This window comes from Columba livia, chromosome 1 (assembly GCF_036013475.1).
Source record: "Columba livia isolate bColLiv1 breed racing homer chromosome 1, bColLiv1.pat.W.v2, whole genome shotgun sequence".
Classification (NCBI taxonomy): Eukaryota; Metazoa; Chordata; class Aves; order Columbiformes; family Columbidae; genus Columba; species Columba livia.
In genome coordinates this window covers 156,542,029-156,830,386 of record NC_088602.1, presented here as the reverse complement: position 1 = coordinate 156,830,386, position 288,358 = coordinate 156,542,029, and the positions used below count along the sequence as shown (strand labels likewise).

Sequence of the window (288,358 nt, the reverse complement as noted above, 5' to 3'; positions counted from 1 at the left end):
GTCTAAATAGATATTGTTTCTTTGGACAGAGGTAAGGGATGTTGGATTAATAACTTGTGTGGTTGCAGAAATGCATTTTTTATCCCCATATTTTATTTGTCATAAAATATTTTTAAAGATGAGATCTAAACAAACTGGATAGCCTTAGCGACTGCCAATGTTGTTCAAAGGCCATATGCCCAGCAGATGAGAGTTTGACCACATCCTTTTTTTTATTTCTGCATCAGCTACCCCATGCTCACAGAAAAGCAATCTATTCCCATCCCAGTAGAAATGCGATAATCTTGTACATACACCTAGCAGAAAGGCATCCATTTCACTGAAGGTAATTCCACAGAAATGCGTTAATTAGCTTTCCTACAGTGTCCCATCACCAAAATAAAGTGATAATATGCATAAAAATGAGGAAAAGGTTTAGCAATACTTTATACATCTTTGCAGAAATGACTGCCAAAAATGGTTGTAGTACTGAATATCAGTACTGCAGTATATCAGCAGGGATATGAAATATCTTAGTCCTGTATTTTTTTTTCATTTTGAGGGCAAGCATTCTGCATTTCTAAAAGTTAATTAAATCATTATAAAAAGGAAGTTTGGAAGCAAAAGTTTAAGTGAGTCTACAATCATTCCCAGAAATCTGCATAGAGTAAAGGTGGAAGGAAGCTAGTTTTGAAATTACTTCAAAGAAAAATAGGATAGTATCATGTCAATAACCTTTAAGTCTCACTGATTTTAGATAGCTCCACTCTGGTCATACTTGAAAAGGGCAAGTAAATATTTAAGGAAAAATATTTCAGAAGCATTTTACAGAATGTTTCTAGTTGAGCCAATGAAAAAAAAAAAGAATCCCCCACACCAACCAAAACTGAGAAGGGAGCTACCCTCCCCAGTATGTTCAGCGAGACAGATTAATCATAGCAAACGCCCTAGTGATGAATGACTCTTAGCTGTGTCAGAACAAAGTTCATTAGTACTCACTGGATACCTGAGTTTCCATCCTTTTCACTTTGAGACCACAGATTGTTAGTTTTAATGCTTTTATTGTTCAAGCTATTATGTAGGAAGTCAATTCCCTGGTCATTTAGCACTTCACAAGTCAAAAAGACTGTGATCAAGAGAATGTACAGCTCTAAACACTGAGATTATCACAGAATCAATTAAGGTCAAGGATGTTCTATTTTCAGTGTTATTGAAAAATGGTTAATGTATATAAACCAAATGGTAATGGAAAAAATATGCTGTTCACATACAATCCAATAAGCCAGTGATGACACTTCTTTCACAATTTCCACATTGTATTCCTCATTAATTACTATTAATTATCTTCAAATCTTGCCATATCTTTGCATCTTATGGAGTCTAAAAGAGCAATGGGAAGATTTTGCAATAAATCTTACAGGACAAGAATAATGCACACGCTAACTAAGAAATAAGTGTGTCACTTTCTTAAAGTTGCAGAAGATACGTTAGAGTATTTTACTGGAGAATATCCCAATACACAGACACATTTGCAGTAGAGATTCTAACAGTGGCAATTAAACAGAATTAAGCATATAAAAAACAATGAGCACTAAAAAACTGTCTGATTTCATAAATTCACTTATCATCCATGCTGATTGAGCATATCCTAGGGAAGGCAGATGGCCATTCCAGAAGTCATGTAAAACAGCAGTTCTCGGAGAGAAGAAAAATATATATTTATATAAGCTCATTAAATGATAAACAGTGTGCCACTTTCCAGCATTTGCCAGTTCACAGCATGTACATTGCAAGAGTACAGCTGCTGTGTGTGTAAAAGGACAGTAGGAACTACATTACAAATTAATTTACAAGGTAAATTACAAAACCCAAAAATGAAGTCTTCATAAAGGTGGTTTAAAAAGCAGTGACACTTGCATGTTCTGGGAGGATTTCCATCCTCATCGAGATTTTGAAGTTGTTAACTTCCCTTCAAAACCTGAAAGTTGTTCTCATCCTTCCACAAGTGAATAAGTCAAATGGGTTCTTCAAACCATGCTAGAAATACTTCATAAAAGTGTCCTGCTTGTGAACCCAAGGGAATGGCAGGAAGATGTGCCAGGTGAGGTTTAGGTCAGAGAGTAGGAAAAGGTTCTTCACCCAGAGGGTGGTGGAGCACTGGAACAGGCTCCCCAGACAGGTGTCACGACTGAACAAGCCTTCAGACACATGGTGTGAACTGTGGGGTGGTCATATGCAGGGACAGAAGTTGGACTCGATGATCCTTGTGGGTCCTTTCCAACTCAGGACAGTCTATGATTCTATGATTCTGTGAACCTTGGCAGTGAACACAATGACATCGAGTGCAGAGTGACAGCCACAAAGTTCCCACTAGAAACCCTTTACTTACTTTTAGAAACCTCTCACAAATTATTGTGCTGATCCTGTGACTGGAATCAGGTTCGAACTTTTGTATTCAACTTTTTAAAAGCAAAATGTCGGTAGATAAAGACAACCAGGAGTCAGACTAACCCTTGCAGAAAAACTTGGCAAACACAGGAAATACTTTTTGCCTATGTATTGAGATTGTGAGTGGATGTATTTTACTTCTTGGTAAAATATCAAAAATAATATTATGGTACAAAATTATGTTGTAACCTCATATGACATCCCCATTTTTGAGCAAAGTTTTCAGGTCCTGTGGGCATTAGCTTCCAAAACACACCTTTTTCTTCCTTCTCCATATAGAAAGCAGATGCATGAAATGAGCCTTTGACTGACTTACATTTTGGTTGGTTGGTTCGTTGGTTGATGAAATGATCAAACTATATAAAGAAGGGAAACACTTTCATGTGAAACGTTTAATTTTGTCAGAAAACACTGTTTTCTAGCCAAAGAATAAAAAATCCCACAACATATCAGCTCCCAAACAAATTTCTGTATTGTAGCTGGCTTGATTTCAGATGGATTTATATATTCCAGAGTCAAACACACTGTAAACATTCTGGGGAGAAAAAAAAAAAAAAAGTATTAATGTTCTGTCCGGAAGTAGCTTGTTGTGTCACACGATATCCACCCACTATTCTACAGTTTAGTTGGTTTTTTTTTTTTCTTTTGGCAGCAAAAATACAGGAAACACTTTCAAAAATCATGTATAGAACAGGCTAGACAAAACACTGATTCTTTTTGTTGCTGTTGATGACAAATAAAGTGTTTCGAGTACGAAACAAAATGTAAAAAAAATCAAATAAGAAGGAAATGGTAGTGAAGTCTGAGGAAAAATACAGATGCTGCAATAAAAGGGTTGAAAGAATACATGATTTGGCAGTTACATGAGATTACCTGTGCTTATGTACATTAAATTGAAAATTCGCTATTTCCTGACTTCTATAAATCAGACAGGCTTTATTTATTAAGAATTTTAATTATGAATTTACAGGCCTTCAGTCAGACATAAATTTTAAGTTTGTATTGTACTGCTCTTTGTGATAGATTTTCCATATGATATGAACCAAATAGAAAATAAATCAATGCCTTCTCAATGTATTCATTCTGCCTTGTAATTAGTATTTACAAGCTAGTGATTATTCTCTTACAGTCCAAAAAAATATAATGGCAAACATCAGATGTTTAACAATTTGTATGCACTACTCCTTGCTACTGTGTTCGTCTCTAGTGTAGAACTTAGCAGTCTAAGCTGGATGGTTAATGGTTCACATTGTTTTCCCTTCCATTTTTGTTCATTGTCTTCTGTTCTTCAGTCACAAAAACTCTTTAATGCTTTTTTTTTCCCTGTTTAAGCAAATATTAACTTGTCAGGTTGTACCTAAATTTCATCAAGCTTTTGCTACTGCACATAGTTTTAAGGAAAAGCTTTGATGATTAAAATGTGCTTCTCCTGGGAAATGAATATTACAAACACAGAGTAATGTATTCCAACAGTGAATAATGAATAGCTAATAAAAGATATTAAACAAGTAGGATGTCAAAAATGTGTTTTAGCTATCATTAAAAGATCACACTGTCTTCTCTTTCTCTGTTACATAAGTAGCCTGTAGCTAACAGCAAAACTTGATAATAACACCTTTAGACATCAAGACATTCTACAATCGGTTCCATCTCTTTAAGACAATAATGAAATCCTAATGAGTACTAAAGGTTTCTTTGAGTGGTACTGTAATAATCAAATGTATTTGTGCTTAAAATTACTTATTCTGTGTTTGCACAGAGAAGGTACAATATTCCAACTCTTAAATGAACATTTATTTTGTATCTATATAATCCTATGTTCTAGGCAGCTAAAACTGTTAAGGACCATGAAAGCAAGAAATGGTCCCTAGAATCTCACCCTTGAGAAGTTACAACTACATAGGCTCTCCATGTCTTATTCTTCAGAAGGAAACCACTTCTGAAAGAAATTTTAACTGAACCTTCAGATCCCTTCTATTGGGATGCTGCTGCCCACCTATCTCTGCCCACATCACTTTGACCTGTTGCACAGGAAAAGTTTCTGATTTCAGTGCATAACAGGGACCCTCAAGATCACATTTTGCAACACAATGAAAAAGTGCATGTAAGCCAGAATATAGCAGAACTGGTGTAAGCCTTTTTAGTTACCGGCTTGTCAGAAACTGCACTGGATTCATCTCCTGATTTTAGCACTGAGTATTCATCTCTAACAATATTTTTAAAAGGTATCTGTTAAGCTACTAATGATCCAGCTCCTTTTTATTAGGAAAACAACAGTTAACAGACTACATATTGGTGTGTGCTTTACACCACAACACAGTAGTTAGAGCATCTATTGAAATGCAGGGGAACCTGGGCTAAGTTCCCTTCAATCTCCCAGTGGAATATAAACCTGTACATACAACAGATTTCATAGTCACTAGAATATCAGCTGTTCTTGGTGAGGTAACAACTGAAGTTGATCTTTTTTGCATGGTGAACAAAAAGATATATTCAGTTAAAGAGGCACACAGAAAGAGAACTTGAGACATGTCCCCAGGCTTCATCCATTTCACAGAGATGACAGGTATTCATACAGAGAACCCCATCACCTTTTCTGATGGTTTATTGGGGTCTTCCTGTGAGTTACTGTTAGGTCTCCTTCCCTGTTGTTTTCTAGTCATCCTCTTAGATACCACAGTTCAGAAAACTTTAAAGACTCAGCAGCAACCACTGCTCTCTGCTGCCCTCACTCTGTCTGGGGAAAGGATGGCCTGTGGACCTTGGCAGCAGGTTTAACCTTGTCCCAGATACATTCCTCTGACTCCCTGGACTAAGGTTGCCTGAATCCATTCTGGGATGGAACGGTCCTCCCCTGGGACTGGCTCTGTCTGGAAAGATCCCACACATCCTAGTACAATGCCATAGCTCGGGAATTCTTTGCCACTTGATATGCTAAAGGAAAAACATTACCTGAAATATTACTAAAACTAACAATTACTTCTGTCCACTTGCCTTGTATTTTACTGCTATGAACTTCAATGAAATTTTATTAATAATTAATAGAGCAGACAAAATAACATAAATTATATTAATACATATTTATACTCCATATCTTTGAATCATTTCAGATACATGCATTATCATAACAAAGCTATGAAATTCTTTAGTAAAAATGTAAGGAAAAGAGTACTGTATGAGAACTTCAGATTAAGGTCATGTGTTTTAGAAAACTTTGGACTAGGATCAAATTCTAGTAAAAATCTAGAGACAGTAGTTTGGTAGGTGGACAGAATTTAAAACCTGTAGAAGATGAAGGGAAAATACAGAGGCAATAGGTTGTGTGGTGATCTTAATGCTGCCAGTAATAGACAGGACAAGCATTGGTCTGTTTAATTTAATAACAGTGTCTCTAGGGTAGACCTTTAAATTGGGGTCTGAGTACAACTGTGATGTCTAGGGGAGAAGTTGAATCAGATCTCTGTTCTGACTTTGGTTTGTTTCAGACTTTATTCTCCTGAAGATGCAGAGTACACAATCTCCCTTCACATCTGCTGAACTCATTGGCCTAAACTGGGCCTTAGAAAAAGAGGCAAAACCAAAGCCTGGGAACCTTTTAACTATGAAGCTTATATATAACAAAAATCTTGTAGGAATTCTACTTTTATATGATTGCAAACCTTGAAAACTATCTCAGAGACAATGACCAACACAACCTCTTCACTGCTCATGTAGTCTCAAACACCAGACATACCCGTGAAATCTGATAACATGTCAATTTAGTTTGAGACAACTTGCCTGCAATTTCTTGCACTCAGTTTTGACACATCTGGAGCTTCTGAATGATCAAGAAAAAATTCCTGACAAATACTAAAACAGTTTTAAAAACTCAGGGAAGCACTTCTGCTTCTGAACTTCCAGCTCTGTTGTGGAGCTTCCTCCCAACAAAGCTCGCCATCCTTCCCCAATTGTCAATTCTAACAAGACCATACGTAAAGGAAGAAAATAAGGAAGTCTTCTGAAATTCATTAGTAATTATCATACAAAAGTAGAAATTGCCAAGACTAATAAGTCCCAACAATCATTCATTGATCTGGCAGTGTTTGAGCATGTATGAAAACTTTTTGAAGTTTGTAACTTGAAAGTTTTCAGAATGGTATCTCTCAAGAAATATTAATCAAGCGCATGTATAATTTAAGTCAGAACTTTAAAGCTTCTGTATCTGCAGAAATGACTTCACTGAATAGGAGCACTTATGAGACATTTGAATTATTCCTACAGTGCAAATGGGCAAAATGAAAACAAAAGGAAAAGGTGAAGTAGAGGAAGAAGGGAATAGGATTTGTAACAGAAGAAATTAATTAGAATATTCTGATGAAAGGCAGAATATTATTTGCAGTTATCATACAGTGTTATATATATAATTTATTACATCATATATTAATCAATACATTAGCATACTGCTGTGATTATTTCCACCCTTGAATATACTGACTTGTGTAAGAATGTTTTACTGTGGCCTTGCTTGCGTTATCTCATTCCCCAAATCAACACTCGATATGTCTGTGGTAGTTTGGCATGATCCTGATTTTTACATTGTCTGAAACAAGGATTTTGCTTATTTTCTTCATTTGGTTGGCCTCTAAAATGGCAGCACTGGAAACCCCATCAGTACAGATAATTCGTGGTTGACTAATTGGAGCCGAGATACGGTTAATAAGGTTCTGTGCAGTACAGAGCTGTAAACATCCTATGACTTGATAGGGAATCTGATCTGTTGCTCAAAGGTGGCTGACAAAGTAAAAAGAAGAGTTGTAAGTCATAGCAATTCATACGGAAAAATCAAAATGCTCTCTGCCTAGAACTACATCAAAGAGCAGAAACTAAAGCTGTACAAACAGTATAGAAAATACAAAAGTATTTATTTAAACTTGGTTCAAAATAGCTCACACTGAACATTTAACATGAGACAAATTCTCTCAAAAGATCAGGAAAAGAGCAAAACTTAGACTGCTATGAGAGTCATGTAATGAAGGGAAACGGTGTAAAGGAAATCTGTTTTCACTCTTATGACCACTGGAACATAGATGTCTGGTAAGCAATAATTACTTGGAAATAACTGATGGGTTGAATATGTGTTCTGAATATGCAACATAGTGGATAAGCCAATGAAAGAATACTAATTTTCTTTTTTCTAAAGCTGAGGTACACTCCATGGTCCAATGCATTAACCTATATTTTATTTGTGTTGCAGTTCTTCCCAGTAATTTCTTCCCAGAGAAACACGAGTCTTAATTACAAATATTGTTTCAACAGCTTACAAAAGTTAGCAAAAAGCCCTAGCTGATCTTTTTTGTTCATTTTGGTTTGTTTTTTATAAACACAACATCCTTTCTTTTTTTTTTCTTTTCTTGTTTTTATTGTATGATGTTTCAAACTGCTACCAACTCATTTAGTCCAAAAATAAGAGAGTTAAATAATATTTCTTCATCTCCTGCTGCACCATGGGACAGAATCATCACCAAACCCAGCTCAGTAGGAGTTGTATGATCATGGGGGGAAATGAAAAGAGATCTGTACCTTTACCGAACAGCTTTATGACATGATAGGAAACATGGAGATAGTGAAATGCTCCCTTGTTCCTTTTTAAGCCATTTATGTGGAAAGAAGCAACACAGAAGAAACATTAGCAACCAGTAGAGGTGATTAGAAAGAGCTTCTCCACAGTACAGAGATTTTTATAATTTCAACACTTTTCTGTTTCACATCACAATGACGGTGTCCATAGTTGCCTTGAAACAGTGAGATTTATGGACCACAGAACACCTGAAACACCACATTCACTTAGGTGGGGAAAACTAAACTGAGACAGTGGGTTACATCACCTAGAACAGGAATATACGCCCTGATTTCATGTATTCAGTTGAGTCTGTTACCATCAGCTTAGGCAAAAGAGGTTTGCCTAGTATGGAAGTCTCAGCCACAGAAGACAAATCTTTCTTACCAGAAGTGTCAGTAAAAGCAGTCCATGCTCTGAGGAGCTTAAGTTTCTATGGGCAGTATATTTAATTCTCAGCCAGTTCTAGTGCACCAATAGTCATTCTGTGCTGGTACAATAACTTGCTGGGGATTATCAAAGCACTGAGCCAGTGCTGCACACAGTTATGCTTGAAACGAAAAAAAAAAAATAATTTGCTAGTACAGTTTATTTTATTGAAAGAATTGATATAAATTATAGCACAACACTTTCCTTTCCTGGCACAGACTATCTCTACAGAAAAAGCATTTGCCACTAGAGCTGCACCAGCTTAGCTACATCAACAAACCTGTTGTAATATATAAAATGCCTGAGACAGGAACAATCACTCTAAGAGCTGCTTCTTGTGCAAAAGTGGCCTTCAAGTCCTTAAACTGAAATACATTCCTAACTTAATTGTAATTCAGTTTCTATAAAGCATTATAATACATGGCATCATCACAATAGGCAAAATATGCTGAAAAAAGAAAACAGCTATTGTTATTAAAAAAAAAAAAAAGTAATATAAAGTTAGGAACAGGTGAATAAAGCGAACAATTCAGAAGAAATGGTTTATTCTTGTTAAACTTACTGTCGATGCCTGCTATTGCATTGCAGGCCTTTGCACACGATTAGGCCTCTCGGCTCTTTCAGTTGGAAAATGGATGGAAATTAAAGAAAAAAATCCTAGAAAAGGCAACTGAGAATACAACTTAGATGGCAATATCAATGGAATATTTTCCTCCTCCCTGCGTCTGCCTTTAAGTTTCACTATTTAGTTTGCCTTCATCTCATAAGGAATTATATTTTCCCTTGGTTTTCTTTGTTTCCTTTGAGAAACAAACATTTCAAGGTCTAATGGAGACAAATAATGGAAATGTAGAGTCTCAGGTATATTCATAACCAAATGGGTTGACTTCACCTCATTGGAAGATGTGATATGAGTGTCATGCAGATTGTTAAGAAATCTCTGGTATACAACCAGCCATATTTTTCAGGTTTTCATGGAAATGTTTTCAAACATCAAATAAAAGCAGAGTTATTCATTGCTGCCTACCAATCCTGTAGCTATACCTTCTACTTAAAAAAAAATACCAGCAATGAAGTGAATGAAACAAAACTAACTGGAATGAGATATCTAATCACATGCCATGAGTAACCCAAAAAATGAACTGTGGTGTTTCTGTGAAAGCAGCCTGTGCCGACAGTGAGTGGCCAAGTATTACGGTCCATGAGAAGATGGCATGTTCTCAAAATCCTGATGAGAGTCAGTGTGTTCCCAAAGGCCAACCTAAAGCAGTTGGTTTTGGTACAGAATTCTCCTTGGAAGAGTATTTGTAAACACCAAACCCAGACCTCATCTGCTTCAATCAAAGCTTGATTACTAAAACCTGTTTCCGCAGGGCCCTGCAGGAGGATTAGAACCTCTTAAGCCTTGAAAACATTCCTCATTGCCTGTCTTTGTCCAGAAATACCTGTGCTGGAATTTGCAACTAACTATGGCCCTGAATCAGCTAAGAAACATAAGTTTTGCTGGCTTCCCACTGTCAGAAGACATGTGATGCTATCTTAGATGTGATAAATATAGGGTCACAACAGCAGCAGTCCTTTTTCTTCAACTAAATCAATACACTAGTCTTATGCTTCCCAGAAATACTTTTAGAGAAGGAAATAATTTCCTTTTGTGTGATAAACTATAACTTGTACTGGTTTGCAGCATACAGTGTCAGAAAGTTAACTCTAAGTTCAGTGTGTGATCCATTCGAAGAAAGGAAACCATGAATGCAATAAATATATAATAATTATGTGTGAATAAATAAATCATACCACTAAAAATGAAATCTTATCTTCTAAAAATGTACTTACATTTTTTTATTATATAAATTCTAGCCAAGGATAAAATTAAAGTATTGTTAATTAAAGTGCTGCCTTAAATCAGAACCATAATACTCAATATCAGTAAAAATAACTAGTGTCAGAGTTATTAGAGAGCATCATTTCCTTCTGTAAAGAATCATGATTCAAAACTACATAAACATGATTTTCAGAGCAAAGGAAGAGTGCCGTATTCTCACTTTGTCAGATTATGTTCAGGTGGAAATCAAAATTAATCTGCTGAAGCAACAAGAACAACACAGATTTACCGTGGTTGAGAAAAGGGTCCACAATATTTATTTTGTTATCTAAAGAAAAATAGGACAAAGTAATAAAAATAGCACTAAATAAACGTTGAGATTTTTACATGTTTTGCGTGAAACCAGTAGCTTCCTATGGAATAAATTAACAATCTCTATTTAAAAGTTTTCTTCTTTTACTTTGAGAGAGGGTCAGAGCTTGGCTACAAGAAGACTGAGAATGTTTCTCTTCACAATCAGACTCTATGCCCTGAGCTGCTGTGCTTCAAAGGCTTTACAGAAGAGATGCTCACCAGTTTACACTTGTATTTTCATGCACTAAAGAGGCACTGAATGTTTTGCAACAGGGAGATTCCTCAATTTTTTTACTCCAGGTAACTACATCTGGTCTTCTCTAGAGAAAGTAAAACAAATCCTAAAATGATAACTGAGACCCAGAGTCACAAGAGGAGAAACTTTCTGCCGTCCCTTGCTTTTCTGACAGAAATTTTACAGTTAACACAAAAACTTTAGAATACATTTTCCAATTAATTATTTTCCAGGGTGTTTCAGGTTTGGTTTTGGTTTCTTGTACAAAGAAACACATGTTCGAATGGACTTTGGAGGTCAGCTGGTCTAAAGAGCTGCTCGGAGAGCCAACTTAGATTAGGCTTACATCCTGTAGTAGTCATCAGTCAACAAGAGGAAAAAAAAGACAAAACTAAGATAAGATTGAAATTTGATGTGCTGCAATTAAAAAAAAAAAAAAAAGCAAAACAAAACAAAAAACAACAACAACAAAAAAATACCTGCAACAAACAGAACTGATGAGGAAAGCTACAGTGTTAATGCCCAGATGTAGATAAAGATATTATAGACAGCTATAAAATGCACATGTTAAAGAGACATGCACTATATTGTAATGAGGAGATCCTTCTGGAGCATTATGAAAGATGTAGCCAAAGATGTGGTGCAGTATTTCCAGGGCTCATAAAAGTATTTGTGCAAAAAAATAATATTAACAGGGTCACAGAGCAGCTGGGAGGCATTGGAACATCACAGTCACGGAATGATCTTGCACCATGTTGTTTCACCTCTAAAGTTCAGATTTGTCATCTTTTCATTTAATATAATAAGAGAGTCGGGTTTTCTTTTATAAAGCAGGAAGCAGAGCACTTATTTCGTTTTCTAAATGCAATTTTTTAACTGTCTGTTAAATTATTATATTTTGTCCATTTTAAACAATTTACAACAAATACAGTGCTCTATAAGGCATCAGGCACTTGAAACCTCCAGTGGCTGCTGAAACCAGTAATTGCAACTTATTTATCATAGCTACGGCTGTGCTGTGCTGGAAGCCTGAATTTCTGCAAAAGCTGCTAAATACTATTTTCTTTTTTTTTTTTTTTTTTTAAAGCATACTTTATTCCTGGTAAAAGTTGAACATAAGCCTACAAAATAAGAGAAGATTAATATTAGAATAGTGCATACACATTTGGTAAGTGTTTTCTGTAGAGGATACTAAGAGATATGAAAAATGTTTAGAAAAGAACTGTAGAGTTGATCTCAGGTCTGGAATAAAAATACCTTTCACTGACAGATTTAGAGCATACAATTTGTTGAGTCTGTCAAAAGAAACAGGAACTGGAACTTGATTATAGCATGGAACTGCCTTGACAGGAAGAAAATAAATTCCAAACACCTTTATAATCTGCAGAAAAATTACGCCAAGAAACAGTGTTCGGGGGATAAAGCTAAACAAATTAACATTCAAAAATTCAGCATGTGTTTTTTTATTCAGCTTCCAAAAGAAAGGAATTGTGTAGTGTCCATCTTGTCTATCTGTCTGTCTCTACCAGCTTGTGCTTGAGCCTCTTGACAAATTGCCACCATTTTTGTCACACAAGTACACTTATTATCTCAGAAGTACTGCTTCAGAAATTACTAAGTCTCTGCAAGCTACCAGAAAATAAGCAACTAAAGGAGAAAGACTGTGTAGATTCTCCTCAGTGAGGGAAAGGCCTGCACTCAGCTCCCATTAGACACCAAAGAATCTCTACTGGAAGAGCTGTTATCCATGCTCTAACTATAAGGAAAAGGTTCCATTACAGCTAATATGCTACTAGGCACTGAGGAATCTGAATTTGATACATGAATCCATAGGAACACAAGATGTTGTTTCTACTACTTGCAGAACTAACAGCTAAAAATGAGGATGATTAAACTCTGGAGTAAAATAAGAAGGGAAGAAACGCATCACCTTAATTTATCACTATTTCAAATAAGATCATATCGGGCTAGGGTTTTTATGCACACGTAGTAAGACTTTTTGTCACGGACAGTCTCACATCTACATAGAAGCGAATATCAGGATAAAAGAATGAAACAGAGAAGCATCACAATTGTAGAGTCACTACGTCACGAAAAAATGTACGGATTGCTCTTGTCAGAAAGAGGCCAGAAAAAACAGGACAATGGGCTATTACCCATCTCAGTAAGAAAGGACACAGTTTTAAAATCATGACTGCTCCTTTAGTCATGCACACCCTGACTGTGGTTAAGCTACATCTCATGAACTACCCTCACTGTTTTTCCCAAATACGGTGTACACACACAGAGTGTGACCCACCTGGAAATAGGCAGCATCCAAACAGCAAATGTGTGGCAAAGCAAGCTTGCTGTACTCTTGTGCTCATGATTTAACTACAAATAGAGTCATAAAGGCACAAAAAGCCACTTCATATAACCAATAAGTCAGTGACAAGGGCACTCACCTGGTAGGTGAAGGGCATATTTTCAAATCTCTGTTGCTCCTTATATAGAGCAAGGACCTGCACCTGGCTTTTTGCACCCCAACCAGCTGTCCTAGCCTGTAAGTTTTAAAGGTAGATTCACTGGTTTTGCCCTCCTCTTTCAAGCCAAAACTGTATTTAACTACTTCATGCAACTGCAATAGTGTCATCCAAGAAAATTACAAAGAACGTCTTGTCCTTGTAAGGGAGACACTTGGTCTCAACTTCCAAGCAGGTCACCTACTGTTCACTTGTATAATCAAGCTATGGGCTTAAATAGGCTGCTAAGTGCAATGTGTCATCTCTATGGCTTATGAAAGGTGTGATCCAGCTCTGAAGATGCCTACCAAATAAGGCCTTGTAGGCGATGAGACAAACAATGTCCAATTTCAGGTTCTTACCAGGATTTGCAGATGGGGGCTTGACTATGTGACTATGTGCAAAGCCCTGTCAGAGACCACACTACACATACCAAGTTAACTGACAGTGAGACAAGCATTTTCAAAATACAGTAGTGCCTAGATCTCATTCATGGGCCAATAAGCCTATATAGGTTGTCCAAGTTATGAATCACATGGCTTATCCTCACTTCACACATCTTGTGTCATTCTCCAGTTTTGCACAGCATCACCTAAAATTTCATGTCAAATTAGTTCTCCCCTGGAATATCTCTGTTGTTTCGGAGACACGGCTTTTCAAGAGGTAGTCCCCTGGTCTGTGCAGATGCTCTGCATTCACAGTTGTGAGATTTTTGGCTCAGTATTCGACTACAGTAAAATACATCCCACATGGATAAGACAATTTTACTAGGTAATCAAAATTGCCCTGGGGAAGCACTTATTCATCATCATTATCTGTCTATAAAGTGTCTCATCCATAGACTGTATCAACTCTAATGATAAATATATTTTAAGATCATTTAATATAATACTGAACAGCATCCAACCTCATCTGAATATCATCAGTACCCCTTGAAAACCGTTTAGTCCTTTATTCCCTTTGACAGTTACTTTTTGGATTTGCTAGTTAGTTAATTCTTGATCTATTTAATATGCATTTGAGTGGCAAGGTAAAGTAAGCCAATTTAATCAAAATATCATGCAATTCCAAGTTAACGGCCTTAAAAAGTTCTATTAGAAGTGAGAAATTATATCTATCAACCAACCTTACACATTTCTTAGAGTAAACTCAGCATCATATTCCTAGACTTTATGGAGGTCCCGTACTCATTATTAGGATGAACTGTAAAAAACTATTGCTCGACTAATGTGAATTGATCAAAAATATCTTAAGTAGCAAATAGTCTTCATTCCAGATAGTCATTTATAACAATAATTAAAAAGTTTCATACCTGTTAACTACCCAGACCTATGTTTTCTTTACAAGCCACTTTGTTTATCTTTTAACATGGGTCACTCACAGTTTAAAGTGAGTGAACAGTTTAAAAATCCTAGTTCGAAGTTTACCCAAATTAACCCACTTGGTTCACCACAATGAATTTTTCAAAAACATCATCTAATATTAAAATGTCAGCACTTTTCTCTTCTCTCTCTTCTCTTCTCTTCTCTTCTCTTCTCTTCTCTTCTCTTCTCTTCTCTTCTCTTCTCTTCTCTTCTCTTCTCTTCTCTTCTCTTCTCTTCTCTTCTCTTCTCTTCTCTTCTCTTTTCCTAAAGATGTCCAAAAATACTTCTGCTGGTATTTCCACAGTCACTAACAACAGCCAGAAAATTCTCAGTGAAGCTTTAAATTATTGACCAAAAAGAGATCACAAACCATTGTGCAGGACTCAGCAGAGGCTGATTGGAATGGTGTGATGAGCATTAGCAAAGGGTTAGATCTGGTCCAGCTTGCCCTTAGAGTGTAATCATTAAGTCCTATCTCAAAGTTTTGTCACTGCTCTTATATGAATGACAGCAACAATCTATAGCCACACAGATTTGTAGTAAGATTGCAGTCAAAAGACCAGAGCATTTGGGACTTTCTTTCTCCTCTGATTGGGAGGCAGTAGTTTGCTTCACAGACTACTGATTTCTCTGCAAGACTAGCTCCATTAATACCTGTCCGCAGTTAAAAGGTTGTATCCACCCCAGCCAAGAACAAAATCAAACACAAAAAGAAATAACACTAAAGGTCCATCTATGTGAATATTACTTTTTTTTTCTTTTTTTTTTTTTTTTACAACAATGAAGGAGAAAAGCAGAAGCAATTGTTTCTTGCTATCATTTTGACATAATACAAACCAAGTGGTTATGGAAGAAATATAGTATTAGCTATCCAAGCGTGCATCCAGCCTAGTATGTGCACTCATGTGCACTGGAAATACAGCATGCTCTAATGCAAACACAACTGTTTGAGAACTGGCAGTGTCTCATGTACATGGATGGGCAGTAACATGGAGAAAAGTATGTTCAAAAATTCATTCAACATTCTTCTTTTCACTCCTCTCTCAAATACTGGGTTCACAGATGTTTATGATCCTCGCAAAGCAATGCACACATATACATGGAGAAGAAGTTTTGGACGCTGCAATGTGCATCAGACAATCTGGCTTTCTGAGGCATAAATGTAGGACACAATAACAGAAAAAGAAAAGGAAAAAGAATATACTGAGGTAGGTAAATTAAGATGCTGTGAGTTTTATTTTCTGAAGATAAATCCTCTAATATCACTTTCATAATTTTTTATTGTCCATGTAAATTATCTGCAGTGACATAAATGAATTAACACTAAATTTGTGCCAGAAGGGAGGTAGATTTGGCATTGAAATGGAAGCCAATGGAGAATTTCTATTTATATATGTTTTCATGGGACCAGTTTTCTGAGAGGCAGTCATGAAATGATATTGAAAGATATTTGTGGATTTGGGAATCACTCATTGAGGAAACAGAAAAAGCTCACTGCTATTTCCTATTCTTGGAGCATGCTAGTATTGCAAAGCCATAATTGAGAAAACCTGATAAATGTCAGTATTCCCATGAACACATCTTTCCCTCTTTCACACAGAGATTGCCAGCTACCTCCATGGCTGCCCTGGTCTCCAGGGTTCCTCAAAATGCAGAGACAACGTAGGTAGGGAAAGGACAGGTCTGGAATCACACAAAACTGCTCCCACATGGTTCACATGGAACTTTTCCAGTGATGCAACTTGTTGTACCGTCCATTCCAGATATGACGAAAAGCAAAGACCTTGGAGACTTTGATCCTTCAAGTGGCCTGAAGGTTGTTGGAGATAAGGCTGGTCACATGGAACTGCCTCAGGAAGATCCCCTCTTCTCATGGGATGATATAAATCATAATAAAGAATAGTTGGCACAGACTGTGTGAAAATACCACAAACTACTAATAGAATTTTACACTGTCTTTACAGGCAAAGGCAAAAAGTCTAAGACAATGAAGAATCAGTGCTATTACCTGTGGTATTGTCCATTTAGGCAAGACTTCTGCCCATGTAATTCTCACTATAGGGCTATATTTGTGACAGATTTCTTTTTTCTTTTTCAGTCACATGATGTTCAATATCACCATTTACCTAAAATATTAATAAGAGTTTTGTAAATGTTTCAAAATAGCATTTTTGTCAGTACTTGTTATTTTTAAAGTTTTCACAGAAAGAGGTGAGTTTTTGCAAAACTTACCATTTTTCCCTTTTCTCTTATCTCTATATGTGAAAGCATTCTCAGACATTTTCCTTTTAGTAAGTTTTCTATTAACCTATGAAGTCTCATTAGAATGTTTTATAGACAAGACTTGCTTGGTTAGTTATATTGCAGCAAACTGTCTTTCCTATGTGATTACAAAATAAATATTAAGCCACCTTAGTCCCAAGATATGTAACTATATTATTAATGGTTCTTGTTTGGAACCTGACCTTATAAAAAGATAGTTGATTTTGTTGTTCCAAATAAGTATAAATAATTCAAGAAAGTGTTTTTCTAAGCAAGTTATTACCTATAAAGATGTAGCTTTTAAGACAACCTTTAGTATAAAATATGTATAACTGCCACATATATTATTAACAGGTACCAAAAATTGTTAGCATGGTACCTTATTACCAGCAAAACAAATGAGAACTCTGATACAGAATTCTGTATCAGAAGAAATATGTGAAAGTAGACTGTTTTTTTCCTTAACTGTATCTGCTTTCCTTTCATAGGAATTCAAACACACATCAGTTTAAGGTCTTAATTATGTTTGGTCTCATAAATTTAGAGATAGCAGGAGAAAATAAGAACCTGTCTCACAGAAAGGCAAAGTAAGAGCCTGTCTCTCAGAAAGGGAAAATAAAAGCATGTCTCACCGGAAGGGAAAATAAGCATATTTGCCATCAAGAGGACAATCTGTTGTTTCATTCATTTGATACAGTTCATATTATGATGGTCACAATGTCAGGATTAATTAGACCAGAGGGTGGTGTAAATGCCAAAGAAAAAGTTGCTGTACATCTGTTCTAATTTTTCTCATGGATGTTCCTTCAGTGAGTAAGTGAAGAATGTGGCTTGGGCCATCTGTGACCCAGTTAGAGAGAGCAGGATGGCTTGTTGCCTTGCGGGTGCCAGGACAGGAGTTGTGACAAGAAGGTCAAAGGATGGTCTGAAGTGTGCTGGGGAATTTCCACTCGGTGTATGCAATTCTCTGACTGGAGAGAGGTAGGAGAGACTCTAAGGTGAACTAAGTGACCTTGAAAGGGAAACTAAAAGATATATCTTCTCAGGCAATGCTCTCTAGGATAATCTTCAGCCTGTTAGCATGGGAATAGACATACTGATAAGTGTCCATTTATTGATGCAGAAATAGTGCCAGGAAGAAAGTCAGTTAGAATTCCTATGGGAGGAGGAAAAAGTGTCCTCTTACATCACTTTTAAAGTGGACTTAAGACACTCAATAGGAAAGAAGGAAAGATGGCAGATGACTCATTTTAAAGATTCAATAAAATATTTACATTGACCTGTACTTTCAATATAAATTTTAGAAAAATTAGATAAGGGTACTTAACAACATGATATAATGAACAATGAGTAACAACTCTCTATGAAGTCAAAAGAACAGAGCAGACAACATGAGCTAGCAGAAAATCCACATGCAGTTTCCAAATGTTAGATCATACGAACTTTGGGAAATGATGTTTAGGCAAACAGTAAGATCATAGTCAACCTGAAAATATTTCTGACATGCAGCTGCCTTATATGTACCAAAATTCAGTTTAATCGGACCAGCAAGAATCTCTAAAAAAAAAAAAAAAAAAAGGACACCTCTAAATAAAAAAGAAAAGAATAAACTATTTGAGAGCTGAGAAAATGTTACGTAAACAGACAAACAGCCAACTGGAGATGAGTTTGTAATAAGTAATAATGCTAATCAGAAAGTCAGTGCAGGTTTCTGTTCCATAAGCTAAGGGATCATGTCCTGGGGTTTCAGCTTTCCACCATGTGCTAGGAGAGAATTTAAAGAGGTGTAATTAATAATCATGCTTCTACAGGGATTAACTGAAGAGAAAAAATGGTACAGGAATGGAAATGAATTAGCTAACAGTGCTGTAACGCCTATGGGCAAAAGCAAGGTAGTCAGCTTTGTCAAAGAAAAAATAAAAGGGAGAGTTTTGTTAAGTTATGCACATGAATGGGCATAACTATGAAGGAACAAGATTCAAAACACTACAGGATATGAATAAGGGTGAGGAAGGGAAGAAATTATATGAAGCAGCAGGAAATTTAAGGATAAGCATTGTGAGAAAGTGTCCCACAAGTGGAACCTATGAAAGTGAAGAACAGCCTCTTAGGAACTACTGAACCATATGTCTATAAAAAGCTCCAAAGAAAGCACTAAAAAGACAGTCTGTTAGAGCTAACAAGCTTTCATTACAGGAAGCTAACCTAAATAATACATACCTAGAGGTCATTTCCAACACTAATTTTCTATAGCACTTCACTTAATTGAATTAATGAGATGCTGGAACTTTCACTCAAAAGGACATTGAAACAAATAGACTTAAAATTGCTCCAGGAAGGTTTTGCTTAGCTATTAATTTGGTTTAGTAGGGCTACTGAGTAAAAGGATTACCAAAAGATCCTACTCAATGAAAGAACTGGCAATAATCTCTTGTATCTTTTCACAGGCTTAGAGATACAAAATAATCCTCACTTTTTTTTTCACGAAGGTCCCAAATTCACTCAAATCCCAGCCATTTGGAATTACACTGTTATTGTTTCCTTCCTAATGTCTGCTATGCGTCAACAGTTACAATGGAGAAAGATTGATAGAAAGCTGAGATTTAGTAGTAACTCAGCAATTAAATTCCACAACTAGTCTTTGTTCTACTGTTCCCTGGTGAATACAATCCTGTTCATTAATCTACATGTTGATTATAGCCTTTCCGTGATATTGATCTGTGTTTCACAGTCCTGTGATTACTAGAACATATAGTTGCCACAGGCAGCTACAGTACTGCATACACTTCAAACTAATGTTGAAATATTTAAAACCAGAAAAAATAAAAAATAGTGGTCTTTGAACTTATTTGAGCTTTTACCGAGGTAATGTTTTATTTTTCCCTCCAGTTGCTATATTTGTTTAATTTTTAATTGGTTTAATTAACAGTTTATTTTTCTTTGTATTAAAAGAAAACTTAAACAAACTTAGGCAGAGGAATAAAACCAAACCCTTAGAAGCTGTTTGACCCAGAGAATCTCACAAATAGTATTCTGTAATTGTTGAATCAATTTTAGATCTTTACCACAACTTCTTCCTCCCATTCAGATACATTTGTGTGAACAAGTGCAAGGAAGCCGATTATTTGTCATTTATTCTCCAAGACATAGTAGGTTCAATTCTCTTCCTCTTGAGTCCCAGCTGCATATTCTGAATATTCTGTGTTTTTATTTGGATTTACTCTAATGTAACAATTGTTTAGTTAATTTTTTATTTGTTTAAAGAGGACACACTCAGATGGAGTAGTCCATCTGTGGATTCATTCATGCTTGAATTGGGCAATTATCCTGTCGGCTGTCTTCTCTGTGCATCTGTACCACCAGATACAAGACCAGGGGTGAAAGCTCCCAGCTGGACGAGGCCCTCACATCCCACCTGGAGGAAAATTCAAGGAGTGATGTAGGGAGGCAATCTGAAGGAGAGACATTTTATCTATGACTGTACAAAGAGACATAGGAAGTGTTATCAAAGATGCAGGAAAGGGGCAGATGAATCTTAACACCGAGGCTGCCTGGAAAAAGCACGTAATGTAGGAGCATGCAGCAGCAAAAGAAAAGCAGGGCTGGTATAGTCAGTGTATGCACCTCAGGAGCTCAACCCTGGTCCTTTGAGAGATGGCCTACTATGTCAGTGACTTTCCTCTAGTGAGGAAGAGAAAACACTCCTCAACTATTTTTCTTCCCGATGATGAAAAGGGAGTCACTGCAAAGAAGAAAGAAGTGTTGCTGAAAGGAAAACAGAACGAAGAAAAATGACTGGAGAGAAGGGACTGATGGGGAAAAAAAAAGAAAAGTGTGAAATGAATAGGAGAAGCAAAGCACAAAAAAAAAAAAAAAAAAGGAGGTAAAGTAACATTAACCTGAAGATGGAAACTTTTCTTGCAATATCCATCTTTAAGAATGAAAAGCAAAACAGATGCACTACAAAAATCGGTTTCATTATTGGTAGGACAGCTATCTATAATAAGATACTAGCCTAGTCCTGAAAGATTCATGCATTTACATTCTGGGGATTTTTCTGTCAGTATAAACATTTTTTTTTTCCTGTCCTTAATCAGGAAGAGCTTGAGAAATATATATATTTTTTTAATTATTTTTACAAATTGCTAATAATACTGTTACAGCCAATAACCACTACATTATAACACAAATATGAAAAATTGTATTTGGGTTCTTGTTTTCACTGTTTTTGTGCAGAGATTTGTACAAGGCTGTCAGCTATTTGTGTGTACACTATGACTATAGTTAACATACCATGAGGTACTTATGTGAATCTCTTTCAGGGTGACTATTTGCAAAGATTATTCAATACCTTCTCTTGGTGCTATTCCATTTTATATGGATTTAAATTATTTAAAATACGCACCAGGTCAAGAACTATGTGAAAGCTCTGCCTCACTGGCAATGAAGGTAATAGCTGAGGTAGTTTAAGACCATCTTAATCACTGCTTAACTTGACACTTCACCAGGGATTACAAATCAGGCCTGATTAAAGTGAACCCATACCTTGGCCACTGGAGTTCGTAGCATGACATCTTAATCCAAACTTGATTTTATCAGAGGGGGTTACATGAATATGCCGGGCTGTGAAATGAAGCATAAGCACACATTTGCTTTGCAGTCCTTCTTGCCAGCAGCCTTTGGCACAGAGACAGAACAGGCAACTGTGAGCAGCAGCTTCTTAAACTGCCATAGCTGGATCCATCAGAAATCTTCAGCCTCAGTGTTAATTCTCAACCTGGTGGTAACAGTACCCAATTGAGAAGGGACAATCCCAAATTACATCATTTCCAGAGTTAAGCAGAACAGATATTTACCCCTTGCTTTTCTCACAGAAGTATTCTGTGTTCGACAGTATCCAGTTCTGTTTTTTCACCAGTGCTTCCTGTGGATTATTGAAAATTTTCAAAAAAAAAGGAGTTTGTTGAAACAGATCAAAATACGCAGTGTGTTTGCACTTCAGCGAAGCAGTGCAGCTTGTTTTCTGCTTTCTGCCCAGCCCCTGAAGCATACAGACACCTTGAGCACAACAACAGACAGCTCTAAATGAACCGGAGATCTTCTCTGACAATATTTTTGTTATCAAACGTCTGGCTGTACTTTCTTATTCACTGGCTGCTTGATTCATTGCCAGCAGTTCCCTGCCAGTGGAAACATCCACCCCAGCGGATGGCTAACAGCAGTATGGCTTTAAACCGCGGCCAGATTTCACAGAGCTCAGCCGACAGGAGCTGCCTGGAAAAGGCACATGATGGGCACATCTCCTGGGTGCAGCCAGGGCCGTGGCTGGGAGTGCTGCAGCACCCAGACCCTGCAGGGGCTGTCTGGGGCCAGAAACTTCCAGGGCTTCCATCCACCACAGTCAGCTTCTTGAATATTCAACCTTTTTTAGCTGTTTCCCACTATTTGCATTTTTCTTTATTTCTAGGTATGGTTGTTTCCATGCCTGAGTGTTCAGCTTCTATTTGACATTTGGTTTAGCTGGTTCTCACCTCCTGTTAATTTTCCTTTGTTTTATTTCTCGTCTTCATGACATTTTCCTCAGAGGTAATTTCTTACCACTGTTTTATATTCAGACGTTCTGATTAGTTGGTCTAATATTTATTTTATGAGTCTCCACTTGTTTTTTGATTTTGTTGCTGCTGTCTCTGCTTTTTTTACTCTTATTGACATTCCCATCAGCCTGACCTTCCTCTTTGGACTGCTGCTCTCAGCCTCTAGAGCAACACTCCCTCCTGACTTTGATTCTAAATTACCTCTTCCATGTGAGGCTCATTCAAATGGCATTTAGAATTCAGATTTCCTGAGTTTGATATTTGATATTGCAAGTGCAAGAGTAGTTCTTGAGAAAAGAAAGGCCACCTGAATTTTGTTAAAGTCACAAAGGCTGGACAAGCACACAAGTCATCCGCTTCTGTATGGATCAGCCCTGCAGAGCCATTCCTGCTCCCCCAGCTTGGCAGAAGTGTCCTTCTATCTTAGTGCTGCTGGGAAGCCTCTGACTCCCTCTTCCAGTGGGTAAGGCACCACATGGTGTCAGGACGGTTGGCAGAGTCTGTCCCTCTGTACACAAGAACAAGTGATGTTTTACCTCGGGTGTTCTCTTGCTTCTGACAGATGAAGCTCCCACTTCTCTAGATTTAATCTTAGCTGTGCTCTGGGCTTTGTATTTGCTCCTGCAGCCCCTCCACGATGATGCACTTTATCCATCCTTTTATTTATTATTTTAAATCCTTTTTGAAAAGCCTAGCCAGCCTTACACCCAGAAGGTTGATTCACCGTCTGTTCAAAGTGGAAAACACCAGGGTAAATAAAATTTGGGTAGGAGGCTCAGAGTAAACAGGCCAAAACTTTATAAAATGTTGGAGGTGACAACGCATCTTAATCATCCAGTTTCCTACATATTGAGTACAGCTGCTTGCTTTGAAAGTTTTGTCAGTCCTTAATTTTGAACCCTTTTTTTCCTTTCATCTCAGACTGTAGCAGATGTGAGAGATCACTGAGAGACTCGAGGAGGGAGGAAGGAGAGTTAACAAGTTGAAGGCATGGTTTAACATAAAAGCTAGAGTTACATATTTTTCCACATCAAATCACAAAGAATGGGTACTGAAATGACCTAAATATCTTTTTACAAATAGGTGCCTTAGGGCTACTGGATTTTAATCTCAGATGCACGCTGTACATGGTTGTCTATCTCAGAAAATCTGAAGCTCTTGATGCTTGCGCGTGTGAAGGGCTAATTTTTAATGCATTTTTCTGGGGAAGAGAAGAGCCTGGAGTTTTGAAACTAGACCTTAACTGGCAGGCTAGGCAAACCAAATCTTGATTTACCCAGAATTGCCTTTCTCTTGTTTACATTTTAAGCAGTGTTTCAGCCCCAGAATTTAGAGGATTAAGTTCATCCCTTAATTATTGCAAGTGATCAGGCATTTATCTTCTAGTGTCTAACATATTGAAAATGATGCAATTTACTTGAGAATTTTAAAAAAGAAATCAATATGTTCCCATGATAAACACACTGTCTATCTTTCCTCACACTAGGGAAGCCAGTCAGGGGAAGTTAATTGCCTAGACCCAGCAGTGCAGAGAACAGCATTAATAAATGGGGTGTACTGGCTTGTATAAAGGACAGATGTGAGTTTTCTGCTCCGCTGTACGATGAATTAATTCCCTCTTTTTTCAACTTTTTCTCAATTTATATATCGCAGTGACCACTGGAGAGCTACATTTCCAGTTGCTTTGGCAAAGTGTTCCTGGAGCCAAATCCTGGCCAGTGTGGCCATATCCTTATTCTTCAATCCTCACCCCTGAGTCAGATCACTGTGGAAAAACACTTAAGTCTGAGATGTAAGTGAAGCCTAATCTGAAAATGGGAATAGCTGAGTAGCAAGGATGGGAAAGGTTTGCAGACTGCCCCATGCCCCATGTCACCTGCTGTCACCTACAGACACCTTCTATTTTCCCATCTGTATTCCTACTTGCCCCTGGGGACTACAATTTCTGAGCTCTGATGCTGCCCTTACCAAAAATGTTTGCTGCAGTGGGGACAGTAGGATCCAGAAAACAGTTAAAATGGGGTTTGGCAAGTCAGGTGGTGCTTCAGGCAAGAATGACTTCTGGCAAAGATACTGTGTCAGCTGTGGGCTAGCCAAGACAGAGCCATTCAGGGCTCCTGGGTTTCTGCTTGGCTGAGCAAGGGCACAACGGCACTCATCGCTCTCTGGCTCCCCTGGTTTCTGCCCACCACAGCTTGTGCTGTCACTTATGTGGTTGAAAGATTAGGGCAACTGAGCTAGTCCGGGAGGAAGGGGGAAGCTGGCATGCCTAACAGAATTGCAAGGCTACTGTGGTTGGAAGAGAATTGGTAGGAGCGTCGGCAGAGACAAACCCAGCTTCTGAAAGGCCTTCAGGTAGCTCTCTTGTAGATACATTGCAGGCCAAGAAAGATGCATGTTCTTGCAGAGAGCAAAGGTGTTAACTCACAACATGCTGTTTCCTCAGTGAAAATTTCCTCCATGGATGCTGTTAGCCACAGGGGAACATGAAAGAGGGCAAACATCATTATACTGACAGGGTGCACTTAATAGTGTCTGCCCAAGGAGCTGCTGTGCATTAGCTGCATACTGTGCAACACTTTTATGCCCAAAGCCAATATCACTATCAGATCTGTTACCATTTTAGGGTTAAAACTTCTTTTAGAGCTTCTATATGATTTTAAAAGGCAAGTCCATGAAATATCATCCTTTCCCTGATTGTGTGATTAATCTGTGCTTCCCAGCTTCCACAGGAAAGTAGTCAGACACAATTTAGAAATATATTATTTCAGTAAAATGTGCTTTTGTCAGAGAAAGAATTTGTCTTAAATTATAGGGAACTCTCAGTTTGATCTGCAGAGGATTTATGCAGGCTTGGAAGTTATGTAAGCATAAATCACATATCATGAGAGTAATATGTATAGATATATAGATATATATATATACACACACACACACACTCCACAGCACTTGTAAGAAGTCACTTACTTTTTAAAGATCTCCTTTTAAAGTTTCCACTTGCTGGGGACAAACTGTACCACTCAGCTGATAATTTCACATTGATTTATTCATTCTACTGCTCCAATCTACTGTTCCCCACACACTTGCCATAGTAAGTCAGTGTGATCTGACTGTGTATCTGCAGGCTAGATAAGGAGTACAGAATATGGTTTGAGGTGTTCACACTAAAGTGCTCTTCCAATACCATTCAGGATCTAACCTAAAGTTCAGCAAAATCAGTGGGACTCGTAACGATGAATTTAGTGAGGTCTGAATCAGGCAATGTGTACAAATCTGTTGAAAAAACATATTTGCAAATAAATTGCTGAAGAGATCCCAGATGCTCTTTCAAGCCTAGGCAGTGAAAATATGAAAAACGTATCTGTTTGATCATGCTTGTTTTTTAAAAAAAAGGAGATTTGAGGAGAAGGTGTTTACGTTTTTAAGAGGGAATGCTACCCTGGCTAAAGTCACACTGAATCCATGCAATAGGATACTATGGCAAACATATTTTTCTTAAATGTTAAAGTCTGTACCAAAGACTATGAAAAGCTTTTAAAAATTACATTGGACTTTCCCATCAGGTCTGTCTTGTCTAATGCAACAAGTATTATTTCACTAAAATTTAACACATAGCCTGCTCTCGCCACCTCATCTCTTCCTCTTTGCTGCTACCACTGTAACACCACTCATGCTAAGATTTTCTGAAGTAAGAGGGCTTAAACTCACATTTCCTGAGGGTATAAAATTAAAAAGCTGCTGTCATAATTCCTCATTCTACAGGGAAAACGTGATAATATCTCAAAAAGCATTTTTCTTATCCTCTCATTAACACATAAAGAAATATATACTCCTACTAATACCATTACAAACACCGGCTAATCTGTATTGCTTTCTTTCTCTTCCACATATCCTTTGGGAAAGTTAATATCTTAGTCTATATATTTTTATAGCCAGTATATTTTTCCATTTATAATCATCTTGAGTTCATCTTTTGCATAAACATTTTATTTACAGTGTTTGGTCTCTGTAGAAATTATGTTAATTTTGAACTCTATAGCTGCTTAGCCCTTGTACACTCTAGAGTACTTTCTTGCCAAAAAAAATATGCGTACATTTATATACAAAGAGAGAGACTTTTGCTATATATTGGTAGAAAAGGAGTAAATATTGATGGTCTAATAATTACAGAAGTCTCCAGTGAGGACTGAGAAACTGTTGTGACCTGCACTGTACAGACGAGAAAATTTAATTGCACCATCCAGAAAAGAAACAATAGAGTTATCCCATCCCTAGATGATACGTGCACTATAACTGGGAAAATGCATCAGTGGGCACTTCTTGTTCAATGGTGCAATTAATCCCATATCTCAGAATGCAAACAATTCTAGTGCATATAATCGACAGTATTGTATTTTAAAAACAAAACAAAACAAAAACAAACAAACAAACAAAAACTCTTGCCAAAACCTGCAGGATATTGTCTGTAGTACGGCTCTCTTCTCCTAAATAAGTGGATGAGTCTTTACAAAATCATTTTGCATAATTCTATTGCTATGGAAAAGACCTTACCTTCTTGCTGCACCATTCTACTTCAAAACAAAGCAAAAGCTCATCCTATTTATCTTACTCTGATGATATCTGGTTTGTCATTACAGTTGTAAATTCCTGGTTTACTTCTGAACCATCCATTTCAATTGCTATCATAATTATCAGCATCTTGTGCATTTTTTTCTTGGCCAAAAATTACGGAGCTGTTTCAGTCAGCCTTTATGTGGATCAGCCTACACTGTCAGACAATTTAACTCCTTAGCTCCTTCCCAGGCCCTAATGCCCTGATCTCACACAAACTATACCTTTGTGCCTCAGGTCACTCTTTAGCTCTTTTGAAGTGAAACCACTGGGGAACAGGAGCCAAGCTGGGATGCAGCCCATGCTTCATAAGCATGACCAGCCAGCTTTGGCTACCTCAGTGCTCAAAAATTAGCCCAAAAGGCCTGGAACCCCTCAAACTTCATTCTGCATCTCCCTGCTGTGCACTAGGGCACATACTACACACTGATGGCATCATGAAAGAAAAGAAAATGAGAGCAGCTTGGCAGGCTATAACACAGCCTTTGCATTATTCCAGACATCTTCTTTGAACTGAACAAAATACAGAAAGAAAGCAAGCAATTATTTCCTAGGGACATAAGCATGCTGCACAGAGTCCAAAGACATGAGCCCGGTCTACAGAACAATGTGAATAAATACAAAAATACGATATGATTTGGCCTGGGAGCTAGGCACCATTTCCTGGAGCAGATGCCTTTTAGCAGTGTGGACATAGCCCAGAGGTGGAAGAAGTCTGTACTGCACCATCCTAGGCATGGAAGTTTCTTGGAAAACAGGCTGAACTGTCAACTGAGTTATCTCCCACACAGGCCTCTTAAAACACCCACAGAGGTTTTCTGCTGTAAAAGAAAAAAAAAAAAAAAGGTGGAGATTTTCTGCAAGGTCCTTAGATACCAGCAGCTTCAAAAAGTGAGTCATCACCTTCAGAAGTAACATCTGTGGGAAAAAAATGGCAGTCACGGAGATGTCACTTCAGACTTTGACATCATTTATTTCTTCCTGAATCCTTTGCTGAGGAAGCTCTAAAGGAACTCAGGACCTCGTCTCATCTATGCCCTCATCCAGGGAAGTATCAGTCATGGAGATTGCTCCTGGTGGTGAGCAAGACCATATTCTGGCCCAGAGAGAGTGAAGGAGCAAATCTGGAATGAATGAGCAAATCCAGAATGAATTCTGGAGGGACACCTATCATAGCCACAGGTGAGGAAAAGACACCATTGATATCCAGAGTCACAATTGGAGTCACACCAGGGGAGGAAGAACTGGGATGTTATCTCAGGGTCTGTATGCTCTGCTCCAGCAGCATGGAGCTCTCCTGACTCCTGTCCATGCTGCACACGTTGGGAGATACAAGAGCACAGGTAAAGGAACAGATAAATATGTAAGCATGTGCAGAGCATTACAGTTCTCTGTTTGGTTGCTGCCTCCTCTCCATCATATAATCAGAACTGATTTTTCACTACTATAAAGACTAGAAAGACACAGCTTTATGAGATATGATCATCAATAATTTCTGACAGCAACTTCTTGGCTTGCCTCTACCGATCAGTGGCTGTGCATGTGCATGAGATCAGCAGCAGGCCACTGGCAAGAGCTGGATCCCATAACAGTAGGAGCTGCATGAGCATTGGGATGAGCTGAAGTCTCTAAACACAGCAAAACAACAATCTGACAAAGGGAGGCAGAGAAATGACAGGCAAGAAGCAGAGGCTTAGAAACATTCATTTATTTGAAAGAAGCATCCAGGCTATTAGTGGAAAAAAGGGAGACAGAAGCTGAGTGTCTCACCTTGATGCAGTGTCCTATCCTACGGTTGATGCAATTTTCAGTGCATTCATAGCATAAATGAGTAAATATATTCCATTAAGATTAGTGGCTCACAGATGTGCCAAGTGTTATTGAAGAAAGCAAGGTTGCCATGGTAAGTGCACATACTTTTTCTGTGCAGTAAACAAATAAAATCCAGGTAATTTTTGTGTGTGCATATTACTGCTTCTTGAAGATTCAGGAACTGAGACAATCATATTCCTAGCTATATAAAAATAAAGATGAACACTACTTATGTTACTATTGGAAATGACCAGCAGTCACAGTTATCAAATTAAACCCAAAGCCTCATTTTCCCATTTTCTGTGAGTTAAGTGCTTGAAATGAGACATGTAGAATGTCAATGATTTTTTATTTTAACTGCTGGACATTTAATATTCACCTCCTCTCACCTACCTATATGCATCTGTTCTTCACCCTTCTGTTTTTCTAGACTTTTTGCAACATATGCAATATATGACCACCTGACCTAATTTAGATATCCACAAAGAGATGAACAGCATTGTATTTCTCATTATTAACTATGAAAAGACCAGACGGTTAATTCAAATATACTTTTCTTATTGTCCCTGTTTGAATAGTATTAAACTTTAAGTACCCTAAGCAACTTGGTAATGTAGAGTGCTACCAAAAAGCCAAATTTAAGACCTCTAATTTTGATATTAAAGTTCCTCTTCAGATAATATTAAAAACAGTTTTAAGGCTTTTATGTCATTACCAATTTTAGGATTTTTAAGTGAATACTTGCCATGTATAGATTTAGATCCTCATATTTAAAAATAACTTTCATTTGTGTTACTCTTGTTTTAGTAAGTATGAATAAGATCAGTGAAAGAATGGATTTGTACTCCAATATAGGAGCTAATGTTTTTGTGCGTTTTGGGTCTATACTTTTTCAAAGTAGCTGTATATGCAAACAGCCTATAATGACAACCTTGAAATTATATTTGTGCATCATAGGAAAAAGATCAGGAGTGTACCTTTGAAGACAATTTCCCATCGTTTCCCCAAACCTTACTGCGCTTTGATTCACATCAGGGATCCATACAGGATCCTTCTGGAGGAAACTGAGCCAGAAGATGCACTCCAGCAGCTAACAAGAATTTAATCCGTGGTAACAGATCTGAGCTACTCTGAAATAAAATCCCTGTTGTTAGGTTCAGTTTCTCTCTATGGCATTGCTGCTCTACACACACGCGCACATACAGACCCTTTGTTAATGCAGTCTTAGTCAGTGACTCACTGTGTCACATTTTAACACTACACACTTCATGTGATGCAATTCTGAGCCATATTATTCCTCTTTGTATATTTGCATGAGCTGATCAGCTCTATGGTAATTCCTGAAGAGATGGCACTACAGTTTGGCTTTACCATAGGTAATTTTTTACTACGTAGAAGGGACAAAAGAGGCAGACAGCAATCCATCCTTCCATGGGCCAAGATTGCAGAATTCAGCTTGCACTTGTCTTTGGTTCAAGTAGCTTTTACCACTTGCATGACAAACTAACTCATTTCATTAGGAAAACTGGATGATAAATAATTGCAATGCATTCACACTTCTATCTGAACTTCTGAAATACTCTGCATCTACTCCCTCCATTATCCTATCAATAGTGGAATATGCTGCCACTGCTGCTGCCTGCACTTGTGCACTCTCCATTAGGAGTCATATCACCCAAAACACAGCACACTGCAACACAGTGCATCTCTCTCTCCTGTGGTACTTATTGTTGATGCAGATGGAAAAAATGTGCAGTGCTGTATTTTGACAATATGTAGGTATATTTACCCTCAACAGCCTTTCCTTGACATTTCAAACGGTAATTTATCTCATTTGCTTTCTTCTGCACCATGTGATGAAGAATGTGAAATTCAATTCCTGAGTTTCAGCATGGTAGCATGTTGTTGCAGACAAGCTGAACAAAGTCTGTGTTATTACTTTTAGCTTTAATTAGGCTATTAAAATGATTCATGTGCAGTATTTAAATCACTCATTATTTTGCCTTGCTGTTTCCTTCAATTGATTAAATCTCTAGTAATCAAAAATGTTGCATTTTAGGCTTACCACTTATTTTAACTACACTTTGTTGTCAGGACTGGTCATTTAACAAATATCGATTGAGCAAGCTGCTTAAAATTCCCCAGGTTTAATGTATAAAAATGTACTTAGGTGCTAGTAGCTTTTTGTAACTTACCCCAGAGAATAAACAGAAATTTACAATTATCACACAGGAGAATAATTAGGACAATATCTTCTGAGTTCTTTTGTAAATCATTATTGTTTTACCCAAGAAAATGCAAGATGAGAGCAATCCTTTGGAAAACTGTAGAGTCACAGCATTATATGGTCAAAGAAAGAAGAGAGAATACAGGATCCTGTGAAAAGAACTCTGAAGGATGCAATCTTGGAGAGCCTGCAATGTATAAAATGTACAATAAAAATGTGTCCATAGGCTCTGTGAAATCAACTTGTTTAATTATACTAGTAATAGGAAGTAAGAGTAAAATGTTGAAGTGCTGCAAGGCTCAAGATTTGTTTTTATATAAGTCCTTCTCTAGGGAAGAAGAATATAATTAAAACCTTAGTTTTTACAAAAAGCATGCAAATCTGAAGAAAAATGGGAGTCTGAAGGGAAGTCATTAGTCTCGATCAAAGTTATTTGATAGAAAATGACAGTCTTCCTTTGCTAAATGTGTCTGCTTACAATGTAAGATAAATGACTATATTAATTTTTACTTTGCCATTTTTGCTTAAAAGACAGTTGTTATGTGTGTTGCTCAAGATTAAGTATTCTAAAATACTATTGTTGCAGGTAGATAACATTCTTTTGGTGACTATGTTTCTGCTTGGTGATGACAATTACTGTGAACATTTTAATGAGTGTAGTCACAGTAGCACCGTTATCTGAAGATGCAATGTCATCAGCCATGATAGCATCTACTGTCCTTTGAAAAGTTTGGACTTGATCCCAAGGCCTTGACCAGGTGCTGGCTCAGGCTAGAAATACCCAGTGGGTTCAGTTCATCTTCCAGAAGAAAAATGTGGACCAGGGTTTTTCTGCATTTCACGAAAGGTGAGTGAATGTCCTTGAAGATTACCCCCAAGAAAAACATGTCTTTTGAATTGGCCCTGAAGTAGAAGCAGCATTCATTGAAATGATGACATTTGCATGTGAGACTGCAAGAAGAGTAATTTCTAGCCACAAGTCTTCCCTGGAGGCTTTGGAACAAGAAGTATTAAATTAAGAACTTGAAAATTACTGTAGTGTGAAGTTAGGGTATATTAGACTAGAAATATGAGATAAAGATTGTAAACACCACATGAGAACTGCCTGTGAGCAGTGTCTGAAGTCTCTCAGTTCAGAGGCAGCATGCAGAACAGTATCAGCTTATTTGTCCTGTTCTGAAAGCTACATAGTTAGCTTAAAGCTATCTATAATAACACTTGTGTGGCTACAGTGTAAGTGTACACTTTGATAGGAAGCCAGAAAGAGTTCTTAAATGAAGGAATTATCATAATTTTGATAGTGCTTTGAAGTGTTTCTCTGATCAGGCAGTGCTGCGCTTCCCGTGAGATCACTAACCACTGAAATTATTGCTGCTTTGTCAAGACACTCTGGCTAGAAGCAGAGCACCAGAAGTCTGGAAGAGGTTCTTTGCTACTGGGTTTCTTTGTCTCCATCTTTCTCAAGGGAAAATATGCAAAGATTTGGTAGGGGTCTCCCCAAATTACACTAGTCTCTCACTGAGGTTGCTGTAGGGACCAAATAACCTCTGGAAATCAGCAGTGCCAAGAACTGGGTAACAGATGAAAGTGTCAAAAAAAATATTCTCAGCCAAGCTGGACCAGAAGAAAAAGTTAACTGTTATTTCCACATCTGAAATAGACCTCAGCCACCTTTTTCATTGAGATATTTGGCAAACTCTAGTGGTGTCCAGCCCTGAGGACAGCCAGGACACGGAGAAAGCTGGCAACCAGCCCACCTCACCACAGCAACCTTGTGTAAATGAAAGATGCTATCTTGGCTGTCTGCGTGCCTAGCCAAGGGCTCACTAGCTACCAGAATGACCTGATGAAGGGAGCTGCTGGGAGGAGGGAGATGTCGGAGGCCTCAGGAAGGGCAGCCTTAAAGCTTTTGGATTTCATCTGCAGTCACAGCCAGGTAGTTGCTCTGTGTTTCTCTGAGGGTGCTGGACACAAGCTCCCCCATTATGAAGCTGCCTTTCAGCTAAAACTTCCTTTTTCAGCCCCCTGCCAGCAGACAGGAATCACAACAGCACTGCTTTTTCCCCTCGTGACTGCTTTGACTCTTCCAGAGACGTTGCTCGGGATCCTCTCCGTCTTCTTAGCAAAGTACAATGAAAATCACTCATATTAGAAGTCATCTGGGAAGGTCAGCCATCCAAGTTAATTAAACAGCGCTGTAGTCAGCACAGCCACACATAGATCTTGTATGTTCCTTTTTTTGCTAGAGTTACGCTCTCCAAGGCCAGTGCCGCTGCCAGTGATCAAGCATCTGAATTATTTTCATTTTCTCCAGTGATTTCTATTGCCCATTTTCAGAAAATGTATTACTCTGGGTTCAGGTACTGGTTAGAATGTTATAGATCACAGCTCTTTTACAACAATATTTTGGAATATTGATGCTAAATACTGAATTATAAAAATAAGGATGGAGAATGTAATTACGAACAGAGAATGTTATCGAATTCACTTACCACATACCTGTCATCCTGAGATCCATCAGGAATAAGAAATCTCCAGGATAGCAGCTATTCATCTATCCATCAATTTTCAAACCTTCTTTTAGCTTTCAAGTTAGAAACAGCAGTATTAGCATCAACTGATAAAGACATCATGACGGTGATGGATGGAGTTCCAGAAACATATGCTGGGGATATGACTGATTTCAGAGATTTACATAAATTAAGTGAAGAGGTTGTGCTCAGTCTGCTGGAGCCAGTGTCTTGATCTCCATCACCGAAGGAATCTCACTAAACTATGCAGTCATTTATCAGATGATATGGTAATTAAAGTAGTGTCAGCAAGGCATCTTGGCAGTCTCCACTGAATATTCAGTTTGTAAATTTTTGCAGAGGTATGGCTAATGCAGCCAGGATTGTCGCCAGGAAGGCTGTACAAAGCTGGTAGGTAGAAATACCTTTTATTCAACCTACTAATAGATTTGGAGAAAATCACAAAGATTTCAGAAATTCTTCAGTTTTGAAACCAAACAACCTACAGATAAGCTCAGACTGCTGCTTAACATAACTATGTTAACCAGTGAGATGGGGAGAACAGAGCAGTTTGTACCTGAGGAAGAGAAAGGAGTATCAGCAGTTCAGCCACCTCGGAACACTGCAGCCCTTAAGCTGGCAAGCTGATTACAGAGGGGAAGCAGAAAAGCAGCTGCTTCGACTCAGACTTTGAGCTGCACTGGAGGGATCACAGTACTGCACAGTGTCAGCAGATATGCCTCCAAAGTCCAGGGATCCCATTAAATACTCCGAAGATGAGCTGTGTCCCTCTTGCATTGAAACTGTTCCTTTTCTAGAATACTTTGCATGGATGTAAAGAGGTTGGGGAGGTGCTAACTTTCTGTTCCAGGGTCAATATTAGTCACAGCTGGATATCAGCTCTATCAGTGACAGCCTTGCCAACACACAAAGAACTCTGTTAGCAGGTATGAGCAGGAAAGAAGCATTAAGAATGGTAAGTAGTAAGTCACCGTGTTCCTGCCCATTATAGCATGTGAAAACAAGATGACTTTGTATTTACAAAACAACTTCAACCAAAAGTTCTCTGAACTTTTTGCCACCTTTCAATACTCAGACCTTCCAATATCTCTGAGTGCAGAGGAAATATTATTATGCAAAGGATAAATTACTTGCATTCTGCTAAGGATAAATGATTTGCCTAAAGACACAGAGAAAATCATTGGCTTTGATTTATAGCTCTGATCTGGCCTGACTGCAAGGGGAGACTTCTGGATTCACATGGAGCCCCACTGAAGCCTCCAGACCCCACCAGAGAAACAGCCAGTGCAGGGTCAGAATCCAGCAGCCTGAGTCTCAGTACTCGATCTAGGAGAAGGCAGTCACCCTTTTTCTTGCCCAAGGTACTACTTGCAGAGTAATGCCTTCAAAGGCTTTGCATTATGTATTTGACAGAAAAAAAAAATGAATATAATAAGAATACTATAATGTGATAATGTATGTTTATATGCGTTGCCACTCTTCTTAAAATTGTGTTTGAGCAATCTAGCACTAATATTTCTTGTCTCCATAGAACTATTTCCTAGCTAATTTTGTAAGTGTGTCTGATCGCGCTCATTTAATTCATCATTTTCGTTTGACTCATTAATCTCTGCCTCTCCTTTGAAAGATAATCTGCATTTAATGGCTATGTTATATAATATGCAGCAAACCAGGAATCTCTTGCACATTTTCAGAGGGCAATATTGTAATATGTCACTAGATTTATCTATGCATCAAAATCTCATTTTTAAGATGCCCAAAGTGCTTTCAATTACCAATGGGGTGAGTTTCTGAGCGCTGTTATAATTTGTTTCTGGAAGAGTCTGAGGATTAGAAATCAGAGTCATGTAAGAATTTTTCAAGGTGTAGCTACAACCACACACACAAAAAATAATACTAGAGATGGGAAAAAATTAAAATTATATTATATGCTTTATGTCTTCTTATCAAGAATCACTCATTCCAAAGCCATCCCTTCTGACAATCACTATGCTAAGATTAGTCATGGGCTAATTCCAGGCCCTGGTGGGAGAAAATAAGCCCAAACCCTCCCATTTCCTGTGCTTCTTGCAGTTCCCAGTAAGCAAAGCAAGGTCTTTGAGACCCTGCTGTCAGCAGGTAGGTGCAATCCATTGCCAGTGGCAGATTTCAATCTACACACCTTTTAGCTAGTGAGTGAAGGCGTTTGGTGTTCTTCAAACATTTTTTAAAGACAGAAACTGACAGCAGCTGAAGAAATTTAGAGATGCAACAGGGCAGTAAATATGACCCACTGTTGATTTTGATTCAGACTTTGTAATGTTTTCCAGACTGGAGAGTCAACAGAAACACTGAGATGGCACTTCTAGACCACTCAGCTGGGTCTGGTGTTCCTTTTCTGAACTTCATCTCATTATTCTCACTGCAGGATACTTCCTGTTCCATTCTAGGAAAGCTGGGATAGCTAAGCTATGGCACCTTTTCCTTCCCCTTCTTGTTGCATCTAAAGGCACATATTACCATAGCTGATGCAAGGATTCAAATATTAAACACATAAATGATACAGATAGTTCTAGATGGCATTGCAAATACGCTTCTTACAGCTATTAGTACTTCTCTCATTTTGAGATATAATCATAGAAAGTTCCTCTCTTTCACTGAGTTTAGGTTACTCACAGACTTAATCACTGGTCTTTCATTTAATATTTTCTCAATTATCTTATACCTGCTCAGTGTACATATGAATATATAGACACTTTTTATTTTTATAATGTCTTTGCCAATGACTTAATTTTATTTGGAAGTTGAGACATTAGTTAGAACAATCAAATACTATCTCCCTAAATCTTGTTTTATTTCTCATTTTGCATGCTTTCCTATTTCTTAAATTCTTTCTGAGAATGAAAAACTGTATCCAATTGCAGCCAAATCAAAATTGGTAGACAAAGATTATAACTCCTTGCTTGGTGACATTACATATTACAGTGTGATCCCATAATGGCACTAGCTCATTTTGCTACTATAACTCACTGCAAATTTGTACCTGCTTTGCTCTGGTAACTCCTCTAGACTATTTTGCAGTGGTACTATTGAGATTTCTCTATTCTACTGAGTAACTGAGTTTGTGAATTATTTTTCCCTGGAGAATGATCCTGCATTTAGAGGCGAACCTTATTGCCTGCCCATTATTCAATTCTTTAGGTAGGGTCTCATAATTTTTCCCAATCCTTACTGTTAACAAATCCCTCACACTATAAATTTCATTAACAGGCTGCTTTTTCTTTCCTTTCTGAGAAATCATTAATGAAGATATTAAAACTTGAGCAAACCCAGGCATCCACTAGATATCTCACCCAAGTCTCAGAGATTGCTTTCACTTCTCATTATCTTTTTTAACAGTTCTTCAGCAAGCTTTTGTCCATGTGAACATGTTTGTTCACCAGCCAATTTGAATCAATTTTGAAAGCTGCTGTCTAATGCTTTATTAAAATCCAAATAAATGATAGCTACTGATCTGAATTAATCCAATGATTTTGCAGTTCTTTAAAAAAAACAATCACCAAGTTTTTCTTCCAAGATCTGTACTTGGTAAATTCACACTGCTTAATGCTGTTGCTTTCATTATCCTCCAGATGTCCAGAAATACCTTTTTTCCCCAACACTTCTTTAGCATCCTCATGATCAAAGTTAGACTTTCTAAAGGGCAACAGTCTGGCTGCCTAAGTATACATAATCATTGTGTTTCTTCCACCTTCAATTTTCTGAATCCTAGTAGTAGGTAATAACTGTTTTACTCTATTCCTCCATTACTATTCTGCCATTTGCATACCATGTTTCTAATAATAGTCTGAAACATGTGTGGGGGCTGTGAAGTCTAAAGCTTCTTCTTGCCTGGTCAAAGAAAATAGTTCATCTTTATCCCTAATTTCCAGATTATTGACACTGTACTTTTCCACTTCATAGAATCACAGAATAGTTTGTGCCGGAAGGGACCTTCAAAGGTCATCTAGTCCAACTCCCTGCCATGAGCAGGGACATCTTCAACTAGATCAGGTTGCTCAGAGCCCCATCCAGCCTGGCCTGGAATGTCTCCAGGGATGGGGCATCTACCACCTCTCTGGGCAACATGCCAGTGTTTCACTACCCTCATTGTAAAAAATGTCTTCCTCATGTCTACCCTGAATCTCCCCTCTTTTGGTTTAAAACCATTACCCTTTGTCCTAACGCAACAGACCCTGCTAAACAGTCTGTCTCCATCTTTCTTATAGGCCCATTTTAAGTAATGAAAACACCACAATAAGGTATCCCTGGGGCATTTTCCAGGCTGAACAACCCCAATTCTCTCAGCCCGTCCTCACAGGAGAGCTGTTCCAGCCCTCTGATCATCTTGGTGTCCCTCTTCTGGCCCCTCTCCAACAAGTCCATATGTTTCCTGTGCTGAGGGCTCCAGAGCTGGATGCAGGACTCCGTGTGGGGTCTCACCACAGCAGAGTAGGGGAGCAGAATCACTTCTGTTCTTCTTTCTCAATATTTTTCCTAAGTACTCAGTTGCCTGGTGCTCTTTTCTTGTCCCAGATTAAAGTGGTATGTTAACTCATTTCAGTCTAATGCCTTTATTCAAAGCCATGAGCACTTTTGTTATTATTTTATATTCCTACAATATACTTGTTTTTTATTGTCTGTTTGGTTGTTTGGTTGATGTTTTGGTTTTGTGGGGTTTTGGTTTTGGATGGTTTGTTGGTTTGGTTTTGTTTGGGTGGGGGTGTTTTTTGTTTGTTTTTGTGGTGGTGCTGGTGGTGGGTTGGGTTGGGTTGAGTTGGGTTGGATCGGGTTGGGTTTTTTGTTGTTTTGAGAGGGGGCTTGTTTGTTTGTTTGTGTCTTCAGCCACCTTGTTCATAACTTACTGCCAATTGCCTTCACTGTAAAGAAAATCATTACACCACTTTATGTTTCCCACTACATAGTGCTCAGATACGACTTCTGTTTTTATAACGTAAGACATTACATTATAAAGAAAAGACCCAGACAATATAAAGGATTTTCTATATCCAACAACATCTCCCCTATCATGTCATCAAAAAGTTAGGAAGAAATTATATAATTAATAAATAAAACAAACTATAGTCTTGCTCAAAGAATGCATCTTCTCTCTGCCATTGGAATACTTCAGGAGCTACATTAGTTTTAACCAAAAGCACTACTCTCTGTCTGTTCTTGAGTAATGTCATCAGGAAATAATCGAACCTAAATTCTCATTAAGTGAACAAAAGCTAATATCCCACATGTGGTGAGGAAAAAAATCTGGGTTTGAATCAGCATCTAAGACAGAATCAATTTATGAACTTCACAGCAATTACCGGCTATCAGAGGATTGTCATGTGTCAGAACAGACAGAGTATATCCTCAAATATATTTTGACTAGGATACATTGCTTCCCATCTAACATAACTGACAGGGGTTTATGGAGAAAAAAAAAAAAAAAAGGCAGCACCCTGCTGAGACTCCCTTGGTTTGACAATTACCTTTTTTGCATTCATGTTCTGACCAGCTCGGGCTTCAATTACTGATTTCATATATGGGTCCAGAGTTTCCAAAACGTTAATCACTTACTTCTGGTTATACCTTAAAATTTCCTATGTACGTTATCCCACTACTGAAATTCATTCTATTCACCTTTTCTATCCACCTAACTGGATTAGTTGCATATTTTATGATGTGATTTATTGGGTTTTTCTCCATGTTGACTGAGATCCTCAATAGCTAGTGCAGATGCAGACATCTATCTAGTAGACAACTAAACTTAGCAAATCTGACACACAATGTAGGAACCAGGCTCTTTGGAAGTAGTAAATTGCACTGCTCTGCCTCAGCTGTTCAAATCTCTCTAACCCTGCTAAAATAGGACTGGATGGTACATTAATTGAATCAGTACTACCAGGACATGTAGAAGTCTCAGTCCTGCTGTGCCTTCAGATCAGTGGACACAATTCTCCTGTAACCAACTCTGATACAAATGAGAAGACTTTAGGGCAGCATTGAGGAAATGCGTATACTTATTTATCAGGAAGACAAACTTTATCATGCCCAGCTAAAAGTGAGTCAACCCTGTTTATTCAAGTTATCCACTTGTATAGATATGCCTGCACTTAACCCGCAGAAGTTTGCAGAGTCAGTTCTCATTACGTATTTCATTCAATCGCTTGGTTTTAGCAAATGTCATTATTTACTTTAGTTTTTTCAAAAGTAGTGCAATCAGCATTTTGTACCTTTATGCCCTGTCAGTTTTGTATCTGGTCAGCAGAAGCTGCAAGTTTAACGTATGTAGGAAGGAAGTAGTAGACTTCTGGCTTTTATAGCCTAAACAAATCACTTAGACACTTAAAACATGTGGCACCATTTTATATCCTATTACAAAGCACAATGGCCGAACACAAGTGAAATGCTTTTAAAATTGTAATTGCAGTTGCACACCTAATTTTAAACCTATGACCTTCATTTTTCCATGTATTACATGCTTTATTTTGACTACTTAGCCCCCACAGAAACTACATGCAGCTATATCAGTTAATTATTTGCCCATTTTATTTTAGTGTCATCCTCTGCACACAGAAATAGTAAAATGTAAGGCCTATACACACCTTTGAAATTTTGGTATTGGGCAAGGTCACAGAAGAATGAATTATGTAGAGACAGATGCAGAGACAGTTTTTATAAACCATGATCCTGATATTTTGTCTTTAATGTTTTTATTCATCTAATTTTTCCAGTATGAACTATGAGTTACTGAAAAATACCCTCAGTGATAAGGAGATTTAAGCAGAACAAAAAAATTCCTGAGTCAACCATTTATCTGCTACCGAAGTCTGTGAACTAATCTTAGTTCAAGCAAGAGCCTCCCCTAAGCAGTTCATATATTTTAATATGGTACAAGCACTCTATATACATGATACAGCTTATGGCTTATGCTGTCTTAAAACTAAAGGGAAAAGTCCTCAGTTGCATAGCACACTGGGTGGAATCCTAAACAAGGGTCCCGGCCCACCAGCCTAGACCGGTCACAGTAAGGTACTAAGTCTTCATATCTGAATGCTTCACAAACCCACTACATTTACTGATAACTATTACCCAGTATTTATCTTAAGCAGAAATAATTTGCCTTACAGTTGCTGGTAACTACAGGAAGAATGTTTTAAAATGCATGTGTTTCATTAATCTTATCACATTGGCCAGTGAAGACTTTTTAACATAAAAACATGAGCTCTCTCATATCACACGGTTTCCACTGGAGATTATTGTAACTGCTTGGCATTGAATTAAACATGTAAATGTGAAATAACTGTCTGTACATAATTTTTTCAGTCTTTTAATTCAGCATTTAGCCCAAAGTGCCTTCTCTGTAAGGTTTTCTCAGAGGCAGTCTCAATTCCTGCTTGTGTCTTGGCTTTGTGTTAATTTTTTCCAGCTTCTTGAGGTTTTCCTCTGTTTGTCCTTTATGGCTTCATAAATCTTCAGAAAACAATCAAGAAGACCTCTCACTCAAGTGCCTCTGTTTTCCAAGCTGACATGTTCTCCTTTGGAATAACTTATCTGCCTTGGTGTTACTCACCTGCTTGGGTTAACCTACTTCTGCTATTAACTACCCCAAACCTTACAGGCACTTTGAAAAGGAGAGAACTGCTCTGATTTTCACTTGTCCATAAGGAAATACATGCTGATTTTGTGCTAAGACTTCTATTACAACATGATTACCCTAACTTCCATAGAAGTGTATTCAAAATGTGTCAATCAGCTGAGCAAAGAAGTGGGATAAGAAAAAATGTGTTACATCCATGTTTGTGGATCAGAAACAATATACACTTTTGGTATTAACTATACATAGTTAATGGATCTAAAAGTGCATCTCTGAAAAATAATACCAACTATTAAAATCATATTTGTGAGCTATTTCGTCTTTTTAAGGGATGGATTCACATTTCTGCTTGTGCTTATTGCAGCCTTTTGACAGTTTTATTGTTGAAAAGTTCAAGGTACATCTCATAATTGTACCAGGACCATGCATTTATCACTGGCAATAGTTCTGTGCCACATGAAATGAATTACTATAATAGACATGTCATGTAATAGCATCTCATTATCCTCCCCCTCTTCCTCCTCTTTCTTTTTTTTTTTAACCTTCTGCAATGAGCAGGTCGAAAATTATGCTAAGTGTAACAGACAAAAGTGATTCTTGAGTAAGTTCAGGAAGCAAAAAGATGTTTGTTGAAAGTAACATTGTAGCAGTACAGTGAGTAATTAACATCACGTTCAATACATTGCAAAATGAAAGTACTTTTCTAGGGCTCCAGCTCTCCTGCTGCTTAGGCCCTAGCAATTTAGCAGATAGTGAGGCACTTGAGTGGGTCAGCGGCTGGATGGTCAGCACCATGGAAGATGAAGGCCACTTAGATCCTTCTGCTCTGCTTCCTTTATTGCAGTCCTCTAATTACCATTGAGAGGCAAGATGATATGAAGGCAAAACGATAAAAAATATACCCAGGCTCTACCTGCTGTTGCTACAGTTGCTGTGGCCTGAGAAGAAGAGCAGTGGGACCACGACAGAAAGGGAAGTTGTGACGCATGGGAAGTGTACCTGAGGTTCAAGGCTCACCATGGCCCTGCTGTTGCAGTTCTCATTCAGCTTGCACCATTAGTCCAAATTCTAAAGGGCTGACTTTGGACAATTGGCACAGAAGTACAGGATGGTATGGGCTAGATTCAGTACAGAGGAGTTTCAGTAATTTGACATCAGCCCCAAGATGCAAACAACAACCACTAGTAGGGTGCCTTCTTTTAACTACTCAGCAATTTCTGTTTATTTTAATTAGATTTTAGCCACAGTAGATGTGGCTGCTAACTCAAAGACGAAGTTTCAACATAATGAGGCTTTAATTTCCCAAGCACATCCTCATTATTTCACATCATTTCATCCTTACTTCATTACACTTTTCTGACAACAATCTTTGTGCTTATTTTCCCATCCCATCCATAATACACTTGGCTATCAAATACGCCATTCTCAATACTGTTTCTCTAACAGGGGGTTTGTGTGCTCGATTCTCAGAAAAGCCAGGATTATCACCAGCTCACTGAATTGTTTCTTTCCACTCCCAAGGCTTTGGTTCTTGCAGTATGCAGGAGTCAGAGTGCCTCTGATAGCAGTGGGACTCTGCATGGTGGCATCTATACTGAAGGTGTAGTTTAAAAAAAGCTAAATATTTTTTTGCTAGGAATAGGAGGAAGCAAAGAATTAGTCATCAAAAACCGATTTTCTGTTATTAAGATAGCAAATACTCCTAAGTCAATTTACAAACCAAGGGCTTTAACTTCTCTCCCTCCTACTCCCTCCAGCTCAGCTGCAGATCTTTCAAAGCAAATGGCTGCCTTTAAAGTTCTGCTCTTACTGAAGACACTGAGCCGAGAGCAAATAAACAGCCCTTCATTTGGTGTTGTACAAAAATGTTCAACTTGAAAGCAGCTCAGCTGCACTGAAGTGCTGCCTATTGCAGCGGCCGCACTGGGGAAGAAACAAGCACGTTCTTTTTGATGTTTGATTAGGAGATGTGCTGCCACTGGCATTTCAGAGAGAAGTACCATTTCTGGCTCTTCACATCCTGCCTCCTCTCCCAGGGATGCTTACAAGGTGGTTTTGCACTTTGTCTCAGCTCTTTCAACACTCCTGGAGAGGTGTATGTAGTAGAAAAGGGAGGTACGAGTCCCCTTTTGGGGCATTACATCCTAGTATTTCATAGTTGATCCTACATACCAGCATCCCTTCTTTATGTCAAAGCTCTCTGCTGGCCCACAAGGTAACTGCTTGGGCCTCCTGAACTCCCGCTCCAGACCCGAACTCAGGAAAAAGAGTTATGAAGTTATGCTTACATACTCTGCTAACACATGAATTGTCAAAATTCTAACCCCAGTATAGCCCAGTGTTTAATGGCAGGGTACTATAAACATACCCATTTAGGCCCCAGCTCTGCTTACCTGTTCTCAAAGCATCAGTGCCACCTGTCATGCTTTGCAAAATCAGGACCTTAAATATTCCCTTCAGCTTTTCAGTAGACTGAGATGTGCCGTACAGAAGAAAACATCTTTATTGTTAAAGAAAAAAAAGACATTTTGGCGTTGAAAGGTATATTTTGAAAAATACGGGGTTGGCTTTTTCTCCCAGTGATGTCAATGTCAAAGCTCCAATTGACTCCACTGAGAACATGATTGTATCCAATGGGTAAATAATTGCACATATTTCACATCTCATTGTTACTGAAAACTGTTCTTCAAAAAAGGAAAATAATAGCCTGAATTCAAGGACTCTATTAAAAAGTCATTTGGACTGCATTCCAGTTGAAATCACTTTTACCAATGAAAAGATCTTTTTTGCTTATTCAAAATTTACATAATTAGAAAAGCACAAAAGACAGACTTTGTTCTCTGTTGCAGTCTCAGTCTTGTTACTTTTGGAGCACTTAAGAGTACTTCCAGGCCCAAATTTTATATTTTCTGTGAATCTCTGCTTTCTACTAGTCCCAGCATTTTAATGTGTTTTGAAAAATTCCTCATGTCAAAAAATACTTTTTCTTCCGTGTTTTTCATTGTAAAACCTCAGTGTATCTATTCAGCATTATTAAACTGTTATCTCAACTGAAATGGGAACATAATCAAAAGGCTGGGTATTATTTATCTTAGCCATGTCTTCACATCGGAAAATTAAGACAGTGATGAATTACACATTACTAGACAAAATTTTATTATCAGAGACAAAATTCAAATTATTTCTGCTTAAAATACAGAAGATAAAGTTTCTCATTAAAAAAAAAAATCCATTCAGTCAGTCCTTAGTTGGAGTGGAATAAAAATTTTATGTTGAACACACAGTGGTCCCATATTTATGGCGTAATTTTTAAAGGCATATCATACAAAAAACACTTTTCTGGTAAACTGTAAGAGAAATTAATGTATTTTATTTGGTTACTGGTTTAAATTGCTGATTTGTTCTATATTCATCAATTTACATTGTAAGAATAATTCTGCTTTAATTCCCAAATCCTAGGATGCTTCAAACAATAAATGAAAAACCTTGTTAAATTCAGCATTTTTAAATATACTGAGAATCAGCTAGTATGTCCCCTCTATATGCAAAATATAAGCTTTTCTATAAAAAAGAAAAGAAAGCAGTTGGCTCTATATAAACTGTAACTTTAAATTCAGCAAAACCAAGTCACCATATCCTGCACCTTAAACCTGTGCAGAAACAGGCTTCAACCTAAATCACTTTCCAGAAAGACTGTTTCAGCCAAATGCATTATTTGATACATTAATTTGAAGCACATGATCCCAGAGACATCAGCGGGACTGCCTAAGTGTCTATATATGTGGTTGAGTTGTGGCCAACACAGCCTCACATCCTGCCTGCGTTCAACAGCTTTGCTGAGTTGAAACTTTTAAGTAAGATCTTTAATACAAATAACTGATGAAAGCTTCATCAAAGAAAAATGTCCAGAATCAGAAGTTATACATGCACGTATATATGGTACATAGAGAGGAAACTGTGACATTAAGATCTATATTTCCTTTAAATGAAAACAGCATTCTGATCTTGCACTCATTTGTGTGAAATAATTGGTGAACTGTATCTAAACTGAGCCAATTCCACCTCTTATTTGACAAAGAACTGAATTCCAAAGAGTACACATTTGAGAAGCGATGGAAAAATGTGTTCTTCTAATTACAGTATTCAGAATTAATCTAAGGCTGAGACAGACTTAATAGAGGGACTGATCCATTATAACCAGCATTAACAGCTGCAGGACCACTTCTTTCTTCTTAACGTGTCAAAAGATCTTACATGTGGAGTCTCTTGGGAAAATAATGCAATTTATTATCAAGCCTCTATTTTCAATAGTATGAGCCATTGATGTCATTGACATGTGTGCAGTAGAACATCATTAATTTTCAGGGAACTGGTTTATGTTTATCTTCTGCAAAAACAGAGCAACTGAACACCTTTCAGTAAAACATCAGGGAGCTACAATCTCTTCTTTTATAAGGCTATACGTCTCACCTACACAAAAGCCTATTGTCCCTCAAACATAAAAACAACATAGCAAAATTACATTTACACATATAATAAAGCTGTCTTTGTACAGGTTAGTTATACAGTAATTACATTGTTTCCATTAGAAACTGTCAGAATATTTTTTTCACAGAGTGTCTAAGTCCAGGGAAGTCCACCTCTGCTGAAATCTACTGTTTGCAGGAAAAAGAGAGGGTAGTAGCCACACTCTTCACAGTATTCTGCAGTTCTCCAAACATATTATAAAGCTTTATCACATTTGAACCGATCGCAAAGTATTATTCTAACAAAAAGCAAAAGGAAAACAAAAAAACATTTGTTATCCAATACATGCTACTGAAACATAGATACAAATATGTGAAACATCCTATACACCAGCCCAGCCATCACCCCAGGGGGCTGTTTTGAAAGCAATGGGTTAGATCCTCAGCTGCAAGTCACACCAGTCACTTCAATGGATCTACCTCACCACACACCAGCGGAGGATCTGCAGCCACACACGTGTCATCAGTTTGGCTACAGGTCATTTTGAAATTACAGAAATGAACATACTAAGTAGACTGAAACATATTGCAAAGAACCGAGACTGCATCCTGGCTCTTGGCTGGGTCTGTGGTACCAAGGCTGCCCTTATCAGGCAAATCCAAGCCTGATGCTGTCCAGGAAATGTTGGGGCAACTCTGGCTAAAGCCTCCTGGCCCATGACTGCTGGCTGCAGCACAGTCCCCTCTGTTCTTCCAATGCTGCCCATCAATATGTTCTCTGCCAACATTGCTTCGACATCCTTAGGAAATAGTGCACACAAAATAGGCAAGGCATTCAGAAATGCTGCTTGGCAAAGTCACACTTACTTCACTAGTTACAAATCAGCCAAATATAAATGCAAGATTTCTGAGAAAAGGACACTGTGTCTGACCCACAGAACTTGCTCTTGTCGGTGATTCTCCATAAACACATCTCAATTAGAGCAGCTACACACAGGTTTTATAAAATCCAACCTAAAATGTGTTACTATATGGTGGTATTCTGAGGTTGAGCTACCTGCTGCTGTCAGCATAAAGACACAAGATGGAGCTAAGTTCAACCAGTTTCTTCAAAATATATTTGATTTTAAAATTCTGCTCCAACTAGGGAATGTGGCCTTAATTTGGTGAAAAATCCTTACGCATAGCAGTCACTATCTCTCCTCCTCATTGAAGACTGAATTACTCAGTCAGCATGGACTACTTGCTCCAGCCTGAGTGGTTTCACTGGGTTTCAGCATTTGTTTTAAGACAGGCAGAAGGTTCCACAGTCACATGAGAAAAAAAGTGGCCATTTTTTTACAGTTTTGTATGCGAAAATGGAACTGCACAGACACTACTGCCATGCAGGTTTTCACAGGCATCTGAAGTTTTCTGTGATATTAGTACAGTGCCTACTATTACTACCATTAATCCTCCCAAACCCTTTGTTAGAAAAAGGCCCATGAAACTCATGGCACATTTTCAAAATTAGCAAAAATACCAACAAAGGAAAGGACTTTGTTCTTATGAACTAAAAAATCAAAATATTTTAAAATGTTTTTTGACCATTTGAAATGACTTCTGAAGAACCTATATTTTAATATTCTAGATGTTTACGTAGATTTCAGTCAACAGTTTGGGTGACCAAAGCTCAGGGATTTAGCTTTTTCTGTTCAGTGCTGGCTCACTTAGTTGCCTACCCACACAAGGCAATGACACTACTCTGAAGACCAACCACAACCCATAACTGGCCAAGGGACCTTCTGTTCTTCCTGTCTAGCTGAGAGAAAATTGGATAGAACCTCTCTGCACTTCAGTGGTTCCCAGCTGTCTCCCCGACCTGGGCAGGCTGGCAGCAGTGGTGGATGATGCAGGCAGCAGTTTTCAGACTGCTCCATCCAACACTGGGCAAACAGTCTCTACACAGGCTGCTCAGAAGGAGGACAGTCCTTTTACTTCTTCATGCTCACATTGACACTGTGGCTATAAACCCCGCTTTGAACAGGGAGCCTGATATGGTGAGTAACCGTAAGTGGAGGTAAGTTAATTATATATGTAAACAGTTTTCAAAACCACATCTCTTTTCCTCAAAGAGAAAGTTGCACTTTTGACTACAAGTCTGTTTTCATTGACTTCAGTATTGGCTTTGATCATGTGGAAAGCCAAAACCTTTATATGCAGGTATCTAAACAAAGGCACCCTCATCTGCAAACATTTTCTTCACTTGATTCTATGTGAATTTTCAGACTTACTGACATTTTATGTGAAAATTATCTGTACAAAGGATTTTTCACATGAATATATATATCTAATTTTCTTTTATATTCTTTACTACTAAGGATTTAATTGTATGTTTCAGGATCTTTGCTGTGAAAGTACCCTTCTGCATCAGTGGAGATATTTCCTTTGACACTCTAAAGCTCAGTGAAATACTCACAACAGCCCAAAAGCTACACAAATTTAATCTTCAGTTTCCAACATAGTAGTGGAATTCTTGCTATATTCACTGAAAAGATCATCAAAGGTCACAAATTTGGATGTACTTAAGGACATATGAAGGTTTTTTCATCAAAATCTATGTCCAAGTACTCCCATTAATAGCAGAAGTGACACTTCATTTCAGAAGAATGTTTTCACATTGTTCTGCCCTAGTCACAATCTGTAGATACTGTAATTTTCACAGCTATTAGCAATGGGTACATGAACAGTTCTACCAGCTACAAAGTAACAGGCAGAGATTTTTGTAGTGGGCAATGTTATAAAAATGCAACAGGCATTTTTACAATAGCTATGTTGTTATGTTGGCATAAAATAATGTCTATTCATATGATTTAGTAAGCCATATTAATTCATAACTGCAAAGGATCCTGAGTCATACAAAGGCTGATTAGAGATATAGGCTTCATCGAATCTCTATAAAATGACTCCCAGAGCCTGGGTGAGGTCCATGTCCACACTGGATTCACATTCTGCAGCATCTCCTCTCACTAGAAAGAAGAAAATAAAATCCTGGATTTAAAAATGCTGAAAATTTTGGAGTATTTGGCTTCCTAATCACAATCCAAATTATAAAAATGGGGGTCAGCTTTAGATAAGCACAAAGGAAGAAAAGGACTGGCAAAGGAGAAAGAAAAACAATAAGATAAATAGATTTTTCTAAGCAGACTGTATTAAGAGTTTTTCAGGAGGTATCAACTTTAACACCCAGCTGTGTGGAATTTCTTATTAAAAAAAGTTTCTAAAGACATATAATTAAATGTAAGTGGGTTGAATACTGTAGAAAACGGCTAAACTATTGTTGGATTTAGTCCATTTAAATTTAATCCTGATGTGGTGTGAAACAGCCAAATACAAAATATAAAAAATAAAATAATTGGGAACTATAATGGAAAGGCCAGCTCAGCCTTAGGTACAGCAGTAATACCAACATTACTAGAATACAATTATAAGCAATACATCAATAGGTATGCATAACAGATACAGTTAGGGCTTGATATCTGTGGTAGACCAGTTGCTCAAGGCCACTAAAATATCAATTTACATCCAACATCAGCTAAATGTGCAAGGACTTCAATTCAAATGAGCAACAGTGGAAATTTCTGTGCACTGTGCAAAATATACAGATTGAAATAAACTTTCAACTTTGGAACATACAGTTAGTCTGTACTTTATCAGTGGAAAGACCAGAAACTTCTGTGGAGGTATGTGGTTTAATCCACAGTGCTGAAAAAGAGAAGTAATTAAAAACAATCTTAAATAATATTGCAAAGGGACAGACCATTGTGCACACTTCTCTGAAATCCTCAAAGCAATTCACATTTGAGGGCTTGGTTTTCTGCACGCTCTTTGGATATCTCTATTTTGGCCTTCATTACAGGGTAGAGGATATATTAAATAATATTTGGCTTGCTTTTTTATTATAACAAATCTGCGCGTGATTTCATTCAGTATAAATTAAAAATGTGACGCTACATACTGGCATTGAGGTTGAGTTTGGTCAACCACGTAAAATAATACTTTGCACTTTTAAATGCCTTTCATCAGAGGATATTCAAGTGCTTTGCTAACATTAGTCAAGCCTCACAACACCCCTGTGAGGTAGGTAAAATACATAGGAGGAGGAGGATTTCACTCAACTTGGACACAATAATGTCTCTGGGCATTAGGTTCACTACCATTGCAACATAGCACAAAGGTTTAGGGCTTACCATAAGGCAAAGAGTTAACAGTACAAGAGCACAGGATTCCCTCTTCTTTTGGTTATATGTCAACAAGCTAACATGTGTGCTGCACAGCACCAAACACTGGATCAAATTCCCACACAAAGATTTCATGCACCCAATTCACAATCACCACCCTCTGCACAGTAAAAGACACAAAATGACAGGCTCAGGATGGGTATGACAGCTTAGTTATGGGATGTGTCTACTAGTTCTCGAGAGCCCAGAAAACAATACTGTCTCCACACAATTCTTATAGCATCTGAAGATGTTTAAGTTTGTTTTTTTTTGCACTAACATTTCAATTCACAACTTACTAGGGATAAGCAACTGCAACCATGAAGGTTGTTGGTAACTTCCACACTGTAAAGGAAACAACCAGATAAAATGGCTCTTCTCTGCTTTGTTTGGCCACATGTTACCAATGTACAGGGCCATGATGTGGTCAGATGGTTGTGATAGGTTGGGATGGGATAAAGGAACAGTCATACATCTACATTCCTCCTCTGAAACTGCTGAAATCTCCCTGTAGTTTTGTGGGTTTTTTTTCTCCACAGCATAGAAATGGGAGAGTATTTGTCCCTCATCAGTTTTATCCTCAACGCTTAGCACAATGGTGCAGACAGTCATTACAAAAGTAGCAGATCCACTGTATCACTCATCTTTCAGTTTAAGGATCGAGAAAAAAGAAACGAACTAAGGAAGTGCCATTCATCTAGAACAAACTAAATGAAACACAAAGAAACAGAAAGAAAACAGTATTTTCAGTATTAGCCACTACAAATAAACACACATACACAGACACTCTCTCCATATTTAACTTTTCTAAGTTAGCATAACTGTTGCATCTCATATTTGGCCCCCAGAGATTATCTGACTTGTCTGTCACAAAAAATCATTACAGAAGCTGGTCTACCATATGCAAGACAACACTCTTGGGTAATTTTATGTCTTTACATGCAAGATATTCACCTTTTTTGCTAATTTCTATTTGAATATTATGTTTATTTATAATATTTTTTGCATTATAAGCTGCATAACTTACTGCTGCACAGGTTGGGTGACCCAGCATGGATACTACTGGCTTGTAAAACTGATGAGAAGATGTGGTTCTGTGCAATCAGTGCAGAGCTCCCCTCCAACACTGCATACGTTCACAGCTAAAACTACACAGTTCCACTGATCAGCAGTGAATAAATCTGTATAATTATACTGCACGGATAATGTCCTTTTCTCTCATTCTCATTTTCTCTCTCTCACTCCCCTTTTCTCTCTCTCCTCTCTCTCTCTGTATGCTGCTTATTTAAATAAGGGAATACAGAATCTGCAGATACAACAACTTGCAACTCAAAAAAATGATCTGGCATCTTTGTAATCATTAAGAGACAATCTGAGTGATAGACTAATTGGCAGCTAGTGGGAAAGGTGACTTTACATCTCATACCGCCCCAAGTTGGAAGCCTTCTGCACTTCCTTTTTCTTCTTTTGTTCATTGCAACACTGATTTTCATAGATAGTCTTTGTGCTTTGTATAATGCCCACCTTTGATGCAACTGAACTCACATACAAAATGTGGCTGTTATACATAAGCATGCTAGGATACAGGCAGGGAGGGTACAAGCATGCACAAAATAGTCTCTGAAGGTTTTTTTTGTTTGTTTCTTCAACATTTACATGCACCACTTAATATCATGTTTGATTGTGTACATTGAGGACTGGATTTCACAAGCATTCATGATTTTCTCTTCTGAAAAGCTTCTTGACAATTTCACAAGAGCCCAGTGTAAAAAATATCCCACAATAAAAAAATAAATTAAAAAAAAAAGGAAAAACCCCCTTCTTCCTGCAATGTGATCTTGTCTTCATCAATCTGACCTTGTCTTCATGATTTTAATGTTAAACTCTTTTAAAATGTCTCCTCTTCCTCTTGCAGAGTTTCATGTTAAATGGTTGGCTGGAAAGACAGATCAGTGTGTCAAGGATTTTCTTAGCCACTGGAATAGTTCTTCCTTATAAAGCCTTTGCCACCGTACATTGGCTTCCACTGTTTCCACGGCACGGGAGAAAGAGGTAGCAGCTCCCCCTTCGTAAGTTTTTATGAAGTTCTTTAGCTGGAAATACAAGTTAAAAGGTTAAATTTGCAGGAACTAAATAAAGTAAATTTTTCCAGTGCACACAAACAAGTTCAGCATTTATGGCCAACCTCCACAATCACTGTTGAAGTAAATGTAGTGGCGTGTAGAAAGTTTTAATAGGAAATGTAATAAGACAGGAGACTGTCAATTATATGTGATGCAATTGCTTTACATTGCACTGGAAGATATTGATGTGTCAGTGCCGGATCCCATTAATATAATTTCCTCCTTCTCTCCTGCAGCCCAGCTGATACAATGTGCAAATAGCTGGGCTGCTCTAAACTTTTATTTCTACCTAAGAAACCAAACTGGGAGCACTGAAAATGCTTCTAATTTGGGTTTATATGCAAGTATCAGCAGAAGGTAGTCCTGATGCCCTCTCGTTTTATCAATATTCATAACTAATTTATTTCATTTCGATTTTTAGAACACTTTTGATGATGTAGTACAGTTTGGTTTTTATAGAAAAGAAAAGGGATGGCTTCAGTGTGAAGAGAATGGCAAAATGGCAAGTGGGCATTTGACAATCTTTGAATGCCTCAAACAGATTCCTTCCTTTATGAGAAATCTTTGATCTTTTCTCAGCAGACTGAAAAGACCCCTCCTCTGTTATTCCAAATACTCAAGTTATAGCACTGTTACCTGGATTATTATAGCTGATGACACTGGTTTGCTTTGAATTACTGTTCTTTTTAAATGAGAACTGCAAGGTTGATCTGCGCAGTATGTTGCTGGTTATGTCAACTTGCCTAAAACTAGCTGGGTTTAGCCACACTTAGTCATAACTAGTTAACTTTTGCTTCTTGGTGACAGCAAATTCACCTTGTTTATTTAAATCTAACTTCCAACAGAATCTCTTTTTACATGGGCTTAAAACTGCAAAGGCTGATCCTGCAGCTGTCTCATTCCCATCATAGCTAAAAGCATGGAAGGGACCTGGAAACTATCAGACTTTATCTGACCTCTGTACTTTTTATACTAAAATATTTACAAGGCCAGTTTCTTTTAGATGTATGAACAGCCAGCCCACCAATACTATCATGGAGGTAGAAACTAAGAGTACAGAGAGCTTCCTTGTGCAGGGTAGATACGCAAATCTGGCCAGCACTGCCCTTCCCGCCTGGGTGGATTTGAGAAAACCAGCTGCAGCTCTTCCTTAAATTCCTGAGGCCACTAGACTTCAGTGCAGACAAATGGTTGGACAGAAAATATCATAGCACAATCAGAGTTCAATTAATGGTGATTATGCTGCAGAAGAATAATTTGATCCATTTGCAGTAATGTCAAGCAGCTGCTAAGCCAAGCATAACACAACCACACAACTACCTCAGTCAGGGCAGGTGTTAAGTTAAAATGAGAAATCTTTGCAATCTAAATAAGAAGTACTTAGCATTTAGAACAAATAATTGTGGTGTCATTTGGACAGAATATAAGGTTAACAGCTTTTCTCACACGGAAATACTGTACACAAAAGAAAAACAGAGAAGGCACTGACAGCTTCTACTTTCAACACTGGGCTTTTCTAGGGCTGTCCTCTGCAGCATAAACTAACATGCATAGAAACCTCTCACATTTAGTTTCTAAACCAATAGTCAAGAGACAAAAAACAAACCTACATATCCAGCCAAGCACAGAGAAGTTCCTGCACTTCCCACCTCCTGACACCACCTCTACGCACTTAGGTGGCTTTGCAACCTCCTCCTCATCCTCATGTCACCCAGCTGCAGCATGGGCCTATGACTCCAGCTGAGCAACCTGACTTCCTGGACAAAAGACACCTCATTCCTCCTGCTCTGCTCTCCGCTTAGAAAAGATACAGCCTCACATGCTGAGACTAATTTAAAAATTACCTCTCTTAGTTCTTCTTCGGTATTGAGGAATTCTGTGACCCCACTGATAAGCTTTGAATTCATAAATAAGGCTTCTCCGTACCTGCAAGGGCAAAAAGAAGATGCACAGAGAGTTAGTGCAAGTGCTAGGCCAGTTGAAAATTAGAAAGCAATCTTCTGTAAGCTAGGGAGAAGACATGGGGCTGATTCTGAGGAATCCAAGAGAATAGCACTGGAACCAGACACTGGACTGAGACCTTCTTCTAGGCTGAGATTTCAGTAGTTGCCTTTTAGTCAGATGCTACCAAGCAGAATGGGCTTAACCACAGCTGTAGATGAGAGGTCCAGAGGATGAGAGGACCAAACCACACCACCACCTCACGCTTAATGAAACAGCTTTCCATGTAATGACATCAAGCAGCTAAAAATACAGGCACCAAAGAAAGAGCAGAGCAGCAACTATGGAGAAGTATTCTGAGGAACTCCTCTAGTTGTACCATTAAAACAGACTTTTTGAAGTGCTGCAGCCTTCTTTGCATTTTGTATTCATCCACCTCATCTACATTACAAACAGCCTCACAATAAGTGAACTGAATCAAATGTTCTTGTTCCAGTACCTGATAATTAAAATAAATAATACTGATAGAAAATAATACTGCTAAAATAATCCCCTGGGCCATGATGCAGCATCTTCAAAGAAACAACCTGGAATGAAAATGTGAAAGCATGGGCAAGGAATATTTAAAGGGTAGGATATTCAGAAGCAGGGAGCAATGACCTTCTGCAGGTAGTTGCTTTGAAACTGGTCATTCAAATCCTGCTGTTCCACTTGCTTTTCCACAAGCTTTTTTTCAATTCCCCAAGTACAGCATCTACATCACTTATATGATTAACCAAACTACTCCTGAAGTTTTGCATTCCATGTTCAAATAGTTTGAGGTTTTTTTTTTCTTTTTTTTTTTTTCCCAAAGTGGAATATAATTCCACTGGAAACCAAAAGTAATGCTTTTGTTCAAGTGAGATGTCATTCAGCATACAAAAAAGGCACTTGACAAATAGGTATCCTTATCTTTATCTGCACATACGTCTAAAGCAGTATCTAGCTAATCTGAACATGACTGTTTTTAAGATCGGGAATCCAGATCTCCTGTCAGACATGTGTAAGTAATACTAATAGACTTCACTGCAATTAAGTTTATCTGGGGGAACAATTCAGTTCACACCCTGCTTTTACAAACTGACTTAGAAGAGGAATTCAAAATTCAAAGTGAAATGAACTAGCACAGCCACAGCTTTCTGTTCTGCTTCTATTAATCCTAAATTAATTACCCTTAAATGCTTAGGTACTGTAAGGCACAGTCCTTTCAAAAGGGAGAAGGCAAGAGAAAGGGAGAGGGATAGAAAGAGGGAGTGGGAGGAGAACTGGGTTTTCTCGGAGAACGTTCTGTGTTAGGGAAGGTGTACACTGTGTTGTGTTGCTACCTTGAGCTTGTGTGAGGGGAAACACAGCTACAGGTATCAAAAACCCTACTCCCTGACCACTAATAACTGAATTATTCATGGATATTTCAGCAAGTACATCTCTCTTCCTAAAACTTCAGTCACACTGACATATACAGAAATTCAGAGGCAAACACCTCCTATGGGAAGTATGGATTTCATGGTCCTTTAAGCACGTTTAGGCTTTCTAACAAAGCCCTTTATTATTACAGTCTCATCTTAGCCTCATAATTGACTGCTTGGAAAACTGGAAGCTCCTCTTGATGGGGTCTTTTGACAAGGTTACCAATCCACTTTACAGAAGCAACCTCATAAGAACAGCTGCAGGGATTTTACTTTTCTCGCAGCCTGTACTGTAGAGTGCAAACAAGAAGTAGCAGAATTCCTTCCATTGAAAATGATGCCTTCCTGAATACCTGTGCTGATTACTGCCCATTATGCATACTTGGTAAAAATTCAGCCACTAACAGCAATTTCAAAACAGGCCCTGCTGCAAAAATTCTAGAAAAGCCACCTCCAAAACCAGTATTTTGCAGGTGTGAAACATAAGAATAAATAGAAAAAGTGTGTTGTCTTGCAAGTATCAGCCTTCCCACCTTTCACAGGAAAGACAACAGCATTGCAGAACCAGGACCTTAAATTCCTGAGCTCCCTGGAAACATCCTGGATTCCTGAGCACTCCACCTGCTCCTTCTGGGGACATGAACCTCTAGGGCGTCACATTTGTACAGGCTTTGCACTTGCGCGGACTCATCTTTAGAGGCAGCATAGTCCATTTACTTTGGACAGATATAAATGGCTTCCCAAATACTGTTAAATTCCCAAATGCTGAAAACGATTCAACACTCGAGAATGAAGGAATTCTTCTAGGCAGCTCTTGGATTATATTTCCACACAAAGACACACATGTGCATACACATTGAAAATGAGTTAGGAGAGAAGGTAGTGCATGCTCAGGTAACAGAAATTTAAGCATAGTATTTTCACTTATCTTTTTCATAATTTTAGCAGTCTTAGTCACATGGATTTCTTCCAAAAGACCTCTTAGGCACCTTAATTTCTAAGTCACCTTTGTAAATGGGATATGAGTGATTTTGAAGACTTTTTACGCTATCAATATCTTCTGGACAATGTCAATACAAGCATACTGTAAAAATCTAAAGGAATAGCAATATTTTGTTTGCATTCTAACTTTTTGACATGTTGTGTTTTAAAGTCTGAAGAAACAGTGTTATAGTATAATTTAATCACCCTCAGCTATTTCATATTACTATCTCAAATGTCAACACCTTTTATAACAAATCTAATGGAAAATACCATTGAGGTATCTCTTTATTAAATTAATGTTTCGTGCAAAGTATTTTAATTTTAAATAAAATTAAATAATAAATTATAATTGCAGAAAAATGTGCCTTGGGACAGAGTACACTTGAACCATAATTCGGTAATAAAACTTGTATTTAAAAAATGTACTAGTGTGGCAAGCTCAAATCAGAAGCCTAGTTTTGCATTCTATCATGTCAGTCTTTCACTGAACATTAAGGTTCAAGGCGCTAGACTAATTCCACCCTCTCAAAGTCTCTCTTAAAAGGTTTTAATCTATAATTACAAACAGTTATTTTGAATATAGATCACATACGCATAGGTTGCATGAATTATTTCATTCAATTGCATTTAATCTTTTGGTGTTTGATAAAAACTCAACTGGATGTCCCTTTCAGAAAAATCCAACTTCTACAATCCTATTGGTGGCTCTGGCTTTTGTTTGGAGACCAAACTGCCTGTAGATAACATAAAGTCAGTGCTGGGCAAAGAGAGAGACTCTCTGCTGTTTTCTCATTAAAAAAGGACAACAACAGGTTTCTCATGAGGTCTTGCCGGTTATTAGGAACTCAGATAACACAGTGATGCATTCCAAGCAAATGAGATAAATAAAATTCAAATTTTAAGTGAAGTTAAGCTATTTAAAATTACTCCCCCCCCCCCCCGAAAAAAAAAAAAGAGGCACGTGGCATAGTTTGCTACTGTCCATTTCTAAAATTACAGGTATTAGCTAGTTTTTCAGATGAATGTACTTCCTAAGGCAAGACATAACTTCTGCATATGTGTTTGCAGCAATACACATTTTGACAGATTTATACCAAAACTCCGTAAAAATCCCTGAAGGAACCTGAAAAATTATTTGCTATCCAGAGCATAACTAACTGTACTGGGTTGCTAAACAGTAATGGGTCTGCCATCCACTTTCTGTGTAGAAGTCCAGTTCCTGGAATAATCATAACAGAAGCACAGGATTCTTAATTTTTAAACCCCTCAGCACTCTTAAAGATTTCAAAAAGTATGCTCCTGCAATACGAACTTCCAAAACCAATTCCAGCTCAAAACTATTTTCTCAGCTGAAGTTCTTCTAAAATCCCACTATACTATAAAGTGTTATCCAAAACAGCATGAACAACTTTTTGAATCTTTAGGAAAGTTGCACAGTCTCTGAGTTTCTTTGAATCTTCTTTTGATGCTGTGAAACCTACAGTAAGTTTTCACCTGTATTCATTGGGCACTAGGATTTAGTTGCTTAAATACAGCATCTTAAAAACACCATTTTGAATATTCTGTGGTATGCTAGATGGCTCCTCAGAAGTCCAGAATGGAACAGAACCCCAATACTTTTTCTGCCAACACCAAAGGAGTGGCCTGGCATGGGGTATCTGAAGTTCTTGGACACCTGCCTTTAAGAACTTGCATTTCATATGCATTGTGGTCCCTTCTAATCTGTCAGTATCAGATGAGCTGCTGTGAAATCCTTTAGAACCTCAGGCTGTCCCTAAAGATCTAAAGAAATTTCTCACTCCTTGAATTAATATCAAAATCTTCATCAAAAAGGATTTTAAAATGTTGACTGGGCTTCTGAGTAGGAGCATGTAGCACTTGTTCAAAGAGAAAGAGAAGTAGATATAAGGAACAACCCTGTCTCCTTCCTGTTCATCTATTTTTAATTCAAAATGTTGTTCCTCTATTACTTGTAACTCACCTGAAACACAGAGTGGAAGGAAAGGGGATGACACTCTATTAGCATCCTTTTGAAACCGGAAATGTTTCAAAAAGGATTTGGTGTTTTTTTTCCACAGTTGAAATAATGTTCTTGAAAAGATAATTTCTCAGCAAAATTCCTTTGGGAACTGCTGCTTTTTTGTCTATGTAAAAGTAGAACTGCAGCACTTGACATATAGATAGAATTCATTATCATAAGTGCAGACACAATACAGTAATAGATATACATACAGATGATCACTAAGAGATAAATGTTTCTATGCATGTGTGTGATAATCCATGAATAAATGCATTTATGACTCATATGTATATATTTCATATTTAGAGAGATCTCTATTTATGGATTAAAAGATAACGGACTAGATTCAGGAGCTTAAATGAATGCATACATCTACAATACTTATATGAATTACAGCAAAATAAGAAAATGAAAATAAATTTGGACTTCTTATCTTTACCTAGCATTTAATATTTTCCATTTTTCTCTGAAAAACTTCCAAGCAAGATCCCTTCCATGTGGATTTCGAGCTACGTGGATTATCACATCAATAGCATCCTGATCCAGGACAACTTCTGAGTTGAGAGACAAATTCAGAAGCCTATTGGGAAAAACAAGAAAAAAATCCTATTTAGTTTCACCAACACACAGTCTAAAACTAGCACATCAGAAAAGTATCAGGAAAAAAAAAAAAAAAAGGAAAAAATTAATGAAATATAACAAGGGAAAGTGTAGAGTCTTGCATCTGGGTAGGAACACCCCAGGTTCCAGTATAAGTTGGGGAATGACCTATTAGAGAGGAGTGTAGTGGAAAGGGGACTGGGGGTCCTGGGTGGACAGCAGGATGACCATGAGCCAGCACTGTGCTCTTGTGGCCAGAAAGGCCAATGGCATCCTGGGGTGTATTAGAAGGGGGTGGTTAGTAGGTTGAGAGAGGTTCTCCTCCCCCTCTACTCTGCCCTGATGAGACCACATCTGGAATATTGTGTCCAGTTCTGGGCCCCTCAGTTCAAGAAGGACAGGGAACTGCTGGAGAGAGTCCAGTGCAGGGCATCAAAGATGATTAAGGGAGTGGAGTATCTCCCGTGTGAGGAAAGGCTGAGGGGGCTGGGTCTCTTTAGCTTGGAGGAGACTGAGGGGTGACCTTATTAATGTTTACAAATATATAAAGTGTGAATGTCATGAGGATGGAGCCAGGCTCTTCTCAGTGACAACCAATGGTAGGAAAAGGGGCAATGGGTTCAAACTGGAACACAAGAAGTTCCACTTAAATTTGAGAAGACACTTCTTCTCAGTAAAGGTAACAGAACACTGGAACAGGCTGTTAAGGGGGGTTGTGAATTCTCCTTCTCTGGAAACATTCAAAACCCACCTGGACACCTTCCTGTGTAGCCTCACCTAACTGTTCCTGCTCCAGCAGGGGGATTGGACTAGATGATCTTTTGAGGTCCCTTCCAATCCCTAACATTCTGTGATTCTGTGATTCTGTAACACTGTCAAATGGCTTAAGTCTTCAAGTGAGTTTACTGGTTTATTTCTATTATTCCAAAGACCAGACACATAGACACATTTATGAATCAGAAAAATCTCAATGTAAAAGGATTTCACTAAAGCCGAGTGGAACTTTACATGTGCATTTTTATGAAATCAGTAAGATCAGACAGGTTGATACATTTAAATTAAGGATATGCTAACAAAAAATAACATTAATTATTATAGGATTTCAAACATTTCCAATGAACACAGGAAAATTTGCAGGTCAAAAGACCTGCATATCAATTTTAATATGCATTAATGCAAAAACATAACAGTTTAAACAAAGTGAAGTTCTTTCATTTATTCCAAAACTCAAATGATAATCCATAAATCTTGAAGTGACTACTGGTAGCAGTCAGATAGATATATTTAATATTTTTGTACCTGTTGAGCAAGTTTCTGTCATCACTGCAAGTTAAGGCTTCTAATAATATTTTCTTCTCAGACACTGCTGTGGTAGAATGAAATTTCATCCAAATGAACTCCCAGACGTCTTCATCCATCAGTGAAACTCCTGTACAGTAGACAATGTCTCTCACATTGAGTGGGATTCTGCAAAAAAAATCAGTAATAGCATTGTTGTAAAGAAGCAGTCTTCTGATACTGGAAACAAAGGAGGAACATCACTACATTGATGAGACTCCAAAATTAAAGTGTAACAGTAATCTTTCTTTGGAAAAGTACATTTGCATCTCGTTAGTGCCACCAAAATCTGCCAGGACATCCTAATGGATTTTCTAATGAGTAACACATGCTTGCCGTTCTTTTCATAACACTGTCACATTGTCAGAAGCCTATAAATTGTGGTCATCCAGCTCCTCAGCACATAATGTGCCACATAACTTGCAGGACAGGTAACATAAGCTTTCCAAATTAGCACAGGGTCTTATCACTCTGTTGCTGGGCTCTGAGCCAAATCTCCTCTTCTTGTCCTTAGTACTGAGATTTTAGAAGGAGAGCTGATCAGCCAGAAACTTCTACTTGCTTGTGCCGTAAAGTGTTCCATCTTCATATAGTAACATACAAGTAAAGAAGGATGTGCTGAGATTATGCTACTTAAAAATGGTGTTTTCAGCAGTGAAGAAAATAGAAAGATCTGTTTATTTTTTCAGCATATTAATAATGGTACAAAACCAGCTATGCCATACAATAGTTGTGAACTGTGATTATATATAAACTCAGATTATGGTTAAATGAAAGCTTTTTGATGCCAAATTCCGACCTAGTATAGGATGTGCATCTGTACCATTTTCTTCTAAAAAGATCTTGGCTGGACTTTGATTTTCTACCCTGCTTACATTTCCTATACAAGCAAAGAAGCTGAAACATTTGTGAGCTAAAGGGCATTCCCGCAGACAAAGATAGATGTTTCTCAGAGGAACACATTTCTGATTTGCAGGACTGACCTTTTTTTGTTGGTGAAAATTATACCAAAACACAATTTGCCAGCTGGGCTGAAACATCCCCAGAACTTCCTATGCCAAGACCTTACTGTTTTGTCAGTAATACAGTGGGACAAATAATGAAATGGCCTTTGTAAAATTTGATATAAAGTCAACACTGAAAAAAAAGGTTACATCATGACTTTATTCTAAGACTTGTACCAAAGTCTTATACCATAGACAGTGTTATCCCAGTCAAGAACCAAACAGGTTCTTTTCATCTCATCTTTTCATTCTCCAGAAAAAAAATCTTCCTTCCACTGAATTTGTCTATTGTCAGGCTCAGTGCTGAATGTTTTTGTAAGAAAACCATCTAAACTCTTTGGCCATGTCTGAGTCCCTGAAAATGAAACCAGTGTGGCTTTTCAGCATTTAAAAGTTTTGGTTCCTCTTCAGTACTTCAGAAACCATACATTCATCTCTGTGAAGAGTTAAAAACTCTTGTTGCCTCTATGAGGTTAGCTGGTCCCAACAGCCATGACGGTTTCTTGAGAAAAAGAATGAAAGGAGTAAGTAGCTAAATTAAAGAAAAACTGGTGGGAAAGTACACTACTCCTCCTACCAGCTCAAGAACTTGGAGGAATTAATGCCTACTCTTTTCTGTTATGCTTTTTCTGAGTAGTAAAAAAGCCTTGAGGTTGTTCTCTGGTGAGTGTTGCCATCAGCTCAGAAGGTGTATCTGCAGGTTTAGATGCAGACAGTCACATTAATTTTGCTTCTGCTGAGCTGACATGGCTCAGAATACCACTGCTGCTTGGAGAATTTTTAGCAGAGTCCCATGCTAAGAGACCCACAAAGGGCTGTCTTGACTAAAGCTGAGGTATTTTGCATTTGATGCAGAGAAATCCAGACATTTATTCAGGAGTAAACTCTACAAAGCAAAACCGAAAGTGTAGGCAAGAGAAATGTAATCCATTTTAAAGCTGCTAGGAATATGAAACTTTTAACTATGTGCAGTAAACACCAGCAATATTGCCTCCTAAAGCAAAATCAGAGGTTCAACGTCTCATCTCTGCCCTGAACTTCTTCCTTCTAACCAGGGAAAATTGGTGAGACAGTGCAGATCTTGGCATGGTTCAAGATCTTATTGTTTCTCCTCCTCCCACCACCAAATCACTGCATGTGAACATGCCTGTCCTGAATCAGAATTGCTATGGTTATGACCACGTAGCTCAAGCAATTCCTGCATGTCACCAACACATAGATGCAGGGTTCACAGTTCTTCCCCCTTGATGCTTCCTAGTACCTTTTTTTTTTCCCTTCAGCATTCAAATGTCCTAAAAAGCTTGGCTTGCACTGAAAAAAAGTTAGTAACTCTCTTCAGAGTTACCCAGGATCAGTAGGTTTTGGTTTAAATACGGTTTACACAACTGCTTCTGTTGTGCCTATAGAACTGCTATGCCCTGACCAAGGAAAACAGAAAATGCTTAAAGCTGACCAGATCCACTAAAATAAACAGTGTTTAAACATACATGGGCAGTGAAGAAGAAAGTTATTATATCGCTTTCACCAGCCTTTCCATACTACTGAGTTTTGATTTTCAGATATTGAGTTAACACATTAGTAAAATGTGAGTTTGGTTGACATTTACAGAATTATCCATGTGAGCTAGTCCTCGATTTCCATTTCACTGTAATGGAATTTGTACTTCTTCCTTGAAAGTCTATCATTAAGCCCTTGTTATAATATTTCAAACATTAATGAATACCAATAGTTTATTTTTTCCTCATTTAACCTTTTTTTCAAAAAGTGCATCCAAAGGAAACTGCATATAATTGAGTCTATTACAGAAAATTAAGACTACATATTTAAACACAAGAAATCAAAACATAGTAAAACTAATGGAGCAGATAGTTAGGTGTTGCCTTTCAGTTGGCTTATATTAATTAAGAATGAGACTTAAAGCTTTCTAAATAACTGCAACTCTCTCAAAACTTTGGGTCAGCACTGACAGTAACATGAATACATAGCCATATACACATACACTGTATACAACATGAAATTGATATTAATTATCATTGTGTCTTGATTTTGTGATACACCAGGTTATTTGTCCTTAAAGTAGAACCTCCTTACCAGCTTATGTTTTTTCCGCTTTTAATTTGGGATTTAATACACTGACAGCAGCCATAAGAACACAGGCTAAATCAAAAAGACTAAGAGATGCAGTCCTGACCATGGGACCAAACAATCTGACTTGTTGCCTGAAATCTGTGCTATCATAGGGTATCTGAATATGAAGATGAACTGAACCCAGTCAGGCCTTGTTTCAATGAAGGAAGGACTTTATGTCTTGACACACAAACACTTAATAATTTCTTTTAGAAGCACATGTAGTTCTTGCTGAGCTTTGCTGGCAGAAATATTATCTTTGGTTTACTGCAGGAGATACAACTCAGCCAACAGATGCTCTAAGGAACTACAAGGCACCTGGAAAAGGTAATTCTTTTTTAGTTGATTGCCTCATTAATTCAGGTAGGAACTGTATGCTGAAAGGACTGCCACTCTGTGTTTAGGTAGTATAGTCAGCAGCAGAGGTACCTAGAAGTAGATGTCTAACCTCAGAAAGTTCAGTATTTCTCAATCGTGAAGTTTACATTTTTTAAATTTACAGTAAAACATAGAAATTCAATGGGTTTCCCCAGCTACTCCATCTTCTACATTAAAAGTGCCAACAGCAGAAATTTTAGCAGCAGTGCAGTCAGTAACCACAACATCATTTGCATCTTCTGGGAAGGAAGGAGGTTTAAGACAAGTGGTGGCACTGATCCCATGCCTATAGCCCAGATGTCATCAGGCTTCTTGCTATGACAACTCTATTGCCACCAAATCAGTAATAGCATACTTGCAGTATTGCAGCAGAACTACTCAATATCACCCAATCAGGAAAGGTTTTAGGTCTCTATAAGCTAAGTCACTAGGCTAACTTGAAAATAATCAGCCCCTACAAACCATGACATCAAAACAAATACCAATTTCCAAAGGCTTACCTCCAGAAACTACAAAACTTACAGCTATAAAAAGCTACAAGTTACTCCTGTTAGAGGCTTGTAATCAGGACTGTAAACGAGTTCTTCTTGCGGAAATGGAAATAGTTTATGAAAATGAGAATACGCCCCAAGTAATTTCTTTCTGACTACTGTCTCAACAGAGAGCCCTCTAATTGAATTTTCCCAGTTTGTGGGGATTTCTGCTTTCTCTCTCCTCCAGTCAATATGGGCCTGTATTTCATTGTTATCTAAACATGTGAAATCTCTCTAGTCTACAGATTTTTTAACTTTATACATTCATGGAGAATGTTGCTCTAAAATTGCAGTTTCAAGGCAATAGATCAGGATGTGGAATGTTTGCCCCCTGTATTAACTGAATCAAGTGGATAAAATTACCATTGTTTCAGTACTATTTAGGTAGTAACACTGCAAAACATATCCCTTTGTTATAGTAAAACTCATCTGGGCCTTCAAGGCTGCTCTCATTTTTAAAGAGTTAATATGATTGATGGATACGTCAGAAGAATAAAGATAAAGATTAATTTTTGAAAGCATCACTTTAAATGGCTTTTATTTGAATACTGATCCAATTTATTTAACTTTCTTTTTCTTGCTTAAGAGATACGATGGTGAGAATGAAATATGTAGCTAGCAGAGCTCATGTTTAAAAATTAAACACTTTGGGAAAAAAGTTAAAAATGAAACAGTTAGAAAAAATTAATTAAAATCGTGCTGTGCCTTTACAGGGATTTTTTTTTTTTTCAAGAGTGAATAATAAAGCTCTACAATGAGCTAAGAATAATCTTCTAAGTTATAATTAATTGGTACATACTTGCTCCTATTTAAAGTACGTTCTAACAATTGGAGATACACTTATAAAATTGGACCATAATTATTTATCTTCTGGGCAAATTGTGTTCTAATTTTTTAAAATGTAATTGCACACAGTTTAGACAGTTCTTTGATTAAGTGACAAATTTCAATACCATTTAGGGTATTATTTGACAAAGAAAATTAATCAGAAACATTATTCTTTATTTTTTAAACTATTTAACATTTAACCTAAGCCTGTTTTTCTTGATGATTATATTTATAGTCTTGTTTAATAAGTTGCGAGGTTCAGATAAGATATAACAATGACGTATTGGTACTTTGTTGGTGGATCTGTAATAAAGATTCTGCTATAAGGAACAGCACTGTACAGTTTATTTTCTAAGACCAGTCCCAAGGATTAACCAAGGGTGTGGCTACTCAGGATGTCTGTGGCAAAGCTATGAACAGATGCCAGGTCTCTTCGGTCCCAGTCCTGTGCTTCCAAGCATCAAGTATCACCTGGTTCTGAGTGAGCCAGGCTGAGAATTTATCATCCACCAAATGATAGTTACTGCTACTGATTCCTTTCCATCCCTATCACAGATGTCCCACAACTGAACACACAACTGGAACACTCAAGCTCTTCAACACTGATTTTAATGACTGAGTGGTGAGTTAAGCACTTCTTCGTGAGACTGATCTGCAAATAGCTATGCCTTGTTTTGCCCTTTAAGCACAGTTTTTGCAACAAAAATATGGTCCTTTCTGTTTAATCGTTTTGCAGAGTTGTGAAGAGATCATTCCTGAATGAAAAAAATTGAGACAAAACTATCTAATGTCTAAGGACTGTAAATTAATTACTGCTAAGATATAATCACTACATATAATATCATTTTATTGTGATCAGGAGTCAGAGTTCAGAGTTCAGGAGGTAAAAATGCTACCTGAACAAGCTGCCTTCTAAAGCCCAGTTTTGTCTTTCACAGGACAAATTCCTCTCTCTTTTCAGACATACTCCCCAGATAGTCTTTCAGAGCACCAACTCCTTGATTAACTCATGCACTCAACAGTGTTTTCTTCCTCCTTAAACACTTTTATTGACTTGAGTGCAAGTTTCTACTCAAATGTTGTAACAACCTATTAATTACTTAAATCACTTCAGCAACATTGGCTGACATCAGCTGGCAAAGCTCCAGTAACATTTCAAAATGCATGAATAGCTATGCCTGAAATTTTTCAGTAATTAAAACTTATAGGGGTTGAGAACACAGAAGGGATCCATTTTATTGTTTTACATTTACCAGACATTCATGTGTGAAAAATACTAAAATAACTCCCATTTTTTTATGTTTGCTGCTAATAATTTCCAAAAATAGCTGGTGGGCATCAAACCCATGAAAAAAGCCAGTGCCTCTTCCAAGCAACTAACAAAAATAACTAACCTATTGGCTATGTTCCCACAAAATGAAGGTGGTTAAACTTCAATATATTTACAAGTTGCTGCATGACTGTAGCATTAGTGTGGCCATGTGTTTAAAAAAAAAAAAAAAAAGCAACAAAATTACATATCTCAGGTCATTAGAGAGAGAAATAAAGAGGAGAAGGAAAGAAAAAATGCTTTGTCTAGAAAAACATTTGCTTTTCTATCACGCAAGCCAGACACCATTGAAATTATCTCAATTAATGACTGTTAATTTGTTATTTATCACTCCCTCAGATCTATGGATAGTTTCATTTATAGACATGTTGCCGTCTCCTGTACACTCCTGCAGTGCAATTTGTTTTTCGAAAGGCATTTCCATCGAGTAGTTAACAGTCCATCCAAGTAAGCACACTGCCAATTTAGGCAGGTGGACGGACATTAATCCATTGTTCCTTGCAAAGGAAATATAAATTCTGCACAAACATGTATGGAGATTTAGCGCTCTCAAATTAGGCTTGTTGGTTATTGCTGTCTTTGTTCAAATTATGTGATGGAAGTCATCGTACTTGATTACTTGCACATTTCTTAAGACTGATAAAGAATTAACTAGTGTTCCTAACAGTCATAGCAATGTGACTAAAGTCTTTGAAATGGCAAACAGAAGTCACTAAAAGCCCATACCCACATTATTACACTTAAAAATATTAAATGAGATAATTGAGTACTAAGATGCAATCATACAAGATACTGATTTCATTCTTTAGTAACCAAAAGTGGTTCATCTGTAGTGCAAAATGACACAAAGATGTGTTCTGACTTTGAACCCACAGACTGAATGTGAAAATTCATGGCATATTCTCTTTTCAGAGATCTCTGACCCCACCTCAGCACCCCAAGACATCTCAGAACTACCTGGATAGCTAGAGACCAGACCAAATTCAAGATGGATTTGCATTCAGGATCATCTGGCAGTCTCTGCTTCTCCTCATTCACAAAGACAGACAAATGCGGACTTCATTAACCCATGGGCTACAGAATGGATGTGGACTTCAATCTAATCCAGTGCAGCAGTCTGTGCTCCACTGCAAACATCATCTATTCATCGGAGCATTGCTTTCCTTAAAAACAAAAAAGAAAACCCGTGCTTTCCTATCTCTTGTGTTAGAAAGTGCAGATGGAATGTATATTCAGAATGGAAAAAAAAAAAACAGAAAGCAGCTAAATATTGAACATTAGCTCTACTTATCAAATAGCATAGAGAGCTCAGCTCTGTTGATCAAGGATTAGCAGATTGTTATCATCCATAAGGTCAGCATAACAGGTGCAAGAGGCAGTATATTTGCAGACATCAGAATGCAACCCTCAATTTACACAAGTTTGATGTGGTAGAATATTGCGCTTTTTTTTTTTTTTTTTCCAATTGATGATATCTGCAAGGCAGTATTCCAGGTAAACAAAATCGATCAAAGTGCTTGTGACAGAAGAATAATAGTAAAAAGTGCATTAAACCTAAAATTACCCCAAAGTGATATGGAATCCAGATCAATCAAATGCATTTAGTGTAAGCTTACTGCAATTAATTAAGGTACTTTGTTTCCATTTAGAAGACACCATCAAATAAATAGCAATGGCAACATTTCTAAAGAAGAAAAAAAGAAGAGCAAACCAAAGTGGCTATGACTAGCTAGGGGCCTTCCAACAGGTCCAGCAGCATCTCAAAGAAATATTGGCCCGTAATTGTGTCTGATGCAATACTGTCATCTCCCACTGCTCACTGCCACGTATTAGCAAAAGAACAGCATCACCACAGCTCTACTAGCAGAACCAGAATACAAGTGCTCCGTTTTCTGCTGAAGGCAAAACCAGCTGTCTCAGTTCAAAGCAGCTCTCTCACATACTCACATGTTCACGATGTCCTGTCTAACTTTGCCTCAAGCAAGCACACGTCCACAGCCCACTTTGCCATCAGAAATATGTACGTGGCAACCTGTAGCTGATGGATGGTAGCAGTAGCTGGAAGAAAATCACGCCTGCACCCACAGAGAGGTTTGCAAAAACATGCTTGTGTCTATGGATAAGTTATGCTTTGAGCCATCACAGTGTGTATCCACATGTTACCTTTGTTATGATATCTCCTGTTAGGACTCTACAGATTGCAGCTCTACACACATTCTTTCCTGAACCTCAGAAATACACGTTTACTCAGCCTATCCAAGGCAGAAAGTCTGAAAATGCTAATCCTCTTAGAAACATGCTTTTCTTTCAGAATAGACAGGCAGTGAAGGTTAAAGGGGTTAACAAGACTGATTCTCAAGCCCAGGCAGGCATTGTATGGTAATTTCGTTAATTTTTTAGGCTGAACCACAATGCTGTTATATCTAAGGAGTGTGAATAATGTATTTCTTCACACATGAAAGAGCTTCGCAGGGATAAGCTCTGTTAAATGAAGGTAGAAGCAAACATCTTAATTTTCAGACAACAGTAGCTTCTCCTGTACAGCATTCTGCTGTTCACTGAATCACAGTAACCTTACGAGGGAAATTTAAATGCGCTTATATGTTTTCTACTAGGTTTGTATTCTTCTGAACATCAACAGGGAAGTCTCAAGGGTTTACGTTGCTCCAATACAGGAGTGGCATATATCCCAACTAAAGAGAGTGAAAATGTTTGCCTTCATATCAACTGTCAAGTCAGAAGTCAATGTGGACTTTCAAGCAAAATATGCTGGAGCCACCAGCCATTTATAAAAAGCAAAATGGTTTAAATTCAGTGACTGAAAAGACATTAAGCCATATCCTGAAGTATGTTCTTAGCTTTTCAGTTTAGAGAAATAATAACATCTTTTTTAATAAATGCAAGTTTTAGAATATTATATCAATTCCTTGACCAGTACAACCAGATATCTCCTTATAGCCTCTTCTATATGTTATGTGTTTGGTTTGCTAGCTTGTAGAGCCAAACTTTCTTTTTAGAGTTCTTTTCCTTGTTTTCGTATCACGTTTTGCCCTGAGAAAGTGACAGTGAGCAATGCGATCTAAAGCCCCTTGTATACAAAGTAATCCTGGTATTTCGGGTACTCAAGCCTCCCTCCTTCAGATGAACCCTCTCATCTTTAGGTTGGAGAGCTATATTATTTCTCTTGCTATGAAGCAAATCACAGTGGTTGAGATTCAACTAGAAGAGGAAAGCACGTTGCAGTGTCTTAATCCTGTCCCAAACATCTCACAGATCAGGGTGGTCTTCTGCATGTGGCAGGTGTGGGACTGAGGTACTAAACTGAAGCTCTGCCACAATCTCAGAACTGCTGTTTGAAAGAGGGTTGAGAAGCAGCTCCTCTGCCAGATGTGTTTGAAAAGAAAAGGAGCAGACCTTTTCCTGATTTAGTGATACTGTTGAAAGGCATCTCTTGAAAGGACCTTTATGATTTCCACTTACATATTCATTTGACGTAAGTATCTTTCTATCTGTAGAGATGGACACTAAGAGGGTCCACTTTTTATTCACATTCTCATATTAAAAGGCTCTTCATTCAGCATAGTGGCTGCCACCAACCTCATTTAGAGGTTCCCAGTTTCCCTGGTAGGAAGTGTAACTCCAAGATTCTGATTTTGCCCTGTGAGGCAAGCATTTAAAAATGAAGCACTGCAACACCTAAGTCACTTAAAAAATGAAAGCCTTTGAGCCCCTCAGCTGACTTTTACTCTCATACATGAAGGCTGATGTTGCAGATCACAAGTATGGGGTTTTTATTAATATCATAAGAAAATCTGAAGTTGTAAATCTAATGGCTTTTTTCAAATAGTGCTGGAAACAAATAAAGGATCTCTGGCTTTGTGCTATGAATGACCATTCTTTTACTTGGTGAACAGTGACAAATTATTTGCACAGTAAAGAACATATAATTACAAAGTACAAACAGTAACTGATTATTATGATTATTTCAGTCCCCTACAGTGAATAGTAGATAGTAATTAATTTCTGGACCTACCACACTAAATATAATTACCAGAAACCACAGCAACTGTAGGCATATGCTGGTAAAACAGAGTTAGATGTTACTGTATTTGTTTATTACCCAACACAATATACATAATTAAATGCTACAAATAAAACAGAAAAAAACATTTCAGAAGAACTTCTAAAGGGTCATAGATCAAAAATGTGGCTAAGAAGTTATGAATTTTAGCATTTCTACAAGGAATTTTAGCATTTCTATGGTATTAATTGCAGATTATTTGTTATACTTATTCGAACTTCGACTGCAGTTACTGCCAGGCAATCAAAACCTCCTTTACACAATTTACTGTCTGTGCATTTATGCAGCATTTAATACCACATATTAATTTAATACTACTCTAATTTTGTATTGATTAGAATCCTGGGACACAAGTCTAATTCCGTAGTCTCATTTTGGGGTCCACTGCTTTGAATAATTTGTGTTCTTTCCAACATGCACTTCTTGTGAATTAGCTCATTGTATAAAATACTTCATCTTCCAGAACAAGGTTTTTGGCAAGGGATGGGTGAAAAGGTTGCAAATTAGCTTCATTTTTCACTCTTATAGTCAAATTATAATTGTATGGAAAAATATCTCCTAGCACTCTGGAACTCCATCTTTGTACTCTGACTAGGCAAACCCACCAAGATCAGGCTTTCTGCAATGCATCAGTCAATGTCTTCATTTTGTTTCAGAAGAAGGAAGGGCACCTACAAGAAATTTTAGAGTAGTTTTCAGCAAATACAACTTTGCTCATTGTTGATAAGAAGTGGAACAGGGAAGGATACATATATTTTCTGTACTTGTCACCAGCTTTCCTCACCAGGAGTTGTCAGAGAAGCCTGGAGAGAAATGAGCAGCATGAGTTTCCCTTTCTTTGTGAGGAAAATGCTCTGAGGGATTCCTATGGATTCAGAGGTGGCTGTTTGCCACAAATTCACAAACAGCTGTTAAGGGCATCAAACTGAACAAAATACTTGACTGATAAGAAAGAATACAAAATGGCACCTGTTGAATGTTCTCTCTGCATGTATCTTGCACTTATCTCTTTGCCCTTTGCATATGAGCTGGCTTTTGTCTCTGAAGTGCTAAAAGAGGCAAAGGCATGACTCAAACATCATGTTAATTAAATTCTTAATGTAGAATCATCATCATTTTTTGGATGGAAAAGTGGGGAAAATAGCCTCTGCTTTATTTTCAGTTTTCAGTCAGAGTTGGTTTAAACCGAGCAAAGATGACAGGGAGCACTTCTGACGCAGCAGGAATCCAGCCATTCCTGAGAAAACATTGACAGACCCCTAAAAATGTTGCTACTGTGAAACACAAGCTGATTTTTTTGTCTACCAAGTTGCTATTACTAGTAGTCTTTGCAATATTGTTTCAATTTAAGTAGACATGAAACCAGCCAGTTCATATGTTGGTTACATTCAGTATGTGAGATTGCTCTGAGAATAGCAACTGGTAAATTCCGGGGTGGGTAACTGAACAAATCCTATAATCGTAAGAAATAAATAAAGCATGTCTCTGTCTTCTTTGCAAGTTGTACCCCTATTTATCAGCTGACTGTCAATCTGTATTCTGTAATTACATTATTTGTTGCAGCTATTTTTCAAAAGTGTGCAGTCCCTTTGGAGAAATGCCCTGCTTAAACTTAGTAGCTATTCTCTTCCTCTGCCCTGCTGTGATGCTTTTATCATAATACTCGTCATATGCTGACAGCCACAATATTATGTTCCCAAGAATGGCCCCATAGAAAGGCCAAGATGAATCTTCAGATGGCTTCTTGAATTTATTCCTTTCTTCTCTTGCTATTGTTAGTAAAGCAATAAGCTTTTTTTTTTCCTTTTTTTTTTTTTCCCCCCCTGATGCCTCCTTCTTCAATCCTGTTGGAAAGGATGAAGACAAAGGGTAGGAGAAAGCTTTGCAGGGTGACAGCTATTTAACACTGAATAATCCACTGCTGTGCATGCTAATACATGGTGTTAGGTTTGATAAACTAATTTTGAAAATTAATATCTAAGTAAATTACTTCTGCAGATTGTTTCAAATGATTCTTTCTCTTTAATCACCTCTTTGAATAGGTTCATACTGATTGTTGCTGCTGTCAATAAGTCATATAAAACCCTGGGGTATATATTTCATAGTAAATATATCTGGTATCATCTTACACAAGAAAACCCTCCCCCTCACAGTTGCACAGTCACAGTTTTGAGGGCTTTTTCGAAGTTTTAAAGTCATACATGAATTCAATTTCCACTCATGCTCCGTTCATGGCTGGTTTTAAAAGACATTCAGGTACCTACACAACTGGGTATGCATGTAAAGGACTTTCACAGATTACAAAGACAGACAGACATATTTTAATTGCAAACAAACACCTGACTGGCCCAAGATGTTTTTGAAAAATCCTATAAGCCTATATGTCTATAGAAAACTGATCCTTTTACAGAGCCAATAGAATATTGAGAATATAATTTTAAGACTTTTTCTCTTCTCTTTTTCTTTGTTACTTGAAAGTAAAATATTTTCCTTTAAACCAAAATATCATGTGATGTACTCATGTAAATACTCATGTAAATACCCACATTCCACATAATCAGAAAATCCATCATTCTTTCTCAAGAAGTCATGGTCTTAACCTATTCTCTGTACTTATCTCATTGTCCATAGATCACTACATACTTCACTATTTGTATTTTCAGTAATTTCACATTTTTTAGATGTTTGCTTTTAATATATTAATTTCATACACCATCCATGTTCCCTTAGCTCAGCTCAATAAACCTGTATCTGAACAACCTGACTTACGTATTTGCTGTCAAACCACCACAGTGCTGTTAATTCTCAACACATCAGCTATCATATTATCTCCTCTTTGAAACCTTACATGAGCTTTTCCATAAATTCCTGAATCACATTCATTTCCAAGTCTTCCACCTTAAGTACATGATAACATTTCCCTCAAATACGTTGTTTTGTCTCCTTTCTTACTTCTCAGTCCTCCTGCCTCTAACCTCTCCCACTTTAATCACTTAGCACCTTCTGCTCTCTTGCCCCAACACAGGCTGTGTGTTTGCCAATGCAGTGGCAATTGACTCATCTTTCTTCCTTTAAACTACTCTTTAAAACCCATCTTCTTGCCTTCCAGCATATAATTATCTGGCAGCAATTTATCAGAAGTGGGCAGAGGCTACATGGGTGTCCCCTCCACCTACTCATACATGCAAAGTCAAATAATTGATTCTGAAGCCACACAGACACTTTTAAATAACACCAGAGACCTCAGCTTCTTCCCATAGCCCTCTGCAGAACAGGGCACTGGGGATGAGGGAGAGCAAGAGAGGAAAAGCATGCCAGCTCTATTGCCTCTGCGTTGGATAAATGGGAAACATACATTTTGGTTCCACTTACCGGTTCCTATTGCTAGAAATCCAGTCTGAGATCAACGTTGCAGCCTGTTGGTGACAGTGTTTGTTACCAAAGCTGCAGGCCAACATGATGACTTCCCGACGCAACTCTCTGTCCAAATGTAAGAAAGCAATAAGGCCACATTAATGAATGTGGTTTGAATGTTTACAAAAAGTTATTTTTTGTAGCAGTGGCAGCAACTGATAGTTGGGCAACATATCAAAGATAATCTAGCTATAAAAATCTCAGTGGCAACCTAATGTCTACAGCTGCTGCAACAACTAAGGAAAGGTCGTGGACCAAAACCAGCCCCCATTTACACTTCTGCGCTTTTCCCAACCTCTGTGGTCACATGAGTCCACATTCTTAAATATCTAGTGAAGTCAAATGTTAAATAAAGGCTTTGGAAATCATGTTGTCCGAACCCATGAAAGGGGAATTCATCTCACAGCATCTTTCCCCTCTCCCTCTAACCCAGAAAGGAAAAACAAGGACAACCAAGGTACAAAAGTATGACATACTAAAGATGAAACCAAATTTTCAGAGAGTACATTATAATAACTATATCCTGCGAGCAGACAATAACAATTTTTAAAATCCAAATAAACAAATAAAAAAACAGTACTCATGTTGGTAGGATGCTTGAATAAGCAATTTGTTTAAATTATTCGTTGGCCATCCAAGCTTGAGATACATTGATGCAACTTGTCTTAAAATATATTCCTGAGGGGAAAAAGAAAAATACATTCAGTGTTAACATTTTTTTTAAATTTAAATACTATTGACTATTGAGTTTTTGTCTCTATTTTTTACCCTCAAATAATGTCCTACTTTCCAAATATTTTGATTTGCATTTATTAAAGCAACATGTCCACATATAATCCTCTTTCACCGCTACAGCTATTTGATTAGATGCCTAGGATAATACAATTTATTGTTATACCCTTCATAAATTTAAGAAGAGTTTCCTATATGCTATTTTGAACTCAAAATACACAACTGAAAAGTTGCAAGAGCATCAATAACTTAATTTCTACTCTATGGGCAATATCGAATACACCACGCATGTTCACTTCTAATAGAACATTGTTTTAATATCCATAGCCATGGCAAAAACATCACATAAGCACGGTCAATTGACTTCAGAATACCAAACAATGTAGTTGCAAATGAGCTTTATACATTTAATGACACTATGTCTTAAGTTTTGGTTCTTGTTGTGCTTAAAGAACAAAACAAGCCCAAGATGTATTTTAACTTACTTTTACTTTTTACACAGGAGACATATTTACGTATGTTGGCCAGTTATGAAGAAAACCACTGTCATTGTATTCAGCATAATCTTTTGTCAGTGGAATTTACCAATGAGTAAAAGAGACTGAGACATGACGAACTGTACAGGAGAGCATCTATTTTATTACTGTGGATGCACAGGCATGTATATATGATGTCAACACAAAAGGAGATTCATAATGCAGCTCTCTCTAGCAGATACGTTATTCTGTGACTAAAACGACTTTTTATTTCCTCTGCTATCACCTCTGCTTTCAAAGCTCTCATCAGTAGTGATAAAACACAACCCAGCTGTGAATTTTACTGGTTTTATTTATTAAAATTGTGTTTTCTTTACACAGTCATGTTAAAAATTGAAATAGCAATGGCAGACTTGTAAAAACTTTTCTGTGCAGTTAACAACAGACAAAATATGTAAGTTATTTCCACATCATTTTATACTATGGTTCTTCTTTGCATGTAGGCCCACATTGTTCATAAAGAAAGAATCTCAGAGTGTCATTATTAATCTGTAGTACATGCTCTACAGAAATAATTTTCCATGTCAGCAGGTAGCTGTGTGTATGTGTTTGTCTGTACTTCTACATATTTACATTCATCCAGCCACCTCTACCTTCCTGAGCATGTGTGTCTCTGAATGGACACACACACACACAAGCAAATAAATATTTAAGAAGAAAAAAGCACTGTTGAGCATTTCAGGCTTTAGAGAGTTCCTTCATTTGAAGACTTTACAAAATTACATAAAATTACAGTATGTTGGCCACTGAAAATATATCGACTATATAAAGTTCATAGTGAACTAAAAAACCCCAAGAATTCATAGTTACCACTGTCTGCAATCAAATCCTGTATATTTCATTAAACCTGCTTCAGTGTAGTTAGGATTTTTTTTTTTTTTTTCAGTAAAATGTTTAAATGTTTGTCCTGTCTATCTTAATTATCTACTGCTAGCTGTTACTGATGTCCCTTCGGACCCAATTATGAATGGGCTTTTGATTCAATGGCGATCTAATCCTTGTTAATTAAGGTAACTGCATTGAATTCACCATGGCTTTTGGGTGAAATAATGACTACAAATCTTTACTTCAGTTGCTTGCATCCTGTTCAGATGTGCCTGCATTTGGTATCCTTGCTGAATTGGGGCATCAATCTAAATATTGCCATGGGGCTCCTCAAAATAGAAAATCTGGAAATAGATTACTTTGGCTCTTTTAAGTGAAATACTTTATTTGTCATAATATTTTCTAGGAAGGATAATTACCTTTCCTTTTACTAATTGTATATGCCTCAAACAACAGTTGTCACTGTTCAAATGCAAATGAACCAAAGCTTGACAATTGTTATGTTTAAATGCAGAATAATTAGGAAGAAAGTTAATATCCCTAGGTCATTTACAGTATCCAACTGGGGAATAGTTCAAGTCTTGGCAATAAAAGCAGAGGGAGAGGAAGAGAGGAAGAGAGAGACAAAGGCTGCATCCCTTACATTGAAGATGTTGTAGTTTTCGGTGCGGTCCAGCAATTTATCTAGAGGATAAAGAGCTCGGCTGGCAGCATGCCAAGGCAAAAAATCCTTCTCCTCTGAAAGGTATCTGATAATCTCCAAAGGAATATTCTGAGGCAAATAACCAGCTCTGCAAAATAAAAAAGTTAGTATTAAACTGGTTTTCCAGAAGATACATGGTGAGGCAAAAATTACTTCTTTTTCTCAAAATGAAATTAAAATGCAGAAGAACATGATAATCTCATGACATTATAATGACATAAAAACCAACCTTATAAAAAGCAAGGAACTCACAGTCTCTCCCAACACATGTGCAAACATACTTACTGGATGGAGGAAGGCACGAAGGCACACTAAAGAAAACTAGACAAGCCATACCTACTTTTTATGGATTTCTGTGGTTATGAAAGATATGAACAATAAGGTAACAGACTCAGGAAAAAAAAAAAAAAAAAAAGGTACTGCTTTGCTGATTTGTAAGACAGAAAGCTGTTCGAATAAAATCAACAACCCAAGGCATTTTGCTTCAGAAAACATTTCTCCTAGCCATGGGCAATTGGGAATAGCTAACAGCGAAGTGGAATCCTTCCACTTCACAGCTCTCCTCCCCACTACTTTCTGTTTCCTTTGGAGCTCTTTTGTCTTCTATCCACCTTAAATCATTTTGGAATGACTTATTTTACTACACTGAAGTGTCATTCAGTGACATCACTTTGGTTAAAGATGTCTCACCACTTTCCAGATAAACCATGTTTTTTTCAGGTATTTATATATATCAATCAGCTAGAATTTTGCCCCGTTCTTTTACAGTCATAAAAGACCTCTACGTGCAAGGGAAAGAGTTTAGCAAGGTTTCAGAAGGCTTCTTAAATTAATAGCTTTACAAATAAAGTGCAATACAGATGCAAGCATTTCAGAGCTGCTTTTTAAAACTGAATAGTGGAAACATCAAAATTCAGGATTTGTACTTGTATTCTTTTTCAGAACAGGATTTTTTATTATCTAGACTGCAGAAATGAAGTGTAACCCTGTGGGTGTGAACTTTCCAGAAATGCACATTCTTCTGCTGATGCATGTGTTTAAATCCCAAAGGAGTTCTCTACCTGCCTAGAGATGAGATAATAATTCTGTTTTCATTAAACACTTAAAGTCGGCAAGTTGGATTCCACAAGCTTTCATTTAACCTAAGCTGAAGTATGATATATCTTCAAAGACTATTCTCCGTCCCTGTTGGTTGCAAATGTTCCCCTTAATTTCCATCACTGTCTAGGGAAGAGATGAATGCGTATAGCAAACAAAGAAAATCATACAGATTATTATGGATATAAACCAACACATACATGTTGATATAAATGTTGATCTCAGTTGTAACAGCAAATAAAAGCTATTTTGCTATAATATTTGAAATAGATTGATCTTTTTGGTATGGTCCAAAACCATAATTTCCTTACAAAGTGCATCATGTCCATGCAAGCCATTGTTTTTCACACTCTCCACTGGAAGAATTACACCCTATTCCATTCATGTACTTGGGTAAGAAGTGAGTTCATGTAACAGCTTTCAAAAGTATCTATCCCATGTCCTTATCATGACTCACTCTCCTGTCTGCTTCATGTCTTCTTTGTCCACATTTTGATAGCAAGACTCTGCTCTCAACTCCAGTTACAGCACATAGTCAAACAAAAAAACCAAGATCCCTTGAGGAGCTCATTGTGTCACTCGGGAACTGCCTTCCTACTTCTGAAGTAGCAGAATATCATCAATATGAGGTCTAGGTCTTAATACTTTGTAAAGATGTGTAACCAAAACTAATGGAGCCAGAAACACTCTGGATTGACTGCAGCTAAAAATCTTGGAGATAATGTTAGCAATGAGGTAAACTAGCTTGATGTTGCATATATGTAATTAGTTCCTAATAGGATTTGTGATTATTATTACTGATAATTTGATTGACATAAGAACGTGTGAAATAAGGAACAAGAGGAATACCTCTAGGAAACAAGCTGCTTAAGGAATAAACAGACAAATTTTTATTATAGCTGCACTAATGGACATTTAGGATCATGCTTCTGAAATTAAATCTCTCTATGCTAAGCACAAAAGGGAAATTATCACTGTCAAACAAATAGATTACATCACTGCAAAACAAACAGATTATTTCTTTTTAAGCTTAACTTCTCCATAAAGACACAGAAATGAACTCAGAGAGATCTATCACTGATTTCTGAGCTTTTGGCCTTCCTAATCATGACTCTCAGCTGAGGATACTCATCCTGTTTACAACAGAAACTGTTACTCTCAGCACTCACTGCTTCTAACTTCCAAATTTATCAGCACTTTCAATTCTGCCTGCCCCTCCCCTGTCCCCCAATTTTCATTATGTTTCCCTACGGGTATATTCCTTCTTACAAAAATAGAATGTGGCAAAGTCTGAGCTTACTCCTGAACCTCCTTCTCTTTCTGGGTATGACCCCTGAAGAGCTCATGCACACTCATCAAAATCAACTCCCCACACCAAGAGAATCAATCCCAAGAGCAGGGATGGGAATGAAGAGAAGTGCTTGTGGATGACATTATTATATAAATGACAGAAGATTCATCACTTCAGATCATGATTTTGAGGGAAAGTGGTTAGGGCTGCTATGACCAATGTTAAACTATCTGGCAGCACACATTGAGCAGATGTGCTTCAAGTACAGCTGCTAGGCTGGACCTCCGAGGAAACCTGAGTAGAGACATATCTAAAATCCTCTTACAGTGGCAGTTAAGATAGGAGCATGTCCCTGGATAAAACTGTGTTGCTTCAGGAACTTTCCCTTGGCAGTATGTTCTATATATTCTACATTATTTTATTGCATGTGTTCCTACAGAAAACCACAATAGCCCTATTCATATAATCATAGAATAATATGATTGAGTTGGAAGAGACCTTAAATATCATCAAGTTCCAACCCCACTGCCATGGGCAGGGACACCTTCCACTAGACCAGGTTGCTCAAAGCCCCATTCAGCTTGCCCTTGAACACTTCCAGGGATAGGGGATCCACAGCTTCTCTGGGCAACCTGTTCCAGTACCTTACCACCCCTGCAGGGAAGAATTTCTTCCTTTTATCTAATCTAAATCTACCCTCTTTCAGTTTGAAGCCATTACCCCTTGTCCAATCACTACATGTCCTTTTAAAAAGTCCCTCTCCAGCTTTCTCATAGGTCCCCTTTAAGTACTATTCTTTCACCTTCATCTACTAAGCCATGTTTATGAACCTCTTATGCCAAATAATTCCAAATTCCCCTGCACTCCCAGACTACTTGTCATTAGTTTCTGTCAAGAGGTAGTGATATACACATTCACTGTTCTACTTTTATGTGTAAAATGAGATCTAAAACGTATATGTTACAAAATATTAAACATATACTACAGGTAAAAAGCTTGAGGAATATTTTAATTCACACACACACACAAAAATAAAATTATAATAGCCATGCCAAATATGAACATTTCTAATTTTTTGCATTCATAGCTGAGAAAACAAGATATGAGGAGAAGCTCTCATCATAAACCATGGAGAGATAAACCATGAACCATAAAACTACATACAGATAATAAGTCTTAAAATCTAGGTCACAGATCTTGGAGCTGTGTGAATTGTCCTGGGAGGTATCATGACTATCACGGCAACCAGGCCAGCAGAAGGCAGAAACTAGCAAAAGCAGCATGTCCATGTGGTGAGCTATGCTCTAGTACTCTGCATCTTCACAAAGTGAGGCAGCTGGTTTCTTAAACTTAATATTTTAGTACAATTGCACTCTTTTACTTCAAATTAAGAGCTTTTCCAGCGCTAAGAGTGATTTCAAGACACCTCTTTCCCAGGGGATACTGCATCCAGCAAGATTTACTGGCTCACTTCATAGAATCATAGTTTGGATTGGAAGGGACCTTCAAGTCACCAAAACTCAAGTCACCAGCCAAGGGGTCCTGGCGTGCTTCTAGGATTCTCCTTCACTAGCCTGGAACAACTATGTTCAAAAATGGTTACACAGGACCTGTCCAGCAAAAGCAAAATTTTTGAATCCATTAAAGCAGGAAGGAATGGTCAAAGACACACAAGTTGTGAGAAACATATACCACCCTCTGATGACAACTGCTATGTCAAATCACTTGTGTCATTTATGGAACAGGATAATAACCAAGACAAGGTAAAAAGGCAGAACGAAGTCTGTTCTGAATATCTCTGTAAATTCTGATGGAAAAACACAGGCCTGCAGAACTGTTAAACCAAAATGTTGAACAATTATCACTACGATACAAGAAAAGTAACAGTAGCAACCTTCCCCTCAAAGGGAAAATATGTAAAATAACTTCCCTGTCATATAATTGTCTGGTAATATTTATTCAAAGGCACTACAGTATATAACATGAGTACATACTCTACACATGCAGGCTGATTTACCACTCTTTCTTCCAACAGTGTCACTGGAATGTCAGTGACAGATATCCTTATTTTTCTTGTGTCTTTTTAGCCATCAATCATTCTGTTATCCTTAAAGTCCTGCAAAAGTACTATCAGATATTGCCTGTAAAAGTCCAAATGCATAAGAGTCAGGGTTAAGAAAGAGGGTTCTCTTCCAGCTTAGCCATCTCAGAGAAAAATTGAAATAGTGACAGACACTTGGGGAATAACTGATTATGGGCTATACTAAAACCATGTAACAAACACAAACACTGCAGAAATACTGTGATGTCCAATCTTAAGTCTGGTCAGTCACACTGTTTCTTCAGGTGTGTCTCCAGTAGCCACCTGAGAATCTTACCAAGCAGATACCCACAACCAAAAAAATTCTGCAGAGGAATCTGGGACAGTCTTGGCAAGTATTTTAACAGATAAAATTGTCAAATCAAACAGTGTTGATTCATAATCAGTGGCTGAATGCATACCGATGTTCAGGTTAAGCATTTCTCAAGTATAGGTTAACAAGTTTACAAAACTACACCTACAGCATATGGAATGAAAAGGCTGGAAGCCACCTTAACAAATAGCCTCTTCCATACATAAAGCAGGTTCATACCAGTGCCATTCTGGACAGAAATTTCTCTAGTTTTGCTTATATAGGCCTCCAGTGATGGATATCTCAGGAGCACTATAATTTCAGTACTCCTCAGAGGCATTATAATAAGAATATTATAACTCTGGTCTTTTGCTTATAAATATTAACAGAAGAGTACCAACAGATCCATTTCATGCCCTGAAAAGAATGGTTGTTTATGCAGCTTTAGAATAAGCTACAAAAATCAGGGGTCCCTCTATTGTATTAGAGTTTTTTGACTGACATCACTGGTCACAGAGAAAGGGACCCAGACTTAAAAAAGAGGCTCTACAAGCCAGCTCTAAGTTAGCCTTCTCCATACTGATTCATTTAAAAAACATGACTACAAAATCAAAATTTAACCAAAAAGATTACATTTGAGACCTTTGGTTGTTTTATTACATTTTATATAATTCTCTTCATCCATCAGTTTATCAGTGTGTCAATCATTCTGTAGCCACTGTTACAGGTGAGAAGTTTAGCATATGTTAGAAACATGGCACCGTATGAAGTTTGCCTTATCATCTGTGTTCCTAATGTCACAGTTGCCTGCCTAACTAAAGTGCAGGACAGGAGAACAAGAACACAGACTAGCAAAGAGATCTGTTTTAGTTATTAGACAAATTACCTCTAGACAAACGTCCTGGTCCAGCAGGTTTTTCATGCCTAAAGAGGTTGCTGATGAACTGTGGTGAAAAGGTGATATCCTATTTTCATGACAAGGGCAGAGGTGGAAAAAGACCTCTCAAAAGTTAATATATATATTTAGTGGGTTATGATATTATACGATATCATAAGCACCAACCCTTGGCAAGGTACTATCCTGCTTACATTGAAGAAATTGCTGGGGTGGCCACTGCTACAGAGAAAAGAGGTAATGAACAGAAAAAGAAAGTACTGAAGATGGTAATGAAATATTCCTCACAAAGAACTCCCACTAAAAATCTCATAGCAATCAAAAATAATCTTTAAATTATATGAGTTTTTAATGAGTCAGATAAAAGCAGGAGATCCAGATTATATTATGAAACATCAGTGTGTATTCAGCTGCATGACCTTGATTTGTTCTTTACACTGAGCCACTGAACTTATGGACAGATCCCAGCACATTCATTTTCCCCTTAGGGACAAAGTACCAAATGGTAGTGTAATTGCCAAGGGAAAATTATTACTCTGTTCTGAATTATTTCTATCATAAATCCAGCACCAGTCAAACAGACTCTGTCACAAAAATGACAGGGCTGCTGTACAGTGATGAGAGTCCCATATACAAGTGCACCATAAATTCCTTAGTCCCACCACCCAACAAAGTCATTATAAGTCATGTGTTTAAATCAAAATTAGAAAATCCAAGCTGGCAGCAAACTGGTCTGCATTGTTGAAACAATGGAAATGAGGTGATTTACTTGCTGCTGGTTTAAAACTCACCCTGCATCATCTGTTTCTTATGAAATACGTAAAACATTACTAGCTTTTTGTCTGGATAATTTTGAAGGTGGAAAACACAGCTCTTCAGAACACAGAAGTGCCACTCAGATTAACTTCAGTTCTGTTTCTGTGTATGTCTAATATATGAATAATTAGACTATGCTCATTAACCCAGAATGGGACAGTTTAAAATAAGTTAGGATTCTTATTCATTGATTCATTCTTTTACCTTTAAAGTGAAGCGTGAGGATTAAAATAATTCACAGTTGGTGCCAATGAACATGCATATTTAACCGTATTTGGCTTTTTCTAACGCTATTCATTTCTTCTGGACCTATCAAGGTCTGGTGACTCTGCTGATGTATTCAGGATATTCTTTCCCACAGTGCTTTAACAGCAGTTCTTTGGCAGCTGAGTACAAACAGGTATGCTGAACCCTGACACATAAAGAAAGCTTTGAGCAAGGTGACCCATGCAACAGGGAAACTAATTCTTGTAGTCACAGGTTTTACCTTCAACTCATGCTGGCATCTATGTTCAACAAGGGAAGCTGGAAAAAGAATGTTTTCTCATCAAAAACTGATGGACAACCCTGTGATCTCCAGTATCAAAGAATGATCTGCCTCATCTTCTGCTCCCAGGGTTGGGCTAACTTAGGACCAGATAAGGACTCTGTTTTCCTGTAACATCTGAAGTGGCTTAATGGAGGCATTACAATTTGTACCAGCTATGGACTTCCAAATAAACAGGACAGGAACACAAATCTGCTCTTTGATAAATACAAAAGCAACATTTGGCTTACAAGCTCATTTTAAATACTAAATTTAATCAGCATTCAATCCCTCCAACATCAAAGGATTCAGAGAGTATGACAGTTTGAAAGTGAAGCCTGCTTATTATGTTTTCTTACATGCAAAATATTTGAGGACTCTTCAAGTGACATTCAACTCCACACAAGAGCATTTGAAGCATCCTACAAAGAATAGTTCAAATTCAATGTAATTACCAGAGTATCACATGGCTTAAATTATCTTGCACAGTTTTAGAGTTGCCACATAAGCAAAGGCTAATACTGATTTGAATTAATCACCTTTGCTGAAAACAGAAAAGAAAAAACAAACAAACAAACAAACTTAAAACTCCTTGTGTTTGTAAAAATGCAATAATAATTTCTTCAAACTGGAAGTCAGTGTCTCTCCTCTTCTTCCCCATATGAAGGAAAAAAAAGGCATTTTTTAAAAGTAGTACAAGATGAAAAGGAATAATCTTACTGCTGAAAATTAAGACTATGCAGTAAGTTATGTATGTCATGTTTTTCATCATCATGAAACTCAGATTTTTGAGCAGTATGTCATTCACAGACTTAAATTAACTAAAGAAATTTGAATGTATTTCAAGGGCTAATAGATGTCAATTTCAGATGACTCAATTATTAAAAGTGCTGTTTATTTTCTTTCTGATTAATTTGTTGGCAAGGGTGGAATGAAACAGCCTTCTATTCCTGAAGTTATCAATGGCCAATGGTATCTATGAGACCATGTTTGAGCTAATTCAAAATTGAGTTCATTTATTATTATGCACAATAGTCTTTCATATCTCTCTTTTTTCCTGTTCTAATGTTTATAATTTGCATATCAGTCAGCCAAGTGAAATATGTGTTTAAAAGCTAGAAACTTCATATGGAAAGCACAGAAGCCTGATCTTGAAAGTACACATACAATCTGAATTTTGTTTGCCAGAATATCTACAGAATTGGATATTATTTTTGTAAAAGCAATTCCCTATAAACATATTTATAATAAAAGGCTCTCTGAAATTCCCATAAACCCTCACCTATCATCTTATCTCCATTTTACTGAGTGAAGATAGACACAAGCAGTTTAAATTATTTTACCAAGATCATCAGGAAGTCTATAGCAAAAACAGAATCCCAGGTTTCTCTAGTCCCTGTGCCTTAGTCATAACAAGGTCTTTCCTGCGTCTATTGCTTGATTTCTGGGTAGAGCAAAACACACTTGTAGCCAAAAAGGAAGGAGCTAAACTAACACAACACTGATTCCCAAGACTTCTCCTAAATTTTATCAAGCAAGGGGACCTTAGCCTAGAGTTTAAAAGACTGCTTTATAACATCACCAAATGAAGATGAAAAAACCTGAATGTATAACCTGCACCTTGAATACAAATTCACCCTGGCAGTATGTTCCAACAAGCAGATAGAGCTTACACTGACAAAGACCAGACCTCCTCCAGACAAAAATCCTGGCCAACAGCAATCAGACGAGACCAAGAAGTAGGATCATTTATGAGCAGCAATGGTGCAGTCAGGTCAAAACAGCAGGCAAAGCAGTCAGTAGTCTAAGGTAGCAGACTATCTCATTTAGCTGATGAGGTATCAGCATTGTCCTTTCTAGCTAGGAAAGCTGGTTCTTGCCCTTTATTCATATATCATTTGTTGATGTTAGGAAAGGATAGGGTGTTCAGCACAGCACCTCCAGCCTCTCAGGGTGGCTCATTGCTGCTACCTTGATCAAGGTAGTAGCAGGTTCTTTTGCCCTCCATACTAGTCCTCCCAGACTCTCAGAAACAAAAGTAGTGGGGTTCTGGGATAAGGGTAAGGATGAAAAAAAGATGTTTATTGTGAGAGAACAGGTGACGGAGGTGGATAAAAGGGCTGACCAGGCAGCTTCAAGGAAGAAAAAGGGGTCTGTAGATAAGAGGAATGCACAGGGAACAGGTATATGCTAGGTAGGAGGGGACGGGGCCCCCAAAGAATGGCATAGGCTGTGAGGCTGAATGAAGACTTGCCTCTACCAACACAGATTCCTGAAGCTGTATTTGCATCTCTCATCCCCCTTTCCAATACTCAAAGTTGCTAAGAAGTCTTCAGCAAGCTCCACTCATGCCATTCTCCTCCTCTTGTTTAAACTCAAACTTTTGAGTTACAAGTGCAATTCAGACATGGTTTAATTAATGTATCCAAAACAAATTTCACAGACTATTCCCCTCCCCTGTCATTACACAGGAGTCCCTGGCATCTGTACTGCAACATGGATACATCCATACCAAGCTGACTTCAGAGACCAGCTTGAACTGACACAGACCAAGACCATGGGGTGAAAAGACAATGGGCTAACAATCACTGGATAAAAATAATTCTTTCACTCCCTTGAAACCAGAGGCATATTTTGCTGACAGGTTATTCTGGGTTCAGCTAAGAGTTATGTAGTTTATAGCATAAAACAATTACTGCTATAACTCAGAAGTACCAGAAATAATTGAAGCATAGGCAAATCTTGTGGGGATGTGGATTAAGAATATCATCCACTTCTACAGGATACGTGTATACTACACCAAGACCTACCCCCATCACTAAAGACTTTGCAGAGAACTATAGTTTCTCTTTGTATGTGCTGAAGAGTCGTCTCCAACTTCTTCCCCAGCTCTTAGAAGGTTTTTCTATTGTCCAGGATGCTCTCGCAGCACCAGCAGTTCTCTGGAATGTCCTGTGCAATTTGTTTTACTGCTCGTAGCTACAGAACAGGATCACATACACATATGACACACAGTACAAAAGCAGAATTGACATTTAATGTGCTTACTCTCAAGAATCGTTTTGATTCTTCTTGTACAAACATTTGCAAACATTAGCTGAAATGTGTATCTCCATGTAAAGCACATATCAAGGCTGTAATATGTCACAGAACACATGAACTGACATGCAGGATATGGAAACAAAGATGATTACCTTAAAATATTTGTAGCTTTCTATTTTCAATTAAAAAGATTGCAGCTGCTCTGGCCCACTGAGAGAGTATTTATGTCAAAGGAAATCAAACCACTTTTATAAGAAGCCATATCTAAATCAATTGCTGATCAACCATCACCAAAATTTGCCTGACAGTGAAAAAGAGTTACTATGGCATCTGCCGAAATAATTTAGATGAGGCCTCATTTATTAAAATAGTAAATCTATACCACTATTAATCAAGCGTGATACAAACTATTGATCTAATACTTGCTCCCTTAGCTGGTACTCAGAAGCAGTAATTAAGGGAGCTGCTTAACATATCTGTTGTTTGCCACTGTGTTGAACTTTCAGCAAATGCAATCAGGAGTAGTAATGAAGGCTAGAGTTAAATGGCAGTTCATTCATTTAAATGGACCTTATATGATTGTTTTTGAATACCCAAGCAAAAAAGGTCAACAACCTCGGATGTGGCTGTTGAAATTTTGAAACACTTTGAAGTATATTAATTGGGCTATATGAGAACTTCTACCTTTGTCACCTACTTGTTATCCAGCCCCAGAACTTTAAATGGCCCTCAAATGCCTTGACTTTTCCTGACATTACACTGAACAGGACTTTAAGTAACACAAATAAGTGTAAAATGGAACCAATTAGCCCAGATATGTTGGAAAACTTCAAATACTACAATAAATGAAATCTAATCTCTGGAGAAGGAAAGCAACAATGAAAATCACTTCAACTCCATAGTTCAGTTTTGTTATGCACATATTTCCACCAGTATCTTCAAGAAAACATTCTTCTAGTTTAGCAGCAATAATTCTGGATTATATATGGAAGTGTAAAAACTTGAGGCTTAGTTACAAGATAACTCTCGATTTCCAGAAATATGACAGCTAATCATCATGGGGGGTGGTGCTGCCTCAGGTAGCTGAATGGATAAGTTGTTTTTTTTCCTGTATGGCAACACTCCATATCCAGAAATTAACTCAAGGTATAAGAAGAGGGTTGGCTTTGATTTGTTTTTGGTTTTTTGTTTTTGTTTTTGTTTTTTAGAAAAAAATAAAACAAGGAGTCCTAAAGACACGGTTTTCTAGATTGCAAACACTGTATTTGGTTTAACTGAGACTTACTTGTTAAATTTATTTCTCTTTGCAAGTTGGTGAGAATAGCATCTGGAGTGAGCATTAGCTTACTTCAGTATTTTACTTCTGGAATCAACCTTGGAGTCAAATGCACCAGCTGTTAAAGATGAATTTGTGTCAAGAGAGATAATCTGGATTTATGTATCAAAAGGCAGGTGGCTACCGCCTTTTCCCTCACTCTCACTCTTTCGTTTTCTAGAGTCAGCAGAACTCACAGCTTGGAAAGAAGCAAGCCAAGATGAACTGATTAACAGCATGAAAATGATCATCGTAACTCATCATACACCATATCCCCAAAAATAAGACCTACCTTGAAAATAAGCCCTAACATGATTTTTCAGGATTTTTCAGGATGCTTGAAATATAAGCACTACTCCAAAAATAAACCCTAGTTATAATTCATTAAAAAGTCAATTTAAGTAGTGTCCAGGCAGCTATACATGTAAAAAAGTAATAAGTATTGGAGCAAAAATTAATATAAGACCCTGTCTTATTTTTGGGGAAACGGGGTATATCTGCACCAGGGTCCTGGTTTCGGCCTTGTGAATGAAGTTCTGAGAGAGAGAGAGAGGAACTCTCATGAAAGCCATCAGCTGCAGGGAAGTCAGCTCACAGGTAAGTTGGAAGGTCTGGTTTGGGTTTTTTTGTGTTTCATTTGGTTGGTTGGTTGGTTTGGTTTGGTTTGGTTTTCATTGCTCATTTCTGACACAGCTCCCTGTATTTCTGAAGTTACACGGGCTTTTCTGGCCTAAAAAAAACTTCATCTGGAGAGACCGTGGCTCATCCGCCCCCTAATCTGTGAAAGGAAATGGACAGCACTCCACCATGGCCATCCATCCCTGGAGCAGAAGAACAATTATGTAACAACACCGCTTCATGCTTTCTCATGAATCCAGTTAAGAAGCTAAGAAACACACAAAAAAAACACTCGAGTTTTATCATTGGCCTTTGTCAATGTGTAACCAATGACTGTATTCTTGACATGCACTGCGCTGTCACAAGGCCTATGACCCACCCAAAAGGAAACTGTCAGGAAAATGAGTATCCAAGGAACTCGACCGCTCCCTCTCCAACCACAGAACACAAGACGAGAGACTGATTGATAGTAAGACAGATTGTCAGCATGAAAAAAAAAAAAAAAATGGCTTTCTGAGCATCTGGCATGCAAACTAAGTACCTGCCACTTTAACATGGTGAGCTGACCATGGTGCAGGCAGGATCAATGGGCTATGAGACACACATTATGTTTCAAGAGACTAAACTGATGGTTTCTTCCAGAACTGGAAAGAACAGTAACTGAATAGGTATCCTTAGTCGCATCTGATCCAACGCTGATTAACACTGAATACAAACCAGACCTGTTTCTTTGACATAATATTGGATTAAGTCAACCAGCTTGATGAGGGGAAGTGAATATGAAGATTTAGAGCTCAGCAAGGAAGAACTAGGGCTAACACAACACTCCTGACATTAGGAGGGTAATTTATCTTATCCTATGTGGTTAAGTGGCTTTGAGAGGTCAGGTGCAGCACGTTTCTGTCTATTAACTGTCAGTGCACTGCAAAGTGACAAGCTCAGACATACAAGTCTACCTTCAGGATGCCTGAAGTGAGAGGCATCCCATCTCATATGCTCAGTAACCAAACCCTTATCCAAAGGAAGGAGACACACAGGAGAAGCTGACAACATTACTTACACTCTCAAGAAACAGTAGGATCTTTGCTATTTCCATTGACACTACTTAATGGAGCTATCTGAACTGCCCTCTGCTCAGTTTAAGCTTAGAAGAGAACCACAGTCTTTTCTTGGCTTTTTCAGTCAACACATCACATTTACCTCAGTCAACTTATTTTCAAGATCTGCTGAAACTTAATACAAAACATCCCCAAAAGACAAAGGATCTTCAAGAACAAGGGAGGAGAGAGTGTCAAGGTGCTATTCTTGCTCAAGAATTTGGGGCATGTATTTCCATAAGCTATGTTACTACCAAGGCTAGAGTTCCCTAGATCCTCAGGGTGTATGCATGTACTACAGCTGAGAACAAAATTATGCTTAAAAATCTGAAAAACAAACAAGCTTGCAAGAATTCAAACACAGTGGGCAATCTGTGGCTTTCTTTTATTGTTATTATTCAATTCAACTCTGCTTAATTAATTTTATGGAACCAAAATACACCAAAAAGGAAAAACAAGGAATATATTTCCATATAAAATGGGCAAAACTTTATGAAAGTAAAGTTATGGAGCTTAAAATATTCCTTGGAGGCAGCACTTCATTTATGTTGTTTATTTTTGAGAAAACATTATGCTGGACAGTAAAAGGATAATAAACATTTTTGAGGAACGAAATCAAACACACCTTTAAAAATAAATGAACAAACAAAATGTGGTGCTTCAAAATAATTCATATGAGCAAATTTTTCATCTTTTCCAGACCTAAATATTATTAAATTTTACTAAAGATATTCCTGAACTTGTCCACAGCAAAATCAATTAGCAGTATAACTACACAGGATAATCGTATTTGGACATACCACAGTAGATCAGCAGAAAAATTGAGTGGAACCCTTCTGATGTGGAATGGACATTATCTGTATCAGGTTCAAATACACACTAGGGAATACTTTAGAAGTTTCTAAGGACAGGGTATTTTGAAGAAATATAGTCTCTTCAGTACAGTAAAAAGAACTGTGTTGGAAATTCTTTTAAAAAGAATCAGCATGAATTTAAGAAGTTATGTTTTCATTTTTGTATTATTTTATCACTGAAAATAATAACTAGTGATTAAAATAAAAGTTATATATTCCACAGTTCTCTCTCTCAAAATGTGTATGTTTATAGTTGTAGACAAGAACACAACCTATCAGAACAACTGGGGACCACAACTGAGAACTGAATTACCCTTAAAAACAGCCAGCCTTTTCAGAAGTCAGGTCTAAATGAGCAATTGCAACATCTGTGCATGGTCAATAAGGTTACTCACCTTTCCTCATGTCACGGCCAGAGACAATCATATGCATTTAATCTCCCTATCACATTATATGTGCAGGGAGAAACACAGTCTGTGCATTGGAGGCGAGACTGAATAAGTGCTGCATCCACGTGGCTGGCAACACACAAACCACGGTACTGCTCCGAAACAAAGTGAAGCGACTTTCTGTGCTGTGTCTTGCAGTCAAGGTGGGGAAAGCTCAGCTGCTTTTTAGGCTGATGGTGGCCTTCTGAATGCTGACTTTTTTGGGGAAACTGAAAGAGTCTGTGTGGCTTTGATAGCCCTTGTAGCTTGTTTTATGAACACTGCTGTGCCATGTTGGAGCACTTGACACAGCAGGGACAGCCGAGCTGCGCTGCAGCACCATCACGCAATTCTCCATCACTTGTCCTAGCAAGAGCTTATCCATCTGCTTTTCTATCCCCAGAAGTTCAGACACTCCGTCATCAAGGTCCCCACCACACAGTCTCTGAACACCCCTCTTGTCATGCTTACGATACAGGAACAGGGAAAGGATTAGGCCTATTCCTGGTCTTTCTTTGTCTGGGTGAGGATAAATAAAAACAAAAAATACCAAACTTTTCTTCAAAAGGTACCATATAGTCAGCTAGACAATCCAACTAACTTCAGCATCCTTATAATTGTTTTTGGTTTGGTTTTTTAATAGGAAAGACACTAGGTGACTAAATGTACGTATTTAAAGAGTAGCGTACTATTTGCAAATAAGCAGATCTTTCTTCCATCCAGACTGGCTTGTAAGACGTACTCAAAGTAACACTATTGACAAGAGTCTGTGCAGAGATTTAAAAGAAACAGCAACATAGCTACATATCCCTCTTAGAATATTTCCTCACAAGTAATATCTTTGTATGCACATGTGTATACACTGTAAATATTCTGCTCAACTACTTTGAAGTGAAGTTTTTACAATGTGAAATCTTGTGAAAGACTTCACAGTGCTCTGGCACAGTTACCTCTGAAAAAACAGCAGGATCCAGTATCACCATAAAACTGCTTTGGAAAGCAAGAGAAGAATGTGTTAGTCATCTAATCTCTGGGTGGATTTTAGGTAGACAAAACCTGGCCAGATGTTGCAGGTTGGGCCTTTCATCAAGACCTTGCCTTTATGTTTCCCGAACAAGACGTCCTAGAGCACTGGCTCAGTACTGACTCAGAATAAAAACATCCACCTACAAGAATCTGCTTAAGAAGCAGCTTTTTTCAGTGTCTAGATTCTCAGGGAAATCTAGCCACATCTGACTGTGTTCAGTGCATGGAAAAAGAAGAAAGCACCACACTGATTCTGTGTAACTGCACACTGCTTCTCTGAGGTGCCAAAAGCAAACAAAATTGGAACAGACTGCTACATTAGTGAACGTTTAGTAGGTCTTCTAACATTCTAGATATTTCAGAATACTCTGCAATATTCTACTAGCCTGAGAGTACACAAATCACGGTTCACTGAAGTCTGAAGTGATGACCTATTTCCAGTCCTTTACTGTTGCCAATGGGAAGATGCCACAAGGCAAGAATGAAGGGCAGTGCAAAAAGCAAATGGATACTCCTTCTTTCCCCATGATGCCTCCTTCCCCAGTACATCTCTGGACTGTTAAGTAAGGGCTAATCACTAGTTTCTGTCATATATTCAGTCTGGCACTGGCAGCAGGAACAGAGTGGTAGGGCACACAACTGTGTTTTACTGCAGCGATGCTGGAACATCACTGAGCCATAATTTCTGTGTGACACTGTGCCTGAATCTCAAACATCTCTGGTGACCGTTTGTAGTGAAATGTACCTCAGTACTGCCGATTCTTGCAAGCCCCTGCTCAAATATGGCTATAAATATACTAGCAAACAGAAAAGCCAGTAATATAAGGAATTCTTTTCACACCGCCTTTGGCATCAGTGTTTTACTGATGCAATGTTCCTAGGTACCCCAAGAATCAAAACATTTGAAATACTCCACTACTTTTCTCTAATTTTACACTTTCACTAAGAACATATTGGATGTCTTGATTTCAAAATGGGGACAACGCCATCACCTCAATTCGTAAAGAAGGCATACCTAACCAGCATTATACTTGTTAATTACTAACTTTGATAATAGTAAACCACAAAATGTCATATATATTCCAGAAATGCTTGATCAAACTCTTACTTTCCATTGTGCATGAAAAGCATCATGAAGAAAAAGAGTCTGTTCTAGCAGATTACAAGAAAAGAAAGATATTGGAAAAATTATATAACGGTACAAGTCAGTGGGGAAAAAAAAAATCCTGAAGCTTGAACGTGCCTTCCATAATAAATCAAATACAGCACAAGGGTCAGTTTAAAAAAAAAAAAAAAGAAAGAAGGTGGTGAGGCATTAGGGAAAAACAGAAGAAAAAAACTCATTCTTCAGAGAAAGAGGAAAGAGATTATTTATCTCCAAAGTGTTAAATTGAACTTGCTGCAAAATTGATCATACCTCTCCAGACTCGGAAATACCCTACAGCAATTATTGATCAAAAGCAGTGAATGTACTACAGACCATGTTTATGTGCCATACAATGAAAAAAAGAGAGGGGAAAAGAACTAAAGTGTGCTTAAAACATACTTAACTTCGAAACACACTCAAATGCTGAGTTACTGATTAGATCAATTATTGCAGGAATGTGTATGAGGACAGATTATCTTCAAGAAAACATACCTGGCTAGATTGAATGAATCATCGATCAAGCCTGCTCGATTACTGACAGAGATAACCTGTGAGGGGCAAGCAGAAATATTGAGCCATTTAGGGCAATGGAACACTGAAGGTTCACCTACCAAAGCAAATTTTAGGGATGAGAAAAGGGGCTTACCTCATGGTTCCTTGTCAGCTGATTAATTAGCAGCCTCCAGTTCCTAATATCATAATTAACTCTAAAGTAGCCAGTCTGGTTGATGTTCCCCAGCAACCAACTTGCCTCTTCCAAATCAGGAATTCTGTGGTGTTCTGGAAACAAAGAAAAAGATGGGAAGGGGACTTGTTTTTAAATTAAAAAGTTCTAATTATATCTGTTCAATTCTTTCCTTCTTTAAACATCCATGAAGGCAGTAGAATTAATTCAAAGACTAACAAAAACATTGTATGTGATTAATAATTTTCTTTATCTGGTCTAATATGGAGAGACACCAGCTGACATTCCTATGGGGACCTTCTACCTACATAAAACTCCAAAGGCATCTTTTTTTCCAGTAAATAGTATTTGTACCAGAGGTGCCCATTTTAAGTCTGGTACATTCTGGCCAGAACAGCTAGAACAGCTTTCTACAACCATAACCCAAATAATTCAATGGATGTGCTATAGAGAGGAGTCTAAACCTGTGATTAAAACAAAGAATTCTTAAGTGTTTCTGCATGTAGTTGATGAAGCTTTTATATTGGATTTTAAATTAAAGTATTTCTAGTTGTACAGCTTTGAGCCACTAACAACTGAGAGGTTCCCCTTTAGAACTAGACCAATTAACCTTATATCAACCAACCTGTTCTTCTTTCCCCTCTTTTTAAGTAATTGCTTTGAAGCTGAAAGTCTAAATTTATTCTAGTATTTGTACCAGCTAGAAGTCAGGCAGTCCATGACTATTTGCAGGACTAGGGATTTAAACAATAAAAATACCCTGAGCTCACAACACACACTTAAAGAATCATCAGGGAATGAAGCCTCAGGCTGCAATGTCTCTTGAAGAAGCCTTCAGTCTAGTAAATTATTCTGACAGAACTGATCATGAACCAGAACTCACTAAAAATCCAGCTTTTTTTTTTTTTTTCTACTGTAATAAAATTAGTTTGTACACTGTTGAAAAAATAAATAGTCTTCTCATGCATTTTTTAAAATAAAAAAGAAATACACAAAATTTCTCTTAAATGTAATGCCATCAGGGAATTGTTTAGTATGCTTGAATCCCCTGAAAGTAATGAATGGAAAAAAAATGTAACAATACAGACTTAACAATTCTCATATACTATCTAGAATGTAGACTTACTAAAGAAATTGATTTGTTTCAGTTTTTCTTATAAAACAGTAATTTCTGAGCAAATAACAGATGACTAGGACTGCAGATAGAAGTTATGCTTCTCCCTTGACTAAATACCTTTAGCAAACACACCATCATTTTAAGGTGCAAAAATACAAAGAGCAGCAAGACTCAAATCCTAAAAGCATCAAATTATATGTTTAACTTTAAATTAATGGAATTGTGTTATGCACATGAATTCAGATAAAAAGCTGCAGGATTAAAAAAAATAAAGTCCTCTTCTCACCTAGGTCATTCTGACATCATTAAAATATCTTAAAAATACACTTCTTAGAAACACGTAAGTCTAGGATAACTCAGTTGTTGCATGCTCAATTCAATTGTTATTGCTCTACTAAGGTTTGTCTAACTGACTTGCACCAGTTCAATTTTATTCTATATAAACAAATGGGGACAATAAAATATAGACTCCTGGTTTTAGTTAAAATATTCTTCCCATCCATTTAGTTATCTGCAATAAAGCACCAAGCAGATACACCCTTTAGGAGTCAACATATCCTGCAGAATAGGACTAAGTGAGAAAACTACAACCAAGTCCTACAATTCTGTGGTTTTCCCAGGCATTCATACCCTCAAAGCACCTAAGCTGCATTTGGAACAAGGTTTTCACACCGGGTGTCTGTCCTTCCTTCCTTCCTTCCTTCCTTCCTTCCTTCCCTTCCTTCCTTCCCTTCCTTCCTTCCTTCCCTTCCTTCCTTCCCTTCCTTCCTTCCCTTCCTTCCCTCCTTCCCTTCCTTCCCTCCTTCCCTTCCTTCCTTCCCTTCCTTCCTTACTTCCTTTCCTTCCTTCCTTCCTTCCCTTCTTTCATTCCCTTCCTTCCTTCCCTCCCTTCCTTCCCTCCCTTCCTTCCCTCCCTTCCTTCCCTCCCTTCCTTCCTTCCCCCCTTCCTTCCTTCCCTCCCTTCCTTCCCTTTCTTCCTTCCCTTCCTTCCTTCTCTGTTAAACACTGGGCTATATAGCTCAGTCCCAAGCAAACTCTCTTAAGACTGATGTATTGAATTACTCTTCTGTTTAAATTAGTTTTTCACTGGACTTGAAGTCAGAATCACCCAGTTACTCCAGACTACCTATGAAAAACTTGAACCTGGTTCCTGTGTAAATCACTGAATCTTTTACAAAGAAAAAGATTACTGTAGAAATACTGTAGAAGATCATAACAATTTACAGCATAGTGATAAAGGCTCTTTCTTAGAACAGATTTGGACCAAATATCTGCTGTAAAACAAGGAGAGAAGGAATTTGAATCTGGATCTGCCCCATTCTATTTACTTTACCCAGCATGGTGCTGTGAATACAGCCTGTCACCCCTAATTCTCAGATGAGTTCCTTATCAAACTAGAGGGTTTCTTAAGAGCAACAGCAAAATATCCACTTGTCTATCTAGGAAAGATGGCATTTAGAAATTTGCTGGGTCTTCAGAGGTGTGCTGCTGTGCAGGGCCAGGAGCAGGCTGCTCATGCTTGACAGAGTTCCTACCACCTTAACCCAGTTCTGCTTTCCGCCCATGCTTGTCTGTTGCTAACTAACCTTTAAATGCTACCATCTTTGAAAGTAATTACTTGTAACTTGTCAATCCCTGCAGCTCTATGACACCTAAAAAACATATCAAATTGGCTATGAGCACACCTTAATCAATATCTGGGAAAATACAATAAATGGACAGTTTCAAAATCAGATGCAACAAAAAAAAAAGTATATACATTTTTTCTTGTTTGAGTATTTTTATGAAATTTTGATCTCTGAAGCGAAGAAAAATACTTATGCTTTAATGGAGTACCAAATGATACTTGCCAGTCAAATATGACAAGGTCAAAATAACCTATTTCACAAGTAACAGCTGTGCAACACCTCCAAAATGTATTGGTTTGATGTAGAACAGTATCTTTTCAAAGCTCAATGGCATTATTGCTGTTTGGGTCAGTTTAAATCCAACCATAACCCCTCACTATAATTTTTTATAAGACCACTCGTGTTGACCTCCTCCTGAAATACAGGACAAGAATCTTTCATGCCTTTCCAGCTAATACAAGCATGTGATTATTTTAAAGGACTGCCTGACGCATGTGCTTCACATAGTTCTATATAATTTACTGGAATTTAATTTTTTGAGTCTGATTATTTTCATGCCTTTCTATAAAAGAAATTCTTTATTTTGGTGATTACAGCACTGAAAATTCCTATACACCTGGGCAATTTCTCCACTTAGCACAAACACATTTATTAGTTTCCTGTGGAAAGTATTATAGTTAGGAAAAAGGTAGTAATTCAGTGTTAAACCCTGTATTAACCATTCATGACTTTCTAAACAACAACAAAGATTTCATTTGGGAAGAAATCTATCTTTCATGGGTTTAGTTTACCTCTTACAATTCCATCTAAAATATATAAGCAGTTGTATTGGAGATTAAAGGGAATTTTTAAAACTTTCCTCCATCAGAAAGTGTTTTTCCATGGTTACATTTGGGATTCCTCAGAAAACAACACTACTCTGAATCTTCCAGTTTTGCCACATACATATAGGAGACATTCAGGAGGAAATGGTTAAATCTTATGACATATGTTTTGAAGTAAGAAAATCAGCTAGGGTCTGATTCTCATTTTCTCTGCTCTGGAAGTGTGAGACTCCTCCAGCTGGTGCTAACTGCATGTTGCTTGAAGTTCTGAGCTCTCCCAGCTCTTGAGTAACTTCAGCTCCATCAAAAGCAGCAGGAATGATGGAAGCCTGCTGCTTCACATGGCAACATAAGCATCTCCTGAAGCAGGCCTGGGTGAAGGACAGCCTTCTGCAAGATGCTGCTCCAATGCTGACAAGAGTGTGGGCTAAACACAGTTCTACTACAGGTTCAAGTGTTCAGACTCACAGTTGTTATTTTAAGTCTAGCATACTAAGAAATTGGTTTAATGCTGGTAGAATCCCTACTGGGAGAACTGACTCCATTTTCATGCAAAAGTAATTCCACAAGAGTAGCACAATTTCATGCCAACAACAGCAAGTGAAATTTTTCTGACAATGTTCCATGAGGAATTTCACCACAATCACAATATTTCATGAAAATATACTGTCTTTAACTAAATTCTGCAAATTTTTTGCAAGAACTTTTCATACAAGAAGACAAACCAGAAGAAAAAGTTCTTATAAGCTCACTTGCCATGTTGCCATAGCTCCACGTTGAAACAAAATGTTTTGTTATAGTGAACAACAGAATAAATGGAGCACATCAGTAAATATGATCACGGTTTTTTCTCAAATACTCTTTCCTCAGACTACCCTTCTATCCATTAACATTCCTACATTATGGACCTGCTAATGTCTAAGGTGATACACAATAAAAGCAGCAGTTTTCTGTTAAGATGTTTGCTCAGCTCTTGGGATAAGGGGAGTAATTCTGCCTCACTCTGTCAAAATCGTGCCAGGATTGCAGGTCTTGTATCCCTGGTCCTCAGCATGGCTGGCTAAAGTTGTAAAGCAGGACCTATACATTTATTTTACACCACAGTGCTTCCCTTCTTCCTGTTTGTGAAAGATAAAAGAGTGGAGTGTGGAAATAACATAGGTCAAGCTCAGCAGCTGAGTCTCAGAAAGGTAAAGAAATAGTATTTTTCTAATGTTCTATTCCCCAGTGGGCATCCAGCAAGCCTCAGGTCAGAAGCAGCTGTCTCCTACAAAACACTTCATGAAGGAGAATCGGAGTGTCAAGGGGCTTACAGTTAAAGCAGAGTTTATCTAACAGGAGATGGCATAATATAGTGAGACTTGCTCTTTGGAAGGCAATTGCCCTGTTGAACATTCTTTCGTCCATCTCATGGCAATCCTGTGGAGATACTAAGAGGAGGCTGAATGAGCGTCACTTTACCACAGTATCACAGTATCACAGTACGTTTGAGATTGGAAGGGACCTCAAAAGATCATCTAGTCCAATCCCCCTGCTGGAGCAGGGAATGCCTAGGTGAGGTCACACAGGAACATGTCCAGGTGGGTTTTGAATGTCTCCAGAGAAGGAGACTCCACAACCTCTCTGGGCAGCCTGTTCCAGTGCTCTGTCACCCTCACTGAGAAGAAGTTTTTTCTCAAATTTAAGCGGAACCTCTTGTGTTCCAGCTTGATCCCATTACCCCTTGTCCTATCATTGTTTGCCACCGAGAAGAGCCTGGCTCCATCCTCATGGCACTCACCCTTTATATATTTATAAACATTAATAAGGCCACCTCTCAGTCTCCTCTTCTCCAAACTAAAGAGACCCAGCTCCCTCAGCCTTTCTTCATAAGGGAGGTGCTCCAGTCCCTTAATCATCTTCGTTGCCCTATGCTGGACCCTCTCCAGCAGTTCCCTGTCCTTCTTGAACTGAGGGGCCCAGAACTGGACACAATATTCCAGATGTGGTCTCACCAGGGCGGAGTAGAGGGGAAGGAGGACCTCTCTCGATCTACTAGCCACCCCCCTTCTAATACACCCCAGGATGCCATTGGCCTTCCTGGCCACAAGGGCACAGTGCTGGCTCATGGTCATCCTGTTGTCCACCAGGACCCACAGGTCCCTTTCCTCTACACTGCTCTCTAATATGTAATTTCCCAACCTATACTGGAACCTGGGGTTGTTCCTGCCCAGATGCAGGACTCTACACTTTCCCTTGTTATATTTCATTAGGTTATTCCCTGCCCAACTCTCCAGCCTGTCCAGGTCCCGCTGGATGGCAGCACAGCCTTCTGGCGTGTCAGCCACACCTCCCAGCTTAGTGTCATCAGCAAACTTGCTGATAGTACACTCTATTCCCTCGTCTAAATCGTTAATGAATATATTGAATAATATTGGCCCCAGTACTGACCCCTGAGGCACTCCACTAGATACTGGCCTCCAGAGGCAAGGAAGTCCATTAGAGGAATATTTCCCTGGAACTTAACAAGTCAGTCAATATATATGAGGTGGGGATGGAAAGAGCAGGGAGGCAGACTGCAAAGCTGTGTCAGTCCGTTCAGCAGCACTTGCTGAGTCACATGGAGATGTTTCCTACCTGGTCTCTGAGAGCCAGAACAGTCATGCCATGGAACAGCAAATTTGCCTTTGTCCAAAGCCTTGCTCATCTGTTTGAAATGGATGCTAGCTAAACCTCCTTACTGGAGGTTAAAGCCAGTTCTCCTGGATTTCAAGAAACATGATAGGTGAGCCTGTGCTTCCACACTTAGTACTCCTTCAGCAGCAATTGCCAACACCTTCCTGCAAGCTCTGATAAGCAGTCCTCTGGTGGGGGTGGGCTCAGTTCAGAGCTGGTCCTTGACTTTTTACCCACTACTGGGTTTGGGCTAATCCCAAAATACTGAGGACATTATGTTCATACAGCATTACAACTACTGCAAAAGAGAAAACTTATCTAGGAGAAACAGAGACAAGCCTTGGATCTATGACAGAGCAGAAGTCTGTAACATCAATGATTTCCACAGTGCTAGTGAAATCTATTATTCAGCAGAACTGCGAGAATGTAGCACCAAGACCACTGCAGCCATCTTAGTGTGATGTCTCTGACCTCAACATCAACAGGAAGGCTAATCACGAGATGTCTCCTTTCTTTGTGACCGGTTTAGTTTTCAGAAGCTTAACAGCTGTCACTCACCTGGAGCAGAATTGCCTCATCCATGGCTACGGGGAGTGAAAAGGGAAAAAGGCGGTGGTGACATACCTGTGCAGCACTTTGAGAGCAAGAGAGACAGCTCCATTTCACATGGCCAGACAAACTGAGCCACTAAAAGGGTCATCTGACAGCTGGCATAAGAACTAATAGGTAGAAAAATGGTTACATAAATGCTATGGCTCACTGGGTAAGGAGAGCAGAGACTGGCAGAAGCACATGCAAAATGAAAACCTTCCAAAATTATGACTACATACTTTCCACAAACAGGTGTGAAGAGCTACACTAAATATGAAACATCTTGGAGATTATGCACTTTGTCAGGCAAGTTGCCAAGGTCTGGCACTGTTCTCTCTACAGGATTTGTTGCAAAGGACAATGAATTAAATCTCAAAAAGATGCTGCATAGTTGTAATTTCCAGTGTGCTCCTTCACCTCGATATCGTGAAGAGTGGACAGAATGAGCTCTGTTGCCAGCAGTTGCGATGATCTGCAATTATCTGAACTAATCCTGCCCAGCATGTTGAACAATTAGAGATCTGCATGCCTTACTATCTCTAGTATGTAACAAGACACAGCCAGGATGAGAAGAGAGCAGCAAACCAAGCATTCTACATTCAGTGGCTCTCACAAGACTGGACAGTAGCCTTCTGTCCCTTGCTCATGAAAATGCCAATTGGCACCCTACAATACCTAGATGAGGTAACAGATATGGTAGCAAAAGGATGCAAAAATCAGTAATTCAATCTCTTGTCCTTTTGGATGTACATGAAGGAATACGCTCTCTCATCAGCAAATAACCACCCCTGACAAACTCTAGTCCAACGCAGGGGGTGTACTTCCCTAGGAAATCATTATTTCAGCTAACACAAAAAATAAGTATTTCCTCATGACAATACAAGTAGCTATTTCAAAACTCATTTGTCTCAGGTAACACACAGACAAGGTTAATTTTATTGAAAAAAAATTAAGTGATATGCCAAGTCATTAACTGGGGCCCTCTTCATTACTGGCAGCTGAAATAAGGTATGTGATCAGTATTACATGAGAGACAACTGACAGATCTTCATCATCTCCTATCTACTCTTCAGGTTACCCTGAAAGCTTCTTTACCACAGCAGTTCAGTCAACAACAAGGAAATGCCCATTCCTTCCTTGAGAGGGCATTGAAAATATCCTCATGAATAGCATTTCCACCTAATTTGATTTGAGTATCTGTATTCATTTACACTCACTTGAAGTACAATGCGACCACTCCCAATCTTCCAAATATCCTCTGGAGTAGTTTGTTTCACCTTCAGCTGGCAAAGTTGTTCCCAGCCTACTTGCTGGGACAACACTGAAACTGTATCCTCTGCACAACAGAAAGTCTTCCTGATTCTTGCCATCCACAAGAATCAATCCTGGGAAACGTCCTTTCCAGTCTCAAAATCCCTCCCACATCCCCGTGAAACAAACATAACAGCTGCAGAAAATCTCCAGGACCACCACAAATTCATCTATACCAGCCCCAATACATAACAGTACACACAATGAGTCATATATTGAGTACATTCAAGGATGTTCTTCCTGGTTTTTTTAAGTTGAGAAATTCTTCAGCTGAGCTAGACAACAATAAGCAGAAGCAAGAGGACATGCTTTCTGTGGTCATAAGTTTACAGTCTCACTTTCAATGAGGCAGAGCAAGTGACTGAGTAAGAAAGTAATGATGAAGGACAAGGATAATGACAATAGATCACAGTGGCATTGATTCGCTACACAGGAAACTGATGACTCAAAAAGGTTCCTCTTCAATTTCTATATAGCAGCCACCCCAAAATCATTGCTCACACTGGCCATCATTAATTTGTTGATTTCTTGAAGGCATTTCGATAGGAGCAGTAGATCTTAAAAGAGTGGGTAGTGGTTTTATGGACTTGTTCCTCCACAGCACTCTGCAAGTAAAAGGCAATGAAGAAGCAACTGTGCATATAATAGTGATATACTGAATGTTCAAGGCAGGAGTGAAGGGAAGGAGGCATGCATGTACAACCTAATGAGATGAGATGAGATGAGGTGAGATGATCAACTCTCTCTGAAGTCAGTGGGAATCTTTCTATTAACTTCAATCAAGCCCTAAAGGACAAAAGTAGAACAAGTCATTAAGGCAGACTGTGAAAGTGCAAACAGGTTTTGAAGTGTTCTGGATGTGTTAATATTAAAAAGCATGGCCAAGGCGATATATTTCTGCGAAGTGAGGCAGCATCTGTATGCTTTGACTAGAGTATGTTTCCCAGGTATAAAAAGTCCTCCGGTCCCACGTACATTTCTAGATCATTATATCATGGGAACAGCATAAAATATGTTATGTTCTGGTAGGCTGCAAATGATCACAGCAAAGAAACACCTTATACCACTAGAAAGTTGGGATACTCAGATTTCCAGTGATCATGCACCATTCATTTCCAGTCCTGCTGGCTACTAAACTCTATGTCACTATTATCGTTTAGTGACTTATAAAAGAAAATTTAAAAAAAAAAAAAAGAAAAAAACACAGGCTCACACAGGTTTGACTCTTTCCTCTCTACAGTTAAATTTCTATCAAAGGGAAATCTCTATACTCTTCTAATTTTACAAGAAGGGGTCAGTTCTCCCACCATAGCCCTTGAGTCAAGGGGATGCATGGCTTCTTCTTTTCCCTTCCATATAATAATTCTATTCAATTGTACACATTTCTTCCCTCACTATCTTCAATTCCAGTCCAAAACTGTCAGCTGATGTAGCAGGAACTGCTAAGAAAATAGAGAAATACTTCATGAAATTTCTATGGCAGGATTCCTTTTTCAGGGTGATAAAAAAAACACCGGTATCTAGTTCTAGCTGTCCTCAGGACAATAACTATTATGATCATGTTGGAACTGAGAAGGGAGAAAATAAGTAGTAAGCAGAACAATGCACTTTTGAGGTCCAGCATCTGGTTATCTAATAGAGAGAAGAAATACTTTGATAGGTCAGTAAGGAAATTTTTAATGACAGTAAGCACTTCTTAGTCCTGGTTCACACTATGGATCAGAGTTCAAAATGCCAGAATTCTAAATACTTTGCATTTACTAAGTTATATTCATCAGATGCTTTGCTATAAAAATATTACATTTAAATTTCACCAATCAATAAAGTGAATTGCATTCATCAATGATTTGATATGTGTTGCTAAATAAAAAAATCTTAGCACTTAGGTACACATTTCTAGGTAAAAGCTTTTCATTATACTGTCTAACTTCTGCAATAATTATAAATCTTGCTTGTTGCTCACCCTTCACTCCTCCTCCCTCCCTTCCCAACTCTCCTTTTTTTTTGTAATTCATTGCAAGTAGCTAAAACTGGGTGCAGAGCAACTAAACAATTACCTAGGATCAATTCCAAAGAAACAGTTGAGGAAAACACAAGTATGCTTTATGAGATTCCACTGGGAGGAAAGTTTATTTTTACCTGATTTGTTAGACACCCATATAATTGCCTCTGATGAGATGTGGCTCGTATTTCCTACCGCAATTGTTAATGGAATCTGCCACAAGTAGCTGCAAGACAAAGGAGGGGGAATCTAAGAACAAAAATACTGAACTGATTCTTCTCACAGCAATCAGGGATCATGTCAAAGAAATCAAAACACAATTTCAGTAGCAGTGTAAAGATGTGGATTCTAGCAAGTCACTTTGATTTTGAAATGCATTTGCTATTAGCAATCAAACAATGAAAAAGTCATTCATCTTTAAAAAAAAAAACTGAATTATATTTTACATTTTTCACACACTGTTATCATATGAGGGCTTTTTTGCAAGGCTTTCCTAGTTTAAGAAAATGATTAACAAAAAAGGAAGTAAGGATTTCCCACAGAAAGAAGAACACTCTTTTACATTTACTTTGAAAAATAAAATCTCCAAGTAAAATATGCTTTGATGTATAGGGACTCCAAACATTAAAAATAACATGCTCTTCTAGCAACTTCTTACAAAGCTATGACAGGTTTCATAGCTACTGATTTATAAAAACAAAATGAATGGGATGGATCTACACTTCTTTGCACCACCTATTATCACTTACATGTACACAGACTGGGCAAAACATGCTACATGTGGATTTGGAGATATGCTGGTGTAATCAGACCCAGACATCCTTATAGGGTATCACAAGTTGTTTCTCATTTGGCATAAATATTATAATTTACCTTGGACTTTTATATAACATATTTATCTCAGTAAACAGGAATTGGCTGTATTAAGTCAATCTTTTGGGAGAGATGCTCCTGCTCTGGTGAGGAGGATTGGACTGGATGATCTTTCGAGGTCCTTCCAACCCCTAACATTCTGTGATTCTGTGATAAATTCCTGTGCATCTTCATCATCATCTCTCTTCCTGAACACTCAAAAGTTTTATTTTACCAGCCAGTGACAGAACAGACAATTCCCTCACAGGTCTGCCATGCCATTTTGTACACTGGTCAAGGGGAAGCACTCAGTAATGGTACAGGTACTTTTGTCTAGGGACTAAGTGTGCATTATAGCAAGGCAGCATGGCAAGAGAATGGCCCCAACTCAGCTACCACCTCATGCTACCACTTAGATATCAAATAAGTATATAATTTTAGACTGATTGCATTAAAATGGTGCAAGGATGAGTGTGGGCAAGTTCTTGGTACCCACATCAGCTTCTCTCCTGCTAATACACAACATGGCAAAGCTAACCTATGGTACCATAAAATTAAGGTTTTCTCTTTTCCACTTACCCAGAAGCCTGCTCCACTGAACTACAAACACCACCCACATGTGCCCCAGGCACAGCTGACACACGCTGGCTTACAAGGGCTGTGCCTGGGAAGGTGTCTGCCATTTGGCACTGCAAACCACGACAATCATGCACCACCAAATTCCTCCTGTGCCAATTCAGTGAGAAATGGTAGACTACTCAGTACCTTCTGTTCCCTGCTGCTCTCAGATTTCATTAATAAAATGAGGATTATCTGATTCTATTATTTCAAAGGCCAGATCCAGAAAATGCTTCCAGACATGAGTAACTCTGCACACTTGACATAAAGACAGGGAGAGCAGCTCCGCTGTGGGAGTTCGGCTGCCAGGGCTCAGGGTTAACATGGCGTCTCACTTGTGACCTCATCACCATGGACTTGCCTGGGGATCTGGAGTCTGGGTTCAACCTGGCTGCTGCCCCCAGGCCTTGCTGGGGGCTAGGAGAGACCCCTGTCCCATCCGCCCTGCCTCCATGCTTGGCTCCCCACCACTTTGCAAACAGCCCCCCACAAGCCCGTGGGTTTGCAGTGCTCAGAACAGAATCACATGTGCCAGGAAATACTTGTCCATACAGCAGTGATTCAGCACAGAGGAGGAGATATTTGGAAAACCGTAGGGCTGAAAGAGCTATGAGTGACACTAGAAAGAAAACATGGCATTTATTGCCATATGGGAGAAGAAAAAAGGTCCCATGTGATTTTGAGTTCTCTGAAAGTTGGTATCATGACACAATGGGAAAATAATAACATCTACATGTGCACCAAAGACACGCTCCACGTGAGCACATGCTCTGGCAGACATTTGTTGGATAATAAAGTTGTGGCATCTGAAGATGCTACTGCCATTATCAATCTGCCCGCTCCTTGTGCGGGATGCTGTAATACCACCCTGACAGCACAGTCAGCAGCAAAGGATGACCCCCTGGTGCAGTTGCTTCTCCAGTTCTCAGTCAGGTCTTTGTGCAAAGTTACCTTTATTGTTGGCTTAAGTAATACACTGGACTGTGAACAACAGTAATGAGGTGAAAACATGCATAGTCCTGCTGCTTCTGGTACAGCAGTAATAACTTTTGGGTTTGAGAGGTGAGGGCAGTCAGAAGATGCTGTGAAGTGATGCACCAGAGAATATTCGCCACTCTCCTAAATAAATTATGCCTTACTAGACACCCACCACTAGACACCATCTAGGAAAGATGCCATCTTTAAAAATAAACCCAATTCTAAATACTCAGTTCTCCAGAATGAAAAAGATGCTGGCAAATTGTGAGTGAGAAAAATGAGGCAAACTTAAGCGAATAACTTATACAGTATTTGAAAAACAGGAACTTTGGTATTTTTTTAAAAAAAATAACTGCATTTTCACAGTATTTTTATGACTCTTAAGATTGGGTCCTGCTGAAAAAGTTATACAGCAAAATAAAAGATACCGAGAGCTGCCTATGCAGCCTATTTAAATACATACATACACATACACGAATATAAGTGTACGAACACATACATGGACATCTGTTATTTTGAGAAGGAACTTCATAAGAATATATTCTCTACATTGAAATATCTATACAGAGAAGACTTTTATATTACTTTATTTTATGTTCCCTCCAATTAAGGTAAGTCCCATTGAAATAAGGTCAGATCCATCTCTGAAAGGTGATCTAGCTGTGGAACAGAAGTAATGTAAGCTACTCATCCTAGAAAAGACATGTCAATCCAGTTGGGAAGATCAGTACTGGCAGGTTTAACTTTTATCTCCCCAAGATGAAAGACCTTCTCAGCACTCTCCAGAACCTCCAAATATTATCCTCTCAGTTACTGGTTTACTAGGTGAACCACAGATTTCTTTTCAGCAGACCTCTCCAGAAACCTGATTTTCCTGCTTGTACTGCTGTTGTTCTCTGTATGTTTATCAGCTTTCCCTTTCCAGTCCTCTTCATTCTCATCGAAAGTTCTGCCACCGTTGCAGAAGAAGCCATGACTGACTTTTTAATCTGTATGTGAAAAAGATGTTTCTGGCTCACCTTCCAAAAATTTCCTTCTCCTACACACCATCTCTAAGTGATCAGTATAGACTGTGTTCTTCGGGGATGACTAGAAAGAAGCAAACTTTTTTGTACTTTTCTATTGCACTTTTCTGCTTTACAGAGAAAAGAGGAATAGGGGCCACTCACCTGTTTTTCTCCTGCTTTGTCTGCGAGTAGTACATATCTTTTATTTATTCTTTATATGCTGGGAGCACATACAATCTGTGTATGTATTTGACCAAGGAAAGGAGTATCCTGTTCCACTTGGCCAGCTGCTGCCTGATGTGACAAAATATTTTCAGTGAAAGTAAGAATATGGCCTTGGGGGCCCAGTGACTGGGGCAGCAGGACTCAAAACATCCCATTTGGCCCTTCTGCCCTCTGTAGGAATCAGATGCCTGTTCAGGCAGCACGATTAAGCCCTGGGTGAAATGGAGCTAAAAAACTCTTTGTTCAGTCTGTCTGAAATGTTGATGAGCTTCAGAGGGATCCACACAGAATGTCCCTCTGGATACAAACCTGATGACTTCAACAAGGAGCTAAAGGCAGACCTCTTAATTGTGGGGAAACTGAGGGCTATTTCAGGAATTTAAGAAGTCAGCTCTGAGGATGAGGAGGAGAGAAATCTAAAATCGGAATTGACATGGTAAAAATGAACTCTGCTGTACATAACATTGTTAAGTCATAAATGTCTTAAAGAATGTAGGAAATTAGGATCATGTTGAAAGGTAGTATAAATAAGTCTTTTACTGTTGATTTACAAGTGAGAAACTGTTAATTGGAAATAGTTAAATTTAGGTTGACATGCACAATTAAAAGGAATGCTTTGGTGTTTATGTGGTTGTTGGGTGTTGTTTGGTTGGTTTGGGTTTTTGTTTGTTTTTTTGTTTGTTTGTTTGTTTTTCATTAGCCACACATCAATGCATAATACCGAAGTGTGCTAGTATCTCAATTCAGCTTAAACCATAATCAGGGGGACTTGTTTGATAAAGTAATACAACCTTGCATCTGCCAAGGTACATGCAATACTAGAAGCTAGCTAATTATGCTCTGCTTGTGTTATATAGATTTTTTTGCCTTGAGCATTACATAATGACTACATAGCCAATATTAGTGTACTTTATCTCACTGAGAAAATTAACATATTTGTGAGAAGTATTTGCTTAGGCTTTGACTTCCAACAAAGAACTGAGATCCCTTCATGGGCGAATTTTGAGATGATGAAGTATTAAGCAAACATTATGCCTCATGCTTCTGCCTTTGATGAACAGTAATGTTCTAATAACTTTGGATCTTCAGTGGAACAATTAGTTGGCTTCTTTGCAAAGAGCTATGCAAAGTCAAAAAAAATGGCAGTAGATTATTTCCTCCGCACAAAGATCTCAGGTCATTAAAGAAGAAAAGTCAAGGTTCCTAGAGTTTCAGATTTTGCACACCTTTTCAACTACTTTTTCACATTAATGAACATTTTTGCTGAGATGTAAACCCATATGTTTTCAAGATTCATCCTCCCTGTAAACATAATGTGTCAAGCTTCCACCCACTGCTTCTAATGAACACCACATTCTTCTAGTGACATTTCTCCTTTCTCCCCAGATTCCAACGTAAATGAAGAAGTTCAGCTATTCCTAGTCATTACTCACAGAACAATGAAGGTAGCTGCTCAATATTCAGAAGCTTATTATCCTTGGCTGCATTACAAAGAGTGTACAAGTAATGGGATTGCTTCATGTAAAGTGACAGAACATCTGTACCTAAAATATCACAGCAGAACTTAGCTGACCTGCTTTTTGTATGTGAGAGGATGTGGACAACCACATCCCTCTCTATATCCTTCTGCTTTTACAGACCTTTGGGTTAAAGACTCCTAATCTATCCTGCTGTTCCTTATACAGAAACTATACTTAATCCTTCTTATTGTCTACCTCTATATTTTTTCTATCTATTATAGTCATTTCCAGGTCAGAAAGCCAGACCTGCCCTCTGTGCTTTGAAGGTAGCTCTACCATGGATTAAGAGAGGCACAATTCTTTTCCTTTCTACACTCTTATACTTCTTATATTCTCCTTTCCAACTAAATCCCTACTGTTCTATTTACTTGCTTCACTGTGTCTGCACACTGAGCTGGTGTTTACAGAAAATTATGTACCATAACTTCAAGATCTCTTTCCTCAGAGAGAAGAGTTTCTTCAGAACTCACCACTGAGCATCTAAGTTACGACTGTCTTCCTCACATGTATCATCTTTGCAGTTATCAATATTAAGCTTCATTGGTCATTTTATTGCTATGTCAACCAGCACTGAGGGATACTTCTGTAATCTTGGTAACAACTTCTGGTTTTACTACCCTCACAAAACTCCTACCACTGGAAAACTCTGTCACCTCACTCTTCCATGCCATTTATCACATCATGGAATAGGAAAAACTTCAGCAAAGGTTTCTCAATAATTTAATGCGTTATCACTCTCCACTGAGAAATTCAACCATTTAATTCCACACTTTTTACTTATATCACAAAATCACAGAATCACAGAATGTTAGGGATTGGAAGGGGCCTCGAAAGATCATCTAGTCCAATCCCCCTGCCAGAGCAGGAACACCTAGATGAGGTTACACAAGAAGGCGTCCAGGCAGGTCTTGAATGTCTCCAGAGTAGGAGACTCCACAACCCCACTGAGAAGAAGTTTCTTTTCAAATTTAAGTGGAACCTCTTGTGTTCCAGTTTCAACCCATTACCCCTTGTCCTATCATTGGTTGTCACCAAGAAGGGCCTGGCTCCACCCTCGTGGCACTCGCCCTTTATATATTTATAAACATTAATGAGGTCACCCCTTAGTCTCCTCCAAGCTAAAAAGACCAAGCTCCCTCATCCTTTCCTCATAAGGGAAATGCTCCACTCCCTTAATCATCTTCATTACCCTGCACTGGACTCTTTCCAGCAGTTCCCTGTCCTTCTTGAACTGAGGGGCCCAGAACTGGACACAATATTCCAGATGTGGTCTCATCAGGGCAGAGTAGAGGGAAAGGAGAACCTCTCTCGACCTACTAACCACCCCAATTCTAATACACCCCAGGATGCCATTGGCCTTCCTGGCCACAAGGGCACAGTGCTGGCTCATGGCCATCCTGTTGTCCACCCGGACCGCCAGGGCCCTTTCCCCTACACTGCTCTCTAATAGGTCATTCCCCAACTTATACTGGAACCTGGGGCTGTTCCCACCCAGATGCAATACTCCACACTTGCCCTCGTTATATTTCATTAGGTTATTCCCTGCCCAACTCTCCAGCCTGTCCAGGTCCCGCTGGATGGCAGCATAGCCTTCTGGCATGTCAGCCACTCCTCCCAGCTTCGTGTCATCAGCAAACTTGCTGATAGTACACTCTATTCCCTTGTCCAAATTGTTGATGAATATATTGAATAATATAGGCCCCAGTACTGACCCTTGAGGCACTCCACTAGATACAGGCCTCCAACTAGACTCCGCCCCATTGACCTCTCTGGCTTCTTCCCTTCAGCCAGTTCTCAGTCCACCTCACTACCCAATCATCCAGATCGCACTCCCTCAGTTTAGCTGTAACGATGCTGTGGGAGACTGTGTCAAATGCCTTACCGAAGTAAAGGCAGACCACGTCCACTACTCTGCCATCATCCATCCATCTTGTTATGTCCTCATAAAAGTCAATGAGGTTGGTCAAACATGACTTCCCCTTGGTGAAGTCATGTTGACTGCCCCAAATGACCCTCTTATCCCTGATACGCCTTGAGATGGCACCAAGGATAAGTCGTTCCATCAGTTTCCCGGGGATGGAGGTGAGGCTGACAGTTCTATAGTTACCCGGGTCCTCTTTCTTGCCCTTTTTGAAGACTGGAGTGACATTTGCTTTCCTCCAGTCCTCAGGTACCTCTCCCGTTTCCCAAGACTGAGATCTTCCCTCTTATTCCAGTACAGATTATCTTCTTCAGGTATTGTTAATGAGGAAGATGAATCTCCAAAACCACAAAAAGAACAGCTAAATTGACAAGATGCTAGATACATCTAGATACAGAAGACATCTATTAATAGTCTTTGATTATATACTTAGCTAGAAAATCAGAGGAGAACCATGACAAGGTAGAAGAACAGAACAATGTACAGACTTTAGAAAAAAATTAGTACATCTAACAACAGAAGAATAAAGGGCAAAATTAAAATGCTATGCACAAAAGTAAATTAAGTGATCTGCCTCTTAGCAGGATATAAGAAGCATAATTATTTTAAAGTGTGGTGGCAATTATGAACTTAAATAATACAATGATTTAGGTGGGAAGGGACCTTAGGAGATACAGCCCTCAGCTCAAATGTGCTAACAGTACAGGAAAACAGGATTTTATTGTAGGCAGAACATGAGATCAGGCTGTACATTCAGCAGCATCACACAAAGTCAATAAAGTCAAATGTGGCAAATGATTTGCCATCTGTTTTTTTTCCTAATCCCTCCCCATGCAAAGCATCTACAGAATTACTTTCAGAAAAGCTGAAAACCAAAAGCTTCAAATAGGTTACTAGGCCAGGAAAGGAAATTGTGAGTTGTCTAAATTATCCCTGGTTGGAAAAACAGAAATAATATATCTTCCATCAGCTGTCACTGGTGAAGTCTCAGCCATCACTCTTTTATGACTTAGTTTCTCTGGGCTAAATTCAGTTGTGCAAGGTGGTGTCAAATAAGCTGCTGTGGGGTACTTGAGACATGTGTCGGGGGCTGAGAGATATGGCTCTGCTTCTACAGATGTTCCCACTCATGTAGTGGCAGCACAAGGTCAAGGAAGACATGTGAGGGCACCTCCAGTGGCACCAGTCACCTGTGCAAGCAACTAAATGAGCCTCTCCATCCACTCAATGTTGACTCAATGCTACCCCAAGGTAACTTTCTCATTTCTAACTGAAAAAAACAAATTTTCAAAACCAAGCTGCCCATAAGAAAGAAAAGACTTCAGCTCACATTTTCAACTATTATATTTATAACAGGCACAGCTGAAACATTTTATAATGTATTTAAATAAAAACTTCCAGATTGCCAATTCAAAATAACTTTCAGCTTGAAATACAAGTTATTTGAAGAAAGAAGTTAAAATGAGTGAAACTTTAATGTGAAGTACTGAAATTATGGAATTGAAATGAATTTTTCCCCATTTTTTTTTTTCCCCTGGATTTTTGTCCTGATTCAGTACAGGGAAATGTTTTGATATGTTGAAAATTTATGTAGGATGAGAATCCATTTCTTGCTCATCTTACTAATCTTTGTAAAGTATTTTGAGAACATAACAATCTGAGACTTCATACACAGAAGGATATGACTAAAGCTATTTAACACAGAGATAAAGAGAGGCATAAAAATAATTTCAGAGTAAAAAGGATAAAAAGAAAATCCAAGAGTAAAGCTGACTGGTTAAGACACCTGGCTCACTGTTTCAACCACCAGAACTTAATATTCAAAATGACAACTCTGTCTTCCAGTTAGAGATAAAAGTCTGGTACATCCAGAGTAGCTAAAGCTAAGAAACAGGGAGCAAGGACTCCTTGGCATTAGTTTCCCATTCTCGGGCTTCCAGATGGAGAATGCTGAAATTTCATGTACACAGACATGTGCTTGGGTGAGCAGCACTGAGTCTAAAGAGCAGACACCTTCCTGGTGTGGCCCGTGACAACAGTGACGATTCCTCCATTTGGTTAGGACACTGACAGGCGCGTTTCTTACTGAAGGAATACCTTTCTACAAACCATCCACATGACCTGATGCTGTTGGGATTTCAGAGACAAAAGAATGCAAAAGCAAATAATGAGAAAATGTGACCTTTTGGAAAGCAAGTAAGTCTTAGAGAAAAAAATTAAAACTAAGAATTAAAGATTTGTAATTTTATTTCAGCTGCATACTTGGCTGATCTGCAGAGACATATGCAAACAGTGGCCAGTAAAAGAAGCATTAAGCTGCTTGGCTGCAAAAATTTCTGGCTAATAAATTTAAAGCCCATTATAAAGTAAAGGGCACACTAACTAAAAGACAGCATGAAGTCTAGACATTAAATCAGTACAGCAGGAAATATGGAAAGATCTCTCATTTCTTCTCCTTGCCAAGGCAAGTGCAATTTCTGTTAGCAAGGCAAAAGAAGGCCTTTGTTTTCAGTGAATTTGGGATATTAAGACAGTGGAAGGTTCAAAGGTCAATTGTTAACGAAAACCTGAAAGTATATTTAACTAATCTAGGAAATTACAAGCCTTGTTGCCATGATACCTGGAAGCATTTATTCCCAAATTGACTGCACAAGTAGATGTAGGGTCATGAGTGGGAAACAAGTGAAAGCTGGTAAACAGCTCAACAGCTTTAGAGCTTCCTACTACAGAAAAAGATTATCCAGGAAGAGGAACTCAGCAGTACCAGGGAAAATTTTGTAAGCCACACTTTTGAGAGAGATTGTGTTGGGAAAGGTAATTTAAAAGCATCATAGAGGTTTTCCCAAGTTATTATATAGTATAGTATCTCATTCAGTAAAGAGTATTTCAGGTTCCAGGGAAAGCTCATATGAACATTGCAAGAAATCACATACTTTTATTAAGTGTGACTCTACAGAGTATTAGTTCTGTTTAATGGATAAGCAGCTGACTATATATGCATATTATGAATACCATTCTCACTAGACTGAAGAACACAGAGATTTCATTAGATTTAATACATGCCAGTAAAGTGATTGTAGGCTGTGCCCAGAGGCATAACACAACAGAAGATGTTATTCCTGCTCTCACAAGTCTTACACCTCCTACACTGAGCCCAGGTGTCAAGGGATTCCTCGTTCCCTGTCAGTGTGGAAGGTGGCAGACAGGAAGGGAAGATTTCACTAACTTTGTAGCAAAGTCAAATACAAGATGTAAAATGTATAAAGAGAACAATTTGAAGTAACTGAGAACAGCTTGGAGTGTATCCACTAGCCTAAGTTTGGGATCCTAGCGTGCCAGGTGTTCTGCCCTCACACAAGAATAACAGACTGGCCAACAAGAAAAAGGTAAGCTAAAACATGTGATTACATGACTGACTAGAAAAACATTGCAAGAAAAAGATTGTGGAAGTGTTTATTCCAAGGTTATCCTGACTATGCTGGGCAGAGGTATTTCCAGCCTCTTTAAAAATGCAGGTAAGAATTTGGACTTGGGTGGACTCTGAATTAAAGACAGAGTCTTTCGGGCATAGTCTTTCCAGCATAGTCTTTCAGGGGTTGTAACTGACTGCAAGACATACCATATTTTTTTCAGACCTGACTCCAGACATAATGGAGTTAGGGTGCCACATAATACACATGCAGTATTGTCTAAGCAGATAACAAAACTGCAATTGAGGCACACATTACTCAGAAATGAATGGTCTTTCCGTTACCATCTATCTATCCCCAACAGTGTCAAAAACTAACTGAGCTTTGTATATCAGTTTCTTCTTTCTCACTAATGCCTCACCTATGGAGTAATCTAATTTTTCGGTCAGAACAACCCGCCAATCAGAACAACCCAACGGAGTCAGCTCTGGATTGGTGCTGCCAGGCAGAGAATGGTCTGACCACGGAGTGCATCTGAATGGGCTCCACACCCCAGGTGTCAGGTTTTGTACAGTACTGCAAGTTTTTAATAGACGTGAACTTAATAGATGCTTCACAGATAAGCAGAAGTCAATTTGTAGAGCAGTCTTGCTTTTTAAATACTAAGATTTATCTGCTTTGCCTGAGGTTTTCAAAGGCTCTGATCAGATGTATAGTTGGATCCATATAATACGTATTTCAGAGGGAAGCAAAACTTGGGGATTTGGAAGGTATTTGGAATTGTGAGCCTACTGTAATTTTGAATACAAATTATACTTAACTGCATATGTGAAAGAAACTATGGGTAAACCTTTATAGTTTGGAGAAACATTTAGAATTGCATGAGAGGGTGACTAGGAAGCTCATATTCTAATCTTGAAAGATGATGCTAGCACTGCTGAGATTACTTGCTTATGATGGTAAGCCTCTTTATTTGCAGTTTTACCTCAATAAAGCTGCTAATTTTATATATTTCTCTATTACGTCTGCTTTCATTTGGAAAAAGCAATCATATTGGTACATTCTAAAAAAAGGTTTGATCATTGGTTCTAAGAGCAACTGTTTCTAGGATAGGTCACGGATCATTTGGGTTTTTTCTCTATAAGGATCTAAATACAAAAATATAGAGGGAAAAATGTTTTCAATGCCAATACATTATTGCTGGAAAGTATTTTAGAGGCACCTGTTTTAATACAATCATTGACACTATAATTCATCTGCAGTCAGAACAGTGATTAACAGCAATGTATTTCAGATGTGGATTTTGTGGCTTCCCTTTACTCTGACATAGTCCTAATTCTTCTTGGATTTTACAAGAATCTTTGGAATAATTTTCAGCAATGAGTCCTAGAGATGAAATAGGGAAAATAATTTACATTCTTCAGAAGTCTTATGCCAAATATAATGTTCTTAGCAATGCAACAAAACCACGAAGTCCCAGACATAAGAAAAGGCTTCAGTGATGTAACAGTAGCACTGGTATGACAGAGCCATGTGTGGCTCTGCGCTGTGGGCCTGGCTTAAGACGACAGCATGCATATTCTATTAAAAAAACAGTTGTATGTCTTTGGCTTTCCCATATAAGCCTTACTCTCCTTTGGTCTAATTGCTTTTTTAAAAGCGGACACAAGGTGAGTTAAATGAGTTAAATTAAATTACCCAATCTGAAAAGAAAAAAAATTACATTGTCTGATAATAATGCAATGTTATCTGATTACTAAACCTTCTACAAAGCTCTGTGTAATTTTAGCTTAACATTTCATACCAAAATAAATTATAAATCAGGTGGTTATAAATATTATAGGGCTGTCTAAAATTGACTCATGTCAGTGTTAGTGCTAGCAGAGTACCTTACTAAATTTAGAAAAACACCGTAGGCAAAGAACAAATACTACAAACTCTTTGTCAGTACATGCTTTCTCCTCCCTGCCTAATATCACCTTTTTACACTAAAACACAAAAGGCTTCGCTCTCAAAAGTGACAAGCAATTTTGGGTGCTGAGTCATAGATGGATAGAAAGAATTTGGGTTTAAGCAATGTTAACTGTCTATTCTAACAGCTGCCTCTTTATCCTCCAGCATCCTCTGTTCTGTCTTGCACCAGCGTCAAAATGTCCTTGCAGAATTGCACATGGGGTGCTGATCATGCAAACCCCATCTCTATGTTGTCTTTTAGCCATGAGCCTGAGTGTAGATCTGAGACTTCTCTGAATGGAGTGTAAGGATGTGTTCTGGGTTGGAGGGACGCCCCTGGTAGGAATAAGAGTAGCATTTTAGCTATGCCTACAGTCCTCCACTATGTTCTCAGAGACCTAGTGCCGAGCATTTTTCAGTGTATTCCAGTGTTCAGTTCTGATTTTTCCTCAGAATATTTTGAATTTAAGCAAGATTAAAATATAACTCCTATGATAGTTTCTCCTTCTTCAGTAAACTTCCCTAAGAGTCCCCCACCAAAGTGTCTCCTCTATAAAACCTGAGACTCTACTATTGAGTGTGAAGGCTCACATACAGAGATAAGGAAAAAAATCCATTATCTGCAACTTAAGAAAGCAAAAGGATGAAGAGGTAAAAAAGGAAGCATGTTAGTAGTTTCATCCTTTGATCTGCAGTGGGAAATCTACATGTCTTATTTTTATAAAGCCAACAAAATATGACATTTATCCACCTTCATCCCTCCCGTTATACTTGTCTCTGCCAAATGCCATTTGGGCTTCCCCCAGTCTGCTCTTCACTAAATCCCCTATCTTAACCAGCTTCTCAGTTTCCCTGGCTCTCCACATTTATGTATTCCAGCTACACAACTTGAATGCTCCCAGCTCCTGCTCATATCTGCACGTTGCCACATGCCATCCCCTGCCCACCCCTTGCACATTAGGAAGCTCCCCACCAGCAACGCTGCTCCGATTCTCCTCTTCACCTCCCCACCCCACTCTGAATTAAAACATACTGCTGCCCTCATGTACATGCTCCTTTGCTCACCATGAAATTGATTTAATTAATGTGAGTTAATTAACTAGTTTGGGTCTCTAGCAATTCCTGAGAGTTATTATTAGCAAATAAGACAAGGAAAGTGACACAGTCTGCAGTGTTAATAAAATACGGCAGCAGCTTTTCTCTGTCAGCCTAACTTCTGCCGGGATACAAGTGCTGCCACCACACAAGAAGCAATGACATGATACACCAATTTTGTTTTTAGCATTCTGGAAATTCTAACACTGAAAGATGCCCATATCCTGCACACACCAGCATCCTGGAAGTTTGCCTTAGTGAGAAGCGTTTCTTGCAAGTTGAGGCTGTGAAATGGTTTTGGAAATGAAGTGTTAAATTACAATCGGCATTTCTGAGATCTTTACTAGAAGCAAAATCTCACTGAAGAGACTTCAACACAGATATGTGCAGGAACAAATTTCAAGAGCATTTCCTATTCTGATTTAATAATAACACAACAATCAGAAGAGCCTCTACAGGACAAAAACGCAAGACAAAAGACTTGAGATTTTCTGGTGGCTTCTAAAGCAAAAATATCCTATTGCAGCAAGCAGTACGTGGCACAAAAATTGGGCTGGCAAACACCAGAATCCAACAGATCAGGCACTCCTCTCATGTGTGCCCCAGAGAGGCAGCCTTCCTCCCGGTCACCCGCAAAAGCAGCTCTTCTGCCTCATCCTTTGGAGGAGCCACACTCTGCACAACACTGTCCTCTCTCAGGCTGCTGCGGTTAAGGACTCTCCCTGTGCACAGTGAAGGACAAAATCTACTGGTGTCACAGAGCTGTCCTCTACTAAACACCAATGTACATGTAAAAAGGAGGAGCTCCCCACCCTTTCTCACTCTTCTATAAGAACAAGTATTTTCAAGTCCCTGCCTGACCAGCAAAAAAACCGCTTAAATCAATAAGTGGCTGTGTTCACACACTGTGTTGTGCTAAGGATTCTTAATTTTTTGATCTCGATCCTGATAATTCCATTTCCTCTGTGCCTAGTACCAGTACCTTCCTCTCTTGCAGCCCATTCAATTCATCATTATTATAGCTGATACAGAGGCAACTCGGGTCAGTCAAGATGAACCAGGGTACCATGTCTACTCCCTAGGTAGCAACACAAAAGTTGTTTCTAGTAGAAATGCTGATATAATCTTTCAGGTACAGTAAAGATGAAAGGCATAACAAGAAAACACTCAAAGGACTTGAGGAAATGGAAGATTAGAGGATATTTCCCAGAGACAGGGAGGTAAATGAGTACTTCTTTTTCTATTTATATTTTGTTAGCCCATTTTACTCAGCTTATGAAACAATATTTGTCCATATTATGGTCCTTTTTATTACATAATTGATACTACATATGCTACATTATTCCTCAATTGCTCTAAGAATATCTAAAAGATACTTATCAGCATTCCTCTTGTGCTCGTAACATTTTGTTTTGTGTTTAACCAGCCCTTCAGCTGATAAGTGGACAGAGTAAGTTCCCCATCGCTGCCCAAGTGATAATGCCATAGAAATAAGAATACACATGACAATAACCAAACACAGCTATGCTTTCACTATTCAAATAATTATCAGTAAAGGGACAAGTATAGCCCTTTTTGTGCAAAGCCTGAATAAATGAGCTCTGTGTAGGAAATTCAGAAGAGACCTGAAGGGAAATAAATTCGGCAGTTAATCATTCATCTTAGAGTGCAGAGACTGCTGAGCAGCTCTGCTGCCCATTGTAAAGCCTCTAAGTTGTTACTACATCGTGTTAGACCCATGAGTCTGTACAGCTCTAGTTTTGCTGGTCATGTCCCTGATATGCACCGTTCAACTGAATTTTCCTTAGTCCAACCGCACGGAGAAAGGCACCAAGGATTACTACATACTACACTACAGCACTTATGAATACGCTTTCTGTATTCTGATTTGTACCTCTTCCTCTTTTCTCTTTCCTCACAGCTAGATGTATTTAAGGCCTAGTAAGACATTTCCCTTCAGGATATTATCGTGAACAAGAAAAGATTAGCTATGGAAACTGCACGCATGATAAGAACACTATACAAGTGAATATTACCTCAGCAACATGAACTTAATTATTCTGATAACATTGGAAAGGTTATTTCTCCACTTTTGAAGAGCCAAGCTCTTTATATTTTTAAAAGCTAAAACATACCCATAACCAGAAAGCTCTTGTCTGCTTCAGTACAGTATATAAAAGGTTTATGGATTTCATCAAAACTGATTAGTTTATTGTCTAGACCACAGATTATTTTTCATAAGATTTCTTGTCATATCTGTGAGCCCTTCTTGTAATGATGGATGATACTGGTACCTTAAAATCATCATTTTCTCTGTCAGCAGGGAAACCCATTGAACCCTGTCAGATGGAATATCACCTCATCCCCTGTAGCCTTATAATATAAGGGCATAATCCATTCTCATAGGGGTACACAGGAGTCCAGGATTGAACCTACACATAACTAACGGATTGTTATTCAGGACAAGAATATGAATTATACAGTTATTACAGGAGTTTTCCAATTTTGCTTGGATAACCTGAAATTGCTACTGAAACATTGAACCAACCATGGGCTTCAACATTCAAATCAAAGCCAGTGATTTGGGCCCTTCTGAGGAATGACATTCCTAGAAACAGTGTCTATCAGTGTTAGTTTTGTTGTCTCACAAAATGAGAAGTATGGATCCTGTAAAGGTGTAAGTGTCAAGTAAAATCTATGTTTAGTTTGCAAAGAAGTGGAATTGTATACCTTCTGTAATTTCAGGCTAAATGTTAGAGCCTAGTATGCCATACAGTCAATTCTACGTATATAAATAAATCACATTCAATATATTTATGGTCCTTAAAACACATTTTTCTGCAGTTATAGAGAGACAAGTAGTCCTACCATACATGAGGTGGAACAATCAACTATATGTAATCATTCTCTTCTGCAGTAGAATTAGAGACACTTATAGTAATGGACTAGGCAGAACCAGGAGTAAACCACTGCCAAAGGTGTCAACAATTTTCACCTTCACCGTTTATCACTTAGAGAAATCTGCTTGCTGCTTGTATATTCTTCTATATGATTTCAGAGAAAAAAAAATATGTTGCTTCACATTTCATTTTAACATTTAATTGCTGCATAAATACATAGCATAAAGAAAAGCACAGTCATTTTATAAAACTAGAATGGTTCTGAAATATTCAACTGCCTCTTTATTTACATTTCTTATGCAGCAGATACATCTAAAAGACCTACTCTGAACCGATTATTTCTAAAGGAAGGCAAAGTTAAATTTGCCTAGAGAGGGTCTGTACCAGAAGTTTAAACTCCTCATCACTTTGAAAGCAATAGAACTGACGTTTACTGCTGTGCCCTGCCGAACTACAGCCCCGCCTCTGGATAACTAAAGATTATGTGGCAGATGGATGCTTTAAGAGCCTTCCCTGGAGCTTTCCAGTGGATACCGTGTTGTCTGTTTAGATGATAAACTCCTGCAAAGGCCTGGACCACTACTTTTTCTGTGTTTTGTGCAGCTCTACTATTTATTGTGTTTAAAATTATCATCACGATTAATCCATAACTAAACCACCCTAAGAAAGTCAGTGTCGCCTGGTCTGCAAGAGTGGAGCCTCAAATGTGGCAAAAATACCATTTGCTCCCTGTTATTTACAGTGCCTATTATGGTTCCTCAGGGAGCCATGTGTCCAGTGCCTAATTCATGGATCATGCAGGGGAGATGAGCACTGATGTTATTGGACTGTGAATTAGGCCACCGCTACCTAACACCCCCAAAGCCTACAGGGTGACATTATATATGTATATATATATGCACACCTCTGTGCCTCCCACAACATCTATCTGTGCCATCAGGCCCCAGTGAACCAGACAGTAAACACTTGCCAACTTCCTGACCAAAATCACCTGCAGAATCAGCCAGAACATCACACTTCACAATAGCAGCAAAAATCCCTCAGCGTGCCGTTTGCATTCCAATTATTGTTCCTCTTTCCGTACTTGTAGAAAAACTGGCCCCTTTGTACAATATTGTCATACAAACTGCAGCTCTTGCAATGGCAAAAAACAAGCTGGAGTAATGTATCATGGATTATCAGATGACACCACATGAAGGTGATTTTCCCTGCCTACTTTCACAATAATTGAATCATTAGTGACTTTTCCAATGGGAAAAAAACACAAAACAAAACAAAACAAAACAAAAAAACACCTGAAAAATATATAGGTCATTTCTGGCAGAAAGATTAAACTTATTTTCAGTATGTCCATTGTCCATCTTGTTTTTCTACTTAATTTGATGGTATGAAAGAACTTATAGCACTCTAGATAATAATTTATAACTAAGCCATTGGACTTTCATATAAATTGGTGGATGATTTCTGTAAGGTGAATGGGATAGGCAAGTCTCACCTTTTGCTAAATGTATACAGTTCTTGTTCTTTGGTATTTACACTTAAGTAACATGACTTTCAAATTACTTAGACCGAAAAGTGGCAAACTATCTCCATCATCTAAATGGCTGGAGTAAATATCCCATCTGTAAAGCCTTCCTTGGGCAAGGAGCTTCCTTCACACTTGTGGTTAAAAGGATGTGGAAGCACAGAGAAAAACAAATCCAAAGGGGACAGACAATGGGAAAGAGACTTGCAAAGCAGATACATATAATATGTATTGTCCTACTTGTTAGGACAGTAAATTCCTGGCAGGGCCCATGCTGATATCTTTTTCAGTGCTCTCTACAACACTAAATCTTACTTCCCAGGTTTAGAATTATAACTGTGATAAAATATGCAGGCAAAAATCTCCTAAGAAATCCAGCATAGCTTGCCCTGTTGGTGTAGAACACTACCCTTCCACATATCTCAAAATACAGCTTGAATTCTGAATTAATGTGACATAAGAAAATAAATGTCTAACTCTCACCCCTGATGTTCCACCTTATAAAACATTTACACATCCGATAGGCTTAACTCATGAATTACAGCAGCAGTTATTACAATCAATACTAAGTACCTGACAAATCTAAATAAGAAAGTCTCTACAATACTAAAAATCCTTAACATCTCTGTTTTAATCAATCAAAAAAATAATAACCTCTGTTTTTCTGAGTAGTAAAATCCGGTCACATTACATTATGGGTACATACACGTGCGCAAAAGAAATTTTCAAGTGAATAAGGGAGAATCACTCTCATGCTGCACTGAATAGTGAGTCATGAACACTTCCAACAGCCCACATTCACTTGTTTTATCTATTTACCATAAATGAATTCATTTCAGCCCAAACTTAAACAGATACTTAATATCCTGTAGGTTGTTCCAATACAACCAGAGAAACAACAATTTACTCTTTGTCATGTTTGAGTTCCACAAATTCATGTTCTAAAAAAGGATAATGAACTTCTGAACATTTCCCAATAAATGTAACTATATTTTCAGGTCTTCCTCAGAAGGAATATCCTATAAGCTTCAGACATGTCAAGCAAAATTTGATATTAAATTTTACCTTTAAATCTACTGGACAAGCAGAGATTACTCAGGGTTGAGAGTGTGCTCTTTTTCTCACTGAGCATGAATAGGTGAACATAGAACCTCCTAAGCCTATCTTGTAATTCTCTAGCATCAGCTGTATATCCTTTGCCTTAAAATATGATGCTGAAACTGCTTTAAACAACAAGATGAGGATTCCCCAGCATCAGCCAGGAATGTCAGCTTGTCTCTGAGATGAAGGAAGTGTGTGGAATCAGCTGGGAGGAGAAAGGAAACAATCTAAGAAGTAGAAAAAATGTAGGGGTAGAGATGCCTAAGTACCTATTTATTTCAGCCAGTGTAACAGTCCCCATAGGACCAGTTTAGTTGGCTTCAAAATTGGAACAGCTGGAACCCCTTGCTTTGTAGAGAGGTCCAGTTCAGTTCTTGACTGCTTCCCAAGAAGAGTGAGGTATATATCTGACTACTTGAGGTATGAGAGGTCCACTCCAAATAATTACTTAAAAAGAAGTATCAGACCTTCCAATCACATTCTAAATTACTTCATGGAGTGGGACAAAATCAAAAAAAAAGGAGAGGAAATAGATGTGTGACGTAAGATGTAGTCACAGGGAGAACTGTCAGGATGCAAATGGGCACATTAAAAGCTTTCCCTTGTTCTGTTACTCTAATGATTTTGTTCAATTATTTTAACTAGCTTCATCTTTACTACAGTTCAAATGGAAGGGTCACCACTTAGTATTTATACCAAGCAAAGCTCAGAGATTTCTACAGAATCATCTTCATAAAAATACACACACAAACACTTAAATAACTACAGCCTCTTGAAAGATATTCATTGAGAAATGTAAGTACCTGTTATCTCCAAGGGCAGGATCCTTGGGTTTAGTATCACTATCATAAACAAAACGCTCCTGGGAGATCACTATGACATTGTCCGCAGTTTGATTTCCCAAGATAGTGATAACAGGATAACCCATCTGTAGTGTCCACTGATCCATTACTTCCTGGATATTTACAGATTTTCCAACTCTTTTTAAAGCCTTCAAGAAAAAAGAAAAGTTTCAACATGTTGAAGCAATACAACCATGCAACACGTAAAACTTTGGGGTTTGGTCCCAGAAGACCATAAGTAGTTTTAGAGGTTTAAATAACCAGCACACATGCACACAGGCACATTTACACCTAGTGCACACACAGTACATGTTTTAACCAACAGTCTCTGTATGTTTTAAAAAGAAACATTGAGCAGTCTTGCCAGAGGGGGGAATGACAGTCAGAAAGTCATGTCTCGCACATAATTTGCTGTAACATAAGACACAGCCTGCTTTACAGGGTTTTGGCAAGACCCACAGAAATACTAGGTGTCTGTTTCCAAAAGGTATTCTTGACCAACTAAGGTTAAAAAAGACACAGTGTTAGTTGATGTGGGGTACCTGTCACAAGGCGTATTCAAAGGGTCTATTTCTAAAAGCACAGAGCTGTTCTGTTCTGAAAATCAAGTGACTAGTTATTTTAAAATACTGTCCCTCATGTCCAAAGTGAGGCCATGTACACAAAGAAATCCCCAACTCCTTCATAAACTGCACCTGTGATAACACACAAGGATTACTGTGTCCATATTTGATACTGCATGTCAATAAAAATGCTGGTTTACAACTGGATTTTCATCTGAAACAAAAAGAGATACTATGACATCATGGCAGATGAGACTGGGTGTGAGGAGAATGACAGGCATCATTTGTTCTTCAGCAATGGAGATGTCCCTAGCTGACAAACAGTTCTAGATCACAGACTGAGCAACCTCTGGTGAATATAAGCAGAACCCAACAAGAAGTCTTCGGAACTGAATCTGCAACTGCAATGCATTAGGAACAAACCATCTGGCAACAAAAGTGCTCACGAGGCAAACAGAATTACTAGCCTTAACAGATTTGAGCATACAGTACAGCTGTAGTGGTTATGGCCCAGAATGCAGTCTCACTTCTGTTCTGTTTTATTAGTTGTGGGTTCTGCTCTCCTTTCAAGATTAAGATCCTAACTCTGACCTCTTATTGTGCAGAACCATCCCAAAAGAAAACACCAGATGAAAAGCAGGAAGCAAGAAAAACTTCTGCAGTGGCATTCAACTTCCGATTAAGACACATTTAATAGCCTGTTACACATCTCAGTTCTCATTGACAGACCTATGACTCAGTTTAGTTAATGGTTCAAAGCTGCACCAGGGATTAGGAAGCATTTATTTACTGAGAGGATGGTCAAACACTGGAACAGGCTTCCTAGGGAGGTGGTCAATGTCCAAAGCCTGTCAGTGTTCAAGAGACATTTGGACAATGCCCTTAATAACATACTTAGCTTTTGGTCAGCTCTGAAGTGGTCAGGCAGTTGGACTAGATGATCATTGTAGGTCTCTTCCAACTGAAATATTTCTACTCTATTCCTATGCTATTCTATTCTATTCTATTCTATTCTATTCTATTCTATTCTATTCTATTCTATTCTATTCTATTCTATTCTATTCTACTCTGTTCTGTTCAGTTGCCCACACAGAGGTGACTAATGTAATTTGATCTTCATCTGCCACTCCAGAAGGGTACAGTTTTCCCCACAGATCTTGTGTCAAATTGATTAGATCCACCTGAATATCTTAAACACCCTACTTCATCTAATCTGGCACTAGTTGCCTATATTTGAACAACCAGCTCAAGTTCCTAGTCAACAGTCAGTGGTTCAGGCTCATTTTAAAATAATTGTGTAGTGACTAGTCAACTGAATTACTCTTAATGCTCTGCTGACTACACTGACTAGATTTCTGGCACTCCAGTTGTTCCTGTTCACCAATGTCAAATGAGATGTCCTATAATATTCAACACATCCTCACAGAACTGGTGGACCTACAGTAGATGTAGGTAGAATAAATCAAGGTAAACATTGTTAGATGTCTATGAACAGGAAACTTAATCCAGCCCTCATTGACAACAATTGGAGCTTGGGTACCTAGCTTATATGCATATAGCTGCTTGTCCAGACAAATACAGATGTCTTGACCTCCAGTTGAATCCAGTCTTTGGTGTCCAACTAGATCATCATGTTTACCCGTGGCTTGAGTTGGGACTTGTGCCCAAACTCCCTGACTGTACTCAACACTGGCGGACACTCTGGCTTTATTCTACAGAATCCAGACTAGCTCTGTAGATAAGAAATTCATGCATGTTTGCCTCACTTCATGAAAATTAAAGTTTGCCCTTACAGATTCCTGGACCAGGCTCTAGAAACTCAAGCCAAGCTTGGGCATAGCAACCAACAACATAGCAACTCTAAGTCTCTACAGCATGCCAAATGTTACAGTAAATAGTTATCTGTTTACACCAAACTTCAAAGCTTTAATAGTTTTGTCCTTCACACAAATCATAACTCCGTGTAAAACCACAAACAAACCTGATGTAAATGCCAAAGCTCAGTACTTTCATGTGCTTTCCAGTTCATGGGCCCCAGCGTGCTGCCACTAAAGTCAGTGATACCTGGTTCCAAGAAGTATCTTTTACTGCACATCAGTGACATAGCAGAAGCAATGAAATATATTGTAACATAACAAAGAACAGAAATGCTGCAAAAAACATATTTTAATGTTGCCACTAGGTTAACTCATATGAAATTTCTTTGCATCAGTTTTTATATTTGCCCTGGGGTCTGAAGATCTCAGTATGCACTATTCACTCCTGCCCTCAACAAGAAAAATAGCACAGTAAGTTCCTTCTTCTCCCTCAGTGCAATAGATTAAAGCATTTTACCTTTGACAATGTGTTCCAGAGATCATTTCTGGCTGCATTGCCATACTTGTGAATGGTTAAATAGTCCTACAGAAATAAAATAAAATAAAAATACAAATCAGTATTACCATACACAAGCCAAATAGCTGGAGCTGTGAATCACTGCTATTATAAGTTATATCACATTAATGTTTTAATTTGTCAGAAATCTAGAAATATACAATATGTTCATCCTAAGGGAGTAAGTAAACAGTTTCTTAAGCTAGTTTACAATGCAAAAATTGTTGCTAAAAATTTCATTCACAGCATACAATGCTCTTCCTTTTCTGTATAAGTCAACCTATACGCTAAATATTTTGCATATACATTTAAAATATTTGTCTAATCTCACAAGGGGATCCTCAGTAATTCTCAGCAATGAAAGGAGAAGATGCTGGAACACAGTTCCCATTGCTATTTTAGCAGGTCATTCTGCACCTAGTGCCAAAAAGTTTCTTACCCAGATAATAGCCAGATTTGTTACAAAAGATTTAACTGAGCAATAGCCTACCTGAACTATAAACTCTTATCTAGGGAGATCCTGGTGCTTCAAAGTCAAAATATATCACACTGAAGCTGTAACAGGTTATAACAAAGGCTCTTCAGGACAGGGAGCAGTGGAAGAGGGGTGACAGGAACCCAGCTCTGTGCTTGTGCACGGGTACCTACATGTCTGTTTGCATTACATACATGACTCAAGATTTTGGGGGTTATAAACTGAATGCTTTCATCTATTCAGCCACAGTTTCAGTGACTGATGGTCTATTCTTCTCCCATAGCAAACAGAAAGATAATGCCTGATAAGCTACCATCATATTAAATTAACTTCCCAAATTGATAGTTTAAGCGTATGACCAGGCACAAAACGCTTCCAAATTTCAACAATGGCTGGAGAGACAACACTTAGTTTCACACCATCCTGTGTCCCTAGACAACAGCTCATTCAATTACAGAAGTGAAATTCAGCAATGATTATTTGAATAACATACATTTCAAGGATTTTGATTGGAAGAATTAAGTGAAAAAAAAACCACAACGGAGGTTATAAATCAATGGGTTCTCCTGCCTTTGAATTTCTACCACCTTCACTTAACACAATGGTAGGAGACAAACCCTAATTTACAGCACAATGATAAAACTGGGACAAATTTGCTGACTCTGTTATCTGTACTTTGTGTGAAGTAGGATACTTTGGGAATAATTAGTATTTGGAAAGCAAATTTTCTGATACACAAATTGTAGCACCTGTGACAGATTTAGCTTTTGTCAGCCAGCTCATAGTACAGCAAGCAGCAACTCCCATTTAATCACAGGCTAGGAAGTCTAAATGAGAACACTGACTCTGTAAATGCAGTGACAAGTCTTAACAATGTCATGAGACTAACTTGGAAAAAATACATTTTATACAGGCTGCAACTATTGCACACTGTACTGCCATTTTGTCTAAAAATAAAGAATCATTTAAGGCACAGTGAAATATTCAATAGCTTTCAAAGCTGAAGAAGTTGAATTGCAAATTAAAAAGTTAAAATAGCAACAAACAAAAGAGGGACACAGTAAATAAATAACAAGAAATATACGTGTGCATTCTAAGAGGTACTAGAAAATGCTGCATGTATTTGTCCTTCTGAGAGTTGCTTCTGGAATTATTACACGGCAAAATAAAATGGGTGGAACACTTGAGGATTTCCTCCATCCAGGCAATAATCCTGTTTACCAATCTACCATTAAATTTGACTTGTACATTTTGCATTCAGAGAGAGTGAAAAGAGATTAAATCATTCTGCCATTAGTTTGTTTTGGTTGATTTTGTTGTTGTTTGATGGGTTTTTGTTTCTTTTGTTTTGTTTTTCCTCCCACTACACAGATTGAAAGGTTTAGATGTGGCTCATCACTCATTTAAAAATCTATTATCCTCCAATCTAACACGTTTATCACACAAAGGAAATCAAAAGGAAACCTAACATTTATAATAAGATAAAAAAAAAATACAATTATAAACACAAAATACAAGTACAGTCCTGGTACCACACAACTTGATCATCCATTCTTTCATTATTTTGTGAAAGTTGCACTGAGACCATACACAAAGTATCACACTAGGAGTGTTATCAAACACATACTACACAAAAAGCAGCCCTAAGAGCAACAGAATGCATCTAAAATATGCTTCCAATAGTAAATCTACATTGCAATCCAAAATCTGAGTGCACTCTCTACTGGCACGAGAGCAAAAAGTTACTGTACCAGGTCCCACCAAACACCTTCATATAAGAGTATCCTGTTTTCAATAATAACCAGCAACAGATATCTAGAAAGAGTAAAAAGGAGGACAAGCACACTGAGATGCTTCATCAGTATGCTCCCCCATCATCCAGCACTTCACGGCACATGGAATCCTGAGCAGATAAGTATCTTGTATTTAATAGTAATCTTCTGTGAATTTGGCCAGTTGCTTTCTGAATCCATAAAAATGTTTAGCATTTCCTCATCTTATAAAAAAAGCATTTCCCACTTCAGTGATCTGTTGTGTGAAGATACCTGTTTCAAGCATCAGCCTGTCTGCTGGTTTCATCTGCTGCTGCTCAGTCCTGGCACCAGAAGACACAGTGCATTACTGTTCCCTCCTTTACTCTCCCCAAGCTACTCATGCTTTTACACATCTATATCATATGTGTCCTTATACCAGAGCTTGCTGTTATACTGAGACCACCACCAGACCAAAACACTCCCACCTATGCTGCAAAGTTCCATTTTGTTACCACAATCCAAGCTGTCAATTTTAAAGCTAGCTAGGTTTACCATGACCCAGCCTGAACTTTCATTACCAAACTAGCAGCCGTATCTTTCATGGACAGGCACTCAACTTAAAAAGGAAGAGAAAAGTCTTATATATATCAGCATCAAATACTTCCCAGGAAGTATTAAAATAGGAACCAAAGATCTATACACACCTTGCTTGTCTGTTCTAAGGATGGAACAAGCGGGAATATAATCCATTTTTCCTCCTGGGGATGCATATCTAAGTCTTGAGTAGCTTGCAAAGAGGTGGAAGACATCTTCTCATTCACTGTAATTCTCCAGGGCAGAAATATTAGCCACCCCTTCATCTTTACATTTAATAGAAAAGAACCAAAGCAAACAGGAGAAAGATGCAAGCCACAGAATAGGAAAAGAGGATGACACTGAAAACATTGCTGCCTGGAGCTCAGCTGCACTCAGCACAGCTTCATAGGAGGTGAAGTGACTTAAAGCCACTTTCTCATGAACACCTATGCCCAGAACCATCCGACTGCAAGGCTGCTTCGGATCATAAACTCGCAAGTCTATCACCTACAAAAGCTATTCCATCAACTGGAGTAAACTGGAACACAAAGATATGCTTTGGCCACCTTCCTAACTTTCAGTTAGAATCCTACAGAGTATGTGAGGAGAAAAGATGACATGAAAACCTCTTGAAGAACCCTAGACTCAACATCACTCTTCTAACATTCCCCCCTTCTCCTTCACTGAAATGCTGCCTCTAAACTCTGTCATGGGGAAATTAGAGAGTACGCAGATCCTAGTGGACTGTCACTCAATATGAAAACTAATCAAATACACACGCAAAAATGATCAGTTGGTTTTACATTTTCAGCAAGCATCTACCTGTATTATTCTTCTTAACATCTTGGCATTAAAACATACAGCCACTCTTTGCTAAAAAGAATAATGGAATATGATTCCTTCACCTCTATCCATTAAAAAATAATCAGACAATGTGGTTTTATGACATTTTAGTAATTTTTAAGATCGAATAATAACTTAAAAAATTCCAGAATCTGTCAGAGTGTCAAAACAAAGTCCAGTTAGTGCACAACCAAAATCAAAGATCTTGCAAAAATTCCCAACAGATTTAGACTATAATGTAATGTTTTGTCAAACAGTAATCTTGTTCCCTCAAAAAAAAAAAAAAGGGGCTCAATGCTTTTGAAATTATATATTTACTTGAATACCAAAGCAGGTAGCTTGAACAGTAGTAGAAATAGGACTACAATAAAAAGTGCTAAAGGATTTTGAAATATGTTTTTAATAATACTGTACTGATTAAGCTTGCAGGCCCTTTAACGTATTAGACTTTTTTAAGAAAAGGAGGTTATTTAAAAGGAAATAATCTTTTATCCCTTTGCAACCTTAGTTCTCTCAGTACTGCTAGAGATTGGACTACTTGGTTCTGAAAACAATGAACCACCCCACTATAGAAAAATGGTAACACAACTAATAAAAGGTAGTGACTAATAAATGTAAAGAGGTTAAACAAGTGAAAGGGGGAATATGTCTCTCATCATGTATCTTGCTTTCAGAGCAGACCTCAGATTTATAACTGGGAGATGAAACCTCAATTATAGGACCAAACTCCTCTCAGTGTATCTGTATGAAGTTGATTTTTGGCTGAAGGAACAGCTCCTGACTTACATATGAGTGGTGCTGAGATCTGAAACAGATTAACATTGAATAACTTACTTTTTCTCCTAAAGATAACTGGGAAATTCCACTATATAACATGAGTGAGGAAAAGGCGTTAAATATTTTGGCATCAAATTCTTGTGGCTACATTCCTCTGAATGCCCTAATATCTCAGGGCTCAGGAAACAGCAGTCTTGCCTCTACCTTCCTCTTTTGTATTTAATTCCTATTCTTGGGTGCACATCCTCCTCCCTCCAGCCTTCTTCTTGTTGAGCAGTTCTATACATGACTGCTGTATCTCACCAAAGATTTAGAGCTACTAATAAAAACGTTTAGCTCAGGTGGAAATCAGGCTCTAAGGCTCCGGCTACAAAATCCAGTGTGTTTGCTTTCCCTGAAATTTGTATACTTAACCTTAAGCCACCAGACACCACCCAACAGATGCTGACTCACGGACTATTAACATGCCACCCTTTTTCCCCCTTCACTCTGCTAACATCAAAGCTGCTATAGCATATTATCTTGACATTGCCTGACATTTAAATAAAGAAAGCCTGGGCAAGTGTCAGAGAGAGGAAAGTACTGCATATGCTCGCAGTGGTGAGTGACAAGAGGGAGTGAGAACCAGTAGTAAATCACTACCCGCAAGCTACAAAGAAGTGAAGATTCCTGTAAGAGTGGAAGAATACGGAATAGAAAAGCTGAAACAGCCAACTAGGTTTGCAGCATTTTTCAGCTGTACAACAGACTAACCCTTGAGACAGTGCCTTAAGGAAGAGAAGTGATCACCCTCCTGGCTAGGCAATCAGACAATAAGGAGTAGGTAAATTCATCTTATTGGTCATTGTAAACACTATATAAGGCAAATTAGATGAGGGTTAACTCTATTTGTGTCAGAATTAATTTGTACCAGTGAGTCAAGCTGCAGAGCTACCTCCAAATTGAAAGAATAGCTGTGATCAATCACTTACCAAAGAACTACTGCAAAGCCAGCTAAGAAAAGCCTTGGAAACAGATTTTTTTTGAGGTCAGGTAAGCCAAGAAACTTCTTTACCTTCTACATTAGTTTTACATACTGCATCAGTTCTAATATTAATACTAAGACTACCCAAAACTTCTTCCAGGCAGTCTTGTCAGAAACTGCCAACCTACAGAATACACTAGAGTCAAGGAATATATTTTAACTTTAATGACTGAGATCTACCAGAGCATCAAAAATGTTGATATTCTTCCTATACTTCAATCTACTATTGCACTAAAATGTGTTACCCCAACAAAAAATTAAGTTATTCACTGGCCAACAAGCCAAAAATTAATTTAAAAAGCGCATTTCAATCTAGGATAACAAAACCAGCACCAAAATAGTATTGAAACAGCAAGCACGTAAGCAGTGTAAGGGCCATACCTGCAATGTAGACTGTCCCCACCTAGTGCTAAAATTATCACATCTCTTTTATATACAGACACAGCATCAAATGCATTCCTGTATTTCTTTTGCACTACAGCTTGATGATACTTCGGTGGTACAGCCAAAGTACCTTCCACGACCTCTGCTCCTCCTTGTCCCCATCTTGCTGTTTGTGAGACTACTTTGCAAACTAGACATCAGAAATGGCCTGCATAGGAAGTAAATTTATCATTCTGCACCAAGGATAGCCTCCTTTCCTTGATCAGGTACAATAAAAAGGAATCCAAACTCTTCCCATGGTACAAATGAAGTGGCACTGGGTGGCCATGCACAGATGGGAAGAAGCAGCTAAAGGCAGCATTGAGGAAAACAGAAGGCTGGCTTCCAGTGCCATCAGTGCCATCTCCAACTATGTGACAAGTGTTATGTTAGAGACCAGACAGAAAGAAACACGGTGATTTCAGAAGACAGTTAAGAGAAAGATTATCAATGTATCCCATTTGAGGGAAACAAAAAGTTTATTTTGAAGTTCATTTCTCTAAAGTAGATACTCCAGTGTGCAACTAATAGTTGATACTATCATTCCTCATCAATAAACTGATTTTTACAGTGAATTAGTTAACTTTCATTAAATCTTACATATGAACACTGTAATTTGGAAATTAAGTAGACTAAACTCAGTGACTTCAAGTCACAATGAAAACACTATCATGAATTAAAGTACATGAAACTACAGTTAACTTCAGTTTTGAGTGTCCACATGGGGCTAAAATGAAGTTTAAGTAATCCAATAACAAGTCACACCTTTAGCTACACTGAATGAACTTTTGTGTGTCCATGTATAAACACAGCTTAAAACATGTTTACTTGGCATTCAAAACAAAATTCTGAATTACTATTTTACACAACTTTAAAAAATCAAAGCATGTAGCTCAAAAGGATAATCTTAATTTTCTTCTTATTTCTAATCATTCTACACTTACCAATAGAGCTACCTGCTGAATCTCTTCCAAATAGTAACTTGTTGACTAAAATGGTTTTAAGTGACTAGTAATTCTATCTCTTCATTTTCTAAAAGTTTTGTCCCTGTAAGATGTCCAGGCATGGTAGATAGGACTGTTGGGTTTTTTTTAATTATTTTTTTAAACTTCTCAAAATCATTTTTGTCTTTTTCTTTAAATAATAACAACACAAAAGAATTATTTTATCTGGTCCACATAAAATTATACTTCCTCAGCTGCTCATTTATCCATTAGGTGCATTAAGCAATTAAAAATCCTGAAGAACAAGTAACATGTTCGATGTTCCCAGTAATTTTGCCAAGGTAGCACAGGAAAGCTGTATTTAAAATGTCCACTGTCAGGAACTCCTTGGTTAATTTCTGGATTCAAACTCACAAGTAGGCAAAAAGAAGTTTAAAAAAGGCCTGAGAGGTGTGCAGCATACTTCAGAGGCATCACGCAAGAATTCATTTCAGTTGAGTTTTGCCTTCTCTTTGGGCTAGTATCTCAGTCAATGCATTAAATCCGAGAGAAGGAAATCAGTAGAATCCCATCAATGAACACCAACTAAAATTCCAGCCCTTTATTTTCAAAAGGTATATTTAGATTTTTTTTCACACACAACAGTGATACAATGCTCGCAATCATCAGCAACTGGAAAATATCCACTGTCAACATGTCATATCTGCAATTAAATCATTATATTCAAGCAGCAAGCTATAACCACTAATCAGGAAGAGAGATACTGGAACCATATATGGAAATAAATCTTAATTTTCTCTACAGCAAATGATGCAGAATAGGCCACATAATTATAGTATTTTACTTCATCCTTTTTCCTTTGTAATTCATAATACTCCCATATGCTCTAACAATAATCAGATCAGCAGAACTGACATTTCTGGCATTATATAGGTCAAGGGGATTTTTAACATTGATTTCAGTGGGAGAAGAATTAGGGCAATGTTGAGAGTACCTCATCCACGATGTTGGAAGTGTAACATTCATCTAGAGAATATGATAGGATCTGCATCCTTTCCTAAACAGTGTGCAATCCAAGCTGAGACACAAGAGGAACTTGTAAGAGAAAGGAGGCAAGAGCCATCTTTAAGTCAATGGGACTGTTTCCTTCACTTGTACCTGCTTCTTGTTGATAAGAGTACTGCAAATCAGAAGTAACCCAACTGAAATCAATATGATCCTGTCATTTTCATTCCAACACAATAAAGAATCAAACCTCAAACCACTGTAAGAAATGCAGTTTTGCAATTAATATGTCTTCTACATTGCAACTCAGCGAATCCAGTGCAAACGGGGCATCTAAATAAAATAGATTCAAAATTTGTACTCAGGCAAAATACCGGCTACTTTAAAATATTTCCTCCTTTGCTGGGAATCCTTACTAAAAGATCACAATTATTAAATAGAGATGTTTATTTCCCTTGTAAAATTCAGCTTCACCTATTAGCTATTAACACGAAGAGGAAGAAGGTTCCATTTTGGAACACAGAAACAGCAATTGAAGTGTGGTGGCAAAACAGATTGCATACAAAGTCTAAAGGGAACAGTTAGAAGGTTTGCAGAGTTATTGCCTAGCAGAGTCTGATGCTATCTGCTGTGCAGTGAGACACCTGCTAGTATATTAAGCTTGGCTTTAAAGAAAAATGTATTTGATGTATTATTTGGTAGCGGTACTAAACTACTGAGCTAAGAACAAATCTTACAGAAATAAAGTACTCTTTGAAATCGAACTGCATATATTTGACTGAATTTGTACATCCATTTTAGTTCTGCCTTGCTTGGTTGTACTATACATGTGAATCTAAAACCAGATATTGCTCTCACTACATATATATATACATATATATTAATGCATGCAAAAAATTATGGAATGTTTTCCAGAGGTATTTGGATGGCACCTGCTAATTGTGACAGGTTGGCTGCTCATTCCTCTGCATTAACTTGAACTATGCCCAGGGATTGTTAACGAGGCTAAAAATCTCTGATGTACTTTTCTGCAATAATTTTTTCTAGAGAAACCCCAGAACTAGAATTAAATTAATGTTACTTATTATGAAAAGTCATCATAATTCACTTGAGAAAACTTATCCTAAGTATGATTTGCATGTCACTGTATCTAGACCATAATGACCTGTGACATTTGTACAGTAACAATGAATAACAAATAGGAAAGCAGTAATAGCAAAGCTTCAACTTTGCTATTATAGTAAGTTATTTGTTACTTGTATCAATTGAACAAATGTTTCTTTATTGTGCAAAAGACCATTATACAGTACAGTCACTGAAGCTGCATTTAATTTTGCAAAATGAAGACACTTTAAAAATAATTAGCATTTACATCTGGCTGTATGTTACTGTGTCTACCTAGCTACAGTAAATGAACCTTAAATGTATGTAAAGAAAGCAAGATGAACGGAAAGGGGAAGGGGAAGGGGTAGGGGAAGGGGAAGGGGAAGGGGAAGGGAGAGCAGGAGAAGGAGAAGGAGAAAGAGAAGGAGAAGGAGGAGGAGAAGGAGGAGGAGGAGGAGGAGAAGAGGAGAAGGAGAAGAGGAGAAGGAGAAGAGGAGAAGGAGAAGAGGAGAAGGAGAAGAGGAGAAGGAGAAGAGGAGAAGGAGAAGAGGAGAAGGAGAAGGAGAAGGAGAAGGAGAAGGAGAAGGAGAAGGAGAAGGAGAAGGAGAAGGAGAAGGAGAAGGAGAAGGAGAAGGAGAAGGAGGAGGAGAAGAGGAGGAGGAGAAGAGGAGGAGGAGAAGAGGAGGAGGAGAAGAGGAGGAGGAGAAGGAGAAGGAGAATGAGAAGGAGAAGGAGAAGGAGAAGGAGAAGGAGAAGGAGAAGGAGAAGGAGAAGGAGAAGGAGAAGGAGAAGGAGAAGGAGAAGGAGAAGGAGAAGGAGAAGGAGAAGGAGAAGGAGAAGGAGAAGGAGAAGGAGAAGGAGAAGGAGAAGGAGAAGGAGAAGGAGAAGGAGAAGGAGAAGAAAATTTGGGATTCACGGTTCTTCTGAATGTCCTCCACTGGGCTGAACAGAAGCAGATTTACTTAATTTCCAATGTGTATTAAGTGTTAACTATGAGTTCAATCCAGCAGTCTTTGTGCTGGAAATATCCCCACTGACTTCTAAAGAGCTAATGGAAATTTTGATTGCACGAGAACAGCAGAATCACACACAAAATGTATACTTCCAGAGCCCTGTAAAGTCCATTGTGCTGCCTCATAGCAACAGAGGCGGGGTTGCCACTGAGCTCCTATCAGGAAAACAGTATAATTTTATTCCAAAAGAAAACATTTTTTTAAATAGCCACTCAGCCTGCTGACGTTATCTGAGAATTCATACCTATCATTCTTCCTCTTAATAATTCCTATAATAAAAATGAAGGAGAAAATAGTCATAACTGAATTTCACATGAAATAAGAGAAGCTCACTGCGAACCGCCAAGTGAATAAGTATGTGGTACCTGTAATATGACTGATTGTAACACTGTCATAACGTGCAATCCTGTTCTGAGGAAACACGTTAAGTAAATCGTGTGTATACTAATTTATTTTCTTTTTGTAAGAAGCTTTAGCAATAAAGCAATAAAGCAACATTTTACCCTAGCTGAAGGACAGCATGACTTCCCCCTATCTAAGGCAACACCAGCCGTAACTTTGCTCTGAACGTGGGCATGAGGGACCTTGCTGGCTATTAAGCTTCAGCAGCACCTGCCGTTCCATTATCACTCTTTATAACTCACCCTGCTGGGACCTCCAATGTGGCAAAAATGTAACTGTTTGACTGAAATAATATCTTCAAAAAGTCCACCTCAGACTGAATTCTTCTCCGAAATTGCAGTCAACACCAGAAAAAAAAAAAGGATGGAAAAAATATCATCTTTTACTTTTTCTTCACACCCTTTCCTTTGAAAAGCTCTGCTGTCCCCACACACTGGAGCAGAAGTCTAAAGGTCAGAAGGAAGATGATCTTGTTTCAGGAACATGCTTCTTCCTAGCACTGATCAACTTTAGGTGACCGAACAGCCAGAGAGTCCCTCTCTGTCCCTGTACCAACAGCTCACAGCTGCTTAAGCTTTGTGGGAAGTGAAGGCCGTGAAACAGAAAGGCAAAAGCCCAGCTCTCCCTCCACTTGGCAATCCCAAACACGTAGGGGAGAAAACTGTCTGATCCAAACGCTCAGAGGACAGAAAGCAGCGCAGAAAGGAGGGAAAGGAGTTAATATAACCAAACAGGAATATTCTGTTAATGCAATATTTAGGAAAAAAGGTCTCCCTGCACAGCGTGTGTTATATCAGGCAAAAACCACCAGCAGACATGACAGGTGGCTGCTGTAATTGTGGGTGCATTAAGTACAGCTCTGTGGTCTGATTTGTAGCAGACCTGGACTCTGTGACTGAACCTGACGTGAAGTCTGTTCTGAATATCTGAAATTGTTTATAATGCTAAATACTTTGACTAAATACTTCTCATGTTTCAAAATAGATATCAAAATTTCATGGATCTTTTTTATTTTCATCACATTGTTCCAATTTCCCCCCAAACATGCAGCCACACCACTCTCACTGATTTATTTCTTTATAGCAATGTTAATTGTATGATTGACATTTTTGGATGCCCATCTTGGTGCTCCTTGAGACTGAGCTGCAGCCACACTGAGTGCTCACAGCTGACGGTGAAGCCAGTGGAAGCTGTGCTTTAAACACATGAATTCTTCCAATCTGTAAGTGCTATAAGACACATGAGAGAGAAAAGTGCTGCACTGGGTGTCTCATAGTGCATAATCCAGACTTGTGTAAATTTTAACTTAAATTCTGTGGGCCTAGATCTCCATTTCTGTTCACTGTTGGTGATGTAGTTTGTGAACTGAACCAGAAATTGCCCTACATAGAAAACACTCAGCAACTGCATAATTAAAAATCCTGGCTAAGGTACATATAAAACGGAAAAAGAATGCAAAGATAAAATTAGCATTTTTCAATAACTGTACATTTGAATTATGCATCTTTAATCACATTTTTTTCTTCAAAAAGAAGCATTTTGCTATACACGTAGTATACTCAAATCCTCATGGACCTAGAGGAAGGACTTCCACTTTTGGTAGTGATATCCGAGTCTGGCCCTTACCATGCTGCACATCTTTACCACTTTCAAAGGGAAAAAAATACTCTATCAACTGCAACTTACAGAAGTTTCTTATGTAAACTTATACTGATCTACTTAAGTCATGGTGGAAAAAGCTACAGAAAAAGTCCATAATACCAAATTCATTTAACAAATGTAAACCTAAAATCCAGAGTCATGTAAATTACAAGCATGAGAAATGCTGAGGGTCCAGAAAAGGTGAAAGATGTTATCAATCTCGTATGACATGTATTGTAGAAAACAGTGATGTCAGCTCCTATGAGATTTCCTATGACTTCCTATATCCTACTTTTAACATGCTCAAGTTATCTTGTCGACAACTGTCAGCAGAAGTGAGATAGTTTAAAAAATATAGGGTTATGTAGCAACTAACTTAAAGCCAGGTCATAGCCAGTATGCCTACTTTGATGTTCACCAAGGTCATACACTCTGTGCTCTTCTAAACCACAGGAGAAAAGTACTTCACTCAACACCTATTAGATACACCAGTGAGGTGAGATGCAACACCAGAGACACTCCAGCTGTAAAGATGTTCCTGCCTGGTGGCAAAAGCTGCATCCTCTCACTGAGCAAAGGAAGACTCCAAGTAGTTCCATGTGTATTCTTGATGCAGGTACAGCATCACAGCTCATTGCTTCACTGAATCTGACCCTATGGCACCTGATTTTTTTTTGTTTTTAACAAAAAATTTATTAAGAAGTCTCTAATGATGTCTCATTTTAAAAAACATACAGCTAACTGTTGTGAATTGGGAAGAAATATATAACAAATAGGCATGATAAAATGATGACACTGAAACCTGTTTAATACACTATGTAAAAAATTAATTAGGAAATAATACTGTGGAAATTAATGAATATATTTCCTGCACTACTAGATTATTGGACAGAAGTGGCAAACTGTATGGAAACTGGCACATTATAATTTTATTTTACACCTAGAAAGTTTCTGATAGTTTCACATTTACTGCCACAATTCAAACAGAACACAGACATGCACACAGGTGTCTAAAGAGCAGGAAATACTAAGCAGTGTGGCTAAAAGAAAGTCTAACTAGCCAGCTTTATGATAGTAAAAAGTGATTGAAATCTGAACCTTGTTGTATTTAACAACCTGCACAACACATTTTCCCAGATAGCTCCTCTGAAAGGTTGACCAATTTGTTTCAATACAGTGGCCACCCAACAGCACCAGAAAGAAAACTTACATCCAAAGCACTGTATGGAAATTCTTCTTCCAAATGTACAATGTGAAGCCTAAAGTACAAAAGCAGTTAATTTATCACAGAAGCAGAGATTCATACAGTAACTAATTCAAGCTGCTGATGATGCACTAAATCAAGGGGAGTGATGAGCACATACATAGCAGCAAGTGAAGTTCAAAAGGATACAGATCTATGTGATCAATGAGCTGCCACACGGCAAATTAAATGCACTGTTGACAAACGTACAGGAATAGAGAGGAGGCTCCGAAATTATCAAACCAAATATAAGAAAAATTTAAATAAACCAGTGCAGACCACACATCTAAGTACCAAACCTTTGAATCACTGGGCTTTCTCTCTGTAGTTAATATGAAAAAAATATGCCTTGCAATAAAGAAGTAAAACCTTCCAGGAAATGTAATACAGTGACACCAGTCATGTGAGCAACCACTTACTTCAAGCACACAGATTAGGAACAACAGCCTACAGATGAAAATCTCACACAAATCAAATATTATATTGCATATTACTGCACAGAGTGATGACTGAATGATAAGGCCAACTTACATCTTCTTCCTCTACCAATTTACGCAGTTCAGAAACATAAACAGAGCACGTGGTGCTGACCAAGCCTCTTCATACTCTAATCACTGTCCTAGCTGATTAATGGCTTTTTGACTGAAAAGCAACATCATTTTGTGATAAGAGTACTGGCATTTAGCGTTGTGCACCTCTTGAATTTCCCTAGAGAATAAGAAATGTTGCACATCATGAAAGATGTCAGGACTTCTAAAAAGAAAGAAATCACCTACTGTGATAAGGCTTTATTAGACATTTTCTACAACATTTATAGCTGGGACTTTCTTCTATGCAAGTGTTACCAGCTGCAGCTATTACTGTCATTAAATTATTCATTACAGCTAATATAAATATGTTGTCTTTTGGTTTTGTCTATGGAGTGCTATGCGAAAATGGTGAGAGAGTTCTGTCTTTGTTACTAAATCTTCTATTTGAAAATGTCACGATTCAGGACATCACATGTCTTTAAAGGGCTTCCAGAATATCGTAGCTTCTCTAGGTAGCCTCTTGGCTGCAGTTTTATCATTGAACTTCCACACTACAATCCAATGGTCTTTCACAGTATATTTACTGTGATAGGAACAGGCTAGTTATTCTCAAGAGATATTAATCTCTCCAAACCCATTTACACTGTAAAACTGTGTATTTCTCCTACAATTTTACTTCCTTGCAGACTCCTCAATAGAACAGATTGCTGAATTTTGGAGATCATGGGGACCTTTGTACATTTAATTCTGCTCATATTCAATGTTGCAGAACATCCAACAAAAAACCTCACTCTCCATCAGCAACTTTTTTCTTCTCCTTTTTAACACATTTGATTGTTTTATTTGACATGTATTTTTATCCCCTAGGCTATCTGGATCTGTTCTTCAAAACATTCCCTGTCAGGTGATAGCATGTAATTAGATTAAGAAAAAAAGGGATAATGAACAAAAAAGGTAGCTATCTCGTTTGCTTCTTGCTCTAAACCTTATATTTTCCTCTTCATAATCCAAAGGCTAGCATATTTGTCGCAGCGTCTCTTATATAAAAGCTCTAATTCTGTAACTTTTATTTAGATCATGAATCATACCTTGATTTTAACAAAACCGCAAACACTCAATGCAAAGACAAATAAAGGGCTACTCATTTTGGCTTATGCTAGTGTAATAAGACTACAGGAATCCTCTTTTTTTATAATCTGTGAAACACTTAAGGACATACCCAATACGCTGAAAACAACTGAAATAATACTAATAGTATTAACACTGATGTGCTTCATGTACTGAAGGCTAATGAAAAACAAAGCAAATCAGATAAAGTGAAGGTCCTTCAGAACCCAGTTACTCAGCAAGCCATTACAATAACCCAGGAGGAATGAACCATCAAGTGCACTTTCAGAGTGTTCGTTATTTGAAGAGATCTATAAATAGCAGTAAGGCTTGATTTTGCAGCTATGCTTGAGAAAGGCCATTTAGTTGAACAGTAGAATTCCATGATAAAACTGGATTCAAGGCAACATAATGATAAACCCCAAGTAATGGTACCACGGCTAAAGAGCTAAAAAGCTTAAATCAATGCATGACAGAAGGGGCAAATTAGTCCTCCCATTCCCCTACCACTAGCAAAGCTAGCCTCCCAAATCTACAGTGCAGGAACACTACTTTGTTAGATCCACAAAACACAAAGAATTAAATTATTGACAGACATTTCCAATTGTATAACTATGAACAATCTTATGAACTTATGTTTTATTTTGTTCAACTTGGAAACATACATATGGAAAATCTCTGTCTGGATTTCAAACAGTTTTTATAAAGGAAGTTAGAATGTCACCTTCCTACTGAACTGATGCCAAGACTTTCACTAGCCAGATTTTCACAGCTAGATTTTTCATAGAATTCCATTATCAAACAGAAGAGTTTCTATTTAGAGCAGAACCAGTGAAAAGCAGAAATAATAGGAAACCACTCAAATAAAAAAACAAAGCTCCATTACAACTTTATGTTAATTATGATTATTTAATCCCTGTATAGCCCTCTTCTTTGATCTGAACTTTTTTCTAAATTTATTTCAGGACAACTAGCACACTGTTATTTCTCAGGCAAATGAAGAAGAAAACAGAAAAATGGGGATTGAGATATACATATTAAAAATTTCTAAAACCCTGAGTGAAATGGGAAAAATTGCTATTGAATTTCCATATGAATTAATCTGTGCAGGCAAAAATTTCTGGCTGGAACATCAAATGTGCTGGATTAAGGACAGAAGTCTTATTGGCTTGAATGAGATGAGGGTTTTATCCTTGACATATACAAGAATTTACGAAGAAAACTTTTGATTTCAAGATTTCTTATTTGGATAAGAAGATTATCTAACTGATCTGAACTGGTCCTGACCCTGTTCCTGTAAATAAGTTGTGCTGAAAACCCTGAACATCCTGTAAACTCTCCAAAAAGCAGTATTTCCCCAGCAGGTTTCCTTTCATTGCCTATTGTATGCAACACACCTCTCTGACATAACCAATGCATTTATTTAACTTTTGTTTTATGTTTTATCTCCTAATTTATTTTGGTTAGAGGTAGAATTATTCTGTTAAAAAATGACCTGATCCTAGACATGGTTTATTTAAATTTCAAAATGAAAAGCTTACTAAGAACAGATAAGATTGATTGCTCTTTCCATCTTAGCATAATTGTATTTCAGGTGAACATCAATTTACTTTAAAGGACACTTCTAAGTAGCAGGCTGCATCATACATAATTCATCAATCACAGCTGCCTGTAACATGATTTACTCAAGCAGATTTCAGTGGAATAGAGGGAGTTGCATTGTTTTTTATGCTTTGGCTTGTTTGTTTTTAAATAGTTTACGAAACACTCATTTGTGCTGAATTATTGTTGAAAAGAGTTCATCCTTGGTAATCAGCATGCTGAATTTCTTTTTCTTTGTACAGAAATGTTACCTCTTAAAATTTATTTTAAAAGGCAGAGTGAGTTTTCAAAACATTATTAAGGCAGAGAGCGCTCCATGCTTATCAAAGGTAAGAGTAAAGCTCAAGGATTTTGCTCTGGGGGAAGGGAAGGCAAAAACACATATCTGAAAAACATTACTAGTTTTAGGGCTATGTATTTTCTAGCTGGCTTGACACTGTTTGTTATTATTTGTTATACCAGCATGCAAATGTAATTGAAGAGATGTTGCTCTTTCCTCAGCTAGCCCTTCACACGGTTGTCACACTGATAAAATGGCTTTTATGCAGCAATCTACACAAAATGGACACAAAACCATGCGCCAGTTAAAGTGCAATCTCTTGATACACAAAGAAATACAGGTGAAACTGGGGGCACCGCAATGTGTGTTACATTGCTCAGCATCTTCCATTAAATTCAGCTTCAGGGACATGTTGGTGCCTCATGGTCCTGAAGTAAAGCAGCATTTCCACAAGTAGATGCAAATATAGTTTAAAAAGTAAAAAAAAAAGAGTGAGAGAAACTGCTAGAAATGCACATCTACACAAAGACGGAAATGCTTTTACTTACTTGTAAGCCCATTTGAAACACAGAGTGACCCATAAAGTTAGCCAACATTCGAATTAGAGCTGCACCCTGTGGGAAATAATAAAGGAGAAAAAAAAAAGATGTTACCGTTTTTGCATGTCAGTATTACACAATTATAACTATCTGAAGTAGTCATTTCCATCCAATGCTGTCTTCTTGGAAACTTATTTGTGCTGGAATGAAAGAGAGTTAGTGTAGATAATGCAGATGCTTACAAGGAAAAGTGAGGGAGTAGACTGTTACTGTTAATATCCTGCTCCACATACTGAATAAGGTGCAGGTCAATAAACACACTCTCTCCACTGCTGGAGCACGGATGTGTCAGCTCCGCAGCTGGTTGTCCCTAGCCCTTCTGTGCACCCACCAGGACTGGACAGTTTTAAAGGAGGGCAAAAAAGAATGTTTGTGCTAAATTCTACCATAGTGATTATTCACAATATTTTCACTTTCATTATGCTACTGTAAATCAGGATTTAGTGATGCTACTTTCTTTTGAAGGAAACGTTATTTATCTACTAAGTAACTTGGACAGGGCAACCCAGAACATCTGTAGCAAAACCAAAAATATATAAAAGACATCAATCAAAATCCTTAACGACATTCTTCTGCTCATCACACATCACTTTTTCTACTCACTTATTAGTACTCCAGGGTCCCCTTGTTTCTTTCTCACAGTTTAAATTTCATGTAGTAGCAACAGGAATATATTTACCTAGGCACCTTAACTCTACTGATTTCTTTGAGAAGTAAGTAAGAAAATATATTCATATGATCTTGCCCACAGAGTCTTTTCCAATCCAGAGACCAAGAACTGTCAGATGCACATAAAAAAAAGAATTATAAAATTCCTCTCACAGGTAACATTTAGCCACAGTGGATGGAACTATGGATGGCCCCTGCACACCAAACAAAATAAAAAAGCAATTATAGACTGAATAGGAGATACAAAGCACAAAGGCAGAACTACTCTCTCAGGATCCATCTGTTTTCACAGCTACTTTAGAAGTACTTTCTACCAATTATTACCTTCAGGAAACCCAGAAGTCCTACTTACAGCTTCCAGAACAACAATGTGCTTGTCCCAGCTCTACCACCTTCCCCACACTGGGAAGGCAAACACCTTCTTGACTTACTTGCTGATGGACAGTATAGGAAAGGAGAGTGAAGAAAAGGGATTCCAAAGAAAAAGCAGAAAACAGAAAACCAGAGAATTCCGAGGAGAAAAAAAAAAAAAAAAAACTGTTTTGGACAGAAGGAAGGAGAAATGGGAGCAAACGCAGTCCTTAGTGTGTGAGAGAAGAAATGGGAAGAAGAAAAGACAGGAAACAACTTAATTCAATCTTTCTTGCATGGAACAGAGAACAGCAATACATTTATAAGAAGAGCAGAAGCAACCAATACATTCCCAGCTCTGGAAAGGAAAGGGAAAGTCAGCAAACCCTGGCACCCTAGAGATGAAGAGAAATGGGGTTGCAGGATCAAAAAGCAAGAGGTACGCAGAATAACTGGCATAAGGAAGAGGGGCTTACTGAAAAGAGGAGCTTAGAGGATGACCCTAACTAGGGGGTTCTGGGAGACAAAGAAGGTATGTGGAGTAAGTTCAGTTACAGAAGCAATGGAACATATGGCGTTGAGGTCATCTGAATGGCCCAACATGCTAGCGTTTCCACTGCCTATTCACTAGGCATTCAGTGAACTAGATGAGACGTCCAGAGGACTTACATTTCCATACCTCCTGAAAGGTTCTCTGATTCAGACCTAAATCTACAGAAAAATCCTAAATCACAACAAATCTGTCCCGCTGCAGAGGTTGCTCTTTGGAACCTGTCAGTATCATTCCCTGAACACCCTGACATGCAACTGATCTGCTCTCCACTTCACTCTCGGGCCACTTCTGCTCTGCCAATATTTGTCCAACCAAGGAATGATGTATGGAGTCTTGATAAGTGAACCTGGCTCTCTTACAGCGCAGAATGGCAATTTATTGATGATATAAGTGCTTTACTCTAGGCAGTGGATGACTCAGTACCTTGTCAAGAGGTGAAACACATTGGTTTAAGAGGTCTAGTGGAAAGCCATTCTTTCCTACTCAAAAAATGTACCTATGTTCCTGCCAGTGTAAAATCTGACTCACCTTAAGCCATTGTACCCCATCTTAATAAAAGTCTATTCAGATTAATAGACTGGATATTCAGTCAATGATTAATGGCACTACATGGCTCTGGTGAAGCACTTTTCATTAGCAAATCCCATGAGTGTTTCATAAAACACTGATATCAATATCCTGAAAATTAAAGGGAAACTGAGGCACATCATAATGAAATAATTTGCCAAAGATCACCCAGCATGCCCCTCATATAACCTATGACACAGTCAAAGCTTACTCAGCCTCAGCACTGCTGTAGGAAAGGAAGGCAGAACATATCAGCTACTCCATGGAAATTAACTGCACACACAGTCCTCTTCTGCAAAGTGCTCTTGGGAAAAAGCATGCTCATGGGTAATTATCCCATATTGGCTGAAGTGCTGTCAGTTTATGCTCTTTCTTTCCATGAAGAAACTTATTTGCACAATCACTCCACAGTAAAGACTATCCATTATTAAAATTAGGAGCAAAATTCCATTATATGTGAGCTGAACTTGTCTTTGAAATCTACAAAATGCAGAGCCACAGCTAAAGCATTGAGTCTAATTCCCTCAGTGCTAACATAAAATAATGTGATTGCAACCCTGATTTCAGATGAAATGAAACTAATTTTTAAAGACTCACTCTCCTATGTTTTGATCCTGTGGTATCACTACAGGTCAGACTTACTGTAAGTTAATTTAATTATCTGACTTATTGAACAATTCAATTTTATTATATCTGAATTCTTAAACTAAATGTTTCACTTGCAACTTGCATCCTGTAATCATTTCTTATAAGCAAGAAAGTACCAAACAGAATTTTCTTTCACAGGAAAAAAAAAAGTGAGTCTTAAGTATGAACCCATTAAGATGTGACTACTGCATTCTACACAGTACTGTTATACAGGCTGGGATACATCTGACTAAATGCAGGTATCTATAGTATCTGTGTCTACAATTACTTTAGTTGCCTAGATATTCTTGGACAGCACCAGTCTCTTTTGGGTGAACATTATCTCATCTTAAAGTAGACTTCCAAAAAGATCAGATTAATTGTACCCTAAAAGCACCCATCTCTTGTAATTCACACCTAAAGGAGCCTTGGGTGACTAGCTCATATGTACATATCTGCACTGTAGGCATCTAAAGTGAGGTGAGATCAATTCAACTGCATTGTCCAAAAAGGTCATACAGAGACTGATTTCCCACTCTGTTACAAAAGTTTTTTACTAGTAAGTAGTTCCCAAGGATTTCTGAATTGTGGAGATATAAAACTGGTGTGACACCATCTTTTTCTACATATACAGTCATATAACAGATATCATATCTTGGTTTATTCAACATCGTCCTACCTTCATGTAAGAAAACGAGCAAAGGCAGGTCTTCAAGAGAAGGCCCTAAAGAGAGGGCAATATCCTTGCTAGCTGAAGGTGGATGTTCCACACCAAGTAAAGAGCAAAGAAAAGCACTTAAAATAATGAACTGGTGAAGCAGTTGCAGTAAAGGGAACAATGTAAAGATCAGTAAACAAGCAGATAGGATTATGCAGAAGCTAGAAGGCAAGGGGGCATGTGTGAAAAGATACAAATGAGCCATAAACTCATTCAGCATTATTCTTCTAAGGACCAAAACCTACATCAATATTCTAAAAAATACTCATGAGAGAAAAATGTTACCAACAAAAACCAGAAACCATTAACTACAGCTGACTATTGTGAGGGTGAAATTATCATTTTGTAAATGCATTGGGGTGGGGAAGGAAAAGAGAGCATAGAAGGCTGACCCATACAAAGCAGAGCTCTTCCATCCTTCCCTTCCATCAAAACTTATCATTCTTTTCTAGAATACTAACTTTTGTGGGTTTTGTTATGTTTTTGTGTGGTTTGTTGGTATTGTTTTAACCATAGGACTGAGATTCACCTGACTGAATGTAGATACCTCTACTGTAGCTACCTGATGCTTTCTCAGTTTTATACAGCTGAGCCAGCTGCCTGACTCCCTTTAAAGGCAACAGAGAGAAGTAAGCACTTCAGCTCATCATGATTCATCTCATCCAAAGACATGCTTTTAAAATAGGACAGATTAATTTCACCTTAAAAGTGCATGTTTATCTTCACTGATAATACAAGGAGGTTAGAGGACTAGATATAGCAGGAGTCTATACAGTGAACATTCCAAATGAGATTACATTAATTCCTCAACTTTATTCTGCAACTTTCAGAGCAACCTTAGAAAATGTGAAAGCGTAAACAGTGCAAAAACACCTCCCTGAGTCTGTGAAGTCTGAGACAGCATCTGGCAGGCTCACCTATCCATATATCTATTGTAAAGCCAAATATCAGTAATAGTAATCACACAGACCTCACTGTATCTCTTCTTAACTGAATTTCCACCTTGCCATCCTTGCTTAGGAATGAAAGCTGTTTGTTCTGATTTCATTTAGAGCAATCCCTTTTGTGACATACAAACTAAAATCACGCAGTATCTTGGTATGTAGAACACCAACATGGTATCCAAGACCTAAGGGTGGAGTGAGGTACTGAGGAGCATTGGACTACCATAAAAAATTACATAATTGAATTTATTAAAAAAAAAAAAGTATGTCAATTTTCAAAGTAAACTCCGCCATTTATTTTTGGTTTTTATTCTCTTAACAAAAAAAAAAAAAAAAAAAAAAAAGAAATAAAAAAAAGGAAAAATACAGGTGATTTATTAACATTCTTCTGTTGTGCACCAGCCAGTTCAAAATCAGTCTTGATTTACATGTAATGACATCACTTGTTTTTCAAATACAATGGGACACAGATAGGAGGTCTACAGTTATTTTTCTGTATGCTTGTACCCTTGCAATTCAAAATTAAGTTTACCTTCTCTCTAGCTAAGGGAAATGTATTACCCTGTCCTCTACCTCAATTACACTAGATTTTATTCATATTATTGTTAAAAAAGTTATTATCAATAATAACTTCTTATAATCACCTTTATCTTCCATGACTAAAACAAGGCTCAGACCACATGCAGGCACTCACAAAGGTACCATTTTTTCCTAAAGAGCTCCTGATTTAGGATGACAATCAATACATAAAGTTTGAAGGCTACTAATATATACCTGACATATACTAGTATTCTTTAACGAATCTGTCACATTACACATACATTAAATAGCTCCCTCATTAAACTGCTTAGTCTGAGCTATAAGAAAGGTGCCTTGTCAAAGACTTTTTGTAAATTCAGTGTCTACTGACTGCCTTCAAGAACTCTAGCTGGTTAGTCAGACAATATCTCCCTTTGCAGAATCTATGTCCAGGCAAGACCAACATGTTTACCCATGTGCTCAGTTACCTCACTCTTTACATACTGGAGTCTCCACCTTGCTGGAAAAGAAAGTCAAACTCATCAGTGTATAGGTCCCAGGACTTCCCCTGGAGCCCTTTCTGTACATTGCCCCCAGGAATTTTCTGGTGCAGCGGCCATTCGCCATTCGTAAGGATGGTCTACAACCTATTGCCAGAAGTCCTGCAGCTCCACATCTGGCTACCTTCAGAATGCACAGGTGGGTGCCACCCAGCTCTGCAGACTTTCTAACAACTAACTCAGCTCTTTTAGTTAGGATTTCCCAAATACCTACCTCAAATTGATAGTTTCTGCAACCTGTCTGATATAAAGCATAAACTGAGCATGGGAATCCACACATTCTTCAGCAGGAAAGTCGACTGCAAATAACTCATTTCACTTCTCTGCTATACTCTTAAAAATCTAAGTCCCCCTTCTACACCTTGGCCATAACATGGCCTGCCACCAGTAACCCAGAGTCACAACAGCTGTACACACTCAAGACAAGCATGAACTCCCTTAGCAGAATCACTCCAGATCACACAGAAACTTCCAAATTTTGCTTAATATGTTTTGAGTAAAAGCTGAAATGTATCTTAATGAAATGTGAAAGAGATTTTTTTAGAACTGCAACTTTAATAAAAGCAGCATATGGGGTTTGGAGTTTTTTTGTGTGTTTTGGTTTTTGTTTTGGTTGTTGTTTTTTTTTTTTTAATGTTGCACATATTTTTTACAGCACTCTGTCACACAGAAGCCTAAGGGTATCCACAATCAAGTGGATTCTTAAGTAAATAAGTATTTCATTCCGGCTCAAAGTTCCTTTATTTATTTCTCAAAATCTTACATAATTCTGTGATTTTAAGTTCATTTCAAATATTGGAAGAGCATGTTACCAAGCACTCACACAAAGAATGCACGTTTGTACATTATTTTTGTAATGTGAACACTAGCCAACAAGTAATATCCAAGTCACGTTTTTCAAAACAATAATTCTTCGTTGGTACTAAGCAACCACAGCTGGATGCCCCATGAAATTTAGCTTATTGGGAAAAACACAGCGTGAATCAAAGTGAAAGAACAATGTACATCAAACATGTAGCAAAAATGTGACATTTAAAAAAGAACTCTTACATAAAATAAAAAAACAAAAAGAAATCTTTTGAATTCTGGAGAAATTTAACACAAAAAATATGTTTTGACTAAGGCACATCTGCAGAATTTGCTCAAATGCAGATATAAAATAGTGTATATGCATGCAAATTAACGATTCAAAAATATGGTCAACTGAGTTGCTGTGTCACATGACATGCAATGCACTGAATTAACTGAATTGTCACCTTCAGCACCTTAAAGAAGATGACCAAGAGATGGGAGAAGTCTGGCTGCAATGTCTATTGAGCAACAGGAGTGACCTTAACCCAGAGGTTTCAAACTCATTTTCACCAGGGGTCACATCAGCCTCACTGTTGCCTTCAAAGGGCCGAATGTAATTTTAGGACTGTGTGTAACTACTCCTACATTTATACAGTCCTAAAATTACATGAAAATTAGTCTGACCCCCCTGTCTCAAGCAAATCAATGGGCATGCCTTAGAACTGCAAGAACAACTGAAAACTGGATAATTACTTTCAAATCCAAAAGTTGAGCTTAAATTGCACTTCCTTAAACAAACATATTCACCATATGCTGTTGCTTTTTTTTCCTTTTTCCCCAAGAGAAGTCCAATCATTTCTCAGCTCCCTCTCAGAAGGTCATGCTGAAATGTATTTCACCTTCCTTTCTTTGTAATCTGAACTGTTTTTCATGGCCTATGGCCTTACTCTGATAGTCGGGGAACAAGTGTGTCCTGTCCATGCCATCAGTTACAACACAGTACTGTGGCAAGCTCCTGAGAGACCTCTACTAAAGTCCTTCTACTGAGCGCTAAAAGCGAAGATAATTGTAAAGCCTTCTCTGGAATTCTTCAGCTGTCGCTATCTAAAACATTTCATCTCTGGGAACTGCAGAAGTACTCGCTGAAAAAGTCTTTTCAGGGAATTAATTAGACTGTATCATGAGTCACTAAATCCCTCTTTCATTTTCAGAAATTGAGCACTGTAATACACCAGCTTGGCTGTTTTCTATATTCTCCAATGGCACCTCAAAATACAAGAAAAATGAAGCCTAACACAAGTGAATTTGATGAGTATGAATGCTTCCTTATTTTATTGAGATAACAGAACATATTTCTTTAAATGACTACACATGTGCCTATGATTTCCTCTCTGCGACAGAAATGTAAAATGTTCAAAAGAATTCCTAGAGTCTTTCCCTTTGGAAAACTCATGTAAAAGCCATGAGAAGAAGGAAGGAGATAAGTATATGCAGACTATACAGCAACTGGTACAAAATGTGACAATATGAGCCTAATCCTGAAATTCTTAGTCCAGGCCATCATTTAGTCACACACTGAAATACCTTAAGCATGTGAGAACCCAGCTTAAATTCCATACACTATGTAACTATGTCTCAGGAGAATTTGGGTCTGACTGTAGTAATTTAATTTATCTTCTTTACTTTTTAAAGTAACACAGAATTTCCAATTGATATTTGCTTATCAAGCAGCGCACACCCACAAGTTACTGTATTGTAGATACTCAGCAATAAAACCAGGATATATTTTGATAAACAAATTAAACTTATACTATTTTTAAAACTTTACTTACAGTGTAGAGGAACCAATATATTAAAAATCACCAAACATACCCATAAACCTGTAACGTACTGTGCTAAATCATCAAAGATGCATAAACTCATCTTCTGTTGTTTTTATAGATCGTAAGGCCATTTATCTGATGCCAAAACATCTCTGAAAAAGCAACATCATATTCATGGAGAGCTTTTCACTGGGAAATCATAATCATTTTCTATTCTGACAAACACAGCTGTTATAGGGCTGGATAATACCACAACGGTCAGATGGTAAGATGAGCCTTGGTGAAATGTTTGTCTTAGACATAAATTTTGTTGCAAATTTTAGGAACATGACACAATGAACAAAATTCAGGAGTAAATGACCATAACTAATCCTGTTCTTCAGGTGCATATTGTCACATCATTTTCCTTGAATAATAAAATGTACCAGTCGCCTAGACAAAATGCTGCTAGGATCTCATTTACAACAGTAGTTTTATTTAGTCTTACTACCAAAATCACTCTTACATGTTCTGACACCAGTGACAAGGACAAAAGCATGTTATACTTTTTCATTAAATCCTTCTATGAGGAAATCTTCAAGGATGGACAAACACAAGAGGATGACAACATCATCTACATAGATGGGTCATCAGCAGAATTTAAATAAGCAGCGACTAAACCAGTGCTTCTTAAAATCCACTGTATTAAGAAACTCTTGCAATAATAAAACTGGCTCCACAAATCTATGTTTTCCATTAGAAGTAAAGGACAAAGGTTTTCCCTTTTATGATGAATATTTACAGAAGTGTTTTCACAGTCACAGTTATTTCAGTTGAAAGAGGAAACATATCACCATTTTACCAACCAGCTCCACAGAGAAGTCAAAACCAAATTAAGTTAAAAAAAATGGTGATGATTGTCCATTGATGACTATCTTTGGCATCAGTATGGTCTCATAGCTATCTACTAATCCAGCCAATGTGTTCTGTAGTTATATCATATAGCACTGCCATAATAAAACAAAAAGTTTAAAATTGAAGATTAATATTCCTTTTATTTTTAGTTAACTAAATACCATACAAGAATCTCAATCCATTTGCTTAAGACTGTTTTGCAACTAACTACAGTTCAACATGCCATTCTACTGGCTCTCTTTTAATATTCAGAAATCATCCATTACTTAAACATACCTTTAAAAAACAAAAAAAAAGTGTAGCAGAGATTGGTCCAGAGAGTTCCCTTCTGAACAGAGGGATCATATTTTGAGGAAAATATTTACCATATTTTTATGTCAAGTTTTTTCTTTTTAGTCTATTTCATTACCTCAAGTTTACTTTCTATTTTCAATTCTTACAAATTATTCCAGGTTACTTTTACACTTGTACTTGTTGCTATAGTTTCACTGACCTGAACTAGGATGTGTACCCGCAAAAGTTATCTTGGGCATCATTGTTTTTTCGGACTCCTTCAGGGGAAAAACAAAACTACCTGTAAAGGCTTACAAAGGCACTTTCTGCTTTGCCTTTTGTTGAAAATTACTGTTAGAAAGGAGAGTTGGAGAATTAGAAAATGCAAGTACATTTTAGGAACTCTGGTGTGCTGGCTGGTAGCTCCATGTACACCCACCTTTATCAACATTTAATTTTATGTCATAAAAAATCTGAGACACAGACATAATATTCTGTTCCTTCTACTCCCTGTCAGGAAAAGATGTATAAGAGATTATGACAAGGTACATTGTATTGAGCCACCGTTGCTGTTTCTGCTTTGATCACCTCCTCTCACCTTTGGGGACTGCTGTTTGCTGCTCCCTTTTGGCAGGGAACAGGCAGAAGAGGGTCCTGCACTACAACAGTCTACATCTTCCCAATCGCTTTGCCTTGTGTTGGCCTGACCGAGCTATCAAGTCTAATGAGCTCTTCTTTAAAATAGGGTGCTTCTATCAACATTTATGCTCTGCTTTTTACTATTGCCAGTCAAACCCATATACATTTCTCCCCAGTGTGGAGAACAGAACACTCCTAAAACACTATAGGTGTGTAGCTGTTTGTACACCACACACAGTGGTTTCTGTGTTTCATCTTTAGAAAATACTATCTTAGCATACACAAGACAGTGTAAAAGGTTAATGACAGTTTGAGTCAGGAGGGTGCCCAGATGCCTTAAGAGTGGTATTTTACGTATCTTGAAGCACTCGCCTAGTGTTACGAACTAGCACCCACCAGCTGGAGTGGGACAGCCTGCATACTTTAGGTCAGGCGCTCTTAGGACTGCTCTGATCCTGAACCTAAAGGTTTCACCAACTCTGAGTTTCGATGGCTTTCACATTGGAAGTGGTAATGACCTACAGCTTTTTTAGCTAAACAAAAAGAAATTATTTTCATTAGAGGAGAATTCCTCTGTTACAATGGATTACGAGCAAATGGCTCCTGAAAGCACCTTCTGTAATTTGGGCATTGACCTGCTGCGCTCGCAAGCCATGGAACAGAAACCACCATCACACAAATGCGCACCCAGGACTTAATGGCATTCACAGACAACATCACAGCTAAAACAGTAAGGGAGAACAAGAAGCTCTCCCTTCACACTGCGGTAAGGGAATGGATTGCAAAGCCACGTGAATCGTATTGTAAGGCTTTTAACTAGCTGGATGTTATACTATGCTACTGATTTAGTTGCATGAATAATTAAAAATAAAACCTGTTTTCCTATATTTTATTATTTATAACATTTATATAGTATTTATTTCACTGTTAATGAGCTGCTCTCACTTTTCTGTGGTCATTTCACTGATGCACATTGTCACAACTTCATTGCACTCATGAAATGAGTGGATTTTCTCTCTGATACTAATCCTAGTTTTACTGGGAAGAACACATGTTCTTGGTTTTTTGTTTGTTTCTTTTACTTTGTTATTACAGTGCCAATATCCTTCCCAATGCCTGAGGATCAGAAGTAAAAAGCACAAAGTTTTTAGAGAGTTTTTCCAGTGACTGCCACATTTCCAGTTCTTCCACATTCTTGTAGAACATGTTATGCTGTAAATTTTTGAAGAGAATTATGCTCAAAAGGGTGAGCAAGCCACTGCTTTCAATTTCTTGAATTCTCCTTTCCCAGATCTGTTATCGCAACATACAGGGAAGCTGAGCATTTTTCTTTATGCGAATTTTTAGTTGAACAGATTTCCTAAAGCATAACATTGTCTTTGAGGGGAGGCAGAGATCATGGTCTCCCTTTATTACTATTAGAGATCTATCTTCCCTCTATAAATCAGCACAGAAAGCAGGAAAAAGTGTCTTTAAACAAGTGGCAGAGAGTTAAGAAGGAAAAGGAAATCATACATACAAAGATTTTGGGAAGAATTAATTGTTTCCATTACAAAACTAGAGCAAATAATTGATATCACTGCTGAGGTTAATTTTGCTTACATGGAGGAAAAAAAAAATATATTCTTCCCTCTTCCAGTCAGCATCTTCCTTATCTTGATTATTGTTTGTCACTTGCCAAGACATACTATACTGGGGGTATTTTTATAGCTACACTCCATTATACTGGTCTTGCCTGCTCTGATTGCCACCAGAATCTTCAACCAGCATACTTCAAAGCATACAGCAGGCTGACAAAATGACTTCAGATATTATCTGGCTCTCTACAGTGTCCTTGGTGCCCTTTCATCCCTTCTGTTATCTGTCTGTGACTGCTCATCTAGGGCTATGACTCCTTCACTTATGCCTGGGATCTGTCTCCCTCACACCATTCTGGGTCTGGCTGCTCCCTTTGAGATGCAGCTGCCTTGTTTCTCCATTTTATTAGAGCCAGTGTTTCCTTGCTGATTGTTGCTCCTCATGTTATTCTTGCTGCACTCTCTTCTCCTCAGCTGCTGCAGCTCTCCAGGGCTATGATTCCTGCTGTCAGTTATTTCTGGTATAGAAAGGCTGTCACGCTTTCTGCTTTGATTTAACAATTCTCAGATCTGATCCTGTGTTCAACAGGCTATATTTCCTGCTGCACTTGGGATATAACCACTTCTCCCATCATTGTGCGAGGACACTATCTCCCTTCCAGCTGCACTCAGAAGACATATCCACTCTCTGATGTAACTTGAGAGCCTTGAATCATCTACCAGTACTGTTTATTAATGAACTATCACGACTTCTCATTTTTCTCTACATATTTGTGGCCCTAGTGGAGGATGAAACACTCCTATGTGAAAAATTATTAGTATGACGGTTTTAAAAGAGGCAAAACATTACCCTTAAGAGCTTAAGTGGAAAAACATTGTGTGCTGCAGGGCTGTAGTGCCTGTTCCACTCTGCTTGTGGGATTACCTGAATACCCTTCTTAAGGGGTTTATGTCATGAGATTTCTTTACATGCGCAATCACTGAGGACAAGAAAGTGGAAATGAAAAATATATTCAGCTCTGAGGCATTTAAATAGCACAGTTTCAATGGTCATCTCTGAAGTGCATAGAAAGAGAAAAAGTAAGAGGTATATCTTTAAAATGACAGCTGGGTGTCTAGCAGAGATGGGCACTTTAATGGTGTCTAATTGATTTATGCCATATTGATGACAGTAAAGACAATGAAATGACAATGACATTCTATGACTACCATTTCACTGAACAAAAATTAGATGGGAGAAAGTTTCATCATTTCAATATCGTGCAGAAAATTGTGAAGAGATAAAAGGGATCACAATCCAAGGTCCCAGGGAGCACAACGTGAACATAAAAAAAAAAAAAATATATATATATATATATATAAAAGAGGTTGCAAAAAAAACACCACCTCACCAAAATGTAGGGAAAAGATACTGCACATAGTACTAGACTGCTTGAAAATGAATATTTTATTTAAGACAGAAGAAAAGTCCTCACTGATGTCCCTGATCCAATGATTACTAGAGTCAACAGAAAAAATTTCCAAAAACTTAACACTTGACAGCATTTCAAAAATAAGCCAGCAAACAACCAAAAAGCCATCCCAGAAACACCAGCAACAACATCCCTCCAGCAGCACTCTACTGCATAAGGAAGACTTTGAGGCACCTGAAAATATCTGAGCGCAGGCCTGACCAGGTAAAAGTCTGCAGTATAATTTTATAGTTTGGATTTTATTGACATACCATTCATCACAGTATTATATTGGCAGGCACTGGGGAGTTGGAAGGATAGGCAAATGTTCTAGCTACCTAATAAATAAGCTTGTTTCCCTAGTTGATTTGAAGTCAAGCTATGCATGCAGACATACAAGGTTACATAGGTATCAAACAGTATAAGATTTACAACACGTTAAATTTTCTCTAATTTATCCTCAGAAGGAAACAGTGTCAGGTGTTTGGAGGAAGGTACAGAAACAGTTAAAAAGAGCAGCTCCAAACTCAGGAAAGTTTCTTCCTATTAGATACTGTTTGTATGTAAAACAAAAAGGATGATCAGTTAGAGGGAATAGCAGACAGGCAAATCATCAGACAGGAAAACAAAGATCTTATGGTCATCTTCCATTGCCAGTCCTCAAGGTGGTTTGCTAGATCTGATAACAGGGTTCAAAATTTACAGGATCAGGCCCTACTATGAACACATTCAGTATCACCTAGGGTTCAGGAGGGCTGGTGCGAGTACGCGGCTGAGGAAAACATGCAGGCCGACTCAATGTGAGTGATAAAGCATGATTCAACTTTATTGCCCGAGATAGCGTGCATTTATACCAAATACCATAATTATGCATACTTGTCTCTATCTAATAGGCTAAGCACTAAAAGCTTACATTTACTTACTCCACCTACTTGGGTTTAACTAGCTATGCGCATCCCGCATTCTTCTGACTCTTATCTCTTCAAGGATATCCTGACCCTGCCTTAATTAGTACTTTTCCGTTCCCCCCTTTCCCATGGCCTAATAGACAAGCTAACTAAGGCCTACTTATGTCAACTAAAATGGGCTCTGCTCGTACAGTTGCTCGGTGGACTCATGTCCACACTCCTTGAGCCAATCCCTGACAGGCTGGCCATTAGATAACCTGAGTGGAAACACTGTGGTATCCACTTGGTATGGGCACTGTTACAATGAAAAAAGAACCTTTAAATAGACAGATACAAGACAGAGATTGTGCTCTAATCTGCACAGAGTGATCCTATTAGACTGCATAAAATAGCTAATAGTACACAGATGTGTCCTACTGTCCTATTTGTCATTTCAGTGTAAATTAAAATTACTTAATGTTTGCAAAGAGTTTATAAGATGAAAAGATAAGTGTCAAGTATTACAGTTTACTGTGTGATATTACCATTATCATATTAATTAGAAAAAATAATTAGCTTGAAATATTAAGATGCTGAAGTGAGATAAGCCTCTGAACCTACCGTGGTTCAGCTATCACCAGCAAACATATGATTGAAACATTTAAACAATGAGAATATTTCAGTATGCTAAAAGCTGCTGGCTATTATAGCTTAATTGACCAAGAGTAATGTTTTCAATGTGAGCTAAGGGATTTTTGAAAATGTTACTTGGGCTCTTGAGCAACTCTGGCATTTTAAAATATTTTCCTCAGTATTCTGTGTTTGCATATTACATTCTATACCTTTTACCTGGACACACACGCTCTCATTTGCCCATCCTTAAAGGCATAGGATTTTTTCATGGAAGAGGCTCACATTGAAGTTATTGCTGACTGGGAACAACTGATGACTATAAGAGAGGACACACCTCTTTTTTTAGCCCAGAATCAGCAAAGGACAATCTGGAGGCTCAATAGGCAAGTCAGTGCTCTGTTACTGCTGTCTTGTTACCATCTGATGTTAGGCAGCTAATGACGCAGAATAAAAAATTATCAGATGCAAAGGTGATGGTCAGAAGACTCTTGTAACTGAATCATCAACAGAGAGCTCCAGTACAGCCTCCACAGCTGAAGGCTTCAGGCAGCAGCCTCTGTGTCACACATCAAGTGTGTTTGCTCAGGATAGTAAGGTACAGTATTACACCACGTAGCAGAGAAAAATTGTGTGGTTTGATGGTAACCACCAGCTTTTGGGCCATATGCTAACAGCAAGCCCAGACATCTGATGGAGAAGGTGGAAGTGTGCAGCACTCTTAGTCCCACACAGAAGCTCTTCAGTCTCAAAGCTGGCCAAAAAGGCTGTCTATTCATTGAAACACAACTTGAAATTGCAAGAATTTAATACATATTCCCTCACAACCCCAAAAGTCAGTTCCACCACTCTCACTCAGCAATAACTTCAGAATTTTCACTAGCTGACAGAAAAATTCTAATGGATAGCTGACTTTAGCACTTGACAGCCTTCCTAAAGAGATTCAACAGGACAAAGACTACACATTGTTCTGCTTTTTAAAGCATCTAACACAGCACAGACATTGCCACAAAATAAACAGTAATAAAAAACCCAAATCTTCTTGCTGAATTCTGACAGCCTCCCAAGTTTATTTATAACATTTAATAACACTGGATGTGTTGAATGTAATTGGCTAAAATCACTGTAGGATATTCTAAATATATTCCACACAAATTTAAGTTTCCCAGTTTAGTGTACACATTTTTACAATGGTATTTGTTTTACAGACAGAATATGATCTTCTAGTAGCTACTGACACATCTATATACAGAGATAGATAGGTTTAATTAGTCTCACCTTTTTATAGGCAATCCAGTCAAACACCCTGTCAATGTCTGTAGCTTGCTGCACCTCCTGGGATACTGGATGTGAACTGGCCAGACCATCCAGCAACATCACTTCATGTAGGACATCTGTCAGAAATCTCTGTTTTTCCTGAAATACAGCATATGCAGTAGTATCGCAGACAAATATACATTTACAACAACACAGAAATGATGCACAGTTATCAGAGGCAGTTGACTAATACGACAGTTGACAAAAATCAGACCTTCTGGTTCAAATGTAAGCCACCACGACCTCCTACAGTTTTGAACAGGTACGTGGAATAGACTCTGAGTCGAGATCTTTTGCTGCAGTGAAACTTGACTGAAATTAATGTAAAGACTATTAAATTAATCAAAATGTATCTGTAGGTGCAGACTGCAATTCTGATTATGACTATTCATTCAGAGTTACGAGGGGTGGGTAAAGAGGTGAAATGGCCTTGTCTTCAGTCATAAAAATATATAAACGTTACAAGTTCAGGAGCTCATTGAATACGCAGGTACAAAAAACTTTTTACAGAGATGGGCAAACACAGTTGTTACTACTTTATTTAGGGATGTTTAAGTCACTTGGCTCTTAGTGCAAAGTTCACAGGGCGGGTTGACATGGGACAGGACAGGACAAATCCCACAGCAGTGCCACAGCAGATGCCTGCATTGTCTTTCACAATTCTGGTATAGAAATGCTTTCTCCTCAAGAACTTCCACGCTCTACAAACTTTGTAACTTCCATCTGAAGGAAACCATCATTATATCTCTTTACAAGTGGGACAACAGCTGCATATAGAAGTTAAATGGCATAGTCAAAGTCACAGCTACATCAGAGGCAGGTGCAAACCCCAACAATGTCCAACATACTAATTTGTTTCTATAGCTTCTGCAAATATGAATTGTAGAGGTATGTCAAAACTGCTGCATATTTACTCCAGCAGCAACATTAATTGCTCATCTATACTCTATGAACTGTGCTGCACTCACTTTTACAGTGCAAGTAGATGGGGCTTTTTCAGCTGGGAAATGCCATACAGATGTGTCTAATCCAAAAGACAGCATCAGGAAAGAAGAGCTTCATTTACTTGCTTTTTCAAGTCCCAAATAAATGCAAAGAGAGAATTAAAAAATATGGAAGGTTTAAATAAGCTTTGTTCACCCCAAAATGACATATCTCAAACTTTATCTAAATTACAACAGTTCCTGAGTTAATGTCAACCTAGTACCATAACATAAAGAAATTGTAGGCAATGCTGCATTTTTTTTCAAAAGCCACCTTGATGTCCATAGATAAAGAACCACACAATTACATAATAAATTCTATGTTTAATTTCTTGGGTGGCAGGATTTTGGTACCAATGTGTTAATTTAAATTATATTTATAAGACAGCTGAAAAGCTCTTCCAGCTCTGATCCATCTGGAAATAAACCTTTATGTTAAAATTCATTAGAGCACAAGAAATGTACCTTGAGCTGATTGTATATTCAGGCAATTAAAAACACGGGATGCAGGAAAGCCAATTACCCAACACACTCCTAGTGTCCTCAGCTGGCTGCATGAGGTAAGGTTTGTGAAAGGAAAAGTAATGTCTTGTTCATATTATTGTTAATTTTCAAATTTTCTCAGGCATACGCAGCTAGTAACTACCCTTTTTAATGACAAAGAAAAGGTGTAGGGAAACAATTATTATGACAGTCCTACTCAGTGGAAAACTGTTGAGGTGTAAAGGATTGTAGATTATTTGGTTACACCTTACACTCTCTATTAGTAACAGAGACCTAATTTCATCAGAAATACCCTATGTAATACATGCAGGTATGAACACACAGAGGTATGGACCTGTCTCCAAATAAAAGTCTGGATATTAAAATGGACAAACAGTTGTGGGAGTCAATTGTTACTGTTTGGTATTAACTCATTAAAATGACCTTTGTTAATCACAAATTAATACTTTAAATACAGAACCTGGAATCAAGACGATCAGTATGCAGGAAACATAAAGTGAAGCTATAAGAATACAAAAGATATAAAAAGGACAGGCTACATTTTGGTTTTCTGTTTGTTTCTTTGATCATCTCCTGAAGGGTTGAAAAGGAACATTTTAGATTTGTGATCACTTATTCAAGTTACCATAGTCCTCGTTGAAATTGATGGCAAACCATCACACTGGGATACTACTGGAATACCTGGCATGCCTCCTAACATGTAAACCTGCACTTTAGTGAGAACTAAGAAGGCTTTTAACCTACAAAGATAAATTCATTGAACTAATAGGACTTCGACAACATTCCCACTTTGTCCGTTTAATAGAAAGCATCTGAGAGCAGATTTCAAAGGAGACTGAAATATAACTCCAGGGAGACACAGAGAGCGAGAGAGAGGAGTTTGCTCTTGACAGGGGCCCTGCAGTTTGAAGATACAACAGAAAACAGACATGCAGAAAGAAATTTTAACTGCCTTAATTATGTTGAAGAAGCACTACCTCAGCTATTACAGTCATATCAGCACATTAAGGGTAAAAAGCCAACACACGTGACCAAACTGCTTATACTGATAGAAGATGGCCTTTCCACACCTTAGTTGTTTTATCCTATGCAGTACAGTGGAATTGATCCATTTTAACATGATACCTACAGGACTAAAGAAATATCTAGCACAGAAATTGTAATGAAAATCAATCTTGGAACGTGTTTAATGAGGCCAGTGAGCTGTCAACACGGTGGGAGACAGGTTTGCATCTAGACATGAAACAATGACAAAATGTTGTTTGAGGTGACACTCCTCCAGGGGAGTTCTACTACAAGAGAAAAGCCAAAGACTGTGGTCCGCCTGTAAGGAAAAAAGGGCTTGAGTTGAGTCTTGAGGCTTTGGAAAGTGTAGCTGCATAGAAGCTCAATGCTGTACAGTGCTAACATAGGGCCAGGGCTCTGAGCAGGAGTTGGTATAACAGCAGCAGAAGCCTAGTCTGAAATAAGGACAGAGGTGCTTCCACTTAAATTTGTGCCTATAGCAATTCTTCCACCTATAGCAATTCTTCCACATCATGGAAATAATCTGGAGATTTTTAAATATGGATCTGCAGTGTAAATCACTCCATAGAAAAAAAAAATCAAGAGTAAGAGACTGTCTAGCCATAAGAAAGCTTTCAGGTTTTGGTTTATTTTCACCTTGTCCTAGGGAAAAAGGTTTATGGAAAGGCAGCGGTCACTCTTCGTGTATTAAGCTCCAACAGGATGCCCACCATTCAACTAGTCTCCCTCTAAATGGAAAGAACACCATTGTGAAATAACATGTTTTGGCAGAAAGATTATACCTTCAAGAGCCATTAAAAATTTATTGTGCATAACAGGATAACAATGGTGTAACAGAGAGGGGTTGCTGCTGGTTAAGGCATTAATTTAAGGCATAATGTTAGAGTACAAGTTAGCATGACAATAATGTAATACTTAATGTTAGTCACATAAAAATAATTTCTAAAAATTAATATGAAATACCAGGGAAAAGAATTAAAATGAAAAAACTGGAAAACATCCAACAGCGGAACAAAAGGAATAGCATAGTGAAAGCCAAAACTGATAATTAGTACGCAGAAGAGATCAAAGGCCTCAATATTAAAGGCACCGCCTTTGTTCTGGGACAGCCATTTGAACAGTTTATGGACTGAGAAATCTTTGTGAATAAAGCTGAATATTAGTGTGCAAATCTGCAAATGAATTCCCTGACAAATCTGCTGGAAATATCTTCTCCAAAATACAGTGCTTTACTAGCTGTCAGGAATACAAAGGAGGTGAGTGATCCCTCATGCCTGAGAAAACAAGGATATGCAAGACACAATACTTGGATGTATAGGAAAAGTACACCCTAAGGAAAAAGAAATAGAGGTATATTTTGAAAGCAATCAAAACCCACCAACATATACACTACCAGAACTTCAGTTCTAATACAATATATTTGAGGGTGAAGCTTAACAAACTACACAGGAACATCACGTATGAGGAAAACTTAAGGTTCAATAAAATACTTTAAGGCCAGAAAAGATTCACTAGGGGCCCAAGAGCAAGTTCTTTCTGTCTACGTGCTTATAAATAGTAAGTTGTCATAGCACAGGAAGTCTCCTGTGTACTTGCAAATGAAAGGCAACATCTCTTTCTCTTTCTCTCTTCCCAACAGTAATTTTTTTTGTAAATAGCTTGAGCAGCTTACAGATTGCTTTTTTTTAGTTTATATCTCTGCATGTGTCCTTCAGTTATGTGCATAGTTTGTTGAAGAAGGCCTGCAACACATTCTACATTTATCAGCTGTGAATATGTTACAGTTCTATGTCTACCTTCAAAACCTTATTTTCTGCATTTTCAGTTGAAGGTCTTGCAAAATTTCTGTTGTTCTGCTTGAGAAATTTTCACACTGGCTAACAATTTTACCTGTTATAAAGCAACATCAGTGCTCTGGGAGTTTGTAGTTAAGGAAGACCGATAGCTTTGAATGTAAGTAAGGACAACTGGGTATGCATTTTCTTTTCAACTAAGTGCCAAACCAGATATTCATGACCACCTGCTTAAGTTGCCAAGGAGATGGGTAGTTGATTTGGAGTCTTTGTGCTATTTCACCAGCTACTTCAACTGCTCTTTCCTCTCAGTGCTCTGTTTTTCAGGTATAACTTTGGTTTGGTTGTACACCAGATCCATTACACCAAATGTAGGCCTACAGAATGGGAGGATGCAGTGCAAAAAAGGGATCATTACAAAAGGAAACAACACATACTGGCCACCATGGTTTTAAAAAAGAATAACACAGTTTCATTCTCCAAGATCATGTTTTGTTACCTTGCATGTATTTGCCTTCACGGAAATAGTCATTAAGCAAGTGGATGAACACAGATCAACTGTCCACTCATACATTTGTCTCCAGAGCATTTTAAAACATTAGGCAAAAAAGTATGAAGTTCATCCTCTAACACAAATTACACAAGGGGAATCTATTGAGGAAATTCACCTCAATTCAAGAAACAGGAAATAATGCTTAAAGGAAAAGTGGCTTTGAGATGTGATTGGTCAACTTCGAGCAATAATTGCCAGGGATCATCATCAATCAGAATATTTTTAAGGCACTCTAACGTTTGCTAGATGGATTTTGCATCCCTAGACTCTGTATCAATCTCCAAATGATGACATTCAGTGAGCTAGGTCCTGAGGGAGCCAAAGACATTTTGCAGGTGCACCAAAACTTAATCATCAGATTGTGCTCCAAGTAAATGCCCACAATTTTAAAACAGTGGTAGCACATTCAGGACTCCTGAAAATTTAAAAAGTGGAGACTTTCGGTAAGGGTGCCCTTAAATATACAGCTACAGTTTTGCCACTGAACTTCTCATATCAGCCGTACTTCTAGATGAAGTGCATGTTTTTGTTTGAGTAGGGCTACCCTGCAGTGAGTCCTTGCCTTGAGGCAAAAGTTGCCATGAAGTTTCCTTCTCATTTTTACTGCAGACAAAGTGGTTACTAATTTGAAATTATGTGAAATTCAGCCATTTGACTGAAGTTACTTTTTGAAACCAAAGCTCCATCTAAACCCTGTACTCAGTTTTGAACTCATGTGACCCAAAAGCTCTCCTCATAATGTCATTTTAACTGTCCTCTGAAGACAAGCAGATAATGACATGAAGAAAGAAGAGATACTGACATTCTCCAAACCTGTACTCAATCTCTTGAACAAATGCTTCATCTAAATGTTGGTATTCATTTATGTATGGTCTCTAAATATTAAGAGTTAAGTACTTAAATTTAGAATTATATATACTAATCCAGCACCTTGCCAGAGCATAAAAAAAAAAAAAAGAAACTGTGTTAAGGAAGAGCATGTGGAGTTGTTGTGGAGTTGTAAATTTATTTTCTTAGTTTTAAGCTAAATTTAGTACAAGGATTTCTAAACTTATATACTTAAAAAGGACTAGTAATTAGTAACCAGAAGATCTTGCAGCTTACCTTTACATGTCTCTTTTTTCCAGCCGAAGTCAATTATACATGAGAATCTAGCTAATTTTACATTGAAAGCTTCCCCCATAGTTGAGTTATAACAGAAAATCATACAAGGACTGACTTCACTAAGCAGTTACTGGGGGAAAAAACACTCCATGTGGTATTAATTAAAGGCTTACTTTATACCAGCATGGGGAGCCTTTAACCAAAAAAAGAAGAGATGAAAGTAGTTTTTAAAAACGAGAGGCTGGATCTCTCTCAATGCGGAGCCAGTGTGATATTTATGTTGGGTTAGAAGGATCAAGCAAGCTAAAGCTCAGGTCTGAAATGCCAAAATAATAATGAAATAAATCAAAAAGGCCCATGTCTTAGGTCTACTTCAAAACTTATAACGATTTTCAGGCTTTTCTATGAGTCAAACAATGCCTAAAAAACCTTTACAGATGGAGACAAATGCTTTTGAAGGCAATCCGAGTCAAAGCACATCAAAGATATACATGTGTCTAATGGCCTTATTCACTTCTATTATTTCAACTGAGTCAGTGAGAAAGATAGGCAATTACCATCATTTATCAAGAATTTGGGCAGCATGTTGCATGATGTTCAAAGTACTTAATGTAATGAAGTTCAGTTGAATTGCTTTCTTTTAACTTGTTTAGGCACAGGTAATTTTTGGCAACACATATTTTTAAAACAGAAATGTTGATATGTAAGCTCATTATTGTTTTAAGCTACCTGTAATAATGGCAGGATTGCCTAGACTGTAGAACCTAATACTGTGAAAGAAAGATGAAAGATGCCCTTCCATGTAGATACAAAGTTTTACTCCAAATACTTTAATTACAGCTACTTAATACTAAGAAAATTTATGGGCAATATGACCATTCTTAATTATAGAAGTAGTAAGCACACAAGAAAGTGGGAGATTTTATCCCAGAGCTTCAATGGATAGAGAAGGCAGAGAATTCAAAGCTATCACTGATGTACTACACCTTGACTCAGCCAATAAAGTTGTCAGCAAAGCTAACTTTTATATAATAAAGAAAAAATAAGACAGCTGGGCTCTGTGAAATGCTTTCTCAGCATCAAGCCAGGTTTTGACCGCTAAAGTATTTGACACTCATTTGATGGATGAAAGGGAAAATTACATGCCAGTAATTCCTGCTGTCATAGTCCTCAAAAACCACCCCAATACCAGAGACATTCAAGGACAAACATGATGGTTCCTTCTACCAGAAAATAAGGAGACAAAAGATCAGCCAATAAATTCCTGTATCTGTATGCCTCAGTTGAATTCCTTCTTATACAAAACCACATACAAAGGACTTCACAATAATGAGAGAAACAAGTAGAAAGGAAGATGGAATATGTAGTTGCAAACAGGCCTTTGAAAGTAGGAAGCTGAGCAGCGCAGATGAGAAAAGACAGGACTATGAAGAGAAATTAGCAGCATGAAGTATTCTGCTGTAATTTTTAGTTTTCTCTGATCTTATAACTACACAACTGGTGAGGTACTGGAACAGGTTGCCCAGAGAAGTTGTTGATGCTCCATCCCTGGAAGTGTTCAAGGCCAAGCTGGATGGAGCTTTGGGCAACCTGGTCTAGTGGAAGGTGTCCCTGCCCATGGCGGTGGGGTTGGAACTAGGTGATCTTTAAGGTTCCTCCCAACCCAAACTGTTCCATGATTCTGTAAGTCTGTAAACACCTTCTGGACAAGACAAGAAATTCTGAACCTGCTGGAAGGCTCAACAAAGTGTTAGAGCTCAATATTAGTTCAGTATATATTGTTATTCATCCATCTTTCCTGTGGTAAAAGAAAAGCTTATTAAACAATTGAAGAAAAACTGATAAAATCAAGAACCTTAGAAGTGGGAGAAATATTTAAGCGAGCTGAAGAACCTATAGAAGAAGAAAAAACCAGAAAACCAGCTTCAGATAAAACCCATGGCTCTCTGCTTTGTGCAGAACTCTCTGCTGTTCATTGAAGTTATAATGGGTTGAACACGCTTAATGGAGAGCTCTCCTTAAGAGCCTCAGGTTCAGCCACACTAAGTCCGTCAATGCCAAATAACACAAACACTGAAAAATGCTCAGCTCTGTTAAAAGAGAAGTATCTTCAGACAGCCAGTAACAAAACTTTAGGGGCTTATGGAGCTTTAGTGGTAAAAGCTTATGTGTCGGTAGCCTATAAGCACACAACAAGTTAGGTAGGAAACTAGATAAATCCATTTGATTCAGATTGCCCAAGTTGTATTTCCAGACAAAAGTCCTTTTTTCTAGAATTCACTAACAGTCTTCCATTTCTACACGTATTCAAAAGCAAATAGGACAAAAAAATCTTTAGTAAGCTGAAAATAAGCTGAATTTTACATTTTAGTCCATGGGCTTCTTGAGGAAAGTTTCAAGGGTAACATTTCAAAACTGCAAGAGAAAAAACTGTCTAACTTTCCCCATTCTTGAGAGATATAGAGAATGCTGGCATATTCCTCTTGGTTTTCCCAATGCAAAGAGCTGTGGTATGATATACCACAACAACTTTTATTTTTATTTCACAGATAGAAATTATTGTTCGCAACATACCACCCAGAATGCAGGAATATTTCTCCATTTAACTATCATTACAGAAAATAAGGTTTGTAGGTCTTGCTTTTGCAACTGCTTCATAAAGCTTGTACTGTATCCTTCACTTTTGAAAAAACAAAACAAAACAAAACAAAACAAACTAAGTTGTTTGGAATAGCTTTTTTTTTTTTTCAAATAAATGCTTGCTTTTTAATTTTTGAAGTTTACAAATATCACTATGATCTAAACAGCAATTGCACTTTATACCGATAATAAAAATATCCAGCAAGTCAAAATTCAGTAACTGCCACTTTTGCTTCCTCTTTCTACAATCTGTGTAACAAGGCCGAAAAATCACAATGTTGATTCCTACTCTAGATTGCAAAAGAAGGCAACATGCTTAAATGTTTAACTCACCAAGTGCCACCAATTTTCTAATAATTTAAATACATCAATATAGTTATTATTATGTCAAAGGCCAAAGATATCCAAAGCCCTATGAAAGGTTTATGTCTACCTTCTTTTTAATTTAAGGAAAAACTTGACAGAGTAATATTTTTTCAGGCACAGCAATATTACTGTAGTTAATTCTAATTTATGCAGCACACGTGTCTGATTTCCGACTTTAACTGTCACACCTTGTTCAAACCATTTGTTTTGCCCGTATTCTGTTAAGATGCCAGAATTACATGTGATGGGCATGTCATTTGCATAACAGTTAACATTATATTCATTCCACAGAAATCTCAAGTAAATGTTCTATATTCCAAATGACTTCTAAAGCAAAGTTATTCTGGATTTGTTAAACTGATTATGTGAAGAACAAACGACTGATGATTTGAATATAAAATGCAGTGTATAAATGTTGGCATCTATGACATTTCACTATGCTAAAATCATAAAGGCCTGCCAGATTCCATTGCATTCATAATTAGAATTATTACATTGTAATTCAGGATGTGTTTTTCATAAAGATGAAGGGAATGAGTTTTAATACAGCTAAAGCCAGGTAAACCCAACAAGCCTACCTATGCAAGACAGATGTCAGTTCAGACAAAGATTTATTTTCCTTTTCACAATGCAATTACAAACCAAAATTGACACCTGAAAGAAAAAATTAAAATACTACAAAGAATTCAAACATCACAAGAAGCATATCTAAAATACGTGTACACAACTATTTTAAAAAATTAGTTTTTGCTCATAATTATAGCGCCTTCATTTCATGGCACACAAAAATTTGTGGCATAAGAATACTCAATAAATCCCCAAGAAATGAGAAATAACATTTCAGAAGTTAGTGTACAAGTGTTTAAACGAAATATTGAAGCTACAACAGATCTCTATCAGGCAATCTGTATTTATAATACATATTTTGCCACAAATTAAATCTGTGTAAACACAAAACAATAGCAAATAGAAAAAATTCTTCTAAGAATAATAAAGTCTACATAGCAACCTTCAACATGGTCTCAAAACAATTTTCTTGTCCTGAGGTCTTGCTCATTATCGCTCATTTTTCTTATAAGCGTAACATTTCTAGACTACAGTGGCTGATATAAACTGGGACCTGACTAGATATGGTATGATATAGCAGAAAGACTCCAAAAGAATGTCCCAGCATGGTCTTCCCAGATCACCCTCAGAGAGCTCCAGTATTTGCACAGCAGTTCACAAAGCATGTCCAACTGTGTACTTCTAGAAATTATACTGAAGTCTGGATTCTCAATTCATTTATTCCATGTTAATGTAGTATGTACTGCTAAATGGCAAAAATACCAGCAGGGACACTAAACTTAGACAGAGAAGAACAGACTATTGTGAGAAAAAGTATGCTCAGATTTACAGTACACTTTAGCCAAATATTTCTTTCCAATTTATGTTGGGTTTGCAGATAAAATACAATATTCTGAATATTTTCAAAAATGGTCCATGTTAAATCATAACTCCTTTAATCTAAAATGTTTCTAGGCAGAGAGAGGGTAGTTATTTTAATGTTGGGTTATGACAGACACGACCTTATTTCTTTTGTGATAAATCGTAGATTACACTTTTGGAATGCTGTCAAATTATTTCACACCTAGTGATTTTGCTTCATTGGACATCTGATACTTGCATGCATCATTTAGTATTTTTCAGCTGTCCCTGTGTTTAACAAAAGCAGGAGTATAACAGCAGACCAACTTTTCTGTGGAATCTCAAGTTAACAAAATTAAACTGACTCACCATGTTCCATCCTGGGTAGAGGTAGTCTGTCCCAATAAATTCAAAATAGTGAGCAAAACCTTCTTTCAACCACACATCCTCCCACCAAACTGGAGTCACAAGGTCACCAAACCACTGCAAAGAGAGTTCAAATAAACAACCTTTAGGAAACTATGTTTGCATTCATCTCATTTATACAGAGCACATTCCTTACAAGCTTTAATTAAAAGAGTAGTATATGCTACCCAATGAAACTCATTAACTGCTTTTTTCATGTACTGATGAATTAAGCCTTTATAGGATGCACAAGTTACTGAAGTAAAACATTAGAGAAGAACAAGCAGGAAAAACGAATCATTGAGGAGAGTATTGACAGTGTCTACATCTAGAGTAGATGCTCTGGGTTTAAGGGACTAGCACATGTAACAGACAGAAAAAGGCTCATGAGTAATCAGATTCATTACCTGGAAACCTCACCATGTATAGCGCGAATCTTGAAAACCTGGAGACACAATCTCTGTACCCTAGACCTATATTTTAGCTTTTCTTCTTCCACAATGTCTACCCACCAAGATTTACAATACTACTGGTGCTCCATTCGTTGGCTGGTTTCCTAAGGAAAGCAGTTTCATGCAATCATGCCATGTCTCTGTGGGTAGGACTCCGATGCCTAAAAGCAAGTAGCTGATGCAACTTAAAGAATGCCCCAGGATATCTGAGATAACCACACAGGCCTAGGAAATTTCAGGCAGGACTTAAAGGAGATTTGCAGCCTTCCTAAACAGCAGCTAGAGGCAGAGGGTACCTAAAATGTCAGGGGCCACCTATGTTTATGCAAAAAAAGTACCCAAGCTGACAGCCTTTCATGTTCCACCCCATGTTGCTCTTAAATTTTGCCATTGACTTCAATCACATTCAGAAAGAATGGCAAAGATTTTAAACGTACTTGAACTCCTACAAAAGTACATGAAGACCAGCAGCTGAAAAGAGGAGAAGGATCTAAACTGAGGGCAAGACAAGAATGTGGCCATGAGATACTCTGCTCAGTAGCCATCAACAATGACAAACCTCTCACAATGTGGGACATGTGGGTGTCAGAAGGATTTTAGACAGAGCTGGGATGATCACTGTAACAGGAATGAGGACTAAGTTTCAAAGGAAATTAGGCATCATCAATTCTTCTGCTGATGGATGACCCTGTTTAAATGATTGTATCCGCTTTGTGCAACCGGGACCATTGCAAGACCAGTGGTAAAAGAAGAAATACATACACTATTATGAAAATATATTTCATACTCTTTGTAGCATCTTCTTTTGCCAAACAAATACAAAAAACTTTGTTTCAGTAAAATTCTCTGTCAGTTTTTTTCTTAATGTGATTAGAAATTAGATTTATTCATAATCAACTGAGATAATTTTGAGCTTTCCTGGAGTTGTAAATTCTGAAAATACACAGAAAGGGAGCAGCAAATAAGTATTCCAGAGGAGAGATTCCTGTCAGAGTAGAGGAGATGCTGCTGACACTGTAATGATTGTGGGCAATGGATGAAAGCAAAGTTGGGCAGTAAGCAGTTTGCTTTCTTGACAGCTGGCTTATTTGAAGGTTTTGTCTGGGACCTGAATGAAAGGTCTTGTTCCTATGCATGTCTTTGTGAAGTGAGAATAGCGTCAAGGATGGATCAATGCTGCGAAGAGGACCCATAGTGATGTGAACACAGGGGCTCCAAAGAACAGACTACAGAAACTGGGATTATCAGATTGCCACACAATGGTCAGTAAATAGGATTTGAAGAAAAAAAAAAGAAGTGAAACATGGGAGAAAATATGAGGTTGACAAAAGTCATATTCACACACTAAGTGAAACTAAACTTAATGGACACTCAGTGATCATAATCTAGTTGAAGGCTACCAACAAATTAACTGGCTACAGGACCAATAGAGATAGAGCAAGATTTTAAGAACGTTTAACTGAAAAGACAAAGAAACACTGGATATGCATCCATATAGATACTGCACTTTTCACAATTTGAAATCTTACAGTAGCATACCACCAGAGGAGTATGAAACTCATGATTAAATGATTTCCAATGACAGACTAAACACAATAGCACAGAGTTTATTTCTTAAATTACATGAGGACTTCTGAACAGATATGAGACCAGTAACAGTCATGGTATGTTACAACTATTCAGAGAGAGATTTAAAAAAATAAATAAAGGTTGTAAAGTTCATAATATATCCTCCTGTTATTCAAAAGAATTTATAACATGAATTTATGATGTCACAAAAGATAATTTCTTATAGTTCTTTGTGAGTTTTCCATGTTAATTTATTAACGACACAACTGAAAGTATTCATTTAATTATCTACCTAAAGGAAGAAGTGTTTTATGGGCATTAAAATAGCATGTAATATTAATGTGAAAATGTAGAGAATTTGCCTAACTAGTCTTGAATAGTATCAGAGATAAGATGTCACAGACAGAGCAGTCCCAGAGACTGCAATTACTGAAGCCAAATTTTCCAGCAGAAAGGTGCTATTATCCTCCTAGGTGTTATATGTCTGAAAGGAGAACATCAAGTAAAGTATTTAATTTATTGAAGTAATTGTTTATTTATTTATTTGTGTCTTTGGCTACAGACACTATTTGCCTGGAGTGAAGATCATTACTTCTTTTCATTTTGAAATAGAAAAATTAACTGAAATGTATTGATTACATAAATTCATGTCCCTTGGGTATTGTGTTCACCCTGACATGGAGAAGGCACTTATTTTACAGACACACTGAAAGAACACTCTTTCCTATATGCTTTCTTTACAGATTATTAAAAAAAAACACATTGATTTAGAAGTTTTTAATTTTCATTCTGCGTTCATGCCTCTTTAACTCAATCTGTCACACCAAGTTTTGTGCTCAGGTGGGAAAACTATCACAAAAAATCATGGTGCATGACTCTTTCTTCAAAGGCTGTAGGTGGTACTGATCTGTGATATGCAAATAAAACTGATTACTACCTTAATAGACTTATTTTAATAAATTATGCTAATTACTTCAGGCTATCAATTTAAGCTACTAGAAATATGTGTGTTTTGACCAATATCTCATTTGCATTTGGGGGTTTGAAGAATCTTCTTCTTCCAATTATTAATTTTTTTAATTAAATACATAAAATATTCCAAAAGAACACTTGAGCTGAAATATCAAGCATTATCAACCTACAAAACGACTAAATTAAAGCTACCTGTGTAAGGTCAGTGTGTCCCTCCTAAAACATGTACCCAAAATAAATATCTGGTCAAGCATTACAAAGTTACCTGTGAAGAAATCAGGCATAAAATTCTTTCTCACACATTTTTCACCTGTATTTTGACAATGACAAAATTTACCTGTCCTAATTCTTAATATTCACCTGTTTTTTTCTGATCTTGGACACAACATTAGCAAAGCAATTGCCATGTTACTCTGTGTAACAAGGATCTCATACAGGTCTATTTGCTACACACTCAGGTATGCTCTGTAAGTCTTAAAATCATGGGTTTAAAACCAAGGGAAATAGGATAATACAATAAAAAAAAAAAAAAGAAAATAAAAATAAAAAAGAAAAGTTGATTTAATGGATTTTAGGAAAACATATTTTAGAAGAGTTCCCTTACCTCTTACCTGAAACGTTAAAAAAAAAAAACAATAAATAAAAAAATAAAACTGGAGATGTAGATTCTACTTTTGGCTGTGCCAGAAGTGATTTTGGTTAATCTGTGTTATTTTATGTGTAAAAACGAGTGAAGGGGACCAATATTTGTGTGCCACCCCAGGTTAGCAGGCCAGATGATATACAGAAAAAGAGGATGAAAAATGCCGTGAAGAATTAACAATTAAATAGCAGAGGCAAGAGACCCTGGACCCAACTTGATCTCAGTTCAATACATTTTCAGCTAAGCTACTATTGTTCCTGCTACATGCTATCCACAGCTTAAGTCTCCTTGAGGGGGTTCTGAGTATGGTAAGATAAAAGCAGAAAAAAAGTGGCTAAATAAAGACAATACTGCAAGGGAGGTGCTAGACAGTGTTTCATGACTTGTATTTTTTGAGGGTTTCTCCCTTTAAATTTTATTTGCAGATGAACAATCCACATTTTCTGTAAGTCAATTCTGCATCTAAAAAATAGAAGTAACATTTTTTCCACCTGAATATTTTATATCTTGTCTAGTTATGCAGTGAAGCAGCTGAGCAAGGACCTGATCTGCATGGTACTAAAACAGAAACAGCAGCAACATGAATGGAGGAAGATACTTTTAATTAAGCCAACAGCACTGGAAGCACTGGATACCAAGTAAACCTTCTCATTTTAAATTCTAAGGTCACTTAAAAGCATTCTATGGCCACACTGATACCCTAAAATAAATTCAAATATAGTTTTCAACCACCTCATGATCCTCTGATATTCCCAGAATGAAGTAAAAAGGCTTCAGTTTCAAGGAGAATCAAATAAACAAACTTGGCAAGTTACTGATGTGATAATTGCCCACATCTGAAGTACAAATTGCTTTGGAAGCAGAGAACATTATTAAAGCGGTGCAAAGAATAACTGGAAGTAATGGGATGACTTCAGAAAAAGGAAGATTTAAGCTGAACGCTAGGAAAAAGTTATTGACCATCAGATTTAATCAAAAGGCTTTAAGGGAAGCGATATAACCCTGTAATCAGGAGCACTGAACCCAGCACTACAAAACACATGACACGGAAGAATCTAATCCTAACATGAGCTGTGATTTGATGACCTAATATGTGTTTCGCACACCTGATTCCTAAGCCACTGTAATTTTTCAGGCTGAATAGTGCGCTACTCTATTGTACTACACAATAAAGAGCACATAATAAAATCAGATTATCGTATTGAGAACAAACCAGCAATAACTTTGAATAGAAATGTCATGTTGTAGTTGAGGAGTCCATATTCATCAACAGTTCTACTGTGAAACATGAATATGAACCAAACTTTACTCTTTCCAGGTTCACCTACCAGGACTCCATCACAAAGGCTCCCTTTTATACAGTACTTTTTATTTGCAGAAAGTGTTAAGAATTTTCATTGCCTTTTAAAGAATGCTGTGTAAAGTTACAGACATAAGCCATGCTGATTACACAGTAGGATTTTGTTCATTTTAACCTGAAGGCTATGATTATGCCTCTTATGAGTGCAAGAAAGGGTTTTCTGCCCCTGTAGCAAATTTCTTCAATAACATTTGCATTCAACTCAATATTACTAAACACACATAATGTGTTTAGTTTGAGATATGAAGATGGAAGAAATGTAAAATAAATTGTAATATGGGTTTATTACAAACTTTTCTTATCGATACAAGAGTTGATGTACATATTATCCACCATTAGTGAACAGAAGGTCCATACTAGAACTATTTAAAAACAAACAAACAAAAAACAAACAACAACGAAAAGGAAGTATGTGTATATGTGATGAAAGATGACTACCGAATTGATTTCAGCCAAAACATTTTTTTACATGAACATGAAATTCAGCATGAATCTGCTATGGTTCTGCAAGAAATCATTTTCTACAGTTATCAATGTGTCTAGTCTACACACCAACAGCACACTCACACACAAACATGCAGAATATAGAATATAATCATACAGAAATAGAGAAGTTGTTCATTGCTACTAATTTTCTCTTCTACCCTTTTTTGAGTCTTCCCAGGTTCTGCATTGTAGTTATGTGTCTTACAAATCTCTGTATTATTTGGACTCCAGTTACAATTAAAAGTTGCAACTGTCTATGTGAACAATACAAATTAATTTTTGGTTTTGAAAAGGAATACACAGTTTCAGACATTAATATCAAATATCTGAACACCTTTAATACCTGATGACATAGCTCATGTACAATGACCATGGTGACATCCAGTAGGTATGATATAGAAGAAATGCTTGGATCTAGCAGTATCCTTTGCTCCACAAAAACACTCAGTCCCCAGTTCTCCATAGCAGCATATGGATGCTTAGGCACAGCTAACAGATCTAGAAACAGAAAAAATATATGTTAACTACTGTGGAAGCTACTATGCTGAAGAGCTACTGTAAGGCCAGCCATAAATGATCACAAAAAGCATTTTAAATAATAAACATGTGAAAACCAAAAATTAATTTCAGTTCTCTACTACCGTTATTTAGGAAACAATAAAATATTCATTTTTTATTTTATGCCACTATTTGATCACACATTACCATGCTAATGCTTTAACACAGTACTTAGTATTTCTAATTGAAGTTTTCTATACAGAATCCAGCTTATTTACAATACCTTGTTAATTTACTTCTGGGTTTGATACTGCTTATCATGCTTACTATATCAATGTAGTAATCAATGTAGTATCAATGTAGACTTTTATCACACGTATCTTTTACCTTTTCATTAAAGTGACTCCTTTATGAAGACCTTATGCACCAAACTGTATGTAAGGACTAACATTAAGAGGAACGTTGAAGAAAAGGCTGCTTCATAACAACCAGAAAGATGGCAAACTGTTCAGAATCACCAGTTCTTACAAAACAAAGCATCTCTCTCTCAGTGTGCACTATCGCTAGCAGGCATCCTCTGAGAACAGGGCCGCTGACAGCCATCTCTCAACCCCACAGGCTGGAAAATGATGCCATACAGAACTTCAGGAGTATTACTTCAGTTTTGTATTCAGTAAGCAATAAAATATTAAGAAGATAAGAAGGTCCTTCATCAGGTACAAAACAGCAGTGGGGAATTTCTCTCAGCAGCATGAGGTTTAACAAGACAATACCATAATACAATATCTATCCATGTGTTAGAAAAATCTTAATGCAGCAGATTGAGAAGGAACAAAAATTGACTATCAGCCTGGAAATAAATCTAAAATTACAGTAAATTGACAGAGGGAATAAACAAATATGCAATGCTGCTTCATGGCAAAAACATCTGAAAGAGCCCAGAAACATCTTGTATGTCTACAAGAAGCCCAGTGCATCCTGTGTACAAATCAGCCGGAATTTTGGAAGCTACACTGTCACATCAGCATGGTGCTCCCTCCAGTCAAACTAATTAGCCTGGATTCTTAATTAATTAGCCTGGCTGCTACACTCGTCTCATTTGGCTGTAGTACTTCTGGTTCCAGAGCTCGGTTCATTCACAGTTAACACAAGTATATCTAGATGGTACTTTACAAGGTGGGATGAAAGGTCTCTGGATTGATTTCCTAACCTGAAGAAGAAAAATTCTGACCTGCTTATTCTAAATAATGTTCTAAATTGTATCACAGTACTGACACATCCCCTAAGTTTGCTTTGGCTTGCTCATACATGTGGTGGAATTGGCTTGGAGGACAACCTGACGGCAGGAGCTGTACTTCAGGATTCACAGGAAGTTGCCACTGAAATATCAGGAATGGAGAACTTGGAGACATTCCAGCACTCCTGAAAAGGGACTGCTGCAAGAAGCATAAAAATACCAGCCTTTTATTGGGAGCACAGAGTCTAGCAGCTCCTCCCAAATACAAGCAAACTGAAAATATCCAAATTGCAAACATAGACATGCTACAAATGGTAAAGAATAAATATTTTATATAAAGGCAGATACTAGAACAGAGCCTAATTAAAGAAAATAAAGCAAAAATCCAAAACATAGTGTTGAAGATTATACACGTAAATTCAAAATTACATGCTTTCCTTTTCTTCCTCAGTTGAAGCTTGAACTGTACTAATTTTTTAGAATAACTGCAATTTGTTATAAATGACGTGCAAAATGAGTAACTCATGTCTGCTATACAAAGAAGGGATAAGAACAAAAAAAAGGACATAAAGGTTATTGGGTGAAACTCCTGAAGTTAATGGCAAATATTCATTAACATTAAACATGGATGTCTCTCTTTCACAACTCTGTAAAGAAAGCTGTAACTTCTTCTACATCAATTAAACTTTCCTCCAAAAGGCATCTTCAGAAGAGAACACAGAGAGACCCTGTTCTTATTTACATCAATTAAGTTTTCAGCCATTCCCCTCAAATAAGCAAAGTAACGCCAAAATAGAACTAGCATGACAGTAAATCCAGTTCCCTTCTTTTAACCGTTTCTGTTCTCTCCTTGGGCTTAATTTGCAGGTTTTGGTCTTTCTCGCCAGTCATAATGGACCGAATTTACTAACGTCAGCCAGTAATAAATTGGAATAACTCTGTGGAACTGGGAAACTAGGGTGAGTTCTCACGCTAACCACCTTTACAGGCTGATTGCAGACCGTCTTTCACTATTTGTGTCATTGGTATTGCTCTGCTGGTTTAGACTGATACTTTATAGCACTGACATACCAATAAAACCTTCCAATCTGATGGACGGCTAACTGCCCTGCAGGTAGACAACCGCAGAGGGATATTCTAAATCACTTTCATCCAACACGGCCCCATTTCTCTTCCAGTCTGGAAACCCCTCTCATGCACTGGGTAATGCTTAAAGGGCTTTTCTGAACAGACAAAACAAAATAGATGATAAACCTGTTGGTTTCCAGAAAGCTAATCCTTGCAGGTGACATGAGCATACCAATAATGCTGAATGAATTAAGAAGTTTACTACAATGTATGAACACACCTCTACCTTTTCCTAGTGCAGGGTCTGATGCGCTGCACTTTAATGCCAAAGAAGAGACTTTTTTGACCTCCAGCAACAGATAGAATGGACTCTGAACATATTAATTATCATAAAAAGAAAAATGTTTTTTTTCTCATGGTCCACATCTAAACTCTGAACGTCCAGTCTTGGTGTTAAGTTAGAAATGAAATTCTGCAGTAGCTGGCCTTGATTGCTCCACAAATTTCTACCACCTTTAAATAAAATTCCAAACACGCCTAGTTTTGTGATAAAAGACAATAATCTATATCTTTCTCTGGGGAGTCATAAATGTTTGATTTCAGAGGAACAATATTTGATGCGCAAGCCTCAACATGAGCATTTGTGTTTCCTTCTGTTTATCACACCATTAGGGCATTGAGGAAGGCAACCTGTGCTCCTGCAGATGACATCTGTTAAAGTTTTAGTGTAATTTTTAAGGAGCAAGGTACAAAAGAAGGGGTGATGACACACGTTCTGATAGAAATATCATTAATACGTTGTACTGCTCAAAAGTGTTTTACACTAACAGCAAAATGTGAACTACTGAATATATAACAGCTTGTATGCATGCTGCATCCAGTTAATCTGCACATTATTTAATTAAATTCTTTGTAAAGCACTTGTGAATTTTTGATTTTGTGGATATTGCTGGGGAAATAGAAATGCATGTTATTGCTTGCAGGGAATAATATCCTCATACATCATAAAACTGTTACTTGAGATTTCCTGATAGAGCAGTGCAGAGCCCTGTGTACTGCTGGAAAATAGAGGGTTTCCACTTCCTGGCCTTCACAGAGACTAAATTCATGACCAAGAAGTAAAAACTGCACAGCTAAAATAAAATCACCAGAAAAGCCATCAGGACAAAAACATGTTGGAACTTCACACTATACTGGTATAATTATTCGAATATAAGGATTGCATTTGGATGTTTTTTAAATCTATTTCTGTGTGAATCTCATGAAAAACATCTCAAGTTACAAAAACTGTACATAGCTCAACAAACTTTTATTTCCAACTGTTTAATTAAGGCATCATAACTATGTGAGCTTACATCAAAACATAGTTGTCTGACATTATTAGCTAGTATCATCATAGTGCAAAACATAAATTGGCAATTTCACACCTAAGTTCAATGTTGGTGGGGGGTTTTTTGTTGTCTTTTTTTTTTTTAATCTGTGAACTTAGTATCTATGCAATATGAACAAATGATACTGGTTTTCCTTTTCCCCCACTCACTTGATAGTATTTTCTAGGCACCCTTAAAAAACATTAAATTCCTCAAACTACACAACTGGGAACATCACTCTTGATTTAAATGAGAGCAGGATTAGAACTGAATAGAATTAAATGTGAAACAAGATTCAACTCTCTCATGAAGAGTATCCTGAAGTTGGGGATCTTTCCCCTCTCCTTTATCATCCTACTGTTTTAACATCCTACTGGTATAACAGGCACACATCCTTACTATACATGTAAATACGAATGTGTATATAAACACAGACAGACATGCACACAACCATTTACTAATATTGTGTACTGTAATTTTATTTGGTTTAGCTTCTGGTTGAAATGCAACTGAGGGTTAGATCCTCCAGAACATATGACAGTATTAAATTTCTGGAAGATAAAAAAGCATCTACCAGGAGAGATAGATAGATAAGATAGATAGATAGATAACTGTGTGAACAGTTTCTACAAATTTTCTGTTACCCTACGTGATAAGTCTCCCCAAAAAATCTGAGAGCCCTGAAACACCGAACTTGAGAACATACAGCAAGAAATAAGAATTTTCTGCCAAGCATCTTTACACATATAGCTTCCTTAATAAAACCAGGAGGCACACAGGAAAAAAAAACTGTCCACTCCATTAATTTCATGTTTTTCCCTTATAATCCCTATTTTTATTACAAAAATGACACTATAAAATATATGTGCCTCTTACAATACTATTTTCATTCATTTCTTCAGAGAGGCTTTCTTCAAGATTTCAGGTGTAGATTTCTTACTCCCAGGTATTTCACTTTTTTTGACAACTTCAACAAATTAAGACAAAGCATGGACAATTATCTGTGTATTTTAGTCTTGACAAATGAAAACCCAAAGTATGGTTTTGCCATTTCCTAATGCTGCATAATGCAATCAATAGCTTTACTAAATCTCTCTAAAGGTCTTGTGCAATTTCCTAAATGAATGTTGTTGTACAAAAACAGTAACTATTTACTAAAAGAGTTTATATTTCTGCCACTCAGATTCCTTAATTAAAGCCATTCTTTTTACTAAGAATACATAGAAGATGCCATTTAATGACTTATGTAGGTTTTAAGGAACAAGCCAACTACAAAAAGAGATAATTCTGGTTAAAAACCATTAAATCAAACTAGCCATTGTAAGAAATAATCCAAATTTTCTTCTGATAAAGAACTATTGGTAATAGTACTTACAAGAAATATCTAAACTGGCTATTGAAAAACTTTCTTTTCTGCACTGTTTGCTTGATATATGACAGAGAAGTTTTGACTGGAAAACGAAATTTTCATTGTATATACTTTCATATCCTTCTTAAAAAGTTATTTGAGAAAGAAAAAGCAAAAAGAGAAAAACAACAGCATTCCAGGGCTTGCTGGAAGCTCTCTGAAGCCAACAGGAAGGTCTCCAACTGACTGCAACAGCAGAATGAAACACAACTGATGGATTTGAATGCTCACCACCAACACCCTTCTGTAAGCATGATAACAACCCAAATGGATGTTAGACTACAGAAGTAATGCAAAGGTCTAAAACTGTTTGCCATTACTTCAGTCAAATCAAATGGCTTGTTGCAGACCCTGAGGAGAAATCACTGACACGCAGTGGTTTATTTTGGGCATTTTATTGCTTCTTATTGTTATACAAAGTATCACTTAACATTAACTGACATAAGCAATGTATGGATTTTGAGAGTGTTTGATATGAATAGCATATGTTTAATGCAATGTGATTACTAAGGGATCCAAGATAGGAAAAAACATAGGAAGGAAAGCTGGGGAGGGTAAGTGAGGAGAATCAGCAATAATATAGAAAGAAAAACTTTCTTCAAGCAACTGAACCTTGATGTTGGATGATGGCTAGTTTACAGTTTAAGAAGATAAAATAAAAACATGTTGATTTTATTTGGCATGCGTATTATTAATTTGCTTTCAATTTTCATAACCCAAATTTATAGATCATTGCTTTGTTATTTCAAAGTATATCAAATGATTCAATGTTAAAATGAAAAATGAATGCAATCACCCATGGAGGCTGAATTATGTATCATCTTGGTTGTATTGATCTCTACATGAACAATGCCTTTCTTTTAAATAATACCTGAACAAATCATTATTAATAGCCACATTATAACAAACAAGGAAAAAAAAATCACAGTTTCTTTATAAATATAAATCTTTTTTCCCAGCCTTCAGTCTAATATGGGTATTCTAAACTCTTTTTAGACATATATTAGAACAAAGAGTTACATGGAACAAAACAAGACACAGACTGAAATCAACTTGGGTTTCTGTTACTCCAAGTTACAGGGTTAGTACTGTATGTGCATCCCTTACAGTTATATACAAAACAGATGAACGGAGAAAATACATTCCAACTCTCAGCACCAAAAGATCTGGAGAGAGGAAAAAAACAAGAAAGACTTTTGCTGCCTTCACAGTACTGTTTCTAATGTAAATACTAAGAGCATTGACATGATGGAAAATTGCCAACAGCCATTTTCCTACCATCACAGTTAGTAGAGCATGAGGATTCCACGGCTGAAAACAACGCACCACTGATAACCAAGCACTTCCAGTATGAATACTGCCATGAAGAAAATGATCAAGTAACACTGCTGTGTTCCTTCCCTTCACTGCAAAACCGAGGTGGAGGTACACAGAAAACTCCAGAAATCCATACTACTTAAGAATTATTACAATGAGGTAAAACAAATATTTTCACTTGACTTACATAAAACTGATTTGCATCACAGTAATAAAGACATGAATGTTTTCATTAGTACAACACTATATACCTACATTTACCTCTTTTATGTTTGCCCTAAAGTGAGATCATAGTCACAAGTGATGGGAATAGTTTAGCAGTGAAAGTAAAACCAGAAATTTTAGGGAGACAGGCAGGTATTTCACATTACCAGTATCTCAACAATATGCATCACAATATTCCACCTGGAGATTAATTTACAGTATAGCTAATCATATGCACTACATCTGAAGGCAATGGTTTTGTGTGGACTGTATCTATTTATTTTCTATGCTCCTCCAGAGTGAGATGAAGAAATACAAATGGACTGTCCTGGATAGCTCCTGCAATATTTGATTTAGGTCTTGTTGTTTATCCTAAGTCCTAAAATAAAGTTTATCTTACATTCTTATGCAAATTCTTTAGATAATATTAGATCAGGATAATTTTTTACTAGTAAAAATAGTAATCTATTCATCAGTTTATTTAATACATCAAGAATCGACAACTTTCTGTGACATAAAAAAAGCCCTATCATCCTGAATTCTGGAGACACACAAATAACAGAGGACTCATTCTGTTCTCAGGTGAGCCCACACTCCCTCCTCCCCACCTCGTGCACAAGGATGTAACTGCTTAAACTGTCTTTTCATAGAATCCATATTCACACTTACTAGAGTCTCACAGAAACACCCTAATGGACCAGTGGGACCAAGATGTGAAAGTCAAAACAACTTCTTGATGCATTTAGATATCCTGAAGAGACTTAAGTAAGTCAATTTACTCCTACCTTCTGTTCTGGGTCAGCATGGGCACAGGCTGCCAGCAATGTGATGTGCAGCTACCCATCACAGCTGAAAAATCACAGTTAAAAAGCAGGCATGCAAGATTGTGACAGGAAAAAAAAAAAAAAAAAAGAAAAAAAGAAAACAAAAATTCTTCTCTACACAGTTACTCCAGATTTCTCACAGTAAAATCATTGCCAGGACTTGAGCCTCTAAGAAGCTTCGCTTCCCTGGTGCAGGAAGGCTGAGCAACAGGCTCCACTCAGCCCACGTCCTGGTACACAGAGGTAGGCAGTAACAGGTCTCTGAATAGACAGGGTCTTTTTTAAGCATCTTGGACCTAGACTTATTCCTGAAGGCCACATGATTATGAGCAGAAGGGGAAAAGAAGAAATTAAAAGATATAAGCAGAGTGGAAAAGTAGAGCAGCTGAAACCACCACCAGAGCTGAAAATCTCTCTGAGCATGGAAAACAATGGGAAGAGACAGAAAAGGTGCTTTGTTCTGCACTTGGAAGCAATAGGTGGTAGGGAAGATAAAGACAATACTTAGAAAGTAACCCTATTTTTGAAACTTATGGTTTCAGATACATTTGAAATGTTTAATAGCTTCAATTAGCTCAGAAAGTAGAACCCAAACATGAAAATGTGTTACATAAATGGAAGAATACTGCAAACCATGTAAAAACAAAACTCTAGAAATAAATGCTTTCAATCTGAAGTTACAAAAGAAAAATGACACACTAAAGAGAGGCTGGTGACTGATACAAACCAAACTGTACTACTAAAGTTTGGCAAGAAGCTAACAAGAGCGGAGAACAAAAGAGGTTGTGACAGACCTGGGACAGGCACTTCAATGACAGACTACCGGGAGATGCAAAAAGTAAGAAAAGCAAAGCCTGACAAACAACAGGAGTCATCCAGTCCACAGCAAAGTTTATAGAGATCAGTCAGACCTCTGACACTATAAGACTGATACTCCAATATCCCACCAGAAAAGAAAACCAAAACAGAAAATCATGCAGAGCTCAGAGAACATTTGGAGCTGCACACACAATGACAGCATGGACAAGGAACAGTCCTCTTCACTGTGGGGGAAGAAATATGGGAAAGGTGATGAATTACATCTCTTCCTCCCACCGATTGAGTGATTATATTGACAAAGGGGAACACGACAGCAACGCCAAATCCTATTCATATTTTCTGGGTACTTCTATGATACACAAATGCCCCAAGGTAGGGTATTGCTACACTTTTGTATAAAATATGCCTTGTTACTTCCCTGGTTGTCACAGAGAAGAGCCTGGCTCCATCCTCATGACACTCACCCTTTACATATTTATGAACATTAATGAGGTCACCCCTCATTCTCTTCTTCTCCAGGCTAAAGAGCCCCAGCTCCCCCAGCTTTCCTCATAAGGGAGGTGCTCCACTCCCTTCATCACCTTTTTTGCTCTGCACTGGACTCTTTCAAGCATTTCCCTATCCTTCTTGAACTGAGTGGCCCAGAACTGGACACAATATTCCAGATGTGGTCTCACCAGGGCAGAGAGACAGGAGAACCTCCCTCAACCTTCTAACCGCATCCCTTCTAATACACCCCAGGATGCCACTGGCCTTCCTGGCCACAAGGGCATAGTGCTGGCTCATGGTCATCCTGCTGTCCACCAGGACCCCACGTCCCTTTGCCCTACACGGCTCTCCAAATCACTGTCTTGTCTTCCATGTGCCAGGAAACAATTTCCAAGATGAGTTGTTCCATCACCTTCCCAGAGATCAAGATGAGACTGACTGGCCTGTAGTTCCCTGGGTCCTCCTTCTTGCCGTTCTTGAAGACAGAAGTGACATTTGGTTTCCTCAGATACCTGTCCATGAAGTCATCATGGCCTTTTCAAATCCAAAGTGGCCTCATAATGATGTCAGCCAGCTCATTCAATATTCATGGGTACATGCTGTCAGGGTACCTACACTTACACATGAAACCAACACCATCATAGACATTAACAAAAATTTGGAAGTCACTATTCAAACAGAGAAGGAACTTCCTTAATATAGCACAGATGCCATGCTTCAAAGAGATGTTATTTTTTGATAAAAAAGTGAGAAAATCTCCCTTTTTTTCCACAATCATAGAATCATAGAATCATTTTGACTGGAAAAGACCCTCAAGATCATCGAGTCCAATCATAACCTGACCTAACTCTAGCACTAAACAATATCTCTAAGAATCTTGTCTATACATCTTTTAAACACCTCCAGGGATGGTGACTCAACCACTTTCCTGGGTAGGTTGTTGCAATGCCTGACAACCCTTTCTGTGAAGAAATTTTTCCTGATATCCAATCTAAACCTCCCTTGTGCAACTTGAGATCATTTCCTCTTGTCTTATCACTTGCTACTTGGGAGAAGAGACCAACATACTCCATGCTACAACCTCCTTTCAGGTAGCTGTAGAGAGCGATCAGGTCTCCTCTCAGCCTCCTTTTCTCCAGGCTAAACAGCCCCAGTTCCCTCAGCTGCTCCTCATCAGACTTGTGCTCCAGACCCCTCACCAGCTTTGTTGCCCTTCTCTGAACTCTCTCCAGCACCTCAATGTCTTTCTTGTAGCGAGGGACCCAAAACTGAACACAAGATTCGAGGTGGGTCCTCACCAGTGCCAAATACAGCGGGACAATCACTGCCCTAGTCCTGCTGGCCACAATATTCCTGATACAAGCCAGGATGCTCTTGGTCTTCTTGGCCACCTGTGCACACTGCTGGCTCATGTTCAGATGCTGTCGACTAACATCCCCAGGTCCTTTTCCTCCAGGCAGCTTTCCAGCCACTCTTCCCCAAGCCTGTAGTGCTGCCTGGGGCTGTTGTGACCCAAGTGCAGTACCCGGCACTTGGCCTTGTTGAACCTCACACAGCTGGCTTCAGCCCAACATCCAGCCAGTCCACATCCCTTTGTAGAGTCTTCCCACCCTCCAGCAGATCAACAATCCCACCCAACTTGGTGTTGTCTGCAAACTTACTGAGTGTGCACTCAATCCCCTCATCCAGATCACTGATAAAGATATGAAACAGAACTGGCCCCAATACTGAGCCATGGGGAACACTGCTTGTGATTGGTCACCACCTGGATTGAACTCCATTCACCACAGCTCTTTGGGCCGGTCCATTCAGCCAGTTCTTTAACCAGTGAAGAGCCCAGGCCATGAGCAGCCAGTTTCTCCGGGAGAATGCTGTGGGAAATTACATCAAAGGTTTTACTAAACTCTAGGTAGACAGCATCCACAGCCTTTCCCACATCCACTAAGCAGGTCATGTTGTCACAGAAGGAGATCTGACCAGGAGATCAGATGGAGCATGTTCTTTTCCTAAAAGAGTACTACTTGTTCAAGTACAATCTTGTCTATGTCCCATGTTATAATGTGGCATTACAAAGTCATGGATATAAATGTCTGCTCTCAGTGCTACTAGCCCACTTTTCCAATTATACAGAAATCAGAATGGTTTCTCGTAGTAGAATTTCATTCTTTGCATCATAGATTTAAACATTAAAGTTATATTAAAGTTATATTAAAGAACCATAACAAAGTTAGTTTCACAAACCTCATCTAAACTTGATAACCTATGAATAATTTACATCAAAATAATATAGTTTTCATTTTAAAGTGGTTTTATTATGGCGACTTTTCTTTTTTAGAATCATAATTTTCTGTACCATGTTGCTTCATTATTATTTACATAAAAACAATTTCTGATCAATGAACTTAAAAGAAAAATAATCCAATTAAAGATTTTGCTGCATCAGTAATGTTTGATGAAGACTATGAAGGGGCATAAAGGCTTTTCTTTTCAGAAAATGTAAGAATAACTTGCACAAAATAAGTATTGCAGAGTCTGTTAAAAGAAAGAGAATAACCTGCTAGATCTCCAGTATAAAGGAAGGGACAAAAGAACAACTGGTATGGGAACATGATTTAATAGTCCTTGAGTCTGGAAAATCTTTTTGTTCTGGTTCCTATGAACATAGTTCAGACTACACAGATAATTCATTGTGCACCACATGAGTGTTCTTAAAAATCTCAATACCATGGAGAGGACCACCACAGCCCTGTAGTGAACTTAGTAAACCACCATCCCCAGTCATCAAATCAGCTCCACTGAAAGTGAGATTCACACTGAAGTCTATGAACCAATTTCTCCTTTACACTGAAGACATCATCATCTCTTTCTAAAGACAGACTATAAAACAGCCTGAATGAAACTGTTTCCATGTGGTTCATGGTCCCTTTTCAGTTCTGGAACAATGCATAACAGTGCTGGTTCCAATGTAAATCAGATTCAAAAGGACTTGCTTAAAGCAAGTGATTAAGTATATGGAAGATCAAAGCCTAGCACCTCACTGACATCTGAGAATGCAAATGAGAGATGCAGAAGAGGATGAAGAAAAACAAAGGAGAATTGGGGTATTCTTCCTTGGTGAAAGCGTTAAAAATCTACTGGTTTAGATTAAACAATGCCAATTTTATCAGTGGAGGAGCCCTCTCCTTATCTCAGAGCTTTAGTTGATGAAAGGCATATTATAGTATTTCCATAAGAGGACAGGGTTGGTTTTTTTTTTGTTTTTTTCATGCTGTGATTTTGATACTCCACAAGAAGATATTTTACTCTTAAAGCAAATTTTGTTCTCTCTCATTTAGCAAACATTGATTTTTTTTCCCCTGCCTGCATTTCAAATAGAGCTAAAACAAGCAAGGTTGGTTTTGTTTAATACCTTCAAAGGTGCTGAACCTCCTCTGGCTATCTGGAATAAAAAACCACAGCTGTGACTAGTTCTTTATGGATATTCCAATCCCAATTTTCTTCTTCTTCAAAGCTTCAATAGCTGTTTAAAAAAAGTACAATGCATCTTTCTTCAAAGATGACAGGAAAGGTACTGCACTTTGCATTAGCATACATGATCTCAGTACAGTCCTTGCTGTCTGCTCTGCCTGGGAGTTCAGCTTGATGTCAGCTTGCAGGTATTACAGTGATGACCAAGGATAGTCATCCACAGAGACAAATTACTAGGGTCTTCAAGAACATCAGCTATCCTGCCAGCAAGAAAAAAAAAATGAAACATATATTTATCAAAAGGTACTTTTATCTCTGGCCACAGCTATTGTGGCAGATGTGCAGCTATATGCTACACAAGGAGCTGCTATTTCATTTAGAAGTGAATACTCAGTGTTGCAGTGACAATACAAATTTTAGTAAATGGAGTAATATGCTTGACAGTGTTGAAGAACAAGATTATAACCTGCCCTTTCAAACCTCAGCACTTGAAGTAACCAATGGAAAACATTAGAAGCATCAGACAAAAGATGAACAATTCAACCATCACTTTAAGATTCAGAAGAGCACATTCATCCATTTGGTATCTAATGTCCTAGATACTCACCTCTTTCCACAGACATTCCCTCATAATTTCATATTAATTATTTTGTGTAATAAATGTCTGGGTTAGCTTCATTTGAAAACTAATTTCCAAACACATGAATCAATTGTATGCAATCTATAATAAACAGACATGCATGTATTATACAAATATATTCTAGCATTTAATGAAGAAAGGCAAAGAACCCTCAAAATAACAAAAGTTATCACAGAATTTTGCTACCAAGTCTATACAGTAAAATTCCCTCCAACAGTGGCAAAGTCCGTCATTCCTAGAAATTCCACCTCTTGAAGTGTTTTTTCAGAGTCAGAGAAATATCTTGATTTGTATCAGTATGCAATCCGATCACAACAGTGCTGCTGAAATCACAGTTGAGGAGCACATCTCCAAGCACATGAATCCCTGTAATGACTTCTCCATGGGGCCTGCAGAAAATCCAAGCTTCTCCATTCATTCCGGCTTCCCCACAACTCCCATTGTCATTTCCAGTGTATCTCTTTCACATCATATTGTTTACTCTCCCCTCTTCTAGTACTTTAATGATGCTTCCCTCTTGATCAAACCCTCTATTCACTTTTTTCCCCACATTAGACTACTGCCTTTCATCACCCTTAGGTGTATTTGTACTACCTCAATTTACTGAATGCTGGAAGGTACAAAAGAGAAAACTGAAGAGAGAACTGAACCTTGTGAGGCTCTACAAAAAAAGAAAAGTAGTGGTGTCATAAATCCTCAAAACTCTTTTCAGTCTTTGTAATCACAGACCCAAAGGAACTGCTCATGTAACAGCTTTATCAGCCTTTCTTATGCAGCATCAGCAATTGCATCTTTTTGCTGCCCTGTTAATGTATCACACTGACAGGCCAGGAACTTTCCCCTAGGTCACACTGGCACAGGTCAATAGTATTTTTTTCTGATCTAGTCTACTGAATGAGTTATGATCAGCTTACCAAGCTCATATGGGAAATTATGTTTAATACATTTCCAGGTACAATGAAGATTGAGACCTCTTGGTCCCCCCTGCTTTCTTTGCATCTTTTGAGGCTTTTATCTTTTGTACTAAAGGTTTTAAGTATACTGCAAGCAGTTGGGAAGTATTCTGTGGTTCTTTCTGAACTACATGACTATTAAGGAGTCATCTGCAACCGAAGGTGACTAGTTTTATTTATTCAATTGGCTTCTTACAGGTCTGATAATTTTCTACCACTCTCTCTTCCTTCAGCACAGAATATCAGAAAAACACAGATATATCTGTCATCAGATTTGACATTGAAGGTCATACACCAATGCTGACGTAAACTATAATTACTTGCAACTTCCTAGACTTCATACTCTGTTGAGGCCTAATTTTTCTTCAGTGGGCTACTGAATTTGCAGGAGTCTGCGTGTTACTTTTGTTGAAGCAGGACCACTGTTATTTCTTCTTCCTTGCAGTATAATGTGTCTAAAAGAGTGGTCCTGTTGCAGTGTGCTTTTTCTTGACTCTTTATGTCAAGGTTCTGCATAGATACATGAATTAAGCTAGTGCTGATGAAGTAGAAGAGTGCTCAGGAAAAACAACGTAGCGTATACTTGAAGCAGCATTTGCCTGCACAGTTCCAGGTTACATCTATCTTCCCTTGGCAGCGAAGCCACCTGATGCAGTGCTGTGTCTGCCGGCTCACATAGGAAATATGTTGGAGGTGATTGAACGGCTCACCCAAAAACGCTGAACTGGCAGGCATTGCTATCTCATTGTAATTTTGCATCAATAAATCAACAGTTAAAAGGCATTTAATACGAGGTGACTTGAAGTGGCTGTCATTAATTATGTTCTATCTTTTGCTTAGTAACCACCACAACATAGTCTTCAATAAAACTAATCCTAATTACAGTTTGACAAGTTTCCCAAATTATGCTTATGATTTATTTTAGGATGTCAGGTTCAGAAACTACTAGAGCTGTTCATTTCATTTCACAAGTATATCAAGCAGAGGTACAGTCACAGATAAATAAACACATCAGAAGTGCTATCTGAACCTTCAGGAACCAGCAAAGCCAGCATTAGAAGACATCAGTGTACCAGAAAATATTAAAAATTATATTTGTAGTAACTACAGTATCAGTTTCAGAAACTGACAAAAAGGTGGCAGCTTCTTTCTGATCTCTTATTGGAGCAAATTAATCAAAAGTTCTCTTCTGTACTTCACTAGTAACTGTAAAGAAATATTTTCTTTTATTTGTTTCAAGCCAATCTTCTACCACTTTCAATGAGCATAACATGCAGCAGTGTCCCTTGCAGGATTTGATGACCCATAGTTCTGCATGAACTCATTTACTTTTTTTCCCCTTTAAAAAAACTCTCTGTGAATAGCCCCCCTAATAATACATATTGTACTCTCAAAGTCAAACAAGTTTTGATAAAAATAGGGGAGACAAGACATAAAGGAAAAAAGAGTTACAAGTAATTTTTCATTTTAAATTCTGTGCCTCACAATAATTCTCATCTGAATCACTTCAATACACCTTTCTTTGTTGCTAGCTTCCTTTTCTCCTGAAAACAAGGGAATAAAAATGGATGTCACTGTTTTTGTCCAGTTTACAAAAAAAATGTTCAGGATGAAATGTTACAACAGAAAAAAAAAATCAGTCTTCATTGCTGAAAGGTACATCCAAATTTGGAGAGCTGTGTTTATATGACACAGCTTTATAAACTCTTAATAGTTAGCATATCACCTAGCATTCTAAATTCCTATAAAGAAGGACAGGAACCTTCATTTCTGCAAAAATGGCAGTCAGAATGAAATAAAACCTTTAAATTCATGTGTTCCAAGAAGAATTTCATAATCACACTTCAAAATCATAATTATGCAGCTAATGAAGGTAATGTCACATCTCTCATATTCTCTAGTCACCCATATCTGGCACTGTTCCTAGGAAAGGCAGAATCCTTGAATTGGCACACACCTGGCTGCTGTTCTGCTCTCAGCTTTGGTAGAAAACAACTTAATTATTAAAAAGAAAAGAACACTCTCTGCCTTCAGTTAGAAGTGTATGTACACCAGCCTTTGCTATACATTTTTGCCTTTAGCTGACATAAGTCTTAGTGTGGCATATGCCGGAAAATAATATATAGTGCTGACTGCACACCTTTAACCCTGAAGACTGATTCCTGAGAGGTATCAGCCTCAAAAAACACTAATGCTCTTAACACCTTACAAGGAGATTGCACGAAGTTTGCAGGACTGGGCTTCTTTTCTCAGCAACCTGCTCCCACCAGTGCAAAGGCTCTGAGTGTCTCTCCCTGGTCTTTTTGCGTTGATCCTCAGCTGCTACCTGGGACGTTGCAGATAATGCCAATTACAGGGGCCTCAGACTCTGGCAGCATTTGCTGAGGAGCCTCTGCTTGATCTCGCTCCCAGCTCAAGGAGGCTGCTGGCACACATCATGATCCAGAGTGAAGTAACAGATGGGAAGGAGGAGAGAAGAAAAAGAATCAAAGCTGTTCCACGTTGTTTGCTCAGAGGTTGCCAAAACAGGCACTGACAGCAAGTAGCCACAGGGAACTGAGGATAGCTTAAGTCCTAATTTCTCAGCAGGTACAAAGCATGGAGATAGCATTTTAAAACAACCCCCTAGAAAACCCTCCATCTTTTCCCCTCTCTCTTGTTAGTTTCTCCTTTCACAAACAGTTTCATCCCTAACAAACTAAATTGCCAGTGGCTTTCAACTTACAGCAACAACCCAGAGGCAACTCATGAGTACTTTGTCAAAAATGCTGATCTGTAAGCCAAAGAAAAAAGACTTCCATTTATAGTTGTTTTTAAAAAATAGTTGTTTTCTCTGCAAAATAGGCCTAGGAAATGTAACTGATGCAATCGGGTCCCTAGGGCCTGAAGTATTCTGTTTCAGTTCCAGCACTGCAGGTCTTTCTTTTTCTTGCTCTGTTCTCCTCTCCTACACATACACGTTTCTATAAAATTTCATTTATGCTTGGCATGTATCTCACAGAAATTACAGAGAATAACTATATATCTTTTGATGTGTAAACATTCCCTTAACACAGTTGGCAATGAAGCACCACGCAGCCACTCACTCATTTCCCCCCAGTGGGACTGGGATGAGAACAAGAAGAGTAAAAGTGGGAAAACGCGTGGGTAGAGATAAAGACGGTTTAATAGGTAAAGCAAATGCCGTGCACACAAGCAAAGCAAAACAAGGAATTCATTCTCTAGTTCTACACTGGTAGGTAGATATTCGGCCACCTCCAGGAAAGCAAGGAACTTGAGAAGACAAATGCCATCACTCAGAACTTTCTACTCCTTCTTTTTTCTTTCCCCATCTTCATATACTGAGCACGACATCATATGGTATGGAATATCCCTTTGGTCAGTTTGGGTCAACTGTCCCAGTTGTGCCCCCTCCCAGATTCTTGTGCACATGGCACAGTGTGAGAAGCTGAAAAGTGCTTGACTGCTACTTAGCAACAACTAAAACATCAGTGAGTTATCAACATCGTTACCACTCTAAATTCAAAACACAGCACTATACCAGCTACTAGGAAGAAAACTGTCTCAGAAAAGAGAACTATCTCAGCTGAAACTCAGAAACACACACATTACTAACCACATGGCAAAGACTTTCCCTTGTTATCAGTGGTCACTGGGGGACACTTATCCCAAATCAATGAATCAAAAATTATCCAATCTAATTTAAGGGCAGAAGAAGCTTTTTTATGCCCTTGAATTTGGGGGCTGGGTATTTTATTGATAGAATACTCCAGTACCCCATTTTTGAGGACTATTACAAGCAATCGGGAGTGTATCAATGTTAGCTAGTTATTTTTAAATCAGCCTTTAATCAAGTTAAAGTGAAACAAACACTCATTTTTTTAAACACAAACACTAGTTTGCACAGTTAAAAAAACAAAGCATAACGATAATTTAAACAGAAGAAAGAGGTAGACACCCATTTGCATTACACTTCAAGGAACTTTATACTTTTCTCCCACACTGTATGGTTTAGTTAGTAAGCCAGTAGTTTTTCTGGCTGTGGAATGTAATTTTCACAGGTGCCCTATGTCCTAGGGTCATCTTTGCCCTTCACCAGAAGACCCCGAATAACCAGATGCATTCTTTCTCCAATAACCCAGATCTATCATTGGAATCCTTCACATCCCAGTCTCTTCTCTTATCTTTTGCCAGAAAACCTCTTATTTGTATACTTCAACCCAGGCAGGAAGAAATCTGGTATCTCCACCCATCACCTTGCTATGTCCTGCTTTGGGAATGTTAATGAGTGAGATGATACCCAAACAGTGTTAGTTGCCTAGACTAGCAATGAGTGAACCCTCAACAAATTATTTCCTACGAGACATAAGACTCCTTTCACTGGAGCTGGAACCATTCCATATTCACAGCCTGACATTGCTTGAAACATGTTAATCTCTTTTATTCTATAGAGAGATACACAGAGGATGTGCGTGACCCACACAAAAGGCAATATTGTCTATTTGCTGAGAGCAGATATGATGGTAACAAGTCCCTTTGGGATGATAATGAGTTTGGGAGGAATTGATCTTAACCCTGTCTGCAAGGGTGTGGTGATACCCTAACAAGTGCCTTAAGATGACTTTGCACGCAGAATTAGAAAATGCAATTTCTCATCCCTGTCAGTGACCACATAACTCCCGCATGTTGCTTTACCAAAATGTTTCAGTGTGCAGCACCACTGGGAATGAACAGTTGTAAAATACACAAAGCACAAACTTTTCCCTTTTTTCACTTGTTAGCCTCTCTCTCCCTTCTGCCCTTCCATCCCTGTCAATCAGGAGCTGTATTATGTGCTGAAGCAAGAGAGTTTACATCTCTTACAACGTCTCAGATAATCTACCATAAATGAATGCTTTTATTCATCCAACTCTCTTCCTTTACACAATACCTGCAAGGTTCTGGCCTTGATGAGAACTGGAAGTGCCAGGATTTACAAATTAATCTGACTCCCCAGCTACAGCGTGGATTTCCTAATAACCAGTTCCGGGAAAGAACTGCCTGTAGTAAAGGTGAGCAAGGCCCCCGTCAGTACATGAAGAAGAAAGAAACTGAATGGATTTGGGAAATATGTGGAATTGACACAGTCTGAAAAGGAGAAATAATACAGTATCTAGAGAATATACACTTAAATCAGTATTCTGGTGTCCCACAAAACAGAAACAACATGAGTGATAGAGTTACTGTTACTTCTGGACCTGAGTTGTGACATCTAATTTAAGTGCCAAAAATAGGGCATCTGTGTTTTGCCTTCAATGTTTTTCAAGTAGTTAGCAATCCTAGGAGGAAACAGGTTACTATGTCATGCCTGAATTCTCAGACTTGCCCTTGATTACCAAGAGCCCTTTTTCTCTGACTCATTTCTCCTCTCTGCTCCAGGCCTAAGGTACGGCACTAAGTCAAGGGGTTTCAGTTCAAACCAATGAACTACTACATAAGGTCTAGGTTCAGTCTTTCCTACTCGTACACTTTACTTCTTGCCCACTCCTTACACACCAATGATAGCTATTGAGTCTAAGTTCTAAACAGCCATTTGTTCATAGACAGCTCACCCATTCCTCTACCAAGTCAGGATACATTTTTCCTGGAAGGAAAAACAAAGCTGTATATACAATGCTTTATATAATAGTGTGCTTTAGAATAAATGTTTTAATTTTCTTCCAAAAAGTATTGTAAAATTAAACATTCAGGGCCACAATGAACTTTGAGAAACTAGACATGAAGAATCCTATTGGTCACTGCAACTAGAATTCAGACTGCACAAGATTCACTTCTGTTAAGAAATTCTGAATCCGCAACATTTTCTGGTAGGAATATCAGAAGCAGAAGACTCTAAACATACTTAAAATGGAGTTTGATGAGTTGCTAGTATAACTTGCAGTCAAATACAAAAATAGGATTGGGTAAAATGCCTCAGGAGGTCCCTTTCCAGGCTATGTCCCCACCTATATGATACATTCCCTCAATCTCACCCTAACAAACCCTGCATTGTCTCCTCTTCATCATGGTACCACAGCAAGGCAATTTCTATTATTCTGAAAATAAGTCTATTTATTTATAGCTAGTATACAAGTTTTCTTTCTGGGGCTGTTGTCTGACAGCATTTTAGAACAAATCTCCATTTGGGGAAAGAAAAAAAACCTAGTGGTACTCAGAGATATAGAGTTATTTCTGTTCACTTGTGTTTGCTTCTTAGCCACTTATTTGAAGGATGCCAAGATCACGTGTGCCAAGAAGAGTTAACTGAAGACATTTTTAGCCCTTTTGGAAACCTGACACCAAAAGGACAGTTCTGCATGTTTCCCTTAACACACAGTACAAAAAAGTAACAGCTTTGATTCTCAAGAGTCTGCTCTATAAATCAACCAGCACACGTAAGTCATAGAAAGCAGATAGAAATATTACTAAAAAATGTTTCCATCACTTGACATTTTCCACAATTAACGTGGGGAACAAACACTGTCCCCCATTCTTGAGAGGATTTGAAATGCTTATGCAAGAACTGCAGAAGTGAGATATTAATAACTAAAGTAAACTCTACTTTTGCCTTTTTCAATTCCTTTCTTTGGTGTCTTCCACAATGACACTGGACTGAAAGGAACATGCTCCTTGGTGTTCAGACTGAAGTGACAGATGGGAAGAAGCACTTGCTCACTCAGCATTTCCCCAGATAACACGACCTTTGACCAAAGATTCTACTTCTAGAGATGCCAGTACACTACTGAGTGGGATAATTTAGCAACAGCAGCAGCAATGTACACATGACATTGGCTTTGTCTCCCACAATTCGAGGGATACATAAGGTTACCTAGAGATCATGCTGTTGTACAGCAATGCCATTCTTTTCCTTATTTCCTCAGATCAATCTGCAGCCAAAACACACCGCTGTGCTGTGCTGCTATGAAAGAAAAGGTAGTGATGTCGATCTACCTGAAACCAAGGGGAGCCTTGCTGACAGGCTCCTACAGAAACCTAGGTGCAAAATTCACCTTCCTTCCCTTGAAGCAGTGAGAAGACTCCTGTCTGTTTGGCACACAACTTTACAGCAGCACCTGATCAGCAAAAGGTCTGTCCTGTGGACAGATTTCTATGTCTGTACTCCATAGTCCATGCAAAAATCCTTAAGTCGTTTCACCAGTCCAGAAGGGAATTCAAATTCACAGCTACCATCTACAAACTTAAAGCTGGAGTCAGATTTGCAGCAAACTGGGATTCAGTGAAGTCTGAAGAAGTTTTTTGCCATCCTCCACAGGGTCTCCCCATGCTCCACAATTTTGCCTCTAACAATATTTAAAAGCACAATATTACTCAGTAACCTATCAGGCACCTTACTTTTGCAAAGGCTAGCTGCCCATCTAAAACACAATGGCACAGTAGCCCTACTTCACATGAACATGACCAGTTTAGGAGGTCCATCTACCAGAGCCTCCTACTAGATCTGCTCTCACAAAAGGACATCTATTCAGCTATTGTACAGAGACTCTGCTGTCTTGAGAATCTTGTTCCCTGGTCTGACACAGGAAGAAACAATCACTAATTATATATGAAGAGACAGCTTCTTGCTAGGGATTTGAATAGTGTTTCCCTGCAATAGTGTTTCTAGACATAGAAGAAAGCAGCAAAGGTCAGACAACATTCTTTGGTCCTGAGCCCAGTGTTAAGAAATGGATTAGAGCTTATGAAAAAATTCTGAATTAATAAAATTGCTTGATGGAAGCAGAGTGTAGCTTTTTCACACAGAACCACTGCAAGAAATTGGCTTGCTGCTTCTGCCAGCTCAAAGCTTTGAATAGATGGTGTCTGTGGACATCATTTCAGGTCTTTCCCATCGACTCCACTGGGCATAGAATCACACTTCAAACAGCCTGTATAGCTAAAGCTCAAATTATCTTGCTGTACCTGAAGATTATCCCTCGGGCTTTTCTCTGTGATTATTTCCTCCAGATGCTTTTATTCTACCCTAGAAATCGTTTAACAAAATAACGTAAATTCTCCATAACACCATAGAAAAGACAATTTGCTCTCTCAGCTAGTAAAAAGTCAATGGCAAATGATTCTCTCTGGTTTTACATAATTTACTTGGCAAATACAATCTTCAGATGTCAGTGTACAGGGACTATACTGGTTCTTCAAGGGACCACAGCCATATCCTTCTCAACAACCTTTTCATTGCTATCTTGACAACATGAGCTTGAAGAAACATCTCAGAAAGAGAGAAAAGACATAAAGGAAGAATGGCTTTCAGCTGATTAACAACTTTCTAGCAACAATAACAATCTGTCCCTTTACTTCTCCAGCTACCTTAACATTATCCCAGACACACTGAAAAGTGATGACTCATTTCAGGCTCATTTGCAAAAGGAAAAAGAATTTTTAACTACTTATGCTTTTGGACAGAAAAGGCAAGTGTGCATAGAAAAACATTTGAAATCTAATAAAATACAAGTTTGTTAGCAGAAAGAAAAAAAAAAATCACAGAAAAACCTGACTCTTAGAAAAGGGGCTGACAACCACACAATGTGTATAAATCTGGTTTAGAGAAATGCTGACATCAGTCAATTGCTTTTGCATTTTGAATAAATGATTCTGGATATTCTTTCACAAAATATTGACTTTATATTAATATGCAGTTTATTGGTAGAGGTTAATTATTTGCTAAAAAAGGGAGTTTTTTTCATACATCTTTAAAAAAGCAAACATTTAAGTGTATGGCAGCTTATTTTAACCCATGTCATTTCAACAAGCTAATTTACAGCAGTATACAATAAACAATCTTAATGGCCCACGTGTGGGGGAAACATGAACAAGCAGTAATGGGCAGAACAGTTTCATAAGCCAGATTTCTCCTGAAGCCAACATATCGTAGAATCACCACACCCCAAAATAAAATCTGAGAGGACCCAACAGGGAAGATTTCCCAAACTTGCAGATTCAAAAAGAGACCATGAGTTCAAAAGCTCAACTGAAGAGCTCTTCTCAGTCTAGAAAGCAAAATTATTTTTTATTTCACTTGAATCTACATTTGAGAAATCTGAGATTTGTTCCTTAAGCCCGTAATTTCAAGGAAATTGAAGAGGTGATGCGAAGGCTTACTTACTGTTACTAATACTTGTATTTCCAGGATGGGATAATGCTGATGGAGAGTGCTGTACAGAGACATGTTACGTTGACATCTTGCCCAAAAGAGCCAGAAATTTCACAGGCAGGTGTTAGCTGAGAAGGTGATCCCAATCAGCTGGACCAAGAACACTACTAGTTGCAGTCTCTAACAATATGACACATCAATTAGCAGATCAAGTTTTTATACACTGCATTTTAATATAATTTACAGTTCACTTGTAATGTATGCAGTGACACACAAACCAGGAGTCAGCTAACAATCTGAGAGGAAAGGATTACTTAGAACTGAAAATCTAAGACTGATAACCCATATCAAAAATTCCATCAAACACAGGTGCCATGGTTTAACCCCAGTTAGCAATCAAAACCACAACAGCTGCTTGCTCACTCCCACACCGCCACCCCCAAGTAGAGGAGAGAATCGAAAGGGAAGGGAGAAACTCATGTTAAATAAAATATCAAAAAAACACTAATACACTGGTAATAATAAGTATATATAGAAAATGAATATAAAATAAAAGATACTCAATGCAATTCCTCACAAACTCTGTCCACACCAAGCAGACAGTCCCAGGAAGCAGCACCTGGTCATGAACAGCTGATCCCAGGGAGAGAAGAGAGAAAAAGGCCAAAGATGCAGAAAGACCCAGAGGCCTCTGCAACATGGCAGAACACGAAAAGGCTGAACTAAACGAACTCCTGAGTGGAACACAACCAGAATGGAATACTCCCATTGATCAGTCTGGATGTCAGCCAAGGTCTGTGCCATCTATGCTCCCCTTCCTCACACCTGTAGATAGAGAAACCAGAAAGACCTTGGCTCTTACAGTAAGCTCTTACATTCTCTTCATTCCAACTCAAAAATACTGGTAAGTTACTTGATGAAAAACATTAATTCTGTCCTGGGGTGCTATCATATTATTTTCAAACTGAATCCAAACATGACTAGACTAGTTAAAAAAAAAAAAAAATAAATAAAAAAAATAAAAAAATAACAAAACACAAACAAACCACCACTAACTGCATGAAAAAAATTACCTTGATTTTGGTTGAACTGCATGAAGAAAATTACCTATATTTCAGTTAAGCCAGCACAACAGATGAAAGCAAACTCTGTCTGGAGCCCCCTTCATTAACTGAAATGTTCTACAAAATTATTTCCTAAAGACTGTTGAAGGTAATTTGAAAAATGGTTTCTTTTTCATTCAGAAGTACCACGAAAAAGATGTTTAAAAATCTGTCAAATACTGGCCATATTTTTACAATGAAAACTTACTATAGCAAATTGCAATCCATTATTTATCACCTAATTTCTTGCTATTCTTATGAATTAGAAACCTCACCATGGTCAAAGCCGAAAAAGGTAGGTATACTCATTTGTTCAAAAATGAAAACTCTTGCATGTACGAAATGTGTTGCATCTATTTCAACTTCTTCCTCATTTATATTTTATTGCATGAAATTTAAACATTTTTTCTGTAAGCATATTGATATTGACATCTGTCAGCTACCAAACATTCTATGCATCTAATACCACTGCAGATAGAAATCACCTGTTGGCATCTCCCAGCTATGTATTTAAAAGTTCAGGGCAATGAGAGACTTAAACATGTTAGGTCTGAGTCGGTAAAACAAATAATGTACTTAAATTAAGTCAAACAAATGACCTGTTGACATAGCTCCTGAATTGAAATCTCCATTGGCAAATTATTCATTTGAATGTATAGGGCTGAACAACTCTTATATTATGTTCTTACTGACAAAAGTAGCTATTTTCCATGTCCATTGAGAGTATGCCAGTTAACAGGCCTAAAAGAAAACACTGGATGCATTTTAAAACTGCCTTTCTTCCAAAAATGTCTTCTGCTGTTTGAAAACCAAAAATTAATAGCATTATTTTTAACCATAAAATACAAGAATATTTTTCCAATTGTCATTCAGCAGGAATGCTTTTAACATATTCAGATATCACTCTACACTCTAATGTTACCCATTCCAGAAAATCACTTTAGCAACACTGTTAATCTTTTTATAAATGAAATTTGCAAGCTGTAAAAACTTATAAAACCTACAATCTCATAGTCATCATGCTTCATAATGTCAAATATTTCTGGTCACGAAAATATTCTTCCAGCCTTACCCACCACCATATGAAAATACATATGGGATGTAATTTATTTTGACATTTTCACTACAACACAAGACTTTCATTTCATAATCTGCACTACATATATATTCAGTAGACATTATACAGAATAAATTATGTGCATCCAACAATACCATTTCATTGAAGAAAAAAACAAGAGTACAAATTATATTCTATGTGGGTATATTATATACCAAATTTATGTTGGGTAACAGTGAGTGATGACAGACTTTATAGCACTTCAATGCTGACTTACACATTTAACTTATTATTTTGAAGTGATTTTGGATTAATGGGGTTTTAGATGTTGAAGATTCATTTATATACAAACACAATTTACACTACGATGGAGTTTCACCAAATGTAAGCGTCCATGTTTATACCTTCCAAAATGTACAACTATTTTAAGGCATGACATGTTGAAGGATTTCTTTGGTTTCTATTTCATTGAATTTCAAAAGAATTGAGTTGATCAAAAGCAGAACATCACCCACTGAATTAAAAGACCATTCTACCAATAGGACAGCCTACCTGGAAATTCTGATCGTGCCCAGCCATGTTCGATTTAGGATAGCTGATGGGATTACAGCCTAGTTGAGGCAGCTCACAATACATAGATGTGCTAATAATAGCCATAGTACATTAATCAGTGGTGATGAGTATGAAAATATCTAAAATACTCTGATCTCAATATGTTATGGTTTTGCTTAGTTTTAGTTCACAATAATGGGAAATTTAAGCACAAACCCATGTGCCCTGATCATACGGTATACCTCACTTGTATATTCAGTAATGCAGTTGTTTAGAGCTCTGTTTTAAAAAAAGCTCTGTGTCTACATAAATACAGAATATGAATGCTCCCCAATCTCATCTTCTAAAATTGCACATTTTCACTTTGGATAGCAAATAAAACAGAATAGTAAGAAATTAACTTTCGTTAATTACATCAAGACTTAAAAGAAACATAAAGGAAGTGAATAATATCTGATCCAATTGAATAAAATCTCTTAACTGAAAACGTTCTAAATCAGATTTGTGATAATTTCAAGGCTTAAATGGGACATCACCTTTTTAAGACCAAGCAGACAGAATGTTATCTTCATCTCAGAAACTATTTTTTAAAAGTGAATGTTTTGGTGCAATCTCGTTTAAAACATAAATCAAGTATGCACACTGAGGACCAAGGACAACCAGCTGGTAGCCCACAAGTAAAGTCAGGCGGTTCATATTGATTCTCAGATCCGCAACTCATCCCAGCTCCTGGCAGCTCTCCAACCACATGCTGATTTTCTAGTCTAACAGCACCTGGGATTCCCAATCTCACTGCTCATCAAAATGCATAAAAACATGAAGGGAAGATGTCAAGCAAAGATTGGTGTAATAGAAAAGAGCTGCATGTTCAGGCTTAAAGATGGAGAGCTGGGTTCAATGTTAGAAGAGCTCCAGTGGACATAAAAATAATGCTGAGAGCAGAGAAGGTAAACAAAAGGTTATTTATATGCTGCTGAGTTCTACAACTATACTGCCTTCAAAATCATGTTGGCAGGGATGCAGAACTTAACACAGTAACACAGAGAAGCCAGTATTATCCACAGTCCCAAATATCATAAGGTGGGACTTCAGGTGAGATAAACAAAGGAAAGAAAAAAAAAATCCTTTTTCCTGTCTATTTTAACTGTTAAAGAAAAGCTCTTTTTAAAAAATACAAATCTCAGTATGTTGATAAAGCACATCAAAGCTTCATTATTTTTTGAGTACATATAAATTTTAAACCTCAAGTAAATCTCAGATGATAGTGTTAAACAACCAGGTATGAGACTCAGCTTCTACCTCCTGTTAACCAAGTCTGAAAACCATAGTCTGCCATAGAAAAGTATCACATACAAATGAGAAAACCACTTCACTCAGGGCCGGTTACTATCCTGAAATGCCAGAAAACCCAGGAAAGGATGAGAGAGGCAATTAGCCTTATGACACTCAGCAACCAGTCTATACAGTCAATCCTCCCCAGGAAAGCAAAGGGAAGAAAATATAAAGATTAGATTTTGAAGTAAAACTTGATGACCAGCATAAAGAAAAATGCAAGCTGATGTTCTAATATTTCTTTATTATCAAACCCAATGCATGCATTTGCCACTTGATTTTCACTAGCTCTGCTAAGGGGAGAAGAAAAGAATCTTCACAGGTGCAGCTTTGTAATGTAGATGATAGCAAAAATACAACCAGTGCACACTGAAAGAAATGTAGCATATTTTATTCATTTGAGAATGTCTCCCCTGTAACAAATTTGTAAGAGGATGAAGAAGATGACCTTCCTTTACTGGGGTACTCCACACACACCTCTAGAGAAGTATCAGTCACTAAGGAATACATCTGAGACGAATGCACAACACAATGTCTCCATCAGAGAAGGAGATATGGAGCTACTGACAAAACAAATACAAACTTGCATATTGAGAGAATATCTCCAACAAATCAAAACTCACTGCCTTTCTATGGCACATACATTTCACTAGCATGCATAGTGTAAGGAAGAACACAGTGCTGGAGTGTTAGGACAGAGAAGAGACATCTTACTGAAGAGATGCACCCACGTGTGGGTGTTTATCTAAATCCAGTTTTATAAAGGTCTACATCAGATATGAGGTTTTAGCAACCTGAAGACAAGCATCATCCCTTATAAGTGATGACAGATGGATTAAGACATCCAAAAAGCTTTTAAATATACCTACATGACCAGTTCTGTATTTTGATACCATGAACCAATACCAACATTACCAGGAATTTTCCATCTTCCCACGAAGAAAGAGCAACACTGCACCATCTGTACTTGTTCTTAATCCTTAGGTCAAAATGCCTTGATCCTGGATGTGCTGCAAAGGCAAATTCCTAGCTAGGAGTGTTAAAATGAATTTCAGTGAAGCTCACCAGTCCTACATATCAAAGAATATGCTGTCAAAAGACTGGTTCTGCATGGAATTACCTTCCAAAATATAAAATAGCTTGCTTGTCAAGTCAAAAGTTTTGATAGGAAGAGAGACGTTTATATTATCTCTAGTTCTATTACTTCTCTGTAAGAGCCCTCTTCCTAAAAATGTTTATTGAAGTGAAACAATTTTACAGCTTCTGTGTCTGTCAACTTTTACTTATAGGCTACTTGAATAATGGAAATGAGTGGCTGGTGGTAGAGTATGAGATTGTTCTTTCTCTCTACATGAGTCGACTCCGCCATCTTTATTTTGCTAACAGACAACAGCCAGGGGCTTTCTGGTGGTCCCTGGTTTTGATAACACAGATACAACACACATTAGAATCTTTACATAGAATCTTAAGTGTTACCTTGGGATTATGCTTAACTTTACCTTTATGTGCCATCTGTGACTATAATCTTCCTGGGGTTACAGTTTCATAAATACTGGCAGCGGAGCTGTCTTAAGGAGTTCTGGATTTTGCCCATAGCCCAGCCACCAGTTCCCATCTCCACATTACAGTTCACTGCTTCTCAGAAGTGCACCTAAACTGTGGGACCAGCCTGAAAAACAGATCTCTGGAAAAAGGTGGTTAAAAATAACCTCCCAAAAATCAAAGGGAGGATGACTTTACACCACTGAAGTTAACGTCTTGTGAAACTGCATGAAGGACAGAGTCTGCTTGCCTCATCTTCCCTGGGTCTGAAGAGAGACTACTGCAGTGAGGATCTGTAAATGGAGGTGGCAGCTCGGAAAAGGTCAGGAGACTTGTGAAATAAGGGATGTCTAGCTCACAACCAGTAAACAAGACCCATGTTCCCTGTGGGACCCTCAGATAAGCAGCTGAAAGCAAAAGCACTGCCCCAGTTCTCTAATTATCCACAGATCCAAGCTCACCTCATGGTTAGAAGTGAGACTCCCTCTTCCCAGACTCCCTATCCCATGGTGCAAACACTTCTCCGTTCCATGATCAGACTTGGCCCCATTAGATGTGATAGCAGAAAGGTGGGAACTCTGGCCTGGGGAAGCCTCAATAAATGTCTGTGACACCTGCTGACTGAAACTTTATCTAGATAAAAGTATTTGTATAACGTTAATCGATAGGGTAACAGTCATTTGGACATAAAATACAGACAGGATAATACGTATATATATGTTTGCATGTGTCTATGTGTGCACTTGTATGGTTGGAAAGAGATTACTGTTAAAGGAGCACTCACAGACAAATATATGTAAAGTTTTGAGAGGCGAGAACTACTCGTAGGAAGATTTGCTTTTATTGTTTAAAATTGCATTATATTCACCTCTACTGTTTTATTTCTCAACTTTCCTATTGCAACATTAAATTATCCTTCAGATGAGTACGTTGGATTTGACCATTTTGTACTCCATATCCACAAATATCAGAGCTGACACACAGCAGTGGTATTTTGATTGCAGAAAGCGAGCTCTTTCTTTTCTTTTTTTTTAAAAAAAGAAATGACTGGTAAAGATAAAACACAGTGAATTCTTTTGGGGCTGGACTTTCATCCAGCCATACCCAAATGCAATATAAGCATTAGAGAAAGCTGTCTGTTCATTGTTACTCCGAATGACTTACAGTGATTCCCGACTATCCTTTGGTGTCACCTGACAATGTTCTTATCTTTGCAAGGTTTTATTAAGAGTTACATTATGTCATTCTGTTATCAATCATAGCATGTAAAATTCAGATCCTTTTAATCACTTAGAAACTCTTGTATGGTTTCTACAGGAATACCTGGAGAGATGGCATGCAGCATAAAACTGCATTTCTAATTTATCTGTTTGTTACTGATTAACGGCCATGCTTCTCCATAAAATTCCATTGCCTGTGATTACTTCAAGACAGAAGCAAAACTTAAAACATTTCAAGAATGAGGAGAAAAGTTGCCTAGGAAATCATTTTACATTAGTGGTAAAAAGACATATAATGCATTTTTCTATGTATCTGAGCTACAGCTGACAGCCTTGTGAAGCTTTATATATTTCCACACCTGAGAATTAGCACCCTAGGAAGAACAACTCGCAGACCAATTTCAAAGTAGGAAATACTGAAGCCACTAGCATGTCACTCACATGAATCTGAATCATCAATACTTAATTATGAAAGGATGCCAGATCCAACTGCTTTCTGTTTCAATACATACTCAAATTTTATCTGACATGTGAACACTTTATACAGGTCTGCTCAGCAAAACATCTAAGTGCTTTCACCTCTCAGCACTCTTTGGCTTTCAGCTGTGCCCCTATATAGGATAACAGAGCCATGGTGCTTCTCGATTTGCAAAATGCATTCTTTTTAAACAGCCAGTAGTGATTATAAAATGCTTAGGTACTGTAACAGCTATAGAAATATTTCACATAATTGCATTTGAGAAATTCAACCACTGATTTTTATTATTGCTTTAGGAGTTCCATCATAAACACAGCCATGTGTAATTAAAATTCTGCCAAAATACCTGTGCTTTTACCTCATGACTGTCAAAGGAAATTTATCTGTAGCTACTGCCATAGTGCTGGTGATAGACCAAACACCCTGCTGAATAAAATACATATAGGAGCTCTCTTGCCATGATCTGCTCGACTGACAAGTCCCCTATTGTTGCAGAGCTGAGGGATCAGTTACAAAGCCACGGACTCGGGGGTTGCTCTGAAATGGTTTCCAAAGGTTTATCTGAGGCACCCAGAGAGACAGCAATAGCTGCAGAACTTATGAAAAGGGTCTACAGAATACATTCATAATTTCTTCCATGCATCTTTGTGCATCTTTGCCTCCCCCTCCCACCCACTCTGGGATTCAGCTGCCCAGTAACGCACAACAGCAGAAATATGCTCAGCCATGGCAAAGCTGAACACGCCAGGAGAAAAAGTGACTTGATTTCTCTAAACTAAAACATTTCCTGAGTTTAATTTCAGTAAGAAGTGGCATATGACAAGAAACATTTTTGAGTTGAACAGCGGGAGTTGGTTTAACTTAATACACTTTCTGAAGTGTGCTATCACTATGACAAATATATATCTTCAGGAGGACAGCTTTCTTAGAAGTGTTACTGATAAGAATCAGAGAGCGCAAAGGAAAATGTAGTCTTCACGGAACTGATCCTGAATCTGGAAACGGCAGGTTTTAAATACATAAGCAGATGGCATTTAAATAAATTAAATAAAAAAAAAAGAATTTATACACAGCAAGGGAGAAAACGAAAAGCACGTTTAGCAGTATCTGCCAGAGATCTCCACAACATTTTTATTAAGTTATTCTTTTAATGTCCATATACCATTTAAAGAAGCTTTCCGGCATGCAGGGGTTGGAAGGTACAATGACAATTCACTTGTTTTAATGAAAGTTGTTCAGCCATCCTAATATTTTCATCTTTACACTGAAAATCATCGGTTTCCTTAATGCAAAAATGAAGTTGCTTCAGGCATGGTGCTGCAAACGCAGCACAATTCATTGTGTTAGGATATCTTTTCAGTTACAATATCCTTAGTAAAAGCAATAAAAGGTGAACACGTACATCCCTTTGAATTTCAGTAGCTTACAGAAACTACCTAGTACAGGTGGAAGGTTTATAACTAAGCCAGCAGAATCTAGACAGCAGCAATAGGTTTATTCAGCTCTGTAGTTATACACTTCACGTCTTTTGTATAAACAGAAATCTCTGGCCTATTTAAGACCCACTTTAATGTGCTATAATCTTTTTCAAGACACTGTCATAATCTCTTGAAAGAAACTTCTCATGCTCTTTGATGATATATGAAAATGTATCTTCTTTACGACTGTATCTATACTTTTTTACAGTATGGAAGAAAAATGTGAAAGCTCATTTTATACATCTACACACAAACTTTTAACTATTTCTAATACCCAGGCCATCATCAGTAAGTTGTTACTTTTTTGGTAATTTTCACTGCACCAGTCATGCATAACTCTTAAGGTTTAGATTTACTAGGAAATAAGATTAATTGTATAGATATTTGTGTGTGTGTGTGTGTGTGTACTTCCCTCATTTATTGTCTTTCTGGTACAAAAGATCCATAGCAAAGACGACTCTTCTTGGCAGGGACAACTAAGGAGTTATCCTGATCTTGCTGTTACAATAAGTGTGAATAAGGTAAAAATCTTAATGCATATTTCGAGAAAAACATACAAAAATAAAAGCAAATGCAAGTTAGTTTAAGTGAGTCAGTGGACAAAGTGCTTTCTCCTCTGTTTTGCCTAGTGAAACGTCTGTTTCTCAAAGTAATATATTTGGTGCTCTCAAACTAGCATCTAATGGAAAACAAACTTTGTCACAATATCCAGAGAGCATAACAAACTACCCCAAAGAATCACAACCCTTCTAAAACTGAAAACATGGAGAGTCAACAGGAACAGTGATATGAAAAATAATTAAAATCTCACATTCTTAAAAGTCAAAATCAGCATGAAAATGATAGCAGTGTTTCAAAATTGCTGTGAAAACAATTGCTATCTCTGAAAAAGGAACAATACAATGCATGTATTGTTGAAATCTCCCTCTTGGTCTCATCTTTTAGTCCTTCTGCTTGGAAGTTGTCATTCCAGCCATTCAGAGACTCTGAATAAGTCAGTAGATGTTACAGATCAGTCCTGAATCTAAAGCCACGCACCCTAAAACACTTAGCTAACATTTCTTCAAAAACTAGGTCTACCCTAAGAGAAGGAACGCAGGGAGAAGAGAAGGAAGGCAGGGAGCCAGGCAAACCATAACAGCTCCAAGTGCCTTGAGTGAGGGGAAGATGTAAGAGAAAATCTTTTAAGCCTTTCCAGCCTGCCTCAACCAAGAAAAGAGGCTATACTGGCGTTGCTCTGTGAGCTTCAAGCTAAATAAAACTGTGCTTCTGGAATAAGAGTCTGAATAGGCTTTGTCATGACATTAGCTCTTCCAGGGCTGGACAGCCAACACAGCAACTACAGGGTTCAGCAAGCATAACACTAGGCAAAGCTAAAACTAGTACAGAACATGTTTAACTAGACAGGGCTAGAAGAAAGAGTCGACTGTAATAATTTATAGCTCCTGTTAGACTCATTTGAACTTGTTGCTGAGTCTGGCCTGAAACTGAGTCTTCTTCGCTTTTCAAATGAAATGCAGGAAGGCAAAAACCTTTACCACAGTGTTGAATGAGAAGAAAATCCAACTGACTGAAACATATTGTTGCTGCTCCAGTATGTAAAACTAACGGTTTATATCAATTCACAACAAAACCCCTTAGAAAATAATAAAATTGTCTTGTACTCAAACTGCATATATGAAAAAAGTCTGTGTGAACCATGTTGCTGTTTGATGTGGACAGTACTCTAATCTGCCGCTATTTTTTTCTTCATCAGCACAATCCCTGCGTATTACTAAGCTTCACTCCAGACAGGAAAGCCTCTGCTTCACATATAGGACAGAAAACAAAAGAGGTCACCATACTATCCTTCTTTTTTTCTCCACACTTGAAACTGCACGGTTAAATGAAAACTGGAACCTTCATGAGCTGTATTTGAAAATATCTTTATTTAAAATTTGTCTTATGATTATGAATATGAACCAGATACACCCAAAATTACAGGAAGTCCAGTAAGTCATCAGTAAACTTTCGTATTTACTCAAATGGTGTCATTAAGATCATTATACTGTAATTCTGTTAGCTCTGTCTGTGGATATACAGCTATCTTGAAGGTGCTGTTTAAATAGGGCTCACTGTAGAAGACTATGCAGTCTTCTATGCAGGTGGACTATATGTTTCTTTAGGTCAATACAGTCACTTTCCATTGTCTATCAAAAGACAATATACTTGAGCAGATTGTATAACACTTCTGTACAGTTTCACATGCAGAGAGTACCAGGTTTCAAACCTTAATTCCATTACTTTCTCCTCAATGCTCTAGCTAATTGATACAGATCAACCATGTTTCCTATTTTCATTCAACCTTAACATCCTAGTTTAGCACATCCTACTGCAATCCAGTCTTCCTACACATTGCCTAAGGATGCACACACACCTCTCTTCATGAACACTATCTAAATGTATCATAGTATCCTCAGTGATACCATTTCTCATTCTTCCAAACCTTCCTATATTTGTTTTTCCACCATGTAGCTCTGATCTCCACCATGCCAGCTTTAATAGTTCCAGACCATGCACATAATGTAACTGTCCCAATATGTTAATGGCAGCGTCCCTATCCGATGATAAAAGCCACAGTTCCCATTGCCTGTACAACAAAAAGTTCCTTGTGGGGGCAAGGCGTAAGCTTTTTTTTCTACATATGCTTCTTTAAGACAAAGGTACAGTTGCTGCTGTAAAAGGTTTCAGCTGTTGGTCAGAGTCTCTAATGAACTCTTTCAATTGTCAGATCTAACAGGTTATTAAAAATATTCAGTAGCCTCTCTCAAAAAAAAAAAAAGAGAAAAAGTTCAAAAGCTGAACATGGTCAAGAGGATTCTGGTTCCAACAATACTATTTTGCAGCAGAAATTAGTACTGCCCTTCAAAAACTGATATTCCTAAGTGAACATTTCTGGTCAAGAACAGTACGATTAAGCTAACAAAAAGACAATCACTAGCAGCCCTGGAGAAGACAATCAGGGATGAGAGCTCCGCTCAAGCACAGTGAAAGGAGCTGTAATGAAAAGTACTTTAGCCACAGCTATCTAAAAAGTATTCTGGATTCATGCACTTTTAGGCATTTAACCATCTCATACCAGATAAAAGTTCACAGAGTTTCCTGGTGATTCCCATCATTTCTACGAAGATCATTATCCGCCAAAGATTTTATCACATTATACAAATCCTTCAGAAGGTTTCACCTCATCTTTTAGCTATCTACAAATCAGAGATCAAATTTAAACTAGCCAGATTAGTCTCCTCTCTCTGTAGTCAGCAGAGACACCTCCACTGGTAACCTCTGAAGGGAAGATTTCTGTCTCCTAACATGATAAAATGCATCATTTGCTGGAACAATTTATGTTTCACACAAGGTAAAAAACTTAGACACTGCTAAAATTCAGTGCACCCAACCTGTGGAAAAGGACCTGGGGGTGTTGCTCAACAGCAGCTGAACATGAGCCAGCACTGTGATCAGCTGGCCAAAAAGGCCAACAGCATCCTGGCTTGTATCAGAAACAGTGTGGCCAGCAGGACTAAGGAAGAGATCGTTCCAGTGTACTCAGCACTGGTGAGGCCCCACCTTGAATCCTGTGTTCAGTTTTGGGCCCCTCACGCTGAGGGAACTGGGGCTGTTTAGCCTGGAGAAAAGGAGGCTGAGGGGAGACCTTATCGCTGCCTGCAACTACCTGAAAGGAGATTGTAGCATGGAAGGGGTTGGTCTCTTCTCCCAAGTAGTAAGAGATGGGATGAGAGGAAATGGCCTCAAGTTGTGCCAGGGAAGGTTTAGACCAGATATCAAGAAAAATTTCTTCATGGAAAGGGTTGCCAGGCATTGGAACAGGCTGTCCAGGGAAGTGGTTGAGTCACCATCCCTGGAAGTATTTAAAAGATGTATAGATGTAGCTCTTAGGGACACAGTTTAGAGGCAGACTTGGCAGTGCTAGGTTAACAGTTGGACTTGATGATCTTAAAGTTCTTTTCCAACCTAAATCATTCTATGATTCTTCATTGGTACTAACTGCTCAAAAGACTTACCGAAGAGCAGCTTATAAACAAATCTATTTACATTCAGATGAAGGATTCTCATGGCTCAAAAAAAGCCCTGACATTTCCATGAAGTCTCCTACAGTCCCACATCCTGTTACACTCTCATAACAGTAGCATCACTCTCTTTATTTTTTTTTTTTTTATTATTATTACTCATTTAAAAGCCAAGGTGATTTAGCCGAGTAGCCAGTGCGGATGCTGTTGTACTTAGTCACGTTCCTTTTGCTATGACCTGACTGAACTACTACTGACAATAGTGCTACTATCGGAACACCTTCCTTGTTAGAGAGGTTTGGATTCTATTCGTGTCACAATCGAGAGGGGAGGGAAATCGCTACATAATTAAAAGAAAATGTTTCAGTCCAAAGAGGATTATTTCCACCAGGGCCCTTTCATCTTTATTCTATATAAATACATAACTTCTCCTGTCTCCTGCAGACAGTTTCAGACTCATCGCATCAAGTCAGCAGAGAGACATCACGCTCCCATTATCAAACTTCTATAACCATTTACAATGTCCAGTATGAGTTCTATTATACTAATTGCTGGAATGAGTTGGCTTACTACTTAAAATAGTTTAAAGCAATACAGTAAGTCCTAAGTGAAGATCATTTTTTCCCTTCCTTCTTAACACCATATTATCCACTGATTTCCTAAGCAGTTCGTTTCAGTGTAGTAACTCACATTTTCTTTTCATATTCCAAAGTATTGGTCTGAGAAAAAGCACTGTTTTTTCCTATGGCTGGAGCTGCAATTTTTCCCTCTGGAGCTGTGACCAGTTGCTGTTTTGAAATGCTCACAGCTTAGAAATTTAGAAAGAAAAATAAGACAACCACAAAACAGAGGCTTCAAAGGTCAGGGTAAAAGTGACATAGTTCATTCTGTGTACGAATGCTCTGCATCAACAAATAGTCCTCTGTGTGCAGAGGCATTATGCTTGTTTCAAGCACTTGGTGGAAAAAAACAGTAGGTTTTCAATTCTGCCGCCTAAGCATGGGTGATAGCCCCAACTGAGTTGATCAAAGTTATTAAAAAAATGCACATAGAGCTGCCAATTATGGACCAGCCATGGACCATTAAGTTCTCAACAGGAGATCAACAGGAGCAGCAGCTAGGGGTCTTCAGGCATTTTAAACATCACAGTTAATTATGTTTAGGCACATGCCTCCTCTCCCACCCTTCCTCATTCCAGAAGTCTTACGTCCCACTCCCAGGGCATCTGCCTTCCTACATTTCTTTCTTCTCGATTCAAAAAATGGTACAACAACTCATTTAGGCTTAACAGAGTCAAATGTTCCTCTCCCTCTCTTCTACAGGGTTGTGATGGATTCTCAGTGGAAGACACTGGACATCTTGCAGAAAGACTGTGTACAGTTCAGACAGACACTGCAGCTAAGATGTCATAAGAATGCTATGGAACTCCACAAGCCTTGTCATGCTGGAGGTCAGACCAGCATTTCTTAAACATTCCAGTTGGTAACCTCTTAATCAAGAAGGAACCAAACTGACAATCATTTTCAACGACTGTAAAAACAAGACTAAACAAGTATTAACTATTGCTTTCATTTTATAGATGGAGAAGGAAAAATCAGCTGTCTTGCTTGGTGTAATACGGTAATTCCAAGTCAGAGTTGGACTGGTGGCAGGAAGAGGTCACCTCACTAGGGTAAAAGACAAAGTACAAGAGCAGGAATTGAGAAACCTTTAGCAGAGATAAAGCAGAAAATGCAGGCAACAACATCCATCCTAGAAGGAGCAGCAGAGAGAGGAGGAAGGACAAACAAAGGGAAAGTAAGGAAGCAGTAGCAGCAGAAAGAGTGCTGATGAACGTGATGGAAGATCAAACGGGGCAAAATGCAATATTGCAATGAACAGGTTAGGAACAAGTCAAAGAGTAAAGCCAGTAGTAAAGCAATTAAATCAAAAAGAACAGTCAACCACTAGTGCTCACAGCAAGTCACTTAGCCATCCTACAACAGCATCCCAACACTTCTATTCTGGGCCTGCAAGGCTTCACGCAGCAACAGGCAGCAATGGTCTCTCTCACCAAAATATTCACTGTCATCAATCAGTGAACAGAGCAGAGGTACATGAGTTTCCTTTAAAAATCAGAACAGTTTCCTGTTGAACTTCTTTTTCACATGGATGAGCTATTTTTTACTTCATAAGAGTTTAAATTCTTCTGTGACACACATTAAAAACTGAATCCCGTTCTCCAAAAATACTCAAAGAGCAAATGTTAGTGGTCCAATCTTGTCTTTGTTTATGTAACACATTCACTAAATCTCTTGGAAAATCATTTTCTGAGACTTTGCCTTCACAATTTGAAAGTGTTTTATGCTGCTTAATGAAAACAAGACCATATCATTTTTGAATGAACCAGGTAATTGGTACCTTGAACATACCTGTAAGAAAAAAAACAAATAAAAAAACCATAAAATATACCAGATATAACTCCAAAGTTTGCTGTATAGCAAATCTACAGAAAAAGATATTTCCTGAAGTCTGGAAAAAAAATACATATTTTAACAAAATAGTGCTCAAATTGCAATATTTACAAATTAAATATCGATTAATGTCTATTGACCTCATGGCAAAACAGCAAGGAGATTTACTTTCACCTAGCTTTTCTACAACATACGCATCCATATCCCGAAGTTGTTCATATTTCCACCTCTCAGAACACTTTCAATGGAGAATTAAAAGCTTTCTGAGAAGTCCAAGTTTTTCCAAACCCTATTAATGGCTCTTCATCAGTAAATGTCTCCTGACTGGGTGTTTAATGGTACAGATGACACTTAAATTAAGCTCAAGAGTTAATAAAGCGTATTTTCTCTTACCTAGGCAGCTCCAGTGGGAGAGTCTGCCCATATAAGATTCCAAACATCCCCAGGAAGATCTCCTCTCCACTGATGAAAAAAGGAACCTAGGGCAATCAGCTTGCTAATTTAGACATGCCAGAGGAGTGCCTCAAGTTGAATGAATCCAAGCAAAGTGTCTTTGAGATAGGCACTGTGTGTCTAACCCTTGAGACACCTGAGTTCCTTTACACAACCTGGAGTGATTATGCTAATTACATGGGTGTCTAAATACAGTACTCAGAATAAAATAAATTGAGTTGAAAAATTAGTTTTTCAGAGAAGCAGTAAATGCATCCCATAACACTGTGATACTGCAATGCTCTTAAGGGAAGGAAAACCACGCTCAGAAACCCAAAAATATTAATGCAAGTGGCTCATTTATACACCACACACCAAGTTTTGTCGGTCTTTCGTAACTGGAGCCTTATAAAGACCTTCCAGTTCAGAGCATGATGTGGGGGGAAAAAAAAAAAAAATCTATAAGCTGAGTAGACCTTTTAACTGTGGTTAGTCAAATAAGAAACATCTCCAATTCAAATTCGTTACCAGAACTCACATTAACTGGCAAACAAATTCAGTGTTCCAGTGCATTTACAAATCAGTACAAGCCATACAAGACCTAAAAAATCTCAGTCACTGGGCAACAAAAAGGTTCCCCCAGATTCTCCACAGTTCCCAGTAGTAACAGAAGCTGTCAAGAAGTCAGAGGAGCCCAAAAGCAACCACAGACATCTGACTGCATGTAAGTTCAGTAAAAGCCTGGTCAAAACCAGACAAGGAGTCAAGAGCATCAGGACAAAGTGGTTCCTATAGAGAACACTAGCTGATTTATTAAAACTCAGATGGGGAGCACTAGTTTCAAATGCCAAGGATCTTTGGAAATAGATCTCAGTTACACAAGAAGTGAACAAATGAACACAGGTCCCTCTGATACAGCAACACATCTGAAGGGCCTAAATGTCCTCAGATACTCTTGCCACATAAAGAGCTGCAATGCATGAGCACATAGATTATGGAAGTGCTGCACCTAGGGTTGCAGGTCCCTTGTCTCCACACACACCTCCCAGCATACAGCAGTGACGCTGACAACATATTGCTCAGCAGCTGATACATCACCTGCATAGTAAACTGGTCAGTATTTCAACAACAGAATTATTTTGTAAACATAAACTGTGTTTTCAACCAAAATAATTACATTTCTTTAAGTTCACTCTTGTTACAGCCAGACAATACATTAAACAAAATATTTCATTTTAAAAAACATCTGCATTTGAAATAGAACATTTTCTATAACACTGATGCTGTCACTAAAAAGCTTTTTAAACTGTGTTCTTCAATTTTCACTCCCACTTGAAGACATTTCACATTTCATTTACAAATCAAATTAAAAACTCAAAATGTCCTACCAAAAAAACCCTGATTTTTCTTAAAACCTTAATGAAGAACACCATCCTTTGCAGCAGTGACAGCAGTGTATCAGGTGACAGTCCCAAGGCTTCAGAGAGACAGGTGCATTTTCTGTATCAATGCATCGTACTGATGCACATGCCTTCTACTGCTGTAGCTAATGCTGTTTTGTCTCCTCCTTCCGAAAATTCTTTAATACTACCACAAAATCATTAGCACTGTTATAGAGAAATTACAGTGTTTTCATTTTCAGTCCCTCTATTCACCCATCAGACCATTGTCCCTAACCTTCCGTTTTCCAGTAAAAAAAGAATCAGCACTCCTTCAGGTTAAAGACACTAGCACATGCTTAAAGGTAGTGATCTTAGTGTTCAGCTGAACTGGAAACGAACATACCTCCACACATATGAAAAACAAATTATCAAAAATATTGACATCACTGAGAGAGTTTTGAAATTTACTATATTGACATTAAATAAGTTTAATTTCACTATGGTATACAAAACTTTGCAAATTATTTTCTATAGTATCACTGAAAAATAACTAAAGTTTTCAAGCAGTATTTTACATTAACTCAACAATTTTACTAGGAAGAAAAAAATACAATTTTACTTGTGACTATTCCTCCTGTTTTGTTCCAAAGACATCTGAACTAGAATATACTCATATCCTGTTAGATTTTTTTAAAGGACATGTCACAGCATAATAGTAACGCACATGGCATTTTGAGTTGAAAGACTCTATGTTGCAATTGTGAAAGATACTCTGCAGCAGATACAGGCACTACTGCCTGCTGCTATCTGGCATCCTTAGTAAACTACCTGAAGTAATGATTGGAGTCCCACTGTTTGTCCTTTCTGTTCAACAGAAAGTTTTTGACTATTTTTTCCTTCTACATTTTTGGCACCAGTAAGTCTATAACTTCCTTTACGCAATCATCATTACATACCTGAAGCCAGGTATGAAAGGATGCACACAAAGGCTGATGCATGTGATGTGTTTAATCCATCTGCATATTTCTCCAGAAGAACGCTCCCTGTAACTCATCATTTAAAGATGACAAGAAACAAATGCCACAACATTCTTATAAAAAATTCATGCAACACCCTCATCTAGCAACTTCAATTACTTCATCTATCTCCTACACCATTAGCTGTAAGACTAATAAAGCTACTCAGCAGGCAAAGGATTTAATGAAATAGACCCTGAGTTCCTGGGAGGATCACCTGTGGTTCCAACTCTAACACTTCTGAGCAAATACAAGCTCTGTTCCCGCTGCTGAGCAAGAGGCTTTTCAGGACCTTGATCAAACATGCTCCAAAGGAGGGAGGGTATAATAATATTGTGTAAAGTATTCAAGTGTGTAGGAGAACAACTGATTGTGGTGAAAGGAAGGAGGAGAAGAAACTATTTTTAAAATAACAGAAATTGATAGCTTTTACATTTAGGTCACTTGAGCGGCAAAACAAGTTCACAGCAATTCTTTCAATAAGCAACAATACAATTAAGCATATGTACTAATCATCATTAATAAACCACATAAGCCAGCATAAAAACATACTGCCTTGTACTGTTACAGGTTCCCAGTTTCTACAAATATTTTCAAATCTGTTTCCCACCAAGGCATCAAGATACAAACACAGCAGAACAAACATCTCCCAGTGGCTATCTAATAAAAGTAAGGGCCAAAACAAACAAACAAACAACACACTTATCAGTGAAAGGTCTCAAGTTCTCTTTCTAGAGTCCCGCTATCTTACAAATTTAAGTACTATCTGCTTCCTGTGTAAGGCTGGAAAGGGGACAGTTGGACTCCACTTCCTCTGCAAAGAAGAGATTAAAAATTCCTTATTTATTGATCTTGATAAACAAACATTCCATCCTAACCCACACATTTCTTACTTTAAAAATCTAGTACATTCCAGTCTTAAATTTCCTTTAAAAAAGCTAATTTAATCTCCCATCTCTCAGTAAACTTCATGTTCTAGGGGAAATCTTACCTAATTTTGGCAGGGAATAGGGCACTTTAAAATAATCTTCATAAAATTCAATGAGCCTCCTTGTAATATTTAGAGCATAGTCCCCCGATCCTCTTCGGATAGCATCAGGCCTTGCATATAACCGTACCTGTTAAAAAATAAAGGGAAAGACAGATCATTTCAGTATCTATGTTTTAAAGCTATTCTACCTGCAGAGGTAAACTATTCTAAGGCTCTTGTGAGGTGGCAGGATTATTCTCTTAAAGCCAAGTGTGACTGTCATGCATTTGTCAAAACATGTCACAGCTGAAAACCAGAACTTCCACAATTAAGGTTACAAAGTTGAGAAGTCAGAATCTCCTACTTGAGTGTGTGGCCAAATAAAAGACTTAACACTTCCTGCATCAAAATAAATATTCAAAGAAAACAGTTACATGTGTTTGCTAGAGATATGATGGGAGAGTGGATTAGTATAATAGTTCTCTGCCTACACTGAACGTAGGCAGGATGCAGTGGCTCGGTAGGAGAGAAGTTCATGGTTTGTTAAAGGCACATTATATTGAGCCCTGAAAGTATTAGTAGACTGGAGGAAAAAAAAAATAAATAATCATTCTCTTTTCTCTGTCAGTGACACAGTTACCCTCGATAAGCTATGGAAGACTGCAAAAACAACCATTTATAAGTTCATTCGTTTACACAAACAATTAACATTCCTGAAACCTCCATCACTGCTCCAGGCCCCTGTTTTCAGAAAGCAGTAAATTAAAGCTGTTTATACAAGCCGCAGCCTGCTGTGTTCAGTATAAAAGAGCTCACACATCTGACTGTGTGGAGCACCCCTGTGAACAGAACTCACCTTCATAATTCACACTCAAGTGTAACCCTGATGAAGGAGGGAGCAGAAGGCATTGCCAGGTTATTCACTATTCCCTGTCCTTACAGCCCTTTATGCTTCCTAGTGCAAAGATGACATACAACTGAGAACCAAGAAAGGTTTTTTCATTCTCCCTCCTCATACATTGTCTGATGGAAGCAGTGTGTGCTTTCTCTCTAGTGGCTGTGGCAGAAGGTTTCTCCCTGCAGTACATAATGACCTGATACAAACGAGACTTTACTAAAATGTCAGTCCTAATAGTAATATCTGACTCACTAATACGTTCTGTGGTAGGATTAAATCCCAGACAGGGTTCCGGGGAAAGCAGCAGGGCAGAAATCAGAAAATATCAATGCAAACATGAAGGAGAAATACCAGTTTTGAAATGTTTCTAAATGCTCTATTCTGAACCAAGAAAAGCCAATAGGATTTTCAGCTTCAGTGAAAGCATTACCAAGTATTGCTTTACTGCCCTTTTCCTGGACCTGTTCAGTTACCCAAGTGGAAACCAGATACCAAACCTCAATACACTGTACCTGTCAATTCTGTTTTAACCCACTATCTCTTCATTTTCAGTATAGAGACATATTATTCTGCTTTGTCACTATGTCCATCTTTATGTTTTTATCTTCATGTTGTATTAGGCTCTGTGTGCAATCAACCACAAATAGTTATCATTTGTAATGTAAAACAGATTAACAGTGTAACCTAATGAGACATGTAATAAAGCAGATTTCTCCTAATCACCACCTGAAAGCACATAAACCATTATCTGAACACCTCCAAGTCACTATTTTCGTTTATTGCTTCCTTCCAAAGTTACCAGCACCATGTACAATAATGTTCTATTACCTGCTAAACTAAATACATTTTTAACAAAATAGATATTAACCAGAGAGGTCCTAATTCAAACACCTCAAAACCTTTAGTTTATGGAAAGATGGTAAGAATCACAATTAGATTTGTGATGAACACTGTTTTGTATCATTAAACCTTTATACACAATTTTGCATAATTGCTTTACTGGCACAGTTGACTGTATCAGCAAATTAGGAAAAAAAGAGTCAGCCAACCAAGTATGCAAAAAATCATTCAATTTGACAGTGGCCAAATGTGTCCATGATAAGGAACAGGACAACAGAAGGGGATAAAAAAAATAGGTATGAATAAGAAAAATCGAGGTTCAACTCACTGCATTACAACGTGTGCCTTTTGGCAAACACAGAAAACACATTTAATGGTGTCTGAGATGGAGCCCAGCTACGAAAGCTCGAAAACCGCAATGCTGCAAACTTTCATTTGCCACCTGCCTAACGCTGAACACAGTTTTATTTTTCCTGTAAAGTTTCCCTGGGTGCTTTTCTGCATGTCTGGAATACCTCTGGACTGCCAGGGCTCCATGGCTCACACCAAGGTCACCTGTCCGCTGGAACAAGGTTTGGAAATTACCCCTGCCTTTCCCCAGGTCTCTCCGGGACTTTGAGGCAACAGGCATTGCCAAACACGCCAGGCACCTCCAAACGCTGGGTCTGCTTCTGCCTTTTGCCCAACAGCCACTGAACATGACATGTATGGAGCAACCTTAGAGGCACCACCACAGGCCTACCTCTGGGCTCAGAACATTCCCTCTTGGTCAGCAGAGGGCTACCGCAGGGGACAGCCTGTGACACTCTGCCTGGGACCTGGCTGGCTGGTTTGGATGACACCTTCTCAGGTGTCATTCACAACAGGAGCTTGGTTCAGAGTTCAGCCTAAAGGCCGGCAACTATAAGCTAAAAACTGAAGCCTCTAACTTTCACATGTCAGTGTCCTTTAGCGCATATGGGTCGATTTTGATCATGTTTTACCTCTAAATCCATAAAATGAGGATTACATTATTTCCTTAGTTTATACAAAGATTCTGAATATTAAGAAAGCTTTCAGATACTACTCCAAAGAAGAGCTTAAGTAAATAAAAGAGAATAAAGATTAAGACATGAGATTTGTTTAACATAATTTTTTTGTTTGTTTACTGCTTTCACTTCAAAAGGCAGAAAGGTTGTGTTACTTTACATCTATGTTGGACTGAACAATAATGCATAATCACTATATACTTTCCCACAGGCTGTTTGATCACTACACTAGGAGTTTGATTTTACATCAATTTAAATAAGAGAAAGAACAGAAAATCTTATGCAGGGTGAGACCTAAATATAAATAAAAGTAGTATGTGTTCTCTTACAAAAGATAAATAGGTTTCTAGCTTAGGTGCATAATTCATCACTCACTGCAAAGACACCTACTGCTCTGCAAACATTAGTGAAGCTCTTTTTCACAATCTTTGCAAGATTAGGTTATGCTATTATTTTCATGTAAGAAAGTGGAGAACAAAAAGAAACTAAGACTAATTCTGGCTGCCTATCTTGACACCTCCTAATGTCAAGTATACTTGACAGTTTTATTGGACACACTTAAAGCACTGCTCCCATTATATCTTACTGCAGTGGTGAACACTTCATGCAGTTTGAGTCTGGTCGCAGGTGCCTTCATTTGGGTATTAAGAAAATTAGTAACACACAATTAGTGACTAAATGAGACTGTGTCAGTTTCTGTGATTTGCTCAGCATCTCATCACAACTCTGGAGGTAGAGGTAGGGAGGGAACTCAAAGATGGCACTCGGCCCCATGGACACCTGAGAGACTGTGCCAAGCATCTTCCAGGTTCGGGAATGAACAAGGTAGGGACTGTTCAGACAACAGGCATATTTGCAGCAGAGCTATGCTGTCCTGATGCAGCCAAGTTCCATGTGTGTCTAAATGACAAAAATACAGGAAACATATAATGAGGGATCATATTAGTAATGACATTGTTGTAACACCTATGAATATAAAAAAAAAATTCACATGGTCAAGCTAGATTCTGGGGTGTTTTTTTTTTTTTAGCTCCTTTGTACCTACATTTGCAACCATTACCTATCTTTCAACAGAAGTTCTGACTACTAAGAAAAAAATAAAATCCTAACCTCTTATTGCTCTCTCAAATGGAACCAGACTGAACCAGACATCTCCTTCCTACCACAAGTCTGAGTAACTAGGTTTGCACCTCCAGCCCTACAACCCAGACCTCCCCTTTGACATTTATAAGACTGTTCTTATACCACAGAGCCACTGAAGGAGACCAGACACACTTTGCTAGAAATCATTTTCACTTTTATGAACAGCAGAACAAGAAGTTATTAGAGATCCTAAACAAAATCGCTGCAATGTATGTTTCCTCATTCTTTTCTAAAGTGAGCAAAAATGTGAGTTGTTTCCCGTTGTTTCCTTTACAGAATCCCTGGGCTATTTTCATTAGAACCTTAAATAAAGACAATATAATAGTTGCACTCAGATACCACCACAGCAAAAACATTCTGAAAGATTAATTTAAAAATATTAGTAACTTAAGTCAAGTTCTTAGAATGACTTTGGCAACATTATCAGATCAAATACTAAAATATTCCTGAAACTTGTATGGTAAATTCCCTGCATTTGTTGTAAGAGGTCAATAGCCTACTTCTCTATAGTTAGTCAAATGTATTTTCTGTACAAAAATGTACTTCCACAAATAATCTGTATATATTGCAACATTTTCTGTAGGCTCTCTTAATATTTCAGCAGTTGTTACATAAAATATGTCAAAGAAATTTAAAAATATTTGTAATACCAAGTTGCCAGAACAGATGAGTGTGATTGTAAAATGAGAGCTGTTTCCCATAGTGAGAGACAGCTGTGATATACACTAAGAAATGTGCAATAGATTTAGAACAAATCACATCTAACATCAGGTTATTAACTACTGTGCATGAGAAAATATTCCTGTCTACAGCAGGTAAAAAATATTCATCAAAAATAAAGTTAGTATTTTAAAAGAAAAAAATTGGTTTTTTGTCTTATTACTTGAGTTTTTTTTAAAAAAAAAGTTAATCAGTAACTCAATACAAGGTACAATGGGTAAATTCTGACAAGTACAAACTGTAAATAGCAATGAACATCTGAATTTCTGGTGAATAGTATGTTCACTAACAATGTTTCTACTGTGCAACGACTAGTCATAATTTCAGTACATAATAAACAGAGGAACAGGTTCAGAAAAACTAGAACTGTTCTATTTTGATATTTTGAAACCATGACTTCTTATTTTCCTTTTTTTTTGGCATTAAAATTGAAGCATGCGAAAAGAAATAAACGGCTGAAAGGGATGAAGAAGAGTAAGGAAAAACCTGCAGTCATTTTTTCACATTCCCTGAAATATTTCACGTCAAACTGAAGGTTTTGTTCAGTTCTGCTTTGTAAGTAGAATATAGAATACATTCCGGATCCTGACCATGGAAACAAAAAGTAAAAATCCATTATTTACACATGTCTAATTGCAAAAAGGCTGTTGTCCAACCTTCTCCCTCTGCAGACATTCACCAAAGATGAAGGAAGAGCAAAGAGAACTGCAGTATGTTTTCCCTCTGGCACTAGAGGAAGACACTAATAACGTGTGCTAGAGCTGCCACAAGCTGCCAACCCGCTTCTCCAGGGAATTCAGGAAGATGACAACCTGGCAGAAATCAGGATGTTACAGTAAGAGGCTTGCAAACCTGAAGTGTGCCATTCACCAGAAATAAATATGCACTTCTACATTTGAAGCCTGCTCTTGAAGACATTATTCTCTATGCCACCTTCAATTTTATGTGTGCATCCCCTTTGAAACCTTCATTCTTACAGTGGTGTTATCTTTTCAGGGGAGTGTCACCTTGCTTGGTAGTAAGACATATTTTTATTCGTTTCTTTATTGTAATACTAAAGTTTGCTGATCACAATAATCCCATATAATAGCCTGCATTCATTCTGCAAGGCATCTTCTCTTTAAATGTTTAGCCGTATTTTCCATGTTTTAAGACCACTCCAGTTGCCACCACTGCCTTCCTCAGTGCCCTGGGGGGATCACAGCTCACTGGATGAGCAATTCTGCTCCAAGGGAATAAAGCACACCTCTGTTTCAGTCCAGGAAGGCTTGTGAGAGCAGATGGTTCATTGGGCTCTAATGACCTAACACAACACCTGCTAACTTCAACTGAATGACTCCTGTTAACTACAGGGACTTTAAATCAGACTTCCAGAGTAGACATGACCGATGGAGCCTCTGGGCTAGAGACACTTCTGCCAAGGCAACCTTCACCAACGGTATCTGACATGTCTACAGTCCACGTTTTTAGATCACCACTCAAGTCATTGTTAGGCAGTAGTGCACAGTGGGAAAAAAAAAAAAGAAAAAAAAAAGAAAAAAAAAGGTCCTTTAAATGGTCGTACGCTCGTCATGACCACTGATCGTTCAGATAACGAGAGGCAGGAACACTGACTGTATCTTATGTTTATATCCCTTGTGCTATAAGGAAAATAGCTCTCTGCATCTTGAAAACATCCTGATGCAGAATTGGCACAGCAGTAACCATTGTTATACCTCTGCCACAGCATCGGGTAGAACAAGGCCAGCTTTGTTGCTGACACCACCCAGTCCTTGGTTCACACCATCTGACACCATGTACATTGCCACACACATGACTACACAAAACCACTCCTGAAGGTACCCCATCCAAGAAGAGCTTTTGCCCAGCCCTGAACACTGTCACATCACATAGGCCCCATGGGGAGAACCGAATCTCTCTCCCTTAGCTTGCTACTATTACAGTACCTTTCCAAGCAATGTGGCTAATGTTCCAAGAATGGCATCTATCTATGTTGCTACTGTCTAGATTTGCCCTCCCCCTTTTTTCTATCTTTGGTCTACTTTGCTACATGTGTTTAAGTTTGAGCAGGCTGGGAGCAAACAGGGGTATGAAAATTCAGTAAAAGTCTGATGATGACCTTAAATCTTGCTGTTTTCTTAGGCAAGCATCTATTAGGTAACCTTGTATCAACACAAGAATCCACAGATTCACAGAATGTTTGGGACTGGAAGGGACCTCTGGACACCATCCAGTACAACCCACCCGCTAAAGCAGGTTCACCTGGACCAGATCGCACAGGAACACGTTCAGGAGGATTTTGAACATTTCTAGAGAAGGAGATTCCACAGCCTCTCTGGGCAGCCTGTTCCAGTGCTCTGGCACCCTCAAAGTAAAGAAGTTTCTCAGCATATTCAGATGGAACTTCCTATGTTTCAGTCTGTGCCCATTGCCCCTTATCGTGTTGTTGGGCACCACTGGTTCCATCCTCTTGACACCCACCCTGGAGATGTTTATAAAGATTGATAAGATCCTCTCTCAGCCTTCTCTTCTCCAGGCTGAACAGACCCAGCTCTCTCAGCCTTTCCTTATAAGAAAGGTGCTCAAGTCCCCTAATCATTGTCATAGCCCACCGCTGGACTCTCTACAGTAATTCCTTGTCCTTCTAAAACTGGGGCGCCCAGAACTGGATGCCGTACTCCAGATGTGGCCTCTCCAGGCCAGAGTAGAGGGGGAGGAGAACCTCCCTCTACCTGCTGGCCACACTTTTTCTAATGCTGCCCGGGATACCATTGGCCTTCTTGGCCACAAGGCACATTGCTGGCTCATGGTTCACTTGTTGTCCAGGCCTTGCCGAATGGCAGCACAGACTTCTGGTGTGTCAGCCCTTCCTCCCAGTTTGGTATCAAACTTGCCGAAGGTACACTATGCCCCTTCACCCAGGTCACTGATGAACAGGTTAAACAAAACTGGACTCAGTACCGACTCCTGGGGAACACCACTAACTGCAGGCCTCCAACTAGAATCTGTGCCACTGATCACAAGCCTCTGAGCTCTGCGATCCAGCCAGTTCTTGATCCACCTCACTGTGCACTCACCCAACCCACATTTCCTCAGCTTACCTACGAGGATGTTGTTAGACACAGTGTCAAAAGCCTTGCTGAAGGTAAGGTGGACAATATCCACTGCTCTCCCCTCATCTACCCAACTAGTCATGCCATCATAGAAGGCTATCAGATTGGTCAAGCTTGATTTCCCCCTGGCACAATCATGTTGACTACTCCTGATAAACTTCTTTTCCTCTATGTGCTTAGAAAAGACACCCAGAATGAGCCGGATTTCACAATTAAGGATAGTTTCCCCTCCCACCTACTTCAAGCAGAATTAAAAGTAACTTTGTCAGGTGTTTTAGAGCAGTTCAGAGTGCTTTCCCGTCATGAAACAGATGTTTCTGCACATGAACTGGTGTCAGCAATGCCACCCTGGGAATACTACTTGTTCTTTAATCCTTCCCTCAAAGCCACAGACTTCCACTTCTTGGAAGGCCCCTCCAAACAAGCTCCAGTCCTCTGTGCAATTACACCCCCAGGCTCAGCTCAGAGCTGGTACATCTGGGATCTCACTCACAGTGATTTAAAAATCTCAGTTCAGTAAAGCACTTACGTGCATGTTTAAATATCTGTTTAACCTCAAACATGCATTTACATGTTTTAGAAGACCCTAACACTTCAATAGAGCAGCCATTTACAAATTTTATAGAGGGGGAGAAAATAGTCTCAAGCTCTTTATTTGAAGATCCATAATATTTCTGCAGCAAGTGATGCTCTCAGCTGAAATATACCTGCATTGCCTCTGTACTTAAAAGCTTCAATTTACTTGATAATGTGAGATCTGTTTTATCTTCATTTTGCTCACTGACTATTTTAGGCACAGGTATTGCTTTTATTATTGTTACCAAGCTAAGTATAACTTCACATTACACATTTAATATAGTAGAGAGATGTCTGGACACAACAGTGTTGGCTGCAGCCTCAGTGGGTCACTTCTGCAAACAGGGTATTGCATCTCAAACGAGTTTTTAAATGTGATAAATTCAAAAGAAATAACACTTCACTACATCCACAAACAAGCTAAAAGCCAAGTTCCACTAAGACTGTATATGAGTTGTTTCACATGTGTGCATAACTCCAAAAGTTTTATGTGTTCAAATGCAATAAATTTTATAACATTGATGAGCGAAGGAGAAAAAAGATAGGTAGTTATATCAATTCTGCTGTAGTGAATATAGTTAAACCTGATAATGGGAAGAAATGAGTGAAAAATGCCTTGTTTCAATCTCCTATTCATTATTCATCATGGACAATACCCAAAAGAGACTGTATGGCAATGAAATGTGCTTACTGAATTCCAAAGGGACAGCTCATCTTTACAAGGAGCTGACTTTTCTCCAAACTGAGCAGTCACACACAGCACCGCACTGAGCCTTTTTTGGATATAATTATAGCCAAAAATGTTATAGTAAATTTAGGATTTTTTCTAAAGCTATCTGGAAACAGTGAGAATTCAGTGACCTGACACTTTCTAAGGAAACACTGTTCTGCTGGAGATTGGGTAGGACATTTTTTAAAGTAAACAAACATCATCTTTGCATCCTCACTGAAGACAGCTGTAACTGGTTTAATAAACCAGTTAAAGAATAAATGCAAGCAAAGGGGTGCCTGAACATTGTTGGAGGACAAGGGGAAAGAGGCTTCAAACAGACATAGCAGATGTTCCTGGATGAAAACTTCTAACATGACCCTGAAGGAGAAAAAGTGAAAGAAACTTCTGCAGTTCCAGCTGACAGCAAGAAAATAAGGAACACTAAGCAAAGAGACTGCCATGTATTTTCAGAGTTATGAAGGGGGGGAAGGGAGGAATAGTTTTGTGCATCTTATTTCTAAATAAACACGACTGCACAGGAGAAGCATCTAGTTGCCTCATCAATTTCTCATCTGAACAAAAACAAATGCAAGTGTTTGCTGACTGCTGCAGCCAAAAGTGCAACAATATATTCCACCAGGATGCAAAACTGTCAAGCAGACATGCTACAATTTCTAACTTGAGATCATAAAATACTTTGGAAAGTTAATGAGCTGCACTGGCATATAAATCCGACCAATGCTCAGCTGGCATAAAATAAAATACTAGCTATGTCACTGACCACAGTGCCATTAAGATTAATTTAGAGTACTCAGGATCTGTATCATCTTGTTGAAATGGCTCAGGGACAGAGAGTGAACATGTTAACAACTAATGTATAGTAAACGTAATTACGGATACCATTTCAGAAGCCATTTCAGCTAACTAAGACTGCCACAATCCCACCACCACATGCTCAGTCATTCAGCCTTGACTCTTCCCTTACGTCAGCACCAGAGCTCATCTCACCTCACAGCAAGCTGTCAACCAGATGAGTGGGCTAACTATGCCAGCCAGGTGGCTAGTGTCCAGGCAGCCCAGCATCCTCACCTGGCTGCTTATCAGGTCAGTGCTAGAGCCAGCATGAGAAAGCATTTCTGAAGAGAAAAGAGGACTGTGACAGACTGGATACAGACAAATTTGAGTTATTACAGAACCTCAACCTGGGGGGAAAAACGTCAGTCTAATGTGGAATTCAGTTTCTACACTGTTGAGATTTACAGTGGTTAAGGCTCCTTAAGGTTCTTTGTAGAAGGTGAAAAAATCAGCATAGCTTTAAGAAACAAAGCACGAAGATTTACATTATTTACCTGTTACACAAAAAAATTCTGTACCACAACACCAGTGGTAAGATGATATGAAAGTGGAGTTTCCCTCCAGGAAGAACCTGCAGTAAATGTATCCTAAAAGGGTAACACCAGTTTCCATTCCCTCGAGTTGGACTGGGATTGGATTGGCATTTAAAAGATCTCTTATTCAGAGTATTTTTCATGGGCTATTTTATAGTCAAAGCATTCACACTGCAAGTCATACATAAATAATATTTCACCTACTCTTGGATAAAAAACAGAGTTACAGAAGTACACAAGTTTAAAGAAAGTCCTAACAAGTGACCTACAACATTCAACAGCCCTACAGCATGACTGATTTCACCTGGCTAGAGACTGCTCTCTCAAAAGCACGCAGATTTTACCTTAGAGTGATGCCATTTGAAATTATAATCTGCAACTATTATAACTGCTGATTTATACTTTGGCATTGTCTCGAGGCTGTCAATATGACAGCAAGGTTCCCCTGTGCTCAGCTGGCTACATAAACAGGAGCAAGGGTTGACTGTTACTCTCCGATCTTTCTGTCTATACAGAGACAGGCAAAACACAGGGGAAATGAACTGTTATTATCTCTATTTTATAAATGAAAGATGCAGAAAGATAAGACTTAATATCAATAAGAAAATCTGAGAAAGATCTGGAATTAGAATTCAAATTTCCTTACTGCCCTGAACTGATAAATCAACTTTTCATCATAAAACATCAAATTACTATTCTTAAAACACACCTTCTGGAAAATAGCATCTTCAATTAAATTTCTTTTTTTAATTTAAACCATGTTTATCAGAAAAAAGACCTAAACTGTATCCCAAACTGTAGACCAGGATCCCCAAAATTGCTCAACTTCTGAAGACATTCTGAACACAGCAGTTCCCCACATGCCTTCATGTCTAAGAGTAACCATCCTATTCCTATAACATCTTTTGTCAAGTGGCTACTGTGCTGACGCTATTTAGCTTTGTTTAAAGGGAAAGCCTATTTTGTCATTCACTTAACAGAAATTACTTTAAGAGATTTTAACAAAGTCGTTCCCCACAAAACAGCTACTAATGATGTACTTGTTCAGAGCATAACAAAACTAATGAGGAGGAGACAGAGACAGACAGTACAAGACAATCAAAGAAAAACGACTGCAAGGTCATGTCGGTACTTTAATGTTTCACAGAAATTCAGCACAACCATAGTGCAAACCATGGTCTGGTGGAGATACTTGTCATCATACTCATAATACATTTGCAATAGATCTTAATTGGTATCAGAAAAACAAACAAACAAAACAACAACAACAAAACACAACTGTGGTAACTAAAGGAACAGGTGACAAAATAGAGTCCTACGAAAAGCAAAATAGAAACACAGTTCATCTTTGAGCTCAAATGCATTTACCCAATGCATAACTTATAATAGCAGCAATAAGCAAAATGAACACAGGAAAGTATCTTGTGAGCTACATGTAAACTTATTAGAAAAACTGTTTGCAAGGTAAACAGATTAGTACTGTGAGGTGCTGAGTTTTTCAAGTACCCTTTAAAACTTGTTTGCATTAAGGAAACTCAGCACTTTGTAGACAAATCTACATTGTGCTGGATTGAGTCCACAATACTTTCTGAAAAACTATATCTAGCCCTTAGGAAGAAGAAAAATATGCACGTGGGAAATTTTGTCTCTGGCATAAAATCCGTAACAAAAGCAAAAACGGGTAACATCAATAAGAGCAGTAACCATATTAACAGTGAGAGTTCCTTCAGGCTAAGAACTTGTCGGAGCACAGAGACAAACAATTCAGCCAGTAAAAGCAAAATCCATAAACCATGAAATAGGGAAACAAGAAATCAAAATTTTTGTGTGGACACACACTAAAATCCACTAAAAAAAAATTCTTAATACTCTGTTACTGGCCCTCAATTAATATTCAAAATGTTTTTTAAAGCCCTCCAAATCCACACAACAATATAAAAATAAAACAAAAAAAATTAAACGTACTAGTAGCATCCAAAGACATCTGCACAACTAGCCTCTGACAAAACCATGGGTAGAATAAGCACTTCAGCCAAGGGAGATAATTTAAGAGAGAGGCAGTTACCTATCAATAACATCTCCAAGCCATGGCTGGAAGGATTCTAGCCCCTTCTGGGCACACCAATCTCAGTGTAAAACAGGAGAATTAGGAAAAAAAAAGAAAGAAAAAAATATATACATATATATACTCCAAAGGCAAATTACAACTATGAATAGAGAAAGCAAAATAGAAGGGCTGAGTCAATTAGAATACTACAACACTACTCCTATCTCAGGCCTCCCATCTGAGAAAAATCAAGGCCACAACCAGGGATCAAAGTGATTAACCACCTAATCAGCAGCCAGCAGAGACACAGATGAGAAGTGGCAGATCATATAAACACCAAGAATCCAAACTGGCAAACAAAGGCTTTTTGCACCTTAAGACAAAAAAAGATGCAAAACTCAAGTACTCTGACATATACCAACTTAGACAAATGTGATAAACAAGACTGTGAGGCATGCTGGCTTTAATCTACAGAACATGTTAATATAACATGTGAATTGTTTAAACTCAAATAAAATACTATAACATTTTTAACTGCAGGGTTATTAATCAAATCCCTTCCAATATATTAAAAGCTCAGATGTTTATGATTATGAAAAAACATTTTTGCACATTTTATCATTCAGATTACATTCCTCATCTTAAAACCTCCACTACTCAGGATATATTTCCCACTAGGAAGGTGAGAGTCAATCAGCCATGTCCTCTGCATGACTATGGACACTTTGTCTCAGCCACAACTCAAACACCACATCTGGTTCACATCTGGACAGCTAGCCAGCCAGCTAACCAGATGCAATTGAACTAGGTCTGGATTACTATCACACAAGTTTCCCAAGATTTAAAAAAAAAAATAGTGAGAGCTCACCTCGACATTCATACTGACGTGCTGGTTAGCATTAAATTAAAATAGTTTGTTTAGAACAGGATCCTGTCTAAGGGGAAACAGGATTAAAATTCTTTCTTATAGAAAACTCAAGGCAATTCCTTCCCTGGAAAAGCTAACTAGCACAAAATGCAACAACAGGGTCCAAGTGGATTATGGGAAGATAGAAAGAAGAGAAATATTCCTGAAAACTGGGCTTTCCAAACTTTCAAATGCTGCAGGCAGGAACTCGCACTAAGGGTTTAAGTCTTAAATAACCAATCAATCAGGCAAATAGGAAGACAGGAGCGTTTTTTGCCACAATCTTTTCTTTAATTCCAAGCACAATAAAACATATTCAACACATATATTCTTTTGCTGACAGTGGAGCAGATCGCAGCTGCATGAACAGTCCTTCCCTTTTCTTAGCTGATGAAGAAAGCTATTCCGCTGCTTAGCATCCAGCTGGCATCCACATCAATATAACAGCTTCATTAGTCTCTCTCTTTTTAACACTTTCTTAGAGTCTAAGAGAACGTTCCCTCTCATGAGACGTAGCCTGACAGCACAGTGAAGGTAAACCTTAAAAATGGCAGGCTTTATTTGCACTCATCCTATCTGTACCCACAGAATAAACAGTGTCTACAACTGGAGGATTTGTACCTCCAAGTATCCAGAACAAGCATTAAGAACAATTATTAGGGGCAATATCAACAATGTATGGGCAGCAAGAGCATTTGTGCATTTTACCAAGTACTGACATGAACAAATGCAAAATCCTAAAAGCTTCTGTGTGATATAAACACTTGAAAGGACAAAGCAGGGACTTTGTAAGGAAGCTGTCTCTAGGTTCAGTGTATGAGAACAGGTCCTCCAGTAGCCCTATTTCCCCCAAGTTTCTGTTGCTTGACTCCTGTATTTTGGAGGGCAGTAAAAGAGAAGGACAAATGGCCTGATCCTGTTCCACTGTTTGTATAGTCTAATTATTTGCAACAAAGTATCAGTGAGGAGTACCAGTCCCTGTCCTGGAAAATTTGACTTCTGTATAAGGCGAAGGGTCACTAATGCCATGGGGATATGGGAAGATTATTAAAAAGGGAAGGGGACTGAAGGAGCCAGGCAGACAAAGTATAAACTAATAAGAAGTTGAGAGTCTTCGGATCAGCCTGTGATGTGAAGGAAGCTGCTACCAGAAGCTTCTAAGAAAAACATTTGTATAAATATCATTGACTAATATTCTGCTGCCAGTTTCGCCTAAAGCTCTCAAGTAGCTTGTTGCTACTGCCTCTGATATATCTACTATGCTTTTCCCACAAGGGTCTTCAAAGCTGCTGTTTCCTATTGGGCAGAGCAAATAGGGAGGGGAAAAAAAAAAAAAAAAAGAAAAAAGGAGAGAACAGGAAAAAAAACCCAGGGAGAAGCATCACTGCTGGATCACATGCTCACAGTGCTGACTGACTTATCTTTAAAATAAAGGCCAAAAATTTAAATGTTCCCTGGTGCAAGGACTAGTCAGTCTCATCATCAGCACTCCAAAGGATGAAGCGTACAAGAGAGTAAGACTCCAGCTCTTGTACTTGAGAGACTCCCAAACTCTACTCAGGCAGCTGCTGTTCCCAAGTGCCTCCCTGCATTATGCTTACAAATCCAAACAGGCCTTGTGACTTTTACAGCTGCATTTGATCATTGCCTAGCTTGCTCATGAATAAAAAATTTAAAAGGTTAGTAGTCACAGATCACGTTAAACAATTATTAGAGTACATCACCTCTGTTTTTCTATCTAACAAAATCAAAGGGCCTCAATACTTGTAAAAAAAATTTAAAAAGAGAAGCCCAAACTAACCCAAAGATCAGTGCAGGATGATCATTTTGACTGGAAAAAACCTTTAAGAACATCGAGTCCAACTGTTAACCTAGCACTGTCAAATCCACCTCTAAACCATGTCCCTAAGCACCTCATCTACGCATCGTTTAAACACCTCCAGGGATGGTGACTCAACCACTTTCCTGGCAGACTGTTCCAATGCCTGATAACCCTCTGCTTGAAGAAGTTTTTCCTAATTTCCAACCTAAACCTTCCCTGGCACAACTTGAGGCAATTTCCTCTCGTCCTATCACTTGCTACTTGGGAGAAGAGACCAACACTCTCCATGCTACAACCTCCTTTCAGGTAGTTGTAGACAACGATCAGGTCACCCCTCAGCCTCCTTTTCTCCAGGCTAAAAAGCCCTAGTTCCCTCAGCCGCTCCCCATCAGATTTGTTGCTCCAGAACCCTCACCAGCTTTGTTGCCCTTCTCTGCATTCTCTCCAGCACCTCAATGTCTTTCTTGTAGTGAGGGGCTCAAAACTGAACACAGGATTCAAGGTTCGGCCTCACCAGCGCTGAGTACCATGGCACAATCACTTCCCTAGTCCTGCTGGCCACACTATTTCTGATACAAGCCAGGATGCTGTTGGCCTTTTTGGCTATCTGGGCACCCTGCTGGCTCATGTTCAGCTGCTGTCAACCAACACACCCAGATACTTTTCTGCAGGGTGGGTGCCCTGATGGTGAGCTCAGTCTCGGAAAATGGTAACCTTTGGGAGGAAACATAAGCAACTTCAGCAGCAGCCTGGACCATGTGTATGAAGAGGAAGCTCCCCTGGGCAGCAGAGCATGGTGCAGAGGAGGCAGCAGGCACCCTGGCATCACTGTTACAATCCAGCATCATTCAGAGATGCTGTATGGCAGAGGCAGAGCCATGTCTGAGCTAATAAGCCTTGACTTGCAGTACAGTAAATGACCTGGGACACCACATTCTGCTGACATTGCTATCCCACTCTCCATTCCAGAGGCAGCTAAATCAGTGCCAATTAAGGGATCGCCATGCTGTTCTTGTGCTGTACTCCACTGAGGATTACTCATCTCTCCCTAAAAAGAACAGACGTGCTTCATTCATTTTACGCCAACACAGGAATGGGGTCAAATATGAGCTGTGTGATAGCTGTAAGTTAGCTGAACAGCCATCGTTCTCCACATTCTTCTCCATTATTTTCTGTACCCGGACAACATATCACAGACCCTTAAGCAGCAGCAAAGGCTGCTCCATTGGTCTTCTCTGACGCAAGTTTCACTGATGCACTTGCACACTCTGCCAAGCACACTCACATAAGACCCTGAGAAATAACTCTCCTTTGAATGCTGATTTTTACTTAGCCATCTCAGCAGTAATGACAAAGGGGCTTTCAGACTCTAAAGCAGCAGGCGTTCTGAAAGCTCTGAAGGTGGTACTGAATGGAAAAATTAAAGCAGTTTAATAGGTGGTGGCCTTTGAGCTCATAAACACTGAAGCATCTTTACCACACACTAGAAAGAACAGGGATTTTGGAACAAACTTCAAATCCTAGGTCACTGAGGGCTCAGGGATTACAAAAATAGATCAAGATACTAGGTCCCTCACTTAAGTAAGCCAGTAAGCACTTCACTTCCTTTTGGGTCCTGCAGCTTACATAGAAAACTGAGCCAAGAAAGCAAATACAAAATCAAGGGTTTGTCTACACTGAATGCTGCATTTACTCCCACATTACACAGCATGATCATAACCATACAGTCTCTCAATTTAAATTAGTGGTGTAACTACACCGGACTTTGGAGGGTATGTTACCTACCCCTGCTAGTTTATATACCAGCTTTCTTAGCTGTACATTGCACTGCATTCATACGGACCAAGGACTTAAAATCCACAACAATCGATATCAACACAAACATTTATAAAGTACAAGAATGGATGGAACAATATGACCTTGTGAACAATTCTGTCTCATTTGACTCCCATGATGAGAGATTTAGCAGCAACCTGAATTCATTCTGTGGACACAAAAGCAGGGCTCCCAACAGGTTTGTACATTGTAATCTAATCTGAAAAGAAAAAAAGAGCTCTGGTTCAGGAGTTCCCTGTACGCTTGTGGATTCTCAGATTCATTTACTAAAATGAAGAAGCTGGAGAGGAACAGCCCTGAGAGGAGTGTATTTCCAGCTGTACAAGGTGTTGGAGGCCATTTGCTGTCATCTGTGACCCATGATAAACAGCCAAAGGCACATTATGCTAGTATGAAATGCTATCCAGAACACTGAATTTTAACTGGGAGGAAAGGGATTTCATTATTGCTATTATTATGATTATTATATTATTATATTGCAAATAGGTACTGCAGAGACACAGCATCCATGATTACAGAGTTTGTGATTCCACAGTCAGCTATTTGAAAAGAAAATTCCAGCTTGCAAACAGTTTGCAGATGTTCAAGACTACATTCATTAAAAATACATTGTCAGATCCAATCGGGAACAAAATGCAAGTTTGCAAAAGTCTTTCAAAGTTGTTGTGGATTCCTTTTTGTGTTTTGATTCCAGTATAGGCACATTCTAAACCGAATTATGTTTCCATTGTGTATCTCCCACAAACAGTGCAGCACTGTGCCAATGCATAATAATTTGAAACACTAATATTATTTGAAAATAACACAGAAAAAAAGTATTTTTATTACTTATTTTTATAAAATGAAATTGATACGTTTGTTAAAATTATTTTTTATGCTACTTTCAATTACAGTTAACTTGGTCATGTAAATACTACCACAATAGGCTACAACCCCCTCTAGTAACTCTGTTTTCAACACCCATGGGTTCAGCTGCCTGCAGGCCAAGGCCCAGCTCGGGTATTGCCTTACTGTGTAACTACTGAAGAAGAGCTATGAGAAAGTCTGGAGGGAGATAAAAAGATGCAAGTTATAGAACTTAATGTTATTGAGACAGCATCATCGCTAGCCCAGGAATTCAAGAAGAAAATACCAACACAGAGGCATAAAACTGTAATGAGACTAGCTGGCCCCATTGGGAATCATAGCCTCCGGCCACCACCATCATCATTTTCACCAAAGCTGCTGGAAGATGGCAACTCAGCAACGCTGAGGGTCTATTAAAAGGAGCCGTGCAGGACAATCCTTCCCCCCAAGCCAATGCCTGACAGGCCAGCAAAGATTGTGAGCAATGGTGAGCACACTAACACTCAGCCTAGTAGCTCTTCTGTATGCATTATCGAACATATAATTGTTTTACATTTTTAAGGTGAGTGTATCCTGCTTGCAGAATCTTTTTATATCCAGCCCAAACAAACCAAGGAGGGGCTGTAACAGGCATTACCTTGGTAACAACAAAATTCCATCACTGGCAAGACCAATAACCGAACAGACACTAAACATGTAAGTCACATTCTTATGACTTTACAGAATCAGGACGTCTATTTCCCCTTCAATCAACGAATAACAAAGTCATTTATCTTTACAAGAATACAGGAACAAAATACAAAAGGCATGTATTTTACTTAAAACACTGTCTGGGGTTAGCCATAGTGGGCAATTGTGCATTGCCAAGCACCGATTTGATTTTCATTATACTGCACTGACGGCAAAGTCATTTATCTTTTTTCAGCTCCCAGCCTCCTTTTATCTTTTTCTTATGCTTCTGTATTTTTCCTCTATCCTGCAGTGTTGCTGAATGCTGATGAGCAGAAAATGGTACAAAACCACAGACAGTCTCTTTCAGATTAAAAGTTCAGGTATAGAAGATCCAACTTCTCTCCATTTTGGAGTTCCCAAAGAAGCTATATATTTGGCATTGTCCAGCTATATAAAGATCAGTTAAATACTTCACTAGCTGTCCTTCTCTAAAATAGACAGACTTTCAAACAATTACATGTTTCTTTCCTGTTCTAATGTGCTCTCTGTTAAGAAGAGAAATTATCTTCCTGTCACTGCAGCCTTGGATGTTTCAACAAAAAATAAAGTGATCAACGCAAAAGCAGTTTTCCACTTATCAGAAACACAATTTTTAGAATATATTTTTTTGCATTCAACTTGTTCATTTGTAGATTACTAGCATTCCATAAAAATCAGGAAACTAGAAATATAAAGAAGAAAAAAAAATCGTCCCAGTGTTCTAATACTTAACCTTCAAGTGTGTTTGCATTTCACCAGGGATGTGCAGACTTTTTCAATTCATCAGCTGAACTTGCCATTTCAGTTTGTTAGTATTGAATCAAGTTTGCCTTGACCCTGTTTCCCATGAAAATAAAACCAAAGTATTTAATATCCTGACAGACAATACATTCCTCTTGAAATAAAGCAGAATGTTTAATTTCCTAGGATTTGTGAAAAAAGCAAATGTAACAGAATTACACTCAAAATACTACAGCTTATGGTTAGAATGTCATTTCACAAACCAGACACCTCAGATGTCTTCCAGGTCCTAAAGATCTCTATGATGTACATGTCTGCATACAAGATGGTACCTGCACCTCCACTGTCAGTCAATGGAGTCTGTTCAGCAGTCAACAGAAACCAGAGTGATCCAGAATATTCCAGAATAGATACACCTACATCAGGTCAGCTGACAATGACTAATTAACACTCAAAGTGTTGAAGAAGTTGGTCAGCTTCAGCACAGCAATTGCAATCGCTAATGTTACTAGACTTCTCACACAGCAGTGACTTGAACCACAATTACCTATGACTTCTAGCAACAAGCTTTATATTCTCTATTCACCTGTTTAGGCATGTATATTATCACATTGTCAGAATCTTTGTCAGCAAGACTTGGCAGTAAAGTTCCATCAAAGTTTCCTGCCACAGAACAGAACATGCAATTGTCATGTTCTTGCTAGCCATGGACTCTTCTGCCACACCAGCAGAGACAAACAAGGAACGTGTCCAGATCTGAAGTGGACATATAAACAGAAAAGTGAGCCATCTGTATAGAATTAGTCAGAATAGACACATGTACAAAACGCTGCAGGTAAATTTCATGCAACCAAGTAGCTGGTTGGTAAAATGGAAGATGAAATTCAACATCAGCAAGTGCAAAGCAACGCAAATAGAAAAAAAAATAACTAACTATACATACAAGATAACAGAGTCTAAATCAGCAATAGCTCAGGGAAAAAGTCTTGGAGTCACTGTGCACAACTCTGAAAACATCAGCTCAGTGCTCAGCAGATACTCAACAGGCAAAAAACAATGTTACAACTGATTAAGGAAAGAATCAAAAACTAAACATTATTATGCCACAGAACAAACTCAAGCATATAAACTTTGAGCACTGCAGGCAGGTGTGCCACCATCCCTCTCTTTCACTCAGCATTTAAAAACAGGCACTGTAGAACTTAGCAAGCACAAAGAAAGGTGATAAAAATAAAAAGAGATGGAAGTGAATCCCATACAAAGAGAGATTAAGTACTTTTGAGTTCTGAAAAAGAACAGCTAAACTATATATAAAATCAGGACTGGTACACAGAAGTGAATGAAGGACAACCAGTCACTGATGGTCACAGCAAAAGAGGGCAGCCAAGGAAAATGTGGAATAAATTCATTTAAGTAAATGAGACAAGTAAATAAAATACAGATCTCATTGTCACTAATTGTCACAGAGAGCAAAGTGCAATAGCTTTCAACACAGATAATGTACATGCACAGAGAGCAGGTCCTTTGGCAGCTATTAAGCCAGTGGCCCGTGTATAACTCCTGGTCAGGGTCACTGATAGCTGGAACCTATGAGTAATCCTCCACTGGCTGTTATCTCTAAACTGGTCTGCATATAGGACACAGTAAAATATTTTCCTTTGTGGCTGTTCTGACAATAGGCATGTTTGCTTCTTTTTAAAAACACTGAAAAAAAATATTCCAGTATAATCTAATACAACTTGCAGGCTAGCTCTGGCTGTGGTTTCTTTGCACAGTGCCTCTTCCTAATGGATAGTACAAGGGGTTTTTCCCCAACTATAGCGACCAACGCAACTACACTCCAAGAAATAATTGATAATGTATTAGTAATAATCAGGAAGGTGTGATAGAGATATGGTAAAAACATCTCATCCCTTTGAAGGGTCTCGCTTGTTATTCACATATACCGAGCACTAACTTCTTCACCTGAGTAATGAGAGCAGCTTTGATGTAAAAGAGTGACACTGTCACAAGTCAGAGTGGAAAAATACTTTCACAGACAGTTTTATATTGTTCTTACTCCACAGTTATGATGGCATATCACTAAAAAGTCACACATTTCCTTCTCCCAAGTTAGATCAATAGACTATCCACACATTGGGTGAGATTGTTTTGTCAAGAGGTTATTAGTTTTATCTTCAGTTTCACTTTGGTATTGCAACAAACAGGCTCACTGTTTAGCCACCGCTCACTAGATCTGACAGAAAAGATACAGCAAAAATGTGCAGGCGAGAGAGGGGGCAACAACTCTGCTCAGCGCAGCTCTCGCTACACTGCGTTACATACGACACTAAACTGCAACCTAAGGTTCAGCAACATTGTTTGAACTTGTTCTGCTGAACAAAAATCACAGAAGTCCTTGGACCTGAAAAGGCAGCAAATCTGAAGTGACTAGATGCCACAAAGCAGCCACCGAAGAAGAAATAAATGGATATGAAAATCTATGGTTAAGGGTTGATAGGCAGGAGGAAGCTTGTCCGAGTTCAGGTGACAGAACTCAATAAATATGGAAAAGCACTCCAACTTGTGAATGTTTATCATAACTGTTAGCAGTGGTTCAGCTTCATGAAAACACCCTAGCATCAGTAAATCTCCTCTGCATTTGAGAGGAAGCATCTTTCAGAGCAGATAAATTCTGCATGGAAATCAGTTCTGTTCTTTTCTGGACTTCCTCATGTAGGTGCTGCAAGGTATCATTGTACTGGTGAGTTCAATTAGGGAATAGACTGTATAATTAAATGTATTTAAATACTTTAAGTGCTGCTAAAGCACATACGTAGGTACAAAACAGTACTCAGGATATTTCTTCTTAGCCATCAACCCCTAAATAACAGAACTATGAAACTAGGCAACTCTGCACCACCAGCTGCACTATGATTCACTGATCCTTTTTATCCTCACAATACTTCATGGTAGTATAATCATTCCTAGCCATGTGTGACTCATCAAAGTATTTTGTAGTAAAGACAAACGTTATAATATGCCCTATTGTAACCATGCAAATTACAAATCTTAATTTCCATACCTAAATTATGCTTTCGCTGAACTTTTTCTGCTGCTCAAGCAGCTCTCCCATCCAAGCTAATCAGGCATTTCAAAGTTGTTTCACAGCAAGGAGTCCCAAGTTTTCTGAGAGGTGGCCTTCTTCATCCCCTTTCTCTTCCTCAAGCCTCCTCATGCTTTCCACATTGCAGTTTTGAAAAGGTTTGCACCAGGTTCTTAACTTTAAGACCCACCATATCTCATCTGTATGCCTCACGTTTCTTGTGGCCAGACGTTAATGTAACTTTACTTGGCAGACAAATTTTATGTAATACTTCCCAAGGCAACCCTGAGTGACCAATCCTCTGTGGATCATCACAAGCCAAGCGATACAGACACAAGGAAGTTTCAAACTTTCTTTTTCTACACCAAGATATCATACTCCCAGTGAAGTCATCTTTCCACTGTCTTGGGGCCTATTAACTTTAATACGTTCATTGCTATCCCTGTTCACAACAGCCATAATACTTTTAAATAGAAAACTTAATAGAGTCTACTCTATTTCTTAATCCTCTGCATATTAAAACTTTTTTTTAAAGTGATCGCCAGGGTCAGTGGGTGACTGCAATGTAATTTTAGAACTGCTCAGATTAAGTACCTAAATTTCCAGTTCAGGCCAAATGGACTTGGCTCAAGAATAAACATTAAACAGCTCCCAGGAAAGTTAAGTATAACCTTGTGGGGCTTTTTTAAACCAAACATAAAAAGGAAACACCATTCCACATTTTGTGGGTAAAACAGCAGATCACAACAAAGCAGAACAAGAATCGCAGTCCCTTGGAGAATCCTAACTAAACCTCAAACTGAGGAAGGTCTCAGGTTCCAGCAAAACCCCCTGATAGCTATTCCTTCAGAAGAAACAAAGGGAGTAAAGAAGAAATAATATACATTCCTTTCCCACTAGGAAACAGAATAGCAAGAGTTTTTAAATTCAAGCACAAAAGCAAACATATACTTCATCTGCATCACAGATGCATACTCTGTGCAAGCAGATGGACAAATACTTGCATTAATCAAACTTGGGCATGGGATGATAGGAGGCTTCCACATAAGGGCAGAATGCTACAACTGCTGGTGCTTACCACAGAAAGGTGATACAGTAAAAGTATTTTGGACTGAAATGTGTCAGATCTTCCCCGTGATTACTCTGTTCTCTTACTCTAGAACTGCATATTTAACACATTTTAGAGGTATGGAGTTGCTATGGAATAAAAAACAAAGATTAATGAAGAGAAGAAAACCATGTTTGGGCATCACTCCCTTTCCACCACCTGAATACAGTTTGCAGAACTTCAGCAAAATGAGGGGAATCATCCCTTTAGGTTGTGGGGGTTGAGGGAGGGAAGCTTATATCTTCTCTCATGCAGTGGAAGCCAAAAATATAAGTATTTATTTTATGAATGAATATGCATTCATACATATGACTTTAAACGAAGCAGTACATGTTATAACTCATTGAAATTCCCACACACAGATTTGGGCTTCTATCTGAATTACTCAGGTCAGACAAAAATCTCTCACATTTTTTCACCAGGTATAAATCAGTCTCCCCTTTTCTCCCATGGTATTTAAAGGGTAACAATGAACTTACTCAAATTAAACATTATCAAATTTTAAACATATAGGAACTTTTCAGAAAAACAAAACACAGCATGATGTACTGTTGTTAACCATGGACTGTGATTTAACTAGCCAGAGGACTGGAGAACTACAAGAAACACGTATGTGGTGTGTGAATGATTCAGTAGGTATACTTCGTTCTTTGAAATTAATCCATAGGAATCCACTTACCTTCTTCCTCCTCCACCTTTTATTCCCTTCTTCTTTTATCTCCTTCACCTTTTATTCCCTTCTTCTTTTTATCTTTATTAACTAAAGTACTGCTTGCTGTGCTGAGGATACAAACTCTTAATTGATGTTCCAAGCTGCTGCGATTACCAAACTACCCACTGCTCTCAGGAAAGGGATGGTGAAAGGGAAGAAAGTGTGGGTACCCCCAGAGATGCCCCCAGTGAATGCTAATAACCATCTTTTGCTTCTTATCCCCTCCCCCACTGTAGTAATTTCAAATAAATAAAGCATTAGTCTTCTCATTCTGTCCCATACTGCCACACAGCTCCACTGCATGCTGTGAAACAAAACACATCGCTAAATATTTTCCAGGATAATCCACTGTGGGATAAGTTTTTTTTAATACACTTTAGGTCATTTACCCTTCAAAGAGAAACATAATCTGCTTTCAAATTACGCTGTTCCAAATAAGAAGATAACAGGCTCAGTTCTCATCTCTGGCTGCACTTGCTATGTCTCAACAGCCGCCAGCAGCCAGCAAGCTGCCAGGCAGGAGCACTGGAGGATCTCCCAGGGGTACTGTTTGGTGGAACCAAGCCAATGCAGCTGGTTCTCTGCCACCTGTCCCCACCCCACTGCGTGAGAGGGCTGCCAGGGGAGGGGGCTGTGTACAGGGCTCAAGCAGTCAGGCAGCCATGACAGCTGCTACGGGATGGAATAAACTTGGGAATGAAACCACCGTCTGCAAAGCAGTAGAGAGTCACCCTGACTATTCCCACAGCAGCAGAGTTCGCCTGTGAAAACGACACTCTTGGCGAGTAGCAGGGAGGGACCTGTGAAGCCAGCCTGTGCTGGGCTGGACCCTGGAAAAGCACATTTATGCCATGAAGCTGTGCCATGCTAGCATATAATAAAAAAAGTCTTCAGAAGAGATACCTGAAGTGTGAAAGCATACTAATGGAAGAATGAAAGAGTCTTGTTAATCCTATGGGAGTCTTCATCGAAAAAATCAGAGAAGACCCTCTAATACTACAAATGTAACACCACAAACCATAGAGCCTTTCATCTGCTCAAGGCAGCAAAAAATACTGGGACAAAGGCAAAAATGACATGGCATTTGTACAGGTTTTCCACCACAAAAAAAAAAAAAAAAAAAAAAAAAAAAAAAAAAAAAAAGTAAAGGCAAGCCTAAAAGTGAATGTTACAGACATTTAACTGTCAGAAAAGGAGGGGCTGGACTGACAAGTTATGAATCTCTGAAATGAGTAGTTACTGGCCCTAAAAACTGGGAACAAATAGGCTAAACTTCTTGTTTCTGTATGAAAAAATATGATTACAACTTACCTAAACCCTGAAGGACAGACTGGTCTATAAATAAATAAAAGTGCACATCACACTACTCCCTCACGAACACTGTATCTGTCACTCAACTAGATGTCAACTAAGGCACCTGCCTCAGTAATCCATTTTCACTGCACAGAGCACAGTTACTATGGTACATATATGGGATAACACTGGTTTGACTGACAGATGTTCAGGCTGGTGCAGGAATGTGTTCACCTTTACATTTTCCTGGGGTGAGATACCTCCCACAGATTATTTGGCACTTCATTTTTGCTTTTATATCAAGAGCGTGACTCTTACGGAAACATGTTAATAGACTCTTGGATGTCAGAAAGCAGAATTCATGTTGATGCCAAGGACAGAGACCTTAACGAATAAGTTAATGAAGTCAAATATGACAGCAGAACAGAAGAGGCATAAGCAGACACGAAAGAATGTAGTACAAAAAGCTGAGCACAGCTCGAGTGTTCAGCCTTCACTTTGAGTTATATTGTCACAGTACGTACTACTAAGTATATGCTCATTAGTACATGAAAGGAAAAAGAAGTAGAGTCTTTCCTCCTCCATCTCCCTCCATCCCCTGCCTGTAATGTGGGAAATGGGAGGAACTGCAGGGACTCCACACTACTCTCCTCTGAGAAAATTGCAGGGAAGGAGTGGAAAGGACCAAGAGTTGCAGACTTTTATTTCTCTTCATTAGCCAGAAGAGATCCCAGATGAAGGTACAGAATTGCAATCGAGACCCTGGTCTGACGCTTGTCAGAACCACAATCGCAGTGCTGCCTGTCTCTCCGCTCCCTGTTACTGCAAGCAAGCCATGAGCCTACAAATTAGCTGTAAATTAAGAATTTATGTTTTTCAACAAAGTCTTCCTGCTGCTACATACAAAGTTCACTACACCACTGCCATCAGATAATTACAGATGATCTTCATACACAAAACAAAAACAAAACTTTGTTCCCAAACTGAAGTCTTTTAATTCAATAATATTATTTGCAGAATGCAACTGAGAGTTTATGTTAATAAAATAAATAACACATTTAAATACTGCATGTACGACAAGTGCTGATGGAGAGCATTTTTTAAAGGAGTAAGCACAATACATGTACAGAGTTTTCCTAGTGCATTCGACTTGCAAATCCAACCAGAAATCAATAACAATGGATTGCAAGTTTGCAATTTATGTTATTAACATATTCCCTGGCATATTCAGTTTAGCACGGATGCTGATCACATAGGTTTTTGTTTGTTTGTAGCATATTTTATAGCTGTAGTATTTAAAAATTAATAAACTAAAAGTCATTTTCAATATACAAACCTGAAACAGAATGAGTAAACAAACATTGATACAGTGAACCTGAAAAAGCTACCATTTCTTTGGATTACTAATGTAGTGTATTACAGTTTCCAACTTATCTAAAACAATTCACAATAGTAAGCACTCAACTGGGTAGAAGGTACTTGCAGAGCCAGCCTTTCTGTTGTCACTACAGAGAAAATTTCATACAAGCAAAAGCAAACACAAACACACCTATCCATGTTCATACATGTGTATGCTTTTCTAGATCAGTATAACTGCATACCTCTCATTATATCCTTTGTAACATGCATTTTATTTTTAACTGTTTGATTAAGGCTATTTTGGGGAACACAAGAGTGACACATTTGTAATAAAGACCAAAAAATGAATGAGTATCACCATATCACAATCAGAGCAGTGTTCCAGGACTTACAAAGATCAAATATTAGAAGTCTGCCTTACACCAGAAATATGCCTGGTGCTTCCTGCACTAGCTCCTGTTTATCAGATACACATGTGGCCTCCCAGTGGTAAACGATGGGCTAACAAAAGTTACTTTTCAGGTATAGGTGGGCTTAGAAAGTAGAGTTCAATTCTGGAGCTGGACTAAATTCAGGTTGCAGAGGAAGAAAACTTAATTTTAATTGAGGACTAATTCTACTTTTGATAGCTAAATCATTCTGCTGTAACCAATTTGCTCACCCACAAAGAATTATCTGGTGTATAATTGCTTCAATACTGATTAATAAATAATAACTGATGGAGAGACTTTGTTGTAGTTAATAACCAGCAGCTGAAGAGAGGGCCTAAGGCAGAGCCTCAGGCCTTTAACACAGGTAGTCAGTAACTGACAGAAAATGCCTGGTTTTGAGGTTATTACTGCTATTACACAAAAATATTAATACATTTTTCAAATACAGAATAATTTTGTAAAAGGTACAGGCAGAATTGCACAATAAGTGCAGAGTTATTTTAGAGAGAACTGATGGTTTTGTTTTTTTCAGACTGATCACCGCACTGCAGATGAGGGAATGCCCAGCCCAGCTCTCCAGCATCTCAGAGAGGACTAAAAGTACTATGCTACTTCCAGTCATCCTGTCTTAAGGACAAGTATAAAACCATGGTCCCATGGTGCTGGACCTAAACTAACATGAGATAACATGCACTGATTCTGACCTAAGTCTGCTTATGTGACTCCATTCACTAGCCCTTCCTGATTTTTCACTTGTGCAGCATCAAGCAACTATCACTGCACAGAGACCACTTTATCTTTTTGTGTGATGGACTAGATGATTTTTTGAGGTCTCTTCCAATCCCTAACATTCTGTGATTCTCTGTGATTCTCTGTGATTCTGTGAACCAAACTAAGTGAGCCCCCCAAACACAAGCCTAAGAGAATTAAATGCTGGGACATTTATGAAGACTCTCCGCAAGCCAGAGAGCACTATGGAAACAGTAATTATTCTCTTTTAGCCAGATTATTACAGATCCTCCTCACTGGCCAGGATAAGACTTTACTGTACTGTAAGGTATTGAATTAAGACTTTTACTAATGAGAAGCTGGTGGTTACATCTTAGATAAAGTAATAACAAAATAGCAGTGGTGCAATAAAGGTTGGCCTTATTGTGGTATGAGTCTTCTCATAAGATCTTTCTTAGCCTCAAGGTCTTTCTCTGTATCGTGACAAATTACTCAGCATAGATGACTCTACAGCAGTTTAATAAAACTAAAACCAGGATGTACTTGGCTGCAGAGCTCTCTTCAAAATGCAATGTGCATGGATTCCCAGTCAGTGGAGGTCCTGCCTGACCAAGCTGTGGTCAGGCCCACACACGGCCAGTCCTGCAACATATGCTGCAACCACTTTGGAATAAGAGCGGGAGCAGGAAAAGTGAAACCACACAAAATTCTTCCTTCAGCATTGTCTTCCATCAACACTTCTCCTTCTACTCCCCACCAGCCAGCCAGCCAAATGCTTCCTTGCACTGCAGAGGGTGGTGAAGCACTAGAACAGGCTCCCCAGGGAGGTGTCACAGCCCCAAGCCTGACAGTGTTCAAGAAGAGACTGGACAACTGCCTCAGACACACGGTGTGAATTTGGGGTTATCATATGCTGGAACAGGAATTGGACTTGATGATCCTTGTGGGTCACTTCCAACGCAGGACATTCTATGATTCTATGCTGCTCACTCCCATTTGCTCTGGCACTGCCACCTGCACTTGCTCTTCTAGCCTCTGTACCCACGTTTCCTCTTGACTCCGCTCCTTTCCACACACTCTCCCTTTTTTCTTTTTAGCAGATAGATACTCCCCCTGACAAGCGCCACTTTAAAGCCGATAGTTGGCACTTTACTCCATACCTATCTCCACACCCCATCCACAGCAGAAGAGAAGAATGGTAGACAATGAATCCCCTCAAACATCTCTTTCCAGCACTGCATTTATCTCCACTGACGTACTTCGCTTTGTCTCTGAGTGCTCACTCATTCCACTAATTGAAAAGGGAAAGAATTAGCAGGAAAAATAATAATAATAATAATAATTAAAATAACTTATGAGACAGTGAAAAGGCATGCAGGATATTGTGTGTTTCCTTGTCCACCTGACAAGGGAATGATGAGAAACAGAATGTTTGAAGAATTGAAGTGTTTTAAACATGAAGTACAGTAAAAATAAAACCAGACAGGGCGAAAAAGAAATTAACAATAGTAGGAAAATGCCTGGTGGATTGAAAGGACAGATACAGACAACCATGAAGAAAAGGGACACAGAGATAATGTGACAGACATTGCAATCCAGCCAGCAATATTGTGCTTTTAAGAATCACTGACAAAGAACATACATAAGAGGCATGATTAGAAAACACAACATATGAGTAGAAGCAGGCAAGCATGTGAAGGTAAGTGGAGTTTTCTGGGTTATTGTTCTATGCAAATATGAGAGCACAAAGATCCCGTGATTTTCACCAGCTACAGCTGGCACAGCTGCAGCGGGTCTCGGGACCCACAAAGATCAGCTACACCTGCTTATAAGGGCATCCCTCCTCCTCAACACAGCACTACCTCAGGCAGCACCCTGACAGAACTATACTGCTCCTGAATCCGGAACAGCACAGCTGACTGCACCACAGTCCTTTCCACAAGAATCGAGTGATTTGAATCATTGTCTGTAGTCCCAGACGAGCTCAAACAACATATTATATATCTGTCATGCATATAAAAAGTCAACTCTGCTTTTAAATTACCTGCTCTGAAAGGGATTCTGGTCAGATCCATATGGACTAAAGAGTTATGCTAAAGATTCACATCCACTCACTGCTTGTCTTAATTCCCCTTTCCAAATTAATATCAGTGTATTAAATACAGAACATCTTAATGTCTGCAAGAATTATATAGGATATATAAAAATATTGTTTTGATTGACTACCTAAGCTTTCCAAAAGCCAGTTTCTATTTATAGCTTGATTTGTATTTGAATATCATGCTTCAATTAAAATTGATTTTGAGGTCAATGTCATTCTTTGAGGAAAAACTGAACAGCTAACACTTAACCATTTTTGAGGAACAAACCTACTTTTAATCTCACTGTTTTTTTTATTCCTCGGGGAATTTATGTATGCTTGACCATAGCATTTTAGTAAGACTGGTCAGCTGGAAGAGAGGTGAGATTTTAGTCATTAGCACCTCCCTGCCTCTTTGTCCACACACACAAAAAATGCTTTGCGAACCAAAATCAGGTTCAAGAAAGTGCCAAAGCAAAAGGAAAAGTACATGCAAACTGAAGTCTTTTAGATGTCTACTATATATCTACAAAATAAATATAATATACATTGCATTAATTGAAGTAAGATGTCCTAATGCAAGAAATTGCACATCAAAATGCTTCAATATGGGGGTCTGGTTCATTTTCCTGAACATTAATTCATTTTTAGAAGCAAACTTTTATCATACATTTACCTTCATGGTCATGGCCATGGGAGCAACTAAATCTTAGTGAAGAAGTGGCTTCAGAAGAAACCAAGAAGCTTCAAATTGCTTGTGCCAGGTTTCAGGTAATTTCAAATTCACACAGTAGTGTCCATGAACCCCTGATATTGCAATACAAAAGGCTCAAAAAGATGGATTACCTAAGAAATTCATCTGAACAAACACAGCTCTAAAGCATCTGCTATGAGTTCATACCTTCAAAGATACTCATTCAGCAAAACCGAACAACAATCAAAGATGATCAGATCACAAATGGACTGAAAAACAGCAAAATACATTTAACCAATAACCCAGTGTAAACTATTTTGGTATTCCTGGGCATTAACATACCACTGTGATACAGGTACTGTAAAAAACAAGAGCTAAAACTGTAGACTAACCAAACAATTTTATGGAATAAGAAATTATCTCAACCTACACAGGCTCTTGGTCTTCAAGTTTTTGTGAAGATTATCCACTGCTTTGCATAATTGTTGGCAAAGTTCTGTACAATGGTACTGTCAAGCCCGTGGAATATATATCTGTATGCCTTACATGCATGGAACCAACAGACTCAAGCATGACTGTAGGGCTCTGGTAGCCACAAATTCCTAAGAAATCATCACTTGGATGCTCTTTTTAGATTCCTGTTAAACCTAAAGTCTTGACAACAACTTTTCAAATATGAGAACAGCAGGAAGTTACCAATTATTGTCTGTAAGACATGAGTTTGCCTCTGTCCTCAGGTTAGCAAATGTACTGAAACAGCAGAAGTCTGCAGGACAGGAACTCTGAGAAACACTACAAGAAAATGCGTTAAAGAGGAAGTAAGCTATATCTTTCAAATTGACGGTCCTGAGGTCCATCTCCCATGTTTTATGTATTTGCTTATACTGATATTGGAAGCTGAACTGCTTGCAGCTGTTTCTCAGATGTGTCTAAGCCACTTCAAAGTGAGATAAGAGGGTAATACTATGTAGGACAAACTTGCAAGCATTACACTGCATCAGAGCACAAAGAACACAAAACCTATCTACTAGAGTATATAGCAAAACCTTCTATGCTATTAGAGTTAAAGGAGAACCTCAAGTAACCAGTGTTTTCTAAAGCTGAAAAATACCAGGCCATTCCTAGCTTAAGACTAAACCCTTCAGCAGGTACATTACAATGAAAATCATCAACTCCTACCTGGACAGAAGTCTGTTTCAGCACTGGTTGATAAGGGGTAAGAAATGGTCTGATATCTCACCTTGTTCTACTAGGCCAGTGAACTCCTCATCATGGTGTGTAATGATAGGACAAGGGGTAACAGTTTTAAACTGAAAGAGGGTAGATTTAGATTAGATACTAAGAAGAAATTATTTACTGTGAAGGTTGTGAAACACTGGAACAGGTTGCCCAGATAAGTTGTGGATGCCCCTTCCCTGGAAATGTTCAAGACAAGGTTGAACAGGACTCTGAGCAACCTGGTCTAGTGGAAGGTGTCCCTGCCCATGGCAGGGAGCTTGGAACTACATGATCTTTAAGGTCCCTTCCAACCCAATTCCTCAATCCCTCTTGTACAGTTAATCAATCTGTTGGTAGCAACACTAAGAATCGGGAACCCACTTCTACCTCCTTACTTCTTTGACTTGGCACTTGTGAGATCCTTTTCTAAACTAACTCAGCTCACTAAAGGCTTTCAGCCACTGCAGGTAACCCCTGGGACTGCAAGCACAGCCTCAGCAGGTCCCACATCCTTACATTCATAGGTTAAAGCACCTCAAACCCTTGCTAGCCATGCTTTCTCCTCCCCTTTTGTGGGGCCAGAGGATAGTGTCATAGTCTGCTGGCCACAGCATGAAAGGGCTCTAAACAAGTGAAAGGCCCCAGTGTCCTACTCAGTTGAGCCAGTGACAAAAACAAGACTTATTTCCAGATCACTTCAGTATGGCCTAAATGAAGGATGCCAATGCAGAGGGCTGTCCTAGGTCCACCTTCCTTCCATGCAGCCTTGAATCCATACTAGGACTCTGACAGTCACACAAAAAGCTGGATCAAAGGACTGATTGGTTGAAAACTTACCACATTTTCATTTATTTTTTCAGGTCAGTTTTCAGTCAGATGATAGAGCTGTACAGAGCTGAAGGCTGGCACAAGGAAATCAAAGAACACCTTTGGCTCAGAGAAGGTGGGATCAGCTCCCTCCACAGCAGCTCAATACTTAGGCTAGCTAAAAGTGGTTATGGACATGTTTCCTGACCTGATCAGCCTTGGAAGGGAGACCTGCAGCCCCTGTTCATGTGCACAGGTTGCAGCACAAAGTCATAGAGTATTTGTAGAAGTATAAGGTAAACATCCCCTTTGCTCAGGCTCACAGCTTAAAATGCTGCCCAGACTTCTGCTTCCAAAACTAGCTCTGTTTTGTTATTCACAGTAACTAACAAGGAACAGTTTCTCTGTACATTCACCTGAACAATCAAGACGACAGCACTGTGAAATATTCTATTAAGCTGACAGCATTTCTCATGTATGTTTTGGCTTGTTATACAGTTCTGAGCTTGATATTTGTAAACAAAAACAAAACTGACATAAATAAAGGATTTTCTCTCTTTTTTTCATGGCATAACTCCTGGAACTGTGCCATATTTGGAAACAACAGCTCCAGAAAGTTAGTGCTTCCATCAACCTGGACCTCCACAGGAAGCTGATAGGTTGTAAAGTTCTGGTCCTGGGGAAGATATCTAAGACAGAAATGATTTTATCAGCCTCCTGAGCTAGCACACAGCACACCAAGGGACATGTCAGTACTGAAGGAAGGAGACTGGAAAAACTGCCAGTATCACTGGTATAGAACTGCTTTCTTTTAATAAACAGTCCCACTAACACTGGTGTTGAAAAGGCTACAGGAAAAACAAGAGAAAACTTACCAAGAAAATCAAAGTGAGGTGAAATGGCATATTTAAAAGCCTAACCTTTCACCAGACAACCTCACCTATTAAGCTAACCAGTTACAAAAAGCATCAGACAAACAAAAAAACGTTATAAAAATTTTCAGAAAAGGTCCCAGACAATACACACTATCATTAAATAAACTAGCAAATTTTAGGAATACTAATCAAGAAAATACCTTAAGTACTTGATGTCATGATCCCTTACAAAAAGTGAGGGTTTTCAAAATAATGAAATGTATTTGACACAACAGTAGAAATACTTACAACTACTCCACTCTTGGTGACAGTTTCCCGGTATGTAAAATTGCACACTGCCCAAGCTAGGTAATATGTGGACATGAGAGGGGTCTGTGAAAAGTGATCTGTAACCCATCCATCTTCATCAAAAACAGAAGTTTCAACTGGCATGTTGGACAAAGATAAATAAGTTGCTTGATGCCTGATGCTGATTTTGAAAGTGGCCTTGTAGATGGGCTCGTCAAAGCAAGGGAAGGCTTTTCTGGCATGAGTAGGAGAAAACTGCGTAACACCAAGAAACCTAGAGAAGAAGCAAACAAAAAAAAAGCGATTACTAGTTGTGCACAGCACTTGATTCATGGATGTAGCAAATAACACATTGCTTGACTACTGTGTTTTAAGTGGGGGGGGGGGAACAAACTGTACAAAGTATACAGTGTTTGAACACTGCTTTATCACTTTCTTACTACCTGTACTGCAATGCAAATGATATAAAGTAATGATTTACAGATTTCCTACAAGTTTGCAGACACCACACTGATGTTAAATAAATAATCCCTTGCCTCATACCAAACTTCAGGTTCTAGCAGCAGTTTTGTTCATCAATACATGAAAAAACATTAGCCAATATTGATTATATGATGTAAAACAAGAAAGCCCAGTCCTCAGTTCAAACCAGGGTTTAATAGCCTTCCAGGAGTAGTTCACTGTGCCCCGAGGCACCAACATGGCACTTTGCCTTTCTTTGGGCATAAGAACTGAATGGTCACGTAGTGCACTCAAGAAGGTCATTATTTTGCACCGCTGATTACTTCTGTACTAGTTGCACATCAGTCAAAGACACACCACTATACAGCACTGCTCTGACTGTGCAAGTCCAAAAAAACACCCCATGAGCTTTGCAGAATTACAAATAAATATAAGCAAATGATTAAACAAGCAGAGAGTAGTTCACCATTCTTCTACACGTGCTTTCCTGCTGTATTTTACAGAGCACAAATCAATGTTCTCAGTTAATGGGTCGAATTATTAAAAGATCTGTGAAGGAGGAAGAGACATTTATTATGCCACTATAGAGAATGGGAAGGCTTTAGTTTGACAATAAAATCTGTAACTGTTTTCTTTGGAACTAAAGAGATTTTAATCCAGGTAGAGAATAGGAACCTTTCTGGGTAGAGACTTCTGTTTATACATTTGGAGAAAACCCATGTGCAATGATGTCTTTGCCAAAACAAGAAGCTACATTTAAAAGGTTGAATTATGGGGTTCAATAAGAATATTTTCTGGAGACATGCAGCATGTGAAAATTACTATAAGCCAACTACATAACTGTAAAGTTAGAACATATGCAGGCTTTTTGAGTGGTACTGATTCATATCTCATTTTCCAAGGCTCCAGGAGTGGAAATAACCGTGCAAGTTTAGATAACAGGTAAATATTTATCAGAATTTTAGAGGCGGACTAATCGTCTCTTATTCCTCTGTGGGAAGAGAATGGGGGGATAGATTTGATATCAGGAAAATGGTGGCACCTATTATTAATCAGTCTATAAGCATTATTGTGCAATGATACTCTCTAACCCCAAAGGAGAAAAAAATACGTAGCCTATAAGAAAAATAAAGTATCTAATAACTTTCTAAATTTCCTTGGGTTTTATACATATGTTGGAGCATTATTTTATAGCAAACAATGAAGAAATAAACTTATTGAAATGTTATACTTTTATCTTGCTATAGTGCATCCACACCTGATAAAAGTAGATATATGTTTTCTGGTGAAATTATTACCTCTTTCAAATAAGGCAAATTTTTTTAAAACTCAAAAAATTTTTCCACCACTGAAGCTGTGACCATTGGGGTTTTGTCTAAAATAAAAAACCTTATTTGGCTAGTAATTATTGAACGGATTCATTGTATGGCATTTTTCTTATCTCACTATAAAACACGGATTACTAAAATCATACTTCTGAATAAGACTGGTAAGTATAAGGTAAAAAGTTGGTGCCAGGTCTTCCAATGTTAATGGAACAAAATTCCATATTACTAGTGGATTTGCACTAGTGCAACAAAGCCGAATCGGCCAATTAAACGAAGCAAAGCAACTTAATTTATATGCAAAGTATTTCAAGTGGACCTGATTCTGCATTCTAGGCACACTCTAAACAGCTACTGACACCAACAGAAGCTTCAAGTGAGCACGGAAAACTGTACTGGCCCATTATTAATAAAGCAAGAATGATGAACTTTCCTCTGCAATTAAGAATTTTAATGAGCTCAGACACACATGTAAACGCATACTTAGGGAATACTGTCTATATTCTGACACTCTCTAAATAAGAAAGCTTTTTTTAACCCTCACTTCTTGGAGATCCTATCAGTAGTCTTTTAATATTTTTTATGTGTTAGGCCATTGAAACAATCTCTTTTCCAGGCTAATAAAACCTGGTAAACTCTGCATCATCTTCTGTATTCCCACAGATAGATTGATATATCCACATACACATAACTGGGCAAACACTTGGCAGTCAATATTTCATACTAAAAATACATCAAGTACCAATAACAGTGATATTTATAACATGCATTACTATAAAACATTGATTTGCTTGTTGTACCATAAAGCAAAGCAAACAAAAAGTTAAAAATGGCTTCCCAAAGACTAGACCCTCGCGTGTTTAAATAACAACAAAATTGCGTTTATCTATATCTCTCTGTGTTAGAAGGAAAAAAACAGCAAAACTCTATAGCATGCCAAAAGAAAAGTGAAGACCAGGTTGAGTATTTCATGCCTCTCTCTCTATACCTCTCTGGGCACTGACATTTTTATCTCCAATTCCCCAAAATATCACCATAAAAAGTTGTACTCCTGGGAATGACAGCCTCGCAGCCTGTCTTCTCAGCATAAGCACAGCAGTAATTTGCAGGTGTTTTAATTCCACCTCGTCTATTAAAGGAAGACATGTGTTTCCTCAACAACCTATCTATTTTGACATCTTAGTTGTTATAGGATGGAAGATTATGTCTGTTTGTTTTGTCTGCCTGATGTAAAAGATTTTTTTCCTTTTCATTTATGCCAAAGTTTGATGTTCATTTAAATTATGCGTGCATATTCTTATGGTACCCTACAGTAGCTCTGTATTAAATGTCTGTTGATTACTGCCAGTAAATTCTGGCACATAATGCAAAGTAAATTTGTAGCATATCGCTATCATTTCACATTTCAATTGAAGTAGCAAAGATTTCAGTAAGAAAATAAATACTTTTATGCAGCTATCAACATTTCAGGCTGATTTATGACTTTCACCTGTGGTGTCCACAGAAAATAAACTAACTTTATGAAAAAAAATTTGTGATGTGAAGGCATTACTATGTTTGTGAAGCCTCACAGTCAGTTATTCACTCCTCATGCACAAAAAAGTGAAAAATGGCAGTTTAGACCCTTTTATAGCAACCACTAGCCCAACAATGTTGCTGTATTTTCCTCAAATACAAAGATGTCAAAAAGCTACAGTCCTGCTGGAACATCAAGGTCTCTCAAAGCACGAGAGAAGCCTGTCTCTCTATCATAGTAGAAGACATCCATGCTTAAGGACTACAAATGGTTATATGTATTACATTAAAAATGGGTTATTAATTAAAATGCAAATTGTTACACTGCAAGAGCACGCTCTGAATAAAGAAGCTCCATGGTTTAAAGTGTGTATTATTTACTTTATACTACAGTGAGTCACTGAGCCTGTGACAGTTGAAAAGTAACAACAGTACTTCTACTAAATACCTGCAACTATCACCACACACTGATTACCGGTTTTAAAACAGCATTTTACTGAGATATAAATGAGTTGGTGAAAAGAAAAAATGCCACTGATTTCAATTTAATAATGCTACCTTACACAAGGTAAGGATCTCACCCAATATTACTATATTCAAGTGCATTAAAAACAAAGTAACTTGTTATCTGAAAAGTTACACAAACAGTAATGGGAAATACATTTTACAACCACCTTTTCATGCCATGTCTTAAGCTACCTTATGATTGAAAAAGTGAATAGGTGCTTTTTAATTTTGTGGGGTTTTTTTCTTTTTTTTTAACCATAACTGGGGCACAGATATTGAAGTGTTATACAGTAACTTCGGAGAAATGTTACTGCAACACCTATTTGACAGTTCAATTATTCCTATATAAAGTCTAAATACACAAGAAAAATAATTGCTTAAACAATTTCTTGGGTTTGTAAAGTGAATTATACCCCCTGCTGTCAGCAGTATTTTGTCTTCTGATTTGCACATTTTCATACAGGTATGCACAAACTCCCAATTACCCCAGTCATTCACTCCTCAGTGATAACAGGCATTTTATCTGCATCTTTTCCTACAACCATGCTTTTCCAAATTTCCATTTTATTTCACTGTGATGACAAATCACAGAAACTTTATTTCAATCCTGCTTGCATCGGGCTGTTTAAAACTGTCAGTAATCATAGTAACAAAAATATGGTTTGATATGAGGGCTGTTGATTTGAGTTGGTGAGCATGCTTGTTCTGTCTGACTTACTTCTTTTGCCCAGTTCTTCCAACTATAAACTTTTTGCTTTGCAGTACAAAACGGTAAGATTCAGGAAGTGAGAACCTGTCACTGCATGGATGTTTCAAGAAAGGATAACTTTAAAAGAAGCTGATTCTAAAATGATAGACAATGCCAGAACTATCAAGAAGCCCATCCGATCTTTTCTACTACTATGTCTGATAGTGGTAAAAAAAAATAAAACACCACTTTTAAAAAAGTCTCTGTAACTGCCTGAATGGGGATGCCATAGTGACCCTGCCTACTGTAACAAGGGCCTCGGTAGGGACCCAAGGGCTGCAGTAAATACAGATCAAGACAGGCTCTTGTTCTGCATAAAACCAGTGAATACTGACCAGGTTTGCCCTGTCACGGCGTAAATCTGCAGTGATTCAGTTGCAGCTGGTGGCGTAAATGTATTCACGTTAAGTGAAATCACATCCAACCACTTTTGGTTTTATTATTAAAAACAAAACAAATCAAAACAAAAACAAACCAACAAAAACACAAACACAAAAAACCCAAACAAACAAACAAACAACCAAACAAAACAGCAGAGAAGTTTTGCTCCCTCACATGCTGCTGTTTGTCACCTGGCAAGACTCTGTCACTCGAGGACACATGGTTGCTGGACACAGTTTTATTGGACAGACCCGGAGTTTCCTCTCGGGGATCGCCCCGACAGGGTCAGAGCGGGCGCCGTGTCCCACTCGTGCCGCCCTTCACCCCGTTATCCACTCGTTCACCCGTTACCCCGCTCCGCTCCCAAGCCGCGCTGGAGCATTTCCGCACGGGCGGCCACAGCCGCGGGCTCCGCCGCCGGCGGCCGGGCGGGCAGGAGGAGCGCAACCCTCACCTGGCGGAGGCCCCGGCCAACCCCAGCGCGGTCCCCGCCCGAAGCCACCCCGACCCAAGCAGCTTCGCCCGCCCGCGCCCGCTCCCTCCTACACATCCCCTCGGCCGCTGCCTCCAACCGCTCTCCTGACCCCGGCCGGCGGGGCGGAGCGGAGCGGGGAAGGGCTTGCAACCCCCGAAAGCCGCCACAGCTCCGCCTCCGCAGCACCAGCCCGCAGGAGCGGCCGGACAGCGCAGGGACCCCCAGCGAGACAGGCGGCGGGGGGCAGCGAGGCCCGGCCTGCGCCCACCGACCTGCCGGGCGTCCCACCACCCGCACGCCGCCCCCGCCCGCGGCAGCCGGCCGGGCCCCGCGCCCCTCCGCGCAACCGCCGGTGCCTGCGGCCTCGGCCGCCTGGCGGCGCGGCGGCCCGCCGGGTCCTAGCGCCGCCCCGCCCGAAGTTCGGCGCGGGCTGGCGCGGGGGGGCGGGGGCCGCCAACTTCGGCCCGAGTTGAGTGGAGGCGACGCGCGGCCTCTCCGCTACCTTCTCTCGCCGTGTAGGACGTAGGAGCTGCGGAAGAAGCCCAGGAGCTCGTTCTCGATGAGGGCGTTGAAGAGGATCTTGAGGTTGTAACTTCTCTGCACCTCCAGGCTGCGGTTGAGGACGACGACGAAGACCTGGGTCTGGGGGTAGAGGAAGGAGCGGGCGACCCGCACGCCGCCGGCCAGCTTGTCCTCGGCGACGCGGACCGCCTCGATGTGCATGCGGTGGGCGTGCAGCACGATGTAGCGGCTGGCGTTGCGCACCTCCAGCTGCACGTTCACCTCCCCGCTGAAGGTGAAGTTCTCCATGAAGATGGTCAGCATCAGGTTGTAGTGCAGCGGCCGCAGGTGCCGCGGTAGCCGCGGCCGGGTCCAGGGCGGCAACTCCCGCCGCCGCTGCCACTCCTCCTCGTCCTCCTCTTTCTTTTCCTCCGCTGCCTCTCCGCCCCGCGTCTCCTCTTCCGACCGGCCGGGGAGCTGCCCCGTGCTGGGTGGCTGCCGGGCCGCCCCCGAAATGCTCCCGTTGCCGCCGGCCCGCGGCGAGCCGTCGGCGGCAGCGCCGCACTCCTCGAAGCGGACGCTGAGCAGCACGGCGATCATGGTCACTGCCAGCAGCGCAAGGATGGAGACGGCGAAGCCCAGCACCAGGCGCTTGTGCACGGCGATGTGCCGTTCGGTGGTGCGGGGTCTCGGCCCCGCCGCCTCGGCCCAGGGGCCCGGCGGCAGCCCCCGGCTGCCGTTCCGCAGGGCGGCCTCCTCCTCTATCATCATGGGGGTGACAGGCGGGCGCTTCTCCCGCTTCTCCTCCAGGGCCATCACGGCAGCGCCGCCCCCGCCTCCCGCGGGGCCGACGCCCCCCGAGGGGGCCCCGAAGGCATGGGAGGCTCAGAGGCAGGGGGGCCCTCGGCCCGGGGGGGACACGGCGCCACGCCGCCTTTCACTTCTCGACGAGTCGCATCACCCTGGCTGCCGGCAGCCCCGCCGGGGTGCAGCCCCCGAGCGGGGGGACGAGACGGGACGGGGTCGGGCAGGAGCCGGCGGCGGGCTCTCCGCGCCGTCCGGCCGCCGGGTCAGCTCCGCGCAGGCAACTTGTGCGGCTTCTGTGGGGGAGTTCAGCACATGCCGCCGAGCGCACCTCGGCGCCAAGGGGGAGGGCTCTGCCGCCCCGGCCCCCCCGCTAGCGCCGCCGCCCGCAGGGAGCTCTCCGCCCCCCGCGTCCCGAGTCGCCGGGGCCGGGGTCGGGCTCCGCGCCCGGCCCCGGCAGGGCCCGAGCCATGCGCGCCCCGCGCCGCCGCCCGCAGGTCGGGGCGCCCCTGCGGGGCTCGTCCGGCACCGGGGGCGGTAGCACTGGACAGCGGCGCCGGGCCCGTCCTTCTCCTCCTCCTCCTGGCGGGGCTGGCTCCGGAGAGTCACTCCTCGCGGCTCCGCTCCTATTTTATCTTTTCTGTCTCCTGCAGGTACAGAGCGCTCTCCCGGCTGGCTCGGGCAGAGGCGGCTATATATAGGCACCGGGGAGCGGCGAGGGAAGGGAAGGGATGGGAATGGGGGGAGAGGCGGGCAAGCCCCGCCGCCCCTCGGCTTCAGCGGCTGCTCGGGCTGCCGGCGGTGACGGCGGCGCCCCGGGGGAGCGGGCGGGGGCGGGAGGCGGGGGCGACGCGGGAACGAGAGAGGCTTTTCTCCGGTGTGTCACATGCGGCGGCTCCCGGGGAGGCCGCTGAGGCGGCTGCGGGAGCCCAGACCGGGTCGGGCGGAGAGTGAGAGCCGGGCTGCGCCGGGAGCGCGGCGGCTGCCCAGCTGCAAAGGCTTCGAGCCGCAGGACTTCCCGGGATTACACGCGTATGAGTGTGCTCTCCACATAAACATTGAACGGCGGTACTATGTCATATTTATCTAGACTCAATAAAGAGCCGCCGACTACACGTTTGGAGGACAATAGCGCTGTCATACTAACGTGGGAATGGAGCCGAAAAAACGATAAATACTCCTACCTAAATCGATAGGATTAATATGCAGAGAGAAATCGCTTTTTAAGTGTTGGCTGGGACTTCCATAAATCCTCCTGCCATTACTCCATGGCCTCAGGACAGCCTTCTCACTCCTGCTCTCCTTCCTGTCTGTGCTGGACCCTGCTCCTCAGTTGAAGGGATATGTGTTAAATGCTGCCTGGGGTAACAGCACATGGCTTAAGTAGTCCTAGGAGTGAACCCCAGTCTGGAAAACTGAATTATGAATCTGAGTCTGCTTCTTCCACCTGCCCCCAAACCCCACTCCAAAACTTTTGCACATGGGGACTGCAGAAACACAGAATCAATACACAGAGTGGGGATATATGTCTGAAAGCATCTCTGTTCCACTTATTTTGCTTGCATACTTCAGAAACTATCTCCATTCATTTTGGTTTTTGAAGCTCTTTAGCTTCAGTCTTCACAGCAGTTACATATGCATTTATCCACATCATTCAGTCCTATGAAATCTATGGGAATATATGCTGTACATCAAGTTAAATGCATATGTAACAATTTGCAGAATAAGGTCCTTATTTTCCATAGTGAAGGAGAAAAAAATATAAAGTCTTATACTTTTTTCATAAGCAAAGCAAATCTGCAGAGTTTCATGAAATGTGATACATACACCATTCTACTTCCCAAAGGAATGCCTGATCTCTGTTTTCCCTGAATCTACTACATCTAGAAATGTTATCTGACTTTGCATGCTGTTGCAGAATACAAATGATCATTTACTGACACTCAAAACAGTTTAAGGAATACCAGTTTAAGTATAAGGAATTTACCAGTTTCCTTATATACTCCTTATATTTTCTTATATATTCCTGTATAAGGAATATATATATAATTCTGCTCTCCCTGACAGCAATTGAGCCTTTGTTCTCATCATGCAGCACAGTCTAGCAAAGGCTTGTAATCTTAACTTTTCTTAATCACCAGTGTGGTGATCCACTTGCTAGTTGTGTTTGCATGTGCTGGGGGGGGGAACTAAGATTTTGTTATATAACTAGTGTTCCCACATATTTAGTGTAGCATTATTTGGCTGCCCACCTGTTATAACAGGCCAAAGAACAGAAACATTTTGTTATCTGAAGATAGCCTTCATTGTTTGTTGTCTGAAGTTTGAGACAGGAAGGTAGAAAACTATTGCTATGTGATTTGGAAAAAAAAAAAACAAACTGACACTACAAAATAACATCTAAAGCTACAGGTTTAAAATGTCAGTTTCTGTATGTTTCATTAAACCCTTTAAAAGTGGCCACAAAAGAAGTGCGTGAGTGCTTTTAAGATTTTGTATACAGGCTGTCAGTATCAGGCATTAGTAAAATAGGCAGTGTTTCCCTTTATTGGTTTCTGCAGTGGTTTTTAAGTTATGTTTGTTCCCATCAGCAGCACAGGGAGACATTCAGGCAAAGATGTGCTTCAAGAACAGAAGTAGCCTGCAACGCGGTGCAACAGTTTGAATGTCATTTATAGACATGTTTAATTTTTAATCACGTTTTTCATTAAGTACAACTGGACATTTACAAGTTTCATAGGCCAAGGTCTTTGCAAAGCCTTCTCATAAAAGTGGTGAGTGCCGGGCAGTTGGGCTAACCAGCTCTGCCACTTTTAAAGAGGGATTTACTGCTGTGTGAGACAACACAGGAGCATCATTCTGGCCTTCTTGATATACAAATAACAAATACATAACTCTCCGGGCTGAGATCTTCCAAAACTGAGGCAGCCAGTCACACAACTCAGCTCTGACAATATTAGTCTATAAATTGAAGGGTCAGTATCAGAGAGGGTATGTAAAAGATTTAAGGTGCATGCTAGTAAGAAGCCATGAAGCTAATTCCTTTTAGGCTGAGGTGCAATAACACAGCCAAAATACTGGAGCACGACATGAGTGACAGGAGTTAAGGCTGTTTATATTCACCTCCAACTTTGGTCCCATTACTCAAACAAAGCATCAAGAGGTTTGCAGTCCCCCTCTACCCCTCCTTCGGCCTCCTGTCAGTCTGGAGACTTATGATAAGAAGGTGCTGCTAGGTACAGTGTTAAATAGCTCATGTGCCTTCACTCATCTATCATTCTAAAATGGCACATTACTAGATTAACCTCTTCTTCATATTAGTAATGATGGGTTTCTAAAATGTAGCTTGACCAGATACAGGTCAAGGGAGGTATTAACTCACTAATTTGTTCTCAAATGCTACTCTCTGCAAGGAGTTCTGTGTACAGATTGTTATATATAGCCATTTTGATGAGAAATTACAAAGGCATGCAGCTTCCAAGCATCAGTTTGTGTACCTCTGGGAAAAATTCCTGCTTTCTCATTTTTCCAGAGTTATAAACGTACACATGGATTACATGGGTATTGCCTCTGAAGCTTGCAACTCCTTTGGTCTTTCTGCAAAGACTGTTGGAAAACACATCAGATCGTGGATCATTTTTTTCAGCAAAATCCTGATAATGACTCCCAGTTGTTCAAAACTTCCCCTAGGCCATCAACATCTTGTATGCAATCACATTTTATGAGCTTATAGGATAGGGTTTCAGTTACCCATACAAAATAAAAGCACATGTCTCACCTTAACCAAATTGCTATGGAGATGGGCCTCCCTAGGTAAGTATCACAAGAAACATAGATAAACTTCAGACAGCACAGTTTCCAGCTCTATAGCAGCTTATACTGTGGCCAGCAAAGAGCTGATGAGGGACTCCCATAAAGCCATGGTTTATGTTAGATTAAGATTGCAGACAAATGCCTCTCGGTATTCGCATTGGTGCTTTACAGTCTTGGAAGAAAAGCTCTATAAATGAACAACCTTATTGTATATCGTGCAGCTGGGTACAGTTCATGCAAACAGGGGATCAGCACAATACAGCTTTCTGAGGCTGCCTAACTTTTTCTGGTTTTTAACCTGACTGATCCATCCTTCATTCATCGAGTTCTATCAACGTTTACACTTTATCTTACTGACCTCACACACACAAAAAAAAAGTGGCAAAGGGCTCAGAAAATGTCCATCTATGCAAAGCCCAGAAGCAACTGGAATTTGTACATGGAAGAATTACAGGGGGAAAAGACCAAGTCAACCCACATCAGTCAGAGCTCCACTGACCCTTTCACCCTCAGTCAGGCATTTCTGTGGTCATAGTTGGATTCTTCTTATGTACGTCAAAGTCGAGGATGCTCATAGCTCTTAATCCCTTCTGTTTAAGTGGTAAAATGGACTGCACTTGATAGCCTACTAACATATTGGTCAAAACACATCAAGAAGGTGACCTCCCAATGTATTGTGAAGTATTCATTTTTCCACAGACCCAGCTTCTGTGGGAATTGAACAGTGGCTGTTACTTACTGCTGCCTTTGGGAACAAGTGGTAGATGACTGGGGGCCACAGTAGGTGGCCAGAGAAGCAGAGAAAATTAGCAGCCTCTCATCTGTTATGACTAATTCTTAAAGTTATGACTAATTCTTAAAGAAGTGCCACCGCCTGACAGGGGACTGTTAGGTCCCCCTGGGGCTTGCAAGTGGTCCAAAGGGGGTGGATTGGGACAGTGGGTTTGGGGTTGGTTGTTTTTGTTTTGTTTTTTTCAGAAGACTTTTTGAGAAACATGTCAGGTTTAACATATGGCACTGGGGAATACACCTTCTGTTTAGTTTAAAAATTGCTGCTAAGAAAAATACTAAGGGAAAGACTTTCTAATTAAAAGCCAAAACAACCAAAACACTGCATTGTAAAACAAGCTGACACACCATGATTTGTGCTGGCTTAAACATACCAAGAAAATGATCTTTCCTTCCATTGTTATCCTCTGCTCCTTCACCCTCACACCACCTGTACAAATTACCTTCTTTCTTACTTCAGACCAGTGGCATTAAGCAGCATTTATATTTAGTTTATATTAGAGATAGCCAAATTATTAGATACCACTTCATCTCAGACAAGTGTTATTTTTCCTATTATAAAGGAACAGACATAAGAGGAAGGGGCATGGTGCTGCACTACGCTCTGGGTAAAGTCCTATCTAATGAAAAGCTGGAAGTTTACCACAGGGCAGATGGGCTCCCTAGTAATCTGGATCCTCTTCTCCTCCCTCCTTTTTCTCTCATCATCACCTCTCTTTGGTTGCCTCTTGAGCTGGAAGGAACATCAAAGGAGCGTTGCCTATGTACCACCAGGTCCCAGTGACCACCTGCTGCTTCCCATTCACCCTGTGCTTTGAAATCGTACTGCCATCATCCTTTGCTGTGGAATTCTCTTTCTTTGCATTTCATTCCTTTTAAAGCTATCCAGTACTACCCTACTAAGTCATAACACATTTTTCACTCAAAAGCCAACATCTTCCATCTCAAGTTTTAGGATAAAAATATCTACTTTCATATGAGAATTAAATATTTAAGATTTCCAAATTAGGTGGTTGAGATGCATTATTTCCCACAGATGTTCTGGTTTTGTATTTATCCATGTCTATTCAGCAACTGATTTTTATTTTTCTTCCATTCATTTCTTTTTCCTCATTCCAGCAGCAATTTAGAAGGAAAACAAATGTCCTCATTCTCCACTAGCAAGCTTTAGTTAAAGTATATTTAAAGTGTATTTCAATTTCTTTACAAAGGGTTTTTTTCTTGGCGTTTTTAAACACAGCTTCTTAAAGGTGTTTGTTTTGGTTTTTTTTTCCAAGCATAAGCTATTTCAATTCCACAAGTTCAATAATGCCATGTTGTCAGTAGTGGGGTGCAGAGCATAGATATAATACTGTTTGCTTCTTTCACTGAATAATTGCACTTAAAACTAGCTAATTGGAATCAATTAGTGGTAAGAAGTTAGTCTCAGGAGGAGATCAAGAATTTGTGGAAACTCCAGATTGTGTTAGGAATCAACATTTCCACACCCAGATCATGTCTTATCTGCTAGTTCAGCACCTTTTTACTGAAAAATACAAGTAGCATGATAGTGGGCAAGGGAAGGATTTATTTCCATTAAAAAATATTTTAAAGTGCTTTTTAAAAAAATGTGTAGATAATCTCTTTGTCCATTTAACTCTACATGTTCAGACTTCTGGTACAGGATGTCAATGCAGACAGAGTTTAGCGTGTTTTGTAAAGCATGATAAACATCCCATACTCTTTTATTTCTTTATCTCATTTTACAAGGAAATAATATGGATGTTCCATCATGGGTCTTCTGATTTAGCTTATCTAGACAGTCCCTCCTTATGTAAGAGCACTTGTCATGCTTTACCATCACCTGCCTTAGGCCCATTTTTGTGCCCAGTAGACACTATATAAGTATCTGAAGGTATTTAGTCAGCTCCACCATAATCAGTCACACCCTCCTATGGACTCCCTGAGTTATTGTAAGGACATACACATTCATCTTCACCTTCCCAGTAACAATACCTTAGAGATCTGTGACTTGCCAAATGTCCTGGATAAGTATAAAATACATAATTTTTGAAGAAATGTGGCCAAAACTTAACAGCTGAGGGACATACAGCCTGCAAGAATCTTTCAAGAGGAATGATCTGTAAAAACAATAACAAACATTTACAGACAGAATCCCTGTAAAATTCTTCAGTCCAAATTCTGATTGATCCCAAACTTTTTCTGAATAAAGACTCCAAGGAAGAAGGTCAGCGTGTGTTTATGATTGCCATGTTTTTATGATTGATTCCAACAAACCACTTTGGTACATGCTGAAACATGATTTTCTTTGAGCAAGCCTTTATAACAGAGCAAGTGCTGAAGGCAAAGCATAAACAGGGGGGATAAACTACGAAAGGGTAGCGGAGTTGAGCTGAATGGGCAGGATTGTTTGCCTCAGTGCTCATCTTGGCCAAAATTTGCCAGGGTTTGCTTTAACTGGGATCCCAAGGAATAAACACTTAGGTCCTCATACAATGAATAGTGTGAACCAATCGAACAAGGTCTTTTGAGTGTAAAATACCAATTATTGATTTAAAAAAAAAAAAAAGTAATTGTTTGTAGTGGTGGAACTATTCTGAATGCAACAACAGCACTTAAACTTTAAGCAATGTTTAAAATACGTTAAAATATCCTCCCTAGTCATTCTAGATTCCAGTATTTCAAGCTACACAGGGGTCACTCTTGATTTCCAGGGTGATTGCTAAGTTGCAATTTCATTAACCATCAAAATATATTACCAATACATCTGATCATTTGGTCGGTCCCAGAGCACACTATCAGGTGTTCAGTAATGCTACTCACAGAAAAATACTTCAGAGTCACTTCAAGGATTTTTTTTTCCTTAATGCATTGGTACTGTTTTAAGTTTGTCTCTGCAAACTCCTGCCCCCTATCGCCCTTAATAGTACTGATCCCATAGGCAGACATTTCAGAAGAAACATTTATACTACAGCTAGTCTGGTTATAAAGGTCTTTAAATTACTCTGATGCAATTTATTTATGTTGTAAGCTTCAAGTAGACAGTCTACAGAACCATCATGGCTGCTACTTTCTTGTTAGAAAAGTGTTAATCTGACCACTCACTTGTAACTTGGATTTCAAAAGGAGTTTCATGAGTAAGATGTTTTTAGTAAGAATTCATACTCATTATCAAAGTGGCAAAATTTAACCCCTGCTGGTATAAAATTCATGATCACACAACCATATTATTTCAAATAATTTGTTTATTAAATAAGAACAGAGCATTCCACAGCAAAGGCATAAAAAATAAGCAATCAAAATATTCCAGTAGAAAACTGATTCACATCACAGACAATAAATAATTCCTCGTGTCATATCTCTTACCAACATGACTAGTAAGTGAAAAGATTTCAGCTTTTAGTTCATTTGAATTCCTTTATTCCTTAGAGAATAAAATTAATTAACTACATTCTGATCACAATTATCCTCTTCAAGATTCTGGAACTGTGATAAGTAGACAACCTACGTCTTCTTCATTGTCTTTAAAACTTAACTTTTGATGTGGGATAGGGGCAATGAACTGTCTTTGCTCTATATAGCTTTAAGGCTTTTCAAAAAATAAAATTTAACTGACAATAAAGGAAGCGTGCTCCTAATTAAAATAATATTGATTCAGCATATGGTATTTTGCCTTTGGTTTTCACTTTTTATTAGCCAAGTTGTCACTTTTCTCTTTAGTGCCACCTTGTGGGTCAACCAGTTATAAAAGCACACACATCTCTGGCTGCACTAAAAATAAGTCAGGATCTGGCACTCAGAGCATCACGGGGAAGAGGGAGGTTGTGGGTTTTGGGGCCTCTTTTTTTAAGCAAAAAGCAATAACATACAGAGAAAATGTTTGCTATACATTTATAATAGGTATGCAGAAGACAGAACAATGTCTCTGGGATATAAAGTAATGGCATCTACAGGAAAAAAAATCAATGCTTATTTACAGGATAATCATCAAACTTGTCCTGGAAAATGTAAGTGGCAAGCTCTGACTTGTAGGATTTTTGCCACAAGAAAAATGTTCCTGTATCTCAGTGCCATTAGTTTTGCAATAGCTTTCCATAAGAAGTAAAGCTAGATAATTGTAAACTCCCACTAATCCCACTTTCAGAAAAGATGAATGATCAGATGCAACATCACAGCATAGTTGCTTGTGAAATTCGGGCTGGATTTGCACACAGCAGCTTCAGATTCTGCTGATGATAAAGCACAGACATTCAAAAACGTGTATAAAAGATTAAAAGTGTCAGGGGATGTATGTACTGCAAAGGGCATTCAGATGGAGACTTGGCTGGAGTATGGTCACAATACGTGTTCCCTAACACAGCACTAATAACTCAACTGTCCCCCAACCTTACCGAACTGAACAAACGCATCCTCATACATTACTGAGACAAACCATGGACACTGGAATTATTTTCAGTTTATCTTCTTGAAAGGACCAGAAAGAATGTTTCCAATGTTTCTAATTTTTAAAGAGCCCTTTTTGTTACTTTTCTTAATGCTGACAACTTCAGAAGCTACAAGAAAGGTTTTGTACATTATAAGCCCCCAAAGAAAACTTCATCATTTTATTCCACACATACACACAAAAATCAAGAAATTACTTTAAGCTTACAAATTCTGTGTCTTAGCTAGCCAGCTCCTTTGCATTCTTTCTTACTAAACACAGACTTGCAAAGGAAACTAAGTAATTCTTGAAAATTTGTTAAACTACATGAAGTAGTTGTTATTTCAGGTAGTCTTGCTGGTAAGGAGGGGAGTAATTTTAAATGGTAGCTCCTGTGTTTTCCTGAAATTAGATTTCATCCTAAAGACACGATCAGAATGAGTGACAGAGAATGTAAGACATGGAAAATGCAGTTTTTCATTATCAGAAATAGCTATTATTTAGGTAGAAAGAGACTGGGGAGCTGCATAGGAGCATATGCTGCAGTAGGCATTGAAGTTCAGTGCATTCAGTAAAATTTCCCAAGGATGAAAAATTCAATAAGCTTCCCTACATACACACCCTACCAAAAAGTAGGTAAGTGTCCAGCTGTTTCTCTGAGTCTTTGTTAAGTTCAAACACAGTAAGTTCAGCTCAAGCAAACAGAATAAATTGGGAAGGATGGTCCAACAGACAGCTCACTAGTTCAGGCTGCAAAAAATTCAGCAACTGACTTCTCAGTGTAGTCACAGCCATCTTCCACAACCTCCGTATTCCTGTACCCCTCTGCTGGCTTTTTCCCTCCAAACAGTGGAAAGGAGCTATTAATGACTGTATGGTGTTTGGATGCTACGCCCCATGGAAATACTGAGATAGCAATGGCTGGCACAACTGATCATGTTCCAAGATTTGATGTGAGCTGAACCCAATGCAAAACACTGATGGATAAATGCTTCTCTACCGAGAAGACAGGAGAGGGGAAAAGTAGTTGCAATAAGGTTGACTGAAGAACAACACACAGCAAATGAGAGAGCTTTCAGCCTGTGCTCATATCTCAGCAGTTGCTCAGGATACAGCTACGGAGACACCCGTCTCTGCATGACTCTGCCATGTATCAGTTATTCTTATCAATCCTTCACCACCTTTTTGCACCCAAAAATTCACATAGACAAGCCTATGATCAGTTACTAGGTACTTCTACACATTTGTTGGCACCAGGAGACATATACCGGCAATCTGCACCTCTGAAGGTTGCACTTACTGGACTGCAGAGTGGCCATGTGCTTAAAAAATGGGGTTTGGATGCTTGTTCGTTTGTGCTGCTTAGGTTTTGTGTTTGGTTTTTGTTTTGTTTTCTTTTTCTTTTTTTTTTTTAATGCTTTCAAAAACCTGAAATGCTGCAAAAGCATCAGACGAAGTTGGAAGAGTGAGTGTAATGGCATAAAACAAATGCTCTAAAGAAAAAAGTAGTGGGATATCCAGGACTGCAACATGTACAGGAGGTCCTTGCCTTATTTTTTGGGAAAGTACTTAACAGAACAAAGTTCCATTTTCTACAATGGGTTTTTAGCGTCTGCTGCACTGGAAAACACACACATGCATCACAAGCTGTGCTTCTGCCAGACCTAGCCTCCTACCAGCCACATCAAATTTGAGGCACCCCAGCCCCAGCTGGTCACCAGTCCAACCATCACACTGACAGCTTCGCTTTCCACCAGCCAGGTCTCACGAGTCAGATGGTGATGGAGTCCAGACCCCAGTTTTGTAGGGATGTGACCATCTTGCCTGTCCCACTCCTCAGATATTCATTTACTCACATAGCTTTCTTCCTGAAGAAGCTGTTCAGTTTACTTTTGCAAAGTTATGCACAGAAATAATTTCACATTATTTTATTTGATATGAAAGTTCTCCAGAGCCCAGGAAATTCCAATTTTAACACTATATGCATATGCAGATGGCAAACCTAATTTTCCTAGACTGCAGGATAGAGAAGACTAGCAGTGTCACCCCGCTTCAGTAAACACCAAAGCCTTTCATTTGCAGTGTTTTTAGTTACACTGAGTGGTTGGTATCTGTATATCTACATAGCGTAGCATCACTTGGAAGAGCTGTGATCCAGCTGGGTTGGAGGGATTTAGCTGCTTTAAACACCACGCTGTTCAGGCTGCTCCAGCGTGTTTTTTAGCAAGATCACCTGTGTGGGACCAGGTGCCACACAGTGCTGCCATTAGAGGTGGCCTCAGGGTCTCTGCACAGCACTGAGCTGCACTGCACAGCTGAATCCCACCAGGGCAGCAAAAGCCTTATCTGAGCAGCAGAAGCCTGTTGCACATGTTTGCAATGAAGTCAAGCACCCCCATCCCATGCTTCCCTCTCCAACCATAGGAGAGCCAGTCCCCATCGATGATGAACAGCTCAAAGTGACACCCTGTAGATGCAAGGGATTGCAAACTCATCCATGAGCTCCTACCCTAATTTCAGACACTCTTGCCCAGACCACTAAGGTGGCAGCAGGGATGACCAGATATGCTCTTTTCTGCCAACTCTAGAACAAGCAATAACAGATCATCCTTCCCTATGTCTCCCTCTTTTTCAGCTTCCTAGCTCCCTATTTGGCAGTTTTCCTCTCCACATTGCTTTTTCCACCACTCCTGTCAGCATGCATCTCTGAAGCCTCTGCAGGGCAGCCTGCAGCCTCACCACCTGCTGCCCCATGATGCCCAGGCAGCCGGCTCATATAGCAGCTGGTTCAAATCTGCAGCTTGGTCTCAGCTAGGGGAGGTAATTACGCCATTAATTAACCCTTCCTGAGCTGTGGACAGGCAGAATGTATACACCCCATCCCAGTAACTGAGGGCACTAGTAGCATCTGTAGGTTATCATCTTGCATATGGACCAGCACTGAAGATCCCAGGTGACAACGGGCTTTACAGACACATCTTTATCAACAGCAGAAGGAAGGTTAAATCTGGGTGAGATTTTGGATGGAGTGTGCCCTTTTTATGAATATCCTTTTGTCCTCCCATCTTCCCCAAAGCTGATGCTTTTTGCTTCGACTACTTCATTCTGCTTTAACTCCCCTGTCAATCCCCAGACGTGTCACCTCAGTTTTAGTCTACATTCCTCAGGCTCCTCATCACATCATCAATCTCCTGGAACACCTCAGTGCTGAAATTCATGACGCGACATTTACAAATAAGATTTTTATATGAGATTTCCAATAAGGTCTCAGAACTCACCATGATGGCCCAATAGTCTTTACACAGCTAAAATATATCAAAGTAAATTTTTTTTTCTGTAGTTTTGATTCTGAAATGCATCACAGCAGAGAACAGTTTAAATATAGGCAGAAAACACAGCTCTAGTTGTAAAGCCTCTCAGAATTAACTTTCTCAAAAAGTATTTTTAGGGCTGACAAATCATGTGTAAGGTCTTTTCCCAAAGGAGAATTTTTCTTGGATTCATTTAGTAGTTGAAGGTTGTGTCATATGTCACTGGAAAGGTAATTTTTCCTAGTTTATGAAAAATGCCTTGAATTTGACTTTGCTGTCACAGGGGAATAATGATATCTATACAGGTAATAAACTGGCACACAGAGATTGTTGTTGGTAGTTTTGCAAGAAGAATATAATTTTATAGAGGATGATAGGATGATAGGGTGAATTAGTATCAAATATGCAATTTATTTATATAGTGTCTACCTGACTCAGGTTTCCAGCATTTTTAATATTCTTTTAAATATTAATAGTTAAGGCATAACAAACACAAGATCATTTTAGAGGAGCTAATGTACAGCTCTGTAAATTCAGTAAGCGATGGCTATTAATGTTGTCTTTTGTCTTCCAGACAGAAAATCAAAGCTATTTAAATTAAAGGATGCGTATAAAATCAATGTATGTTGATAAGGTGTGCACATTAATGATAATGTTTGCAAACATTCTGTGTAACTTGTGTGTATAATCTTCTCTTTCTGGATAGATGGCCACATTAGCTGGCAATCTCAAGAGCTCCTTATTTTTTTTTTCCCTTGTTTTTTTAAAATAATTAATTTTTAAGCCTGTATAGTAGAAGTCTAGGATAGGCTCTAGCGGCACAGGTGTTATGGTGGCACAACCGCGTGTGCATTCAGATGAGTGGGATATACTCATACAGCTGTTTTGACCCAGGCTGAGGCTGGCAGATGAAGAAGCCTCCTGGTTTGTGGTGCTGAGTCCAAATTTGGGCACAGGCAAGCCCCACAGCTGGGGCTGGCCAGCCTTAGCCCCACTGCCAGGCAGCGCCCACTTCCAGCTCCCGCCTCCCCCCTGAGATGCCCACCTGCCTGGGGGCTGCTTCCCAATGCTGCTTCTCCATGGGGTCGGTCACCACCACAGGGTCAATCACAAAATGGTTGGAGCATAGGGTGGCAAGTCAGGACCCCACAGCTTTGCTGGAGGCAGCCGGTCACCATTCATGTGCCACGCAAATCCCATGGCAAAAGCACTGGAGATCTCATTTTCTGAGATGGTTTGAGACCAGGGTGAGGGGAGCCAAGCATTGGTTCCTGGCTGGGTGGAAAACAGGCAAATGAGAGCACAAACGTAAGCTGAGCCTATGATTGAACTTCCAAAGTAGCCTTAGCTTTAGCTCTGGAACTGGTTATGAAAATCCTATGTGATGTACTGAATGCTCAGCTTTGGCTCGTGGCAGTTGCAGTAGAGACTTGACAACTTAAAAAGAAGCAAGAATAAACTGGTGATTTTTATTGTTGTTGTTGATATCTATCCATTCAGTATGTCCACACTTACACCCACATTGTCTAGTTAAAACCATTGAGAGAATTATCCACACAGTCACTGTTAATTTGACAAGCAGTAGTCTAGCTAAGCCTTGTAGCTGGCTCTGTGAGCCTTGGCCTTAATACTTATAATATTTAGCTGTGGTCTATCCAGACGTAAAATTCCCTGCACACCAACTTGCTACCAGTTCAGAGGCCAGAGATTTTCAATGCAGAACATTTGTCCCTAGGTTCCCTGCCATCACAAATATCGTGGAAGGGATGAAAATTGAGCGTGATGGCCTTTTGCCCACTGGTAAGTTGTTGAATCAGAAGAAATTTCAAGTATCATCTTGGGAAACCACCTTGATAGAACTAAAAGAAAGAACATGCAAGGTATTGTCCGACAAGAAAAGGAGATTTATTGGCTGCTGTGAATGTCACTCCAGGATGTAATTACCAGAGGTGTATGCAGAAATGCACAGGGACTGCAGTAGCTCCTCAGAGCAGGAACATCTCAGCAGAGTTTGTGGGGGGCTCCAGCCAAAACATGTAGAAGGTAAACATATCAGATAAACTTATTTACATGAAGGACCTATTTCTTTCAGCTTCTGCATAGGTTGAAGACCCTTTTTCTCCAAAGGAAATATTTCCCAATCAAAGACTACCAGAATGGATCTCCTGAAAAGTTTTTTCATACAAATAATATCACCTTAGGAAAACCATGAAAGATCTGTTTATCTATGGTCATATGTTGGCAACCATTACTGGAAATGTCTGGAACATGATATATATATTTTATTTTGTGACACATACAGAAACAAAGACCTGTGTTTCAATGTCATTACTAAAGCTTAAGAATTGTATTTCTGGGATAACCAGGAATGCTTGGTTGTCTTTCAGACTGAACCCAGACACACCAGCAAAATTGCACTTTAAAAGAGACCATTTGACAGGAAAGTTGAATCAGCCTTTCTCTCCTTGGCAAAGTGCCTAATGATGTACAGAAAAAAGGGATACACCTGTTTAGAAGCCAGCTGAGCCAAAAGGCTTTTTACAGAAATAGAATGGGATGCTCAGTAAGAACGAGAACCTGAATCATTATTGTCAGGAACTTGACTGGGTGCCAGGAACAGGGGCACAATGGGAACGATGCAGCCGCATAATCAATGCCACATCTAAGGCATACTACAGACTGCAGTTTATTTTGTTGTTACCTTCTTGTGCTACCTCACCAAACTAAGGATACATATAATAATCATAATCTAGAAGAGTATTTTACCCAATTCAAAATATTGAAAATATTTTTTTGCAAATGGCTTCTTGCTCAATAAAAATAAAGGCAATTATGTAAAAAATTATATTTTCAGGGAGACTATGTTTAAAACTATGAAAACAAAGCATCCTTTTGGACAGATTCTGTTGACAATAATCCTCAACACCACAGTTTCCAGCTGATGCATGGCTTGTCACTTACACAGTTACCATTACATTAAGTAGCAGATTTGCCCATCATGTGTTAATGTGTGTTCTTATGGCAGATGAAAAGTTCGAAATCAATCTGAGCTTTGCCAGTGGCTCCAAAATGAACAGTCATGCACAGAACTTCATATAATGACATCTAAAGTGTGCACAGATGCATCCATCTCACATACTCTTTAAATCTTGTATTTAAAAGGAATTGAGTAAAAGTATGAACTATTTCACAGATTTTCCCAGGGCTGCTTCAGGAAATAGTAGGCAGTTTAAAGTGAAAACAAAATTATTATATGTTTTTCTTCACAAACCAGGAAATTATTCACATTGTGGCACCATGAAGCTCTCTATGGGCAAAGCAAAATTTTTGTAATGATAATTGTATTTATCATTCAATTACAATTTGCATGTTTCTTACTCTTAATAGAAATATAAATAGATATTTTTGGAGCGGGAGAAGAAAGGAGAATCAGAATATGCCAGATTTAATACATATAAAGGATTTAATGTAAAATGGTTCCAGTCTTGGTTAGGACTTCTTAGAGCTATTGTATGCATGTATGTGAGTTAATATAATAATAATAAGGAAAGAGAAAGCAAACCAGTACTACCATTTGGTTTTCTCTTCATGAATTAAAGTATTTCCTCTCCTCTGCCTTTGTATTTGGTCCTCCATACACTTTTTATGAATATCTGAGTGGATTATCCATTTCCATTAATTTTCTAATTTTATCTGTCAAATAAACTGTCCCATTTCCTTAACTTTTTAATAAGACTGTGCATGAAAATACATCTCGCTGGAAATTGCTTCTGGAGGATGCTCTAACAGATGCTTGTCAGGTGTATTATATCAAGAAGGCTTTGTTTATTTCTCCATGTAAACTGACACAATTAGGATACTGCAAGTTAGAATGAAATTCATCTCATGTGTTTTCTGAGGTCCTCTGAAGGAGCCGAACACTGTGTAGCTTGTTATTTCCCCTTAAACATGGCATTTTATATTTTTTTCTGAAGCAAGCTTTTTATGTTGGCTATTGAAGAAATATTTTACAGGACAAGTATTTTCCCCTCAACAGGGTTAAAACTTATTAGCCTTTGGTAATTTTTTTTTTCTAAAGGATAATTAATGTATGATCAGCAACCGTTCTGAGAAAACTGGACAGTGTTTTTTAATGTATAACCAAATTGCATAAAATACCCTTTATCTTTGTGAGCAGGTTTCTCGTCAGTGCGTGTTTCATTAGCTGTCAGCACCTCAGACATCTCAGCTGGCCGTTGATCATCCTCTGGAAAGGACTGTCTGAAACATTTAAGGTGGAGAATTTCTCAGCTGAGCTGGTTTTGAAATCTGAAACAGTGATTATTCAGCTCTCATAGATTTCAGTAGTAATGAGGCACAAAGTGCCAGAAACTGGGCTGAACTACCCTCGAGTGGTAGAAGGGACAAGTGGCACTAATTATGAAGCCTTTCTGCATAGCTACTTGGTCCAAAACTTTGCAGACTAAAGGAGATTTATTGTAAACTGACCATTGTCACATTGCCCTGAGAATTGCTTTTATAGGCTTGGTCTGGTGATAGGGCAAATGTGAATCATGCAGTTGAATCCATTGAACTACACAAGGAGCTCACCTATCTCAGTGTTTAGTCTAGTCAATGAGGAGCAAAGATCAAAACTGTTCTCAGCCCGACTGACTCCTAGGTTGAGTGTTTGGAAAAGGGACATCCCGTGGAGCACAACCCTGGTGGTTCATCTGGGCTACCAAATCTTCATGTGACTCTGAACGCATTGACAAAGTATGGGGACTTGCTCTTTGTTTTGCTTTCGTGACTTTAATGTACAGAGCTGGCAGAATATTTATAGTGAGTTTCTTCTAGTTTTCAGAAGAAAAGTCTACATAATTATGTTGGTATCCTTGAAAAATAATACTTCAGTGTTATAAACTATTTCAGAAATCAGAGGTTTTGAGGCAATTCCAATATTGGACTTTCACCACACCCACCTACCCTTCTCTCTACTTCATACAGTGGCTCCAAAGCAGCGTAGGAAGATAGAAACAAATGCTATTTACTTTGCTCACTGTTAATCAATTTCTTCATTCTTCTTTATTCTCTCTGTGTTTCAAATGAGTCTTTTGTGATTCTGCGATATGATAAGCCACTTTTACACCATTAAACTATCCCACTACTTCATTCTTTTCTTCTTCATTCTTTGCTCTTTTGATATATATTACGCATGTAATGTGTATCGGAATATTAGTTCTCTATTTCTTTGCTAGGTTTAAGAATTATATAAATTTTCATTTTAATTTCAATAAAAGTTAGAAAATGACAACCCTATTCTTTTTTTCGCTATGTAAAATGAATGATAACGGTTCACCAGCTGATTTATTTATTTCTGTTCTTTCCACACTATGCTATGTTGCTAGTAAAATACTAGTCTGGTTTAGCTTGGAAGAACTATACTTGACTACAACAAGACCTTTGCTTTTGAAATTCTAAAATATGTAAATAGATAAGGGTGATGTCTGGGAGAATAAACTTTTACAAAAGTCTTAAATCTATACAGGGTTATCCTAAATATTCTTTACAGATCTCTAAGAGTAAGGATGCAGAGAAAGAGATGCTCCACAGGACTGCCAGGATTACAGGATTACAAGCCTATTTATAATGTATGGACTGAGAAAAGAAGGTGTGAGGAGACTGATGAGGGACATTATCATTAATTGTCAAAAACTCTTCCTGCAGTTATGTTTCTTCTCATATGGCAAGACCAAAAGTTACTACTCTTCAGCAGCTCTTTCAGAAGAGCTCAAGAAGTGGGCTCATGTGAACCTCATGAGATTCAACAGGGCCAAGCACAAGGTCCTGCATCTTGGTCAGGGCAACCCCTGGTATCAACGCAGGCTGGGAAATGAAGGGAGTGAGAGCAGCCCTGCGAAGATGGACTTGGGGGTACTGGTGGATGAAATGCTGGACATGATCCCCAGGTGTAAGAAATCAGGTAAGCAGGGCAAGAGGCCCTCATGGCTGAGTCGAGACCTACTGGTCAAACTAAGGGCAAGAAAAAAATGCACAGGCAATGGAAGCAGGGACAGGGATCCTGGGAAGAGTATAGGGACACTGCCTGGTCATGCAGAGGTGAGGTCAGGAAAGCCAAGGCAGAGCGTAGTTGAACTTGGCAAGGGACACAAAGAAAAACAAGAAGGGCTTCTACAGGTATGTCAACCAGAAAAGGAAGGTCAAAGGAAGCATGTCCCCAATGAGCAAGACTGGTAAACAGCTAAAAACAGATGAGGAGAAGGCTGAGGTACTCAACAGCTTCTTTGCCTCGTCTTCACAGGCAAGCTGTCTTCCCATGCTTCCTGAGTGAAAAATGGACTGTAAGACAGGGACTGGAGCAGCAAAGTCCCTCCCACTGTGAGGATCTGGTTCACAATGACTTACAGAAGCTGAACATCCTTAAGTCTATGGGACCTGATGAGATGCATCCCAGAAGCCCGAAGGAATTGGCTGATGTAGTTACCAAGCCACTCTCCATGATATGTGAGAAGTCACGGCAGTCGGGTGAAGTTCCTGGTGACTGGAAAACAGGAAACATCACACCCATTTTTAAAAAGGATAGAAAGGCAGACCCCAGGAACTACTGACCTGTCAGCCTCACCTCTGTGCCTAGGAATATCATGGAGCAGATCCTCCTAGAAGCTGTGCTCAGGCACATACAGGACAGGGAAGTGATTCAGGACAGCCAGCATGGCTTCACCAAGGGCAAGTTCTGCCTGACCAACCTAATGGCCTTCTACAGTGGAGTAACTATGTCAGTGGACAAAGGAAAGGCTACAGATGTTGTCTATCTGGACTTCCGTAAAGCCTTCAAAGTGGTCCCCCACAACATCCTTCTGTCTAAATTGGACAGGTATTATTTTGATGGATGGACTGTTCGGTGAATGAGGAACTGGCTGAATGATCACATCCAGAGAGTAGCGGTCAATGGCACGATGGCTGGATGGACACCAGTTACAAGTGGTGTTCCTTAGGGGTCTGTACTGGGATGAAGCAGTTGAGAGCAGCCCAGAAGCAGCCCTGATGAAAGACTGGACGTGAGTTGGCAATGTGCACTTGCAACCCAGAAGGCCAACTGTATCTTGGGCTGCATCAAAAGCAGTGTGGCCAGCAGGCCAAGGGAGGTGATTCTGCCCCTCCACTCTGCTCTGGTGAGACCCCACCTGGAGTCCTGCGTCCAGCTCTGGAGCCCTCAGCACAGAAAAAGACATGGACCTGCTGGAGAGGGGCCAGAGGAGGCCACCAAGATGATCAGAGGGATGGAACAGCTCTGCTGTGAGGACAGGCTGAGAGAGTTGGGGTTGTTCATCCTGGAGAAGAGAAGGCTCCAAGGAGACCTTATTGCAGCCTTTCAGTACTTAAAAGGGGCCTATAAGAAAGATGCGGACAGACTTAGACTTTTTAGCAGAGCATGTTACAATAGTACAAGGGGTAATGAGTTCAACCTAAAAGAGGGGAGATTTAGACTAGATATAAGGAAGAAATTTTTTATTATGAGGATGGTGAAACACTGGCCCAGGTTGCCCAGAGAGGTGGTAGATGCCCCATCCCTGGAGACATTCCAGGTCAGGCTGGACAGGTCTCTGAGCAACCTGATCTAGTTTAAGATGTCTCTGCTCATTGGAGGGGGCTTGGACCAGATGACCTCTGAAGGTTCCTTCCAATCCAAACTATTCTATGATTTTCTGCTAACCCTCTCTCCTTGCATATGGAGATATGGCTTTGAAACACTTGGGAAGAAAGGAGGGTAACCCCTCTGTTTCCCGTATTTGCGGTTGAGGCTCTACCCACTGGGCTATAAAATGCAGAGGAGTCCTTCTGGTTTTAAGAAAAATAATGACTGGAAAAAGTTGCGTGATGGAAGATACATGCCATTTAGACTCCCCTTTCCCCCACATTTCCTTACTAGCTAACTCCACATTCTGACCTATTTCTCATGAGGTCTGTCGTAGATTTTGAGGTTTTAGGCTTTTTACAGTGGAGCATCTATCCATAGCATTTGTGTACCTAGGTATTTGCAAAAAAGGAGGTATTAACTACTATTAGACTCATGGCAATTTTAATTCATATGATAATAGTTTTTTCCTTACCTGTTTTCTACTTATTGCTTAGTGGTTACATGTAAGTTTTTCTTAATTCCTTAGCACTTTACATAAATTAAAAGCTGGTGAGTAGCACTGATTGTTCTTTACCAGCAAAGTTTTCATTAGTCTTCCCTTCACCCAGCTGACAATGTGGTTCAGTTTAAAAGTAAGAAGAGGGCTCTGTGCTCAGCACTGTGTGTAAAGAATAGTCTGAACAGCAAACTCAGGCTTAAATGGAAATTATAACTAGACACTTAAAATAATTTTCAAATGTGTAAATAAAGCACAGGGATTACTCGGTAAGTATGAGGTCATGGCAACACTCTCTGAGTAATGATATAAACATTGTTCATGTGATGTGCTAACATACAAAAAATACTTTACTAGAAGCAAGATATGATCTGAAAACCATACCTGTCACTGCAGCATCATGTGTGACTGCTTAAAGTATAGTTTCTAGCCTAAAAAGTAATTTTTTAGAACTTCTGTCATAAAGGCTTCACATTCACATCCCACATGTTGACAACTGTCAGCTCAAGTCTGCTTAAGTCCCAGAGAAAAGTTATCTTCTGCTAAAGGGCAATCCTGCAAAGGGGATCTGGGAGCAGAAAGCTGGCTCCATGCTTCTGACTTCACGCACCACCAGCAATAAGCACGCTCAGCCTCAACTCAAGCAGTTTACCTGCTGACGAAGCACAAACTGGAGAGAACCTGGTTCGCGCTTCCACCGTAACGGTGGTTCTTCAGCAACAACAGACAGAAAAAGTAGCATACATATATTTCAGTCAGGAGTCATTATTTATGACTGAATACACAAGGGGAGAAGGGTCAGTTGGTTACATTATCCTCTTTGTTCAAAATGACCTTTTGCAGTCAAAGCAATGCATTTTGAGACTAGCTAGAGCATTCAAATCCCTCTAAGCCTGCTTATTCAGGTAAAGGCTTCTGCTAGAAAACCCAGAGCTATGCTGTGGGAGAGTGTTGAGAACAGGGATGAAGGTATGGGGCAGGCTAGTGCTACATGACAGAAGCTGACAGCTGTGGCTGGATGCCTCCAGCTTTCCTCCCCAGTGCTGACTTACAGGGACTCTCCTCACTGCAGGAGGCTGCTCCTCTCCTGAAGTATCAGCAAGGCATCTAGGGCAGCTAAAGCTTTGGATGCAGACCTGCCATGGGATCTGTAACGTGCTGGGCCTGGCAGGTCTGAGTTGCATTGCTGGTGCCCAGAAAGATGGATACTGGGAGTTGCTGAAAAATTTTTAGGATGCTACTCTCTCTTTTGTTGTGATGCAAAATACCTGCCTGTGAAAGGAGAACAAACTCCACAGGTTTTGGTTTCCTCTGCTGTCATTTTGTTCAGTCAACAAACTGATTTAAACCAGGCGTGGGTCTGAGCTAAAGAAAAGCCCAAACAGTCTGATTCTCGTAAATGTTTGAGGACACTTTGTACCACTCTGTCAGCTTAAAAAGGGACTTAGTAAACTAATTTTGCATTCACTGTAATACTTCTGATATTATTTATATGGATTAAAGCAGCATTCAGATAAATGAGTGAGGACCTAAAACGCAATCTTTTAAAATGTCTACAGAGACAAAGCAGAAGTACTTAGCAGTGATCCCATTCCACAAGATAATCCCACAGCTACACACTTACCTTACTGCTTGCTATAAAAAATGCTACCATACTTGTAACAGGAATGAGTAAGACAAAGTTAAGTATATTAGCATGCAGAGTCAGTAGTATATATGTCTTGTGCAAAAGTTGGCTTGAGTTTGGCTTCATCTTCAGTCAGTTTAAACATTATGGGGTTTTTGTCTACATTAATTTTTAAGTAAGAATGAGTAAACGATGAAAGTTGTGAAGTTACCCTATCTTTTTGAATAAAGGTACTGCACACAGGTACAGCTTTTGAGGACACATCTTCTGCACTGGCAACACAGAGATTTTTTTTGCTGGGGAACAGCAGGAAAACTTCAGTCAGCCATTATCAACAGTAAGCCAATGGTATGGTTTTACTGGTAGGATTCTCACAAAAATATTGGCTGTCAGTCAAGAAATACGTCCTAGAAACTGTGCTAGCAAAACCCTTTTTCCCCACCACAGGCTTGATTCATGTTCCTTCAGGGACATGGTACAAGATGGGATATACGAGGAGGGGGATAGGAGTGCAAATTTGGCATATATCCCTTTCAGGTCTCCATCATCCTGAAACAGAGTAAGAAGGACTTCAGGGAGTATTTACAAGAGCTGTTCTTCCTCCAAGGCCTCTGCAGACCCTGCAGAGAGGGAAGAGGGAGGTAAAACCCCTGTTACCCCCCATAGACTGGTGCGCGCTCTGACCTGCCCTCTAGAGCAGCCTGTTTCACTCACAAACCTTGAGCAGGAACTGGGGACTATTAGCCCCGTTGTGTGAACAAATCCCAGAGCACAGAATGAAGAGACCAGAGAATCAGACTGGATATCCAAATTCCAGTCATGCTCCTAGCCCAAATTAACCATAGCAGCCACTGCACAAGTGTAATAATTGAAGAATAGGCTGCATAAATATAAAGGTGTGTGATTTTTATATTTGCCATTTTAAAAGCTAGTGATAGTCACACAGCAAGGAAAATGCTGCATTTTATGAGTCATCAGCCCTCTTGATGAGATACATTTTGGACTGTATATCACGGCATTGCAAGGGAAAATATTTCAATAAGATTAATTAGCTGATGTTTGTAAAACGTTTTGAATCTGGGAAGCACCGTATAAATGTGAGCTATTATTATTGTTATTTATTATAAGGGAGATGCAAATCCTCTCTAAATGTTGACTAAAGCCTTGCAATTTTTATGGTCACAACTTTGTCAAAAAGATTTTTATCTTCCTAGCAGCAATGTGCTACCAAAGATGTTGAGCCTTAAATCAACAGCTGTTATACCTCAAGCAAGTTATGAATTTTCCTTGATTTACAGCAGTTGGGGTTTTTTATTTTTCTTCTTAGGGGATGGAGGCCAGAAGTGTGTGTTCTTGCAAACGTGTAACATACGGCCAAGAGCTCCTCAGAGGAAAATCACGTCCACCCCCAGTGAGCCTGTTAAATCCGTGTTTGGGCGTTCGGTGAATGACCTGGTTTTCATCACACAGAAGAGGTGGCAATTCCCACCAAACACACCAGGAGCTGCTCTAGGAGCACTCACCCTTAAGAACATCACTCATTTGCTTGTCCAGGTTGGGTTGCAGGATCCATTCTTTTCACCACCCGCCAGGCTGCTTTTTGTTTGGTTTTGTCTGTTTGCAGCTACCTGTTTATTTGCTTTAAATCTTGGCCTATTGTACAGTGAGAGCTGTGCAAATACTGAGGGAGCTTGAGTTATTCAGTGGAGTCCCTGAAGGGAAAAGGGAGCTCCCTCTTGGCTTCCCCAGAGTGCTGCTTACTCTCTCACATGGTAAGAACTCCCAAGGGAAACCCTAAGGGAATTTGGCAGCAGCATTTTTATAGCATTTTAAACTGATGCAAACAGTGACACAAGGACAGATTACCTTGGGTTTGAATACAAACAAGATTAGGACCCCTTGTCTTTCGGATTCCCCTTCAGAGTGTCAGCATGAGCAATATGTTGACTGGAAACTGAGGTCATTGGCATGAACAAAAGCTATTCTCTTCAGCAGTGCTATTGAAAAAAACACCTAGAAGTGGAGGATGAAAGCTGTGGTATTTGTCCATTAAGATCACTTGAATCTGGGAAGCCCTGAGTCTCTGTAGCCAATGGGAGTGATGCACACTTTCCATATGCATGCATAGAGCCTACCCTTACAATTACGCATTTTGATCAGGAAAGTTTGAAAACAATGGCTTTTTACGCATCTGCAGTGTGGCATTGTTTTCCAAGGGAAGAAGGTTTGCATTACACATGTTCTTTTTTAGCCTGGCTGTTTTTCTGTATAACAAACACTTCTGGCCAGCAGTTCACTTTAAGAGCATCAGTGGAGAATTTGTTCAGATTATTGCTGTAACAGGTTTGCTCACTGGGAGGGCCACATCTGTTTCAAAAGCCAGCAAATTCCACCATCTTATCAGTGAAATATGCATTTTTCTTCTTTTAGGAAATCCAACGTTGGGAGCATGTGTACAGCTCTTCCTTCTCCCTGCCTTCACAACACATGGAGTTCCAGCTCCCACTAAGGAAATCCTTTGCAGACCCATAGTCACTTTGATACTGACCTGAAGCTTCGTAAATCCTAATAAGGCCCCTGTCCACAAACTGTGCACAAGTTACAGTTTGCTACTTACATATTGGCAGGTTATTGCAACAATTGTTCTGGTCCAAAGCCTGCCAATTTCTTCGTATGGATGACTCCAATTCAGAGGACAGTTAAGTGCAGTTATAGGGCAGGACAGAACAGGATTGAAAACCTACTGGTTTTTAAGTAAGACTCTATGACTATGTGGAGCAATGCCATCCCCCATGGAAGAAAATAGTGTGGCAGTAAGAGACACAGGAATCTTGTGGGGATCCTACTTGCTTCTCCCACTCCACAGTACAAACACCTCGTCAACAGACTTCCTCTAAGAGTTCTTCGATTTGGCCCATAAATAGGACTTTGAAGCATACATACAATAGATGTGGACTTCAAAATTGTGTTTCTTTATTTATTTTTCCTGCTTACTGTAGCACTGGTATTGCAGGACACACATTTGGGTTGTTTTGTTTTGTTTTTTTCCAAAAATAGACATCTCTTAATTAAATCCTGCAGTAAATAATGGTATTCGTAGTCCAAGGCTGTAAAACATTTCATTAAAAAATCAACCTAAAATAAATACTTATATTAAAAATGTTGTGGTTTTTGCTCAGCTCCAGTTCACTTCTACAACCATACCAAAAGACATGAATATTTCTCTCTGACACATATTTGGCTGAGAGGGTAATATTTTGCTCTAAGTGTTTCCCACTAAACATTGTGACAAAGTTATGTTGATGTTGCACAGCAATGTGATGCTTAAACTGAAATTTTAAAACTGCTTGTACATGCATATCTTTATGATTCACTAGATTGTGCCATGAAAGCTCTCGTTTCTCAGTTAGTATTCAGTTGAATCCACAGCTACCTTACATTTGTAGACATTGCTATCCTTGCACAAGAATCACGCATTAAATTGATATGATTGGAGAACTATTTCTGGGCTTTGCAGAGATTAACCAGACTTTACTTCCTACTATTGAAAATGCGTCTGCAACATGCTGTGCATTGGCAACAGAATAACAGATTGACAGGCACAAGAAATTGCCATGTTCCCTCAGATGTTCATTGGATTTTTACAAGTAGACAAGCCCTCAGGAAGCTGCTGGGTGCTGCTTTATTGGAGCAGTTACTGCAAGTGCCAGGAAAGAGTGTTAACGAAGCAATCTGTGTATATGCAGAGTATCAACTGTGGGAGCTCCAAGGGAATGGAGCTGCTCCAAAATGTCTTAAGGGACAAGGTGTGCAGTTCCCATCCTCTAAACCTGGCTGTGCAGGACTGGGGAAGAGGTAGGGAAGAACTGAGCCACTTCTTCCTTCTTCTCTATCTCATTTACCCCAGGTAAGCTCATGGTAGTTTAAGGAATGGGAATGAGTTTGGTAGAATCAAAATGTCACCTCTGAAGGCAAACTCATCTTATGCTGTAAGATGGTCTGTATTTAACAACAGAGTCATGCAGTGGCTGGAATAAAGGTTTGCTGTGATGGATGGGTGTACATGGCTAATTTAGAGCCTTCCTCACTGAGTCCAGCCTTGCCAGAGGTGCACTGAATGATGCCTTGTACCATCAGTGCACGTCGTCCTTCTTTGCTTGTTGCACACTTTGTACATCTCAGTATGGACTTGCAGGTGGAAGAATACAAGCAAGAGCTACAATAACATCTTTTAAAACCATCTTTAAATTATTCTAAAAATGCCTGTTCTGAACTTAAACAGCATCTGCATATGATGTGCCCAACTGTCAAATTTTTTCTTGGTATCTGCTGCGCTGCAGAGCAGTATTACACTGAGGGAACCAGCTCTTTTCTTGAAGACTTTGTGTGGCTCTGAGCTGAGGCTCTGGCCCAAATCAGGATGATCTTTGCATGTAGTCCTCCTTAATGGGTTGCTTTCCAGTAAGTCTGGACTTACAATTTGATTTCTTTCATTTGCATACATGGACCCCAACGGCCTGCTTAGACCACACCTGCCTGAGTAGTCCCTCTCTTCCACATCACCCCTGCCCTCCAGCATCAGCACCAATACCTGATTTGAGCACTCAGGAACAGAAGAGGGAAGAGAAAGGAAGAGTCCTTGTGCTCCACCTCTATTTCCTGGACCTTAGCAGGGGTCAGGAGCACATGGCATACAAGGAGTGGCTGACAGTTGGGTTTATGCAATCTTTAAGAAGAGATTGCTAAAGATGAATCTTCTTGCTGTCTTCAACTACCTAACGGAAGTGTACAGAGGAGGCAGAGACAAACTCTTCCCAAAGACAGGATGAGAGGCAAGGGCACAAGTTGCAACACAGGAAATTCCAATTAGAAACTACGAGAAAAAAATTCACCCTGAGGGCAGCCAAACATTGGACCAGTTTGACCTGAGACGATATAGCATCTTTATCAACAGACATACTCAAAATTTGACTGGACAAGATCCTGAACAACCTGATTTCAATGGACTTGCTTCAAGCTACAGCTCGGACCAGACAATCTCCAGAAGTCCCTTCCTCAGTCTGCCATTCTTCAGTTCCAGGATTAGCAATAATTTAGCTGCAACAAACAGCAGTTTCTTTTTACCTTTCTCTTCATTCAGAGGTGAACCTAACCACCCTTTGCACCCTGACTTCCAAGGGAACTGAGGTAAGGGGAGCTTTAAAGAATTATACAAATTTCAAGCCTCAGAGCTGAGTTCTCAGCCAGGTTTAATATCTAATGAGGATGCGCCTCAGCAAGGACCACAAGCTCATGCTGATAATGGTTTCCATGCATTTGTTCTATGGCTACCTATCTATCAAAAGACTTACGTGATAATTTAATGCTTTATGGCAAGTAGCTGATACTAAATGAAGCAATCAAAACCTGACAAATATCCTGCTAGGCAGCAATAGGGAAGAGATACCAGGTTCTTGTGTGTCATTATCTCCCCTACTGATCCTTTGGAGGTTCTTTCTACTATTTGTGTCTCCACAGCACAAACATTGTCCTCTTTCTACTATTCACTCTGTTAGATACCACAGCACTGTCACGGCACTTGACTGCAGCAAAATTAGAAAAGTAACCTTGTTCCCATGAAGGTCACAGTGCTGGTACAGCCTCCTCTGCTTGGAAAACTGACCTTACTTCCTATTCTTGTGATCTTAAAGTCAGCAAAGCATGCAGAGACAAGTCATTGGTTCCTTTCAGTGACATACCACTGGAACAAAAGACCAGGCATTTTTTTCTGTCATAGGAAATGCACCTATCCATGATAAAATAAATAACAATTTGTTCAATAGATTACATGGATTAACTGGAAACCTCAAAAAAAAATGTTATGGGTCTTAGTAGAGAAAGAAAAATTTAGAAATCACATTGCCTTTGGCTACTTCAAATCAATCAACATCAACTGAAAAACACATGCAAATATTACCTAATTAAATTCACCCTTCTCCACTAAAATCTGCCAATCACAAGAACAATAAATATCACTAGACAACTAAATTTTGAATGCTGAGTACATTTTGTACTAATTGTACTATTTTATTATGTCATCAAGTGAAGGAAAACTGTCAGTGTTCTCAATAACTGTGTACACAATAAATGCCTGAGAGATTGTTGCCATGAGTATTATCTGTCAAACAAATATCAGAGCCTCAATTATTGTTTTCTTTCAGCAAATATAGAATCAATCCACAAAGAGTGATGGTGGAAGAGCTCTGGCACCTTTGTAGCTCTGTAACTCTGCCAGGGAATGTTCCAGCCAAATACTTAAATGGTGTGAATCAACACAGCTCCATTGACTTCTTCAGAATAAACCCACTTTAGACCA

General features: G+C 38.7%; 1 protein-coding gene across 2 annotated transcripts; it reads right to left on the bottom strand.

Moving 5' to 3' along the window:
* Positions 1-51,558: 51,558 nt before the first annotated feature.
* Positions 51,559-260,062, bottom strand: TRHDE (thyrotropin releasing hormone degrading enzyme). Of its 2 annotated transcripts, XM_021298155.2 has the most exons (19): positions 259,103-260,062; positions 253,188-253,461; positions 219,202-219,328; positions 177,026-177,180; positions 171,165-171,278; positions 160,381-160,518; positions 144,578-144,643; positions 127,248-127,313; positions 124,312-124,499; positions 104,541-104,629; positions 94,237-94,370; positions 94,083-94,138; positions 76,985-77,132; positions 74,829-74,926; positions 74,207-74,314; positions 60,515-60,682; positions 59,055-59,195; positions 54,070-54,151; positions 51,559-52,195 (listed from the first exon to the last, which is right to left on the bottom strand). In XM_021298155.2, exons 1-19 carry the CDS (start codon positions 259,915-259,917, stop codon positions 52,052-52,054), a joined length of 3,111 nt encoding a protein of 1,036 aa, XP_021153830.2. In that variant the 5' UTR covers positions 259,918-260,062; the 3' UTR covers positions 51,559-52,051. The 2 variants fall into 2 exon arrangements, with proteins under 2 accessions (XP_021153830.2, XP_064896641.1); XM_065040569.1 differs by lacking the exon at positions 160,381-160,518.
* Positions 260,063-288,358: the final 28,296 nt, after the last annotated feature.

Coding starts and splice junctions, on each gene's coding strand:
- TRHDE (XM_021298155.2), bottom strand. CDS start 259,917: ATGGCCCTGGAGGAGAAGCGGGAGAAGCGCCCGCCTGTCACCCCCATG. Junction 94,139..94,236: donor AGCTGACAAGGAACCATGAG/GTAAGCCCCTTT, acceptor TGCCCCTCACAG/GTTATCTCTGTCAGTAATCG. Junction 52,196..54,069: donor CCGAAGAAGAACTAAGAGAG/GTAATTTTTAAA, acceptor TTGTATTTCCAG/CTAAAGAACTTCATAAAAAC.